General features: G+C 40.2%; 1 protein-coding gene, 1 non-coding gene and 3 pseudogenes across 7 annotated transcripts; 3 read left to right on the top strand and 2 right to left on the bottom strand.

Annotated features, from left to right (window-relative positions):
• Positions 1 to 25770: 25770 nt before the first annotated feature.
• Positions 25771 to 222730, bottom strand: UNC13B (unc-13 homolog B). 6 transcript variants are annotated; one of them, XM_090274335.1, is made up of 40 exons: positions 222422 to 222730; positions 180562 to 180591; positions 171330 to 171429; positions 165952 to 166069; positions 164608 to 164731; positions 159442 to 159515; positions 151882 to 151939; positions 128870 to 129110; positions 113963 to 114274; positions 111474 to 111564; positions 64744 to 64790; positions 62310 to 62388; positions 60049 to 60123; positions 59370 to 59589; positions 56788 to 57015; positions 56014 to 56155; positions 53707 to 53876; positions 53153 to 53268; positions 52660 to 52823; positions 50199 to 50349; positions 48754 to 48822; positions 47256 to 47345; positions 46797 to 46925; positions 40603 to 40730; positions 39892 to 39977; positions 34745 to 34871; positions 34401 to 34497; positions 34032 to 34175; positions 33636 to 33713; positions 33037 to 33114; positions 32709 to 32797; positions 32321 to 32473; positions 32073 to 32196; positions 31908 to 31964; positions 31636 to 31716; positions 30557 to 30704; positions 28797 to 28853; positions 27881 to 27973; positions 27542 to 27701; positions 25771 to 27376 (listed from the first exon to the last, which is right to left on the bottom strand). In XM_090274335.1, the coding sequence occupies exons 1-40, from the start codon at positions 222441 to 222443 to the stop codon at positions 27091 to 27093; spliced, it is 4836 nt and encodes a 1611-aa protein (XP_090130461.1). In that variant the 5' UTR covers positions 222444 to 222730; the 3' UTR covers positions 25771 to 27090. The 6 variants fall into 6 exon arrangements, with proteins under 6 accessions (XP_090130461.1, XP_090130462.1, XP_090130463.1 ...); XM_090274336.1 differs by having other exon boundaries at positions 40603 to 40727; XM_090274337.1 differs by lacking the exon at positions 28797 to 28853.
• On the bottom strand, positions 172076 to 174240 carry LOC150013352 (tubulin-specific chaperone E-like; annotated as a pseudogene).
• Positions 186452 to 187364, top strand: LOC150013351 (DCN1-like protein 3 pseudogene; annotated as a pseudogene).
• LOC150013350 (small nucleolar RNA SNORA41) lies at positions 220784 to 220916 on the top strand. The gene has a single exon (XR_016510995.1). It is a non-coding gene; the product is annotated as a small nucleolar RNA SNORA41 (small nucleolar RNA).
• A 4859-nt stretch (positions 222731 to 227589) lies between the features above and the next one.
• Positions 227590 to 228080, top strand: LOC150013348 (large ribosomal subunit protein uL30m pseudogene; annotated as a pseudogene).
• The last annotated feature ends 6657 nt before the right edge of the window (positions 228081 to 234737 follow it).

The following is a 234737-nucleotide window of genomic DNA, read 5'->3' as shown; positions in this document are numbered from 1 at the left end:
GGGGGAAATTGAGACAGGACTGATAGTATGTTCTATGATGCCTGTTTGACCAGTTAGTGACTTACTCACAATATTGTGATACAAGAGCGTCTGCTAACCATTGTAGCTTAGATTGTCCAAAGCAGTGGAACATGTATGGCTCAGATAATTTACCTATAACTAGGATTCAGAGATGCTACATGGCCTATGCCCTTTGTGCAGGGACTTTCTCAGTGGCCCAGGTAGCTGCCTGATTAGGGCAGAGTACCGGAGCAGTGTTGGTGTTTCTACCAGAATTGAGACTATCCGATCCCTGAGCAGGCTAATTTTTCTATTATGTTCATACTCAATTTGCTCACACATTGGTGAGTAAAATCAGTCTTTCCCAAACCATTTGCCCCTCTCCAACCATACCCAACAGACCTTTCCATTTGTTCAAAAACATTACTTTATGATTTCATAAAGTTCTAATACTTTCTTACTGAATTTTACATTTCTTATTAAATTTAATCCTAGATATCACTGATTATTTTTAACTTAATGAAGATCCAACAGGTTTTCCCAGCAACTCATCTGGGTGCAGCAGGCTGTTCTCTTGAAGCCCAGCAATCCCAAGGGATACATGAAGTCCAGGCTCTGCACAGCCACTGCTTTCCTACCTCCATCTTTGAGTTTAAGAGTAAAGTAAAGCAGGTGGATCCCAGAGTTAAGAGTTTGAGTTGGTGGAAACAGCCTGAGAGTCCAGAGTGGAGGTAGGATTACCTTCACCTAGTTTTGGCTATCTGATACCAGACCTGACAACAAAGAAGGCGAAGGAAAGTAGGATTTTCAGCAGGAAGGGGAAGAGGAACTGTGGGTTAGAAAGTCAGATTTCATAAGATGCCTCTGAAAAATGGAAAAGCAGGAGTGACAAGAAAAATGGTTAAAAGTTCAGTTTGTACAACCCACAAGAAGAAGCGGAAAGTCTGAGAGAAAGAAGACAAGCTTAAGGAAAAAAAGTAGTCAGTCAGGTTTGAGATAATAAAGGCAGAAAGAATGTTTTTAGACTGAATAATATAAGATTAATTCCAGATTTCCTAGGGCTTGTAAGTAGCATTGAGAAAAGACTGGGGTGACTGTTTTTCCCATTGTTTGTTATTCAAAGTTTATTCCTGTTTGGCTGGAACAGAGAGACAAAATGGGAATTACGAATGAGAGGTTAGAACTATAGAAGATCAGAAATTAGCTTAGACAAAGAGAGTCTAGAAGATGGTCTAGGTGAAGAGATCCTAGATATGGAATTCAAGGGGACAATCACCTAGCTCTAGCCTCTGGTGATGTGGAAAATGCATCTTTCACTGGGAACTAAGGGTTGAGTTTACAGCCTGTTCAGCAAAAGTCTGGTTTCACAAAGATCTGTGTGAGAGCTGGACTGGGGGGGATAAAAATCACTGAACTGAAAAGACCAGACATGTTGGTGAAGCAAGGAACTTGGTATTATTAAACATGAAATGTTTAAAATTATGGTCAGCTCCCATAGTGGTTAAGAAACTGGGCAATCGAGTCAGGCTGCCAGGGTTCAAATCTTTCAAATCTTGGTCCTCCACTTACCAGTTGTGTAGCCTTGAGGAAGTTACTTAACCTCTCTGAGACTCATTTTCTTCATCTGTAAAATGGAAATGATAATAATACCTACCCATAAGGTTATTGTGAGGATTAATAAATTAAGGCATGCAAAGCATTTTAGAACAATTATTGGTATATTAGAAATGCTCAGAAAGCCTTAGCTGTTATAGACTGGGCTCTGTGACTAAAATGTTAAGTGACTTAGGCAAGTTACTTTCCATTTCTGGGCTTTAGTTTCCTCATGTGTGAAACAGGGTAGTAAAATCTACCTTATAGGCTAATATGAAGGTTAAATAAGATGGTAATTTTAAAGTGCCTACATAATTCCTGACACATCAAAAGTGCTCACTAAGTGATATGTTTTTGTCCTTTTCCTTATGCTATGTCAAGGAGATTCCATAAGCATCTTTGATTCAGTTATCTATGCCCCAAATAGATTTTGAAATTTCAGCTGATCCAGCCAGTAGAGAAGGAAAAGTACAAAAGCCAGAGTCTACTGAGGGAAACGCTACTCAGTCCCTGGGTGGGATGGCAGTAGGAGTATCAAAATGGGAGAAACCTCGTCTAAGGATGACCTTAGAGCTTTGATTCAAATGCCAGGGGGAAAAACAGCTCTTATGAAATCTTGATGTAATTCAACCTCAGGTTTTGGGGTTTAAAGCTACAGAAGATTGGAGATTAGCCTAGACTAGACAAGAAAATGGCAGAAACTAAAACGGAAAAGGAGCTCTGTAAGAGGGAACTAGAGAAAGTGACACACAGGAAGATAAGTAACCAGGAGAAAGAAGGAGAGGGAGAGAAAAAGGAAGAAAGGCCAGTTAGTCAGGTAGAAGTCAGGCTTGGGGGTTCTGAGCAAATATCTCCTTGCTCACATTGGGAAAACCATCACAAATGGGATTTTCCAGATAAAGAAAAAAGAGTAGTGAGATGATCTTCAGGAGTGCAAGTCTGTAGTACATTAGTCAAAGTTTCAACTCCTTAAACTACCAGACTCCCAACTCAATTACACCCAGATGCCGGTGAGAGAAACGCAGAATGGCCCTTGCTGACACTCTAGATCAATAGGCCTCGGTGATGTTGCCAAAGTCACCTAATGCTTGTGACTGACATTTCTCCATCTCTAAAATTAAGTAAGGCTAGCAGCCAGGCGAAGGATAAGTGGCCAATTTCTGGAATTTTGGGTCAGATTAGCTAGAGTCAATTTACGTTAGTAATGCTGGAATTTCTTAGATCCCAAGTGATCACAATTTTCCTATGGTAGTCAAATAGCATACTAAAACATTATAGCTATCAGTAGATTTAGCTAACCATATGGCTTCCAGTCTTGGGTCCACACAAAAAATTTACATTTAATCTCTCCAGATTGCATCTCTAAAGTATCTATAGGAGAGATGCATGATGATATTTCCATCTGAAGAATGGTAAGAAGAGCTAAATGACACAGCACAGAATCGTCACAGAAAAGGCCAGGGTCTGTGATCCTACAGAAGAGGCTGTAACTGATTGGTTTTCTCATCACCACTTCATTACATGTTTCTAGTTCACTCAGTCTATCCACTGCCATGTCTCATGGTTTACATTCAGCTTACTTATCACATTACTAATAATACAATCTTCCCCCACTAAACAAAGAGCTTCTTAAAGGTAGGGACCATGCTTTATTTGTTTTTCTTTTCTTTAAATATCTGTATCCCATTGCTTAGCTCCGTATTAGCCCTTGGATTTAATAAAGATTTGTTGAATGAACAAACACATACATGAATAGATGATTAGAAACATGTTCTGTTAAATTGTGGTTAGATTTCTGTTCAAATACCTCCATTGGAAAATAATCACCTCCTTGTGGGAGTATCTGTTTAGTCACAGAAGAGCTGAAAGAGAAACCCCAGCTAAGACTAATACTTTGTTACTCTTTCTATGCTAAGCTGGGCAAACCGGAGGATATTCGGCATAGCTGAAGAGCATGGGTAGAGTGCAGTACCAAAAAGAACATGGAGAGAAAGCTCACTAACATCTTGAATTGTCATGAAAAGGCTGTTCTTAAACCACTATAGCTCTCCTTTTTTCTCTGCCTCTGACCATCCCCTACAGCTTCATTAATCCTCCTGTCTGAGGTTAGCAGAAACTAGGGCAGAATTACTTAAAGAACAAGATACTACAGAAAAGCAAATAGTAATAAAAGTACACACACACACACACACACACACCACCACCACCATCTCCATGACCACTGCCACCACCACCACCACTATCACCACCACCACCACCATCACCACCATGACCACTGCCACCACCACCACCAAACCCTAATATATGAACAGGGTACCAGAGAAGATTGGCTTGGCTGGCACATTCAGGATGTGCTCAAAACCAAAGGCCCCACCCCTATTCCTCTTGGAGACCTTTGGGTTTGGTTTCCCCCCTTTCCTCTCCAAGGGAGAAGCTGACAGGAACATAATTCATATTACTTTGGGCAGATGGAAGTTGGAAGTGGTATTTTGCAATCCAGACCTCATTTGGAATGTAGAAACAATGATTTCTCATCAATGTGGTAAAGGTAAAATCAGACATGTTTGATTAAACTTCTAGATATCACTTTCAGTGCTTCTCAATCATAAAACCTTCCTTGGGATAGGAGATTAGAGGTTGAGAAAGTTATATCAAAGGTTATCAGTTAGAAACAAAATGTCATTCACACAAAGTTGGTTCTAAAAGTAAATCTGGGTGATGCTAAAGAAGCAATTTAACTCCAAGAGATTCAAAACTTAAACCCTTTTGTTTAGGGTTGCCAGTTTAGCAAACAGAAATATAAAATCAAAATATGTCCCAAATATTAAATGGGACATAATTATACTGAAAAAAAATTGTTTACTGAAATTTAAATTTAACTGGGAATCATGTATTTTATCTGGCAACACTGCCTCTGTTATTAAGGTCAGAAAAAGTCCCTATAAATTTTTTTAAATTATTTGTTTGTTTATTTATTTATTTTTAGAGAGCGGGGAAAGGAGAAAGAGAGGGAGAGAAACATCACTGTTTGGTTGCCTCTCATTTGTGCCCCCAACTGGGGACCTGACATGCAACCTAGTAATGTGACCTGACTGGGAATAGAACCAGCGACACTTGGTTCACAGGCCGATGCTCAATCCTCTGAGCCACAGCAGCCAGGTAAAAGTCCCTATAAATTAATTCAATTGTTGCTTTAAATTTTCTAAAGAAACAGCATTCTAGAAACTAAAAACTTTATTTTTTAGATGACTGTTTTATTCTAAAAAACTTTATTGAAATATAATACACACAGCATACAATTCACCAATTTTAAAAAAGTATAATTTAATAGTACATTCACACACAGAGTTGTGCAACACAGATGTCTATTTTTGTGTTTATTTAAATGTGGATTGTATAGGATCTACTACTGAGGCTCTGATGAACTTTCTGCTCTACATGCTACAGCATCTATGCCCTCCTCTTCCCCGCTAGTTTTTCTTCCTTTTCTTCATTTTCTGCCCTTTCTTTTTAGTTTCTCAAAATTAGTTATTATACTTTTTTCTTTAATTATTTTTCAAATCACCCAAAGTAATACATAGACATATTTTAACTGTAAAAGATCCACAATAAGGAATACAGAGAAAATATAGTTTCCTCTCCACTTCTCCTTTTCCCAAGGAAACTACTGCTAACAGATTGGTGTATATCCTTTAGGTCTCTTCCTTTTTAGGTTATTTATATATAAACATATATATATATGTGTATATATATATATATATATATATATATATATATATATATACACACACAAATACTACTATATGGGCTTTTTTAAACATATGAAATCCTACTGTATGTATTGCCCTGCAAGTTGCTTTCTTCTTTTCACACTATGTATTAGAGATCTTTCCACATCAATACGTACATTTGTATCTCATCCTTTTGAAATTACCACCTAGTATTACTTAACTATCTACCAGTACTTGTTAATAATTTTTATAGTCTTGTTGTGGTGGTGGTGATGATGGCAATGATGATACTTGCAGATATGTATGGGCGGTAAAGGAGAGGGAAAGAAGAAATAAAATAAATGGGACAGGCTTGCAAACTCTCCAGGATAAGAGGAAGCTTTGTAGGCACGGTGCTATGGAGATAATTTAGTAGAACCATATAACATATATGCAAAACAGTACAGCAACAGTTCAAGGGGGGATATAAAGAAGATTTAAAATAAATTTTAGAGATCCAAAAGAACTGAAATGATATTTCCACACAAAAACTTGTACATGAATGTTTATAGCAGCATTGTTTATAACAGCCAAAAAGTGGAAACAACCAAAATGTCTATCAACTGATGAATGAACAAACTGTGGTATAACCATACAAAGGAATGGTATTCAGCCATAAAAAGAAATGAAGTTCAGATACTTGCTACGACATGGATGAACCTTGAAAACATTAAGTGAAAGAAGCCAGTCACAAAAGGCCACATGTTATATGATTCCATTTATGTCATGTCCAAAATAGGTAAATCCATAGAGAAAAAAAAAAATTAGTGGTTGTCAGGGGCCAGGGGGCAGGCGGCACTTGGGAATGATTGCTAATAGGTATAGGGTTTCTTTTTGGTAAAAATGTTCTAAAATTAAATTATGGTCATGGTTGCACAATTTTGTGAAATACTAAAAAAAAAAAATCACTGAATTGTATGTTTTAAAAGCATGAATTTTATGGCATGTGAATTATAGCTCAGTAAGGCTATTATTTTTAAAAAACTGTAGAAACCAAGCACTATGGAAATTCAAGAAAGGAAGATAATGGCGGAGGTTGGAGAGCTGGTGTCTAGAAGTGCTGGGAGAAGGCTTCATAGAGGACTTGCACTAGACCTAAAAGATGAATATACAAGGTTTTTCCGGAAGAAGTCCAGCCATTGTTAATATAACGAGAACCATTTGCACAACATCAATGTAACCTGGCAGCCAAGGAGAGTGGTCTGGAATGAGCATGTGTGAACACTGATGACTTCACTGTACTAGTCAGTGGGGGTGGTAGATGCTGTTGAGTACACATGTGTACTGTGTGGCCTTCGCATTCAAAATGACTGAGTAGAGCAACACATTTGCATCAAATTTTGCATTAATCTTGAACATTCCTCCACAGAAACTATTTCAATGATTCAGAAGGCCACAGCTATGGGCAGCTGGTGATTGGCAGCTTTATCACAACAATGCACCAGCTCATGCATCATGTTTCATACAAAATTTTTTGGTAAAACATCAAATCGCCCAGGTGACTCAGTCCCCTTACAGCTCAGATTTGGTGCTCTGTGATTTCCAGCTTTTCCCAAAACTAAAATCACCTTTGAAAGGGAAGAGATTTCAGACCATTGATGAGATTCAGGAAAATGCGACAGGGCAGGTGATGGTGATTGGGAGAACTGTGTGAGGTCCCAAGGTGCCTACTTTGAAGGGGACTGAGGCGTCATTGTCCTATGTATTATATAATGTTTATTGTATCTCCTTCAATAAATGTCCTTATTTTTCATATTACATGGCTGGATACCTCTGGACAGACCTTGTGGGTTCATTATAGATGCAGGAGACAGGTATCAAGGCAGGAAGAACTTACTGAAAGGTTTGGCACTGAGACTAAATAAGTTGTGTAATCATATACTAGGTAAGAAGAGTCTAAAGGAGGCGTTTAATGTTAGGCTAATGACCTTAACTTTTATATAGCAGCTGACAAGGAATCCCAGAAAGATTCTGAGCAGGGAAAAATCAGATAAAACTGGACTATCAGAAAGATTAATATGATATATTTATAGAGGAAAATATTGCAGGCATAAAGACCACTTAAAAGATTGCTGCAATAATCAGTGCTTGAAGTGATGAGAGCCTAAACTAAGAAAGTGGTGAAAAAATAGAAAGGAGAGAAGGTAGTTAAACAAGATGCTGGAACCAGTCAATATTCACTCTATGTACTGTAAGTTTTCCAACCAGAATAGGCTGATAACCTAGAAAAGGGCAGAGGTAACTGCCAAATTACTTCATTTGCTACTGTTATTTTGTTGACTCACACCAATAGGTTGACATTTTGGATAAACCAGCATTAATTGCTCACTGCTCGAAACAGCACAAGCAATAACTCTACTGCAGTAGGTAGGCCTAGCATACTTGAAGGGATTTAAGCCAGGAAAACTGGTTTCAAGTATTTTTCATTGGTAAAACTTTTGACTTTTGAGGTGACTCACATTTATAAGTGTTCTCATTCTTAATAATCTTCCTGAACAAAAGCACCAAGCTCTCATAGATTATTATTTTTTATACAAATATTTACCTAATGTTTACCATGTGCCAGATACTGCCCTAAATGCCTTACAGGTACTACCTCACTTAATCTTCACATCATTGGTATGAGGCAGCACTGTTACTAGCCTCATTTTATAGATGAGAAACTGCAGCATAAAGAAATTAAAAGATTTGCCCAAAATAACAGAGGACGTGGTGGAGCTAGGATTCAAACCTAGATAGTTTGGCTTCAGAATCCATGTTTTTAGCCACTATCCCTCCCATGTGATCTTTCTTTTTTTAAAAAGATTTTATTTATTTTTAGAGAGATGGGAAGGGAGGGAGAAAGAGAGGGAGAGAAACATCTACCAGTTGCTCTCTCATGCCCACAGCCAGGGACCCTGCCTGCAACCCAGGCAAGTGCCCTGACCGGGAATCGAACCAGCAACCCTTCAGTCTGCAGGCCAGCATTCAATCCACTGAACCATGACAGACAGAGCTCTTTCTTTTTTAAAAAATCCTCATCTGAGGATATATTAATTGATTTTAGGGAGAGATAAGGGGGGAGAGAGGGGGGGGGAGAAACATCAATCAGTTGCCTCTCATATGCACCCCGACTGGGAATCAAACCCGCAACCCCCTGGTAGACGGGACGATGCTCCAACCAACTGAGCCACCCAGCCAGGGCTCCCATGTGATCTTTCTTCACAGCACTTATTGTAGGTATAATTTCATTTTTCTCTGTGCTAGCATTTAATGTGTTGTTACTTAATTAAAGGCTAACCCTCACTAAACCATAATCTCCATCAGGGCAGGGGTTCTGTCTAGTTTTTGTTGCCACTGCAGTGCCAGTGTGCAGCAGTCACTGGAATTCATTTGGTGATCAATAAGTATTTGTTGAATAAATAAATCTTTCTTTTTTTTTTCAGATTTAATGTGTTTTATTGATTAAAATATTACATTTGTGCCAATTTCCCTTCCCTCTGCTCCCCTCCACCCGGTGGCCCCCCTCCCTCCAGTTGTCCCCCCCTTTTAGATTATGTCCATTAGTTGTGCATACAGTTCCTCCCAACCTCTCTCCGTCTATTCCATTCCCTCCTACCATGATCCCCAATTCCTATATCATCTCCCTCCCTCTCCCCACTCCCCCTCCCTGTTGACCTCCCCCCAATATGCTTCCCGTACCCACAGTTCCTTTTCCACTCTCGTTGCCTGTTTAGTTTGCCTTTGTTTCATCTCCCTAGCTTCTGTTTTTTAAACCAGTCCCTTTAACATCTCATATAACAGTGGTTTGGATCTAATGAACTCTTTCAGTTTTATTTTGTCCTGGAAACACTTTCTCTGTCCTTCTATTCTGAATGACAATTTCGCTGGATAGAGTATTCGTGGTTGTAGGTTTTGGATTTTCATTACTTTGAATATTTCTTGCCAGTCCCTTCTTGCCTGTAGGGTCTCTCTTGAGAAGTCAGCTGATAGTCTAATTGGGACCCCTTTGTACATAATTCTTTTCTTCTCTCTTGCTGCTTTTAAGATTCTCTCTTTATCTTTAATTTTTGACATTTTGATTATAATGTGTCTTGGAGTGGTTCTCCCTGGGTCCAGTCTCTTGGGAACTCTCCTTGCTTCCTGGACCTGCAAGTCTATTTCCTTCCCCAAGTCTGGGAAGTTCTCCTTTATTATATTTTCACTCAATTTTTCAAGTTCTAGTTCATCTTCCTCATTCTCTGGCAAACCAATGATTCTTTTGTTGGGCCTTTTATAGCTGTCCCAGAGGTTTCTGATCCTCTCATTGTTGCTTCCCATTTCCTCTCACTGCATTGGTTGACTGCTTGTTCCTTCTCCATATTCCAGTTTGTTGAAATGAACTCTGGATTTTTTTTCCTCACCATCTGTCTCGTATGTGGTTTTGTTCCTTTCGTTATGAATGTTTTTTGCTTCTTTCTTATCTTTTTCCTGCTCTTTGGTGAATTCTGTGAGCCATCTGATAACAATGGCCCAGAACTGAGCCTCTGACAGGTTTCTTATCTGTTCATCTGTCAGGTTCTCTATCTGTTGCCTGGTGAGCTGTGCCACCGGGATTTCTATAGTTGTCTGCCTCATTTTGACAGATGCGTTTTGTTTTCTTGGGCCGGCTGTAAGGGGCAGTGCCTGTGTACGCGTCACAATTCAGCGACCGGCGACCGGCGCCTGTCCGCGACCTATTTCGCAGCCCTGTGGTGCTTTCTTTGGGGGCGGGGGTCCAAGATGGATTCACACAGTTATTCAGCTAGGAGACCGGGATCCGTCCTCCTGCCCCCCTGGGCCTCACTGTTCAAGGCGATGCGGTGGCTGCTTTCCCCAGCGCTGGGGTCGCGCACTGCCAGGGGCTTGACTGCAGCCGGGATTTTTCGCCGCCCCGCCCTGTCTCAGGTGCGACCGCAAACAGCGCTGCCCTCTTTAACTCTTACCTGCCCATATGGCACCGCTGGTTTATAACTTCATATGTTGGGCTTCCGTGTAGTTTTATTTTCTGGAATTTCTAGTTATCCTTTGTTTTGAAGTAGTTGTATTCCTCTCTAGTTGTAGAGGGAGACCTAGCGTGTCCGTCTAAGCCTCCATCTTGGCTGGAAGTCCCATACAGAAGCTTTTTAATTTGATGTAGTCCCATTTGTTTATTCTTTCCTTAAATTGCCTATAAATACTTAGCTCTTAACTTTTCACTTGAACTGGTCTTAACATCTTACTAATTATCTCATTAATTAATGAGTTTAATAAAATCTTTGACACCTGTTCATTTTATAGTCATGTGGGAGTCATATTTCTTAATCTTTTTGAAGTTATAATTTATCAAACCTCATGAGTTTGCTATACAAAAAATCCCTCTTTCTTCCCTTTCTCTCCATCCTTAACCCAATTCAGAAGAGGTCAATAGACTATACTTATTTTTTTAATTAAATTTTATTGATTATGTTATTATAGTTGTCCCAATTTTTCCAAACCCTTTGCCTCCCTCCACCCAGCACTCCCTACTTCCTCAGGCAACTCCACACCATTTTTCATGTCCATAGATCATGGTGTATAAGTTCTTTGACTACTCCATTTCCTATACTGTATTTTACATCCCCATGGCTATTCTGTATTTACTTATTTGTACTTCTTAATTCCCTCACGTCTTCACCCATTCGCCCACACTGCCCCTCATCTGGCAACCATCAAAACGCTCTCTGTATCCATGATTCTCTCTCTGTTCTTGTTTGCTTAGTTTGTTTTTTAGATTCAATTGTTGATATATGTTTTTTCATTTTATTGTTCATATTTTTGATCTTCTTTTCTTAAACAAATCCCTTTAACATTTCATTTAATAATGGTTTGGTCATCATGACCTCTTTTAGTTTTTTCTTGTCTGGGAAGTTCTTTATCTGCCCTTCCATTCTAAATGATAGCTTTGCTGGGTAGAGCAATCTTGGCTGTAGGTCCCTATTTTCATGACTTTGAATATTTCTTGCCAATCCCTTCTATCCTGCAAAGTTCCCTTTGAGAAATAGCTGACAGTCTTACGGGAACTTCCCTGTAGGTAACTAACTGCTTTTCTCTTGCTGATTTTAAGACTCTCTCTTTATCTTTAACCTTTAGCATTTTAATTATGATGTGTCTTGGAGTAGGCCTCTTTGCATCCATCTTGTCTGGAATTCTCTGTGCTTCCTGGACTTGCATGTATATTTCCTTCACCAAATTAGGGAAATTTTCTTTCATTATTTTTTCAAATAGACTTCCAATTTCTCCCTCTTCCTCTTTTCCTTCTGGCACCCCTATGATGTGAATGTTGGACCTCTTGAAGTTGTCCCAGAGGCTGCTTACAGTTTTTAGAATTACTTTTTCTTCTTGTTCTGATTGTTTTTTGCTTCCTTATGTTCCAAATCATTGATTTGATTCTCAGCTACATCCACTCTACTGTTTTTCCCTGTAACTGTTCTTTATTTCAATTAGTGTGTCCTTCATTTCTGACTGGATATTTTTTATGCTGTTGAGGTCCTCACTAAGTTCTTTGAGCATTTTCGTTGTAACCAGTGTTTTGAACTCTGCATCTGATAGATTGCTTATCTCTATTTCCTTTGGTTCTTTTTCTGGAGTTTTGATCTGTTCTTTCATTTGGGCGATGTTTCTTTGTCTCCTCAATTTGGCAGCCTCCCTGTGTTTGTTTCTATGTATTAGGTAGAGCTGTTATGACTCCCTGTCTTGGTAGAGTGGCCTAATGTAGTATGTTTCCTGTAAGATCCATTGGCACAACCTCCCCTATCACCCAGGCTGGGTACTCAAGGTGCACCCTTCACATGGGCTGAGAATACCCTCCTCTTGTAGTTGATCCTTGATTGCTGTTGGCAGATCAATGGGAGGGATTTACCCAAGTCAGTCAGCTGCAACCTCTGCTCACCAATCTTTGCCCTCCATAGATGATCAGCTGTGCAGGAGCAGGGCGGTGGTGCTCCAATGTGGTCTGTAGCTGTCCAATGGGGGCATAGGCTCTGGGGTTTCCTGGGTGGTGCAGGCCAAGGTCAGCTCCTGCCTATGTTCTGCCAAGGGCAGCCATGCATGAGCTATAAAGCAATCTGCAATAGCTGCTACTGTGCTGGGCTTGAAGGTTCCCAGGTGAAGCCAAGCTGTGAACCTAGGCTAGCTGCTGCTAGTGTCAGGCTTGGGGCCACTTAGCAAGAGGTGAGGCTGGCTGTTGCCTGTTTGAGAGGATTTAGAAAGTTGTGAAGTATGAGCTAAGACCAGCCATTCATATGGAAAAGCCTCCATTAACAGCTTGGGTGGGCTGGTAAGTTGGATGGGATGGAGTCTCAGGTGACCTCCAGGGCAGGGAAAACACTGTTAGCCAGGCTGATGGAACTTCAGATATGGCACCTGCCAGCCAGCTCTGTGGCTCTGCTGGGGGGGAGGGTGGATCAGAAAAGGGATAATGGCCTCTGCTCATATTTCTGTTTGGGAGAGAACTGTTCCCCCAGCTCTTGCCTTGATGCTAGACACTTTGGTTCCTTCCCATAGCCACTGGTGCCTTTCAAGCTGCTAACCTGGTGCTGGAGTTCAGAGGGAGTGATGTTAGTAAATCCATGTGTGGGTTCTTTAAGAGGAACTGCTTGAGACTTCATAAGTTTATTCTACCAACTCAATCCCCACTGATTTTTTGCAGCCAGAAGTTAGGGGGACTTATCTTCCTGGCACTGTTACCCTGGGCTGGGGGCCCTGGTGTGGGACTGGGACTCCTCGCTCCCAAGATATCCCTCCCAATTTTTTCCCACCACATGTGGGTGTGGGACCAGCCTTTCTGCATCTCCACGTCTCCTACCCATCAGAATGGATGTGGTTTCTTTAATTCTGTAGTTGTTGAACTTCATTCAACTATTTTTTTTATGGTTCTGAGTGATGGTTGTTCTATATTTTAGTTGTAATTTTGATGTGGTTGTCCAAGGAGGGGAGCTGTGTTTACCTATGCCTTCATCTTGACCAGACAAGTATACTTATTTTAGTTAATAGATTTCTTTCAGGTCTCCTAATTCACTAAGTGCGGATTAACCAAGATTAGAAAACTTTACAGGCATTTTCATCTTAATCATCCCAAATAAGATTAGATGGGGAAAATATCATAATCTTGAGGGAAGTGTAAAGTCTAAGTAAAAAAGTGTTCTGTAAGCTAAAGTTCACTTGTCAGAAAACAAAAACAAAAACAAACAAACAAATTTCATTTGTGCTTGTTAGCTACAAATTTTGTACCTCAACCCAAGGTTTCCATTTCTCACAATAGAATCTGTGTTCTCCTACCCAATGTTAGCAGTTCTAATACCACCATTCTCTAGGCACCCAGTCCTACTCTAAGCTGCCTACACCTCCACAGAAGGCTTGGGATTCCTACTGTTACTGACAAAGGAAAGCCAAGGATGGGATGTCCTGAAGTTCTGGATTCTCTCCAGCCCCTGCAGAGCCATCATGCAGTTTTGAAAGGGTAGTCTGGCCAAATCCACCCAGAAGCACAGCTTGGAATGTGACATGATCCTAAGGCACTTTGTCAGTGGGGGCCCAAGTAATGACTGTTCAGCTGGAACCAGGTGCTCACCCAATCTTGTGACGCTCTCTGCAGGCACATCACATTAAATAGCAGCCGACTGGAAAGTACATTTAAACTATTAATCTCAGAACAGGGATGGAAGACTATAAGGGAAGGGAGGAAGACATATGGGAGGAAAAAGGAATGAGATAGAGCAAAAAGAAAAAAAAGGAACCAGAGAATTGGGTTTCATTTCAAAGTCTACTACTAATTAATGACAATGTGATTTGGGGCAAATTATTAACTACTTAACACCTCACATTTTTTCTAAAAAGAGAATGTTTTTAGGAAACAGGAAGTAAATTAGGCAGATGCATGATATAAAAGACCCACTAAGGAATAAATTTTTCAGAGAGACTTTTAGGGGTGGTTATGTATTACACACTAAGAACAACATTAATTTCCATTATGGGACTAGAAGAAGAGCTGTGAGAGGATTAACTTAAATAAGGTATGAAAATGTCTGCCACTTTGCTTGGCACAAAGTCGTCGGCGGCGGCAGCCGTCCGTCTCGAGAGACGATGATGTAGCTTCTTAAGAGTCTATCTGCACCGCCGAGAATGGTTGTGCAGTCCGACTCGGGAGTGACACGGTATCTGTCTCCTCCCGTGTTGAATTGACATCTTACGATGTCGCTGGAGTGTCCTCTCCAGTGAAGCTGAAGCTACAGAGCCTGGGCAGGGTGATATGGAGGGTCTGCTGTTGCCCATGCAGCAGACCCCCCCTCTCTTCGCAGCTGAAGGATCCAAGGGAAAGACGGAGTCAATACAGCTTGGCTTCGGGTGCGCCGCAGGAGTTGCCGGTGTTGACTACAACGTCAAACCGCCTTAGGGACTCCGGCTCTGGATTTTCTGTCGGGGTTTACTCCCTTAGCCTTTCCCCTGAAGAGGTATGCCGCAAGGCAGAGGAGGTTTTTTGGAATCAGAGTTTTCCTTCTCTGATGTGCCCTGACTGGAAGATCGAACCAGCGACACTTAGCTCGCAGGCCGACGCTCAATCCACTGAGCCAAACCAGCCAGGGGTTTGGCACAAAGTAGTCAATCAATAAATGGCAATGCTTTTAAAAAAAAAAGAATGAAGATTATCAGTAGATACGTTTATTAAGGATATCAGCCCAAGGAAAACCTTTCTGAAAAACACGTTACAAGATGTCTCCTGCTGATAACTTCATCAAGACAATCACTATAAAGAATACAAACATTTTATCTGGTGATGTTTAAAATCAGCTCTGGGATCTGAACATCTCTAAATGAAATCAGTCCAAAGACATATTTCCTTTATCTGCCCTACTTCATTAGATACAAAAGTGGCAGCGATGAGGTAGGGAGCATCTGACTAACATAATTCAAACTCTAAACTATGAGGGACTTTCTGGGCCCCACATGCCACTTGTCTGCTGGTGGTCTTGCTCCACTACTCTACTTCATAGCAGAGGACGGAATATTTCTAATGCTATCAGGTAAATAAGCTGTGGGAGTTTTAAGTCACTCCTGCATGAGGCTCCCTGTCCCCTTATGTCCCCAGGAAACTCTAGGTTTAAGACTAAACTAGGAACATCCCTGGATCACAGTGCCAAATGGAGTTATAAAGTAGTTTTCTCACATCCTATGGAGTTTTACTGGGTCTAAAGCAGAGTCACAGAGGGACAAGGCTAAATTAAATTAAACTAAGCCCAAGTACTAGAAGGCAATGCCCTGAACATTATTACAATAGATTTCCATGGAAAACATCAACATTAAGTGTCTTGTTAATAAATTATTCTTTCCAGATAGAAAAAAGTGAATTGATACCTTGGGACCAAGAAACTCCTAGGACAAGCTGTAAACTGAACTTCTGAACCTGTAAACCTTGGATTGGTATGACCACATCAAGATACAGATTTGAGAGGTCCCACCTTAGCAGTCTGTTGTCTCCGACTCACTCCCTCACCTCTTTATAATACCATATTTTATAAAATTCAATGACTAGAGATTCATGAGATCTAGGATTTTAACCTTGTTAAGACTACTCTCAGTCTCACTTTTCTCAAGGTTGTACATGATAATTTCTTCTATGGACCCTTCCAGTCTTAGAATTATTCTATGATTCTAGAAATTATTAGAAATAATATGATTTCAATAAAGTGCCCAGTTACAATATAAATTTATAACTAAATAGCCTTTCTAGATATTTATACTAATAAAAAAATGGGGAAAGTACTATTTATTTTTTAATTTAAAAAATATTTATTTTTTAGAGAGAGGAAAGGAAGAAGAAAGAGAGGGAGAGAAGTATTGATGTGTGAGAGATACATCAATCAGTTGATTCTTGCAGAGCCCCAACTGGGGACCTGGCCTGCAACCCCAGTATGTACCCTGACTAGGAATTGAACTGATGAGCATTTGGTTTCCAGGCTGGTGCTCAACCCACTGAGCCATACTAGCCAGGGCAAAAAATGGGGAAAGCACCATTTAAACAGCAACAAAATTAAAAATAATTAGTAATAGAAAAAAGAGCCCCCCCTTTTAGGCCCTCTTTGCCAGAACTAGTTGGATCCCATAAAGCAGGGGTCCTCAACCTCCAGGCCACAGACCAGTACCAGTCTGGGCCTATTAGGAACTAGGCTGCACAGCAGGAGGTGAGCTTGAATGTCATGTGCCTGAATCACCCCAAAACCACCCCCCCACCCCATCCGTGGAAAACCTGTCTTCCACGAAACCAGTCCCTGGTGCCAAAAAGGTTGGGGGCTGCTGCCATAAAGCATGACTGACTCTCGTTTTATGAGCCTCTACCCTCAGGACTAGAAAATTACTGGAAGTGCCCTGGAGGTGCAGAGGCTCTGGGAACTTACAAACAGGACATACCAGACCAAAAGCACAGGACCCTGTGCCCAAAGATAACATCGAAACAAGCTGCAGCCTATACAAGACCAACTGCAACATGCTGCTCTATAGCCAGCCCAGTCACCTAATAAAAGCTCAAAGGCCCTACATTTCACTGCTGGTGTATCTCTCCACACAGAGCCCCTCTTCCCTCTAGAAGAGTGAATAAAAAACTTTACTCTCTGCACTTTCTTCTTTTGTGAATCCTTTCACAGCTCGTGTCACCAACCACCCTAACATTTAGAAATAAGCCTAACAATAAATGTATAGATCTATATGAGAAGTCACAAAATTTCACTGAGGACCACAGAAGATCTGAGTAGAGAAATACTATGTTTCTCGGAAGGGAGACTCAAGGTTGCAAAAATATAAATAATCCCCCATATTAATCTACAAATTTAATGCAGTCACAATCAATAAAATACTTTGAACTTGAATAAAAAATTTAAAAATGTATTTGTAAAGAAAGCACTCAATCACTAACTTTCCAATAAGGGTTTCCTAGAAGGGGTGGAATTTCATGAGTTCTTTGAATACAGGGGAACACTAGTTTACTTTTCAGGGGCAAAAAACACAATTTGCATCACCAAGCCTAGCATATACTTGTAGTACTGTAAACCTGGAATTCTCAGATTTAACTTCAACTTTCATGAGCAACTTTGAAAGCTCACACTATAGTGATTTTACTGAAGCATAAATCTGAATTGGGTGCCTCTGTGAAGTTAGTGTGCAAGTCACTAAGGTAGCAGGTGAACCGCATGACTGCCTATAATTTGAATCGCAGAGGCTTTGTTTTTCGTCTGCTTGTTATCATTTATGTAGTAATTTTCATTTAAGATCCAGAGGTTACTTACCTTTTCAATTATATTTTATTTTAAATTATTTATTTATTTTTCAATTTGCCAACTCTTTTATTTTTTGCATTACTGGATATTTTATGCCAAAACTGAAGCCGATGCCATAGCCTTCCAGAAGGCCTCTGTGGGGTTACCAATACAAGAGTGACTGAAGCTGGCCCACTGAGGGTTCTGTGTTTTCTTAAGTGTTTTTGAATATAAATACTTTAAGACTCTGCAGGTGGCCAGTGACCCTCCCTGCTATCTGCCTCCCAGCCCTGTTCACTCATTTAAGCAGCTTAAAGCAGGAGGATGAGTTTTCAAACCCTAATCCTAGCCAGCTTGTTTCTCCTCTTTTTTTTCTTTCGTGATTTAATCTTTATTGTGTTTTTTTCATTACCATTTAGTTCCCTATATTCCCCTCCCCACAGCAATCACCACACTGTTGTCCATGCCCATGAGTCCTTTCTCCTTTTTTCTCAATCCCTCCACCCTCTAACCTGCCACCCGCCACTAGCTGTCATCTGCTCTCCCTCTATGAGTCTGTTCCCATTTTCCTTGTTAGTTCAGTTTGTTCATTAGATTCCACATATGAGTGAAATCACATGGTATTTGTCTTTCTCTGACTGGCTATTTCACTTAGAATTATGTTCTCCAGGTCCATCCATGTGTTGCAAAGGGTAAAATTGCCTTTGTTTTTTTTACAGCTGAGTAGTATTCCATTGTATAAATGTCCCATAGTTGTTTTATCCACTAACCTACTGATGGACACTTGGGCTCCTTCCATATCTTGGCGATTGTAAATAATGCTGCAGTGATCATAGGGGTGCTTATGTTCTTTCAAACTAGTGTATTAGTGTTTTGGGTTAAGCCCTGGCTGGTTTGGCTCAGTGGATTGAGCGTCGGCCTGCGAGCTAAGTGTCGCTGGTTCGATCTTCCAGTCAGGGCACATCAGAGAAGGAAAACTCTGACTCCAAAAAAACTCCGCTGCCTTGCGGCATACCTCTTCAGGGGAAAGGCTAAGGGAGTAAACCCCGACAGAAAATCTGGAGCCGGAGTCCCTAAGGCGGTTTGACGTTGTAGTCAACACCGGCAACTCCTGCGGCGCACCCGAAGCCAAGCTGTATTGACTCCGTCTTTCCCTTGGACCCTTCAGCTGCGAAGAGAGGGGGGGTCTGCTGCATGGGCAACAGCAGACCTTCCATATCACCCTGCCCAGGCTCTGTAGCTTCAGCTTCACTGGAGAGGACACTCCAGCGTCATCGCAAGATGTCGATTCAACACGGGAGGAGACAGATACCGTGTCACTCCCGAATCGGACTGCACAGCCATTCTCGGCTGTGCAGATAGACTCTTAAGAAGCTACACCATCGTCTCTCGAGACGGACGGCTGCCGACGACGACGACTACCTGGCTTATCCCTTGGACTAGCAGAAGCTGAAAACTTTCCTCAACTGGCCTTGATGACCAAGATCAAATCTCTCCAAATTCAGTCTGTGGCTTCTAATTTCTTCATGATTATGGTTACTGAACCCAAGGGATCTGTATATAGTTACTGCATCTCTAGGCAAGGCCATGTAGTCGAAAAATCCTTGGTGGTGGTAGAGAAGAGAGAAGGATGCCATTTCAGTGAGGTTCATTTCATACTCTCCAAAGCCAAGGCTATGACTCAGCAGAAGACTGGGAGATTCCAAAGCAAAGAATTGAATGGGTAAGAAAGGGTATTTACAGAAATAATTATTTCCTTTTCATAGCATTTTAATAAGTGGACAGTGTATAATTCATGTTGTTGAAGATTACTATTGCACACCAAGGGAAAAAATAACATGTAGAAAATAATATGTGTATTTATAATTCAGAATGGTGGAGAAAGTCACAGATGAACAGGAATGTTCCAAGACAACTTTTTCATAAGGAATTAATTCATCAGACATTGCAAAATGTTGCTATCCAGATTGTATAATTTAAAAAAAAAAAAAAAGAAAGAAAGAAAGAAAGAAAAGAACCAGGAACCCATGTTTTATTTATAGACTGAAAAAATTAGCTAGGAATAGTCTAGCACAGTTGCTCTCAAACATTAGCATGCATCAGAATCACCTGAAAGGCTGGGTCCCAGTCCCAGAGCTTCTCATTCAGCAGATCTGTGAGAGGGCCCAATAATTTACATTTTTTACAAATGCATGTGTTGCTGATGCTGCTGGTTCAGGTCCCATACTTTGAGAACTGCTAGTTTATCCACAAGATACACACACATTTGTTAACAATTTAGTTAACTCTCTATTATTGACTTTGTAATGATACTCGTCCCACCAACCTAATGGCCAAAAGAAGACTAAATAAGAAAAAAGTTATGACTAGTAACCTAAGGAGACAATTTACTTAAGAGCACAAATGAATGAATTTGTGAAGGTTGTCTTTGGGTGTTTGGCAGAGGCATCCAAGTGAGAAACACCATTGCCCTTTAAAAGTCTTTACCGATCTTGAGGCAGACATGAATTTTGTTTCTTGTACTCAAGATTTAACAACCTTTGAACCTCCTTCTACCACAAATGTTATCCAGGTTTTCACCCTCATTCTTTTTTTCTCATTGTTCACTTTTTCTGAGTTTTGTTAACTACTCCCATGGCTTCAATTACTATATATATCAGTGGTTAGTAACTTTGTTCAGGTTAAGAAATTCTTCTGAGAATTTTATTAATACTATAGACTCTTTCGTCATAAAAATAAATGTGTACAAGTGCACAAATACATTTTCCATCCCATTCAAGACAACCAGAGATTCTCACTCAAGCTCATAGGCCCCAGGTTAAGAGCTCCCTATACCTGCATGCTAATGATTCAAAAATCTATATCTTGAGCCTAAATATTTATCCTGGGCTTCAGTACTACATATCCAAATGCCTACTTTACATTTACATTTGGATGTCACACAAATGCCTCAAAATCTACCTGTATTGATGAATGACTGCCTATTGAGAATAGGGTTTCCTTTTAGGGTGATGAAAATGTTCTGGTAGTGACGGTTGTACTACATTATGAATATACTTAATGTCACTGAATTGTACTTTTAAAAATGGTAAAATGGTAAAGTTTACACAACGTGTGTTTTACCACAACAAAAAGTTACAGTTGCGAAACTGAAATCATCATCTTTATTTCCCACCTTTCACATACCTAAATTCTGTGCCTTCTCCTATAGTTCCTGTATTTAACATCAGTTACTAGTCCTACCATTTACCTAGTTGCCCAAGCCAGAAGCCTGAGGGTTATCTTTGATAATGCTTTTTCACTCCCCTCTTGTAATGAATCCTGAAATTCTGTACATTTGCCCTCGTTAATAGAGTTAACTTGGAAATCATCTACTTTTTGCTATCTCCAAAGTTTCTCCCTAAGTTCAGGCCACCATCTTGAGCCTTCTTGTCTCCAGTTTTGTACCTCCTCACTGTCCACCCCAACCCCATTTCAAATGACTTCATTATTATCTAGCCAGAGTGAGCTCTCTATAATACTATCTTTTCGTGACGCGTTTTGCTTGAAAACCTACCACTGCCTTCAGGATAAAGTCTAAGTTGCCCTTCATAACTTGGCTTATGCTTACTTTTCTAGTCTTACAGCTCACCATCCTCCTGCTCAAAGCCAACTGCCCAATAAATATAAACTACCTGTGATTCCCAGCACACCACCAACTTTTTAAAAAACTTCAAGTGCACATACTACTCCAAATGCCTAGAGCTTCATTTCCCTCTCTTTAGACTTGGTTAGGTTCTACTGGGTAATATTAAGCTTACATTGTTTTCCCCAGGATGCCGTTTAAGATGCCCCAAAGATGGATCAGGTGTCCTTACTACAAGCTCCCATAGTATATTCTATGTTCACTCCTATTTTAACATTCATACCTTAAATTGTAAGTGTCTCTCTCCTTCATAAAGACCACACTGTCTTCAAGGGCATGGACTGTATATCAATGTATCTCTGGTGCTTAAAACAGCGTCTACCATCTGGTATGTTCTAAATAATATTTTTGAATGAACAAACAAGTGACGCCAGAGTGAATGATAGGAACCCTGATGTCAGAAGTAACACAGTCATGGAGAACTTTCCAACGACTTCTTACCTTACTCCTGTAAAAGGCTAAAATCATTATAATGACCTACAGGGACCTACATGTTCTGACTTTGTCTCCTACTATTTTAACCTTCATTCACTCAGTTCCAGCCACACGGAGACCTTGACTGGAAAAGGTATTTTAGCCAAGGAGTCATTTAGGCATGTACAGAAAGGAAGAAAGGAACTAAAATATACTGAACCTCTAGTATATATCAGACTCTGTGATAGGCACCTTCATATCTCATATCAGAACCCCCACCCCCAATCTCCCTGGGACAAAAGCATTACTATCCCCACTTTACAGCAAAGGAGACTAAGTCTTAGAGTAGATTTTGAATTTGAACAGAGAGAAAAAGTCCATAGTGGTGGCTTTTCCTTCCCTTGGTATCATGTTTGCTGGTTAATCTGTTTGCTGTGTCTCCTCCTCCCCAATTCCCTCTGTGATCTGAGAAGCTGACCTCTGTGAACTACATCACCCAGACTACCTTGTCCCTTGGCTTCTAATTGGGCTTTACCAATGGAAGGTAGTAACTGAAGACTGGAGGACATGAGGGAAGAAAGGTTAGGGCATTTATTTTTCTACTTCATCTGCCTTGTCAAGTTCTTACAGTCGCTGCTTAGCACTTACGGCCACAGCTCTTGTCAGGCAGTCTAGTCTCTCTTTCAGTCAGTAGCTCTAGCTAGGCCCTGGTAACAACCCCCTCCCCCCTTTCCCTTCAGACTCAGGAGTGCTACTGATTTGCCACTGTTGTGTTTCACCATTTCATTCTAGTTCTTTTAACACTGACCATACCTCTGTAAATAGTCCTTTGGTTAAACTCTCTTCAGTTCAACACTTTTGAATGCATTGTTTTCCTGCAAAGATTCTGACTGCTACACTAGGACAACAATAAATGGCATGTTTTTCTCCTTTGCACTTCAATTCATTCAATTCCCAAAATCTGAAATAGTTTCCTTTCCTCTAATCCAAAGTGTACCATTCTTCCAGGTCTACCCAGTCTTCCAGGAAGTCTCTCTAAATACTCTATTACCAGAGAAGCAATGTTATAACCACCATTGTGCTGAAGCTAGTGTGATATTAGCACTCTGTTATCCTTGAAGTTCTATGACTGTTCAGTTTTGTTAGTCTGACCATCCCAGCAGTGCAACAACTCCTTAGGGGTAGGGAACTTTAGCAAGCGGAATCTCTAAGCAAACATATTTCACCTAGAATGAACCTCTGAGTTTACCTTGTATTAACCTCTTTATTTTACAGATGGTGATGTTCAGGCTCACACAGGGCAAGTCTCTCACAGCTATATAGTGGCACACTTAGGTCCATAATCTAGACTCTTCCTACTACTTCAGCATGCACTGGGTTCTTAGTATGCTGATAACCCACTCCTAAAATTATACACCAGGGAACAACCTACAGATATTTTCATTGAATTCGCCTATTAAAAAAAAGTTCAACCCTGGCTGGTGTGGCTCAGTGGACTGAGCCCTGCCCTGCAAACTAAAGGGTCGCAGGTTTGATTCCCAGTCAGGGCACATGCCTGGGTTTGTGCCAGGTGCCCAGTTGGGGGTGTGAGAGATGCAACTACACATTGATGTTTCTCTCCCTCTCTCTTCCCCTTCCCCTCTCTCTAAACGTAAATAAAATCTGAAAAAATAAAATAAAATAAAAAGTTTAGATTTCACCCTGGATTTTAGCTACTAGGATCATTATATTCTAATAAGTGTATTGCAGAAACCAACAGACAGCCTAAATACAAACCCAGCCTCTTTGTATTTCAGTTTCCATTAAGAGATCAAAGTATTGGGGCAGAAAATTATCCAAAGTCCTCCCTCAGGGGTCAAAAACTCAAATGCTTACCACGTACAGGCAAATAATGTAAAGCTTAATACATAAAAGAAAATTAAAAGTAACAAGAGTCCATAATGAACTGTACTAATTTACTAGTTGCTTCCCAACTCCAACCATCTGTCACTTTGTGAGAATGTGAGCTAAGAGTTAACAGATCATTCAGTTTAAAAAAAAAACTAGAACTCTGCATTTTTAAAAATGTGAAATCTGGTTTTAAAAAGTTAGCTACTAAGCCAAACCTGCAAGCCTGTTAATCATGAGTAGTCAGCCAGTTTTAAGGAGGTCTCCTGCACCATTTGAGAGGGATGGCGGCAAGTGTGCCACTTTCAAGTGAGATAATGATGTAAGATTTATACCTTCTTCTCAGAGAATCTGGATACTGCTGGCAAAGTGGACAAAACTGCCTTGGCTGGGGGCCTGCTCTATGAGGTAACTGGATAAATGGGTGCCCTTTGAGAGGTATTCGTGGGATAAACATCCCCTTTGCTAGGTATCTTCTGTGTGTCTGGAAAACCTGTATATTCGAGTATAAGGAGGAGGAAGTAACCTGGGGGAGTAGTGGGGGGAAAGTTTACAAGAAGTATGCGGATGGACAGCAACTGGAAAGTACACAGAGGGGTACGAATGTCAGGTAGGGTGGGGATAGTCTTTCTTCAATGTCAGGAGGAAGAACGCAATAACCTCTCCTCGGGCGCCACCTTTGGGCTCCTCTTGCTCACCATCGCCGTGCAGCCGTCGACTCCAGCCAGCGACGTCCATCTTAACGCACCTTTCTGCGCAGGTGCTGTGGGCCCCAGGTTCCAGCCCAGAGGAGAGCCCCGCCCCCGCCCCGACCACACCCCTTTCCCCGAGGCCTGCCTCCAACCCCGCCCCCCCCCCCCCCCCCCCCCCCGTCCCCTTTCCCACTGTAGCTAGGTGAAGGGAGGTGAAATACTCAGACCCTCCCTTTGGGGTAGTTTTAGGCTGATGGGCGCAGGAAGACAAGTGAATTGTAACAGTGTGGAGTGCTGTGGGGAGGGTGTCCAGGGTTGGTTTGGTCCTAAAGACAGCCAAGATGTCAGAACCTAGAAAGCAGTGGAAAAGGCTGAGGATATTTCAGCAAGGGGGTAGTAGTGCACAATGTGTGTGTGTGGGGGGGGGGGGGCGTTGAGGGGAGGGGTATTTGGAGGGTGGGGGGAAAGTGGTTTTAGAACAGCTGCAGGATGGTGAGGGGTGCCTGCACTTCTCTTGAAGGGCCTTGGAGTTTCAGCCTAAAGACTAGAGCTTTAACGGGAAAGAGAGCGAAGTGTGTGAGGACAGCAGGGGCAGAATGCAGACATGATTATCAGTAAGCCAGACAGGAATTTACAAGGCACTCCACTTGTGGTACTGGGAACTGAGGTGAGGCAATGGATTTAAAAGGTAAGTGAAGCAGAAATGATAGGCAACTGTTTGGGGGAAGAGAAGTTTAAAAATGACCGGCAACTGAATTGTAAGGATTTTAGCAAGCAAGTGGAAATGAGAAACTGGGAAGCTCCAGTTAGTTCCCTCATCTGTGCCCTTACTCAGTCCCCAGCCCAGAAGTGTGCCTGCTGGTTGAGAATAGGTGAGCACTTTCGTGCCAGGAGGCCTCACTTTTACCTTGTTTACCCCATTTTGGAGTAGACTTTCTACTCCAGCTCTTCTTCCTTGAATTTCCCTGCATGAAAGGCCACTGTGCACTCCTAGGCCTACACTTCTGTCCTGTACACAGCAGCCTCAGCCCTCCACCAACCTCGGAGGACACATCTTTTCTCAGCAGGCCCCTGCCTTGTCCTTACAGCTCAGGTGTGTCAGTCCTAGAAGAGCCTCATAATTCTAGAAAAGGAGAGACAGAGCATGGACTAGTTCTCCCTGACAGGTCATCCGCTACTTTTCCGAACGTTTTGCAGGAAGCTGATGCCCTGGGTCCCATGACTGTTAACCGGACTGTCTGGTCTCAGATCAAGGCCAAAATACTAGCACATGGGCTGCTTTACTGCTTGGTGCTTATCCAGAGCTGCTTTAGGCTCCACCACTTACAGGGGTAGGGGGAGAGGAGGGTAGGATTAGGGGTGGGTGGAAAAAGCAGAAAAGGCCACTGGCCCAGAATCTACCATTTTATAAAATAGTCATTCCTACAGCTTTCCACGGTTTAGCAGAATTACAAAACCCCAAAGGCTGCTATAAGATAATTTATTACAGACTAGCCAATAATCTCCTGTAACAATGGCACATACAATAATTAACAACAACAATAACAACTTAGTTTCTTGTTTCATGTAATGGCCAGGATAGCTGTAGACAATGCAAAGTTCTCAAAAAGTTCAGGAAGGAAGTCCAGGAGGCTGCTACCAAGGATATTAAAGGACCATATCACATGTCTGAACAAAGGCCTGGAAGTCCATGTGACCCCTTGAAAGTTTGTCTCTGACCTCCCAGGAGAGTTGAGGCCCCCTCCATCCAGCCTGTACAGAGGATCATAGTCCAAGTTTCTTACGGAGGTTTGAATATCTATGAGGAGAACAGCAGCTCACCTCATGAAAGAGAATGAGGTCAAAGGCTAGGTTCTTTCTATAAGGGGGAGGGCAGTTGGAAAGCGGTGTCCATAGGTGAGGACTCCTCCTCTACTAATTTACAAAAATTTTGGCTTTGTTTAGGACCTACCCAAGAAGAAAATATAGCCCTCTCCCCTGGATCCTTCAACTAGCCATCAAATGCATACACATAATGACAGCCTCTCATGTCCTGAAGCATCACTCCCCTTCCTACAGGACAGAGGTAGGGGGGACTCCTGGGAAGGCGGCCTCTGGTGCTTGGGTTCCAGGGAATATTCTGCTCAAGGCTCTGAAGCACCATATATATAAACCTCCTTCTGCTCATGACAGATATAAACTGGGTAAGGGCCTAGTATAGCTCATTTCTAGTAGGTATTTTGTTCAGTTTCAAAGCCTTGTTCTCACAGGAGCCACACAAAACCAGTGGATTTTGCTCAAGGGACAGTCTGAATTCTATTGTGTGCTCTTGCCCAGGCTATACTTCAATCCAGACTACAGGGCTCAGTGATACTTATAGGCTCCACTGACTACTTAGCTAGCCAGGCACAAGGTACTGACCCTCTAAACTTATTCTTCTAATGATTGGTACACATGGGTCCAACTGGATGAGGTGTGGTATGGAGAACAGTAGACATGGGGTGTGGGGTGGAGGGATGTCTACCAAGAATGGCTGACACGCTCAGAAATGTCTGTCTCACTCTTAATGGAAAATCTTCCTATGCAGTAACCCCTACCGCCTAGCTCCTAGCACCGCAGACCTGCTGGTCAGGGGTTCATGACATTTTCTGTGAAGAGCCAAACTCTCACCACCCCAAAATTTTCCTTAAATTTCTTTAACTGACTCAGCCTCTTAACTATGAGGACCTACGGTGGTGACACAGTAACTCCTAATGGCCCTGATTTGTGGAACTGGTGCCATCTGGTTGGCCCAGGAGTTTAGGTGCTCAGCTCCCCTCCTCCATGGAACGAGACTCTGATTTGAGCTTCACAAATTCTCGAGCCACTTCATCATTGCTTCTCTGAGACAGAATCCGGAGAATAGTCATGCCCGTCTCATCCATGTGGATCTTCCGGCCCAAGGGGCACCAGCAGGCACAGCTGCCCTTGGCTGCCACATCTCTCAGAGGCATCACTGCCAGCCCTAGAACGCGATCCTCCCGGGCAAAGCAGTAATCCTTCACACATATTTGCAACTCATATGCTTCAGGCCCCTCTTCATTTCCCAGGAGGCTGTGGGCACAGGGTAGGTGGAAGGTGGAAGGCCAAAAATGAGGGAGTCTTCAACTGAATTCACCCCAGCTGCCATCCAGCCCATTCCTCCTCTCCCTTCTCAAGTCTTATCTACCAGTTCACCCCCATCCCAGAGTCCCGCAGGTCCCCCATCCCATAACTTACAAGTGAAATGTCTCATTGTACTTGGGGGCCCAGTTGTTACTTTTTGACTTAGTTGTAAACTTCCTCTTCTTATCACTTTGGTGTGGGCCAACCATGGTCACTTCCACAAAGGGTCGGAACATACCTGCTGTCTGCCACCTGAGGTCATTAGCAGCCACCACTGCCCAAACAAAGGAAACTTGTGAGGGATCCCACCAAGAGTTACCAGTTTTTGAGTCCCAGGTGACATTCCCGAGGAAGAGGGTTAAGCTGGAGGGCCGGGTTAAGGAGCCCCTGCTTTTGACTGATGAGGCCACCGGGCAAGAAAAGGTCTGAGACCTATAAATCCATGCCACTCACCTTTCACTGTGACCTTGTGCTCCCCCGTTCCAGGATGTGTAAACAAGTCCACCTGAATAGAGACTTCTCCAACAGGATCATCCACCCCAGATCCTGAGGGACAGATGGACAGATGACTTGGAGAAGACTTTAGGTCTAATTATTCCAGCTAAAACTGAGGAGTTAGGAGGCCACCATCCTATACCCTAAAGCAAGCAGCAGTCACCCACAATAGCCATAGGGAAGTAAACATGGGAGAAGTGAATGAAAGGGGATAAAGAATGAGACTGTGTATTAAAATAAAAGTTAAGCTAACAAGATTTTAGGCAAAACTTTCAAACATTCCCCAGGAATCTCTCAGGTTCCTCAAATCTCTCCTATCTCTTAGGCTGAAGTTTTTCATTGAAAGATGTTGGGGAAGGACAATGCTGCCACCCTGTGTCTTTGTCTGGGAACTTTGCCCTCCCCATGATCTTAATGGAACAATGTGGGTCCCATTTAGCCAAAAGCAGTAACCTCCCACATATACCTAGATTCCTGGAGGCCCCTGCTTGGGACTCTGACCTGCTCAGAAAGTCTCTGTCCTACTCAGATTTGGACCTCTCTACTAATAGCTCCACAATCCCAATGTCTGGCCAACTTGCGGGATCCCCTCAGCAGAGGCCTTACTCTATTTTGAAGGAAAACACTAGTACCCTGCATCACAGATAACTTCTTTCTTTGTCTTAAGGTGGAGGGGAGGGGAGGGTTCTGAGGACAGAACTATTGGTAACCCAGTTTCAGACGGTATGAATACAATGTCCTTCTCTGAGACTTGGGACAGAGCTTCTGAACTTTGTCACCTAGTTTCCCCACTCTCAACATAAGCAGCTCATTCCAGTTTACAGGGGACAGTGTTAGCCCATGTTACATTCATATTGCATGGTGTATAACATACCCTTTTCCGGCTGAATGTCCTCATTAGCAGTAAACCTAATACCTTTCCCATCATGCACTGAGGACAGGAAAGTCAAGAGGTAGTAGCAGCAGTAGGACAGAGAAAGAACAATCAGTTAGTAGTCTAAGGAGTTAACAGTCATTCAGAGCAGCTCTACACATATTCTGAGTGAGCACAGAGATGGGGTACAGTGGAGAGAGAAGTCAAAAAGCTGGGGTCAGTGCCTGAATACTCCAAATTAGACATGGGTCAAAGATCAATCAAATCATGGACAGAAGCAGTCGAACATAGAGAGTGAAGGTATCTGAGACCAGTGGAGCACGAAAGAGAAAGGTTGTAGGCTCTCATTTCCGAGGCTCTTAAACAATAAAGCAACGTGTAGAAATACACACATAGAAACTCGGATCTTCTCTGCAGTGCCCACTCCTGATCTTACCTCATATCTGCCCATTCCAGCCTCTACCCATCTTTATATTGAGTTTAAAGCTCAATGTTTTAAAAAGTCTTTCTGGATTAATGCAGATCCTCCCTGATGTTATAGGCCTTTGTATGTACTCAGCTCTGTAAAAGTTTTCTCTGTCCCCTTCAGCAAGGCTCATACTTTTTTTTTTTTTTTTTTTTTAATCTTCACCCGAGGATATGTTTTTCATTCATTTCAGAGACAGAGGAAGGGGGAGAGAGAGAGAAGCATCGATCGGGTGCCTCCCATACATGCCCTGACTGGGGCTTGAACCCACAACCTAGGTATGTGCCCTGACTGGGAATCAAACCTGCAGCCTCTTGGTGTATGAGATAACGCTCCAAACAACTAAGCCACCCGGCCAGGGCATGGCTCATAACTTCTTTTGCTCCCTCTTCTTCCCACCCTGGACTTGAAATAAAAACAGGTGTGGAAAATGGAGCAGTACTGCAGGTATTATGTATCTTTTCACCTTCCATCAAGTCCAATCTAACTGCTTAGATCCCTCTTGCCTTCCAAGTTAGCTCTCTGCTCCAGATCTACACTTTAGTAAGGCCTAAGCCTTCCCACTCTCTCCTACACCAGCTGCACTCCCCCAGGAAGCATGCTAAGGTCTCCCTGGAGCAAGCAATAACGAATGCACTTGAAGGTCCTTCCTGGGAGGGCCCTGCTCCAGGGTCATGGTCAGAATTTAACAATGTCTAGGCAGATGTGTTTTGTTATGGATGGGCATGATTGGAGGCAGGGAGGGGTTCTGAGGACTGGAAGTCACTGGGAGAAAACCAGCTGCCTGGGTCTCCTGTGCATTAGTATCACCCATGAGGCTGGAATTCAGCTGTGCCTATGATCTGCACCCTTTCTTCAACTGTTCCCATGTTTTGCCTCTCTTCTCGTCCATGGTGGAGAATCTGGTTAAGTCTTTGCTTTCTATCTCTACGACAACTTCCAGCTAAGGTTCCCAAAGCTATGAGTTGTCACGAGCGTCTCATCTACTCATTCTCCAAGCTTCCTGACAGATTCTTTTCCTACCAAACAGTGTGTACTACTTGAGTTCAATAAACATGTATTTGTCAATATCTAGGGGGGAAACATCTCAGGCACATTTCCCAGGTCCTGTGAGTCTCCTGTCTGGTGTGGGGATGGGTATTGGCATCCCTCAAGAAATCCTGGGGTCTGAGTGTGAAGGGATCTCTGAAGAAGCACAAGGATCTTCCTCCCTAAGGGCTAGAGGACACTGACTCCCTAGGGGCAGAGATGTATCAGGGCAGGGAGGTGGTAACCCAAAGTCCTTAGGCCTTACCCTGGGCAGTCTGTGAGCGCACAAAGGTCTTGATGAGTGTGTCTGTGGTCTGTGTGTACAGAGACAGAGCATAGCGTAAGGACTGCAGATCAGGGCTCTTCTCCAGGAAGGTTTTCTTCAGCCCATTGCCTCCTGCATGAAAATATTGCTGAAAGACAAAAAGAGTACTTGCTACTGCCTCATCCCCTTACAGTGAGGCAGCTTCCCAATACTGTTCTCAGAGAAATGATATCTGAGCAGAAGCTGAATGAAGATGCCAGAGAGGATGGTGAGGACAATAAGTCATTCAGTAAACAACAGGATCAGGAATACCACACAGAGCCAGAGTCACAGTCTCAGGTGAACAGTATTATCTGGGTATCTGGCAGGTGGAGTAGGGGATGGCCATGCTACTGGATTGTGGTGTTTGAAGAATGGATCTAGCTGGACAGGCAAAGATATGGGATGGATGCATTTCAGGCAGAGAGTAGCGGGAAGTGCTCTTTTACCCCTCCAAGCTCTTAGAGAACATTATGCCTATGATATACCTCTCTCAAGTGCACTGAATCACAGTTATGTACCTGCCTTATTACCACCTTACCAGATTATAACCACCTTGAGGCTAGGAACCATATCTAATTCTCTCTGTATCCTTCACAGTACATAGTGCCTGGTGCGTGTTGTCTCATTGAATAAATAAACGGGTAGTAGAAAAAAAAATGCTGTGAAAACCCAGATGACTTTATATCTAAGGGAAAAGGGAAATGTCAGCTAGATCCAGGGAATTAGGATCTGGAAGATTAATTCTCAGTGGAAAATATTCAGGAATGGCAATGAAGAACTAAGTGAGCTGAATGTGTGCAATTCAGAACCCAGGAATAAGTATTCCAGGGCCATGGTGAGTCACGTGAGACTACACAGGAGGTGCCTTTTTGGTTGCTCCCCAAAAGGAATATAGACATAACAGAGAAAGAAATAAAAACCACTCTCTTCTGATGTGGGATGGCAAGAGCCCGAGGGACACTTAGTCTGGCAGAGTGAAATGCCAAGGCTAAGAGGGTGTGGTAGTAAGACTGCCCAGAGGCAGGGGAGGTCTCCACCTTGATGGTGTCCAGCGCGAGGTCAAGGATGGTACACTGCTTTGGAGTAAGACTCCGTGTTTCCTCTCGCACCATGTGGTCCTGGAATCACAGAGTAAGCAACAGCATCGTGACAGCTCGGGGTTGTCATGAAAATCTTGCCCCTACCTGCCAACCCATTGCTAAATGTTCCTCTCCTTTCCCTCCTCTTCAGTCTCCAGTGCTCAAATTTCCTTCCTTCTAGACAAGCCCCTCCCCACTGCCCTCAGAAGGACCCCACACATCTAGAGTACCTTGAGTTTGGAAAGATGGCTCAGCTCCTTGGCAGCAGTGAAGATCAGCTGGGTGCCCTGGGCAGAGAGGGAGCCAGTCAAAAGCAGAGGACTCTAAACTCGATCAGGAAGTATGGGATGAGGTGACGGACACAGCAGGAGGAAGTTGAAGGGAAGTGTCCTTACCGTCTGGTCAGTGAGGGGGGGCAGAACAATCATCCTTTCCATTGTGTTCATTACCACCCGCCAGAGTTCCTTCAGTACACGCTTCAGGACTGTCTTCTCACACACAGTGGCAAAGAGGGTGAGGCTGCAGGCCCAGGCAACAGGTAAGGCTGGGTGGGTGAGTGAGAACCCCACTCCCCAAGAGGCTCCTCTGTCTGATTGCCTCTGCCTTGCCTGTCCCAGAGGACAGTCCCGAGTACTATACTCACTTGCCATCCAGGAAGTCCATGAGAGGTCGGAGCACGCTATCTGCATCCTGAGCCACTGAGGCCCTGGCATTGGGAGATGCATTCCCTGGGCCCCGCACCTGGCCCAGAATGTCGGCCATTTGTCTAACGCACTCATCAATCCGCACCTGGAAACTACACATGTGCCCAGAATACAACCCTCTCCTTCCCAAACACACACTGTTCCTGGAGCAGCACCAGCTATTCGATCCTACTCCAGAATGCTCACGGTACAGCTTCCACAGGGAGGGCCAACAGAAGCAGAGGGAAGATCCACATACCTGTAACTGGGCGGATGGGTGTGGGGCAGGGGCTTTGGGATTGGCCAGGGACCACATCTGGCTCTGAAGGCTGTTTTGGGGCCACTAACCTGTTTCCAAACACCATGCTGAGCTCATCCAGAACTGTATTCAGTTTCACCTGCAGCTCCTTCAGACTGTCTGAAGCTTCAGGGTCCAACTGTATCCACAAGAGGTGGGCTTTGCTAAACTGGTTCTCTTACTCCTTTATCCCCTCTGTGCCCCACTCCTCCCCCGTAGAGCCTTTACCCCAATGCCTACTCAAATCTCTCAGCCCAAGCCAGCCTGGACCCAAAGCTAAACTCCTGGCCTATACCCAGTCAGGAGAGGGTAGAGTTCTGTAGTCAGGAAGCTCAGAAATAAAGGAAGAGTACTGAAATCCCAAACCCTAAGACCTACCTCCTTGCCTCCCATGGCCTCAAACATTTTCTCCAGCTGGACCCTCAGTTGCTGCATGTTGTTCATCAGGATGCAGGGCTTTGGGGACAGATGGAGCTGCTGAGTCTTGGCTCCTTTCAGCACGGGACCCATCGGGGTAGCGTTCCTCCCTCTCTCACACTACTCCAAAAGCCACAGGGAATTTATGATAGGCATTACATGTGTCTTTCCCTAAGCACTGAGATCTGGAACCAATTCAGACAATTCTCCATGAATGAAGACTAGAAGCAAATGTTTCTGTATTTAAGCTGAGTGGTGGGCCCCAGGTGTTCACGGTATTATCCTTTATAACTCTTTGAATATCTCAGCTTTGTTTTATTTAAGAAAAAGACTAATACAAGTCTAGCTTAGTAGGGGATAAAGTATTACAAGGAAGCTCAGAGGAACTCCTAGATAGAAAGAAGTACTTATTATTCTGTGGCACAATCTCAAGCGAAGCTCTGGTGGGAATCAGAAGTCAGGAGCAGCATCTCCACCCTCAGCTCTAAGGATAGCTTCCAAAGTAAGGATTCAAGTGTCTTCCAATTCCTTCTCCAAGGGTCCTAGGCCCTGAACCTCACCATTTTCTCCTTTGTGCAATAAGCTGGGAAGTTCTTTGATAAGATGTCTGCATACTGCATCAGCACCTTCCCGATGGTCTGAGCAAAGAGGAGAAAAGGAAAGGAGAGGGAACCCTTAGCTCTCCCCACAAGGAACTTGCCTGAGAAGTCACACCTCTCATCCTAGAACAATACAACACAGAGGTAAAGGGGAATTTCACAAGAAAAACAAAGCTCCCTCTCAACCTCCAAACAGCAATGAGACAAACCCACCTGTCCACCCCATACACAAACAAAGGACAATGGGGTAACACCAGGTTTCACCCAACGGCCACCACAAAGAGCTGAGCTCATGCTTGTGACTAGGCTGTGGGTGTGGTGGTCCTAAGGGAAGAGGGTAGGGAGGGTCATGGTCACCTTAGCAAATCTCCTCATGTATCGGGCAAGGATGTTGGGGTCTGGGCATTCCAGTTTTCGGATGATCTCAAAGCTCTGGTTGAGCTGTGTGAAGACGTCCACCACAGAGCAGGAAAAGAGTGCGTGCTCTGATGTCTGCTGGAACTAAGGAAGGCCACGTACAGGTCAGCATACTCAGCCACTACCTTTTCCCAAGTTCATAGGGTTCATTGAAAAGGGCTCTCAGCCCAGCAAGAGTGGCTCAGAGGCCCTCAATAGTTCTCCTCATGAACTCCACAGGCAGGGAGAGCCAGTCTACCTAAAGTCCAGGAACATCAGCTGACCACTAATTGCTGGTCTCAGCCCCATGCAGCCAAGCCCTCGACTTACCCCATCCTTCTTATCTCGTTCCAGGGCCCCACGCAGGAATTCCAGGGATACATCCTCATTCTCATCTAGCCATTGTAGGACAAATTGCTCAAACCACCTGCAGCCAAGTAAGAGAATTGGGGGATGGAGCTTGTTGGTGGCATATGCCATGTGCCTGACAGCACCCCCAGACTGGGGTCTTCTGGATGGTAGGGCATGGTCTGACACTTTTCCTATAGCAGTGCCCATAACAGGCAGTCTCAAGACTAGCTTCCTGAACCAAATTGAGGATACTGGCCCCACATACCCCCTAAGCCGGATGGACCCCCTTCCCTTCCCTTCGTGGTGCCCACTTGGTGACTCACGCTGGGTACTCAGGCACCTGCCTCTGGAAGGCAGGCAGATCCCGCACATATTCATTGTGGAGCCACTTCACCTTGAAGTGTAGGTTCATGTAGTCAGCGCTCTTACACAGCCGGTCTTTCTCGTGCTCTAGTGGTAGGGAAGGAGGCTGGGTCAGGTCCTGGCAGTAGAGGCCCTGGTTCTTGAGTTTTCCCAAGGCAGCAGATCCAGTCAGGCAGCTCTACCAGATGTCTTATTATAAGGGTGACTCCCAACCACCTCCTCACAGCCATTCCCCCACCACCATTGAGTGCTCTGCTCTCTAAGAGCCTGGCCTAAATCTTCCTTTAGAGACTAAGCCAGACTCCCAGATAAGGCCTATAGTCTTACTGCTCTGGCTTTTGGAAGTGCCAGGTGAGGTACTGGCCTCTAGTGAAGAAGATGAGAAAGGGATATGGGAGCTAATAGTAGGGAGACTGTCCAGGACTGGAGAGGGATGACGGTTTTCCAGGGATTTCCTAATCCTAGTAGCTTAAATGCAAGCTTAAAAATGCAAAGATGAGCAGTTGTACATGACATGAATGGGTCCGTGACAACACATAGACACAGGGAAAGCCAAAGTGGACCCAAGCTGACAGAAATTGCAGCTGAGCAGCCATGGTGCAACTGAAGGGCCCCAGAGCAGAGCTAAGACACTGAAAAATGAACTCTCAAAGAAGTCTGCAAAAAGAACAGTCTGGAAACCATGGAAACACAGCCAGATGAAAGGACCATTCATGTTACAGAAAATGGGATGCTCGTTACGGACCTGGAAGGTCTCCAGCAGAGTCTCCATGGCCTTCTGGAAAATCTAGGACAAAGAGCACCCACAGCTTTCCCAGGGTCAGGAGCACTAACCATAAACACAGGTTCTCATCATCTACCCGTTTTAGAGATGAAGCATTAATTTGAATAATTAAATCCAATTGTGTGTGCTTATACATAATACAATGTAAGAGCAAGGAAATGGGAGAGACTACTGAACAACACAGAAGGGAAGGCCATTTTCCCTGGGAACTCTATTGCTCAACTGTGAATTGCCATAGGTGATGCTCCTCCAGGTCAAGGTGGAACATACAGTGTGGGGCAGCTGGCCCTTCTGAATTAGTGCAGCAGACACTCAAGGAGGAAGTGGAAGCCTGGGGTGCAGCCTCCAAGGGCTCTGGGTCCCAGGAATTTCATCTCCTGGCACTGCAGGCAACACCAACTCAACCTGAAGTTGCATTTGCAGTTTACTTTATGAAGCAATGAGCCAGACAAGAGGAAAAGGTGTAAAACTGGAGATGAAGGGACAACAACCAAAAGCTCTTACCACCCAGAAAGAGGACTTTTTGTATACGAGTGACAGTGGACTTGTGGCAGAGCAGATAGACCAGTGAACAGTAAAGGGGGTGAAAAAAATCAGGGACATCAGAGACACACTCTCATGGCTTGCCCCTTCTCTTCCACCCTACTACGCTGCAGTCCTTAACTAGTTTAAGAGCCTTGAAACAAACAAAGAAAAAAGGTACCATCAGGAGGGTCCTCCCTCTTTCTTGTTGAGTAATCATTTGGAAGTGGGGGCAGTGTTGCTCCATCATCCTAGCATTCCTAACTGCTTTCTTCTAGGGACCTTCAATTATTGTATTTACATATAATTCTCCCTTTCTCTGTCAATCCATCACCTGTACTGTGGTGCCAAACCCCAATTTCTACATTAACTTCTGTGGTGCAAAAACACTGGTCATACTTTAAAGTATTCTAAAAGTCCCTAAATGGTATGGCTCAGTGGGTTAGGCATAGTACTGCAACCCAAGAGGTTGCTTGTTTGATTCCTGGTCAGGGCACATGCCTGGGTTGTGGGCCAGGACCCTGGTTGGTTGCATGCAAGAGGCAACTGCATCAATGTTTCTCTCCCTCCCTTCCCCTCTCTCTAAGAAATAAATAAATAAAATCTTTTAAAATATTAAAAAAAATACTATTCTGACAAGTGCATAGAGTCATGCTCCAGCAAAATTGCTTGAGGTTATTGTTGGTGTGTGTGTGTGTGTGTGTGTGTGTAGTTAATCTGTCAAAAGATGCAATCATGCCTTACTTCCAATTTCCTCCTCTATTCGTCTTTCATTCCTGGGAGTTCTTTCAACCAGGATTTCAACTATCCAGCTTGTTGATCATTTTCCCCAAATCTCTCTTCGTTTTTGGTAATGTCTATATATGACTTTGACGGAACATCTCACTTTGCCCAGGTTTAACTCTAGTCCCCATCTTGCACCATCTTAACAGCTCCAGCTGAAGCTGAACAGCATATACAGACTAATCTTACCCTCTTGTTCAATGCTGAGAATCATACTCAAGGCTTCCTTCTTCCTCTTTATTCACATCCAGTTAAATCACCAATCCCTGCAGATTTCATCTCCAAAACTTCTCTGGAATCTATCCATTTCTTTCTAGTCACACTATTACCTAAATCTCATTACCATCATCTCTAATCTGGATCACTACTGTCCTCCATCCTCACTGGCTAAGTCCTGTCATCTTTCAGGTTTCAATTTGTGCATTACCACCTTCAGGAAGCCTTTCCAGGACTGGGCTACATGGTTCTCTTCTTAGCACCCTACGCTTATTCCTTTTGTGGCACTTACAGCTTTACATTGTAACTGCCAATTTATGTCTGTTGTCTAGACTAGTTTGCGAGCTTGTCAAGGGCTGGACCTATGCCTCATTCATCTCATTGGGGCTCCAGTGACTAGCACAGGGCCTGACACAAAGGAAGTACTCAATGAATAGGGGATGGGGTGGGGATTTACTGCAAAGGAGCACAAAGAAATTTTGTTTAATATCTTAATTAGGATAGTAGTTACACAGGTGTGTTCATTTGTTAAAACTCATCAAACTGTACTCTTTCAGTGTTTTTACTATATTGTATATAAATTATACCTCAATAAAGTTGACTTAAAATATTGGGTGACAGTTAAAGCCGACACATTATTTTGTCATCCAGGTCTTCAAACTTTCCCTCTTCCCTTGCCCTCCACATTCTACTTCCTGGACAACTTCCTTCCAATATCTGTCAAAGCCCAATCTTCCTTCTCTATTTCTCTGCTCTAATCCCAGCCCCATCCCCTCAGACTAAATTATTACAATATTATCTGCACTCCCTGCTTCTGGCCTTTCCGTGTTCCAACTGCCCTCATTTTCCCCTGTGGTAAAAAATTCTTATAGAAATCTTACTTTTTTTACATTGCCTCTCTGCTCCTGTGCCTACAATATTTTTTTTTTATAGTCCTTAATATCTAAGATTAAGTGATGGGCAAATGCCTGGCAGTATGCTGAGGATGTTACATACATCTCAGTTACTTTATTAGCTCAGTGAAACAGATGCTATGATCACTCCCATTTTACAGATGAGAAAATGGAAGCTCACAACAATTAAGTCGTTCCGTCTAAGATCACACTGCTGAGTAAGTGGTGAAATTGAGTTGTGAAACTAGGTCAACATTAGTTCTTTCTCTTAAGGCAGTTTTCAACCCTTTTGTTTGCTGTAAACATTAGCAGAACAGGACTCTCCTTTCAAAAGAAATCTCACCTAGAACCCCATATAAGACAGAGAAAAGCAGAGCTGACCTAGCTGGTACAGGTGAAAGGCCTGAAGCCCAGCTTCCCAGTTTCCCCTTCTTACTTAGCTCCTGAGACAGCTGTTTGAAACCTCTGCCCCTCCTTCATACTCTCTCTCTTGTGGGATTCACTTTTCAAAGATAGTCATCTCCCTCCACACCCAAAATCCATTATCAAGAACTGGGACCATCAGCTTTTCCAAGTGCTACCTGGGGGAGAGGGGCAAGGGAACTCCTCACGGGCCTGACAGGCTAAACATGGGCTACAGCCCCAGGCTTGACCCAGTGTGGGCAGGAAGCGGCCACTCTGGGGTGGAAGTACAGAATGTGTGTACAGTCTGTGCTGTCTCAAACTTAGCGCAGATCTTCATGTTTCTTTCAACCTCAAAATTAAATGATTCTACAGAGAACAGATTGATGGTTTCCAGAGGTGGGGGGTGGGGTGGGCAAAATGGGTGAATGGAGTCAAAAGTACAAACTTGCAGTTATAAAATAATTTAGTCCTGAGGATGTAATGTACAGAATGGTAACTATACTGAATAAAAACTGTGTTGCATCTTTGAAAGTTTCTATGAAAGTAAACATTAAAAGGTCTCATCTCAAATAAAGTTTTTATAACTATTTATGGTGATGAATGTTAACTAGACTTACTGTGGTGATCATTTCACAATATTCAGAAATATCAGATCATTATGTTATACACCTGAAACTTACATAATGTATGCTAATTACACCTCAATTAAAAAAGAAAAACAAACCAACTAACTGATCCTAAACCTCAAAAAGTTTAAGTCTGAGGATTACCTATTTCCCCTGCCACTACACCCAAGTAACAAATCCAGACTCTGTTTTGTCCTTTTCCCAGACTGTTCCCCTCCTAGATCCACTTTCATAGACAAAGGAGACAGATTAACATGTAAACAGACAGGAACGGCAGCTAAATAAGTGAGCACAGATGGGTATGAGAAGATGTGATACAAATAGAGAATGACACCTTTGTAGACCAAACTGGAAAAAGAATAAGCTGAGTGAACAAGATGAACAATAATTTATCTATGACTGTGCTCTACAGGGGAAGTGAGAGGAGAAGTATCTTTCTGGCTTTGTCACACCAATCCAGAACAGCTTTCAAGGAAAGGCAGGTCAGGCAGTCCTCACTGTGAGAAAATAATCTTATTTATGTATTTAAGGGTCTATGATTCTTTAACACTGTAAAGATGTTTCCCAAGACTCCAGAGAGTGGGCCACTTGTGAACACCCAGATGGGAGGAGTTGATTTCTGGACTGGGAAAGTCCTAAACAGGCATTTGCTCTAAAGCTGGAGGGAGGAAGCTACATCTATACAGCCTTTTCCATTATTCTTTTGCCTGAAGCTTTGCCCACCCAAAACCTCCTGAGGCCTATCATCCACTATGCCTGTAATCCCTTTAATTTCTCATTGTACCATTCACCTTGAAGCTGCACTGGGAGAGAAAGAGACAGAAAACCAGGTGCTTGGACAAGGGCCCTATGGCCCAATGCCTTGGGCATACCCTTACCCTCCAGTGCGTATTTCATATCTTGGGCAAAAAGTTGCCACATCACTTCTGCGCTGACTTTTCCCACATTCAACTCCTGAGGAAACCTAGATGGTGGAAGAAGCCACAGTCAGGAAATAAGGCAAGAACCATTTGATTCGATTGATTCCAAGGCTAACATGTCTAGTACTTGGAGGCCATATTGAAGAGGAGACTAGGAAACAGCGGTAGGCTCAATCTGAAGAAAGGGGGCACAGGGGCCAGTAGTAGGACAAGTAAGGGCAGATAATCCCCTCAGGCAAAGTGGGCCCAGGGAGAGGATATCCAAAAGTCAGGGAAGTGAGGCCAAGAGGAGAAGGGTTGAGGCTGAAAGGCAGGCCCATGCTAAATAAACTGGAGGAGAAAGGGTAAAGAGGTGGGCTATAAGACTGCCCACTTAATTCACAGCAGACAGACACATACACACATGGTCTCTGGATCCCCTGGGACTCCTATTTCCAGAGGCCTCTCACTCCAGGGAGGCTGGTGCAATCTGGGCAGGGCCCCCCATTATGTTTCCACACCTGTCTCCAGAAACAGCTACCCAGACAGATATAAGGGACAGAGGGACAGATGGACGGACAGGAGGAAGAGATGGCACTGCAAACATACAGAGATAGGAAAGAAAGAGGCTGTTAGACAGATGGACAAACCAACCACCAACCAGACAGGGCCAAGTGGGGTGATACTCACTGGTTCAGAACGAGTGTGTAAGAATTCTTATCTTCCTCTATGATTGACACAATGAGCGTGATGAGTTTGGGCCAGAAGTCCAGGTTTTGAATGCTAGGCCCTTGTTCCTCTACAGGTAGTTCCTGCTTCTTTTTCCAGAGGAGATAGTTAAGAGACAATGAGAGAGTAGAATGTGAAGAGTGTCTCTGATCTTCCTCTTTCTTTTTCCCTCCCTAAGCTCCTTCCTCTAGAATCAGATACCCTTCCTAGAAACTGTCTTCCACAAGATCACCCCTGTTTTGTCACAGATGGCTGACTATTGGGAGGTCCTTGGACACAAAGAGTTCATCCCTGAGAAGTTCTCTCCCCGGCTCCAGGGCACTGATCTGATAAGCTTGGTCAGTCTTGGAAACTTAAAGATGCCTGACCCCGCTTCCTCAGAAGCTATGCATATTGCGACTCCTTGACCTAAGTAAGCAGCCCCTCCAGTCTCACTATGTAGGTCTAGTTCCATGTGATCCACACTAGCAGCCCTCCTCTGACTACCTCCCCTCCACACTACCCGTACACATATCAGCTCTGAGAAGCTACTTCAAGTTCTGCAAGAGCTACTGAACAGACCTAGCATGTAGGGTGGCCTAACCTTCAATGGTTTAGGACTTACCTTAACCCCTGGAATGTCATTGAGGGTGAAGAATTGCATCTAGGAAACTATTTGCCTAGTTCGATAAAAACAGGCCCTGGGGAGCCAAGAATACCCAATAGGGAATAAATGATGTTGAGAAAACTGGATGTTCACATGCAAAAGAATGAAACTGGATCCCTATCTTACACTACTCACAAAAATTAACTCAAACAAATCAAGGACTTAAATATAAGGCCTGAAACCATAAAACTCCTAGAAAAAAACTCTTTGACATCATTGTTGGCAATGACTTTTCTGATATGACACCAAAGTACAAACAACAAAAGCAAAAATCAACAAGTGGGACTACATTAAACTAAATGTTTCTATACAGCAAAAGAAACAATCAACAAAATGAAAAGGCAACCTATAGAGTGCGAGAAAATATTTGAAAATCATGTATCTGATAAGGGGTAATATCCAAAAAATGTAAGAAACTCATACAACTCAATAGCAAACATACAAACAAAAACTAATAAAAAAATGGGCAGAAGACTTCAAAAGACATTTCTCCAAAGAAGACATATAAATCCTCAACAAGTACATAAAGAAGTACTCTATGTCACTAATCATCAGAGAAATGCAAATCCAAACCATAATGAGATGTTACCTCATACCAGCTAGAATCAAAATTATCAAAAATATAAGAGATAAATGCTGGATGTGATGAGAAAGAAACCCTGATGCTCTGTTGATGGGAATGTAAATTGGTACAACCACTATGAAACACAGCATGGAGGTGCCTCAAAAAATTAAAAAACAGAAATACCATATGATCCAGAAATCCCATTTTTAGGTATATATTCAAAGGAAATAAAATCACTATTTTAAAGGCACATCTATAACCTCCATGTTTATTGTAGCATTATTCATAAGAGCCAAGGCATGGAAACAACCTAAGTGTCTATCAATGGTTGAATGGATAAAGAAAATTCGGTATATAAACACAATGAATTATTATTGAGCCATAAAAAAGGAAATATTGTGCTTCATAAAAACATCTATGGACCCTGAGGACATTATACTAAGTTAAGTAAGCCAGGCAGAGAAAGACAAATACTGTTGGTGGAAATGTAAATTGGTGAGAATGTATAATCTCACATATATGTGGAATCTAAAAACATTTAACTCAGAAACAGTGAGTAAAATGGTGGTTGTCAGCAGTTGAGGACTGAGGGAAATGGGGAGATGTTGATCAAAGAGTACAAACTTCCAGTTAAAAGATGAATAAGTTCTGGGGATCTAAGATATAGAATGGTAACTATAGTGAACAATACTGTATTGTATACTTGAAAGATGCTATGAGAGTACATTGTTAAATATTCTCACCAAACAACAAAAAAATGGTAATTATATGAAGGTGGTATTAACTAACCTTCATACTGTGGTAAAATTTCACAATATATATGTGTATAAAGTCATCACGTTGTTCACCTTAAACTCACACAATGTTATACGTCACTTATATTTCAATAAAGTTGAGGGTGAAAAAGGACTTGGTTGGGAAGATGTAAAGGAATACAATGGTGCATTCAGGAAAGGAGAAGCAACTCTACATTCAGACCCCAGACAGCACAAGGAGGGATCACCACAGAGAGGATGGAATGAATATTTATCTCCCACTGGGACAAAAGCAAAGTTGGAACCACCCAGAAAGAGAGGGATAGAGCTTTTATGTGGGATGCCATATGTCATTACAAAGTCTCCACAGTCCTTAATTAGTCTGCATTACCAGGCCAGAATCCACTGAATGTGGAATATGCTTCCTTAATACCACTGAAATATACCTCTTCCTTTAACTGTTTCTGCCACTACCCTGGCTTAGGCTCTTATCATTCAAGGGTCTTCTAACTGATCTTTAACCTTCAAAGATCCCTCTTCCACACAGCTGTCAATGACCTTTCTGCAAGGAAAATCTCATTATTACTTCACTGCCCTTCAACTTCAATGGCCTTCAATAAAGTTCCAACTCCACAGCTTCACACAAAGGTCCTTCAAACTATGACCTCTCTCTAAACTTCATACTTTACCATTTCTCTTTTGTTGCAACCATTACCATCACTAATTTAGTTCTTACTATGTGCCAGGTGCTCTGCTAAGAATTTTACATGCAACATCTAATTTAGTCCTAACAACTCCATTGGGTAGAAATTATCACCACCTTCATTTTACAGATGAGGAGACTGAAGGACAATAAGGTTATATAACTTGCCCAATGTCATGTAGCTATGACAATAGCAGAACCAAACTTCTGGCCAAGATGGAGGTGTAGGTAGACATGCTTTGCCTCCTTCCAGAACCATGAGAAGGAATACATTTACCTCAAAACAAAAAACAACCAGAACTACCATAAAATCAAATTGCATGGACGTCCAACAAACTAAGATATAAAGAATACTCATCCAGACAGGTAGGAGCTTAGGGAGCTGGAACAGAGAGGACACAGTGTGGGGGTGGGAGTGGAGGCAGCAGCAAGGCACTGGCTGTGGCTGGCCAGCAGAAAGAGCAGTCACACATTATAAAAGTCAAGAGGGACACCTGGGGAGTGATCCCAGCCACAGACTAGATCACGCAGCTCACAGTTCCAGCGCTAGGGAAAATAAAGCCTCATTGCTTCTGAATATGAAAATCAGTAGGGGTTGGGGCAGCAGAAGAAACTGCTGGTCTCTCAGCAGAGTCCGTTTTTTTAGAGGGCCATCACAGTCCTAGAACGTTCGCAGACCCACCCACTTTGGGAACCACAACCAGGGCAACAGCTAAAGGGTGCCAGTCCCATATGGGAAGTGGGAGAAGAGCCTGGAAAAGGGGCAAGTGCTGAGCAAGTGGCATTGTTCCCTCTCAGCCCCCTCCCCCACATACAGCACCACAACGTCACCATAATGTGGTGAAATGGGTTGCCCCACACTGATGAATACCTAAGGCTCCTCCCCTTACAGTGTAACAGGTACAACAACTGTACCTAAGACACAGAGGCAAACACAGGAGGCTGTCAAGTTGAGGAGACAGAGAAGTATGGCCCAAAAGAGAAAGCAGATCAAAGTTCCAGAGGGAGAACTAAGCAACAAGGAGACAGCCAACCTAACAGATGAGGAGCTAGCCAACCTAATGGATGCAGAGTTCAAAACACTGGTGATAAAGATGCTCACAGGCTTGACAGATATGCTTAAGTATGGCAAACACATAAAGGAAGAAGTGAAGGCTGTGCTAAATGAAACAAATGAAACCAATGGTGAAGGAAAGGAAACCAGGGTTCAAATCAATGATTTGGAACATAAGGAAGAAAAAACAGCAAGTACAGAATGAGGAAACAAGAATTGAAAAAAATGAGGAGAGGCTTAGGAACCTCTGAGACAACTTTAAACGTGCTTGGAGGGGGAAGAACTGTTTGACCATTTGAAAAATTATATTGATAGGGATTTTTACAATTCTACTAGAGAATTTGGGAAGAACTGGGGACAATATATAGAAAACTAAACAAACCAAAAGAGAGCCAAGTATTAAAAGTTATATATACACTTAAAAAAAAGAAAAGAAAAACAGCAGAACCAAAACTTGATCCTAGATAGTTGAACACCAAAGCCTGACACTGTAACTACACTAATTAAATTGCTTCTACTTCTCCAAACTGACATACTCATTCACAATTCTTTGCCTCCAAATGTTCTGTTTCCTCTGTATGGTATTCCCCTCCTCCCTGGTTCCTTTCTTTAATTCTTACTCATTCCTCAAAATTCAGGTTGAGCTTTACCTTTCCTGAAAAGCTTTCCCTGATACCCCTGGTCTGATTATATGCCTCTCTTCTGGGCTCCCAGAGCATGCTCGTGCACCTCTGGTATAATTAAAATAAAACGTAGTGTCAACAGAATAATAAAAAACAATGAGCTCTCCAAAGGCCGACATGTATGGTTTTTTTTTATTGTTGACACTATTACAGATGTCCCCCATTCCCCTCACCCCATGTCTTAATTAACTTTACATTCCTAGTGCTCAGTTTGTTAAAAGGAATTGATGGATGAATGAACCAATGACTGAAGGTCAATAGAGGTAAATCAAAAAAGATACCAAGGATTTACTTGAGTGTAAATAATGAATAGTGATAAAATGAAAGTGAAAGTAAAAACACAGTAAGCAAAACTCAAAGGCTAAAGAAAGTCCCTGAGTAGTGTATAAGCCCCCTTTCAAAGTCTAGGTTCATCTCATGGTAGGGAATGGAGACCAAATATTCAGAAAGACCTCTGCATACACAAGAGATCAAAGTTGAGAACAGTGTCTTCCTCCAACCAGAGAAAATCCATAGGTAGATAACAGAGAAGCCCACAGTACGGCAAGCTAAACAAGAGCCCCAGGAAAATTTCCCATGGGCTACAGAAACTTTGACAGACCTTAAAAGAAGGAATCCTTAAAGATAGGGCTAGCGCACAAAAAGTGCATTTGGGAATGTGAGGAAGCAGTGTGAACAACCTTTCAGTCTTTACTAAGATGCTCCTGAAGCATAACAAATTGGATATATTCACTAAAGGGTAAATGTCTAAGATTTAGGTTGTCTTCCCATCACAGGCTGTCCAAATCCTACTTCCTTTCAAGTTCTATCTCAAATGCTGCTTGTTTTATGTAGCTTTTCCCAATATGTGATCAAGAGTGAATTCTTCTTCCTTGGAATCCCTTCAATTTTAGCCCTCTTTAAATGCCCTTGTAACAGACTCTGCTTTGACTGGAGTTACACATATGCTCATGAGACTGTAAAGTAACTGAAGAAGCACTATGCTTTCCTCATGCCTGGCTGAGAAAAAACATTCAATACATTCTTGTTGGACTGAAGGGAGTCTGTTCTGCAAATGTGTGGTCTGCAAGACACTACTAAGACAGAAACTGTGAGTAATTAGACACAGAGGGAGGTCCTGGCTTTGAAATGACACTATTGAAAAGATTGAGAAACATGTACAAAGTCACCAGGTACTAAGTTAGAATGCCAGCATAAAAAGGTGAAGTATCTCAGCCTTACAGGACAGGGTCAGCTGTGATATTCAGCTAATCAATATATCTCAGAAGAACATGCAGTACAGAGAAAAGTGGCCAAAGGGAAAAATTAAACTTCCATTAGCCAGTAGCTCAGAGAGACAGCTATAGCTCTCATAGGAAGGTAGATTGGAACATAGAGGGATCCATGAAACAGAATAAAATTAATCTTGGGGGAGAAAAAAAAGACTCTGGGATGGACTGTGACTCTACCTACTCACCACCCCCTGAAACTGCCCAAATTTTGGTCACTTTTTTTTAGCACCAAACTAAAACTTGCTGTTGCCACTTCTGTTCAACTCAGTTATGCCACATCTCGTCCAATGGTCCCTGTCCATCCACAAATGTCTCACACTGTCTAGATGGTCCAAATCCTACAAAACTCACTCACCCTCAAGAACACTAAGGACTTTGTCCTGAGCTCCCTTCCACCATGACTATTGCAAACAAAAGCTGAGGTTCCAAGAGCTTTTTAATTTTTTTTCAGGGTCCCACGTGATCCTGGACCTCTTACCAGCTGATACTGGCGGCTGTACAAGTCATGGCAGTTGTTGAAGATATACTCATACGTGGAGTTCAAACAGGCCTTCACACAATCCTTTACCACCTGGCTGGCTCTTGGAGGGCTCTGCAGTTCTTGTACCTGCCAATTAATAAAAGAAATATGGGTCCAGAGTCCTCCTCGCCAGGGAGAGATCTCCTCCTAGAACTATCTCCAAACTACTCCAGATTCCTTTCATCCCTCTTTGGGTTCCTGGACCTTGCCCTGTATGGAAATTGCCAAGACAGCTGATGTGGAGAACTGCCAAGCCCATCCTTATTGATCCATGGTCTTCTCCAAAGTAATACAGGGAACAGGTGTATGGAAATGTGGGCTTAGAGGCGATGATTCCTATAGCCTCAGACTGAGCCAAATGATTCTTATATTCTCCACGTGCCTGTGGCCAGGTCCCCAGACCAGTTCATCTCTTACCTTCATTCTGAAGAAAGTAATGCTGGTCAGCAAATCCACTGTGGACTTTAAGTCCTGAAGCCGCTCAGGGCTCCCAGCAGGGAAATTATTCTGTTGTAAATCAAGCAAATGCAAGAAAGGAACAGAGAAATATGAAAGCCTTCCCTTCCAGAAGCAATGAAATCAAAAGCTTCCTAACTGCTACCCACTGGAATTTTCCTTAGTTGAGATGGACAAAAAAGCTGTAATACTATAAGTCTCCCTCTCTTTTCCACTGAAACAGACAGGCCCTTGCCAAAAGCAGAGGTTAATAATCCCTGGCCCAGAAAGCAAAGCTGCCTACTCCCCAATGGTACTTCTCATGCCATGTATGCATTTGTGCAAATGCACACAGACACCACCCACACTCATTTACACACACACGCTTTTCTTGGGTGAAGATTCTTACACCCCAACAGTGAATTCTTCAAAAACTACAATCTAACTGTATATCCTGGAATATAAGTGCAGCCACACTACAGACCAGACTGAGACCCAAGACCTGTACTTTCTGTACAGTGGGCCGCAGCCAGAGCTCTGTTCTGGAGTTAGCAGATGGCACAGCTCTGAGCAGAACTGCTTTTGGAGTGAGTGCCTTAGGATTGTCCTGCCATGCCTCACTTCATTCCCTTCGGCATAAATTTTAGGAAGAAGTTGCCGAGGACAGCTGAAGGGAGATGTTGGGCCACTCTCCATTTTAAGGTTGCTTTTTTAAACCTTCAAATAGCTACTTATATGCCAAATATAAGATATACAGTCAACTCTCCATCATTCATGCAAATGGAGGGCACTAGATGTACAGATAATTCAAACCTCATTTCTTTTTTACTTTGAGATTATTTTTATACTTACCTTTTAATGTGCGTATATTGCCTGTTTTGGAAATTCACAATTTAAAGCAAGTAATGAAGCCATTCTAAGACCTAACTTAGGAAGAATTGAAAAACTGCTCATTTCACTGTCCTGCCCTGTCCCAGGTACCCACCCTTCTACTATATCCATTTCCTCCCTCCATCCTAGGAATGGGCATGACCTCTGCCACCAATTACTTGCCCAAGCCAAACTATTCCCCCCCCCCTTAGCTGGATTCTCACACCTGCCCTGGAAAGTGAGGAGCATATGAGAAAAATGCAAGAGAAAATGTAATTATCTAATTTTTAAAGGGCATTTCAGAAAAAGATTATCCTTAGGAGATTTCCCAATGAGGATGTCATCGGGGAATTTGGTAGAGTAATGTGAGAGGGGTTGAAAAACAAATGTCTATAAAAAGCAGCCACACACACCTGCTGCCAGTTACACACTGCATGGTCCTTAGAGTTTGCAGAACCACAGGTGTCGGTGGCATTGGCCATGCACATGGTATGATGCCACAGACCAATTTTCCTTGCCTTTGACCATTATAGCCAAGACTGGCCTTCAGTCTCTCTAGACTGAGCTGATATTACCTCTTATCCCATCCCACAGCCATGTCTTCACTCACCCTGTATGTAGAGAGGTCAATCCTCAGTGAGTTGTGCAACTGGTCCAGTAGTTTCACAAATCTCTCTTTCTGAATGGGAAACAAATAACAAGGAAGAGAAAAATAATGTTTCTGAGCCCACAAGACTATAACAGACACATAATCAACTCTGGGTGAGGAAGAGACATTGGGTTGTGGATACATCCTATCTATCCCACCCCCGTTTCATCTCTTAGCAGCGCTGTCTCAAACTGAGGAATCTTCTCACACTGGCAAGGGGAAAGGAAGTCCCTGGGAGGGAAAACAGCTCTTTCTACACAAGAGTAAACAAGACAGGACCAGTGAGCCCATATCTATCCCTTTGAAACTAACTCATTTTAGTTCCTGAGTCTGTGGTCTCCTGACTTATCTTGGGGCAGTTCAGACCAGTTAAATAGTCACAACCTAGCAGGAATGATGGGAGAGAGAATGAGTGATGCATTGGAAGGTGATCAAGCAGTCCTGAGTGGTTTCTCTTTAAACCATGTCCACATCATTTCCCTTAGTTTATATTTTTTAAATGTTAAATAACATATACTATTTTAGTAGTTGCTTTTTAAAGAAAAGATATAATTAAATGTGGAATCACATGCCTATAGGCTGTGTGGTATAGCACTCCTAGAATTCATATATTGATTATATTGTACATCTTTAGATATTAAGTCAATATGTAAGCATGTGACAGATGAAACAGGTATTTGACTGACTTAATCAATGATATTTATCTATGGAAAGACTCCATTAACAACACAAAAAAGTTGTTAGTACCATAAACAGGGCTCAGAGACCTAGTGGATTTGGGGTTATCAGTAATTTTGTGCCTAAAGAGGTAATCTTTGCCGTAGGTCAAAGATATTTTATCCAGTTTATACTGAAGTTAAGTCAGGTGACATTCTGAGTAAAGATTCAATTTCTCAAGTACTTAACATAGGAAAGGGTACACTCTGAATAGGGAAAACAGCTCAGACACTAGAAAAGGGATAGGCTCAAATATACACTGGTGTCCTCGCTTAGACAACAGTCTCATGTGAACTTAAGTGGTACAAATCTGTCAGAGAAAGACCGAGTAATATTTAGAAAGGGTCTATTTGTGGACTTGCAGGACTAAGAAACATGGTGACTCAGCCATGTTCTTGGCCTAGAGAGGTTCTGCTAGAGCCCAGGTGCAGCCCCCAAACCACAGTGATGCTGTTTTTCTCTCATTTATCCATATCTGAGGAGAGCCTATTAGTAAGTCTACATACCCATAATGAAATAAGAACAGTCTATTAGCATAGTCTACATACTCATAAGGAAACAAGTTCACTTATCTAGGTGGCATCTTTCTGAGTTTTTGGCTTACCAACCAGCTCTAAATTACTGACCATGGAAAATCAAACCTTATTAATTGATAACAAATGGGTAGATATGCTTTACATCACACTCACCCCAAAGTTGGAGGCTGCAAAACGATCGGATGCAGAGACATTGGTGGAGGCAGTTGTGTGGGCATAGTAGGCATTGATGTTGGCCAATAAGGTGCTCATCACTGCTGGCACACCAGGACACATGTACTTGGATGACAAACATGCAAAGTGCCTGAAAAACAGCACCCTTAGCCTCAAAGACTCTTCGGGACTTGCAGCAGAAGCAACGTAATTAAAAGATCTCACAGGTGTGTATAAAGCCTCCAGTCACCTTGATACACAAAAGGTCTTCATAGTTTATTTATTTGAATATACATTCAGTGAACACCTACTATGTGCCAGGCCCTGTGCTAAGTGCTAGACTCCAAAGATGTAATAGCCTGGTAGAGAAAGCAAGTCAATAATCCAAAGTGTGCTAGGCAAAAACACTGTGGAGACACATAGGAAGATTACCTAGAGCAGAATAATTGAGGACTGGAAGGAATTAGAAAAAAGGCTTCCCAAAGAAGATATGGTTGAAACAAGTCTCAAAAGATCAGTATGAATTAATCAAATGGAGAAATGTCCAGCAAAGGAAAATTGCATTGCAAAGACAAATATATTCATGACAGAGTGGTTTATTTGGGGAACATCAGTTTGGCCACTGTTCAGGTGTTTGACAGAGGAATACCAAGAAATGAGAGAGAAGTAGGCAGAGAATAGGTAATAAAAGAGTTTGCCATAAATACTATAATAAATTTTTAAACAAAAGCATAGTGTGCTCAGAGCAGTCTTTGAGAAAGACTACTTTGATGATAAATTGGAAAAGAAGATTTGGACAAAGATAAGACTGAGACAGAAAGATCAGTTGAAGAGTTACTATAATAATTTAGAAAAGAAGCACTAAAGCACTAAATAGAACAGAAAAATGGTTAAGAGCACAGAGTCTAGAGTCAGACTCTGGATTTGAATCTCACCTCCACCATTTACTCAGTGACCTTGAATAAATTACTTAAAGGTCGCTATGCATCACTTTTCTTATCTGTAAAATGGGAAAAATAACGATACCCACCTCATAGGGTTCGTATGAATATTAAATGAGTTAACATTCATATGTGCTACATAGAAGTTGTTATTATCATTATTGTTAAGCTACAGCAATAGTGATAGATTAAAAACATTTTTAGGAGATAGAATCTAGAGGTTTTAGAGACTGGATGCTGGGAGTTAAAGGTACAGTAGTAAGTAAGAGAGAAAAGTTTAAGGTGACTCCTCAATTTTTTTTGGACAACTGTACAGAAAATCATTCCACTTACTAAAATAGGAAATATAGGAAGGTAAGCTTATTTGGTGGAGATCATGTTGATTTGGAATTTAGCTATGCTGAGTTTACAGTGCCTGTGGGAATACCAGGAAGCTACTGAAAATGAAACTAAAATTTAGGAAAAGGCTTGATCTGGAGAAAGTGAACTGGAAGCCCTTAGCCCAGTAGTGGTTGAGTCACAGGTTGGGATAAGAGCATCTAGGGAGAATGAACAGAGTAAGAATGTCAGAGGGGCCATTCTTAAACCTCATTTCTCACCATATATCTTCTCTCTGTTTATAATGAACTTCTTGCAATTTCTTGAATATTCTATACTCTGTTGTATTTAGCTCCCCAGCAAATGCCCTAACAAATATGCCCTCCCTCCTCTGTATTTCAAGATTCAGCTCAAGTGTCAACTCTTTAATGGCTTCCCTCATAGGCCTCCAATAAAATTTAGATGCTCTCATAATACCCTGAGATTACTTCTACCATAGCACTGATTGCATTATATTGCAATTGTTTGTTTACTGATCTGTCTCCCCTGCTAGAATGAGTCCCCCAAGCACAGAGGCCCCATCTTACTCATCTTTGTGTTCTCAGCACCTAGCACAATATGACACGTAGAGGGAACTCAATAAAAGCTTGCAGATAAATGAGCACAGCCAGGGCAATAGTTACCCTCTGCTGACCTAGCGCTGCTTTGTACACAGCCTCACCAATAGACAAACTACACCTCTTCTCATAGTACACAGGAATATCTGTTATAGGAATTTTAGTCAACTCCAGATCCAGCTGCTTTCCCTACAGTTATGTGCACTCTCTGATAACCAGCCCAGTCTATCAAAGTGTGCCTGTTACACACATATACATGAGCACACAGGCCCTATCTCCTCAGGCCTGTGATCCTTAGGCAGGTTTGTCCTTGCATACCCTCCTGTGCACTTTTCCTTTCCTATCTCTGAACCCTGGAACCCTGGGGTAGACAAATATCTTCTTCCTGAGTCATTCACAAACACACTCCCTTTATACATATACCCTTTTTGCCTTGAGGCATACACCCACCTCACTTAGCTCAGAGAGGGAAGCGATGAATCACTGCACATTACCCCACTAAGGACCTGTCTACCCTGTCAGTGTGCCTTCATTAGCTACCCCAAGGGTTAGTAGCCACTTCCCAAAGCCCCAGGGAAGTCTCACGTCATGGCCTGATATATGGATTCAATGCCATAGCGCATGGCAAATTCATCGACAATTTCTTGGGCAGTCTCATCGAAGTACACCTTCCATGCATCATCTCCTCGAGCCTCAGGGATCCGGACTCCTCCACTGCCCTGAATGTCTGTGAGATAATGGAAAAGGTTCTGCAGGAGACAGAGCAAAGGAAAGAGTTAAATATATTAAGAACAAAAATCTGTTGGTAAAATCCAGAGTTCCACAAAAATTCTGTCCTTCAAGTCATTGCTCAGTTCCTCCTATGGCCTCAGAAGGCTGTTCTCACATTAGTGAGAGAACCGAGGCTGGGACTGTTACTTGGGCTGTCCAGAGGTATAATAAGCCAAGGACCAAAAAAAAAAAAAAAAAAAAAAAAAAAAAAAAACCCTAATCTTCAACCACCTAGCAATCCTATTCATTATCAAAGGCCCCTCCGGGAACTGCTTTCTGGCCCCCCATCGACCAAGGGCTGGCTCACCTCATGGAGACATGTATACTGCACATGATACGGAGCTACCTTCTCCTCCCCCTTGATTTCCACACTGATGTGTAGTCGGATAGCCCCTGAGACGGCTGATTTGTCTGTCCTCTTCTCTGGGAAGGAAAGAAGACCGGAGATTGACACCAATGCAACTACAGACAGCACGGATGGTCCCCATCATGGTTTAACCTAAGAAAAAGGGGGTACTGACCTAAGGGTTCACCTAACAGGGTACACTTACTCCAGTGACCATATAGTCACAAACACCCAAATATTCCTAATAGAAACTCTCTTATTCCATTAGCAGAATAGGGAACTAGAGGCATTAAGGATGAGTACAAGGATTAAAGGGACTTCTGAAATCTGGAAAATGTCCAGAATGAGTTCTGGCCATCCCCACTCCTCTGTCCCCCATGTCTACCCCTGGTTGGTTCTCTACAGGCAAGGCAGGCTCTGTATAGTGACTGAGTAGTGGCTTTTATAGACAAGATTTTCCCCCGGGTTCCTTGTTTATGCTCTCCCACCAATTTTCTCTGGTCCTGCTTACTCACCCAAGTTGTACCAGACATCCATCTCGCCACTTAGCGTCCTAACCTCAATGATGGTTTGGCCAAGGAAATCGTCAGACTCCCGCTTTAGCCGCTGCTTTACTCTTGACTTGATGTCATCATCCTCATCCCACACACGTACCTTAATGCGGTCAGAAGAGTTGTGGCACTCACTGTGAGAGAAGCAGGCAGGCTCTGTTAGAGACAGACCCAGCAGCCCCCAATCCAGTTCATTAAAATATAATAGTATATGCTGTGGCTCAGTGGATTGAGTGTTGGCCTGAGAACCAAGTGTCGCTGGTTCAATTCCCAGTCAGGGCACATGGCTAGATTGCATGTCAGGTCCCCAGCTGGGGGTGCGAGTGAGAGGCAACCACACAGTGATGGTTCTCTCCCTCTCTTTCCCCTTTCCCCTCTCTCTAAAAATAAATAAATAAACAAACAAATAAACAAATAATTTTAAAAACATATAATAGTATAACTACTGATGTACTGAAAAATAATAGACAAATCAGCAATGAGCTACTTGAAGCCAGAGACCAAAGCTCCCAAAGCTCCACCAACTGCAGAGGCGGCCCTGCAGAGGAAGAGAAGGAGTTTAGAGAACAGTGGTACTAAAGTTCCAAGTGAGTAAAGCTATCTCAGCAAATGGCTCTTCATTCCTCAGCCCACTGGCTCTATATACCATTATCCAGTCCTTGTTTCCTTGGAACAAAAAAAAGCAAGGGCAGGGAAGAGTGATTAGCTATGTCAAAAGCACCAAGAGGAAAACAGCTGGACAGAGGCTACAGAGCCCTAGGAAGCATCTGTTAATTCCCTCTCCAGAGTTAATAAAGGTGTTAATGTTCATGGTATGTCCATCTTGCATAACCGCTTAGCTTTTTATCTAGCTCCTCCATCTATGTAAGTATGTGCTTGGTGAACTTCTGTCATTCTTTCATAACCACTTGAATTGCCATTTCCTTTATGGTGTTAGCTTTAGGGAAGGGAGTTTGCCCAGGTTACACCCCTCTATCTCTCTTTCCCAACAGGTGCTTTCTGGGTCCTGTTGCCACACCCAAAAATTGTACTTGGCAGAATTTACTGCTCCTTTCTCTGTGTTCTTGTATCTTTGCACATTAATTAAAATATAATAGTATATGCTGTGGCTCAGTGGATTGAGCGTTGGCCTGCGAGCCAAGTGTCGCTGGTTCGATTCCCAGTCAGGGCACATGACTAGGTTGCACATCAGGTCCCCAGTTGGGGGTGTGAGTGAGAGGCAATCACACAGTGATGTTTCTCTCCCTCTCTTTCTCCTTTCCCCTCTCTCTATAAATAAATAAATAAACAAACAAATAAATAAATTATTTAAAAAATATAATAGTATAACTACTGATGTACTGAAAAATAATAGACAAATCAGCAATGAGCTTCTTAAAGCCAGAGACCAGCCGTCTTACTAATTATTAGATACAAAACATCATGTACAGTGTCTTGTACAGAATAGAGGTTTAATGAATAGTTTACTAAATGGATAAAAGTGGGAAAAATTGACTACAAAGTCAATTCACTTAGAATAAATCATAAGAAAGATTTAAGCAAGAACCACTCAAGAGTCTCAAAGAAATAAGTGCTCCCCCCAGTAACTGTTGCCTCTGGATTGGAGAGTGATTTCACCAGGTCCTGGGCCTTAGGGGAGTGACAAAGCATCTGGATTCTCCAGACATTAGTCCAAGTCCTGGGCGAGAACTTTCAACAACCATTCCTTACTGTCTTATGAAATAGTCTAATAAAGTGGGATAACTGAAAAAGAATGAAGGGGTGGGGGTAGAAGCTGATGCAGAAAGAAAAGAACGCTTTTAGGTGAAATGGACACTTCTCCAGACCACAGATTTCTTCCTTCAAGCCAGAATTACCCAGTTGTAAGACAAGGACATTCCTTCCCCACTCCCCAGAAGACCCTAACCCTGCCTAGGCAGGATGGCAGTGCTGAGAGGTGCACAATAGGGTGGTCAGTCCCTGCTTTTGTCACTGAAGAGTAGTAAAATCTTTCTAATGCTCAAAAAAGCAGTATGAAGGGTCCAGAGTCCCCTTTAATAGCCGTAGTTAAGATAGGGCTTTGGTAAAGTAATTTTGATACAACAGTCCATGAGAAGAAACCAAAAAAAATAAATAAATAAAATGCCCACTGCCAAATTAAAGCATGAGAAAAATGGGTTTTCTCTACCACCTCTTTCCCACCTCTCTTCGGGCCAAGCCCAAAATAACAGGATTAATGCTGTTCCCCAAATACAAATAGTACCAGGTAAGACAAAGACCTCTGTGACTTACAAATGGAACTTCTCCTCCCAAACAGGATTCAGGTTCCCAAAAATGGTTTTGGTACGCTTCTTGGTTTTGCCCACTTGCACAGTCACATAGGGGTCACTGGATCCTGTCTTGTCCTTGGCTTGCAGGCCCTGGGCACACACCACTGCAACCAAAATACACAGAGGAGGAGACTTCAGAGTAAGCTCCAGAAGTCAGAAATTCTCCATAACATGACGCATATATTCTCCACCTTAGAGAAGCCTCTCTCTGCTTCTTGCATAGGAACCCCAATCTTCTGATTCCTCCAAAACTATTCTTAGTCCTAAACCACCAGCCTTTCTTTCGACAACTAGCCCCAGAATCCCAGCTCCCCATCAAAGCCCTAACTGACCACTTAACAATTAACTGGTCCTTACCTCCCCTGACATATGCATGCTTCAGTCACACCCACCCAGCTAGTAAACCACTGGTTTAACTATTCCCTGATCTCCTATGCTTTCCCCCACCCCCAGCTCTTGTGTTATCAGATTGTTAACCAAATCTATAACATCAGATTGTTACCAAATACTTCCATTACCACTCGCATTATTTGCAAGTGCCAGTCTTACCTTTCCCAGTCCCCCTCGTACCATGTCCTAGGTGAGGAGGAGTGATGAATAATGAGGCCCTCCCTCATTGCGTCAGTTCTGTCTTCTTTCTCCCCAGCCCCTTGTTCCCTCACACTCAGAGGCTTCTTCCCCAGGCTTCTCCCCATAGCCTAAGGCTTTCTGTCTCCTTATACTTCGGCCTGCTCACCAGTGATGGTAATCTTGGCTGACCATTTGGATGTACCATCCAGCACACTCTGCTTCACTGTTTTCATCTGTTGCACGTGGGCAACTTTGCTCACAGCAAAGACATCCCGGATAACTTCAAAGATCTCTGGCTTATTCCGCTCTCGGATCTTCATGCGGTCCTTCATGGCCATGATAATGTTCTGGGTCCGGTCCTCAGCTCCATGTTTAGAACTCTTTTCTGCAGCCCCTGAAGGATGGTTAGAGACAGAAAGTAAGATAACCAATAGGCCATCAACAAGACTAAGGGTCAGGTTGAGGAATGGAGTCTTGGAGCAGTCACTGAGGAGTGGGAGAAGTTTAGGAAGACTGGGATATATCTGGGAAAAGTTAAATCACTTGTGGGTGCTGCTGGAGTTTAAAATGCAATTCAAAAGGTAGCAAAAACTTGATCACTGTTATGAGGGGTTGTTATCTTATTCTACTTAGGTATATGTTGAATTTTTCATCAAAAAGAAAAAATGTAGCTCAGTTTGCGGTTGGCTGGCTTTGTTTTTCTTCCACCCAGATAGCAGTTGAGGGAGATGCCTTTCAAGTCTAAGGCCTAAATATCACCAATGAACAGCTCAGTTGTCATGGAGGGGTGGCGGGTGGGCGTGGTTACTCCACCCATCTCATCCAACTTCTAAGCCATGATACAGACCCCAGAACTGGTCACGGGACAGAGTTAGGTTCTGGCCCATGGCTCCAGTGCCTTTAATCACAGAAAATAGTGTGGTATGGTGAGAAGAGTACTGCCAGAGAGAGTTAGGTAACGGACAGTTAGGTTCAAATCCTGATTCCACTATTCCTAGCTGGGAAAACTGGTTTCTTTTAAGAGAAGAAAACAGCACTTATCTCTCAGAGTGGTATGAAGCATTATACCAACATGCATAGAGCATCTAATGCAATGCCTTGCACCTAGCAGACATGCAGTAAATGGTCACTATTATTATTACTACCGTCATTATTATCTTGGCAGGAATGGCAAGCCAGCTCATCTCAAAGACTAGCAGGCTTTGCCTACTGCCCTAAAAATAATGGTAGAAAACCAACTACACCAGTGTACTTCATCAACCAGGTCTCTCAGAAAGAGACCATCCTTCAGCTTCATTGGCCCTGCAGACTGACTCTTATCTCTCTAGTCTCCAAAGGCTTAGGCCTTTGCTATAAAACCTGAAGCAAAAAATAAAGGCTAATGTATGCATCCTAACCCTGGGAGGATGGCAAGCAGGTTTTCTCTCCAGGGAGGCCCATAAAAGGGCATTTCATTCCACTGTGCTTCACAGAAGCCTTAGGCAGAAGATATTTGCTGATAAATGAAAATTGACCTGGGCTGCATCCATTTAGCATATCCCATGCAATGCTCCTTCCTTGGATTGGAACTTCTGAAAGGCCCTTGAGGAGAAGATTGACATCCTTGCTACACAGCATCATTTCAGAAAGTTTCCGGCAAACGCGGGCCTGGCTGCTAGCAATTAGAGCAAGGAGCTGATGGCACCTGTGCTTGTCACCCCCGCATGATGGGTTTGGGCAAAGTCATAACCAGCATTCATCTTAGACCGTCTTTTCAGAGCCCTATCTCTTCTGCTGACTTGTTTGTTCTACTTGTCTCTTAATGTCTGCTGTAGCCACGGCTACTGGCACCAATCTAGGGCTCTTCAGAGAAGGACATTTTAAGTGAACAATTCCTCAAGGCCTCTCCCCGGGCCCCTTTTATGGCATATATCTTTTCTTGAGATATATGAAATGCTTGTGAGTCTAAAGTTGACCTTCCTTTCTCCTACCACAATCCTTAAAGCTTTCATTGCTATGACTTGGCTCTGGGTGACACCTGGGAGATCAGGAGAGGTGAGGAAATACTTTCTCATGTCCCCACCCCTGGATCCAGCTGGAGCAGAGCAAGGAGACAGAACTTGGAGTGCTACCACCTCCAAAACAAAAACAAGACAGAAATTTGTTTTTCCTGGTCCTCACCCCCCACCTCTCTCCCATTCCATGATGGCAGCACAAATCACATATTTAGTCAGGGCCTTGGGAGTCTGGCACATTCTCCTCCAGGGCCGCTGCCAGATCCCTTTGAAACTTCTGTTCCTGGCACTGTTGTGTAAAAGCCGCATTTATAAGCACAGAATAAATGCTGTTTTCCCTGCATCCTAGGTTCTAGGCCTCAGGAAACTCCTCTCTGAGGCCTGCGACTCACAGAACTCTCTTTCCTCATTAATTCTGGTCTCCAATTAAATATGCTCTAGCCATCTGGGCTTTATGGCCACTGTAGTGTGTACACTACTCAAAAGCAGCCTCTGAGATCATCTGAATCCTTAAGGGCCACGATAAGCTCAAAGCGTTTTTCCTAAAGGTGCTTTAGGAGAGTGCTATAAAACCTGTTATTTGGAAAGCCAATGCTCCTTGACTCAGGACCCTACATTCTCTGAAAAGGAAAGAGCTTTAAAATCAGGTAGACTAGACGAATAATATCCAGCTATCCTAGCTCTGGGCTGAAAAACTACTTTGGAGGGGGCCTGCCGCCTGTGCTCCCACCCCTCATCCCGCAGGGGTACTCACGCTGCAGGCAGTCGGCATTGAGCAAGTCCTGGCACTTCTCATGACACTTGACTCCACACTCACTGCAGCGCATGCCCTGTCGGGCAATGCCCCAAAGCAGGCCTTCACACTCATAGCAGTAGGTCGGGGTAGTGGCAGTCCAGACCTCAAAGTTGTGCGGTGTGGTACACGAGATGGGGTAGATTAAGGCCTGTAGGGTTTTCTTATACACGTGGGATTTCTGAAAGACACATTCCCCATCACCCACCAGTGATTTTAGGTCTCTGCTGGGAGATACCAGAAGTGAGATCTTGTGGAGCCATCAAGATTCTCTTCTGGTAGTGGAGGAGCTGATCTGGACTAGACCAGCCTATAGCCCAGCCTGGCAGAAAGAAGCCCCCAAATGTGTGTTCCTGTTCATGCAAGACAGGTAGAACTTGAATACTGAGTCTGAACCTTGTCTCAGCATTCACTAGGTCCACTATAATACCCCAAGTTCAGTGGTAATATACTCCCACATGAGTCTTGGGCTAACCCCAGTGCGGAAGACTGAGACTTGATATCATATTATCTATCTGTTTGATTAACAATGTATGCCCAACACTCTTGAATTTCCAATTAGTATGGCTACAGAGATGATCACCAGTGGATGGCTAGACCTTTAGGCCAGTGGACTCATGAAAGCCCATGGGTCACTTACCAGCTCTTCATCCTTAAGAGAGGTGCGTGTGGCCATTGCAGAAGTAATCCCTGCCTTCCGGGACTGGACCAATGACTGTAAGAGAAGACCTGCTATGAGTCCTGGCAAAGTCCTGGGAAGGGAGTTTCAGTATCCAAAGCAAACTGACTATAACTTACTGCCTTCTATTTTTACCATCATTCATAGGGACTGCCCACAGGTAATAAGTAACAACATCCCAAGTTAAGATCCAAAACCCAAGGTCCTCAGAGGACTGTTCTAACAATATTAGAACAGAACTTCTCTCAGGGTACCTATCATTCAAAGAGTTTCTCTTTTCTTCACCTTTTTAAAGTAACTTAACCCTTGTTTATAGAAAGGTAAAGAAAAATGAAAAGTTTAGAATTACAGTAGGAAGTAGGTCATTAAGAATAGAATAAACACACAACTCTGTCAGAGTTACATTCACCAATCATCCCTGCTAATGATTCTATGCACTCATCTATTCCCTGGTACCACCCCATGCCCACACAATCCCAGGTGGCTGTAAAGGTCAGCAGCTCAAATAAGCAGGGGATAGGCAAGTGAAAGGGGCAATGTCCCCCCAGACAAATCAGGCAGGGCAAGGTGTTAGTGTGAGAGCTAGGGCTGCCCTGCTAACCAGGCTCTTGTATAGAAGGGCCCCACATATCTACCAAGCCCAAGCTTTAGGGGAAGCCTATGGAGAGGCACATGGTTTCCCTAATGCAGTGGACATTGGGAAGACAGAATTAGAGTATCAGTGTAAGCAGGAGGAACAGTTAGGAGGGGCCAGATGGTTTAAGATATGGACTCTTACAGAAGTTAGAAAGGGGTTCTGGAGACACTCACCATTGCCTGTGCAGAAGAGAGCAGAAAAAGGAACAACATGATGTTAAAGTTCCCCCAAGGGCATAAAAAAACCTTCAGTTGCATCTATGAGGTTCTTCCCTATAGTCCAATGTAGGGAACATGTCCCAAACCCCTCTGCCTCTACCCACTAAAAACTGTCTTTAATTCAGACAGCTGGCCAAGGCCCAAGGCCTAGAGCTCCTACTCTGAGAACAGTTATGCCAGAGAGTGAAATATAGACAAGGTTAAAAGGTGGAAGAGGGCAAAAAAGAAATGAATAAGATACTGCTATCCAACCAGTTAAGCAAAGAGGAGGTGGTGGGCAAGAGGGAGTAAGGATGAGGAAAAGTAGGGAGAAAAGAAGTGAAGAAGAGAAAAAGGGGAGACAGAAGACAATGAAAGAAGGTAATAAAGAAAAGATGACATCAGAATTTATCTTCATCCAACAAGCTTGATGAAGAGTTGGTAGGAGACGGAGTGCATTAGGCAGGAGGGCAAAAAGAGAGGAGAGGACACACAAATAGGAAAGAGAGGAAGGAAAAAGTGATTAAGAAAAAATGGCAGAGGATAGTTCTATTCAGCCAACTAAGGAGAAAGCAACTGGGGGGTGGTGGTTAAAATCAGCAGAGAATAGAGAAGAAATGGGAAAAGAGGTGGACAGAAAAAACAGACTGAACAGGGAGAGGAAAAGAGAAAATAGGAGCAGAAGTGGTAACAAGAAAAAGGGTTCAAGTCTTACTGAACATCTAGCTCTTGGAGAGCCTGAGCTCCACTCTATCCCCACTATCCACTCTGCAATGGAAAATTATTTGAGCTGACCCTGCCTTGGGAAATATAACCCAGAATGAGAGTTTCTGATCATCCTGGAGTTCCTAAGATCAGCTTTAACTCCTAAGCCCATTTCAATTCAATTCTACAAATTTTTATCATTACCTCTCGGTGCCAGCCACTGAGTTAAGAACTAGGGGCACAGAGATAGTCTAGAAAGCCTATATCTCGGGAAGACACTGTCACTTGACCTCCAAAAAGAAGTGGTACCAGCCATGCTCATCACATTCTAAGCTCAATGATCTAGGTCAAAGCTAGAGGCAGTATCCATCATAAAAGTCTATAGAGATACCTAGAAGAACTAGATACCTAAAAGACAACCACAGAGTCCAGCTCTGGGGGTCAAAGTCATAAATGTTCCAAGTGGGAGTTTGAGCTTATGAAGAACCTTGGGTTCTGAACAGGGAGTGAGGTAAGACAAAGTCCCACTGAACCCATCACTAAGTCTCAGTAGTTCTTTAAATGATTGATCTTCAGACCAATACTTGTCACTAAATGGACCACTACCAGTTCTGATAGCTTGCCAATGCCCAATGGGTATACCCCAAGGATACAACCCAAGCCTGCACAAGAGTCTTACTCACCAGATCACTGACAAGGGGCAATGGCTTCTTTCTGCGTAGATCTGGCATGCTGTCAATGCCATAGAGTCCTCCAGCTGGCCTGAGGAGGGAAGAAAATATGTCAGAACCCTCAGTCCTATCCCTTCTCCTTGCTCACCTTCTCCCCAGAGGAACGCGTGCTTTTGAGAGGGGAAAGGAAGACAGATAATGAGGTAAATAAAGCCATGGGATGATGAATAATAGAATCTGCTCTCACAATGCCCCTACCTGTCTCCTTTTGTGGTTTTAGCCAAAGGTCTAGAGCTTTTTTATCCCACACTGACAGTTCAAGGCACCTCTGTTTATCTGAAGGACTTTATGCTCCATAAGGTAGGGTGGGAATTGATGGTTAAGAGGACTCTTCTCTACAGTCAGGTTAGAGACACTGCTCCTCAAAGAAGTCTTTCTTGGCTTATGCTAGAACAGAGCCCATAGGAATAGCTCTACAGAAGACCGGCTGCCTAAGTGAGCAAGATTACCAAATTATGACATGTACAAGGAGATCTCCATCCTGAGTAAAAGAGCCACTATCTACCTGAGGCTCCCGAGGAAAAAGGGTCTGCATGAAAGGCGGAGCCTGTATAATAAAGTGGAGGCAGGGGAGGTGGGATGGGAGACTTCTAAAAAACCATTTAAAGGGGGAAAAAGACCATTTAGGAAGGAGACAGCAAAAGGCCTCTGAGTGTCTGGCCTAGCCCTATGGACATGTCAACAGAGATGAAGAAAAAATTATAGCTGGAGCAACTGGAGATTTCTAAAAATTTTATACCTTTTCTATGCTCAATAATTTTATTATTCTTTGCCTGTTTTTCCATAATAATATATCATAAAAATACAGAGAATGTCCCAAAAAGAACACCATTTCACATGAGATAACCCAGATTTTATTCCCAACTCTTCTAACTCTCTACATGGCCTCTGCCAAAATTCCCTCTTCTTTTTGGGTCTTGGTGTCACTTTTATAAAATGAGGGGGATGAACAAAAAAATTTTCTGGCCTTCTGGAAGATGCCATTCTGGGCCTCGATGAAAACAACTCATGTACTTGGTTTTAATGAGAGCAATGAAGTGGGGAAGGTGGGGTGGCTGGGGTATACACCACAGGCAGTCTGAAAAGAAATATATCTCAGGAGAATAAGTAGGTACTGCCAGCAATATAGGCCAAGAATGGAGCCACAGACTGGGTCAAGGTCAGGAGTTGGAAAAAGCAACTTGCTATGTTGATTTCTAATAAAGTAGCTTCCTGGGCATAGGCAGTAAACTTTGTTTTCAATGAGACTTCCAGACCTAGGGACATTCTAAACTTGTGGCAGCTTCCAAAGACTAAGCTAAAGGAAGAGAAGACAATAACATGGAGGCATTTAGAAAATCACTGAATGGCTCCATTTAAAAATAGCTCAGATTTGTTCCATTGGCATGAATGTATTTTACAATTATTAGAGGAAAAAAGCTAAAGCACTGAAGAAGGGCTATTGAAGAAGCAACTGGTGCCTGAAGTTTGTGGTTAATTCTAAAACCTATAATATGCACCACTCAAGCCAAGAAGTTTTTTGCAACACAGATGAGTTTTTGATAAAAGAAGACAGTTCATTCACATGATCAACTCTTGATTTAAAAGACAATCACAAAGAAAAGGAGCATGTAAAAATGTAGCAGATAACTTTATGATCTGATCTTTTTTCTTCTCTGGTCATAAGGGAGAGAAGGCAGCCACTAAGAATTCTAATGTCAGAAGGCCTTTGAGGGACAAGGAGAGAAGAAAGATCCTGACTAATAATTCACAGTATATGTGGGAGGAGTGGGGGTAGAGAAGCACTTAAACTTCTTTCTCTCTTAAGAACAGTTAGTTACAAGCAGCAGTTGAGCAGCTTAAAATGACTCTGCTGCAGTCACATGGGTCTGAAACCCCCAGACAAGAAACATAAACAGAACAAACAGAGCTCATTAGGGATGCTACTTATGTCTTGACTAGAATGAAAGGAATAAGTAGGTGACTCACAACAGCTGAAGCAGGACAGAGCCCAGGAAGAAATCTAATCAGCTACACTATCAACAATGAAACGGAAAGAAACTCTTCGAATGCAGATATTTTTCTGGTTTCCTCATTCTTCCACCTAAAGAGTATCACCACTATGATGCAATGGATCAGAAATTCCAGAGGCAAGAATGGGGAAGCCCTAAAGCTCCCTCCCCCCACTCTGGGGACCCACTTGGCAAAGTTCCGTCTTCTGCCTCTAAGTAATCAATTTGCAAAGTTCTCTCCTCTGCCCCAGAGAACCAACCAATCTCCACAGTGGAACATCTTCCTTCCCCAGGATCAAGTTTATGAACTGTTTTTCCTTTTTCCCAGGGAAAAAGCTAAAAACAGCGTGAGGTTCTGTACAAAATCCACAAAAACCTTGCAGGTAATCACTTACCCTTCTGGGAGCCACTGGGGCAAAGAGGAGTCGCCATCATCTGGAATCTTTAAAAACAGAAAAAAGTTAGATCCTAGGAAAGAAGGGAGACTGCCATCTCTTCTTTGGTCAGGCTGGGAGCAATAAAATGGGAAGCTCAGAGGAGGGTAAGTCACATACACCATGTGGTGACATAGCTAGCCTGACGTCTAAACCAATGCCTTGATTAGCCAAAGGCAACAAGTGGGCTGTTGAAATGAGCAGGACTTCATCTCCTCTCTCCCCAGTAAACAGGAAGGATATAAAGCCGAGTGCACTGAGATCCCACGGCTTAAGTCCACTGGGACTGTAAGAGCTGCTGGGGGTTATCTCCCCCTCACACAACCCATTAGTATATTAACTGTAACAAAGGCCAGGAAAAGCGTCCCCTTAGGCTTCCAGGCCTCACTCAGTAAAACAAAAAGACAATTTCATATAAAGTCTGGTCTTCTTCCAGCTATATTCCTAAATTCCCCTGGCTGCCCCACAGCCAGACCTGGTGTTTCTAAATTCCTCTCTCATCTTGTGATTTGACTTCGCTTAGGTTACTTGAAGCCTGAACTCATTGACACTGAGTATATTCTATATTTGATAAATTCTATATAATCAGAGACTCCAGGACAGCTTAGACACTTGGATTATCACTCTGGTGAATTTTATGAGTTCTCTAATGAGAAGTTGATCACTGAGGCACCAAATAATTCAAGGAATGAACAGGTCGAAACAAAGGTTTCTGCACCCAAAAAGCAAAGCAAATTTCTCAGGCAGTATAGAGTTCCAAAGCTGCCAGGGCTCTCCAGAGAACCAATGGTAAATGTTGTTTAGGCTCAAGGGTCTTAGTGCTAGCAGCTCTGGAGCTTCCGGCCCTACCTTGTTCCCCTCTACCCCAACAACTTCCTTGCCACCTGAGACCTGGGCTCCCGCTAACTATCCCAGAGCAAATGAGCAGCACTACAAGGGAGGCAGAAGGACGTTGCTTTGGGCAGGGGGTGAAGTTCTGGGATAGCTAAAGACAGAAGTTCTATATAGACAAATACGTCAAGACATAGTAGAAAAGGGAGAGGTAGGACAGCTTAATGGGTGATTTAAAAGTGGGCTGTAGGTTCAAAATGAACTTTGGATTTAGCACCCTTCTCAGGTTGTATGTGCTCTAATCAAGCCTATCTGCCTCCTGCCCTGGCTCTGCAGTGGGAATACCGGTAAAGAAAGTGCCAGACCCAAAAGGCAGCCATAGTGGTTGAAGCAAGTCTCGTAAGGGTGCTTATGAGTGGCAGCCGTCCTTAAATCTCCAGATCCTTCCAACCAGAACTTCTTTTCCCTTTGGAAACAGTTACAATACTGAGCAGACTTTTATTTCCTACCTAGAATTAAACGTTTGCCATAAACCACTGGCTTAAGAAAACAAAGTCGCAGCAAGTCTCTGGGAGCCAGACTTTACTGGCTCAGATCATACCCGTTTCCTGTGCTTAGAGGATACAATGTGCTTCTGCAGACACAGCATACTGCACGCACACACAGTGCCCTGAGGGAGGGTCAGGGGAATGAAAGGAGTCCAGACAAGTACCCACAGGAGGTACATTCAAACGTTTGCCTAAGGGAAACACAAGGCGAGCATGGATCCTGCACTGAGGGCTATAGAATATGCGCACACACCCTTGGGGAGAGGATTCAGTGTTCGCTACCTCTGAATCACAGGCAAAACAAACCCTCCGGTCTTCAAGAACCAGTGCTTGCAAGCACTGAGCGGTAGTATAGCACGCATTCACATGGCCTAAGGAAACCACAGCACAGGTCTACAGAAGGTTGTGCTCACAAAGAGGCCAGGAAATCTGCTCAGAAGCACATTCACACTCAGGGCCCCAGGCAAGAGGCACAAAATGCTTGCAGCAGCTTCTGCTCTCACATACAAAGTGTGTATGCATGCTGGGCTCAGGTTTACAGTATACGCCAGGCGGCAGCAACAAGTAGAAAGTGGACACACACTGTGCAAAATAGGAGTTAGGAGGGCAATCAGTGTCTGGGGGAGGCAAACTGAGTACAAGTAAAAGCACACACATGCTACATTGAATGTGCACCATGCTGGCACACACATTCTCACACTGTGCTCTAGGGAATGTCTGCAGGAGCGCACACAAGCATGGAGCATGCACACAAACTGCTTTCAGACTATCTGCAAGGAGCCAAAGCTCAGCGGCACCACGCACACGCGCACACACATACACCATGCCCAGGAGGGCGGGACAGGAAATAGACAACAAAAAGGCCCGGAAGGCCTGAGGCACAACCTGAAGGGCTCCTCGCTTTCCTTCTGCAAGGAGAGAAAGAGCAGAAAAAAAGGGCAGAGAGGTTAGTAGATTCAGTCCTATAGCAGGGAACCCAAAGAAAATGCCAATAAACCTCAAGGGGCATGGAGGAGAGGGAGAGGTGCTCTGAACAACTGGGCAGTTCACAGAGCCCAGCTCCCAGAATCCTGTATTTGCTGGCTCCTGCTTTTTAGTTTAGAACATCCCAGGTTTGGCTACTCAAACCAAAGCACAGTCTGCCAGTGGGGGCAGGGGATGGGGTGACAATACCCCTTTCCTCTTTCCAAAGTAACTTGTGTGCAGGGTCAGGGTCACCAGGGCCACCAAGGCTACAAGACCAACTTTGTTACTAATGGCCACTCCAGCAGGCTATCTGAGATGGCTGAGCACAAAATGAGTTTGTTCCTTCCTCAGAAGGTGTATGAGCTCACTCTTGATCTGGGTAAGTTCTCAAACCCCAAAGGCCTGGTGGCTGACCCCTTTACATTTTAATGCAGGGTCAGTCATGCATTTGCTTAGCAAGCCCTGGCCTATTTTCCCAGAGCCTAAGTTAGGCCATGTTAAGGCCAGGACCAGGATGCTCAATAGTTACAGACTTGAGGTCATCAACTGATCACTGCCCTAACAGAAGTCATCATGAGCTAGATGAGCAAACCACAAGTGCCATCCCAGGCCTGATCATCCATCAAATCCAGAACAATACTCCAAAGGAAAAAGACACTTTCAGAAGGACCCAATAAGTCACAGTAGAGAAGTATAAAGTTCAGAGATTGATACTTTCCTACTCATCAGAGACTACATTGTCTTTTAGGCCATTAACCTCGGCCCATCAGCTTCTCTCCACTTTCTTTTCCCTCTCTTTTAAAGACTCACTGATGTTATAGAACAAGTAGAAGAGAGAATCATAGAAACAAATTCCTAAGTTCCCAATTTTTCAAGCCACTTCTGATGATCTAATGGGTCACCTCTCTTGACAGAAGAATCAACTCAGGAACAGAAATCCTCCAAAACAGTGCAGTTACTGGAAGGTGGGTAAGATGAAAAAGATATTTCCTGGATGGACTGGGCGGGGACGAGGGGTATGTCTCTTCTACATCTATTCCCTACCTCCCTGAAAGCACTCTGTCCCCTTTCAAAAGAAAGTTACGCAAAGAACACTTTAATTGGCCCTGTGACTCAAATTGGAAAGTTTCCTTTCCTCCTCCACTATCTTAAATATATTTCACACATCATGTCAAAGTTACTTTGATTGTGTCCTTATGTTCTTCCCAGAGTTCCCCATTATGTCCAAAGAATAAAATCCAACCTGTTGACAAGGCCATCAAGGCTCTCCCTGATCTGGCATCTCACATCTACTGGATGGACTCCAACTTTATTCTTGAGACTTAGCTCAAATGTTAATGCCTCTGTAAAAATTTCTTTACCTGCCTTTCCATCATATGCCAGTACTGTTTCACTGTAATTGTCTGTATAAATGTTCATTGTAATTGTCCATATAAATATCTCCCTTTATACACTATAAATTTCTTGAGAGTAAGAATTTTATATATACATAAGTAGTAAAAGAATCCTAAACTTTCACGACTTAGAAAGTAACACTTTTTCTAAGAAAATGTCTCTTGCATTAACCAGAGAAAAGAAAGATCTCTTAGCCAGTAGTCTGTACCATTTTCCAGACACCAAGGAACTGTTCTACTAGCTCTTCACTTTGTCCCATCCACTGGACATACATAAAACAAAAAAATCTTTTCTTGTTAAGAACTGAACTTTTTGTGCTTCCTACCTTCCTAAAATGCGTTAGGATTTTTCCATTCAGATTTAGTTTTCAGTTTAAGTGATATATGTGTAAGGAACACCTACTTTGTAGGAAAATCCTTGACTCCTAAGAATGGTTTCACTCTTCCAGACAGTCCATTTTATGAGGAAGTGACATACTTCTTCATTGTTAAAACAATCTTAACTCCCTTATACTTGGGAGTCAAAACATTTGAGGCACTGAATTTATTTACGCCTGCATTTCTAATCTGTGAAAAGCCTATAAGAACAGCTACCTCCAGGGTTACTGCAGGGATTCGTTTCTTCAACAAATATTTATTAAAAACATCCTGCACTCTACGTACTATTCTTGGTGCCAGTGATGCAGCACTGAATGAAACAAACTCCCTGATCTGGAGAAGCTTCGATTCTAGTAGGAGCATACAATTAATAATAATATGAAGATAATGATAGTAGTTAACACTAAGTGAACACCTTATGTATCTAGAATTTTATTTGAGTAAGCTCATTTATTTCTCATAACAACCCTACTGACTAAATACTATTATTATCTCAACTTTTTTGTTGATTAAACTGAAGATCAGAGAGGTTAAGAAACTTGCCTAAAGTCAGAGCAAGTGGCAAAGCCAAATTCAAAACACTCTGGTTCCAGAATCTGGAACTATAGATACCATGTCATGTGTAATAGGGACTCTGCTAAAAAAATTCATGTTAGGGTATAGGGGACCACTTTGAGTGGTTTTAAGAACTGTAGCCCAGGCCACAAGCCAGGCCCCTGAGAGGCCTGTAAGACTCAACAGGAAAACTGAGAAGGCCAGAGGCAGGCATGACTCGAAGGTCACTCAGAGGGTTCCCATGGGAATTAGACTTAAAGAATGCATCTTATTCTTTGAAGCTTGCTCTGCTTTTCTTATCTCTTAGCTAACTATAAACAGTGTGTAGCAAAAAATGTATGAAGCCTTACACCTGATGTCAGTATGGTACCAGGATGTTTAACAGACCCTGACACAGAATGGTCACTGTGCTCTTTATATTGATATCTGTATTCAGTAATTGTCAATTGTAACCCAAGCATCTGGAGCGAATTGATGATTTATGAATCTTGACCTTGTGTCTCCCGAGTCCCCTCCTTAATAAAAGGGACTCTTCTCCACTAGAGAGATTTGCCACCTCTCCTCCTCCCAGACAAAAGACAGCATCTGGGTAATTTTGTTTTCTCTCATTTGTGATCCTGAAACCTCTGCTGGACAGGGAGTTTCCACTGAGCCAGGGTGTTGGAGGCAGCCCCTCATTAGGGGAACAGATAATGTCCCCTGTGATCATGTTATAGTTGCTATTAAAATTTCATAAAAGGTTTTATAGTAAGGCCTCATTGATGAAGTGACATCTAAGAAGAGGCCTGAAGGAAATGAGTATAAAAGCTATTCAGAATTCTAGGAGAAAAGTATTCCAGTCAGAGAACATACAGTCAATGCGAAGTCTGAGGTGAAAGCATAATTGGTATGAAGGAACAGCAAGTCTGCAACAGACTGCCAGTTCAAATAGGGCTCTATAGGCCATTATAAACACTTCGTCTTTCATTCTGAGACAGAAGATCACTGGCAGGCTGTGAGCAGAGAAGTGATATGATCTGCCTCATGTTTTATAAGGACTACTCTGATTCCTGTGAGGAGAACAGACTGTAGAGAATAAGGGTAGAAGCTGGGAGGCCAGTTAGGCTAATGCAATCATCTAGACAAAAGAAAGTGGTGGAGATAGAGACAGCGGTATAATTCAAGACTTTTTTTTTTTTAAGGGTAGAGCAGGCAGAATTTACTAATTGATTGGATGTAGGTTGTAAGAGAAAAGAAGTCATGATTTACTCTGAACTTGGGCCCAAGCATCTGCAAGAATGGAGTTGTCATTTACTAGTAAGGAAGACTACAAGAAAAGCAGGTTTGGCAGGGACTTGAGCAGCAGGAGCAGGAGTTTGGTTTTGGATATGTCAAATCTGCAATGCCTATTTACATCCAAAAGGGGATGTTAAGTAGATGTGGAATCTGGTGTTATGATGGTTCTGGGCCAGAGATATAAATCTAGGAATGCTTATGAAATTTGAGATTGGAAGAGATTACCTAGGAAATGAGTATGATTTAAAAAAAAAAAAAAAAAAAAAAAAAAAAAGTCAGGACTGAATCCTGGGATTCTACAATGTTGGGAAGATGAGGAGGGACCAGCAAAGATGATTGAGAAGGGATGGCCAATAATGTTGGGGGAGAACCAAGACTGAGAGGTCAAGTGAAGGAAGTATTTCCAAAAGAAGAAATTGAGGCATAAGGATACTTTAAAGATCAATGGAATAGAAACAGGAATCCAGACATAAACTCTTACATTTATGGTTAGTTGATTTTTGACAAGGATACCAAGACCATTCAACCAGGGGGAAAAATGTCTCTTTCAGCAAATGGGGCTGAGATAACTCGATATTCACAGGCAAAAAAATGAAGTTGTACCCTATCTCACACCATCTATAAAAATTAACTCAAAATGGATCATACACCTAAACATAAGAGCTAACACTATAAAACCTTTAGAAAAAAACAAGAGTAAATCCCTGTGACCTTGGATTAGACAATGGTTTCTTAGCTATAAAACCAAAGGCACAATCAACACAAGAAAAAGTAGATAAACTGAACTTCATCAAAACTTCATTTAAAACTTTTGCACTCTACTTCATTATGATGGCTACTTAAAAAAAAACTGGAAGTAACAAGTGTTGGCAAGGATGTGGAGAAATTGGAAACTTTGTACACTCTTGGTGGGAATGTAAAATGGCATGGCACTGTGGAAAAAAATATGGTAATGCCTCAAAAAAAAAAAAAAAAACCCTGAACAAACCAGAACTACTATATGATCCAGCAATTCACTTCTAGGTATATAAGGTCTGTCTAGAAAAAGTCCAGCCATTGTTAATATAATGAGAACAGTAACCTGGTAGCCAAGGAGAGTGGACTGGAATGCCCATGTGTGAACAATGACAACTTCACTGTACTAGTCAGTGGGGGCGGTAGTCACCATTGAGTGAGCATGTGTACTGTGTGGCTGTTGCATTCAAAATGAGCAAGTAGAGCAACAAATCTGCATCGAGTTTTGCATTAAGCTTGAACACTCCTCTGCACAAACTATTTGAATGATTCAGAAGGCTTTCAGGGATGATGCGATGAGTGCAGTGCAATTAAGTGTGGCACAGATGCTTCAAAAATGGTCAAGAAAATGTTGAAAGTGATCCACATTCTGGAAGGTCTGCAACAAGCAGAATACCTGAGAAAGCTGAACGTGTGCGGGATGCAATCAACAAAGGTCAGCAACCGACAGTGCGAGGACTAGAAGCTGATCTGGGGATTCCAAAAACTATTGTGTCTGAGATTTTGACACAGGATCATGGCATGAAACGTGTCATGGCAAAATTCATTCCACGGTTTCTGCTACCAGAGCAGAAGGAACATTGTGCTGCAATCGGGAGAACTATGTGAGGTCCCAAGGTGCCTGCTTTGAAGGGGACTGAGGCATCATTGTCCTCTGTACAATGTCTTTTGTATCTTGTATCTTCTTCAATAAATGTCTCTATTTTTCATATTACATGGATGGATACTTTCCAGACATACCCAAAATAAATGAAAGCAAGGCTTCAAATTAATATTTACACACTCATATTCACAGCAGCATTATTCACAATAGCCAAGAAGGTGGAAGTAACCCAAGTGCTCATTAATAAATGAATGAGTAAACAAAATATGGTATACAAGTATATACATACAATAAAATACTATTCAGGAAGAAAATTCTGACACATGCTACAACCTGGGTGAATCTTGAAGACATTGTGCCAAGTGAAACAAGCCAGTCACAAGAGGACCAATGTTTAATTCCACTTATATGAAGTTATCTAGAGCAGTCAAATTTATGGAGATGGAAAGCAGAATAATGGTTGTCAGTGGCTGGGGGTGGGGAGGAGGAGAATGGGGAGTTAAGGTAAAATAGTTCCGGAGATTGGATGGTGGTGATGGTTGCACAAAAAATATAAATAAACTTAAAATGGTTAAAATGATGTTTTATGTTCTCTATATGTTACCACGATAAAATTTTTAAAGATTTTATTAAATTTTTTAGAGAGAGGGGAAGGGAGGGAGAAATAGAGGGAGAGAAACATTGACATGAGGTGCCGCAGCCCTGACTGGGAATTGAACCGGCAACCTCTTGTTTTACGGGACGATACTCAACCAACTGAGTCACACCAATCAGGGCCACAATAAATTAAAAAACAAACAAACAAAACATTTAGCCCTGACTGGTGTGGCTCAGTGGATTGGGTGTCTTTCTACAAGCCGAAAGGTTGTGGGTTTGATTGTAGGTCAGGGTTGTGGGCCAGGTCACCAGTGGGGGTGAATGAGAGACAACCAATGTTCTTCAATGCTTCTCTCCCTCTCTCTCTTCCCCTATTCCACTTTCTCTAAAAATAAATAAATAAAATATTTAATAAGATAAATGAAACATTTTTGCTTCAAAGGACACCATAAAAAAAGACAACACCACACAGATTTGGGGGAAATATTTACAAATCATATATCTGATAAGGAACTTATACCCAGAATATATATAGGACTCTAACAATTTGACAACAAAAAGACAAACAACTCAAGTTAAAAATGGGTAAAGGATTTAAATAGACATTTCTCCAAAGAAAATATAAAAATGGCCAATAAGCACATGAAAAGATACTCAACATCATCACACACTAGGGAAATGCAAATCAAAACCACAAGAAGATACTACTCACACCCACTAAGATGGCTATAATAAAAAACAAAGACATTAACAAATGTTGGCAAGGATGTGAATAAATTAGAACTTTCCTATGTTTCTGATGGAAATGTAAAATGGAAATTGGAAAACAGTTTAGCAGTTCCTCAAAAATGTTAAACAGATTTACCATATGACCCAGAAATTCCACTTCTAGATATATATACCCAAGAGAACTGAAAACACGGTCACACAAAAACTTGTACACAAATATTCATAGCAATATTATTTTTAACAGCCAAAAAAAATCCAAATGCCCATCAAATAATAAGTGGGTAAACAAAATGGTCGTATAATCACACAATGAAATATTATTTGACCACAAAAAGAAATAAAGTACTGACATGTTACAACATGAGTGAATCTTGAAAACATTACGCTAAGTGGAAGAAACCGATCACAAAAGGTCGCATATAGCCTTTGTATGAATCCATGTATATACAATGTCCAGAATAGGCAAAGCCATAGAAACAGAAAATAGATTCGTGGTTGCCAGAGACTGAAGGCAAAGGAGATTGAAGAGTGACTGCTAATAGATAAAGGGTTTCTTTGTGGAGTGATGGAAATGTTCTAGAATTCCTGGTTGCATAACTCTGTGAATATACTAAAAACCACTCAATTGTACATTTTTCAGAAGAATTTTAAGGGTGAATTTTATGGTATATAAATTATAACTTAATAAGGCTCTTATAATAAAAAAATAATCGATATGTCAGGTTGCTGACTGATTAAGAAGGGAACTGGACAAGAAATTTAGCAATATGCGAGTGGTTACCTAATGGCCTTGAGAAAAGCTATTTTGATAGAATGATAGTAATGAAAGAATTGAATCTTTATGTAATGCATATGAGAGTACTTAAAACAGTGCCTGGTACATACTCCCCCTAACAGAAGAAAAAAGATGAAAAATAGGAACTCAAATTAACGATAAATTACTACTAGTAAGCTTAGGGCCTAGAAAGTCTCAAGCAGAGCATTAAAGAAAGCTGAATGTTTGTAGTGGTAGCAGCCACTGTTAAATGGAATCAGTTTACCAGGATAGGGTGACTGTGCTCGAGGACTCTGTAATACGAGTCAGAGGCTGGCTTGTGTGCTTACGTTGTTCTATCCCTCCTGCTCTATGGAATGGTGCTGGAGTCAGGCCTGGTCCCAGTACTGGAGGGATGCCGCCACTCCCTCTGCAGCCCGTGGACCAGACTGGATCTCGGCTTGCTTTCTTACTGATGCTTCAGAAAACCTCCTTCTTATTATCACTGCTGCTGCCACCACCTGCTTATCACAGGTACCCTAAGTTCCCGCCATGCCCAGCAGGATATCAGCCCAGAAGGGGAACTTTGCAAGCTGAAGAGTCAGACCCAAGTATGCTGGATGCTCATGTAAACATCAACTGCTGCCAAGGTTCAAGGAGTTAGTAAGAGAGTACTGCTTTGGTATTTGTTGTTTCTATTGTTGCTGTAATGTAATGATTTCTAAATGCCTAAGAAGAAGGGGAAAAGGCTGTAAAGGTAAGAAGAAGAAGAAATAAATCCCTTGCAGCTAAGAAATTATAGAAACTTCCAGAAGGAGGTGATGTTTTGGCTGTATGCTGAAGAACTGAGTAAATTTTACTAGGCTGATCCGGTGAACACAGCACCTTAGGCTAGAAGGAAGCATGTGCATGTGAATATGCTGAGAACAGAAAGTACAAGGCAAATTTGTGAGACAACAAAGTTTCCTTTTGGGTGGAGTACAGTGGGACAATGGGAGATAAGCCTGGAAATGTAGAGACCAGCTGTAGTAGACTTAAATGACAATGAAGGAATTCAGATTTTTGTGATAGCTATAAGGAGCAGCTCTAGGGATATTTGAAAGGAACATGAGGTGATTTAAATTTTTCATTTTTAAATTAATTTTTAACTTAAAAAAATCTCATCCCATTAGTTTTCCACATGATACCTTTTTCCCATGGGCAATTATGAATGAGTTTTTATGTATCTTTGTTACACATTCTATACATATACAGACACTATGGATTTGCAGGTGTATTCTTTCCCTCTCCTTTTTATATAACTGTAAGCATCTTAGATATATTGTTCTGCACCTTGTTTTATTTTTATGTCAGTTTATCTTAGATATTTTTCTATTTCAATAAAAAAGATAACTCATTCTTTTTATAGCTACATGGTACTGTATCCCATTGTTTGGACATTCCAGCAAGGCATTTAGCCAGTCTTTCTTAACAAACACTTAGGTTGATTTCAATCTTTGCTATTAAAAACAATGCTTCAAAAATATCCTTGAACATATGTCCCTTCCACATGTGAAAATATACCTGCAGGATATATTCCTGGAAGTGATGTTAGGGCTCAAAGGGTATATATAATTCTGATAAATTTTGTCAATTGTCTTCCTTGGGTTATACCAATTTACACTCCCATCCCACGAGCAATGTAAAAGTGCCTATTCCCTCACACCTTTGCCAACGCAATATGTTTCATAATTTTAGTTTTGACTTAGAAAGATTAATCAGGTTATATGCATAAGAGGACAACCCCGCTTACATTTAAAACTGGATGCATACAGCATATGCTCTTTGGATAAATTTAATTTTTATTGGGAGAAGTAATTTTAAAGCTACATATCTCCACACTAAGTTCTGATATTCCTTTTTGTCAAAACTAGTCCAGACTCCAGTTCTTAGGTGAGCAGCCTTTAGCTGGAGATGAAAGAATGGGAATACAACCTGGGGAGTCAAGTCAGGTTCTTGGGCAGAGTCAGCACTATAAGCAGTTCTAGATAGCTCCAAGTCAGAAATAAGGCTCTGTGTTGTCAAGTCCAGAACTAGGAAGAAAAGTAGAGATAACGAAAAGCCCCACAGCGGCCTATGAGGTGGAGAAACCCCATCAGCTGCTGGGGAAATGACAATGCTATCTCAGCAAGACACCCATGGGGAATAATTTTTAAATGTAACATAGGGTTGCAATAGCCCCTCTAGTGCCTGTGAGCAATATGCCTCATTCCCCTATTCTGCCTCTTACCCCACACCGACTGTACACCAGAATACCCTAAAAGTTCTATAGCTGTAAACTACTTCTACCCAAATGTTCCTACCTCTTTTGAAAAGGTACTTTCTAAAGCTCTCCCCAACCCCAACAGATAGGACAGAAAGGCTTTTCCTGTTGGTTTAGAACCTTCTTTCACTCTAATTCCCACAGGAGTAGCTTAAAATCTATACTCAGGTAATTTAGACTGATTCAAGCTGTGAACCTCCCCCTTCACCTTGTGAAGCTCACCACCAAGCTAGGTCTTATGCTGGCCACACGGAGGCCATACCCAGCTGTGGGCCAATTAAATAGAGACTCAGAATACCTGGGTGCGTGTCTTCTACCGAGAGATGGTTTGCCTTCTGTACCAGTTCATGCAAAAGTTTTCTCTGCCTCAGTCTTTTCTCTCTTAGAACATTTTTAAAATTGTTGATGCACTTGTTGAGGTAGATGGTCTCTGCACACACTTGCTCTAAGCTTAGTCTGCCCTGTGTGGGAGAATCAAGCTTGGAACAAGTTTCACTTTCCAGACCTGGAGCCAGAATCAAACCTGGCAATGAATGTGCAAGAGGTGAGTTATGAGAAGCCAGAGAGAAGTTGCTGGGATCCTGAGAGGTTGGGTCTCCCTGTGTGGAGATGCCCACTCTGCCAGAGGCCACACTGAGCAAGCTCTCACTCCCCTGACTCCCAGGGCTCTCCACAGAAAAATCCTGGGCACCCCCTGAACTCACTGTCCCAAGAAGTCTATCACTGTTCTCTGACTGGGAACAACTCTCATTGCTTTCCGGGTCCTCAGGACTGATGGATGCACCATTCTCCAGCTTCTGAAACACTCCCTGCAGAGCTGAACGGAAGTGGTGAATTGCTCGGCCTAGTTTACTAGTGTAAAACTTAATTTCTATATCTTCATCCTCCTGCAAGCCAGCCATACAAGAGGACTTTTCAAAGACATCTTTAAGGACCTGAGCAGCACAATCCTCCTCTTCATTCAAGTCAATATGAACCATGTCACTGAAAGTCTCAGGCGCTATGATAATTTCCTCCTTCATGCTGTCACAACTCAGAGTGGTAAACCTTCTGGACTTGTCTGTCAAAAGGTCCTCTAGCTGCTTTGAGCTCAGAATATCAAGCCCAGCTTCACAGGCTGAGAGATTTTCCTCTGTCTTCAGCAACCCAGACAGTGATAGGCAGCTGCTAGCCTCACTTTTATCACTGTAGCTGTTTTCTCTTTTTGCTACTTCATGTCCTTGACTGCAATGTTTGAAAACCTGGGATTTCCCAGAATCCTCCTCATTTGGGATTAATACCAGGGAAGGTTCCTCGGATTGATGGAGGGCAGACAAAGAAGCCTCGCTCCCTGTCAGTTCACAGCTGCCACTGATGACTTGGGATGTTTCTGATGTTCTGTTTACTTCATCGCCTGGCTTAGACAAATCACTTGTCTTTGCTAAATTGTTCTCGGGTGGAAAGCAAAGGCCTCGCTTCACAGGGGTCAAGGGCTCTTTATGTTGATTCTGGGCCCTTATTTGATGTACTCCTGTTATGGGTTCTCTGTCTCCTGTTTCAATCTGAAGAACTGATTGGTCTGGGATTAAAGAACTTGAATTAAGATCCTGAAGTTGTTGTTGCAAAAATGATAGAGACTCCTTTTGGGAATTCTTATAGCCCTGTGGCCAGGCTGGTTCTTCTCTGATGGCAATCCGAACCCCTACACTCTGCAAGAGTATAGATTTCTGCAAGATGAAGTCTCTATGCTCTAAATGGGCAAGCTTCACAACAGTGGGCCTAGGGGCTTGGGCTCTACCAGCCCTGTAAGCCTCTTTGATGTACCTGTTGCACTGCATGCCATTAACACAGAGGTGCTTGGCCAGGAAGCTGTGCACCAGCTCCACGGTATTTTCCCCATCTTGTTCAGGAAGTCCATACAGATACAGAATGGCTTCCTCATTGAGTGTGTCCACATGGGGTTCCTGGGCCTTTCCTCCTACACACACCTTGGCCAGGGAGCTGCTGCCCACCTGCAAACCTTCTATTTCACTCAGAACTGAGTCTACACAGCTAGAGACTTCATCCACCGAACCCCGGACTTGGCTCAAGTGCTGCTGCAGCTCAGCAATCTCAGTTTGGAGACGACTGATACCTTGCAGCTCTCTGATTATATAGTCTACTACATCCCCCAAAGGTTCTCGCTGCTCAAGGCTCCAGCCTTGGCCCCTGGACAAAAGGGTCTTGGCTTGATTCCTCTCTGAGGGCTCTTGACAGCTGGTGGTAATGCTGGCAGATGAGAGGTCCTGAGAGCCAGACCCTGATACGCAGGCCGTGGAGCCCAGAGGAAGTGGGCTGCCGGCCTCTTGTCCAAAGGTACAATGCCGGGCCAGGTCCCCATCTCTATCCCCATCAATGGCTGACGCTGTTGATCCACAGCAAGGGGGCAGGGAGCTGTCCCCTGGTAAGGATCCAGCAGGGCCTGAGGACTTGCTCTTGATGTCACACACAGTCTCTGACTTAGCCTTATCTGGGGAAAACCTGGAGGAGGATCCCAAGGTGACCATGATTTCTTCCTCTGATTCTTGCAATAATCGCTTCATTTTCTCCCTTGGGTCTAAGGGGTTCTCTGTTTCTTCCTCTTATTTCTGGTCAGGATGCTGAATAGAGATTGTCTTGGAAGGCAATACCCTGTCCTGCTCTTTTCAGTCTACTTCTAGCAATTATTGCTGGCTGATGCCTTGGGCTTAGCCCACAGTTTTGCGTGGAATGGTCCCATGTGTGATCTCCAAACCTGGCACATGCCCCTGGGATCCTGGCTTGACTCTTATCCTGCAGCTAGTGAAAAAGGAAAATAGTGCACTCAGGTCAGAAAGCAGCAGGATAATTTTAACCTGAATCAAACTGTCAAGCAGCAATAAGAATGTTACCTTCTAAGATTGTGGAAGTCAACCCTGACCTGTCTCCCAGTTCTGGCCTTAAAGGCTGTAGGCAATCAGTTCTCTCTCCTTGGCTTCCCATCAGAGTATTGATGCAAAATCAGATCAAGTCCTTGTGTTCTGGGAAAGTATCCAAAGGCATCCGGATTGAGACAAACTTCTGGGAAGTGGGTGGAGGTGGAGTCAACGAATAACTGAACCTTTACAAATTCAACACTAGGGTCTAGCTCAGGAATAAACAAATAGATGTTAAACACCAAAGCTCAAGTCACATACATAGTGAACAACAAAGACGAGACATGGAATGTTATTATTTCTTTTTTTTCCTAGTTGGTTTTTCTGGTGGAGTCTCAGCTACTCAAAGGTTCACTCCTGCCTATAGCACAAAATGATAGCAAACCTTCACTGAAGAAAGGGTCATGGCCAGTATTTAAAACTCCGAGAGAAAAATTTTTTTCTACACCTAGTTCTAGAATAAAGCGGACAGTGTTATCATACTCACTGTCTAGGCATTTAGTTCACTTGATTTGAGGGCCACATGCCCAAAGGCACACTCGATGGTCTCACAGCTAAGGATGAAGAAGCTCAGGTTTAGCCAGTCCTGAGCTCCATTTAATAGTCCCCAAGGGCTTGGTGCAGCCTAATAGACACAGAGGTTCCACTTTGCTGGTCCACAGAGCATTGGATCTAATGCCTTCTTCAGAGTACCAGGTAAAGGGATTGTTGTCGCACTGTCCACTCCTGGAGTAACAGAGGGTTACTCTAGTCCTGTGACTGGCCTGTGAGAGATAGGTGGAGAGTTGATTCTGTCACAGAGGGCCCCAGTGTGCTTTGCTGTTCTCCAAAACAGTAAACACAGACCTGCCATTAATCTTGCCCCTACACCCTAAGCTACCAGCACCTGTATTACAGAGGCAGAGATGACTATTACCTTATGTGGGGTGGGCATCCATTCCCTTTTTACTAGAAATGTGCAGAATATAGGGAAGGAGCAAAGTGGAAATACAAAGGGGAAAACAGAGAGCCCAGGAATGCATGGGACTGCCAATATTCTGGCTCTGCTGGGGTGCTCTCGGAAGAGTGAAACCAGATGTGGTTTCCCCATTTTCTAGATTTAATCAAGATTTCTAAATATTTTAAACCTCTGCTTCCTTCTCTTTTCCCAGTACTCAAGTTAACCACCATAGGGGAAAACCGCATGTGAGAAGTCCCACGGCAATTCATTTTCAGGAAAGGCCACCATCTACAGTCAGTGGGCTTGCAAGTTAAAAACACTGTGCCTCCCCAGACTAGAAAGACCCAGAAGGACAAGTCACAAGACTAGGGATAAAGATGAAGCTGACCCCTTTCACTGGAAATAACTAGGCCAAGAACCAAGAGACAGAAATTAGATTAACTCCCAGTTCATTTTTTCCCTTCTCTCTGGCTCATCTAAAAACTCTACTTCATCTAAGAATTCCTCATCTAAGAGCTCTACCCATCCCCTGAGGCATTAGAGACCCAATTATTGCTTTTTAAGCATAATTCTTTACTTCAATGTCTCCAGGGGCTGAGATCAGCCAGACCCCTAGTCTGGCCCACACAATCTAATCTGAAAGAAAGAGAGAGAAAGAGAATCTTCCATAGTCATTACAAGAACTCCTGGGTCTTGGGCTTAGTGCCCAGCTGTCTAAGCAGCAAAGCCCCCCAATCTAGGACTGACTTGTAAAGTTCTTCCTTCTCTTCTCTAACAAGTACAAAATTTATATTTCCAAAGCTACTCCTTTCTTTTCTCCCCAACTGTGAAGGGTATTAGCACCTAGTATTAGCTTTGAACAATGTCCTTGGCCCTAGAAGGGCTGGAGCTGGCAATTAGCCTTTCAAGTTTGTCTCAGAGTGAAAGATTGCTTACTGAACCAAGATGAAACCTCTGTGTGTAACTACATGAAGCGACGAGCAAGTGCTTCTATACTGAAAATCAGGAGACTTAAGTTTGGATCTTCCTTCACCAGTGACCTTTGATTAAACACTTGACCTCTCTGTGCCTTAGTTTCCTCAACTGTAAAGTGAAGAAGTAGAAATGTTATAAAGCTAAAATGTGAGACTGGTAATTGGTAAACTATAAAGCACTTAGTGTTACTATTACTGACATGGCAAGTTCCTGAGATAAAGAAGCAGGGAAACTAATATCTAAGCAAAGCATGCAATCATCTAAATAGTATGATTTGAGTGAACCATGACTTTTATCCCAGCCACAGACCCTCACCTTTCCCAGTCTCTTCTAATGGTCTACAATAGTGCCTGAAATCCCACCATTAAAGTGACATTCTTTGTTAGTCCTGCTTTCTTCTAAAAGCCTTTTTTTTTTTTTAAGGTAAGAAAAGGGAGCAGCAAAACATTCAATCCCCAATATGTCATTCAGGTGACAAGAGGATTGCCATCACCTTAAGGCAGCCTAAAAGCATGAGTAAGGGGCAATAGCTATAGAACACAAGTTTTTTCTTTCTAATGCTGGTAAGGCCCAGAACTCATTTCCAAGTCTTCCAAGGTCAGCCTCACTTTGGTCCAGGTGAGGCCTTTTTCCTGGAAGAAAAATGAAGCTGACTCTCTCGCTATTGCTTCAGTGCAGGCTGGGTTAACTTTGGGCCTAGCTGCTTCTGCTCCCTAGATCAATACTCTAGACAGTCTTAGCCTGACTTCCTGGACATCCTGCCAGGTGTCCCCTCCAAGTGTGCAGTACCTACAACACTGGCTGACCAGCCACACAGGGGCAAATGGCACAGCCATGTGTTCAGAGAGCCCTTTCCCATGGCTTCCTAGAGAACTGAAAGCAAAGCTGCTTGGTTTTCTATGTTACTGACAAATAGCAAATTTCCAACTAGAGCTGCCATAGAAACTTCTCCCAGCCCCAAACAAAGAACTTTGCTCCCATATTAAACGAACAAAACCTCCCAAACCTTCTTTGGAATTGGTAGTCACTGTGCCTGGATGAACTCTGAACTTAAAAATCACCTCCTGGGGATATGGGTCCCTAAAGGCATAAAACCCATACAGTCAGCCAAATATTTAAGTTTTGAAGCAGGGGACAGAGCTCAATGTGATGCCCAGAAGATCAATTAGTCACTCTGCTCAAAACCCAATATGATACCAGAAGCCAGAATGGGTTGAAGGGGCAACCCTCAGGGCCAGGAGGCCCAATTCAAGGCCACCTCCTTCCCCAGCCTCTCTTTGCTACTACTGTCCACAGGAATGAAATAACAGGGGCCGAAGTATGAGAAGGACAGTTTTATTTCTAAATCAAATCAACAAATGTGCCCGGCACTAAGCTATATGCCAGGGATAGAAGACATAGTTCCTTTTCTTTAATATGTTATGGTTTGGAGAGAGAGGTAGACATATAGACAATCACAAAAATAGAATAATACATATTATAGTAGAAGTTGAAATAAAAATCAAGCATTTAATTATAGGGGTGGAGAATGTGAAGGCAGAGAGAATCTCAGCAAAACCTGGACAGGGAAGGCCATAAAGAAGTAATATTTGAGCTGACAGGATAAAGAAGCCTTGGGGTCCACCCAGCTCAAACCTGGCCCTCCAGTTGCTTCTAGTACCTTCCCAGTCCTGTCACTCTGCCCTATCCTGTTGGCCTGTCCACCCTAGTCAGACCTCATATAAATTCGCAAAGATCACCATACCTTTCTGCAATTTTTTACTAAGAAATGCCTAAACCTAGGAAAAATAAAGCACACCTTTCAAGAAATATCTGTGTTTGAAAAGGGAACACAGCATAACAAATAAATTAATCAAAAGGATTAAAGCTTCAATGAGAGAAAGCTAAGAACTATGGCAAGAAGTAAAGCCCTTAGATCACACTGCATCAGCACAAGCCTGCCCAAAGTCACAAGGAAAAAATTCTCCAGTTTTCTGAAATGGCTGGTTCTTTTATTTCTCTCTGACTTATCAAATAAAAGTGATTAAAAATGTGAGTATTCCTTGTAAAATTGCTTCTGACCCAAATCTTGGCTCGGAGAAAACAACTGGGGAACCTCTGGGAACAGGTCAGGACTCTGTGTATATCAAGAAGCCTCTGACTTTGTGTGGAACAAGCTCAAGAGGCAGAGAGCCAAGAGCTCTGAGCTGCCTTCCTCCCCAGGGGTCAGATCATTTCTGGGCCATTTACCAATTCTGTTATATGGCTAATACGGTGGGAGAAATGGATTTCTAGGGCCATAGCAGGTAGGGGTCCATGAGAATGTATGTTAATCTTTGGGAAAGAATCAATGCTTACAGAGAATCTTATCAAAGAAAACGATCAGGGTCACAAGGTATGAAGAGTGAGATTAGCCACGTGGAACAAAAGAATGCCCTAGATCCAATGTGGAGCAAGGTCAAGGACTATAGCTCACAGGACTTGCCACCCTTCCTTACCAGCTTTAGGAGGAACCCCATTTATATGCCAAAAGCTGGACCCTGTAAAGGAAAGAAAGCCTCAAGCATTGTACCCAAGAGGAAAGAGAGAACCTCAGGTAATGGACAGTAAGTTACTCTGAGTCCTCTTTCTGACTAGGCTCCTGACCTTGGGCTCTGTTTAGTCCAGTTTTAAGCAAGAATCCTCCTGGATTCTTTAGTGAAAATTCCCCACCTTTGATATCAGACCAAATTTCTTATCCCCTCCACACCCTAGCCAGCCTCAAGCAAAAATCCTGTCAAATTGGTTTAGCCAGACTCCCCCTTACCTCTGATATTTCCTCTTAGTGATTTTTATGCACTTACCCTTAACCCTGCTCTTGGCTATCAGTTCCCACTTTTCCTTGTATTCAAAGTTGGGCTCAGTCTCTCTCCCCCATTACAATGCCTCAATGTAGTAGCTCCCCTGAATAGAGTCTACCTTACCATCTTTAACATGTGTCAGAATAGCACTTTCTTAAGCCCTTATCATACTCTCTTTTTTCCTCATTACCTCATGACTCTTGTGAGCAGACTAAAGAAAGCACGAGAGCAGAAATCTAGCCCTTGAAACCCTCCACACTCACCTCCCCAAAACCCTACATTCTCTATCACCTTACACTGTTATAGTTTCTTCACAGAACTTATTACTCCCTGATTCGACCATACATATGTTTGCTTGTTTATTATCTGTCTCTCCCCCACCTCTCTATCCTAGAATGGCAGCAGGGACTCTGTTTTGTTCATTGCTGTATCTCTATCTCCTAGAACAGAGCCTGGCACATCGGTGCTCAAAACAAAACAAAACAAAACCTTGCCATTGAACAACAGGAACCAAAACACAAAATCAGAAAATGTTAGAAGAGTTTCCTTTAGAGAATGTGTAGGCCTGGAATCTCATACTACATTGTGACCTAGCCTAGGCAGTAGTAGGTTTGTTCAGCCATTTTAGTGTTTTCCTTAATTTTAAATTTGAAAGTCTTTAGTTTGAGTAGCTACTCAAGCTTCTCAAAAACCCTATTATTTAACTTTCTAACCCTTGACCTAAAATGATACCCTTGTTGTTGTTGTTGTTGTTGCTGTTGTTCATCTGTTTAACTTCGACAGACTCCTAAATGGGAGGTTCTTACCTGAGGACCCCATTACATTGAAAGGTGTGCCTTATTTGTTTGTAAATTCCCAGTGCTTAGCACAGAGCATTACTACACCAGGCATGTAGCCTGGCACACAGTGAGAACTCAGTGCAACGAAAAAAATAAATGAGTGATAATAGGACTGAATTAGAATCCAAGTCTCCTAATTTCTAGTTCACTTCTGTTTCCATAACAACATTTAAGTTCTAAGTTTCTTCTGGATTGATGGCTTACACTCCTTTTTTCATTGTAAAACTAAGTCAAAAACTTCACCCCAAATATATTTACAATTTTCTGGGGGCTCACTCAGGACAAATAAAGGGGGTAGTGGCAGCACCAGCCTCTGCTAGAAGCTGGTAATTAGCTGGCATCTCTGCAGTATCTGAGGCTGGCAGGGAAAAGCCCTGCTCTAGTTTTTGTCAGCCCTAGGGCTGTTGTTATGGGGCTTACTTTTGCCTTTCCAGCTGGAAGAGCTGCCTGGATCTTTGTGCTGATAATGAGTCTAGAGCAGCACTCCCCAGTAGAAATATAATGTGAAATACATATGTAATTTTTAAATTTTTAATAACCACAAAAAAGATATAAAAGAAACAGGTAAAATTTATTTTAATAAATTTTATGTAACTCATCCAAAATATTATTCTTTCAACATGTAATCAATATAAAAAATTATTTATCATATATTTGTACTCCTGTTTTTCATATTGAGTCTTTGAAGTCCAGTATGTATCTTACATTTACACTAGCCAGCCCACAAATACCCAACAGCCACGTGCGGCCAGTAGCTACCATACTGGACAGCATAGCTCTAAAAGGCTGGGGCGAGGGACACTCTGGAAAAACTTCAAAACCTGGCAGCATATGCTCACTACAAAGAGCAGGCTGTCATCTTAGGGCAGCAGAATGCTCTGTTCTTTCATTCATCCTTTTACCTGCTCACATTGATCCTAGCTGGAAGCAGCTTATTCCATTCTGTGACAGGTTCAATCCTTATCAAGGCTATAAGAATGAAGTATTAAGACCCCAACCTGGATAGGATGAAACCTTTTCTTCTCTCAACCTGACCCTTTCTAGACATTTTGTAGCTCTTCGTAGCTTCTTTGTAACACTCTGGACAAAACCACAGGATAAACCTAGTTACTTCAACAGAAGCTACACATTATCTCATGGAAAAGCACATAATCTCAATCAATGTAGCTGAGTCAAAGGTACGCTATCCTACACAACTCACACTAGAGGCACATGTAACAATAGTGAAACTATATTTGTTTTGAATTTTACAGTTATATAATTCTTATTTTACCTACATAACAACCCTGTGAGGTAGGAGAGAAAAATTATTTTTCTGATTTCATAAATGAGAAAAATAAAGCTGAGAGAAGCTAAAAGTCACTTTGATTAGGATTTAAAAGGGGATCTTCAATCTATAGTTAGTGCTTTTTTTACCACACATTCATGAAACAAATGAACAGATTACCTATTATGCATGTGTACACACACTCAAGACTGAAAAAACTCAAGATGAGTTTTCTATTTATATGGTACATATGCACACATAACAGGAAAGAGTTAATACATTGGAAAGGAGGACAGTATACACACATATATGGAACATGGAAAGGTTCTTGAATATACACAGGCACATACAAGAATAGGAAAGTAACCTGAGTACATGCAAACACATATGAGATAAAGGAACAGCTATCTATATATGGATGCACATGGATTGTGTATATTCACATAAGATGAATGAGTTGTTTATATGCATGCACACACAGAGAGAAACAGACAAGTTATCTATAAACATGAGCATGTCAAGGGGCAGAAACAGATGATTTGTATACAAATATGTGCACTTCCAGAGGGGTAATGGGTTATTTATATACATAAAAGAGAGAACCAAGGAAGAACGGATGGTCAGATTATCAGCAATATAAACATGTGCACATGAAGATTCTATCCTCAGTGCTGGTGCATACTATTTTTCACTCATTATAATGACCTGCACCAGTAAGTTGCTCAAGCAATTATATAATTAATGTAGCTGTTCCATATTCCACCCACAAATGCTTTGTTTTTGTCCCTGCTTGTCGTTCAGTCAGTTATATACTCGATACCACTTACCTTGCTGCTGCAACCAAAATAAGAGTTAAGGAAAATTTTTAAAAAACACATTAAAACACAAATATTAAAGTTTTAGAATGCAAGTGTTGTCTGTAAGAGGAAATCCATTCAGCAGCACTCCTTGGTTTGACTGAGAGGCCACAGGATGAACTTTCTAAGCCACAGCACGGCTGCTTGCCCAACCAACAAAAAGAGCCAAGGAGCTATTATTCTCAGTTGCACCCGGCTGGCTGGCTCCACGTTGCAAAGTTGATGATAGGAACAATGCCCAGCAGAGAAATCCTCTCAGTGAAAGGCTGGGCAGGAGTCTTGCTGACTACAAATCTAGGAATCCAATCTGGTCCACACCTCTCTGCTGAGGGGGATTCTGACGACCAGCCTACTGAAAGCAATAGCAGCTAAACTTCAACTGGATGTGGAATTCTAACTCAATGGATTCCGGGCTTTGAGACTGAGACAGAAAGCAGGGCAGCTCCTGCTCCTGCTGCTGCTCCTCCTCCTCCTCTCCAGCTGCTTCCTGCCTGCAACCTCCCATAGGGCACCAGCCCTCCTCACACGTTCCTGGAGCACACACCCCCTTCCCCAGCACACTCACGCACACACGAACCTCACCAGCAAGCTCACTCACACACCCTTGGTGAGTGTCTCTCCCTCTTGCTAAATATAGATCTTACTCGCTCCCCTCCCCGGTTTCTTCTCCACGTTTTTATCCCCCCTCTTTCCTGCTCCCTTGCCTATCCACCTCTCTCGTGTCTGGGCTATAAAGACACGGAAAAAGGAGGCCTATACTTTGAGGAGCTCCCAGTCTCAGAGGGAAGACAGAACACAGCAAAACACTACTAAAGCACAATACAAAGGGACTCACCCCTTCTGTGGAGACAAGCTCTAGGTGTTATTGTTTGTTTGGTTGGTTTTTCGCATTTTTTTGTATTTTCATCTGTTTTTGTATGTTTATAATCTTCTGTCTGTGTTTGGTGAAGCTGGAGAATAGGTAAAGTGTCCAAGTGTAGTTAACATCAAATAGCACCAAGTTCTCAGAGTACATACCTAGTCCAGTTCTTCCTGAATAGCCACAGCAAGAGAAGCAACTGGAAAACAGCAAAGCCTTTAGGCTATGCTAAGGCAATGATTAGAGAGAAGTAGAGGACACTGGTGGGCTGAGAAGGACCCTCTACTGCAGAAGTCAGGACTACAGAAGGTTTTAGTAACCAGAATTAGGAATCAAGAAGCCTAAAGTGATATTGCACTGACCAAAACCTGTTTAAGATTCAAGGCTCTGGGGTCACGATCCCAAATTTCCCAGTCCTTCCTTGCAGAGACTTGCTAGTTAGGTGGCTCTCACATGGCCCAAATTCCTAATAATTCAACAATTCTAGGTGGTACTCATCAGGAAATTGAATGACCTTATCCTCAAAGAGCACTCAAGCTGTTCATTGCAACACGATGCCAAACATAAGCCACAGACTCCTGAAGCCCTAGAGCATAAAATGCTACAAACATGAAATACATGACCCCCGTTTCTAGTCTGCAACCACAGAACAGGCGAAACACAGTTTGAGCCCAGGGAACTCCAGAATTCTCAATATAGAGCTCCAATCAGCCAATAACAAACCAGTGAAGCTACTCCTATAGGACCTCTTTAATGAGAAAAGAACCGTCTCTTTCTTAGGCCAACAGCGGGTGGGCAAGTTTGATTCACACAACACGGCCAAACCAGGCGCTCCAATCTCGCTACTTCTGCTGCCCTGCAACCTTCCTTGAGACAATCCACAATAGAAAACAGCCCTATTAGCCAGGAATCGGGTAGTCAGTCTATGGGGGCCACCTAGAATCTGTTGCTGCACAACAAGCAGCCCTGTGTGGTAGATAAAACAAGCTTTTAAAGTGAGAATGATTCCCTTAGCTTATCCAAGATCCTGAGGAGAAAGCACTGATTCCAGAACCAACATTTGCCTCCCTACTGTCTTCTTCCAATAACATCACTTCCCCCTCAACTCAGGAAGAAAATTTAGATTCCAAGATGTTAAACAACCCATTTCTTAACCATCCACCTCATTATGCAGCCAACACTGACAGCAGAGCACATACCTCCTAACCCAGTCGGGAGCTGGCTGCATGACAGAAGAGAAAAGGATTGACAGTGCAACTACAGCCACATCTAAATACAGAAAGTTAAAGAAACCTTGAAAACTGTCAAATTTCAGTGGAAGTCACAGCTAATTTATTGTGGAGCTTCCCATATTTCAGCCAGGAGAAAGAGGTGAAGGATTTAAAACAATATTAAATATAGGGAAGATGATTAAGTCAGAATTCCCTCCCAACCCTGGCCCAGAGCAGAGGCTATTGTTATTAGATTTGCATGTGGGCTTCCTAGACTGAGGAGAAGCTCAAAACCTGAGACTGGGGAATATCCTCAGAGCTGGGACACTGCCTAAAAAATCTGCTTCTTCCTGCCTCATCTACCAGTGGCTGAGGCCTCGAGAGGCTAATGTGATCCTGTCTTGTCCATCTGCCTACCCAAACACATTCAACTCACCTTCTAAGCAGCTCAGGGCTTCCAGACAAACAAAGGCTCAGACAGGAGAAGAATGTGTTTAGGACAAGAGGCACACAGTAAATCCACTATCCCTAGTTATAGTCACAGCTTTGACCATGAATTACCTTTGTATCTTTCCACCTTCCCATGTTTCAGCAAAAAGCAATAAGGAGAATAAGTGGGAAAAGAGTAAATAGCAGGCATAGTAAGCTCTGGTAAATAAGCAGGGCCCCTTCTGCCACCATTCCACAGGGCCCACAAGTACCACACATGTGACCAAAGGGCAATCGGAGCTCCTCAGGGAATAGCTTTTTGGAAAAGATGCATGATTTCTGTTTCCTGAGTTGTGTGAGCAACACTGCAGCCCCTGGTCACAGTGGATGTGGCTCTTGGAAATTCTGGACAAGCTAAAAGGACAGGGTTGCTTTCTAGAGGTAAGAAACAGCACAAGCTCCCACCTCACTAGGGAAGCTTAATCAAAGCAGGGCTGTTCAAAAACTAGCTGGGCAGAACTGAAAAAACAGATTGGGTTAAGAAGGAAAGGCATTTATCCAGAAGCTGTGAAATGCTCTGAACAGACATTCTCAAGGTCTGGTTCCCAATTTAAATCTTTGCAAGGATCTTTGCCTAGAGACAGATGAGTCAAGATGGAAATTCAACATGAGACACTGACACTGACGCAGAGTTGTGGGAAGGTTCAGCTGCAGTAGTTCTAAAGGGGAACCAAATGGGTGGGTTAGTCAGAAGGGCACCTGGCACACGAATTCACCCCCAGCTAAAGCATCTGAGTGGTGTCACAGGGATACTGGAGGAAGGGCTCACCAGCCATAATTTTCCTCTCATACAAACTAGTCTAAATCTCCCTGGGGCCAAATATAACTAGTTCAGCAGCAAAGAATGTGCCTGCCTCAAACCTGCCCTGCGTTTTTAGGTGTCACTGCTAGAGGGTGGTTGAGTCAGGACCAGCAGGTGCCCACCTTATCTCCCAATATTGAGAATCACACATGCAGGGTGGAAAGGATAGGTGGAGCTGAAGTCCACCTATGCAGGAGTATGCTCGTGACTCTTTTCCTTCTCTATCACCAAGTGAAGCCAGAAGCAACATAAAGAGGCTGACATGTGATCACATAGCTGGGACCTTTTCATGAATAAAATGATTTGTCTTGGTGGCTAAGGAACCCCCCTCCCATAGAATTATGCCTTCCATTAACTATTCAAAAATTATACGCAGCAGCGAATGATGGGCAATGGGAGATGATTCTCCTTCTTCCCTCAGCAACACACCACCCTCAGGGGTTGATAAGCACAGCAGAGATGTGCTGACTTTACTGATGTGCTAAGACAAAGCTGCTACACAGCCTAAATCAGAACTGACAAGCTGCAAGGCAGGCCCAAGGAGTCACAAACTGCTGACAAATGTCAGTCCTACAATCAGGTCAAGCACCATCCCTGATTAGCAAAACTTGAACATAAAGAGCTGATAAACTCAGGACTGCCCAACGAAATGGTTAGGTTTCCAACCTTTCCAAAGGCTATGGCCCCATTTCCAACCCAAGATCAAATGATTAAAAACTTATAATCAAAGTAGTCTACATGGTTTCTGCCCTCTTACTAAACCTGGTAAAATCACAGGTCCCAGATTTAGGACTAAAGCTGATCCTGAACTAGTATCTGCTTATACATGTCCCAGTCCAATCCAAAAAATGCAATTGGCCCTTCCTCATTCTCTATATCCCAAAGAAGTCAAGGGGCCATATGCTGAGATTTCTCTAATGGGAACCCAAAACTTTAAGTTTCATGAGGAAAGTGAATCTCTTGTACTAAAAGGTGACTATGTTCTAACTGGCTTAATATTGATCAAATATCCCCTAATTTATGTTCTTTATGGCTTTTTCTGAGATATTTCTTAGGGTAAATCCAAATCTGAATTATCCTGGTGTAGGGCCTTGCTCCTATAAGCTTTTCAAAGTATACCCCTAGTATATAAGATTTTCCATATATTTAAAAATATCTAGTATAAGGCACTGAGTTATATGAAGCTAGCTAATGTTCAAAGGGAGGAAAAGAAGACCTAAGGGAGATCCATCCTTAGTTGGGGATGTCTGACATAGTAATAGTGAATCATGGTGGGAAGAAAGGGAAGCACTCAACTAGATGAGTCAAGAGAGAGTGCCAGACTTAGCCTGGAGATCAAGGAATGCCAGGGGAAAGCCTGTTGTTGGTGTTGGTACTGGAGCCCTAGGCTGCCAACTCACCCATACAATTCACACACAGAGATGACTTCTCTGCTCATACATAAGATCCTTGGAACTGAATATTCTAATTCTCCATCCAGTGACAGAATCACCTGAAAAACCCGTTGTATCTATAACATGTCACCAAGTCTAATCTAATTTACCTTACTACCTATAAAATCTGTCTCCTTCTCTATAACCCTTAGTCTAGGCTTTATTACTTCTCACTTGGGTTAATGCAAAATACTCATCCTCCTTAGTCTCCCTTCCTCCAGAATCACCTTCTCCTCATCCTTTCCTATTCCCAATTCATTCTTTACAATTTGCCAAAGGGGTATTTCTAAAATGTATAGATTTTTCCACTAATTTTCTTAAAATCCTTTTGTGACTGCTCTCAGTAAAACGTCCAAGCTCCTTAGCATATTACCAAAGTTCTTTCTTGACTCGTCCATGTCTAGAGGGATCCAGCTTCCCATTCCCTAAGTGTGGTCAAACCAAGCTTCCATTCTAATTGCATTGTCACTGTCCAGAGTGCTATCAGAGAGTAAAAACCAGGATGGTAAGGAGGCTAAAAACCTTAACAAGACCTTGTCAGAAAATAAGACTTCGAACCAAAACATTAAAAACTACTTTGGCATCTGTTATGGGTTGATCTGTGCTCCACCAAATTTCATATGCTGATATCTAACCCTCAGTGCCTCGGAATGTGACCCAGTTTGAAGATAGGGTCTTTGCAAGGGTAATCAAGTTAGAGTGAGGCCCTAATCTGATATGACTGTTGTCCTTATAGAAAGGGGAAATTTGGACATAGAGATAAGCATAGAGGAAAGACAGTATGATGACCATCTACAAACCAAGAAGAGAAGCTAGAACAAATCCTTCTGTCACAGCGGTCAGAAGAAATCAACCCTGGTGGCACACCTTGATTTTGGACCTCTAGCCTCCAGAACTGTGAGATAATAAATTTCTGATGTTTAAGCCACCCAGTCTGTGTTACTTTGTTATGGCAGCCCTAACAAACTAATATAGTATCTTTGAGAATTACTAATACAATGCTATAAAAAGGTTGCAATAAATAACTAAATGCTTATTAAGTACCTAGGTGTTATACCAGACATGATGAAAAGATAAGATCCTTAGCAAGTTCGTAACCTAATGGGGAAAATGTTACGGCATTTGGTATAGGCCATAACCTCTCCTGTGAAGGAGAGGAGTATTAGACTTTGTGCTTGGCAAATCGGTAGTACCATTTACTGAGAACAGGCATAGAGGAGGTGAGGAAAGGAGAAAGAATAAACAATGGGTATAGTTTGAACATATTGTATGAGGTGTCCATGGAACTTCTGGTGACAATATCCACAGGCAGCTGGATATAAGAGTCTGGAGCTCATAAAAGAGGACTGAGATAGAGCTGGCAATTTGGAATTCATCAGTGTATGTGTAAAGACATGAGTGAAATTATCTAGAGAAGAGAATGAGGTGGAAAATGGAGCCCTGGGAATCACCAAGTTTAAAGGGGCAGGCAGAGGAAGAGAAATGCTGTAAAAGAAACAAGGACAGAGCTGTCAGGAATAAGAAAAGGACTTGGAGGGAAAGAGATAGCAAAAACCAAGAAGGAAAAGTATCTTAGGGAGAAATCAATCAACTGTTTTTATCTCATTTGTCATAAGCACTGCTCCAGGATACTGGTTTTCACTTAGAATGCCCTTCCTCATCTTTAGTTATTTATTTCTGAATGTTCTCAGGTGTGAACCAAATGAACACATTTCCCAGCATGCTTGAAGATAATAATCATGTTGCTGGTTCAATTCCCAGTCAGGGCACATGACTAGGTTGCACATCAGGTCCCCAGCTGGGGGTGCAAGTAAGAGGCAACCACACAGTGATGTTTCTCTCCCTCTCTTTCTCCTTTCCCCTCTCTCTAAAAATAAATAAATAAATTATTTTTTTAAAGATAATAATCAGCAAAGGAAAGCAGAAGTCTAAGGAATTGGGGAAGATGATTTGCTACAACTTACCTCTTTCCTATGGCCTCAAGAAGCCTTACTTTACACACTATGACTATACTTCAGGAAGTGCCTGTTTTGGTAAATCTCAGCTGCATTGTTTACAGAAACAATACAACTTACCACTTAGAAGGGGCCATGGATTTCCTTAATGATATACGCTGGTAAACATAACATAGAAAGCAAGTTATCCCTTGATTTCCATCTTTTTAAGTTCCTATTATTTTATTTCTCGGGCCAACCGCTGATTTAGTACCCCCAAGAATGCCTCTAACAATACTCCTCTAACCAGCCTAATTCAAAAGGCTTGCTCCCTACTTTAAAGTCCTATGGCAACTATTTTCTATTGTAAGTGTTAATCATTCCTTCTGTAACCAAGTACTTATGGCCTTGTAATACTATTTCATACTTCTAAGCAATTGTTCCACAAAACTTTGCTAAGTGTCTACTATTAGAAGCTATGCTAGAAATTGCAATCAGTTCCTGACAGGAAGTGCAATCTAGTGAAGAAATTAAATGACACACACACACACACACATACACACACGCGCGCGCGCAAGAAAGCAGAAAGAACAAGAAAACAGGTGGCCAGGAATAGGATCTCTGAATCCTTGAACTGTTTTCTACCTACACGTACTAGGCCCCCGAGGCATATCAGGCAGTGCTCCAGGTGAATATCTACTCTTAATTCCTAAGACCAGACTCAAATTCCTGCATGGCCTCCCACCTTGATAAGTGGGGCTGGACTATAGAAATGTCTTTAACAAAAGACCAATTCAAAAAACAGGTCAAGCAGTTTACAACTTGATCCGTTGTTCCACATCCTTGACTGGACATATGAATTTCTCCCACTGCAAGAGGAGACACTAAAAAGAATATCAAAGGCCCAAAGCAGTTTTCTCAACCTGCCTTTTCATGCCCCGGTTTATTCCAACTGACAGCTCCTGCCTCTAGCATTACAGCCCAATTAGAGCAACTATCTATTTTTCGGGCCTGGCATGAGAGAGCAGCCTTCAGCAACTCCTAAAGGTTAGAGTGAGTGACTAATATGTATCATAAGAGATACAGATAAAAATGTATGAGAATTTGAGAAAGGAAAATATTTCCAGCATTTGAGATGCTAGTTTGGATGGGAATCAGGGAAGGCTCTGTGAAAGAAGTAATAAATATCTGAGTTTGATCCTGAAGGATAAATAATATTTAGATATGTGGAAACTAAAGAGAAGAAAAGACATTCAAGGCAGAGGATACAGGATGAGTGAAAATGTGAAAAGGAGAAAAAGGAAGGTATGTTGTTGGAAAGAAAAGAATATTAACATTTACTGAATGCTAATAACATGCAAGGCCCTGCTCTACACATATTATTTTATTTAACTTATATCCAGTCACTGAGGCAAATGATATCCTACTCAGAGATAAGAAAACTGAGTTGCTAAGAGGCTGGGTAACTTGTCTAAGCCTAAACTAACATAGCTAGTAAGTGGTAGAGCCATATTTTAAACTCAGGTTCTGGCTGATTCCAAGGCCCAACTTCTTCCAACTGTACAATGTGGCCTTGGGGTTAACAAGGTAGAGAAGTATGTTGGGCCAGTCATGGGTGGTCATAGATACCAGGCTAAAAAATTGAGACTATAATTTAACTATTAATAGGAAAAAATTAATTAAAAATAACAAACTTTCATTTATTCAATTCATTCACTCACTTGCTTATCTGTTAAGTGAGTTTGCTGGGTGCCAGGCATTGGGGATATAAAGTTAAATAGACCAGTCCCTATTCTGTATTTCCATGCTATTTTCATTTAGCATTTATTTAAAGTTTTTATTGAATTATAACATACAGAAAAGTGCACAAGTTAAAGTACACCCATGTAAACAGAATCCAGATCAAGAACAGAACATTATCGAAATTCCAGAAGCCTCCTTGTGCTCTTATCTAGTGAATACCAGCCCCCTCCCCCAAAGGTAATCACTATCCTAAAGTCTGACATCATAGATCACTTTTGCCTGTTTCTGACCTTCACATAAAAGGAATTATATAGTATATATTCTTTTAAGAAATACATAATCTTGAGGGTAAATGTTCACATAATTCCAGAACAATATATAAACACCAAAGTTTGACTGCATATGAAATGCTGTAGAAAAATGAGTATCTAACTCTACCTAGGGACTCTGGGGAAGGCTTTAAAAGATGTGACATATAAGCTGAGCCCTGAGCGTAAGTGGTAGCCATGACTAGTGCTCTGTTTCAGGAAGATAAACCTGGCAGTCATATATGCAATGGATTCCAAGAAACATAAATAAAAGCAAGAAAACCACTGGAAGACTAATGCTATAAGCAGTAAAGAGGACCTGAACACAAAGGGGAACAGAGAAGATGAGACAGATAAAAGAAACCACGGAGAGAAAAAGAGCAATCTCTGGCAAATGATCCAATGTGGGAGGCAAGAAAGAAGGAAGAATGACACCATGATTTTGCGTGGGTGACTAGCAGAAAGATGGTGATTTTAATACAAATACAGAACAAAGGAAGGGGAATAGGCCCAGGAGGGAAGTTTCAAAGACTGGAAAATTGTGATGAAAATAGCTAGTACACTGGAAAATTGTGATGAAAATAACTAGTAGATAACTAGGCAGGAAGGATAGAACCTAAGGGGAAAAGTCAAGGTTGGAAGTATAGATGTAGGAATCATCTGCTTAGGAAGGCCAGTTGGAAGTCTACTGGCTGCCTATCCCAAGCCAGGGTCAAGCACAGTACTGGCCTTACAGTGGTTGCTCAATTAATGATTCTGGATTAGAGGCTGAGGACATGTAGATCTGACATTAAAAGAGATGCTGAAGGGGAAGCTTGTAGAAAGAGACAGAGACAGAAAGGGAAGGAGGTAGGAAAGATAAGAAAGGAAGGAAGAGAACTGGGAGAATCTAGGATAATGGAAGCCAAGTAAATAGGAAGTTACAAGTAAGGAGTTTCAAAAAACACTATGGAATGCTGCAGAGAAAAATGAGAATAAAGACTGAGGAAACTGTCTGAGGGGGGAGGTATTTAAATATTTAACTGTTATCTATTTCTATCTGCCCTCTGACCTATAAATTCTTAAACAGTAAGAAAATGTCTTACAAATAGCCCCAACAGCAACCAATGGTACCCCCTTATTAGTTGGCTTCATTTAAAATGAAATAATTATGTTAGTTCTTCCTTTTGGATAACTTTGACAAATGGATTCTCTCTCTCAGAGGAAGAGTTCCTTCCCAGCCAGTATCAAACGTTCCCATTGGTTGGATGGTCAAACAAGCAACAGAAGTCAGAGAAAGTAGTACAAAGCAAGACAGGGTGCTTTGCTTATTATTTGGAAGCAAATACTTCTTCTGTACAGAGGTATCAACCAGACTTACTCCATAACAGTTTATTAAGTACCTCTCCCTCTACTGATATTCGTCCAGAACATACTGCCAGCTGGAGCTAAGGCCTGCTACCAGGATCTGATACCCTCCTCTGATTCTAGATAGGTCAGTGATACAATACCAAGCATTCCTCAGAGATGCTTTGATATGCTCCTCAGAAACCAGAGGCAAATTCCACCCCATCAAACGAGCTGCTCCAAATACCAGTCCCAGATGTGACATTTTATAATTCAAAAGGTTTAGAACTAGATCTAAGGTTTATAGAAGATATACCACTGATAAACATCCAGATCCAAGCCATAAACATGTCCAGAGTATTTCAGAGGAGGAAAAAAGAAAAACCCTGAGAAATGTTAAGCATCTCTCCTGACAAGTAAACAAAAGCAGCTCTTGGAAAATGTTCCCACAGTGCCCCCTCCTCTGGACACTACTCAGGATAAGGCACTCCACTGACTTCTTTCTCCCAGGCACCAGAGAAGCACCAGTGCATCAGAGAGCCTCATCTGAGTGATCAATAATATAGCAAGTTACCCCAGAAATCCGGTGCCACCGGAGTCTAGATACCTATAAAAACCTGAAATCCTGTGTCACTGAAATCCTTGCCACTCGAGCCAACAGAAGCAGTTTCACTGGGTTCTCACTCAACAGCAATAAAAAGTGACTAGTTTCCCTACTCTAGGTCCTTTTCATTCACCCTGAGAACAGATATTTATGAAGTATCTATTATGCATACAACAAGACAGCTACCTTATCCTTCTCTCCCTTTTGAAGATAATTCTCTACATTATAGAAGGGATGGGTTTGCTTTCTCTTACCTCTCAAGAGCCCACTCACATTTAGTGGATTCAGGATTGGTTTGGTGAGCATGGGAACAATATACAGGACGCAAACAAAAAAAGATTTTGAGAAATGATGTCTCTTGGTTAGAACATGAATTTAAGATGCTGATGGGACAAGTGAGTGTATAAATATGGGTGCAGAGTTCAGGGGAGAGATCTGGACTAGATATACCACATATAAGTGGTAGTTGACATTATAAATAAGATTTCGCAGAAAGAATGCAGAGTTATATGAAAAGAGGACTGAGGTAAGAACCCCAGAAAGAGTACCATTTAAGAAGTGAGCAAAGACAGAAATCAAAAAAGGAAGACTGAAGAAAGATCAGAAGAGTGTTGGTGATGGTTTCTTAATATGTCAAAACACAGTGGCAAATACTTCATAAATGTGTAATAAGATAAAGACTTAATGCCCTGGCTGGTATAGCTCAGTTGGTTGGAGCATCGTCCCGTAACTGAAAGGTTGCAGTTTGATTCCCAGTTGGGCATAAACCTAGGTTGCAGGTATGATCTCCAGTCCAGGCATGTATGGGAGGAAACCAATCGATGTTTTTCTCTCACATCGATATTTCTGTCTCTCCTTGCCTTCCTCCCTTCCTCTCTCTCTCTAAAAGCAATGAACAAATGTCCTCATGTGAGGATTAAATAAATTTAAAAACAAAACTTAAAAGTAACCATGAGGTTAGGTAGCTTATCAGCTCACTGATGACCTTCACAAATGCAATTTTAATGAACTGACAATGCAATCATGAGACAGACTTTCCTCAAGTGTATTACCCTGGCTGGTTTGGCTCAGTGGATTGAGCGTCGGCCTGCGAGCTAAGTGTCACTGGTTCAATCTTCCAGTCAGGGCACATCAGAGAAGGAAAACTCTGATTCCAAAAAACCTCCGCTGCCTTGCGGCATACCTCTTCAGGGGAAAGGCTAAGGGAGTAAACCCCGACAGAAAATCCGGAGCCGGAGTCCCTAAGGCGGTTTGACGTTGTAGTCAACACCGGCAACTCCTGCGGCGCACCTGAAGCCAAGCTGTATTGACTCCATCTTTCCCTTGGATCCTTCAGCTGCGAAGAGAGGGAGGATCTGCTGCATGGGCAACATATCACCCTGCCCAGGCTCTGTAGCTTCATCGCAAGATGTCGATTCAACACGGGAGGAGACAGATACCGTGTCACTCCCGAGTCGGACTGCACAGCCATTCTCGGCGGTGCAGATAGACTCTTAAGAAGCTACACCATCGTCTCTCGAGACGGACGGCTGCCGACGATTCCTTGGGAAAAAAAGAGTCCTACAGGATGCTTCTACAATACAGTTTTATGGTCAAATAAGTTTGTGATAATGCTGGGCATAATATATTCCCCTCTTCAAGAATCACAACAAGTCTAAGTATATTCAAGTTTCTAACAAGTCATGATAAAGCAGTCTGTTGGTATTATACTCTATTGGAACTCAATGTTTCCTGAATTTCTTTGACCATGGAACTCTTTATCACATGATAAAGAACCTATTAACAGTTCTATAAATTGAGTCTTGTGGAACACACTTTGGAAAACAGATTATGGTGGTTAAAAAAAAAAAAGTGTTATGGTGGTAGGAAACCATGTTAAGAACACAGGTTCTGGAGTTAAAGAGATTTAGATGTGAATCTGTTTCTAACTCTTACCAGTTAGATGACCACGGACAAGTTTCTATCTTTCTAAAGCTCAATTTCTTAATCTTTAAAATAAGTCCAACAACATAAACCTAATTCATAGAATTATTGTGAGGAATTCATTTGGGTAATGCATGTAAAGCACTTATAGGAACAGTAGTACTCAATAAATGTGGTTATTATGATATTAAAAGGAAAACTGTGATGTAGGTACTAAAAGTTTTCAATGAATGAATGGCAGTTATAGAAAAGTTGGGGTCTAACTGAAACAAGGAAGGTAGGTATAAAAACAGGGTATGCGAGGATTTTGTAATGGCTTAGAAGGGGCAGAAGAACCAAAGAAAACCAGACTTCACTCCTGACCCAGTAATACCTGGGCATGAAAAAAGGCATAGTGTCCCCCAAAAAGGGCTGTAGGGAATGGCCAGGTTTCAGTCAGTATCAAATATATCAGTTCGGGTCTCAGGTATCAGACAGGGACTCCACCGTGTGCCAAAGGGCAGAAGGGGCCTGTAGGGAGCAGCGGCTAGGGCATTCATCTAAGAGAGGTCTCTGGTTGATGAAGCAGTAGTAGGACCTATTCTTGGGTACAGGTTGCCATGAAGGTTGAAGATGGAAACTAAAAGCTGTAGTTAAGAGAGGTCTGGAGGTACTCAGGCTTACTACAGGATTTGCACTGCAACACTGCGGTAGTCGCAAAATATTAGAAATAACTTGAAGATCCAGCTAGAGGACAGAGTATATAAATATAATATCTCCACAAAAAGAAATACTAGGCAGTTATTTAAAAATAATGTAGTAGCTATATTTGTACTCATAAGGAAAAATCTCCAATATATAGCAGTAAATGAAAAAAGGTAAAGGACAATGTGTATAATATACACATGCATGCATATGAGTGCCCACATGCTTGTAAATGCACATTTTATCTCTGAACCAATTCATAAGATGCAGTAACAATGAAATGGGGGAGGTGGGGACTAGAGTCCTAGAAGTCTAAAGTATGAGGGACACTTTGTATTATACATATCCTTTTTGTATAATTTTGTATTTTTACATTTATTACTTATTCAAAACATTCCTTAGGCTTTTTTTTTAAGTGTTAGGGAGAGGATTGAAAGATTATGAGAAAAAGGAGGGATAACTGGTGTTCTCCATGAGGGCAAAGAGTTGATGTAATAGAAGTTAAGATAGGCAGCCATGAGTTAGAACAAAGACCTGGAGTTAATATTACAGAAAGAGTACTCTCCTGGTACAAGTAAATTTAAGAGACAGGGTAATCAAGGGCCCTTCCCTTTAGCCTCATCATTTTTTCCTGCAGGGGGAATCCCTTTTTTTAGGGCATCAATTATACCATGAGACAGAAGTCTCTTTGCTTGGGATAGATACAAGTAAGAACAGAACTTTGCAGAAAAGAGACTATTTATTTTCTGTCTTAATTATCTTCCCCTAGAAAATGCTGATCCAGCTCTCAGGCTGACCAGGTACAATCTCGGATCTCCTGGGATTGCTCCACTTACACACGACCTTCTTAGGTACTTGCTTAATTCACTCTCTGCTCAATAAGCTTCTCCTCCTTCAGCTTTCTTTAGCAACCTAAGAGCTTCTGTCAAGGCTTCCTCACGACCTACCTCCATGCCTTCTCTTTCACTGTCCCTTCCACCTGGAACACCCACCTACCTGCTGCCACTGCAGTCTCTGTTTCTAGAGCTAGAAGTCTCACCTCCTCCCCCAGATTTTTCTGCAGCTAAGCCAAATAAGGTACACAATCACATCCATTCCACCCACACTACCAACATTGCTGCTTCATAAGCATTAGGAATATCATGAAATACTTATTAAGTACATACAGCCAGGTACTCAGCCAGCGCAGATACAGAGATGACCTATATGATCTCTTCCCTCAAGTTGTTAACACTCTTATAGGAATTGCATTAAGGGTAACTAGGTTCCTGTGGTAGTTCCTCAATGTCTACTGTATCAACTAAAGACATAAATGTCCTATACATTTACAGGAAATATTTAAATCACAAATAATCAAAGAAATGCAAATTAAAACAATGACATACACTCTTCTGCAAATTGACAAAAATTTTCGGAAACGATAATACTTAATGTTGGTGCAGCATATTCAAATACGTACTCAAAGTACAAATTAGAAAAGTTTTCTGAAAACACATGTAGAAGTTCATCAGAAGCCTTTAAAAGGTATATACACTTTAACTCAGTAATTTATCTGACTGTACTATGAGAGAGGTAGGTTAAAGAAATAATCAGAAATAAAAACAAACTTCAGATAATGATGTTCATAATAGCATTATTTATTTTAGTAAAGAAACAAGAGAAACTATAGAATACCTACCTGATAGAATAGTATTTATTAATCTATTAGTAATCACTAAATCATGTTTTCAAAAAATATTAAAAAACCCAGATTAAATCACACAAAAAACAATTTAAACGAGAAAAATTTTAAATCCACACATAATATGGTCCAGACTTAGTAACTTCATATTAATATATATGAAAATTTTATTAAAAAGCATAGCTAACCTAATAGTTAATATTTTACTGTTATTGGGTGCTAGGCTTTGGGAAAAATGAAAATAGGAATAATTAAGAGAAGATAAAGAAGTACAGGGAGCCCTGGTTGGTGAGGTTCAGTGGACTGAGTGCCAGCCTGTGAACCAAAAGGTTACCAGTTTGATTCCTGGTCAAAGCACATACCTGGGTTGCGGGCCAGGTTCCCAGCTGGGGGCATGTGAGAGGCAACCAATTCATGTATCTCCTGCACATTGTTGTTACTCTCCCTCTCTTTCTCCCTCCCTTTCCCCCTCTCTAAAGTAAATAAATGAAATCTTTAAAAAAAGAAAAGAAGTACAGGGAGATGTCTGTGGAAATTACAGGCTTTTCTGACTAGCTGAGCATCCATAAAAGGTTGGGTAAACAATCTGCTTGGTTCTTCATTGGGCTCTAGAACACCAGCAATAAAAAGGATAGCCCCAGCACTCAAGGATCTTACAAAAACACAAGGAACTGAGATGTAACAGCAAACAAGTAACTCCATTACATCATGGTAAATGCCAATTGAGAAAAATTATAAACAAAGCCTAGAAGCTTTATGCAAAATGATACCTGAGTGGGTTTTTAAAAAAGTGAATTAGACAACTTCCGGCCAAGATGGAGGCTTAGACGGACACGCTCGGTCTCCCTCTACAACTAGAGAGGAATACAACTACTTCAAAACAAAAGATAACTACAAATTCCAGAAAATAAAATTACACGGAAGCCCAACGTACAAAGTTATAAACCAGCAGTGCCCTTTGGGCAGGTAAGAAGAGTGAAAGGGGCCGGGGCTGTTTGCGGTAGCACCAGGGACAGCGGCAGGGAGAGCAGTCTCAGCTGCAGTCTAACCCCGGCAGCTTGCGACCCCAACGCTCGGAAAAGCAGCCACCACATCACCCCGAACAGTGAGGCTCAGAGGGCGGGAGGACGGATCCCAGTCTCCTAGCAGAATAACTGCGGGAATCCATCTTGGACCCCCGCCCCCACACAAAGCGCCACAGCGTTGCAAAATAGGTTGTGGGTAGCCACTGGTTGCTGGGCGGTGACGACAAAGTGCCACAGCGCGGAGAGAAAGGTTGCTGGACCACCGCTGGTCGCTGGGTTGTGAGGAGTACACAGGCACTGCCCCCTATATCCGGCCCAAGAAAACAAAACGCATCTGTCAGCATGAGGCAGACAACTATAGAAATCCCGGTGGCGCAGCTCACCAGGCAACAGATGAAGAACCTGACAGATGAACAAATAAGAAACCTGTCAGAGGCTCAGTTCAGGGCCATTGTTATCAGGTGGCTTACAGAATTAACAAAAGATCTGGAAAAAGATGAGAAAGAATTGAAAAACACTCATACTGAAAGGAACAAAACCTCATACGAGATAGATGGTGAGGAAATAAAATCCAGAGCTCAAATCAACAAACCAGAACATAGAGAAGGAACAAACAGTCAACCAGTGCAGAGAGAGGAAATGGGAAGCAAGGATGAGAGGATCAGAAACCTCTGGGACAGCTATAAGAGATCGAATATACGGATCATAGGATTGCCAGAGGGCGAAGAAGAACTAGAAATTGAAAAATTAAGTGAAAATATAATAAAACAGAACTTCCCAAACTTGGGGAAGGAAATAGACTTACAGGTACAGGAAGCACAGAGAGTTCCAAAAAAACTGGACCCAGGGAGAACCACTCCAAGACACATTATAATCAAAATGTCAAAAGTTAAAGATAAAGAGAGAATCTTAAAAGCAGCAAGAAAGAAGAAAAGAATCATGTACAAAGGGGTCCCAATTAGACTATCAGCTGACTTCTCAAGGGAGACCCTGCAGGCAAGAAGGGACTGGCAAGAAATATTCAAAGTAATGAAAATCCAAAACCTACAACCATGAATACTTTATCCAGCAAGGCTGTCATTCAGAATAGAAGGGCAGAGAAAGTGTTTCCAGGACAAAATAAAACTGAAAGAGTTCATTAGATCCAAACCACTGTTATATGAGATGTTAAAAGGACTGGTTTAGAAAAAGGAGAATCAAAACTATGAACACTAAAATGAAAACTGCATCGCAAGAAACAACATCAGAAGCTAGGGAATTGAAGCAAAGGCAAACTAAATAGGCAATGAGAGTGGAAAAAGAACTATAGATATGGGGAACATATTGGGGGGGAGGTCAGCAGGGAAGGGGAAGGGGGAGAGGGAGGGAGATGGTATAGGAATTAAGAAACATCGTAGGAGGGAATGGAATAGACAGAGAGAGGTTGAGAAGAACTATATGTACAACCAATGGACATGGACTAAAAGGGAGGGGTCAAGGGGAGGGAGGGGGGCCACTGGGTGGAGGGGAGCAGAGGGAAGGGAAATTGGAACAAATGTAACACTGTAATCAATAAAACACATTAAAAATAAATAAATAAATAAATAAATAACGTGAATTAAAAGTTAGCTAGGTGAAGAAGAAGAAAGGCTATTCCACATATGGGAAATAGCAAGTGTAAAGTCTCTTGAGATTTTAGATAATAAATAATTTTATATGCTGGAAGTGTTGACAAAACAGAATAGTAGAAAGAGGTAAGACTAAAAAGGCATATTGGGTTTATCAGGACTTTTTAAATTCTTTTTTTGAAGGATCTGTTTTTTTATTCCCAATATGTCATGGACTGGTATTTTTGTTCTATACCTTGTTCAATGAGATGAAGCCAATGATCATGTGTTTGATGTCATGGCAATTCCAACTGTCTATAAATGTTGGCCTTCAATTTCAGGAATTATTATAGTTCAACAAAGATTAGGAACAAACTTCTAGGACATAGCTGGTCCATGGACCACAATGAGCTGAATCATAAAAGTTTTACCATGAAGGCAATATGGAGTCACTGAAATATTTTGTATTTTTTTCTGGTTCCCTCTTATTTTTTTATTAAATTTATTGAGGTGAAATTGGCTAATAAAATTATATAAGTTTCAGGTATAGAATTCTATAATACATCATCTGCATATTGTATGCTCATCACCGCAAGTCAAATCTCCTTCCAGTATGCCCCCCATGCCAAGAAACAAATCATAGAGGTTCCAGAAGGAGAAGAGGACAAGCAAGAAATTGAAAACTTATGTGAAAAAATAATGAAAAACTTCCCAGATTTGGCAAAGGAAATAGACATACGAGTCCAGAAACCACAGAGAGTCCCAAACAAGCTAGACCCAAAGAGGACCATACCAAGACACATCATAATTAAAATTACAAAGGCTAAAGATAAAAAGAGAATCTCAAAAGCAGCAAGAGAAAAGAAGAGAGTTATCTACAAGGGGCTTCTTATCAGACTATAAGCTTATTTCTCAAAAAAAACTTTACAGGTAAGAAGGGATTGGCAAGAAGTATTCAAAGTGATGAAAAGCAGGGACCTACAACCTACATTACTCTATCCAGCAAAGCTATCATTTAGAATGGAAGGGTGGATAAAGTCCTTTCCAAAGAAGGTAAAGCTAAAGGAGTTCAACATCACCAAGACCTCATTATATGAAATGTTAAAGGGACTTATTTAAGAAAAAGAAAAAGATAAAAACTATGAACATTAAAATGACAACAAACTCAGAACTATCAACAACTGAATCTAAAAAATAAAAACAAAAACTGACTAAGCAAACAACCAGAATAGGAACAGAATCATAGGTATGAGGATCATTTGTAGGGTTATCAGCTGGGAGGGAGAAGGGAGAGAAATGGGGAAATGGTGCAGGGATTAAGAAGGATAATTGGTTGGTACAAAATAGACAGGGGATGTTAAGAATAGTATAGGAAAGGGTGAAGCCAAAGAACTTACAAGCATGATCCACAGACATGAACTAAGGGGATGGGACTGCTGGAGAGAAGGGCAGTAATAGGTGGAAGGGAGCAAAAGGGGAAAAAATTGGGACAACTGTAACAGCATAATCAATAAAATATACTTTAAAAAAACCCATAAAATTGAATATGTAAAAAAAAACAGAGGAAAGAAAAATACTCTTAGAGCTAATATGGAAGAATCTCCACGTAAAAAAGGAAGATATATTAGTGTGTATAATATATCATCTTTTGTTTTTAAAAAACGGGGGTGGGAGATTAGAATATATATTTATATTTTCTTGCACTCACATAAAGAAATTATAGAATAATAAGAATCTAACAAAAATTATTATTTTGGGGCAAAGAATTAAGGGTGACTAAATGGAACTTCCAGCTACTCACAGAAAAACCCTGTTGCCATACTTCTTACTGTCCCAAAATCTCAAACAATCTGTCAGTAAATCTCTTCTTGAGTATAAATGGTGTACTTCTACTTCTATCTTAAACTGTTATCAAATCCTTCTTTGAACTCTGGCTTGTCTTTCTTCTCTTGGTCATGCTCAATAAGTTTTCAGTTACATTACCTGCGTTAAGAATATACTTACAATTGTTCCCTAATTCAATTAAGCGGCAATGGTTCTTAATTACTCATAAATGAACCATGCATTTTTGTAATTGATTCCAAGCTTTGGCAACTGTTTCTAGCTATTCTTTTTGAGAGACTCTTAACTGCCTCTTAAAAAGAAAAAAATCATAATAGTTTCTGCTCCAATATGTATCCTTGTTTTTCTCATTCAGGGCTGTTCTTCTATGTGAAGATTATTTATTTTACTTTTCTTTATAATAAAACTTACAAGACTTCTGAAAAATTAGAAATAAAATATTAATAAGTATTATGACACTGATTCCATAAGTGTTCACTATAAATGTTTATCTCATGTCAGACTAGATCAACAGACTCCCAATGTTGATGATAAGCAGCCTAACTGGTAGAAATTCTTTTAGCATACATCTCTCAACATTTGTATATTTAAAAATTATACACATGTAAAATTGTATTAATATATTTGTTAATTATAAAAATTAAATGTAAAAGCATAAAAGGAACACTTAACATTTGTTAATAATGCAAAAATGTTTTTGTTGTTACTCAAGAATTAGCAGCACTGGGACTTCCGGCCAAGATGGAGGCTTAGACGGACACGCTAGGTCTCCCTCTACAACTATAGAGGAATACAACTACTTCAAAACAAAGGATAACTAGAAATTCCAGAAAATAAAACTACACGGAAGTCCAACATATGAAGTTATAAACCAGCGGTGCCATTTGGGCAGGTAAGAGTTAAAGTGGGCAGTGCTGTTTGCGGTCGCACCCGGAGTGGCTGGCGGCGAGGAGTCCCGGCTACGCAAGCCCCTGGCGGTGCGCGACCCCGGCGAGGAATCCCGGCGGCCAAGCCCCTGGCGGTGCGCGACTCCGGAGCTGGGGAGAGCGGCCGCCACATCGCCTTGAACAGTGAGGCCCAGGGGGGCGGGAGGACGGATCCCGGTCTCCTAGCTGAATAACTGTGTGAATCCATCTTGGACCCCCGCCCCCAAAGAAAGCACCACAGGGCTGCGAAATAGGTCGCGGACAGGCAGGCGCCGGTCGCTAATTTGTGACTCGTACACAGGCACTGCCCCCGACAGCCAGCCCAAGAAAACAAAACGCATCTGTCAAAATGAGGCAGGCAACTTTAGAAATACCGGTAACACAACTCACCAGGCAGCAGATAGAGAACCTGACAGATGAACAGATAAGAAACCTGTCAGAGGCTCAGTTCTGGGCCATTGTTATCAGGTGGCTTACAGAATTCACAAAAGAGCAGGAAAAAGATATGAAAGAAGCGAAAAACTTTCATAACGAAAGGAACAAAACCGCATACGAGACAGAAGGAAAGGAAATAAAATCCAGAGTTCATTTCAACAAACTGGAATATGGAGAAGGAACAAGCAGTCAACCAATGCAGCGAGAGGAAATGGGAAGCAACAATGAAAGGATCAGAAACCTCTGGGACAGCTATAAAAGGCCCAACATAAGAATCATTGGTTTGCCAGAGAATGAGGAAGATGAACTAGAACTTGAAAAATTGAGTGAAAATATAATAAAGGAGAACTTCCCAGACTTGGGGAAGGGAATAGACCTGCAGGTCCAGGAAGCAAGGAGAGTTCCCAAGAGACTGGACCCAGGGAGAACCACTCCAAGACACATTATAATCAAAATGTCAAAAATTAAAGATAAAGAGAGAATCTTAAAAGCAGCAAGAGAGAAGAAAAGAATTATGTACAAAGGGGTCCCAATTAGACTATCAGCTGACTTCTCAAGGGAAACCCTACAGGCAAGAAGAGACTGGCAAGAAATATTCAAAGTAATGAAAATCCAAAACCTACAACCACGAATACTCTATCCAGCGAAATTGTCATTCAGAATAGAAGGACAGAGAAAGTGTTTCCAGGACAAAATAAAACTGAAAGAGTTCATTAGATCCAAACCACTGTTATATGAGATGTTAAAGGGACTGGTTTAAAAAAAAAAAAACAGAAGCTAGGGAGATGAAACAAAGGCAAACTAAATAGGCAACGAGAGTGGAAGAGGAACTGTGGGTACGGGAAGCATATTGGGGGGAGGTCAACAGGGAGGGGGAATGGGGAAAGGGAGGGAGATGATATAGGAATTGGGGATCAAGGTAGGAGGGAATGGAATAGACGGAGAGAGGGTGGGAGGAACTGTATGCACAACTAATGGACATAATCTAAAAGGGGGGGACAACTGGAGGGAGGGGGGCCACCGGGTGGAGGGGAGCAGAGGGAAGGGAAATTGGCACAAATGTAATAATTTAATCAATAAAACACATTAAATCTGAAAAAAAAAAAAAAAGAATTAGCAGCACTAATAATATTTTTAGTGAATGTAGTGTGATACAACATGCTTCATTATTTTTGAAATCTTAGTTTAACATTTTGTTATAGACTGGTTTGAAGGTCTAGTTCCACGTTCAGTTATTTAAATATTTAGTTTTTATAGCTGTCATAGCTAAAAAAAGCTGCTGATAAATCAGTCAAATGAAAAATGTAAAATTGTTTCCTACATACCAATTTTTCAAAGATTTTGTTGAAATTTGGCTAAGTTTTGAACTTCTCTGATGTCTTACAAAACAGAAATATTTTTATATTTTAAACAAATAAATTCACACCTCAGTGAAATTTTCATTAGAAAGATTTTTAATATATTAATAGCCTCTTTCTAAGATTTTAGAACATGCAATTATGAGTTTTTGTAGGTAGCACTCAATATTTCTGATAACAAAAGAACACACACACATACACACACAAAAGGAAGCATTTTCAAACATCTGTATTGAAAATGCTTTCTCCAAATCAGTTACTTTTTCAATCATTTAAAAAAAAACAACTATCTTCTTGCTGAAGGATCAAATGAACAGTTCTTGTACAAAGCTAGGACAATTTGAGCATCAAAATAAATTATAGTAAGTGATTATAATTCATGTAATAAATTAGGAATCTATGAGTCCATACTGATAAAAATTGATGGGAAAATGAGAAAGTTCTTTCTTATAATAGAATGGCAATTAATGAATGTAGAAAGAATAACAGAAACAGAAAGTTACCATTTGGCAACCATTGTTAGTGGTGGTACATTCAGACAGAAGTCATCAATGGATACTTAGCTGGCAGGTGGAGATTTAATGAGGAACAAGATATGGGCATAGTTTTAGAATATTGTACCACGAAACAGTTCTCAATTGCAAAAGGAAAAATAGTGCCTTGACAGTGGAGAAACCTGGCCAATACAAACTTAACTGAGTGATTAAAGTTAATATTACAGGTTGACATCATGTACTTTCTGATACAATTCATAAAAAGAGCTGAGCCTCACTTTTGGTTAATTCCTGCCAAGAAAGCATGGTCTCAGTGTGGGCATCAGGAAACACTGGATGGACCCAAAATGAAGAACATGCTTCAAAATAAAAAGCCTATACCATCTGTTGAAGATGAAAAAGACTGAGAACCTGTTCCAGATTAAAGGAGACTAAAGAGACATGACTACTAAATGCAACATGTCAGCTTGGATTGGATCCTGGACAAGAAAAGAGACAAGACATTTTTGGGACAGTTGGCTAAATTTGCATGGGGTCTTGATACTGTTGCCATTACTGAGTTCCTGATTTGGATGGTTGTATTGTGGTTATATAGGAGAGTAGCCTTGTTTGGGGGCGGGGGGGGGGAATACCAATAGGAGTATTTAGGAATGCTTGCCAGAAAACATCATATCTGCAACTTTCCAATGGTTTAGAAAAAGATTAGTTATAATAAGTATAGAACAATGAGGCAAATGTGGTAAAATGTCAACAGTTGGGCCATCTTTGTGAGAAGAACATAGGAAATCTTTATACTACTCTTTTAAAGACTTTTTCCTAAGTTTGAAGATTTTTTAAGGGTGTTTACACATGTGAGCATGCTTGAATTTTAATATCTGCCAGGTATGATACTGACAGCCACTTGTCATCATTTAAACACAACTTTTCTGCCTGAAGACTATCTACTGATACACAGATACAAACATTTCAAACTTATACCACTAAAAATAAAAAGTATTTTTATTTTTACTTTTTTACATTGTTTCAGATCTTACCATGATGATGCTTTGAGCCTTAAATTAGGGAAGCCCATAGAAATTCCTGAATAGTGTGTACAATTTCTAGCCCTGTGTATGCCAGCTAATGCTACTGAACTGGCTGGCCAAGGGAAACAACAACTGACCCTAAGAGGCCTTGAAATAGTCCCCTGCCTAAATTCAAAATAAAATGGTCTCAAGGTGATTATGGTACTAAAAATAGCATTTAACTCTACCTTCAGGCTCTTAACACACTAGATCTATTTGATTTCCATTAATCAGTATAGAAAGAAGCTGACGGCCACCCTCCCATCTCTTAAGGCTCTAGCTTACTTGTCATGCATTCCCAGATGCACACTAAGAAGATGACTAATCAGCGACTGCTTCTTTGGCACCATATGTCTCCTAATTTCAAATGAAAAATTGTCCCAACTAGTATTGAACAAGATTTCCTACCTCCTGTAGCTGGAGTCGAACCTTGGTAACTGCTCGGATCCAATGTGCTCTGGCTTGGGTAAATGGCGAAGACGCATTCTCCTCAGGAAAACTTGTAAAGAAAAGAATGTTCCTTTAAAATAGTCCACGCCAAATGATGATGGAAGGAAACTTGATTTGGGGTGGTGAACATACAATACAATATACAGATGATCTAATGTACACCTGAAACCCATATAATTTTATTAACCAATGTCAACCAATAAATTCAATAAAGAAAAAAATAGCCCAGGCCACAAGGTAACAGTGCTTAAGGCAACACTGTGAAATATCTAAAATAAAATGATTTATATTCATGCCTATACTCGTTTAGTGCTTCAGGCCACTAAAACAGCACAGTCCTGCATATCCAATGTGAAAAAAATTCCTCTCTGAAATGATAATTCCTTTGAGCTTTTCATCTTTTCCCCCTCATCCTTCCCTCCTTTCCACTCACCCAATGAGGCTCACTGGGACAGTCAGCTATTAGGATACTAAAAGGTCCTGAGTAAATTTCTAGAATTAAAACTATGCAGAGAGGTGTGGAATAACTCTCGCATTCACCTCTCAGGACCACCAGTCTCCCTTAGGGGTTCTACATAGAATACTTTGGGCAGAATTTTGTTCGTGAAATCCCTTTCTTCTTCCTAGACTACACCATAAGTGCTAAGACAAAAGCACAGCCCTTTTTCTTCCATGATTTTATTCCTTGAGCTGCCTCAGGAACACCCTCAGTGAAATGAACAATAAATATAACAAAGTAGCTCTGAGACAGAAATACTATCCTGTATTAGAACAAGTCATCATCCAGGTACTTAACTGTGCAATAGTGGTTGAGTCTTGGTGATAATGCTTCCCCTGTCTCACACTGTGGTATACTGTCAAGGCAGCAAACATGTATCTACTATCTAGACATGTAAAACATATATGCTGGGCTCTAATGCCATCTAAATGGGTCAATTGTTCTAAAACAACTTTTGGCCCTTCTGGCCAAGTAGAGCTGGACTTCACTTGTGCAGCTAGGGTCTGAGAGGACACAGCCAGTAGAGAAGGACAGATACTCATGCTGGTCATTTCTGCTGCTCTACCAAGAACTCTACCCAGACAACACCATCTACCAAGTTTAAAGTCTACAAAAAGCTATCTTTCAGTGGGTTGTCAATCCAGTAAAAAAGCTGGTCCAGTACTCAGTTCCCTGCATGTTTCATCTATTAGATGAGCCATCAGAAATGACTAAAGACCAGGAAACAGGAGAAGATAAAATATGTTTATACCTTCAGTGGTAGAGTGATACACCAACCATTCTCTAACTTCTACCTTGTAATCAGCATTCATTGCTCTGATCTTTCAGTGAAAGGCTTTATTTATTAGACCTTGATATTTGAGAATCTAAGTCACACCTTCCCCTTATAACTCTACCCAAGTAGTTTTCAATCAGGGCAGGGGAAATTTGGCAGTTTCTGGAGACATTTTTGGTTGTCAAACGGAGGGTTACTCCTGGCATCTAGTGTGTACAAACCGTGGATGCTACTAAACAGCCTACATAGCTATACCATAGTTCCCCATAACAAAGAGTTATATGGCCTAAAATGTCAATAATGCCAAGACTGAGAATCCCTGCTCTGTCCCAACCTATCAGCAACATTACTGGCGAATTTAGCTCATTATAAGACTGTTAAAAGGAAACATTTAAAAAATTTTTATGGGTACCAATTACCAGATACACTGCTAAGCCCTGGGGAGGCAGAAGGGGCTTTGATTTGGCTTCCATACTAATTCTATCTCAACTTTGTCCTGGTTTTCTCAACCAGGAAAAAACAACCCAAAACAAAAAGCAATGTTCACAAAGTAATTTTAAACATTAATATGTTGGGAAGCCATTTCATTCTAAGAAGCTCCTTTGAACGAAATAATCTGCAGAGCTCAACTCAGATCCAGATTTGGAGGCTGCCATATGTGGGGTCAATTAGTAAGCCAAGAACTGCAGACTCAAGAAAGCCGGGTACACTGTAGCTGTCTACAAGGAACCCAAGAATTCTTCAGAGATCCTCAAAGTATCTTGGGCCCTGACTGGTGTGGCTCAGTGGATTGAGTGCCAGCCTGCAAACCAAAAGACAGCCAGTTCGATTCCCTTTCAGGGCACATGCCTGGGTTTGCAGGCCAGGTCCCCAGTTGGCGGAGTGTGAGAGAAGCATCGATCTGTTGCCTCTCTCATTGCAACCTTTCAATGTTTCTTTTCCTCTCTTTCTCCCTCCTTCCCCCTCTCTCTGAAAATAAAATACATAAAATCTTTAAAAATATATCTTAGGACTTATACCAAAAATCAGAGGAAGCAATGTAGAGCTAAGTCTCAGTACCTGATCACCACCAAACCCAGCTGTAGGGAAAAAATAAAAAGCATTTATATTCAGCAATATAACAGGGAAGGTATGCGGAAACCATGTGAGCTCCTCAAGGCACCCATCACTTACCTCTCCTGGGGGCCTAGGACATGATCTTTGTGTAGCACCAGATCTGGGGTAGGATAGGCTGTGATGTCTTCTTTCTTCTTGGATTCACATCCTCTCCCCTTCTCTTCTTCACCTGTTACTTCCAAGGCTTTAACTTGTTCTCCAAAACCCACTTGGCCATCTTTAGAGAGGCTACCAGAGCTGTGGCAGGAATGAATTGAGTCCCTCTCCCGGCGATCATCATCTTGTTCATGACACTGATCTAGTTCACTCAGCTGAGAGCTTCCTTGGCTCACATTACAGGAGGAGCCATACCTACTACTGCTGGTAGGGCTGTGAGAGGGAGAAGAAGACAGATGAGTGAATAAATGGAAACTAAGGACCAGGGCAAAGTAATAGCTTAATCCACGAAATAACCACAAACAGGAAGTTCCCGGGAAAAGAAGACCAAACTTTACAATCTAGAAGAACTAGTCTCTACTCAGCAGAGTCACAACAGGGAAAAACACACATGCTGCTTTCTCGAACAGCACTTAACATCAACCCTGTAATGGATTTTGAATGCTTTATCTTAATGTGATATTTATGAGATTAATAATTATTAAAAGCCTATTGTTAAAAGTCTAAAATTCTTTACTCAGACTTCTAAAGAAACTTTTCCAGTGGCTTTGATTAAAGTTTTCTAATTTACACATAATAAAAATGGATGATCTCTACTCCCTTTTGCTATTATTTGTTAAATTGAAACCCCCTTTTCTTCCCCTACAGTTGTAAATGTGAATGCCTACACCTTAGGATGAGCAAAGGACAGTGGACATGTTCCTTCAATTATCTCTCAGCCATCTGCACAATGAGGTAATGGAAGCCACCATCATGTGCAGGTGATAGAGGTAAGGATCAAGAAATTCCTCAGGGGATCTCATCAACCATTCATCTCATGAATGTTATAATGATACTCTGGCAGCATAGGGAATGTCCCAAAGATAAAGTTGCCCTACTGTAACTGAGTTGCTCTCAAGACATAGCTCAATTTGGATAAAGTGGACAAAGTTCAACTCCAGGATCTTGGTCAGGGCCATAATGAATTTCTATATCTGAAGAGAGGCCAGCCCAAACCGCTCTCAGCCAACTGAATTTCCATACCCAGAAAGGAAATTTGTTCCCCTGCTATGAGAAAGAGCAGCCGTAGCAGAGAAAGTGGCAATGGATCGTGGCCAGAAAGTAGTATCCAGAAGTTACTCCCTTCAGACATATACTAAATCTGCGGGATTCTGACCTATTCAAGACAGAAAGACTTGGTGATAAGATCTATCCCAGCACATTTAGATAGTTCTGTCCCAAGTCTGTGGTCCTCATTTTACTTCTGGTATCCTGCTGGAAAGCCTCCGTGCAAAAAGGGCTTGTTTACTCTTGGCCAAATGAAGAGAAATGGTGGTTTTCCAGTGATATTTTCCCTATGGTTCCTCCCAATTACCTGGTATTTCCAGGCTGATTTCTGATCCTTCAACCCATAGGAGCAGGACAAATAACTAGGTCACTGTTCTGAGTAGTTCCCAACACACACACACACCATCTCCAAAGCCCCTTTGGACAGTCTTGAGCCAGAGGTCAAGGCATCATTCTTAAATGGCACTGTATGGTGCTTCTTTTTAGGAGAAATAATAGTGCCCTTTGCAGATAGACCCTGAACAATGGTCCAGACTGAAGAACTACAGCAAACATTAGCCCTGAGCTCCTCTGAGACTTTACTCAAAGCACTTATCAGACACCAGTCTCAAGAATAGCAAAAGGCAGAGACTGGAAGAAGTTATGCAAATTCATGTGGAAAAGGATGTAGAATACAGATAATCCCAAGCCATCCTTTGCACTTTGTATTTTACTTAATACCCTCCTTGCCACTGGAGAAAAGCATCTTAGAAGACTTGGAAAAACAAAGCAGTGTCTCCCCAGCTACTACAGATATTAAGTGCCGAAAGCCCAAGGAAGCATCCTAGCCCATCATGTGATTGTATGACAATTAATATATGCTACTCAACTACTTGCTGCCTCTTCCTACCCTCCCTTCTCCATTCCATGTTATATAAGGCAGAGAAAAATCACAGTGAGTAAATCTCAGGACCTAGCCTTTCCTTTAAGCAGGAAGTTCCTTCTTTCAATAAACAAATTAAATTTGGCACTAGAGAGAAGGGAGAGGATGAAAAGACCCACATGTTATTTCTTATTACTTAATTTCTAATTAACATGAAGCTCGGGTGCTAGGAAAGACACAGGAAGGATAAAAAGCATGCTACGACTAATCTACCAGTAAGTTACTGCATCATAAATGGTTAATTCCTTAAAATCATTTATGATGCTTTAGTTGAGAACAGGCCTTTTGCTAGTCTTTGGTTCTTTGATGCCATGCAGAGTAACTGGCAGCTGTACATTCAAAACAGAGTCAGTGCTAGTAGGCACTGCCTCCTCTCCTTGTGTTTCTGGCTGGTGAAGTAGCTCAGAGACAGTGCAGTGCTCTTCCTCATGACTCCCTAAAGTGCTGCTGAGGCCAGAGACGTTGCCCTCAGTACCCCAGTCTTCTCCAGATGCTGGGATTTCCTGTTGGCTTTCCAATTCTCCAGACCCAGAAAGCCCATGAGTACATATACTTGGTTTGACCTCCAATTGCTCAGAGGTCACAGCAAGCTGAATAGAGACCTTAGCTGGCTCAGCACTGGCCCCAGACATTTGAGAAGACTCCAAAGCTTTGTCAGCCTCACTGGAGTTAAGGTCCTGATCACTGCTGATACCCCAAACTGGAGAGGATTCTGTAGGCATTTGTTTAGCGCCCCCTTTGTTTTCTTTTGGCCACGGAAATAAAAGATTCAGCTTCTTCCCAAACCTTAGTTTGGGATCACTTGCCACTACACTTCCTTTTCCCTCATTATTTCCCTCAAACAGAGTTGACAGCTTCTTAAAACTGGACATTAAACCAGTCTCTGCTGCCATACTGCCAGAGGAGGAAGATGAGGAAAAGAAAGAGCTCAGTGGTTTCCCACAGTCAGTAGCAGAGGATGGGGATTGGAGCTTTGGCCAACTAGTCATATTTGGGATCTCAAAGCATGGTCTTGGCTGCTCTGTTTTCTGGGGGCTTGCAGTTGGGTCTTTCTGGGCATCAAGTATCCTGTAACTGCTTTTGGCACAAAGCACGGGTCCCTCTAGCAGAGGGTGAGAAAGCGACCCTTGGTTTTCCAGGGTGGCACTCTGACCAACAGAACTTGTCTTACTGAGCAGTGTAGTAGTATTGGTTCCTAGTGAACTGGTCGCCTGCAGCTGTAAGATGTCTTGTTTTTTGGAGGCAGACTGCTTAGCTGGCTTTGGCTCAAGAGGAAGAGGCGGCTGAGTTGGAGGCGGAAGCTCTTTGGTGATCCAGGGAAGATCTGGATGCAACTGTGTTGGCAATGAGATGTGCTCTGCTTCAAACGATGCCTCTGTGTCTGTGCCTTGCAATATCCCCATGTCTCCTTCATCACTCAGATATAATACTCCCTGCCCAGTATCATTCCCTGAGACAGAACATGCAGCCCCAATTGTTTCAGAACCCTGGCATTCTAGAATATTGTCAGGAATATTGTTTTCCACTTCAGTCATTAGTTTTAGGTCATCGATCAAGATCCTGTCAGGAACATTATTGTTTTCCATTTCAGTTGTTAGGTTAGGATCATCTGTCAAGGTCTCTGAATCTGACTTTGCACTAACCACATTCATTCTACAGTCACTGGGAGTAGATTCTGAACTGATTGATTCAGAAGCAGTATACTTCCACAAATTTTCTGGAGGTACTGATCCTATAGCATCTCTGAAACTAACATTTTGAAGCCGAGCAGAAGCTGGTACAGGTGATTCTTTTTTGTATATCTCTGGTTTGGGACTTTTGAAAATTCCAAGTAACTCATCTTTGAGTGGCTGAGATGATGCCCCAGAAGAAAAAGAGAACAAGGAGTTTTTCTTTGGAGGTTTAGGAGAAGAGAAAAATCCAGAAAAAGTTTTGGGAGGTTCAATTAAGCTCCCAGAGAAATATTTCACTTTGGTCACAAACCCTGAAAGCATTTCTGCTGAAGACTCCAACACTGATTTGTCTTCCTCCTTACCTGTGTCTTGGCTCTGGAGGTGCCCTGCACACCCTAGCTCCACAGAGCTTGAAGAGGTTGGCTCCAGCACCTGTGTTAAGATCTCAACAGGGGCCTTTTCTAATGGCAAGTTCAATGGGTCACTAGAAATTTCTTCACTTTGGTTATAGTTAGTACAAGTGTCTAAATTGTTGAGCTTTGCAATCAAATGGCTATCATGTGAAAAAGACTTGGCCAGCAAGCTGCTGGGGAAGGCTTTCTGTCTGAAATCTTCTTCTTCATGAGAGGTTACCCCAAGGGTCTCTGGACCAATGAGCAGTGTTTCAGTCTGTGCCTGAAATCCTGGTAAATGAGAAGCATTGTCTTTTTGCAATTGATTCATCTGGAAATCTGCTAAAGATATCCCAGATCCATGACTGGACCCTAGTTTTCCCTGATAGTCCTCCCCTACATTGAGCTCATCTTCAAGGAAGGCAACCTTAATAGTGTAGCTAATGGAAACATAAGGAGTCATTTGATGTTTATGAACTACCTCCTGGACTATGCTATCTCTATTGCCACTGGAACCTTCAGTCACTGTGCCACCCACGTCTACAAAAGCACTTGGCTTCGTACAGGGCTGGGAAGTCACTGGAACAATGGTTGAAAGGCTATGCTTTTCTCCAGAAGTCTGCTGTTGTTCATCCAAAAAGGATAAGTTGAAGAAACTAAAAGAGCTATCATGAGAGGCATCCTTCTTGATGCCTGAATTAGTAGTGGGAAAAAAGGAAGGAAGTGTGAATAGCCTTTCTGCTTGAGATTTGGTTCTTGGTAGAGTAGCAGAGACTCTGTTCTCAGATTTTTCTGATCCAGTCAGGAAAGAAAATATACTCTTTTGGGTTGGCAACTCTGGTTGGGATGGAGGTGTTGTGGCAGTTGAAGGACTCAAATCTTTGTCAGAAAAATAAACTTGTTCATTTGAAATTTTTCTGCTCGGTATATCAAAAGATATTTTATTACTTCTTGAAACATGTGTCACTGTAGACATACCACTAATTTCTATAGACTCTCTTGAAGAGTCTTTGAGACAATTTGTTGAGAAAGATGAATTTGATGACTGCTGGATTAGCTGGTCTCTGGAGGGTGCCTCTTTTTCAGTCAAATTAGTACATTGGACCTTCTCAGTTGATGGTTCCTTTAGCTCATTGTAATCAATAGTAGTCTGTTTATTCAGACTTCTAACTCGAACCTTCCCTTTAGAGGAAATTGGTGCACCAGGAAAGTTCCAAACATCCTGGCTAGTTAGTTTTGTGGGATTAAGATTTGACTTGACCTCATCCTTATTAGTCATCGAAGAGACAGACATATTTTCAGTTGTCTGTTTAGGAGATACATCGGTTTTAAAGAAACCCCCAAGGGTACCAAAAAAATTTGAAACACTAGAAGATTCATTCTTTTCCTGAGATGTTATCTTTTTATTTTTATCACCACTCTTTTCTAAATTTGGTGATCCTTCTTTATTCATCTGAGTTTTAAAAAGGTTAAAAAATCTAGATGCCTGTTTTTCATTTGCTGTTGCACGTACTGAAGAGTCTTCTCCCCGACCAAAGAGTTTCAATGCACTTTTAAATAATGTTCTTTCAGACTCTTGGGAAGACTGGTCCTGGGGAAGCTCACAATTCTTGAGTTCATCCCTACTAAACTGTGATGCAAAAGGAACTGAAGCAGAATCTGCTGTAATTATTTCATCATCTTCTTTACCTAATTTAGCCTGAGGAGCTGTTTGGCTTACCTGGAAAACAGATTTCAACAAACTTTGTTTTTTCACATGTATGTTTTTATTTAAAGGGAATTCTTGCTTCACATTTTCAGTAAATTCCAGTTGCTGAACATTAGATACTACTTGTCTCTCTGAATCCATCTTAAGAAGATTTTCCTCCTCATTTTGGGACTTATTCTCTGATTGCTTACTTAAGATTAATGGCTGAAGTTCACCATTTGTAAGCACTACTAAGTTTGACTGCTGATCCTTTTCATGCATGGCCAAAGACTCTAAGGATTCATTCTTTTCAAAATTCAAATCACTTCCAACCGAAGCACCCAAAGCAGAAAAGAATGAAGTCGCTTTGTTTAATGATGACATCTCTTCTGTTTGCTGTGGGCTGTCAGTCATAGTCTCAAAATGAACTGAAGTGGCACCTTCTTCAGAAGACTGAAGCCAGTGAAAACTGGAAAGGTGAACTAATGAATCCTTAGCTAGAGCCTGGTTCTTATCTTCCTTTATAATTTGATTTTTATTTAAGACATGATTACCAATACTTTTGGGTTGATTTCTGAGATCCAATGTACATGCAAAGTCTTCAGAACTACACAGGCTTTCTTCAAAAAACCCAAAGTCTCCTTCAAACTTATGAGAATTATAGACTGAAAAATCTAATGGTTGATCCCTTTGGCCATAACTTGACTCTTCAAGTACTTGTGAAAAAGCTCCTAAATTTAGACACATTGGTCCCTCATTTCTTGGCAAAACTACAGATAAATCAAGAGGTTCCTCAATTGGTTCCTCTTTAATATACCACAATAATTCATCTTCCTTGTCTACTACCCTAAAACTACAGGCAGAAATAATGCTGTCATCCAATATAATACTTGATAGATCATTTGTCTGTAAATCACAATTCAAATACTCTTGATAAGAAAAATCAGGTATAAATAAATATGCATATTTCCCAGTAGAATCAGTGAGGAGAGAAGAGATATATTGACCATCATGGAACACATAATACCCATAGTCTCCATCCTCTGATGGCCACCACTCTCCATTTTCAAGGCATGACAACCATCCCTGGTATTCATAACCAACGCTTGAAAAACCAAAGTTTTCATCCATTCTTAATGATTCTTGATCAGCTATGGGGTACATAGGCTTCTCATGATTTGAAGAACAACTTAAGTCAATGGGCAATTCTTCCAGCGAATTCTTAGTGTTATTAATTGGAAGTGGACAAGAATTTCCATATAATGAGTTAGCTGCCCACATATCACCTCTTAATAAGTAATCTTCATTAAATGTAAACTGATTGAATGATTCATACGGTAAGTCACACCAAATGACACTGTTTGAATTTGTTCTCCACTCCAAGATGTTTGCATTTTGATCTTTTTGGCAAAAATTTATTGCTAGGTTTTCTGAGTCAGGCAAAAAAAAAAGATTATCTGAGGGAAATGTATTTTGATTCAACATATAATATGCTGGCTGAAGTATTCTGGAATTTTTAGAGAAATCTTTTATATCAGAGTCCCATTCATAACAGAAAGGATTATTCATCTCTTCATAAAGCTGATAGTGATTTGATTTATTAAGAATGTTAGTATTCCGCATAGGTGAATTTAACTTACCTGAATTTTCATATAGATTTGCCTCAAGAATATGGTGTGGTATTGGCTTCTTAGGCAAGGATTCCTCCACAAGGTCCTGCTTAGTGCTTAGGGCACAGTGACGTACACTGTTCTCAGAAGAGCAATGCTTTCCACTGTGCTGGTTTTCCCATGTAGAGGGGCAATGATGATTATCAACCCAAGCATCAGCTAATGGTATGGTTTCTTTAGGTAAAGATAAGAAACTTTTTATGAAGCCAGAAGTTTCTTGTTTTTCAACATGGTCCCTCTGGTTCTCAGAAGTCACACATGAAGTAACAGCGATCTCATCCAAGGATAAATGCTTATTTCCATTTAAATTCTTTATGTCACCTAAAGACATGGACTTTGCTTCATCTGGTTTACAATCAGTCATACTGCTATTGGATATCAAGTTAAATATTCCTGAGAGTAAGCTTGGCATTTTATTCCCATAATGAGAGTCATCAGTTTTCAAATTTAATTCTTGTGGACTAGACATGTTTTCAAGAGAAGAGAATCCATTAAACAGGCCAGAAAGGAGGACTCCTTGAGTTCTTTTCTTGGAAGCTTTATCCACAAGTTTGTCTTCACCAACTTCAATAACCAAGGTTGATTTTGAAATGGTAGAAATCAATGCTAATGAAGAATCTGATACTGTTAAAGGTGTCACTTGAATAAGGGTCGTACTTTCTCCTAAAGAATCAGAAGGTCTATGTTCTTTGGGCACAACTGCAGGGATGTCCAAAGTATCTCTTTCACAGTTCTCTTCTGCTGTGTGGTCACTTGAATTAAATTTCTTTATACTCCCAAATTTCCCAAAATCATTATTAATATTTGGAACTGAATCAGACTTTATTTTATTAAATGCGGCATCTTCAGAACAATTGTTTTGGTCATCCTTATTAAATGTCCCTGTATTATCAGATTTTTCTAGATTATTATGAATATTTGGAACTGAACTAGATTTTATTGAACTAAGTGTGATATTTTCATAGCAGTTTCTTTGAATCTCTTCATTGATGGTTACCTTTGAGCCATGAAAACTCTGGTCATTAACAGTGATCTGGCTATCAGTGAAAGGAGTTTTAAATGAAGGAAAAATGCTTCTTTTCTCTCTTAAATCCTGCTGCTTTTCAGAATGACTAAGAACTCTGAGAAATGGAATACGTAGTTTTCCACTAAAGGAAAAGGAATGTCCACCTTTCTTAGGAATCCTTTCACATTCATTTTCCTCCAACTGGTGAATTTTCCTAGGTTCTGACAAAGTTTCCTTTGAACAATTTTCGGGGGAAGCAAGCAAAAACTGACTAAAGGATCTCCTGAGTGGCTCTAGGAAATCATCACCACCAGTAACTCTGTCCCCCTCTAATGACTTTGAAGAAATGTCTTTATTTGTAGTTCTACTGCCAGCTACACAAGGATGTCCTGGAGTATCTTTGGCACATATTTTTGGTTCATCTGGTAACAGAGACAGGTCTATACTGGATTTTTGCTCCAACAGACTCTCAATATCATCTTCCTTACTTGCAGAACGAGCTAAGTTTGAAGGTTCATTGGCTGATTGAGAAGAGAACAAATCCTCATTTGTGGGCATTTGGGACAAGCCTATAGTGTCTCCATTATTCCTGTCTAAACCAACGATGCTACTGTCACTGACAAGAGTGTACTCCCATTGACTTGACTCTGAACCACACCCAGCAAAGCTTTCCTTTCTTTTTGGCTTGTTTTGGTGATCATCTTTTTTGGTTTCATCCTTTTCAAAAAAGATCTTTAATGGAGATGGCATGCTGAAAACAGATTTTATAACTGAACTCTGACTCTGTGGAGCAGAGCCCCTTCCGAGAATTTCTGTTGCATCCTGAAAGCTTATACTTCCAGTTTTACTGCTTATGTGCTCATTTTCAAAGGTTTTGTCATGTCTGACAAAATCCTTATTATCATCTGTTTGAGAAGATAATGGAGGCAGCATGGAAAGATCCTGCTCTGATACTGACTTGGCTCTGGGTCTATACCCCAAATTAATTGTCTCTATTTGATTAACAGTTTCTGTTTTCTTTGGAACTAAAGAAACTAGCTTTTCCATAGAGATTGTTAGATGCTTTGTGCCTGAGCCCACCTTTTCTGTGAGTGAACTGAACAAAGAACCAACAGCACATTTCACTCCATTTAACTCAGGGGAACAAATTGCCTTGTCCTTGTCATTCTTGACAACGGTTATAGGTGGTATTTGATCCCCAGGCCTTTTCTGTTCTGCATTATGTGTAGGGTTTTTTTTAGTTTTTGAAAGGGAACCAAATTTATTAATCTCCTCTTCCTTCTCTGCTAAATATTCTGAGACTGTTTCTACAAAACACTGAAGCTCATCCATTGTATCAATATAGTCCTCCTTGGGTTCCTGAATAGAAGAAAAGGTCATCTCTTCCATGGGGAACTCAGACAGATCTCCAAGTGTGTTTGTATAGTAATTCATCATTTGTAAAGGGAATGCTGGATTTGCTACATAATATTCTTTAGGAAAGCCTCCAATATGATGGACATTGGATGGATGGCATGTTGGTGACAATAACCCTTCCTGCTTATCAGAAATGGGGGAATCCAGAAGTTCATCAGAAGTACTGCTAGTAGAATCTTCAAGAATATCCAATAGAATGAAATCAGCGACAGGCTGGTTTAAGCCAGATAACTTTTCACAATACTCAAAACCACCAGGAAGATCATAATCATGACCTTCCAACTTAGTGGTCCACATGCCACTATTAACCACAAATCCATTTTTGTAGGGATACAAAACTGGGTAACTTTGCTTCTTCTTTTCAATCTGGCAAAAGTTACAATTTTCACTATAAGGATATGTACTTTTGAAGTTAGTCTTGGTTCCTAATCTATCATTATATTGTCTTCTTTCACTGTCTTCAAAATGACTGTACAAGGGTTTCTTTTTCCTTCTCCTATCAATTGTATCATGTTTCTTAGGATATCTGGAGCAAACAGATGTTTCAAATGTAAGGTCAAAATTAAAGGCAGTAGAGAAGTCTGTTTCTTGTCTCTGATAGGGTATCTTTTTCCAATTCTTGTACTTTGGTTGTACTTGTTGGCTATAATATTTATCAGTTTTTGAAAGAGTTCTGATTTTCATTACTTCTGCTTCTTTTACATTTATGTTACTGTTTTCTGAAAACTCTTGTGATATTTTCCCCTCTATCTGCTCATGTATACCTTCTTGCTCTTCAGAGTCAACATCACAGAAAGCAGAAGTAACCCTAATTCTGTCTGTTTTAGCCTGCAAGCCTTGTCTGATGTAAAGGGATAGATTTGAAGGAATAGTAAGGCAAAGAAAAAAGGAAAAACAGGGAAAAGAAAAAAACAAGATTTAGTGCACCTTCAATGAAAAAACTAGGATTAGTAAAATTTTCAATTTGATAAAAACCTTTCTTTCGGACTGAAAAAACACAAGGAAATCTACATGATCTTAAATCAATATTATAGCAATTTAGTCAGAGAGTATTTTCCACATCAAAAAAGAAACAGCTATAACAAAACTTTAAAATACTTCACTTGCTACCATGAGTTTTTAGATCCTTTATTTTCTAAGAAAGAAGCAAACAAACAAAATGAACATGTCTTATCAATATATAGCAGTGATTTTCAACCTTTTACATTGCATGGCACACCTAAACCAACTACTAAAATTCTGCAGCACATCAAAAATATAATTTTTGCCAATTTGACAAAAAATTAGGTATAATTTTGATTCATTCACACTAGATGGCTATTGTTGTGTTGGTTGTTGTCATTTTTTTTTTTTTTTTTGACGACCTAAGGAAAAAAGAGGTCCATGTGCCTGATTAAATAGTCAGGTATTGCATGTTTTAAAAATTCTTGTAGCACACTAGTTGAAAATCACTGATACACAGAATGTGTCTATGATGCCAAAGTTTAGAACTGTTAAGTATTCCATGAAAATATGTCAAAGGATTTCAAGACACCTAAATTTGTTGATGAATTTGGGTCTGAAGAGAAGCCAAGCTGTTAACCTGCTGAAAGTTATATCCGAGGCAGCGAGCCAATAATATGGTCAGACATATTTCTATTAGAAAGAAAAAATATATACATAATAAAAATAATCTTTGACCATCAGAAGTCTAACCTTGTTACAGTACCATAGAGAGCAAATTATTTAAAGTGTTAGAATTTGTTTGTGATGTCAAAGGCTATATGCATTGAAAATTACAGTAAAATGAGTATCTTCCTCTATACTGATTACCACAGCGGAAGCCACATGTCCAACTTAGGTAAGTGAATACAGACAACAGCTGACCTTTCTTTTGGTTAGGTTAGAGACTGCCTGTTTCCCATGTACTGAGGTGGGGGTGGACAGAAGTCCTGCAGACTAGGAGCTTCTCAGTTCAGTGTTTTCTTTTAAAGATCTAACATCCAATTGAATTTAGTTAGCAAACAGAAACAAGATCAAAGTGGTAACTTAGTCACTAAAAATCTTTAAGAGTGAGACTGATTGTCTTTTGACATCTCTTAACACTAGAAATATTTTGGCTATACATTATCTAACAAAGTCCAATTCTACTGTAAAACCTCAAATTCTGTATTTTTACATAATTTATATACATTTCCTATTATTCTGGACTCATTAGGCAAAAGCCCATTTGCTAGAATGAGGAAATCAACTTTACGTATTTTTTTTTACCTGCGGTTTGATTAATCTCCAATATCCTCAAAAATTAAAACTAAACTAATTCCAGTCTGGAAGTCTTTATAGTTACAACTTAAAATCAATAGATAGCCATGGCTATAGTGAATGAAGCTATTTATTTTTACACTTCTAATTTACTGGAAGGTGCTGCAAACATGTTTATTCCCTCAAGGATTTTAAATGTTCTTCTTAAAAAACTTGGGGGGGATTGCTGGGGGAGGGGGGTGCTGGGGGGAGGGGAACAAGGGGGAGAAAATTGGAACTGTTGTAACAATATAATCAATAAAAAACATTAAAAAAAAAAAAACTTAAGAACTTAGACTAGTTCCAAGAACTTATTATTTATAGTAATAGAAAAGTTTAAGAACCAGTGCCGGTGATACAATTTCTTCAAAACTTTTTAAAGAAGAAATCACTTCAAACATTTAAGTTAAAAATGTCTATAATAAAAGTTTACTTAAAAATCATGTTAACTTTTCCTCTGCTAGAGATGATAAAGTATTTAATTTTTAACCTCATTTCATATAATAATACAGTAAAATCAAATTTATATGGGACCAATTAAAGAAAAATTTTAGGAAAAAAATTTAGGAAAAAATTTGCAACTTAAAGTACATCACTAATGCTTCTCTAAGTGTTATTATTATAGCAGTAGCCCAGGAAATAAATGAAATAATAGAGTAATGATTAAGTAAACTGCAGTTTTCCAGTACAGTATGTAGTCTCTTAGGTTGATGTGCCATTATTACTATGTGCCTGCGTTTAATGCTTGCAAATACAGAGGGGAAAGAGGGCCCCCCAAGTTTTTCTATTATGTTTTTTCTTTCTTAAAGTAGGACAATATAAATAAGTAAAATCAAATAAATAACATATGCAAATATTTAACTGATTAACCAGCAAGGAGTAGGGACCAACTTTGGTAGGATTCCTGGCATGTTTCTTTTTAGAATCAAATTATAAAGAGTGAGAATTCTATCTGATGGTTGATATATGAAAAAATTTCATTGAAAATATACTCAGTAATGATAGTAAACTGAGACAGAATGATGTCTAGCAGGTAGATCACCCTCTGAGTCTCAGGATAAATATTTACCAATTTGGTAAGGTAGGCAAAAAAATGAGATCATCCTATGGTATGGTGAATTTCAGCAACCAAAAGTATGAGCTAAATTGGGATGGTTTTTTAAAAACTAACCTCCAACCAATGAAATAATTGATTCAGGCAAGGATCATCAAGGGATGCTAAAGTCAATGAGTTAAAGGTTATTGGAGAAACAGAATATTACACAATCTCAGGTATAACCCCAGATATTCTTAATTACAAAGGGAAAAGTTAACTTTACATTGGAAAAATTTGGAATACATAGATTTCTTAACCAAGAGCTCTAACTAAACATCAATAATGAGACAAAGTAACCTTATGTGAAGAAAACATCATCTACATAGTGTTTTTGCCAAAAACGTTTGATCTGGTTCTAAACATGAAGAAACAATTGAACAAAACAAAATTAAGGAGCAGTCTCAAAAAAACTGGCCTGAACTCTTAAAAAAAGGTAGCATCTTAAAAGGTTTAAAAAAAAAAAAAAAAGTAAGGCTATTTTGTTAGATTATAGGAGACTACAGAAAAAGGAATATCAAATGTAATGCACCATGATCACTGAATAAATTCTGGATCAAAAAGGAATATATATATTCCTGGGACAACTAGAGATATTAAAATATGGTCTATATATTAAATAATTGTAAATTATTTATAAATTATTAATTATAAATTATAATTCTTGAGTAGGATTATAGTATTGAAGTTATGTAAGAGAAAGTCCTTTTTCTGAGGAGTTATATCCTGGAGAAGTAACGTGATATTTGCAACTTACTTTCAAATGGTTCAGGAAAATAAGGTATGTGTTTATTAATATATATTGGAGAAAATGAGATAAAGTAAATGTGGCAGAATGTTAACAAAAACTGGTGAATCTAGGCAACATGAATATGGTGGTTCACTGTATTAGTTCTCTAAATTATAAGTTTGAATTTTTTTAAGTTGGGGGAAAAGGGGAAACATACATTTATGTATTTGCCTTTACATTCATAAATATATGAGAACAGTTTATAAAAAATAAACATAAGAAATAAAAAAGGGTTGTAGGAGAAGTAGGAGAAAGGAAAGGGATGGGATGAAGGAGGACAAAAGGTGTGGGTGGAAGATTCTTTGCTGTATGCTGTATTGCACCTTAATATTTTTTTAACCATGTAAATGTTATATATATTAAAGAAATAAAATAAAATTTTTAAGTTCCAGCAGAAGTATGAACCTGTTATTGGAGAAATCCATATTAGTTTTCTTCTCAAGTTCCCAGAGAAATATTTAGGTAGGAAGGGTTATCCAAACATTTAACAACTGTGATTTTCTTTTTTTAATCTTGGCATATGAGTGAATCAAAATCTCTGGGCTGGGCAGAGACACAAGCAGGCTTTTTTCAGCCATCTGCCCCCAGTGGGCACGCTTGCGCCAGTTGAGAATCATTAATCATAAAGAAAAATATTACTGATGGAAATATATAAATGTGAACGTGTGGAAGAGAAAAAAACTGAGAATCTACACAAAATGGCTGTAACTTGGCACATCCTATTGCTATACTTCCACTACTACCTCAGGTTAAAGTGCCCAAATCCTTGATGTCAGTTGTATCCTGGGATCTGCATACTAGGAAAAGAAAGTGCTTTGCTCTCAATACCCACCTGAGAGCCCGCCGCTCTGGGTAATCAAGGTCATAATCATAACTTTGCATAGAGTCATTGCAAGAGTCCCGGCAACTGCCCTGAAGTAGCAGCTGCTGTGGCAACCGCACAGGCACAGGAAACTGGTGCACAGAAGCATTGGGCTGGGAAGTCGAATGGAAAGGTGGTGGGATGCTGCTGCTGGTCTCACTGCGGTAGTCACTATCTCGGTCATCCACGGCACTATCAGCATCTTCAAAGGCTGTGGAACAAGCATAGTCAACAAAAGCACCCAAGCTTTATTTACTTCTTCAGAATTTTTCTGCTTCTAACTTAGATAACCACAAGAGCAAGAACAAGAGAACAAGAGCAAGCTGAGCTGCACACAAGTTCAGGGACCTCAAGACCACATGCAGAACTATCTCAATACCCACAAGTCTCTCCTTGTCAAAAGAGCTAGAAACCTTGGTTTAATTTTAGTGCTGATTCTTGAAGGAGTTCCAGGTTACATTTACACAATGCAGATTTCTTTGGAATTCTACTTCTCTAGCTACCATAACCGTAACAAAAACCTGCTTTTAAATGTCAAATATAGATTCTGGTCTCTACTATCATTAAAAGGGGGCAAAATGAAAAAAAATAGCTTTTGCATATCTTAAAAAAGAGAAAATTTTGTTTGCAATTGGCTTGTTTTCAGACTTTAAAATACATGGCTGAAAGCAAACAAACAGGTCCAACATCAGAAGCTGGTCCAAGGAAATCAAGAAGGTCAAAGCCAAGGCTTAAAAGTCAGCCAAAAGCTCCAGATGCAGCTGAGAAGAACAGCAGTCCTACTGTCTTGCTGCAACATCAGGTTTTTCTAATAATTCCTGTCAAGCAGCGACACCCTCGGTTCACAATTCCTATGCAAAGCATGGGCTGAAGGAGAAGAGGAAAACATATGCACTGCCAATAGGATCTTGCTGACAATGCAGCCAAGTTTATCTACCAGTCGTGACTACAATTTCATAGAATTATTTCTGTTTCTCAGGCCAGCACTAAATGATGAACTAAATGAACACAGTTACACAACCTGCTCCAAGCAAAAATAAAAATGTGCAACACTGTGCTTGGAAAGGGAGCTCAACCTAATAGTGCTTTATATTGGGTTGGCCAAAAAGTGTGTTCAGTTTTTTCCATAAAATAAAAGAAACATTTTTCATTTTCAACAATAACTTCATTGATTTGGATATTTTCAGTATACTGACTACCTCCCCCTATTGGCTTCTAGTGGGTAGCAGCCAGGGGTACTGCCAAACATTGCCCAATGCATAAGACAGCCACACAGCAAAGAATTATTTGGCCATTTTTGACACATTCGATCAGTCACAGCACCTCCATACACTGCACAAATCCATTTTTGCATTTCAGTTGCATTTTTACCTTTCTGGAATAATAAAGCATAATACGCTGAAAATGTTGCATATTTTCTTCCATCTTCAATATTAAAATGGTGGCACAAAAATTCACCAGTTTTGATAAGCTTCTTTAAATGTATGCTGATATGACAGCTGTCACAATACGATCTAACAAAATTGTTTTGAATGAAATTGAAGACAACTAAGCACTACTAGAGCCATCAAACTTTTGGCCAACCCACTAGGTTATTTTACAGGGAAGCCATTTCTGACACTATCCTCATATGTGTCTAATTAACAAATACCCATATTTCCTTTCTTGCCAAATTCCCATTTGGCTCACAATGAGGAAAGGGAATATTCAGCACCCCAAAATGGTGATACATTTAGCAAATGATAGACTCTTCATATTAGTAATTTAAAAAACAAAACAAAACAAAAAAAAACTTTGTAGTAGTGTGGGAAATGGACACCTCTTGAAGACCATAAGATTAGGCTCTTATAATTTCTCATGAAGGAGATAAGGACCTGCATCCATTCCATGGAAATGGAAAAGAGTTAATAAACTAGAGGGAAAAAAATCCAGACAGTAATGCTAAAACTTAGGGACAAAAGGAAGGTATCAGGAAAATAACCCTTTGTTTTCAACATTATACAACCTAGTAGATAACCCCACTAGAAGAGACAGGGAGCACAAACATATAGGTTTTACAAACAAGGAACAAAATTTGAACACTGGATTCCAAACAACACTTGTGGATACAGCAGGATGTAAGGGTAAGCTTTTCCCATTTGAGTTTAAGGCAACACATGAACATAAGAAAAGAAGAGAACAGTGATCAGAACCCCGGGGGGAAAATCAGTTCAAGAAAGCAGCTAACCTTCAAAATAGACAGGAACAAGATTAGTCAAAAAATAAGGGATGCAAAGCATTCTGATCACATATTAGGAAAAAGACTTTGGAGGCATTGGTTTTTAACCCTTGATGCATTTGTTGTTCCAAAGACTAGAAGGGATCAAGGAATGAAAACCAAGCATGCCTTTCAGATTTAATTCTCCCTGAACCCACAGAAGCAGTAAGTATAGAAAAAGTCAGTATTGGATTATTCATGCATACAGATAAAGTGGGAGATGCAATAAAGGAGACAAAGCAAAAAGTCTACCTAAGTTCTGGCAGAAGAAGTATTAGCACATAACCCAGAAACCCAGGACTGAGTCTCCAAAGAGGGAGCAGAGATAGACAATCCCAATGACTATGAGAACAGGAGAGGGTAGTTCAACCAGAGGTAGGAATCCATGATCCAGAACCAGAAACAGTGGATGGGCCCTTAGTTTATCACTGCATCTGACCTATTACTTCTAAGTAATGCTTTGCTTTTTAATTTTGCTAGGCTAAGGGAAGGAATATTCCAAAACTTTCCTAAGGGCTGACAGTATTCTTATACTAAACAAATAAAGTACAAATATTAAAAAACAAAGTGTCTATGGAAAGAAAAGGTTGGAAGTAGAAAAGAGAATATGAAAAGTAGGAGGGAACAGGAGAAAGAAAATATACAGAAGTGAGATGAAAGAGAAAGAGAAAAAAAGAACATGAAAGGGAATGATAGAAAATAAACCTGAAAAGTAAACTGGGCAAGAATTTAATCTGGGGCAAAATGGGCCACAGGCACAGAGTAGGTACTCAAACAAAACTGAATAAGGTACTGAACAATGAGGCTCTCCCATGTGTGGTACTCCTGAATTGAGTCCCTGTAAATCCAGAGTACAGACAGAACTTCATTGGCCAGAGAAAAAAGGAAAAAGAATTGAAACTATTTTTTAGGGCTTAATTATTTTCTTTGTTTTTTCTTTTTTTGTTTTGATTTTTTTACTTTACTTTTATTATTTGCACTATTACAGATGTCCCCATTCCACCCACACTTTGCCTATGCTCGCTTCGCCCCTTTTCTCTGACCATCACCACACTGTTGTCTGTGTCTATGGCTATGCATATAAGTTCTTTGGCTCCTCCATTTCCTTTACTATTCTTAACATGCCCCTGTCTATTTTGTGCCTACCAATTATGCTTCTTAATCCCTATACCTATTCTCCCACCCTCCCCCTTCTCCCTCCACCCTGATATCCCTCCATATGATCTCCATATCTGTGATTCTGTTCCTATTCTGGTTGCTTGCTTAGTTTGTTTTTGTTTTTTAGATTCAGTTGTTGATAATCGTGAGTTTCTTGGCATTTCACTGTTCATAGTTTTGATCTTCTTTTTCTTAAATATGTCCCTTGAACATTTCATATAATTAGGGCTTGGTAACAATGAACTCCTTTAGCTTTACTTTGTCTGGGAAGCACTTTATCTGCCCTTCCATTCTAAATGATAGCTTTGCTGGATAGAGTAATCTTGGTTGCAGGTCCTTGCTTTTCATCACTGAATACTTCTTGCCAGTCCCTTCTTGCCTGCAAAGTTTCTTTTGAGAAATCAGCTGATAGTCTTATGGGAATTCCTTTGTAAGTAGCTCTCTACTTTCCTCTTGCTGCTTTTAAGATTCTCTCTTTGTCTTTAGCCTTTGGCTTTTTAATTATGATGTGTCTTGATGTGGTCCTCTTTGGGTCCAACTTGTTTGGGACTCTCTGTGCTCCCTGGACTTGTATGTCTATTTCCTTTGCCAAATTAGGGAAGTTTTCTTATATTATTTTTTCAGGTAAGTTTTCAATTGCTCGCTCTTCCTCTTCTCCTTCTGGCATCCCTATGATTTGGATGGTTGCATTTTTGGAGATGTCCCAGAGCCTTCTTAATCTCTCCTTTTTTTTAAAATCCTTGTTTCTTCATTCTGTATAACTGACTGTTTATTTCTTCCTTATGTTCCAATTTATTGATTTGAACCTCAGCTTCCTTCCCTTCACTATTGGTTCCCTGTGAATTTTTCTTTATTTCACTTAGGGTAGCCTACATTTCTTCCTCTAGGCATTTGCTGTATTCAATCATTTCTCTGAGCATTCTTATCACCAGTGTTTTGAACTCTACATATGACAGGTTGGCTATCTCCTTTTCACTTAGTTCTTTTTCTGGAGTTGTGATCTATTCTTTCATTTGGGCCATACTTCTTTGTCTCCTCAATTTGACAGCCTCCCTATGTTTGCTTCTGTGTATTAAAAAGACCTGCCATACCTGTTACATTGTAAGGAGTGGAGCCTTAGGTATTCGTCAGTACAGGCAGCCCACTTCACCATGTTGTGGTGCTGTATGTTGGGGAGGGGTCAGAGAGGGAACAATGACACTTGCTCAGCACTTGCCTCTTTTCCAGTCACTTCATCTGCTTCCTGTATGGGACTGGTGCCCCTCTAGCTGTTTGTTGCCCCGGTAGTAGTTCCCGGAGTGGGTGGGTTTGCAATAATTCTAGCCTGGGCAGTTTCTTCTGCCACCCAAACCCCCACTTGTTTTCACAGCGAGAAACTATGGCACTTTATTTTCCCACCACTGGAACCATGAGCTGCGTGCTCTAATCTGCAACTGGGATCACTCCCCAGGAGTTCCTCATGGCTTTTCTCTGCCACATGTGAATGTGGGACTACTTTTTCCTCCAGCCACAGCTGCTGCCTTGCCACTGCTGCCTCACCTCCGCCACACCGCATCCTCTCCATCCTGACTCCGTCTCCATCCCTCCTACCCATGTGGATAAATATTTCTTCTTTAAATCTTTGGTTGTCAGACTTCCACAGTTTGATTTTCTGGCAGTTCTGGTTGTTTTTGTTGTTGTTGTTGTTGTTGTTGTTGTTGTGAGGTAGTTGTAATCCTTATGGTTCTGCAAGGAGACTAAGCAAGTCTACCTATGCTTCCATCTTGGCCGAAAGTACTCCCTCTCCTTTGATAGCTGGTTAAACCTTAAATTATCTGAGCTCTCTTCGGCTGCCTTTAAGCAATTTCCTGGTGAAAATACTCAGGATTCAAATCACAGAAAATGCATACTCCATGAGAAATTCCAGTGACAGGACAAAACTTGGCCCCTCTAGCACCCACTGGACAGCTAATCAGTGGAACTCAACCAAACCTCCTTGCGAGCTGGATAACACAGCCAGTAATGTCATCCTGGGGCTATAAATCTTGCTGGAAAGAACTGGCTACCCACTCTCCAAGCTTTTGAACAAAATTGGCCTCCAGCCTTCCTGGGCTGTTTTAAGGAAAGCCAAACCATATTATCAGCCTCTTGTTCACCTCACAAAACCAATGACCTTTCCCAGAATAAACCTTCTCCTTTTTAGTCACTGCACTCCTTAGCCAAGAAACCAAAGGAAAGGGTTTCCTACCCTGGGTGCTGCTTGTCTGTGGGGAAGAAAAATCAAGAGATCCTATCAGGATTATAACTGGGACTTTGGATCAAAACTGATTAATATCATACACACACAGTCTTCAAGAAACCAGCCTGAAAGGATGTAACATTTCACTGCAGATAACTGTCTCCTGAGATTTAGAGGGGAGAGGAAGGGAATGAAATTTCATATGCTTATATGCATGAATATGCAGCTTCATAGTTCAGAGAGAGTATGTTAAAGGGTAAGATCAAGAAAATTATAAGGAATTCAAATTTGTACGTACTCTGCTGCTCTCCCCATCCCAAATAGGTCCAGTGACCTAAAAACACCGCAAGTGGTAGCAAAGAAGAGGAGTGACAGAGACAATTTTAGGAGAATTCTAAGGTCATTTCCTTATCCCACCAATCATTATATACCTTACATTTTTTTAGCCTTTCCTACTTGTATTCCATTAATTGTACATAACACGTAGAGAGCATCTGCCTTCTACCAAGCATAAGACAAATCTACATACAAAGTATCTTGTGCTGTGCTAGTCATGTAGAGAATAACAAAAAAACTACTGCTTCCATACTCCTTTAAACCTCCTTCGTGCCTAAAACATCATTTAGAAGCTGATATACCTTTCTTTACTAAAAATGAGAAAAATTTAACCTGCCTCCACGAAACCCTTCCCTGTCTCTCTGTTCATTAAACCTCAGCGTACCACAGTACACCCATGAGAAGCTCAGCATTGATACAGTGGGAGAGTGATTCCCTTGTCTGGAAGCAACGATATCCAATTTTGCTGCTCTCTACTGAAAGTTATAAGGCCAATTAGTGCTCAGAGATAGCCATTTTTTCTCAATAACCTATAAATTTTTAATAAAATCTATTAAAACACAGAAGTTTTGAATGACAAAAGAAAACATTTTCTACTCATTCTTCAAAATAAAAAATTCAATATTCATTAAATTTAAATCCTATCCTACACTCAAATTGAATTTGAGGCAACAAATTTGACAAAGAAATCACTAAAACATAGAACTTTGTCCTAAGAAACAATGAAAAATCTGGCTTCGTCTGCGTATATAAGTCAAAGCTACATTCTTCTGGCCCTGCCATGTACTAAATACATAATCTTGAAAAAGTTATAGATGTTTCCTATCTCTAATATGAGAATAATAATAGCAAGAGTCTCACTGTTTCCTATAAGGATTATAAGAGAAAATTAGGTTTGTTATGTTGCCAGATTTTTGCTTTCCTTATAGGTTCCCAATAAATAGGTGGTGGGAAGATCAGCATTCTGACAGCCTTAATGTCTGCTGAGAGATCACCAATGTCTGGGTTAGAAAGCCCTCAGAGTTCTGAGGGTGCGGTTCCCTTGAAAACTTGCTGTAAGACTCAAAATTCTGGAAGCATCACATAATGCTAACACAGGTTGGTTCCATTACCTGAGCTAACTTTTAATGCCGGGGATATGGAACTACTAGTCATAGGCTGTTTAATCTAACTATACACTGAGAAGTCAGTTTTCTTCCTATTTACTTACCTTCTTCCTACAACCTATGTCTTCTTCTCAGAAAGGATGCATTGGATTACTGTGCCATTTTTTTAATTTTAATAATTTATTTAACGTTCCAATCATGCAGGGAGAGGAGGTTTAGCAGAAAATTCTCCCAGGCCACAGCACAGTAGCCATAGCAACTGCTAAGGGTAATTACTTCATTTCTTTTTAAAAGAAAACTGAAAAATAACCACAGAGAACTTCAGATTATATCTTTCAACTTAGATGGCTCCAGGCAAGTGACAATGCTATTTCTCAGTGAAACTACAGGACCAAAGAAGCCTCTCTTTCCAAGACACGGCCTCATTTCTGAATGTTCCACAGCTCTGCATAGCAATTTCTTATACATAGTAAGTGTTCAATAAATGTTTATAGCATGAATAAATCAGACAAATGATCTGATCCCGTCTACTGGGTTCATCCCTAAAACATGAAAATAACAATAGTTATGCTGTCTGATCAACCAGTTCCCTATTCTTGCCTCAGCCAGGTACCATTATAAGAGAAATAGTATCAGATTAATTAAGCAAGTTCCCTTCTCCACACCAGAAATGCACTAAAATTTTCAGTAGCCAGTAGAACAATTAATGAAGACATTTACAATTTGCTAGGGACAAGTACTAAGAAAGGGGGGGGGGGTTGTTCCAGGGTTATTAAATTATACATGCAAAGGCACGTTTAGTGAACTGAAAATAATTCTAGCATATCTGAATGAGAAGCTTCAGGGTTATAAAAGAACGAGATCAAAGGGGATCTATGCAATGTTTAGCAATTTAGTAATCTTAGGTATTTGGAATTATCTAAAGGATAATACAGAGCTACCACAGCTTAAGGAGAAAGACAGGGTCAGATCTGTCATTTTAGAAGGATGGTGGTATAGTGTGGCCAAGAGTTGGTAGGATAGGGGTGCTGGAGACTGGTGTCAGGGAAGCTAGCAAGAAGGCTATTGAACTGACCTAATGATGGCTTGAACTAGGGAAGCAGCAGAGGGAGCAAAGTAGATACATTCACGAGATATTTTGAAGGTAAAATCAATAAGGTTTAATAAGTAATTAAATGTGAGAAGTGAGGAAAATAAAGGCTAAATAATATTGCCTAAATTTTTTAGCTTAAGCTAAAGAGTGGATACAACATCATTCATTAGGAAGAGAAACACAAAAGAGGGGCAGGCTAAGGGAAATGAAGAATTCATTATTATATATATTGACTTTGAAGTATCTATGAGACAACTCAAAAGAATATGTCTGGTAAACAGCTGGCTATATGGATGTGGAGCTAAGGAAAAGGATGTGGAGTATTAAGACTTGGAAGTTTTCAGAATACAAGCTCCCATGAGGAGAGAGGTTTTTCTGCTTTGTTCCTTGCTATATTCTCAGTGCCTAAACAGTGCCTATCACAAAGTAGGTCAAGAAATATGTAAAGAAATAAGTAAAAGTTAAAATGTAAATAAATAAGAATAATGAGGCAGAGAGTGTAGGAAAAGGGGGAAAAGACTACATAAAGGGAAGGAGGGGGAGAACTTAAGGTACAGCCACATTTATAAAGCAGAAAATATATTAGTGGTTGTCCTGGGCCAAGAGTGGGAGAGACTGACTACAAATTGGCATAAGGATCTCTCAGGATTGATAGAACTGCTCTATATCTTGACTATGGCTGTGGTTACATGACTGTATGTGTTTGTTAAAACTCACAGGACTGGTCCTGACTGGAGTGGCTCAGTGGTTTGGGCACCGTCCCACAAACCGAAAGGTCACTGGTTCAATTCTTGGTCAGGGCACATGACTGGGTTGCCCCCAGTTGGGGGCATGTGAGAGGCAACTAATCAATGTTTCTCTCCCTCGCTTTCTCCCTCCCTCCCTCCCTCTCTAAAAAGAAAATCTTTTTAAAATTCATAGGACTATATACTAATAGGGAGAATTGTACTATCTGTAAATTATACCTTAATAAATATGACTTTAAAATAAGAAAAAGATGAGTCCATAAAGGTGCCTGTGAAGAAGCCAGAGAAGAAGAAAAGCATGGCAGTGTGGTCCCTGAAGTCAGGAAAAACAGGGTTTCAATAAGGGAGTGGTCAACAGTTTTGAAGTTCTACAGAGTAGTCAAAATAACACTGAGAAAAGCCTACTGGGTATAGAAACAATGAGATTACTAATAACTTTAATGACAGAAATGTTAATGAGTTAAAGCTAAAGTACACACTATTCAGAAGTAAATGGAAGCACATGCAATGGAATAATGAGATATCAAGAGATCCCAAATCCATACAGAAAAACGTTGAATGTGAGCAAGGTGGTTGGTACTGCCTATTTCAGGATGCCAAATAGGACGTAACCAGGGAAAAGACAATGGCCAAATGTGTTACAGAAAAAATTGAGTACACTAAGAATTTGTTAGAAAACCAGCAACATTCTCATGTTGGGCATTCAGACATAAATGAGTGCCACACTGACTATTTTAATGAACATGCTAATATTTCCCACCTCCCTAGAGCCTCAAAGCTCTTCAGCTCACTCATTTGACAAATCACTAACCAATTATCTTCTAACTCAGTGGCACCTGATACTAAGAGTCAGGCACTATAGAAAACTAGTCTCCATCAGCAATGACACTGTATTTACAATGCTATACACTCTCATCAGATATGTGAGTATACCAAGTATACCTCAAGTCCAAAACCACTGAACTCCAGACACTTCGAAACCAGAAAACACAGGACCATTCCTAAAATTCCTCTCTATTTTATCTCCCATGTCCAATCTGTTAACAAACTTAGTAGTTAACTCCACTGAAGTCTCCCTCCTATTGTCCCCTCTTTATAGGTTTCACTGTCCTATCAAGGAATTTATTACCTCATGCCTGAATTATTACAGACTTTTGGCTGGACTTACAACCTTCTAATCTCTGTCCCATTCAATCTACTCAGTAGATTGGCAACTAGACTAATTTTCCTGAGTCCATCTTATAATCTCATCATTACCCTTCAATAATTTACGACAACTCTTTATAAAAGACTGTATTTATCCTCCTGGTTTTCAAAATCCTCTATAATATGATACCAGATAAATAAAAAATCTCACTGTTAAAACCAGTCCCCCAAAACAAAACCTTTGTTTTGGGAAAACAGGTATTGTCACAGTTCCGATGCTTGCCATAGTCAGAAGATGAAGAGAGGAATGAGTTCTATTTTCCCTATCTGTCCCGCAACTTCTGAGGCTGGAATGTCCTATACTTCTACTCTTTGCTGGTGTACTGAAAACAGTTTGAGCTTTGGAACCGGACAAACATAGGTTCAAGGCCATCATTTACTAGCTGTGTGATATAAGGCTGGTTAACTTTTCTATACTTCTGTTCATCATCTATAAAAAGTAGAGAGTAACAACCACTTATCTCTCAGATTTGCATAAATATTGAAAATCATGTATGTTGCATTTAACTACCATGTGCTAGACAAATAGTAATTTACTCAGTAATGTCCCCTGTCCTCCCTTACATAGATGGTACCCATTTTTAAGCTACACTTAATTCTTAACAATGCTCAACAAGTCTAGTACAGTATCTCTGTTAACAATAAAAATAAATGTCATCGGCCTGTTTCTTAAAAAGTTAAGCATACACCTATCCATATGATCCATTCATTCCACTCCTAGATATTTAACAAAGAGAAATAAAACATGATCATACAAATGTTCATATTATTTATAATAACCAGAAACAACCCAAATGCCTATCAACAGGTCAATGGATAAATAAAATGTGTTATATTCATATAATAGAATACTACTCAGTAGTAAAAAGAAACAAATTACTGATACACTCAACAAAACAGATTATTCTTAAAATTGTTATGCTGAATAAAGGAAGTCAGACACAAAAGAGTATGGTTCTATATATATAAAACTCTGGGAAACCAAATTTAATCTATAGTGATAGAAAGCCTATTAGTGGTTGCCAGGAGCCAGGCATAAGGAAAAAGATAAACATTTAGAGATAATAGGAATGCTCTGTATTTTGATTATGCTGGTAGTTTCCCTGGTACATACATTTGTCAAAATGAAACAAACTGTACGCTTTAAAGGGGTGAGTCTTTTGTATGTACAATATATCTCAATAAAGTTGACTTGTAAAAAAATAAAAACATCTACCTTAGAACTTTATTATTTCATTGCTTGCATTCCGACTGTAGCCTAGCTTATAAGTTCCTTCAAGGTAAGATCCAAATCTTTACTTCCTTTGTATTCCTCACAATGCTCAGCACAGATATTCTATACAGTACTGAATAAGGACAACAAATGAATCAAACAGGTTCTTCTTCATCTTAGAAAGCAGTGTTTTAAATTTATGGACTTGGGGGGGATTGCTGGGGGAGGGGGGTGCTGGGTGGAGGGGAGCAAGGGGGAGAAAATTGGAACTGTTGTAACAATATAATCAATAAAAAACATTTTAAAAAAGTCACAGGGATATAAAGTACAGTATAGGGCATATATTCAATAATTTTCTAAAAAATAAATAAAAGTAAACAATAAATACCATAAATAATTCATTTATAAGGCAATAAAAAAAAAAAAAAAAGAATTACTTGAGACTCTTGTTAAAAATGTAGATTCCTAGACCCCTACTCCCAGAGATTCTAATTCAAAATGCCTGGGGTAGCTTAGGAATCTGCCTTTTCAATAAGCAACTCAGGGAGTCTCATGCCAATGAATCCTGAATTACATTTAGGAAAACACAGTTATGAATTGCCTATATGAAAAAAGCCAATCTTTCAGACAGAAGCACAGTGGCTCCTGCTGACAGAAGATGGAGGTAGCCAGATGCACTATCCTACTGAGCTCAGAGAGGTTCAATGTGATCATATGAATAAGTGAAAAAATTCTAGCAGGTTCAGGATCCAATTAAAAATGAATCCTTTCTTAAAAGGCAAAGCTTCTATATTTATCCCTGTGGAGTAGGTTACAGCAACATACCTACAGGCTACTTCTGCCTACTACTTCTTGTTTTAGTGGAAAATGTAAGAAATCAGAAATAGCCACATTAAAAAATAAGGTCTATAATTTTCAAACAAAACACCTCCAGGCAACCCTTCCATCACCTTAATAGTCCTGTGCTAGTCAATTTTTCCATGACAATAAAGTGACAGGATATTTGAGCCCCAGACTTCAAGTGAACAGCTACCTGTCTAGGCAATGACAGGACTCTCCTATCAATTACTAAATTGTAATAATTACCAGGTAGTTCACAAATGACAATTAAGTCAAACATTAGAAATTATTCCTTTTCCCCTTTCAAGACAGAAGATAAGGACCATAGAACTCTTTCCATGGAAAATAGTAAAGAACCAATAATTTAAAAAAGCACTTCAAATCTAACAGGGGAATGGCAAAACAAAAAGAAAATATTGACCAACATTCCCTGTGAGAATATAGATATAAAACTCCAAAATCAAATATGTACAAGCAAATCAAACCTAGCAGTATATTATAAGAATAATTTTTCACCCTGACTGGTTTAGCTCAGTGTGTTGGGCATCATCCCACAAATCCACCCGGTCAGGGCACATGCCTGGGTCTCGGGCCTGGTTCCCAGTTGGGGGTGTACAAGAGGCAACCAATCAACGTTTCTCTCCCTATCTTTCTCCCTCCCTTTCTCTCTCTCTAAAAATAAATAAATAAAATATATATTTTAAAAGAATAATGTACCATAATCAAGTAGGAGATATTACAGGAAGGCAAAGATGATTTATTAATAGAAACTGATTAATGCATTCATCATATTAATAAGTCAAAGGAAAATACCCATAAACAATTGGTTGAATGCTATTAAGACTTTTGAAATGGTCAACATGCACACCTTATTTTTAATATAAAAGCTATACTAAAGTATAAGATGCACAAAAGTACACAAATTTTAAGTGTACAGCTCAGTGAATACAGTGGATCCACACACGTAACCAACACACAACTCAAGCAACAGAGAATTACCAGCACCCCAAAAGACTTCTTGCTATCCCTTTTCAATCAAATAGTTGTTCCCTCTACCCATCACACTTTCCCCAAAGAGCCATATTGCTAATCCCCTCACCTCCTTCAAGGCTTTATTCAGAAGTCTTCTTCTCACTGTGGCTTATTCACTAGCCACCTTATTTAAATTTATAACTCAGTTTTAATTCTAGTACTTCCAACTGCTTTTCACCATCTATTATTTTATTGGTCCACTCTCTTAACATCCTACATACCTCCCTTATTAATTATGTTTGTTGTAGATCTCCTCCCATATAGGATCTTTGTCTGTTTTGCTTCTTGATAGATCCCAAGCACCTAGTACAGAACCTGGAATGTATCAAAAAAGTTTGTAGAAGAAAGAAATCAAGGAGTGGGGGAGAAAGTAGGGAGGGAAAGAGAGGTAGTATGGCTGGATGAGATAAAACAGGTATCAGCAGTAGGAATATATAAATAGATAAAACCTTTCTACAGTATAATCTGACAATATCTAACAAAATTTAAAATGTGCATATTCCTTACCCCAGTAATTCCATTTAATAGAAATGCATTAATTCAACTAATACTTATTGAGCAAAGGTACTTGGGATACATAAATAAGCCTTTTCCTACTCATGAAATTTATGGCCTACAAAAGAAAACAAATATTAATCAAATAATTACCCATAGTATGTGTTATGAAGGAAGGTACATAAAGGTATATAAAAGAATATATAACAGGGGAAAGGAAATCCATTTGCACATTTGTAAAAAATATATTTTGCAAAGTTTCTCACTATAACACTGCTTAGTAGCTAAAATTTGGGAACAACCCAAATATCCACCAATATAAGTGTTTTAAATTATAATATATTCCAACTATGGGATATATCAAATTTGAATCTGATCAATCTTATAGGCCCAACTACCAATTTATAGGAAATCCAGAGGACAGAAAAGTATGTTAAACCTAACTATACCATGGAAATGTACTGAGCAAAATTCAGAACATGGGAAACTCAATAAGACAAACAAAATCAAGTAGTCAAATGGTTTGATTACTTCAATAAAAAACTGCAAGGAAAAAATTAAGAGATAGAGGAGGAACATACAGATTTAAAAAAATTTTAAGATATATTAAAAATAAATAACAGGTGAAAATAAATTCTAATGTTTAGTGATGCACACTAAAAGCAAGGAAAAGCAAGGAAGAAAAAGCAACTTCATTATCATAAAAGTCAGTATAGCAGTTACTTTTAGGGAGGAGTAGATTGTGCCTGGGAAGAGGCACATGGAGGGTTTTCTGGGGTGCCTATTTCATTAATTCATTAAATATTTGTTTTATGAGGTTGTCTATATATCTGTGTTATATCCTAAAGAGGTTTTCTTAATGCATCAAACAAACTGCTCATATCACTATAACCACCATCATCTGATTGTTCACTCCCCTGCATAGTCTTCAAGATAAAACATAAATAGCTTGCTATGTCTCTCTCTAGCCTCATCTCTAACCCTTCCCCACTCTTGCTTCATCCCCTCAAGCCATCTAGAATTTTCAACATGCTTAAGTCACGATTTTTCACCTTAGTGTCCTAGGACCACAAACTCGTTCTCCTTCTTTACTTAACTGACTCCTACTCGTGCTTCAAAACTCCATCTATGGCACAGGTTTGCGGGTAGGAAGAATTGAATAGAGCACAAGGGAATTTCAGAGAGGCAAAACTATTCTTTATGATACCGTTAGTGTGCATATTTGTCACTGTAGATTTGTAAAAACTAATAGAATGTACAACACAAGAATGAACACAATGTAAACCTATTAGACTTTAACCCTTTAGACTTTGGTTGATTTAAATTTTTTTTTTTCAATGTAGATATAATTTTCTCTGGAATGCCATTTCTAACAATCCCAAAGCCAGATTGCTTTCTTCTTCTATATTCCTCTACCATTCATTCGCTTATTAAATACTACTAGTTACATGTTTCTTCCTCTCTGGACTTGAGCTAAGGTCAAGGACTTTCATCTTTATATCCCCAGTGCCTAGTATGGTTCTTGGTATTAGGAAGAGGTATTCAATAATTGTTTGTATAATGAACAATTCTATCAATTCTATCTACAATTCTATCGATTAGGTTTTATCAACCAATTCATTTCTTACCACTTTGTACCAATGAAATGTATCATAAGAGGCCATGCTTTTATGGGATTAACCTACTGCCATATATATATAAAACACTGTGCCCAGGATAGGCACTTAAGTGTTTTAATCAAATGAAATTCTGACACATTAATCTGACATTTTTTTACATGCATAATTGTGTGGCATATTAATTGAAACAGAAATGATATTAAGATGATGTAATGATTGCAATTAGCCACCTCAAATTCTTTCTGGAAGAAGGCAGGAAAGAAATAAATGAGTCAAAAGACTACAATTAACATTATTTTTTAAATTTTCTTTTTTTAATTGTTGTTCTATTAGAGTTGTCCCAATTTCCCCCCATTGCTCTCCAATGAAGTTTTATATTTTATCAGCCAAACTGTATTGTTACAGTTTCTTGCTTTTCTTTGTTAGTTTGCGAGCACCTAGAAACAGCTTCAATATCAACTGCTTCCACTGATAGCACATATACAGCATAAAACTCATCACCCACTCTTGCTGACAGATGTCCTAGATGCATTGACTTCCCTACTACTAAAATAAGACTCCCTGTACACTCTACTGAGCCCATAACTAGTATATTTGCCTGTACCTAAGAGTCCTAGTGCTGCAGTAGCAGTAACAGAAGCTACAGATTGACTAATCCTTTACTACCACTACCCAGAAAGGAGAATGTTCCAGCCAGTATGAGGTTTCTTAGCTAGGACTAAGGAAGTGAAATGGGGTATCTTTTGAATCCTCCCTTCATAATTCCATTTATTCTACTATGAATATCTTTTTTTTCTATAAATACATTCCAATCAGCATCTTCAAAAGTCATTTCTGAACTCATGTTTTCTGGAAAGCCTTCCTGAACAAACTGTATTCTTAACCATTTGCTTCTTCCTCTAACACCTCAACAATTCCTACTGTGGTTCCAAGGTATTACATTACTACTGAAAATGAACTGAAAGGAATTGTCCACAATTAAAACATAAGCAGAAAGACAAGATAACAAACCAGAGAAAAACATTTGAGTAGGATACCAAACAAAGAGGAGGGCCCAGTTACCAAGAGCCAAAATAGGACGTCAGGAAATAAGAACCAGGATGGTAGAGAAGGGAAAGACAAGCTAAGCAGGCAAGCAAAAAGGAGATTCTGAATGAACTCTCATCACCTATGGCTGTTTTTTTTTTCACTGTGCTCTCTGTTATAGGATTTCTAGGAAAGCTGGTTATACCAAAATCCAAGGGAGGAGAAAGCACTTTCACACTTTGCTAAGTGGGGTGAAAGAAGTGCAACCTCTATAGAGGACAATTTGTTATATCTTCCAAAATGTTAAATGCATTGTTAAAGGCACAATGCTTTGACCTAGTAAGCCCACTACTTAGCTATTCATTCAAATATGTACACATGTATAAAATTATATATGTAAAAGTGATATCAACTTCAGTACTATAACAGCAAATATTGGAAGCAACTTAAACATCCATTGATAGCTATTCCAATCCTAGGTATATACCCCAAAGATTAAAAAACAGGTATTCAAACAAATGCTTGTACACAATTGTTCACAGCAACACTACTCACAATAGCCAAAAGTTGGAAAAACCCCAAATGTCACATGGACGACAGGGTGGGGATTGACTATGGTAGGGGGCAGGGAAAAGCAACACAGGGAAAATGGGACAACTGTAATAGAACAATAAAAAAATTTTTTTTAAATCAATAAACATATCCTCAGGTGAGGATTAAAAAAAAAAAAAGTCCATCAACTATAAATGAAAAAACAAAATGTGGTATATCCATACAATGGAATATTCAGCCATATAAACAATACATTCTACAATTTGGATGAACCTCAAAAACATGATGCTAATTGAAGAAGCTAGTCACAAAAGGTTACATATTATATGATTCTATTTATATCAAATATCCAGAAAAGATAAACCCATACAGAAAGTAGATTAGTGATTACCAGGAGTTGAGGGAAGGGGAGAATGGAGAGTGAATGCTTAATGGGTATTGGGTCTCCTTTAGCAGTGATGAAAATGTTTTGAAATTATCGTAAACATACTAAATGTGACTGAATTATACTTTTTTAAGTGGTTGATTTTATATGAATAAATTTCATCTCAATTTTTTTAATGTCCACTAATAGAAACTAGTTCCCTTCATTTAGTGGATATCATATATATTGTTAAGTGGAAAAAAACAAGGCATGTAACACTGTGCAAAGCATACTACCATTTGTAAGGAAGGTAGGTATATACGAGTATATGTTTGTGAATGCATAAACTCTCTCTGGAGAAATCCACAATAAATAGCAATAGTAGTTCCCTCTGGGAAGAAACTGAAAAAAATTATTTTTCATAGAATTCACTGTGTCTGTTTTTTAAATCCTTACCTGAGAATATGATTTATTGATTTTATAGAGAGAGGAAAGGGAGGGCAAGAGAGAGAAACATCAATGTGAAAGAGAAACATTGATCGGCTGTCTCCTGCACATGCTCCAACCAGGGATTGAACTTGCAACCTTATGTAAGTGCCCTGACTGGGAATCAAACCCACACCCCATCCTGGTGCACAAAACAATGCTCCAATCAACTGAGCCACCTGGCCAGGGCTCCTCTGTATCTTTCAATATAAAAATGAACCTTATGCATGTGGTTCCTTAAAGTGGGTGGGTGGGAGTCCTAGGTTTGAGGTAACCAAGAATCAGCTATCTAGGAAATGATTAGGATGCTTTAATGCAGAAATCAAAATAGGAGACTCAGATAAACGTGGCAAATGGTGAGAGAAAGATGGCAAAGAAAGAATAAACTCTGAACCTCTGCCTTCTAGGATTTTAGAAATGAGAAGGGAAGAGGAAACTGATGAGGTGGGAGAATCTACAGAATAGAGGCCAGCTGGTCATGAACTCCTATTTTCCTGCAGGGCATGTGGTTCTAGATAAATAAGTGAGAGTAATCAGTGACACAAATCTGACTCTTAAGCTTCCAGTGCTCAGAGAAGTAGGTCGTCAGTAACAGCCACCAAAATTTTAAGTGGCACAAAATTTTCAATCCTGTAATATTAAAAAGGGGAGTGATAGGTGACAAGAAGGACACTAGGCATCTGAAGTAAAAATTAAGAAAAGTTCCCTAAAGGACTGAACCTGCTCTGTATATTTTCACTCCGAAGAAAACTGTACAGCATAGGAACTCATTTTCTCCTGCAGATTAGCAAAAACAACTTTGACATCATTCTACTCCTTCCAAGCCGATATGCTCAGCATATAATTTGGCATCTTTTTAATCCTCTCCCCATACATTTCACGTACTCTACTATGAACAAGCTTACTTTCAAGGAACACATTTCGATTAGTTCCTTAAAAGTCATCTCTAAATTCATCTCTCTGGAACTCTCTCTTGAACAAACTTAATGACGTTCTTAACCATTTGCTTATTCCTCCGTCACCTCAGCACCTTCCTGTCTATTTCCAGGTTATTACTATGGACCTGCTCAGGACCACTACATAAAAAAACATATTCAAGTTGCTGCATTTGTGTATCTGTCCTCTTCTGACCCAAGCCAGGTCTCCTGATTCTTTTTTGCATCCTCCCATTAATTCTTCTTTGGACCCCACAAACACACTTTCCTGGTCTATGTATCTACTCATTAAGAACAAGAATGCTCCAAGAAAATATAGGAGCCTCTGGGGAAGAGGAAACAAAAAAGATGTAATGAATAAGCTTATACTCAAGAGCTTTGGATTTCTTTTCTTCAATGTTTTTCTGGAGTCTCAAAGCTTCAGAAGCTATGAGAAAACTATGTCAATTCCCTTTTCTGTCTGGCATCTGCTAAAAATGTCTTCACTTCCATTAAGGGTGGTAACATGAGCACGCTAGGGCTTATAAATTACCTTATAATATAGCTGACAAAGCTTTAGTTATTGCCAACCTCACATCTCAGTTACCTGAGTATGAGTCAAGCAGTTTTGATTACAGAAGCACCCTAGGAATCTACTGGGTTGGCAAAAAAGTCCATTTAGTTTTTTCCATAAAATAAAAGAGACGTTTTTCATTTTCACCAATAACCTTATTGATCTGGATATTTTGAGTATGTTGGCTCTCTCCCGCTATTAGCTTCTAGTGGGTAGAGGCCAGGGGTGCTGCTAAATATCTTCCAATGCATGAGACAGCTGTACAGCAAAGAATTATTTGGCCAAAATGTCAATAGTACAAAGAAACTTCACAAACCGCTTTTGACACATTCGATCAGTCACAGCCCCTCCTCCATACACTGCACAAATCCTTCTTTGCATTTCAGTTCCTTTCTTACCTTTTTTGAAATAATAAAGAATATGCCAAAAATGCATATCTTCTTCCATCTTCAATATTAAAATGGTGGCACAAAAATTCACCAATTTTAATAAGTTTTTTAAATACACGCTGATATGACAGCTGTCACAACACAATCTAACAAAATTGTTTTGAATGAAGTTAAAGACAACTAAGCACTACTAAAACTATCCTACAGAAAAATCTAAATGAACTTTTTGGCCAATCCAATATATACATATACACGTACACATGGATACATACAGAGAGAAGGAGTCTGTATGTTCTTTTAACTTAAAAGTTTCATGAAAGAATCTCTCATTTATTATTCAAAGCATAATTTTAAATAAATGTACAATATTCACTCATTGTTATTATAATTTACTACTGCTTAATTGTTAGGTCATTTTCAAATTTTTCTATTTAAATAATTTTGTAATGAACACCTTTGTACACAAAGTTTTGTCTGCTCCTTGATTACTTAGGATAAATTTCCAGAAATTCAACTTCTAAAATCAAAGGCTATTAATATTTTACAGACTCTTGGTACTTACTGCCAAACTGCTGAAGCCTGTTTTAATGTATCCTCCCATCTGCATTAGACATTATAATTAGAATTAAATATTTTTATAATTGGAAAAAAATACCAGTGTCTTAAATGCCCAAAACGGCAAGAATTTTTTTATTATTATTAAAGAAAATTAGAGAGTCAAGACAGACCTGACTGGTATGGCCCAATGGGTTCGACAGTGTCCCACAAACTGAAACATCACTCACTGGATTCCCAATCAGGGCACACACCTGGGTTGCAGGCCAGGTCCACGATTGGGGGCAAGAGAGAGGCAACCGATCAATGTTTCTTTCGCACCTTGATATTTCTCTCCCTCTCTTTCTCCCTCCCTTCCCCTCTCTCTAAAAATGAATAAATAAAGTCTTTTATTAAAAAAAATAAAGTCAGGACAACCAAATAAAAAGTGTGATTCTTAATTAGATCATAAAGTATATGTGTGTGGAGGGGATTAGCTATAAAACTATTTGGGAAACAAGGGGGAAATTCTTAATATGGACTGCAAATTAGTTTATATTATTGTAACAATGTACATTGCCTGATTCTGACAATGGTATCTTGGTTATGTAGACAGTCCTAGCTCTTGGAGGATACATGCTGATGTGTCATGAAGTCTGAAGCTTATATTCAAGTGATTTAGAAAACATGTATGTGTACTTTTCTGTATGTATATATAGAGACAGAAATAAAGATATGAGAGAGAAGTGGGAAGGAGGAGGAGCAAATGAGGAATAATATTAATCCCTGATTCTAGAAAAGGCTAAAAGGATGTTCATTGTACTTTCAACTTTTATGTAAGTTTAAAATTTTTCAAAATAAAAATATATGAAGAAGTCAAAAGATGGAACAGGCTATTCATGAAAAAATAAAAATTAGGCATTAAACAGATGAAAATGTATAAGAATTCATAAACTTGCTGATTATTTATGGCCTCATATTTCCTCCTGCCCTCTTGGCATTTGCTCTTTAATCACTTCAACTGCATTTAATCAAATGGACCCAGGAAGGAATGGGACATGAAATTTTCAATCATGCCATTTCACTTCTCATTAGCAGACCTGGAAAAGGGTTTAAAAGATTAAAACAGTCAAAAATAGCTCATTACAATGATTCTGGAAAGGACCTAGACTTTTCATTCACAACCTGTTCTTCAATTTAGATTCCTCTGGTCTCAATAACCTTGAATGTTTGATAAATTCTAGATCCTAAATGGCAAAAAAAAAAAAAAAAGTAAAAAGTAATAAAACATGAAAAAATAGCATATTTTCTTTAAATAAAGAAAAAAGGTTGACCTCTGCCATTGGCATTACTTTTATCTGAAGAGTGGCCTATAAAATGGAAGGGAACCAAGGAATTTACAAACCAGAAATAGAAGTTTTCATTCTCACAAACAATATGATGGAAGTAGTATGTATAACATAATGATAAGAGGCAAGGGCTATCAAGTCAGGTTGTCTGTGTTTGAATATTACTTTAACACTTACAACCTATGTAATTTGTGGCAAATTACTCAATCTCTATATGGATAGGTTTCTTCATCTAAAAAAATAAGAGAGACAACATTAAAATTTATGTCTGAGGGTTGTATGAAGATTAAATAAGTTAGTCCATTTTAGCTCTTAGACCAGCATCTGGCATACTGTATGACCTTCAAATATGTTAGATACTATGATTCTTATTACGAGTATTACTACCACTACAACCACCATTATCACCACTTTCAACAAGCAGTTGATGAGTTTGACATTTGATTCAGAAAAACTATAGCAACATAAAGGAAGCACAACACACACACACACACACACATACCAGAGGTTGAAAAAGTGAAGAACAGACTACAGATCAGTCTTTAGTGTATCCTCAAGCTGTTATTTTTTAAAGATGTTATTTATTTATTTTTAGAAAGAGGTTAAGGGAAGAAGAAAAAGAAGGAGAGAAGAATGAATGTGTGGTTGCTTCTCACATGCCCCCAACTGGGGACCTGGCCTGCAACCCCAGGCACACGCCCTGCCTGGGATTTGAACCAGGAACCCCTTGGTTTGCAGGCCAGTACTCAATCCACTGAGCCACACCAGCCAGGGCCTCAAGCTGTTTTGAGAGAAACTGAGGAGAGGATAGAAATACACCAACAATGCATGGCTCATTTCAAGAAGGCATCTGTGTGGTCTGGATAAATTAATCTCAGGAGAAATGACAAGTTCTCTCATTCAGTTAATCATTTACCAAACTTTATTGTGGCATACTATAGTATATATCAAGTATTGAGCCAGACTAGGAATATAAAAACGAACAATGTCTATGCCTTTAAAAACATTGTGTTCTTGTCAAGGAAATATACACAGATTATAATACATGATAGATTGTATGATGGATATATGCACAGGGTACTATGGCAGCAGAGGAGAGACACCTAACTAGACTTGGGAAAAGGAAAAAGCAGCAGAAAGGTTTCCCAGAGGGAGTGACATTTAAACTTAACCTTAAAGAATAATAACAGTTAAATGGGGATAGAATGAGTAAAATCATTCCTCCAGGGGTAAAAGCTGGTAAATGGAGAAAAAAGATGAGCACTACTGCCCTGCCTACAGCCATGCAAAACCAAAAGACATCTTCCTAAAGCTAATGGGCAGAGCCATTGGAGGTATGGTCCTGAATAGCTGTGCTTCTGGAATACCTTCTGTTTGCACACACAACTCCACCCTCCCCAATTCAAAATAAGCCACATTTGGAGAACTCACAGAAAGCTGTGATTGAGAGATTCAGAGACAAGTTTCTCACTTACAACACTGGGCGGCAGCACTGGGCAATGGCTTCCTCTGGCTTTCTTCTTGAACAGAATACTGGAAGCAGAAAGAAAAAAAAAACACACACATATAATACGAGGCCCAGTAAAGAGGGGAAAAAAAATCAAAGTTACCTGTACAAAGGTTTACCGTTTGACGAGTCAATTTTTTTTATTGAAAAGAAACAGATGACCCCACTGCTGATTTCCCTGCATGATCCTGATATAATGGCCAGAATATCAGATATGGCGCTGGGCCAATGCAACAGGCTAAAGCAGGATAGCAGAGAGACTGTTTTGACCAAGGGTACCTGCTAAGCAGCTGTAGAAGGCTTAGTCTTAGAGAAGCTTCAATGGACTTAGAAAAATCAGTCCTTTACGTTTTCCTATAGATAAAGTATAGATTCCCACATTTGAGTGATGGAACTGAAAACTTCTCTGAGACGAATTTTCTGATGTTTAAAAAAAAATAGTAGTGCTTCTTCCCTCACAAGGTCATGTGGGAAATAAGTGAAATTACTTATTTAAGCAAGTAATTGCACATATGAAATATAGTAGAGTCCCCTTCACATTTATACTCTAGCCTCCCCAACCCAACCCACCACCATTACCACCAAAAAGTAAATACAGAATACTGAAGCCATAAAAAAAATGTTTTCCTATAAAATGGAGCATAATTACGTTCAGGTCTTGAGGATGGGCGGGATTTAGAAAGGAAAAACAACAACAAAAAAAAGGCATAAACAAATTAACACAGGCACAAAGAGTTTGGAAGACAGAATAGTTTGGTTCAGATCCCATTGGAAGTCTGGAAAAATATAACATGGTCCAGCAACTTGCAAAAAATCATCCTGACTCTACCACTTATTAATAAACTGTGAAATCCTGGGCAAGACAGAGCTTCTCTAGCACTGCCAATTAATGAGTCACTCCTTCATCATATATTTCTTGAGTGCCTATTATGTGCAAGGTCTTGTTCCAGGCAAAAGGAGAGTAGAGTTTGTAAACCATGGTAAGGAGTTTGAATTTTATTCCAGTGCATTGGGAAGCCATTGAGACTTTTAAACACAAGAGAGATGTGACTTGATTACACATTAAAAAGCACTCTGCTAATGAACAACACAAACAAATAGGCAAAACAGAACCAGAGGCATGTAAACAAGGAACATACTGACAGTGACTGGGAGTGGGGGAGGAAAAAGGGGGTAAGAAGGGGAAGGGTCTAGTCAAGGAACTAGTATAAATGACCCATGGACATGGGCAACAGGGTGGGATTGACTGGGAAAAGGGGTGGGCAGGGTAGGGGGGAGCAACGGGGGAAAAGCGGGTCAACTGTAATAGAAAAACAATTTTTTTTTTTAAAAAAAAGCACTCTAGCTGCTGTGTAAAATAAACTGTAAGGAACAAGAAGGGAAATAAACTAATTATTGAAATTATCCAGACAAAAGTTGATCGTGGCTTACATAGCAGTGTTAGTGGTGAAGGGAACTTCAAGTGGTTGAATACAAAATACAAAACATTTTTTTGTGTATAATCACACTTTTATATGTAAAGTACTGTAGAAGCAACCAACTTGGATACAAATATCAGAAGTAGATCCTACTATTACAGCCCCCATTAGGGAAGGATCAGTAGTCAAGTGAAATATAAACAAGATGATAGAATTAGTAAAACTGCCAAACGTAAAAATGTTTAAAATGACTTGAAAGTTAAGCAATCCACTCCAAAGTTAACAAACAGACTTGGTTACAAATAATAACTACTATAAATAATGATGACTTTTATAGGCAGTACATAGATATAACAGTGAAGAAATTTAAAACTTTAAGTATTAAACTAAAAGAATTCAGACTTAAAAGGAGAATAGATGTCTTTAGAAATATAGTCAGTGAATCTCTTCAAGGTCCAAAGCAGAAAGTGGAAGACCAATTATAGCCTAATTAATAATCTTAAGAAAGGTAAGGACTTCCGGCCAAGATGGAGGCACAGACAGACATGCTGAGTCTCCCTCCACAACAAAGAACGAATACAACTACCTCAAACCTAGAAACAACCAGAAGTGCCAGAAAATCAAAGTGCATGGAAGTCCAGCAAACAAAGATATAAAGAAGAAATACTCATCCAGACAGGTAGGAGGGGCAGAACCCAGGCAGAAAGGACACGGCGTGGTGGTGGCAGCAGTGGCAACAGCAGCAAGCTGGCGGAAAGTGCAGTCACACGTTTTAAAAGTCAGGAGGGACAACTGGGGAGTGTTCCCAGCTCCTCACCAGAGCTGCTCACTGTCCCAGCACCAGGGAAAATCAAGCCTCATTGCTTCTGACTATGCAAACCAGTGGGGGTTGGGACAGAGGCAGAAACTGCAGGTCTCTCAACAGAGTCCGCTTGTTTAAAGGGCCCCCACGGTCCTAGGACGTTCGCAGACCCACCCACTCTGGGAACAACAGCCAGGGCAGCAGCTAGAGGGGCACCAGTCTGGTGTGGAAGTGGGAGAAGTGCTGGGAAAAGGAGCAAGTGCTGTACAAGCGGCATTGTTCCTTCTCAGACCCCTCCACCGCATACAGCGCCACAATGTGGCGAAACAGGTCACCCATTATTGATGAATACCTAAGGCTCCGCCCCTTACAACGTACCAGGAGTGACAGCTCTACCTGGGACACGGAAGCAAACAAACACAGGAGACTTCCGGCCAAGATGGAGGCCTAGACTGACACACTCCGTCTCCCTCCACAACTAAGAAGGAATATAACTACCACAAAACCAGAAATAACCAGAAGTTCCAGAAAATAAATGGAAGTCCAACATATGAAGTTATAAAGAAGTGGTGCTCATCCGGAGAGTTAGGAGGGGCAAAGCTGGGGAGGAGAGGTCAAGCTGTGCTGGCGGCGGCAGCAGCAGCGAGGGAGGTAGGACAGTGGTAAGCACAGACACTCATATTTAAGGGGAGGCGAGAAGCACCTGGGGAACACCCCAGCTGCAGACTAGACCTGTCAGCTTGTGATTCCAAAGCCAGGGAAGGCAGACCTCCATTGCCTTGGACTGTGAGGCCCAGAGAGGGTGGGGATGGAGGAGGAGGCTCCCGGTCTCTCAGCAGAGAGTGAACGGCAGGAATCCATCTTGGACTCCCACAACCACAGAAAATGCTACAGCGTGGTTAGACGGGTCACCCAGTTGTGACGAGTGCATGAGGTTCCGCCCCCTATAACACAGGAAGTGTGACAGCCCTGCCCAGGAAGCAAAGGTAAACACAAAACTGGAAGGATGGCACAGATCATGATAGAGATCCCAGTGACGCAGCTGACCAGACAGCAAATATCTAACGGCTCAGCAGATAGGAAATCTTTCTGAGGTTCAGTTCAGAGCTTTGGTTATAAAAATGCTTACAGACCTAACAGCAGATCTTAAACAAGACGAGGAAGGAATGAAGGCTAGTCCTGTTGAAATGAACAGAAACACATATGAAACTAGTGGTGAGGGCAAGAAAACCAGGGATCAAATCAACAAATCGAAACATAGGGAAGGAATAAACAGTCAACCAGTATAGAAAGAAGAAACAAAAATAAGGAAAATGAGGAGAGGCTCAGAAACTTATCAGACAGCTATAAACAGGCCAACATCCAAATCATAGGTCCATCCAAATCATAGGGCTGCCAGAAGGTGAAGAAGAAGAACTACAAATTGAAAAATTATGTGAAAAAATAATGAAGCAGAACTTCCCTAACAGGGGAAGGAAATAGACTTACAGGTCCAGGAAGCACAGAGAGTTCCAAAAAAACTGGACCAGGGAGAACCACACCAAGACACATAATCAAAATGTCAAAAATTAAGGATAAAGAGAGAATCTTAAAAGCAGCAAGACAGAAGAAGAGAATTGCATACAAAGGGGTCCCAATAAGACTCTCAGCTGATTTCTCAAAAGAAACTCTGCAGGCAAGAAGGGACTGGCAAGAAATATTCAAAGTCATGAAAAGCAAAAACCTACAACTACTATTACTCTATCCAGCGAAGCTGTCATTCAGAATAGAAGGGCAGAGAAAGTGCTTCCAGGACAAAGTAAAACTGAAGGAGTTCATCAGATCCAAACCACTGTTATATGAAATGTTAAAGGGACTTGTTTAGTGGAAAGAGGATCAAAACTATGAACATTAAAATGAAAACTGGATCACAACAACTAACAACAGAAGCTAGGGAATTGAAACAAAGGCAGACTAAGTAGGCAATGAGAGTGGGAAAAGAATTATAGATATGGGGAACATTTTGGGGGGAGGTTAGTGGTAGGGGGATGGGGGGAAAGGGAGGGAGATGGTACAGGAATTAAGAAGCATAGTAGGAGGGAGTGCAGTAGACAGGAAGATGTTGAGAAGAACTATATGCACAACCAATGGGCATGGACTAAGTGGGGGTAACTGGAGGGAGGGGCATCACTGGGTGGAGGGTAACAAAGGGAAAAGAAATTGGGACAACTGTAATAGCATAAACAATAAAGCATATTAAAAAAAGAGAGAGCTAAGGAAAAATATGTAATACCTATATACAAAAAAATAGTTCAAAAAATTACAAGAAAAAAATTACAGGCCAAGTTCATTTATAAAGATACATGAGAAAATCCTAAATAGATTACCATCCAAATTCATATTATCATCCATCATAAATAAGTGTAGTGATATTTATATGTGAAAATGCATCATATGTGTGCATATGTATGTATGTTGGTCATATAACCAGGTGGAAGTCCAATATCTGAATATCTATTCAGGTAATTCATCACAATAAGTAGATTAAAGGAGAAACACAATGTGATTTAATAGATGCAGAAAAGACCTTGATAAAATCCCTTATTTACAACACTAAGTCTTAGAAAAGCAGAAAGAACTAGAAATTCCTTAATCTGATAAAGAGTATCTGAAAATCTATACAAAAAATCATACTTTAAGACTCATGAAGAACTTGGAACACTTTACACTGTTAGTGGGAATATAAAATGTTACAGCCACTTTGGAAAACAGTTTGGCAGTTTCTAAAACAGTTAAACGTATTATCATCTGATCCAGCAAGTACATTTCCCAGATATGTACCCATGAGAATTAAAAACCTATGTCCAAACAAAAACTTGTATTTGAATGTTCACAGCAGCATTATCCATAACAGTCAAAAAGTGAAAGTCACCCAATTGTCCATTATCAACTGATGAATGAATAAATAAGATGTAGTATAACCACCTATGGAATGTTATTTGGCAATAAAAAAGAATAGACTGATACATGCTACAACACAGTAGAAACTTTGAAAATATGCTAAGTGAAAGAAAACAGTCACAAAGGACCACATGTTAGATAATTCCATTTATATGAAACATGTAGAATAAGCAAATTGTATGGAGACAGAAAGTAGATTAGCGGTTGCCTAGTAGATTAGCGGTTGCCTAGAACTGAGGAAGATGAGGGAATTGGAGTATAATAGCTAACAGCACAGGGTTTATTTATGAGGTAATGAAAATGCTAAAATTAATTATGATGGATGTACAACTCTGTGAACATACTAAAAGCCACTAAATTGTACACTTTAAATGTACATGTAAACTGTATAATATCTAAATTATATTTCAATAAAGCAATTTTTTAAGGAAGAAAAGTAAACTTAATGAGCTCCACATCCTAGAATAGAAAAAGCAAAAATCTCAGAGGGAATTGAGAACCACAGCCCAAGAACCCTTATTTTTAGAACTTGTAAAATTTTTCAATGTTTGTATAAATTACACTTGGCTTTTTATTGTTTTAATCCCTTCGTCTGATTCTTCAGTGATATAGTAAAGTTCAATGTGTTTCTTTACTAGGAAAACAAAGAAAATGGGAGTTTAAAAGGCTGTATACTACTCCACAGCCAAGCTCTGGGAAAACAAAACCACAAAAGGTAAAGTGGATGAAATGACAGGGTGGGTTTTAACATCTATCAAAGGGAGAGGACAAATTGGGCATGAAAAGAGTTCTGCAGCTTAGTAATAGAAAGCCTACTAAGGATTTAGGTGAGTTAAGGGGAAATCCTGAAAAGAGTAGTTTGTGCTTGTCCCAAATTCCATTTCTTCATCTTTGATATAACTCCTTGTGGGTTGAATTGTATCCCTCAAAAAGATACGTTGAAGCCTAATCCCCAGTACTTGTGAATGTGATCTCTCCACAGATGTAACCAAATTAATCCAATGACCAGTATCCTTACAAGATAAGTGGGAATTGGGATACAGACACAGAAAGAGCAGGTAAGATACTGTGAGGACAGAGACACACACAGGGAGGCATATGATAGTGGAAACAGAGACTAGAATGATGTGTCTACAAGCCATAGAACAGAAAGGACTGGTGGGAACCACCTGTAGGTAGGAGGCACAGGGCAATTTCTTCCTCAGAGACTACAGGATGAACTGACCCTGCCAACACCTTGATTAAAAGTTCTAGCCTCCAGAACTGTGAGAGAATAAATTTCTGTTGCTGTGAGATACTCGGTTTGCAGTACTTTATTATGGCAGCCTTAGGAAACTAATGCACTCCTCAGACCACTGCATTTTGGCTTCCTGCACTAATCTAAGGATACTGGGCAGTAATTGCCAATCTAATGGTTACATTTCATTACTAATCTTCTTTGTTCTCAGTAACATTTGATGCTATCAAAAATTTCTGCATTAAAAGGTTTTTTTTTTTTTTCTTTGTTCTGTAAACTTTTTCTGATTCTCTTTCTTTTACAGGCAGTTCTTCCTTGGTCTCTTTTGTTTCTCAAGATTCTGTCTCTGATGTTTTCTGAAGTTGTGTCCTTGTTCTTCTTTAATATTCTTTGTACATACTCTACCTTAGTGAGTTCTATTCCTATGGCTTCAATTGCTACCATTATGTTGATAAACCCAAACTCAAAGCCTATAAGCTTCCCACTCTATCCAACCCTGAGCTTCAGATTCTTTCATGAAGTTGCTTACCAGACATTTCCATCAAAATATTCCCTGGCACTCCGATTTTACCTTATAATCAGACCAATTGTATAATAGCTCCTACTATGTCCAAAAGTCAAATAACTTATCTTTTCCCTCCACCACCAATATCAAAAACATTCCCCATTCCTGATGGCCCGGATTAAGTTGTGTTCTCTTCTGTGCACCAGGCTCCTCTCTGGAGATAAGTTAGGACAGTAGGGCCATGCAATGCAATAGTCTAAACATCCCTAAAAGAGCACACAAATAAAGTTATATATCCAAAAGTCTGGGAATGAGCAGAAGAAATGCCTTTTGTTCATCTGCATAACAAGAGGACAGTTTCTCCAGTATAAGCCCTTCCCCAAAAATCTAGAGCTAGACTAGCGCCATGTCAGCCACTTCTGGGGAACAATGAGAAGAACAGGAAGTATAGGAGAAAAACCCTTCTAATAAAACGCCAGGCAATCATCCAGCTGTCTTTTTTCTTTAACACAGTTTAAATTATTTCATTCTTCAACATGCTTATGGGCCATTCTGCTGAAAAACTATAATGTCCTATAAAGAGATTTTTCTCTATCTCTCCATATTCCAAATAAGGCAGTTCCTACCTCATTGTCAGCTCCCAAAGCATTGATTTGCTCCAATTTGTAGGTCCAATATCTGGCTTCCTCCTCTGGGATATCTACCATGAAAAAGAGGAAAACACATTACCAGGTTAATAATTTAATCATGGTCAATAACACTTTGTTCAATCAAATGATCAAAATTAGAAGGGTGATAACAATGGACTAGTTTTACTGGTGGCTTCATTCTTGCTATGAACATTATCTTTAATATTTACAAAAAACCTAAATAATGTTCTATTATTCCCACTGGATCAGAATACTTATTAATATGTTAATATGTCAATACTACCCAAAGAGATCTATAGATTCAGAGTGATCACTATCAAAATCCCAATGATGGTTTTTTTGTGGAAATAGAAACCCCATCTTAAAATTAATATGGAATCTCAACAGATCCCAAACAGTCAAAAAATCTTGAAAAGTAAGAATAAAGTTGGAGCACTCACAGTTCCTAATTTCAAAACTTACTACAAAGCTACAGTAATGAAAACAGTGTGGTACACACATAAAGACAGATATGTAGATCAATAGATTAGAGAACCAAGAAATAAACCTTCACATATATGGTCAAACGATTTTTTGACAAGGACACATTCAATGAGGAAAGGTCTTTTCAACAAACGGTGCTGGGAAAACTGAATATCTGTATGCTAAAGAATGAAGTTAGACCCTTACCTAACTAACACCATATAAAAAATTAACTCAGAATGGATCAAGACCTAAATCTAAGACCTAAAACTATAAAACTGCTTTTAAAAAATGGGGGAAAAGTTGCATGAACAATAAATTTGGAAAGTTCTTGGGTAGAACACCAAAAGGACAGGCAACAAAAGAAAAAATAGGCAAATTGAACTTCATGACAACCAAAAAAGTTTCTAATCAACAGAATAAAAAGGTAACAAACAGAATGAAAGAAAATACTTGCAAATCATATACCTCCTAAGAGATTAATACCCAAAATGTATAGGGAAATCCTAGAACTCAAAAACAACAAAACAAAAACTCAATTCAAAAATGAAGAACTTGACAGACATTTCTCCAAAGAAATATACAAATGGCCAATAAGTACATGAAAACATGCTAAACATCACTGATAATTAGGGAAATACAAATCAAAACTATAATGTTATACTACTTCATACCTACTTGGATGGCTACTATCCTATCAAAAAAAAGAAAATAACAAGTGTTGGTGAGATATAAGAAACTGGAATTCCTGTATACTGTTGGTGAGACTGTAAAATGGTATAGACACTATGAGAAACAGCATGGCAATTCTTAAAAAATTAAAAATAGAATTATATAATCCAGCAATTTCACCTCTGGGTATATACCCAAAAGAACTGAAAGAAGAATCTCAGAGACATGTGCACACCCATGTTCAGAGCAGCATTATTCACAGTAGCTAAAGTGTGGAAGCAACCCAAGTGTCCCTCAATGAATGGATAGAAAAGCAAAATGTAGTACGTACTTACAATGGAATATTATTCAGCCTTAAAAAGGATGGAAATGCTGACACATGCTACAACATGGAGGAAACTTAAGGACATAATGCTAAAAGAAATAAGCCAGTTACAAAAAAAAAAACAAACACGATATGATTCTCCTTATATAAGATAACTTAGAGTAGTACAAAATCATAGCAATAGAAAGTAGAATGGTGGTTGCCAGGGGCTCAGGGGAGAGGAGAATGGGAGCTATTGTTTGATGGATATAGAGTTTAAGTTTTACAAGATGAAAAGAGCTAGGATATGAAGGGTGGTGATGTTACACATTATGAATGTATTCAATATCACTAAACTGTATACTTAAAATGGTTAAGATAGGTAATTTTATGGTATGTGCATTTTATCACAATAAAAAAACAATGGTATATCCTCATTTCAATATATTTAAGATTGACTATTACAACTTCCCAAAGAACAAAAACATCTTTTAAAAACATCAGAGATGTCCATATATACAGCACAAAAAGGAGCAATGAGGCAATATATGGATCAGACCAACTTCGGAGACAGTTAAACAGATACACCTTCTAGTAGTCCACATGAAGGAATACAATACAGCCCTTTCCCCTTTATCCTACCTGTCCAAAGCTTCCCCTCCTTCCCCTCAAACTGCTCTTCTGCAGTTGGTGGCAGTATTTCAAAGTCTTATAATAAAACTTCAAATAATCTACTCCCTGACTTGTATAGTACTTCCTTGTCCATAAAATGCTGTACTCTGTACTTGTGAAAAAGAAGTAAGAGGACAGAAAGAGTTGCTGTGCTGCAGGTCTATATGTAGAATGATTCACCAAGTTATACGTTGCTAAGTGGAGAACAGCAGAGACAGCGAATGTGTTAGAATATACTAGAATATGCTACCACTTGTGTTTTAAAAAGAGGTTAATCTGTATATGCTTATAGTTTCAAAGACTGTCTCTGCAAAGATACATAAGAAAGTATTAATTGTGATTGCCTATAAGGAACTTATTTGTGAGGGAGACTTAATTTTCACCTAGATACCTTTTAAACCATAGTTCATGTACTACTACTGCCTCACCCCTCAAAATAGTTTTAAGAAGAAAAATATAGACCTACAAGAATGTTTATTGCAGTATTATTTATAACAGTATTATTTATGTTTATTATTATTATGCATTCACACAATAAAATCAAATAAACCACAGAAAATATTAGAGGAATAATATTTATTTTATATAACATTTATATTATAACTGTAATTAGTGAATAAAAGATTAAAATGTAATATATACAATACCATTTTATAAGAAAAACAGTATATGTGCATAAAAAACAAAAAGAAACATAACAACACATAAAAAACATCTCTAGTTGGTGAGGTTTCAAAAAACTTTTGTCTTTTTTGCATACCCATATTTTCTGACCTTTCAACAACATAAAATTACAAGTTACTATTTTTTAAAGATGCTATGTAATTTAATAGAATATTTACAGGTTTCCAATTTAACCAAAAAATTCCCTTTCCCAATGATAGGCCACTCTATTAAGTTTTTAAAAACCATATCCCAAATGTGGTTATCACAGAGGCAAAAGCTTAGCACATTCATATTAACTAGTGTCAAAGACAGACTTCACTTATCTGAGATTTTACTTTAATATTATTCAAAAAAACATTTTTAGACACCTTTTATGTGCCAAACAAATACTAGAGATACCAAAATAAACTACACAAGTTACCTCATGAAACTCAAAATCTATATAGAAATATATATGGCTACCTATGACAATAAAAGTGATGTAGTGTTGAGAGCAATGTTTGTTTACACTGCAATAAGGGATGGACTGACAGACTTCTAGCATGAGCTCCCCAGAGCCACACCCTGTGGATATGTAAATATATAAAAATATACGTGTGTATGTATAAATATATAAAACACATTTAAAGTCTCTGGAAATTTTCCTAACGGCATACAGCAAATGAAGAAACATTTACTCAAGAAAACCTACTAAAACTTTAAAACAGCCAATTTCTGTGGTATCTGAACCAATACCCACTCCCATCCTTCCCCCTCCTAATTCACCAAGACAGAAACTCCATTCCAGACTAGTACAGCCAAGATCACAGCACAAAGAATATAAGCAACTGACCTATTAGCAAGAACTTCAAATACTTTTCTCTCCACCTACAACTCAGCCTACAAACATACAGGAAAGTCTTCCTTTCTATTTTTCTTAAGTAATAGCTGTTCTGAGTTTAGTTATATCTGAGCTTATTAGAAAATCATGCCACTTTTGCTTAAATCACTATAAGATACAACATATGAGTAGACTAAAATAATAAAATAGCAGCAATAACAAAAGTATATGTGAATATCATTAGTGTGAACAGTCAAAATTAAACTAAATTAAAACAAGATATATAAACCAATTAGACAGAAAAAGATTAAAAACTGTGAAACACCAAGTGTTGGCAAAGATATGTAGAAAAGAGATATCTCAGATAGAGTTGGTAAGAATATAAAATAGTACAATCTTTCTGACAAGTAACTTAGCAGTACTATGAAAAGTAATAGTGCGTATACCATTTGACCCATTCCTTGAATTCTACTTTAAGGACTTTATGTTAGACTCACAAATGGGCACAGATATAAAAAGCTGTTTATTACTACAGTATGCAATATCAAAAAAAGTGGAAACAACCTACCAGTCAATTAATAAAGGACTGCTTAGATAATTTATTGTACAGGCAACTATTCAGATCAGCAAGATAGACCTTAAAGTAAAACATGGGTGATGTCCAAGACAATGTGCTTTCATACTTTATACAATTCTATATATAGTCTTGCACAGCTTAAGAACAAGGTATATTTGGAGAAATGCATCAGTAGGCAATTTAGTCATTGCATGAACATCATAGAGTGTACTTACACAAACCTAGATGATACAGCCTACTATACACCTAGGCTATATAGTATACCACCATCATATATGGGGTCCATCATTGACTGAAACATCATTGTGTGGTGCATGACTGTATCAAAATATATAGCATACAGAGTATGATCCAGATTTTGTCAAAATAAAATTTCTATGAAAGAAATTTCTTATGACTAAACCGAGACACAAGAAAGTTAATAAGTGGTTTAACCACTGCAAAGGAAATGCAAAGGCAGTGGCAGAAAGTGGAAAGAGAAACAACTTTTATCCATGTACATTTCCATACTATTTGAATTTTTACCAGGGCCTGTATTTTTATGATTTTTTAAAAATTACCTTTTTAATTACTATTCTATTTGTTAGGGCTACTTCATCCTTACAATTGACAGATCGTAGATATATATTCAACGTCAAGACAGTAAATGTTAAAATATTATTAGAAGAATAATTATTGATGTTCTCTAACCAGTAGGTATTTTATAAGTCATTATACGAAAGAGTCATAGAAAACAAAATAACTTGAAGAGAATGCTTTTAATGTGAATTCTTTAATTAGTACCATTCCAGTGGCTACTCTGCCCATCCCTGGGCTAGGCATTATAGGGAATAGAGGAAAAAGACACAATGTCCCAAAGGAGATGGGTGATAAGACAGAAGACACAGTAATAAAACAACTAGTCAACATTTTCAAACAATATGGTAGAAAGTATTAAATGGTTTTAAAAATCTAATCAAATAGACTCACCAAAAGGCAACTCAAATCTTGTATCGAGCAAAATTTTATGGGGAGTTGGGTTTTTAGTTCCACAGATCTCATCGTCTTTCATTAATGTCTCTGCCTCCAAAGTAGACCACTCCCCAGGCCCTTCCTAGAAAACAAAGATCTAAGATTAAACTTTACTTTTTCATGACTCCCCTCTCGGTTTAAGAGCCAGGTGTTTTCCTCTGAAATTCCTTGCTGGAGAGCTTCTGAGGGCCGCTCACATGTTGATCAGACAAACACAATACTGTCACCACCTGCCTCTCCTGCATGTGGCCTCTGTTATCCTTCTTTGGTGGGAGAGCAGCTTTTTGCAAGCCCACTAAGGAAAAAATTTTCAAAGTACCAAACTGAAAAGCCAAGCACCTCCAGGGACCAATATTTAATCTGCACAATTCTTCTTCTTTTTTTTTTTAAGATTTGGTTTATTTTTTAGAGAGAGGGGGAGGGAGGGAGAAAGAGAGGGAGAGAAACATCTATGTGTGATACATCAATTGGTTGCCTCAATCTGTGCAATTCTTAATGACTGTGTCACTTCATGTGTTGCTATTTCTAACCATTAAAGAGCTACTAACATTGCTAGTTAAGTAGATTTGAACTGGAGCCATAATGAAAATGAACTGCCCATTTGCCTGGGGGAGTAGTGACTTAGCCAGAAATAAAAAAAAATTAGAAAGGAGAGGCACATTTTCACCATCCCCACTCCCAGAGAGAACTCACAGTCCATGTAAAAGTCAAAAGGAATGCTATAGATTCTGTCCAGCTTCTAAGTGAGTGTCTATGGGGAAATTATGCTGAATTCTAATCTGGGAGTTCATTATTGAAAATAACATACAGAGACAATGTGAATACCAATTGCCTTAAACTCTGTTAGGGTTATATGTAGAAGAAGGAAGATTAAAACCAGTTCCCTGGGGATTGATGATCCAAAGAAAAAAAATCAGAGATCAGGACCCAGAGCAGAGAACAGGACCCAGCCAAGGGGCTGAGGAAATTTAATGGGGCTCCTCCTAGGAAAATAGCTTGGGGGGGAAAGGTAGAAAACACAGGTACCCTAGATCAATCAATCATATATACACACAGTACTCAGAATAACTGTCCACCTCATAAGTCTAAAGAAGTGCTCTAGCACCTCTGAGTTCAATCAGGGCAGAGGGAAGACCAGACCTAAATAAAGTCCCCTAAACCTCTGGGTAATGTTAGGAATAAGCTAGTTGCATGGCCTCTAATTAGCAAGAGGGCAGAGCAATCTGAGGTGTATGGAGGAATATTAATTGAATGAAGCTCGAGCTATAACCATACCTACAAGTGGGCAATGCAAGGACTGACCTCATCTGACTGTCGAATAGTCTTCAGTGCAATCCACACGGTCCCCACCATGGTGTCCCAGATCAGTCCTTTGTTCCATACCTCCACACTCAGACCCAGGTCCAGGCGACTAATCTCACTAAAGAAAAGAAGAAAGTCCTTTAAAGAAAGCCAGACAATATGAAGGAGACAGCAACATCTCCTGTTCAGTTAAACCTTGAATACTTTACCGACAGAATTCTGTCAGCAGGGAAAATCAAAATGTCCCTGAATGCTGACAACATTGATTAGGTTCCTAGAAACCTACGTAAGGTTTCCATAGAAAAACACCTTTGTCATTCTGTCACCTCTCCCTTGGAGCCTCAACATGATTATATTAATGTAGTTTCATTTTTTTAAAAAAAAAGTGAAGCCAAGCAATGAGGACATTACTACGAGGGCTGCCGGCCTACAGTATCCAACCCTTAGGCAACAGTCTTATTTTTATTTTTTTGTTAATACTAATACAGCTCACAACTTATACCTATGGACTGTATACAGGAGACTTTTAGAAAAAAGCAAGGCTTCTTCACAAGATTTATGGAATGGAGTCTAAGCAGAAGTAAACAGACCCCTAAGAACATCTAAGTGTGATGGGAACATGTGGTCAGAGACAGGTAAGGGGCACTAGAGTGTCCCAGTTCACACCACACAGCCCCTGGAGAACCCACTGGTCATCATCAGTTAAAACAAGCACTGTCACTTTTTAAAAAATGATTATCACAGCGTAATGATAAACACAATGATTTTCCTGTAATAATAACTAGAAAATTTTTGAAAAGAAATCATCCCAGCAAGAGCCAGATAACCACTTAGCAAAAGCAATGTCGTACAACATGATGGAATATCAGCTTGGAAGGGCTAACTCAAACTTAATTATAGTCTTAAGGTAAAACAGGCAAACAGTTATGTTAACGCTAAAAACTTTCTCCAGAAAGTTCTTACTGGAACACAAGTCTATTTGAGAGGAAATGCAAGAAAGATGAGAAAAGGTCAATTCCAGCAGAAAAAACAGAAAGGTATTCTCAGGAAACAACAGCTATTCATCACAGGTAGAAGTTTCAAGTTAACCTTTTAGAGAAAAGCTTGGCTTCCCTATTTTACTATTAAGATAAATGTTCTCAGATTCACAACTTTGGGATGCGGTATTATAGCCATAAAATCCATATCAAGTGTGTTGAAAATGAGAGAAGCAAAGAAAATTTGCACCTTTCACACAAATACAATAAAACATAGATTGTAATGAGCTTATTTGTTCATTTACTTAATATTTCCTGAGCACACACATATATATGGCATAATACTGTGGGGAAGGCACACAATATAGGACCTAGATCCTCTTTCTAAAACCTTCCAAGCTATCTGGAGGGCTGTGCAGAGCCACAAAGCAGATAAGTTTCAATGTTCACAGTAGGAAAACCAAGCATTTTGTCCCAGTTTAATGTAGCCTGATTAATCAATTAGCCTTGGAAAATATATGTAACAACCATACCTTAGAATCTGTTTAAAAAAACAAACAAACTACTTGTGGATGCATATATAATAATCCCAGTGCAACTCCTAAATAGCATCTCAAGCCTATGGATAAAATAAATAGCCAGAGGTCTTTAACAGCTTGACCTGAACAGATAAAAAAGAAAATCTGTTTTTTAGGGAACTCTGGGGAGCAAGGCTGAAACAATGAGGATACCTTCTACAAGCCTCTTTTCTCATTTATGTTTGCTTAACAGACCCAAAAATGAAAAGTCTAAGAACTCTTTTTATGTCCCATTCCCAGAGCTCTGGGGAAGTTTCTTCTCTCTATTAATTAACTTAATCAACAGTAAATAGACATATGTGTATACCAGATTGTGGCCTAGGCAAACTCACAATATTAAATGAACGTGACTTTCTTGCCCTTAAGATATGATCTAGTCCTGGAAATAAGATACAGAAATATTAAAGATATGAGAAATACCAAAATAAATATTAAATACTGCCACATAATACATCAGGGAAAAGAATAAAAGAGAAAGGGAGACAAGAGACTAGCAATGGAGTTGCCAGCTGACAAAAGGACACTGTAGGAGGATAAAGAATAGGAGTAGAAAGGTAGAGAAAGGAGCTAATAAAACTTATGTGTAAAAGAAAAGAAGGCAAAATTCACACAGAATCTCAAGGTGGGAGACAGGAAAGAAAATTCACACATATCATAGCGGGTTTGAAAGGGAAAGTGCTGTACGATATGGGAAAAGAAACATACAAGAATAAAGCTAGCAATGCTGATGAAAGGCTGCAGAAGATCACTATGTTTCACATGCTGGGAACAGTTATAACTCTAAGTGATTACCACAGTCAACAGGAAATTGGAAGAAAGTATGATTGCTAGGTTTACATATCATAGCCAGAACTGTGTTATGGCTAACATAGTGGTATGGGAAAAGACTTGAATAAACTGTTTATAATTGACATCACACACTATATGTGAAAAGAAAGAAACAGGGATCCAGGATGGTGGCAGAGTAGATGGATGTTACACTCACCTCCTTCCAGGACCAAACTGGAAATACAACTAAAATACAGAGCATTCAACCTACATAACCAGCTGAAGACTAGCTGAAGAGAAGTCTTATAACCAAGGGTTTACATAAGAAGCCACATTGAGACTGGTTGAAAGGGTGAGACACGAAGAGGGTGGTATTTTTTCGGATATATCTTCCTCAGGCATGGAAAACAAAAGAAAAAATAAACAAATGGGACTACATCAAACTAAAAAGTTTCCACACAGCAAAGGAAAACATCAGCAAAATGAAAAGACAACCTACTGAATGGAGGACATATTTGTGGAATGATACATCTGATAAGGGATTAATATCTAAAACTTATAAAGAATTTATAAAACTTAAAACCAAGAAAACAAACAATCCAATTAAAAATGGGCAAAGGACCTGAATCAACACTTCTCCAAAGAGGACATACAGATGGCCAATAAATATGAAAAGATGTTCAACATCACTAATAATCAGAGAAATGCAAATTAAAACCACAATAAAATATCACCTCACACCTGTCAGAATGGCCATCATCAATAAATCAACAAACAAGTGTAGGTGAGGATGTGGAGAAAAGAGAATTCTCATACACTGTTGATGGGACTGCAGATTGGTGCAGCACTGTAGAAAGTAGTATGGAGCTACCTCAAAAAATTAAAAATGGACCCAGCAATTCCACTTCTGGAAATATATTCAAAGAAACCCAAAACACTAATTCAAAAGAATACATTCACCCCCTCTTTTCACTGTAACCAAGATCTGGAAGCAGTCCAAGTGCCCATCAGTAGACGAGCAAATAAAAAAGCTGTGGTGGCTGGTGCGACTCAGTGAATTGAACACCAGCCTGTGGACCGATAGGTTATCAGTTCGATTTCAGTCAGGGCGCATGCCTAGGTTAGCGGGCCAGGTCCCCAGTTGGGGGCATGCGAAATGCAACCAGTTGATGTATCTCTCACACATTGATGTTTCTTTCCCTCTCTTTCTCCCTCCCTTCCCCTCTCTATAAAACAAATAAATAAATAAACCTCATAGACACAGACAACAGTCTGGTGATTACCAGAGGGAAATGGGGGTGGGAGACCTTGAAGAAGTTAAAGGGGGATAAATGGTGATGGAAGACTTGACTTCAGATGGTGAACAGCAATACAATATACACATGATGTATTATAGAATTGTACACCTGAAACCTATACAGTTTTATTAACCAATATCACCTAATAAATTCAATTTTAAAAAGGAGAAAAAGAAAAAAGCAATATCATTCTCATGTCACTATAACTAAGAAAGGAAATAGTGAGAGAAGCAACAGTGAGAAATTTGACACCATTGGCCTCTCTCTTCTTGAAGCGCCAGTTTACCCTCAGCTCCCAGGATACTATTTCATGTCTCCTTGTACCTCTGTTCATTTCTTCTTAGTTCTATTTGCCACCTCTTTAAATGCTGGCACTCTCCAGGCTCTATTCCCAGCCCTAGTCTCACCCTACACACACTGTCTTCACTAAGCTTTCTCATCTATGCCTATAGCTTCAACTGACCGAAATATTTATCCAACCCAGACTTCCTCGCTCAGTGCCAGCTTCAGGTTTCGGATTATCTTCTTACCTCAATTCCTACCTGGCTTGTAAGAACACCAAATATAAGCTTGTACATAACTGATTTTATAGTATCTCCTATCCTAATGAGTGGCACACCACTCACCTAATATCCAAAACAAATCTTGGCTCCTGCTGAACATCTTCAAGCCCTCCTTTTTTCTCTGTCTCTTCTGCTATTGTCTTAGCCTAGGTCCTGACAATATCTTATCCTTTAACCATTGCAATAAAGTTTCCTAAATGGTACTATAAAAAGCAACATATTAAAAGCCTGGAGAATTGGAATATTTCCACATAAAAAATAATAGTCATCCCTATATCTCTCTGAGATGCACTATAAAACTTGCAAAGCAATTTCACTTCAATTTCAAATTTCACAGCAATTTTAATACATTTTCTTGTTTGAGCTCATGCTCACCTTCCCAAAAAACAAGCATAACCTTGTAAGGAAGGTGAAACTTTACAGATATAAAACTGGCACTCAGGGAAGCTAAGTGATTCACTCATCTTTCAAAATGATATTCTATACTTCTCTCCCCTTTTCTAGATCAGGGGGAAAGATTCCTGAAACTTAAGAAGGAAAAAAAGAAACAAGTTTTTAGAAGCCAGTACTTGGAAGCATAATATACTAAATGTTGTGTCATGTGTAAGAAATTCTACTAATGTTTACTCATTTTTAGTAACTAGGTAAATGTAGGACATTTTACTACAAAGAGCAAAAGGATTATAAGCACAGAAATATTCATCCTCCAAAGCAAACGACTTGGGTACAAACAGACACATAGTCTCTCACAGGCATAACCACATTCCTTCAAGGGGCCTTCTGAAAATAAAATTTAAAAAAAAAAGATTATGTTTAATATCATGCTAACTGTGTTGTCCGATATCCTATTTCTGACTACTAGGAAAAACTGACTAGGTAGTATTTTCACATACATAAATTAATTGGGAGTTTACTCACATTCATAATTCGTCTCTAAGAATAGATTATGAATCCACAAAAGAACAAAACTGCAGATATGCTTCACCTACCACTCACCTCACTTGTTCCTGTAACTCTGTAGTTTTAAAAAAAGAATATTTAACATACATTCAAATGTCTTATAGTTTTTAACATATTTTATAAATCTTAGACATACGTATACAAAATCTTGGGCCTGTAGTTGTTTAATCCAGTGTGATTACCGTGGAAAAACTATCAAATATTGTGAGTAGGCTGTTGCTATAAAGTACTTACAACATAAAATCTTGTTCCCAGGAAGGCTGATCACCACGAACTGTTACAGTGGTGCTCTTCACATTCTGCACTTTCAGGGTCACGTATGTGTTAAATTTGTCTTTGAAAAAATGCAAAATGAAGATGTAATAGTTAGTGCTCAGATTGTTACCCAATCTTACAAAGCCTTTGGAATTAAATACTATCCAAATTAAAGCATTATATGTAGAACAAAAAAATGAAAATATATATTGTACAAAGTAGCATCATTCTAAGCATGATAGAGTTGCAAACCGTATAAAGCACATACTTCCTTCAAAAGCATAATCTATAACAGTGTTTTAAAAATTTAAGAAATGCATTTCATCCAGGAAACACACATATACACATAGAAACTAGAATAAAGGTTCATAAAATGCAAAATAGGATACATTAATATTTCCTATTCTAGTTTATTCAATCTATTAAAATGTTAATCATAACCAAGTAAATTGATTTCATAGTCTACCTGCAGTTTGAAAAAAAACTAGTATAATTGATCTAGTAGAAAAGATATGTAACTTTTTTTTTAGTAGGTACAAAGCCTTTATTATTGCTATTATATACAAGCCTGGAAATGGTCCCTTCCTAACAAAAAGTACAATTTTTTTCTATACTTTAGGGCAAGTTATAAAATCTTTTCTGAGAGTAGAATTGTTCCAATAAATCATTTATTTCCAGTGAACCCCAGTCATGATAAACAGCCTCTGAGTTTTATTAGGTGGCTGTCACCATCGCACTAATAAACAATCTCCATTTTCCACAGAATAAGACTATAATGACTGTCATTTTCTAGTTCAGTCTCTCTGCCTGTCATTTTGGGACTTTATTAGGACAACAGGTCTGACACAGGAACATTGAAAAGATGTGACAGCAATCCTTTGACCTTGTGAATTGTGATGGAGCCTGGCAATTGTTTCTCTAGGACTTTCTGATCAAGGCAGTTAGGATATGTATTTTATTTTCAGGGTCAGTAGCTGGTTTTCGAGCAAACATGGTTGTTGTGTTTTGAGTTACCCGTCTTCACATGCACCATTTTTGAAGCAGAGTGCCTGGTATCTGAGATGGGCTACCAGGAACTCCTCATTCAGCCTGTTTTTGTCTGGATCCTGATGCCCACCCACTTTTTTCCATTTGTTTCCAAACACTTTTCTGTATTGCCCTCAGCTCCAGCCTCTTGCTTCTCCTCGGGAAGAATTTGACATTTGTTCAGAGTCCACAACTGACCAATCTTGGCAATAATGAACTGGTAGGTAGTCTGAACTCAGCTTCCCTCAATCAGGGGATTTCTTCAACAGGACAAAGAGCACAGACTGTAACTTATCCAGCTTGTTGATAGATGACCACTGTGATATCCAACAGTCACTGACTTCAAGGTTTTGCAAGGAAGAAAATACTGACATTTTATACCCAATCCCAGCATCCGGGAAACATAGAGAAGAAAATAATTAGTTGTTCTAATCTGAGCAGAAATGCTATTAGAAACAGCTGACTTTCATCAATTAAGTGATTATGGAAACGTTTTAATAACTTGACATCTGTAGAATGTCAGCGGCCTTTTTCTTTTTTTTGGCCTTTTTAAAAATTGTTGTTCTATTACAGTTGTCCCAATCCTCCCACCCACCTTTGCTCTCCCCTTCCCCACCTACTCACCCCCATTCCTACAATCAATCCCCACCCTGTAGTCCATGTCCATGGGTCATTTATACATGGTTCCTTGACTAGACTCTTCCTCTTCCTTCCTTTCTTATCCCCCTTTCCACTTCCCTCTGGTCACTGTCAGTCTGTTCCTTGTTTCCATGCGGAACTGGAAAGTATTATGCTAAGTGAAATAAGCCAGGTGGCAAAATACAAATTCCATATGATCTCACCTATAAGAGGAACCTAATGAACAAAACAAACAAATGAGCAAAATACAACCAGTCGGCCTTTCTGAAATGGAAATACTCCAGGTAGAGCTCCTCGAGGACCGGCTACCCTGCAGCACACTGGAGCACCTTGGCACACATTATTTCTGTTCAGCTAAGGATTAAAACCTCCAGTGCAGGAAATGTTCTGGCTGGAGATGGTGAACCAGGGGGAAATCTCAGTTTATTGTCCCTGAGATTAAGGATTTTCAGGTATCTGACCTTATCAGCAATATCTACAACATCATCCCATGCCAACAGCAGGTTTATTGACAAATCTACTTCTCTAACATTAGGACACGTTTTGGCAATGACTCCTTTGTCACCAGCACAAATGACTGCACAGTTCCTCATAGAACTTTCTTGCAGCATGCTCAGCTGATTTTGCTATTTTATAAGAGTCAAAACCAATAGTTTCCACAGATCTATTTGTAATTTTAATAATCTGCTCTTTTCCATCTTCCTCTGGTCCATCTTTTAACACATAGTGGTTCTTAACTGCAGTAAGAAAGTCTACTCCAAAATTTACTTTGGAGAAATAAATGATGCTCCTGTTGGGTGGCTACATTTAAAATATACAGTCCCATCCTGGCGGGGTAGCTCAGTTAGCTGGAGCTTCACCTCGATAAAACAATGTTGCAGGTTCAGTCCCCAGTCAGGGCACATACAAAAGTCAACCAATAAAGGCATAAATAAGTGGAACGACAAGTCAATGTTTGTTTCTTTCTCTTTATCTCTCTCTCTCCCTCTCTCCTTTCTTCTCTTTCTCTATAAAAAAAATTAATAAATAAGAAATTTAAAAATAAAATAAAACATGCAGTCCCTTTGTGGCTTACATCGTGATTGTCTCTCTCAGGATTGTCCCATTCTACTCCAAACCAGAGTCCTGCCACAGGAGGAACAGTACCACAGAAACACACTGTCGCATGTTCTCCATTAATTTCAACTCTTCAACCAATGATATCTGATGTTAAAGTGTCACTCATTATAATATGGCCAGGATCCAAAATATGAGATCTAGGTTGCAGGTTCGATCCCCAGTCCAGGTGGGTACGGGAGGCAACTACTTGACGTATCTCTCTCACATAGATATTTCTCTCTTTCTCTTCCTCTCTCTCTGCCTGCAGCCAGCCAGGTGGTCCAGGCGGTGGCCCCTCACACATGCCGTGCCACCAGAAAAGATATGTAACTTTAAATGTAGAAAAAAATAAGTACCATAAGAGAAAAAGTGGTAAAGGATTGCAGAAGAGGAAAGGTTTACTTGTAGCTGTTGAAAGAAATAAGAATTCCTCATAAAGGAAGTGAATTTCAAGCTTGATCTATTCATTTATCAGGAATGTTATCACAGAATTGGGAAAAGGAAATTCTCTAACCCAAGAGTATAAGTGGAATATTAAACAAAGGTAGGTGGCCTGTAATTCAAAACTCAAGGGATCTGACCTACTGTTTAACACAGAACATTCTATACACTCACCTTACTACCTTCACATCAGCCATGATGAGGGGCACTGAATTAAGAATTTTTATATATAACAAATTAATCATAATTTTATAAATGGAAAAAGAAAGACAATTATTTTTGACTCATCACACTGGCAAAAATTGTTTACAATGATTACCTAATGTTAGAGAAGTAAGGAAATGGGCCCTGTCATGCATTTCTAGCAGAAGGTAAACCTTCCTCTTTAGCATCATTAAAATTTACGTAGTTTATTGTCGGGGACCCCCAACCCACAGAGATCCCCTGGTGTCGTGGATGAAATGAAGACTTCTCGGGCAGCTTGGGCTAGGAGAGAGAAGGCCAGCAAATGTCTGAGAGACAAGTGCCTAGATTGCCTTCCTCCAAGGTCTTTTACTGAGTGCAGTAAGCTTAAGGGCATACCATATGCATGTAAAGCTCATCAACCAATGTTAAACAGCATGGATTACAGAAAACAAATATTGTTCAGGGATAACAATTGACGGAACATTGAGATCTCCTTCAGGTGGGGGTGCGTTGGACACAAAGGCTTCAGATGGCCATAAAATAGGGAGGCTATATTCATTTTGAGTTAAAGTTAAAACCTCTGCTGCTGGTACAATAAAGCCATCAAGCAAGGTAAAAGAACAGGGAAAGCTTCAAAGGACATAAAGCATTTTCTCAAAGCCCAATTCCCACCAGGGCCCACTGGTTATAGCATTGAGGCACGTATGTACCCAGCTTTCCTGGTTTTCTGGTCAGGTCTTACAGGCTTCATTTCCTTCGCCTCGCCTGCGCGGGACTCCAAGTCTCGGTACTTTCCCAGGTGGACCCTGACAGTTTATATATAATTCCCATCCATATCCAGTGTACCAGTGCAGTAGACCCCTGAGCTACATTTCAGATCATATGATTTTGTAGTCCATTCCCCATATTCAACCATAGTTGATTGGACCAGGGGCAGATGCCACACGAGAACATCCAATCTATGGGCTGGCCAAAAGGTGAGACCAATACAATTCCTTTTCAAAAGATTTTAAATAGGGAAAACAAAGAAATAGTGATATAGTGACAGCTGGTGGCTGGTAACAAAGCTTGAAGGAGAGGCATACAAACTCCGTTGGAGATACCATTATGGGCTGTAGGCAAGCACAGAAAGTCAGATGGAAGAAAAAGGAGAACAGAAGAGATGCTCATTAAAAAAAAGAACTCCTAACCCAGAGCCAATGGAGAGAGTAGAAAGCTCAGAACCTGCTTTAGTTCCTACTGCACCCAAAGTTTGGCTTTTCATATTTTTCTGGGTTCCCAAGCAATCCTTTTTACTTCTTCCCAGTGATTCCCAGGATTCTTTCTTTCCACAGCAATAATCAGAGTAACTTGACATTCACAATTTAGAAAATGTGTATTAAAATAAGGAGATACCATTTTTTACCTTCAGATGGGCAAAGATTTAAAACTTTTCATATTTAATGCTGATAAGGATCTGGGAAAATAAACAGTCATATACTCTAGTATGAGCATAATCTAGCAAAAACTTTCAGAAAGGCAGTATGTGTGGTAGCAGCTACCATATTTCTTTAAAATACTACCTTTGGCCCAACAATTCTCCTTCTGGAGTCTAGTGTACACATACATTTGCAAAAACAGGCAATGACAAATGCACAGGGACATTTAATTCTTAGAATAGTAAGAAATTGAAAACAACCTAAATATTCAATCAAGGATCTATGGTACAAATCTACAACAAAATTCCATATAACATTTTTTTTTTAAAATCAAGTATGTATATATCTGGTATATACACACATATAAGAAAAGACTTTCATGATGTGTTGGAAAAAAGCAGGTTGCACAAAGAATGTGTAATCCATTGGAGTAGACATGCATATGTGGGGAACCGATCCTTGTGGTTTAGGGAATTGTAGCCCCAGCCTGAGCAAGACCTGCCGCCGGCATCCCGGCCGTGCTTGTCTTTAAGTCTCAACAATGGATGCATGGGAGGCATACCCGAAAACCACTCAGAGGGTTTCCATAGAGATTGGATTCAAAGAATATTAATATGCTTTAGAACTTGCTCTGCTTTCCTTTATCTTATAATTAAGTATAAACAATCTCTAACAGGGAGTATATGAAACCTTGTGTCTAGTGCCAATGTGGGGTCAAAATGTTTAATAGACTCTGGCACAGACTATTCATTGTACCCGCTGTACTGGAACTTGTAATCAGTTATTGTTAATTGTAACCTAGGTACCTGAAAGCTATTGATGATTTATGAATGTTGATCTTGTATCTCCCATGCGTATCCTTCTCAATAAAAAGCATGAGGGGCGAAGGTCTAGCTGCTGTACTCCACTAGAGGCAATCACCTTCCTTCCCCCAGACATAAGAAGTGTCCTGGGTAAAAATTTGTTCCACCATGATCACGAAGCCTCAGCTGGACAGAGCAACTTCCAACCAAGCCTAGGGTGTGTGAGACACCTCTGCATATCTGGTGCCCAACATGGGGCACTCAGAGAAGGCACACCTGGAATGGCTGCAGAGCCAAGAGCCAGACCACGGACAACCACACTGCATGGACTGGGAATTTTGGCATCTCACCCAGGGTAAGGGCTGCAGCCCCCAGGTTCTTTCTGGAAAAAGCTGCCTGTGTGGTTTAGTTTGGGAAGGAAGGATTTCTTTCTGCCACTCTCTTTGACAGGGGTTTTTGGTTTTGCCTTTCTCTCCTCTCATTCAAAGGACCATTTTGGCTTCTCTCATTCAATAAATCACCACAAAATTGCAGGCACGGGTCGAGCAGTTAAAAGCCGCTAGGGCACTTGCCGCTTGAAGTCTCCCGTGACAGCATAAGCTGGTACACAGACCGGGTGAGAGCACTAGGCACCTGCCAGCCACAAGTCAAAGTCCATGCAACAACAGGAACACAGGCACAAGTGCGGCCGGGGTGCCGGCGGCAGGTCATGCTCAGGCCGGGGCTACAATTCCCTAAACCACAAGAGCGGTTCCCCACATATCCCCCCCTTTTTTGTTTTTTGTGATGCTTATAGTAGAAAGGCCTATGAAGCTTGCTGCTTGCATATACACAGAAAAAAATCTGAAACGATATATAAAAGCCTCTAAATAGTTTTTCTGAAAGTATAATTGAATTGGTCAAGAAGAGGACTTTAATCTTTCACTAGATACATAAATACAGATTTCTTTAATGTTTTACAACAATATTGTTTTTTTTTCCAGCTTTACTGAAGTATAATTGATCATTTTTAAACATATTTTATTGATTATGCTGTTACAGTTGTCCAAATTTTTCCCCCTCTGACCCCCTCCACCTGGTACCCCCACTTCTCTCCAGCAATCCCCCACCCTTAGTTCATCTCCATGGGTCATGCATGTAAATTCTTTGGCTTCGCCATTTCCTCAATTATTCTTAACATGTCCTGGTCTATTTTGTTCCTATCAATTATGCTTAATCCCTTCACCATTTCCCCATTCTCCCCCTTCCCCCTCCCAGCTGATAAACCTCCAAATGATCCCCATACCTATGATTCTGTTCCTCTTCTAGTTGTTTGCTTAGTTTTTGGTTTTTTTTTTTTAAAGATTTTATTTATTTATTTTTAGAGAGGGGAAGGGAGGGACAAAGAGGGAGAGAAACATCAGTGTGTGGTTGCCTCTCGAATGCCCCCAAGTGAAGACCTAGTTCACAACCCAGGCATGTGCCCTGACCTGCACGAAACCAGCAACCCTTTGGTTCACAGGCCAGCACTCAATCCACTGAGCCACACCAGCCAGGGATGTTTGAGGTTGTTTTAGATACAGTTGTTGATAGTTGTGAATGTGTTGCCTCTTTAATGTTCATGGTCTTGACCTTCTTTTTCTTAAATAAGTTCCTTTAACATTTCATGTGATAATGGCTTGGTGGTGATGAACTCCCTTTGTTTTACCTGGTCTGGGAAGTACTTTATCTGCTCTTCCATTCTAAATGATAGCTTTGCTGGATAGAATAGTCTTGGTTGTAGGTCCTTGCTTTTCATCACTTTGAATACTTCTTGCCTGTCTGTCCCTTCTTGCCTGCAAAGTTTCTTTTGAGAAATCAGCTGACAGTCTTACAGGAACTGCTTTGTAGGTAACTTTCTTCTTTTCTCTTGCTGCTTCTAAGATTCTCTCTTTATCTTTAACCTTTGGCATTTTAATTATGATGTATCTTGGTGTGGTCCTTTCTGGGTCTAGCTTGTTTGGGACTCTCTGTGTTTCCTGGACTTGTATGTCTATTTCCTTCACCAAATTAGGTAAGTTTTCTTTCATTATTTTTTCAAGTAAGTTTTCAATTGCTTGCTCTTCCTCTTCTCCTTCTGGCAACCCTATGACTTGGATGTTGGCATGTTTGGAGATGCCCCAGGGGTTCCTAAGCCTATCCTCATTTTTTTTGAATTCTTGTTTCTTCTTTTTGTTCTGGTTGAATGTTTATCTCTTCCTGATGTTCCAAATCGTTGGTTTGAATCCTGGCTTCCTTCTTTTCTCTGTTGGTTTCCTGTGGATTATTCTTTATTTATCATGTAACCTTCATTTCTTCCCTTATGTTTCTGCTGTTCTCAAGGAGTTCTCTGAGCATCCTGATAACCAGTGTTTTGAACTCTGTATCTGATAGTTTGGCTATTTTCATTTCACTTGGTTCTTTTTCTGGCATTTTGTTTTGTTCTTTCATTTGGGCTATAGTTCTTTGTCTCCTCAATTTAGCAGCCTCCCTCTGTTTGTTTCTGTGTATTAGGTAGAGCTGCTTTTACTCCCCATCTTATTAGCATGGCCTGTGTAGCAAAGCCACCTGTAAATTGTGTGGGGCAGGGTAAGCCACTTGAACGCTTTGTGGCTGTGTGGCGAGGGCTTGGAGTGGGGACAATTCAGCCACCTAGCTTCTAGCAGTTCACCCAGCACTTGCCCCATTTCCAGTAACTCCACCCCCTTCCTGTGGGTGACTGGCACCCTTCTAGCTGCTACCCAGGTGGTGATTCCTGGAGTGGGTGGGTTTGCATACTCTTAAGTGGTACAAATCCCACAGTTCCTTCTACCACCCCAACCCCCACTTGTTTTTATAACCAGAGGTAACAGGGCCTATATTCCTGGTTCTGGATCCCTGGGCTGTATGGCCTGGCCTGGGCCTGGGGTCACTTGCTCCTAAGTTATCCCTCTTGTCCGTTCTGCTGACACTGCCTTTCCACACCAGGCCACCTCTTTGCCCATCTCTGGGACGCCACCCCTCCTACCCATCTGGATGAATGTGTCTTCTTTAAATCCTTGGTTGTTGGACTTCCGTACAGCTCAATTTTCTGATGGTTCTGGGTATCATTAGTTTTGAGATCTGGCTGTAACTCCTTCTATGGCTGCACGAGGAGGCAAAGTAGTCTACCTATGCCTGCATCTTGACCATAAATTGACAATTTAAAATGTATATTTTAAGGTATACAACCTGATGATTTGATATATGTATACATTATGAAATAATCACCACAATTAAACAAATTAACATATTCATTACCACCTCATATAGTTACCATTTTGAGAGGGTGTAAGTGTGTTGAGAACACCTAAGATCTACTCTTAGAAAATTAAATTTCAAATAACTATACTTCTTAACTACATACATATTGTTGCACATTAGATCTCCGGAAATTATTCATCTTGTATAACTGAAACTTTGTACCCCTCTGACTAACACCTCCCCATACTATTATTAATTAATAATTTAATGGATTTAGTGAATTCATGTAATTTAATCAATGAATTCAATAAAATTATTTGTTTAAAATGTTGCTTTTAAATCACAGCAAGTATGAGGGGACATATTAAAGGCTGGTCTTACCTGGTGAACCCTGGAATTTGGCTCTTTTAACTGAAAGAGAAAAGAAAAGGCACCATGAAAATTTTTCACAAATTAATTTATTTAACCAACATTTTCTGAGCACCTAGTAGGCCAAGGTTAGAATTAGGACTAGATTTTTACAACTAAGTCTCTTGAAGAAAAAAGAAGCTGGGGCTTCTGATCAAAGCTTGAAGGCAGAGAGTTAAAAGTTACCCAATCTAATCTCATACCGTACGTAGGCAGAAATCTCTTACAGCCTTCTGACAAGGCAGTAGAGGGAACTAACTTACCCCTAAGTCAGGCAACCAATTTAAAGTCATATATCACTTTCACAGTTAAGTCACATATATTCCTTATTTAAAATATACCATAAAAATGTCCCCTATTCCATTCATTCCCAAAGAAGAGCACAACAGGCAAGATCTAGACAATAGCTTTAAAGAAGAATGAGAAGTAACTTCGTTTTGGGTATGAGCAGATATCAAGAGGACCTCCTGTCCAAGAGCTGTTTGCAAAACTGAACAAGAAATGTCACACTGGATTGCAGCATGCCAACCCTTAGGAAAGGTCAAAGACAACAAATGAAGGAAACTGCTAAATTCCAGGATGTACCAAATATCTATCAATCATCTCTGTCAATGAAGATTAGGCCCAAGTACCACAGGGGTGAAAAAGGCAAAAGGACATCCCAATACACAATGCCTGAAAAGATATTTGAGGGTACAGATCTGCCATTCTCCTTGTCCTGCATTACAAGTGAAAGCTTCACCTTAGCTTACATCCAACCCCAGCTTAATATTTCCAAGAGATGGGTGATTCTGTACCTTTCACAAGGTCCTCTTCATTTTCAGGCAGCACTTAGTACTAAAAGCTTTATTTTTTTATTGAATCAAAGTATGTACCCCATGGGACTGCCCTTTGTAGTCTCATGTCAATTCCTTTTCCCAATTATTCTTCATTAATTTCATTTAATTCAGGAGTTACTGTAGCCCTGGCCACGTGGCTTAGTTGGTTGGAGCATCATCCCCACACTAAAAGGCTGCAGGTTCGATTCCAAGTCAGGGCACTTACGTAGGTTACAAGTTCAAGGTGTGGGAGTACATAAGGGAGGCAACTGATGAATGTTTCTCGCATCAATGTTTCTCTCTCTCTCTCTCTCTCTCTCTCTAAGCATATCCTCAGGTGAGAATTTTTAAAAAAGAAAAACTATAAAGCTCCAGTAATCAAGACTGTGGCACTGGCATACAACTATGCATAGATGAATGGAACAAAATAGAAATATATAAAAATAATATGTAAAATATATTACATAATAATATAAATAAAATTATATATTATTTTTATCTCACAACATATGTAAAACTTAAAATGAATCATGAACAGCCTTGGCCAGGTGGTTTAATTGGTTGGAGCACTGTCCCACACACTAAAAATCTGCAGGTTCCATCCCCTGTCAGGGCACATACAGGAGGCAACTGATCAATGTTTCTCTCTAGCATCAATGTTTCTCTCTCTCCCTTCTTCTTTCCTCTCTCTCTAAAATCAATAAAAAGATATCCTAAGACCCTGGCCAGTGTGGTCCTGTTCATTGGAGCATCGTTCCATAAACCAAAAGGTCGTGGGTTGTTTCCCGGTCAGGGCACATGCCGAGGTTGTGAGTTCTGTACCCGGTCAGGATGTATGAGAGAGGCAACCAATCGCTGTTTCTCTATCACATCCATGTTTCTCTCCTTTCTCTCTCTCATTCCCTTCCCATATCTCTAAAACAAATCAATAAGCATGTGCTTGGGCGAGGATTAAAAAATAAAAAGAACTCAATATAGCAGAGAAGCAGCCATATTAGTCAAATATAGAACAAGTACTATGAGAGAATTGTTTACACATATTTATCTTTATTTCCCCACCTCTGTTGATTCTTAACCACCCCAGACTAGCTTCCACTCCCACCAGTCCACTGAAACTGCTCTTGACAGGGCAGTCACTTTCATGCTGTGCAATCCAATGGACACTTGTCAATTTTCATCTTACTCTATTGTAAGACACTGGCCAGGGTCTGAGGATATGTTTTTATTGATTTTAGAGAAAGAGGAAATAAGAAGGGAGAGAGAGAAACATTGATGCTAGAGAGAAACATTGATTGGTTGCCTCCCGTATGCACCCTGACGGGGGATGGAACCTGCAGCCTTTCAGTGTACGGTACAGTGCTCCAACCAATTAAGCCACCTGGCCAAGGCTGTTCATGATTCATTTTAAGTTTTACATATGTTTTGAAATACACTCTTGTCTTGACTTCCATGACATCTATTGATTTCTGTGCCATATATTGGGTTGCTCCCTTTCAGTTTCCATTGCTACCACTTCCTCCTCCCCGACTCAACCCCTCAGATTGTTGGAGTTACCCAGAGCTTACGCTCATGCCCTCTTTTCTCTTTATATTCATTCCCTAGATACCATCTACTTCCATGACTTAAAATACACTGTCTATGGTTACAATTTTCAAATGTCCATCTGCAGGCCAGTCTTCTGAAATCCAAACTCCAGGTTTCAAAATTAATATTTCTACAGCTTAACTCTTGATCGATCCTCCCACCAAGACTCTTCTTTCACCCAACCTACAGTACCTCAGTAAATAGCAACTGCCATCCAACTGCTCAAGCCAAAAACCTGTGACTCAATTCTCGAGGACCCTGTCTCTGTCACGCGCCCCCATTTCCAATCAATTAAGTCCTGTCAATCCACCTACTATAAAGAGTGCTCAAATCCACCCACCATTCTCCATCTCCACCTCTATTAACCTAGGAGGCTAAGCTAGCCTCATATATCATCTGATTGCAATTGACTGCTAATTAGCCTCCCATTTCACTCCTGTTCTCTCCAATGTATTCTATACCCTTTATTCCTATGATCTTTTAAAAATGTAAATTAAATTAGATCATAGTATTCCTCTATGTAAATCCTTTAATGGCTTCCCACTGGAAACAGAATAAAATCTGAAGTCTTTACCCAGGCCAGGCCAAAATCCTTCCCCATATGACACTGCTTACTTTTCAACACCTCTTGGCTTTACTCTCTTCCCGCTGCTCTAGCCTATGATCAGCCTTCTTTTAGTTCCTAGAACACTGTAATCCCTTTTCACCCACAGGGCCTTCCAACAGAACCATTTCCTCTACCTAGAAGGCTCATCCTCCAGCCCACTCCCAATAGTCTACTGATCAGCTCCTTCTCACCCTTCAGGTTTTAGTAAAATAGCCTCAATTCTGAGAGACCTTAAACCATCAATTGTAAAATAAAACCCTCTTATTTTCTCCCAGTTCTTTTTCTTATAGTACTTATGACCATTTATATTTACAAACTTATTTTTGATCAACTATGTCTTGTATTCTCTCCCACTAGTCTGTGACTTTCATGAGAGCAGAAACCATGCTTTATCTACTGCTCACCTGGCGTCCTCTAGTTTCTGGAACTTAAAAGACATTAACAAATACCTGCTGAGTGAATAATAAACAAAAGCAAGAACAGATGCCATAGGAGACCTAAAGAAAAGATTCTGGTTTTCAAATGTGATTTTTTTAAAAATTTGGTTTGGTTTAGGTTGTGGAAGAGGAGGCAAATTTAAGCAGGATCACAAAGAAGTAGGTATTCTTCAGGTGGAAAATGAGAATAGAGAAAAATATAAGTAAGGAAGGAGCATAAGCAAAGGCACAGCACAATGTAAGTGCATGGCTTCTGTAGCTAGAACAGTATTTCACACACTACCTTGGGGCACAGTCCCAAGTGAGTTTTCTAGGAAGTTCTGGAACTCATGGTGCTCTTTACACTAAGAACACTTTTGAGAATGTACCATTAGGAGGAATTCTAACCACAAAGGTATGAATCACAGTTACATTTATAATATCAAGAAATTAGAAATATCCTAAATTATAACCACTAATAAGGAAATATTTTAATAAATCATGGTACATACAAGGAAATATTATGTACATTTAAAACAATGATATAGATCTATTTTGATTGATATAAAAAGATGTTGAAAGTTATGTAAAGTGAAAAATCAAAAAAGCATGCATTATATCCCACTTATGTTTTATATATATTTAAATATATATTTGTTTAAATAGAAGCTATTATAAAACAGCTAAACTCAGTTACAAGAAAAATAACAATTAACAAAAATTTACTGGTTGTACTATTGGCAAGATATTCTTCTAAGTGCTTTACATGTATTTTGTCACTTATTCCCTATAATAACCTAATTAGGTATGTACTAATATTACTTTCGTTTTATAGACGGGAAAACATGAGGCACAAATTAAGTAACTTCTCCAGGGTCACACATCAAAGTTATTATGTCAATAAAACACAGCTTCACCGAGATATAGTAATACTATATAGTTAATATAGTCATTAACTAGACTTGTAAAAAATGAGACTCCAGACCTGGCTGATGTGGCTCAGTGGATTGAGCACCAGCCTGCGGATGGAAAGGTTGTTGGTTTGATTCCCCATCAGGGCACATGTCTGGGCTGTGGGCCAGATCCCTGGTTGGGGGTGTGCAAGAGGCAACCAATCAGTGTTTTTCTCCCTTTCTTTCTCCCTCCTTACCCATCTCTCTAAAAATAAAATCTTAAAAAAAAAAATAGACTCCAACAATCTGCTGCCTCTAAGAGACTGCCTAAGATCAATAAACATTAAGACCAGAAATAAAAGATTATAAGGTTAGTTACACCTGTGAAATAAGAAAATTAAGGGTCACTATCAAGGCATTAGAGAAAGGTTTTTAACCAAAAAGATAAATAAGGCTATAAATATCGTAGGAAGAAATGTCTATTACATTTTTTTTTAGTGTAAATGCTTTGCTTCTGACGTAACAATTCTACTCCTAATAATGTATTGTGTTTTTTCTATCATGAAATGGTATACGCATACTCAGTATCTAAAATTTAGAGAATATCAAAAAGATTAGCATTTTCCATCATTCTACTATGTTACTTAATCATTTTAACATTATTATGTACATATTTTTAGTTTTTTTTTTTTCAATCAACAGACATTATTTTTGCTTTACTTAGCTATTTTGGAACTTACTGTACTTAGGTGTTTTGCAATACACTTTTTCTCCATTAAAAGTAGTTCATGAACATCTGCTCTGACCAGTTTGGCTTAGTTGGTCGGGTGTTGTTGCACAAAGCAAATGGTTTCTGGTTCAATTCCTGGTCAGGGCACATGCCTAGGTTTTGGGTTCAGTCCCTAGTCAGAGCGCATACAAGAGGCAACCAATCAATGTTTCTCTCTTGTACCAATGATTCTCTCCGTCTCTTTCCCCTTCCCTTTCCCTCTCTTGAAAATAAATAAATAAATAAATAAATAAATATTTCATGAACATCTTTCCATGGTATTTGGTATTAATTTATAACATGATTTTTTATTAGCTTTGTTATGGACTGGATGTGTCTCTTCAAACTTCCTATGTTGGAGCACTAACCCTCAAAGTGATGGTATTTATAGGTAGGGTCTTGGCCTATTTGAGTTTAGATGAGGTCATGAGGGTAAGATCCTCATGATGGGATTAGTGTCCTTATAAGAAGAAACCAGAAAGCTATCTCTCTCTCCCTCTCCACCATGTGAGGACACAGTGAGAAGATGGCCATCTCCTAGTCAAGATAAGTGCCTTGAGATGAAGAGGAGGCTGTGGCAGTGGCGGAGAAGCAGGCAGTAGCTGGGTTAGAGAGCCTGGAAACTCAAGCAGAGATGATAGGTGGTTTGGACCCCTGGGCCGCCATTGTTTCCAGAAAGGGTTTGACAGGAGGAATGTCTGAAGCAACTTTGGCTGGCTCCTCTGGCTGATGGGCATTTGAGATTCAAGGGCCAAAGGCAGCAAGGGTATATGATCATGGGCCAGTGTGTCACCAAGTGCAAGAACCCCTCATCAACCCTGGGCAACAAGAATGGAGACCATGACCCTAGCAACGAGTCACAGAGCAGGCAAGGTGCAGGCCACCATGAGGAACAAGCTGCCAGCCTGTTGCAAGCCAGGTGGGGATACCTTGTCAATGGGATAAAAAACATAGAAAATGCCACTAAGGCCTGCCAGTTGCCGACATCCTCAGGAGATGCAAGGAGGAAGCCCCAGTCCAATGCTAAGGAGTCTTCCTTGCAGAGGCTGGAAGGACTGTTCAGGCACTACAGGGATGAGTGGGATGATGCAATTTTGGAGGGAGGCATGGAGCGCTTTTGCAGTCACCTATGTGTTGACCCCAAGAAATTTTGAGTGCTGCTCTTGGCTTGAAAGTTCCAGGCTACTACCATGTGCAAATACACCAGAAAGGAGTTTTTTGATGGCTGAAATGCACTAAGTGCAGACAGCATTGATGGGATCTGTCCACGGTTCCCAAGCCTCTTAACAGAAACCAAACAAGAGGACAAATTCAAGGGTCTCTATCAGTTTACATTTCAGTTTGGCCTGGATTCTGAATAAGGGCAGCAGTCACTTCATTGGGAAATAACCATTGCCCTGTGGAAAGCAGTCTTTACCCAGAACAATCCTCCAGCATTGAACCAGTGGCTAAAAGTCTTAACAGAGAACGCCTCAGGGATCAAGGGCATCCCCTGGGACACTTGGAACATATTCCTTAACTTCACTCAGGTGACTGTCCCCAACCTTAGCAACTACAGCAAAGATGAGCTAGACAAGTCTTTCTGATACCTTTATGGAATAGGAGATGGAGCAGAGGGAAAAAGAAGGAACTGGGGCAGGTGCCCACTGCTCAGGACTCTTGGACTTGTGTCCCCAGGAGCAAATTTAGTGCTCTGCTGCGGGGCAGCCATGAGGGTCTGCCCACTGCCCTGAAGTCACCCAAGGAATTAGATCTTTCTGGACATTACTGAAGATCTGGGTATTTTCTACTTTACACCTTTCTCCACCTTGTATCTGAAAGCACTCTAAAATGTTGTATCATGTTTTAGGCACTTTCTTTACTTTTTGGTTATTTTGGGGAAGGGGTTCCCCAAAACATTTGAACCTGACTATATGTTGTGTATCGTTTTTGTTTTTTGTTTTTTTTTTTTTTTGGACACCTTCAGATAGAATAAACCAGCCATTTTTCTTTCTTTCTTTTTTTTTGCATAAATTAGATTTTGGGTCGGGGGAAGTTGAGCAGGATGGGGAATGCGCCAGTTAGGTTGAATGAACGGTGCCAGATCTCGGTGTAGAAAATTGTTTTTCAGGGCAGGTCTGTACTGTGTGCTGGCTATATGGTTGAATTTAGGTTGTAATAATTATTTTTAAAGATTTATAGAGTTGACTAACAGTGTGAACTGTTGATCACATTGCATTAATTCCCAGGTGAGTAAAAGCTCTTGGGGAGTCAGGCCAGCAAACAATGTCTGTAGTCTGGTGACAACCCCCTTTTAAGCTAATTTATCTGAAACCTTTCTTTTCCACACTTCTTGCTCATTCCTTCTTTGAACCAACACATTTCATGTTGAATTTATCCACCAACATACTGCACCTGTCAGTCAAGTGAGCATTTTTAGAACACGTACTAACAACCACTTAAGCACTGAATACAAAGAAAGCCATGCTATGGCAGTTTTGCTGGAAGTAGACTTTAATAGGTGTTTTTTAATGAATTTTCTGTATTTTAATGTTGTAAATAAAAATACTTTTTTTTCCCATTTGTCTCAGAGCCAAAGTTTCTGTCCCTAGAGGTTGAAAAACTGCCTGCCGACCACCTGACTTAAAAGAAAACAGGTATAGAGCTCTGGTTGAATTTTTTTTTTTTTTTAATTTTTTTAGTATCATTGCTTACTTCTCTGGCAAGTGCAGAAGCCTGGGCTGGCCTGAACTCTGCCAAACAAATACAGAAGTGTCCTTAATAGTTAAATGTGTGTCCTTCCCCTTCTTGCTACACCCATGTCATCACTGATCCCCTAGGTGTTATTTATTATCTCTTTGTTAATGTCAGGCTCATTTGGGGTAATGTGATGACTGTTTAGGTTTCCATGACTCTCTTCTCCTTCCACTCCTCCCATATATGTATCTATACATGTATAAGATATATATACAGTGTTCCCTCACTTACCGCGGGTATTATGTTCTAGACCCCCCCACCCCCGTGAAGTAGGAACCTTACATTTATTCTACACTCTTAAACCTACGTAACTTTAACAACATACATATACAGTACCACAAAATCTAGCAATATAGCAAAAAATCCACAATAAATAAATATAATATTTTTAAAAATACCATGATACAGTGAGGCCGCGATAAGTGAACCACAAATAGAGAGGGACTACTGTATATTTTACCTATGCAAAATATATATATATATACATGTATATGTATATATATTCCTTCCTGTTTCTTTGCCTGCTAAAACTGGCCATAAAAGATGGAGCTGCCTTCAATATACCAAGTATAAGAAGAGTGCCAGGAAGCGTCATAATGGAGTTTGGACCATTTTCAAAAAAGATGAATTTTCTCAGCTCTTTCCCCACAAAAGGGAGGCCAGGCCCAGTTCCCCTGCATGCTCACTCCATGAGGTCAGTTTTGGACAAAATGCCACATAGGAATTTACTCTGGTCCTACCTCATTTCAGTAGAGGGTCCTCTTGTTATTTTTCCACTTAAAAAAAGTCCTCAAAAAACTACTGGAAGAGTAGGCGGCAGGAACTTGTACAGTTCAGAACATATTGAAAAGGGAATCTTTTAAATAAAAACTTATAAAAATATATTTTTTTGAAAGGAAGAGAACCTTCACCAAGAATTTAACCATGCTAGAAATTTGATCTTGGACTTCCCAGCCTCCAGAATTGTGAAAAATAAATGTCTGCTGTTTAAGCCACCCAGTCTATGGTATTTTGTTGTAGTAGCCAAAGCTAAGACAGCTGCATAGCTAGTATTTATTATCCACTCCTACAGGACTTTTACTTCGTTTTCAATTAGTAAGTATCATTGTTATGGGCTGAACTGTATACCTCCTAAAATTCATATGTTGAAATTCTCACCCTTCGTAACTCAGAATATGACCTTATTTGAAAACAGGGTCATTACAGACATAATTAGTTAAGGTGAAGTCATTAGGGTGGACCCTAATCCATTATGACTGCTATCATTACAAAAAAGAGGAAATACGGGCACAGAGACACACACACAAAGAGAACACCTCATAAAGATGAAGGCAGAGATGCTTCTACAAGCCAAGGATTGCCAGCAAGCCAGCAGAAGCTAGGGAAAAGACACGAAACAGTTTCTCTCTCACAACCCTCAGAAGGTACCAACCCATCAGACACCTTGATCTTGGACTTCAAGCCTCCAGAACTATGCGACGATAAATTTCTGTTATTTAAGTCACCCAGTTTGTGTTACTTTTTAGGGCAGCCATAGCCAACTAATACAATTAAAATAACCTTTGATGACTATCCCTACAGATAAGCAGATATATAAAAATTTTTTCCTTTCTTAAGATAAAGTCCTAGTAGTAGCACTACAGTCAAGCAGCACAGTTTTATAGCTCTTAATATATAATATCCCACAGGACTGGTCATTTTTCAACAGGCTTTCATATATTCTTTAACTTCTCCCTAGGACATCCAGAGATGGTTTGGAAAAGAATTTAGTCCCCATTTACATATAAGAAAACAGGCTCAGGAAATTGGTAATGTACTAGTAATCCAACCTAGTACTCTTTTCAATAGACTAGAGCTGGACTGTCCAATATGAGAGCCAGCAGCTACATGTGGCTATTTAAATTTAAATTCATCAAATTTAAATAAAATTAAGATTTGGTTCCTGGGTCATACTAGCCACATTTCAAAAGCTCAGGAGCTTCATGTGACTAGTAACCACCATACTGAATAGCACAAACATGGAGATTTTCATTATTGCGGAAAGTTTTATCCAGCTGTGCTGACTAGAGCATACTGTAAATGTAGAATACAGCCTTACAATGGTTGGTATGACAATCTTTGAATACATACTAAAACCAGTAATCCAGGATGCAGCAGAGGACATCTGTAACACAATAAGGGTAGGAAGCAAGCTAAGACACACTAAAGCACAACTGCAACAAAAGTCCATCTGAGCCCTGGCTGGTGTGGCTTAGTGGACTGAGCTCCAGCCTGCAAACCAAAGAGTCACTGGTTTGATTCCCAGTCGGGGCACATGCCTGGGTTGTGGGCCGGGTCCCCCGTTGGGGGCAAGTGAGAGGCAACCACACATCGATGTTTCTCTCCCTCTCTTTCTCTGTTCCTTCCCCTCTCTCCAAAAATAAATAAATAAAATATTTAAATTAAAAAAAAAAAGTCCATCTGAGAAAGCACAGGGACCTTCTCAAGAATAATCACAAATGCTGTGACTCATTCTGGAAAAGGAATGGGCAAATAACATGTATAGTAAGGAGGCAGATTAACACTTACAAAAAAAAAAGGTCTAGCCCTAACTGGTGTGGTTCAGTGGTCTGGGCATCATCCTGCAAACCTAAGGGTCACCCGTTTAATTCCCAGTTAGAGCACATGCCTGAGTTGCGGCCCAGGTGCCTGGTTTGGAGAATGTGACAGGTGATTGGTGTTTCTCTCCCTCTCTTCCTCTCTCCCATCTCCCCCTCTCTAAAAATAAATAAATAAAATCTTTAAAAATATATATATATCGAAGTTGAAGATTTGTTTCTATATTATTGAAATAGACACACAATAATTCTATTGTATGTATTCTAGACAGAACTAAATTTTCATGTTACAGGGAAGCCTTGAATATCACCTAAGTAGGTTAGAAAAATTCATTTTTCTCTAGTACCAAAAATAATGTGTTATTTTATTCTTATTTTTATTGATTTTAAAAAAGTTTATTTATTTATTCTTAGAGAGAGGGGAAGGGAGGGGAAAAAAAGAGGAAGAGAAACATCCATATATGAGAGAAACATCAATCAGTTGCTTCTCGAACACACTCAGACTGGGGACCAGGCCCGCAACCCAGGCCTGTTCCCTGACCGGGAATTGAGCTGGTCACCTTTTGTTTTGTGGGACGACACTCAACCCACTGAGCAAGGCCAGTCAGGGATTTATTGATTTTTTTAGAGAGGAGGAAACATCAATAAGAAAGAGAAAAATTGATCAGTTGCCTCCCATACGCACCCCAACCAGGGATCTAACCCGCAGCCTAGGTATGAGCCCTAACCAGAGATCAAATGTGCCACATTTTGGTGTACAGGACAACGCTCCAACTGAATGAGCCACTGGCCAGGGCAATGTGCTATTTTTAATAGATACCATTGAGTATTTAACTGTGCCATGAACTGTGCACTAAACTTTTTAAAGAAATATATATAACTTAAATATTTAATACATATAGAAAAGATAAAAATTATGACCACCCATTTATCTAACAGTCAGACTGTCCAGATTTGCTTTAGATTATTTTTATCAAAATATAATACAGCTGCGGTGGCTCAGTGGGTTGAGCATCAGACTGCAAACTGAAGGGTCATGGTTCGATTCCTGTTCAGGGCATGTGCCTGGGTTGCAGGCCAGGTCCTGGATGGGGGCATGTAGCAGGCAGCTGATCAATGTTTCTCTCACATATCAATGTTTTTCACCCTCTCCTTCTCCCTCTCTTCCCTTCTCTCTAAAAGTAAATAAATTTTTTTAAATAATATATTACAAATACAACTGCAACCCCTACTTAATCCCATTCCTTCCCTCCCTTCCTTGAAGAATCCATTACCCTAACATTGATATGTATCATTTCAATCTAAATTTTTATTTTTTCTACATATGTTTATGTCCATAAACAATATACAATACTGCTTTTGCATGTTTCTAAATGTAAATACTATATGGTACCATACTATATCTGTCTGCAACTTGCTTTTTGTCCCATTTTTATCTGAGACTTATCATTATCGATAAATGAAGCTTAATTTATTCATTTAACTTAGATTAGTTCAGCATTCCATTTGATGAACATACTACAGTTTATTTATCCAAACTTCTACCATGGGACTTCTAGGTTGTTTCCAAATTCTGGCCATTACAAATAGTGCTTCAGTGAACATCCGCCTGCACGTCTCATTTGACCAAAAACAAGAATTGCAATCACTAGGCTATAGGGGATACATACCTTCAACTTTACTAAGTACTACCTAATGGTACTCCTAGTTGTCATATAAACTTACACTCTCACCTATTATATCTCGGCAGCCGTCCGTCTCGAGAGACGATGGTGTAGCTTCTTAAGAGTCTATCTGCACCGCCGAGAATGGTTGTGCAGTCCGACTCGGGAGTGACACGGTATCTGTCTCCTCCCGTGTTGAATCGACATCTTGCGATGACGCTGGAGTGTCCTCTCCAGTGAAGCTGAAGCTACAGAGCCTCGAGAGACGATGGTGTAGCTTCTTAAGAGTCTATCTGCACCACCGAGAATGGCTGTGCAGTCCGACTCGGGAGTGACTCGGTATCTGTCTCCTCCCGTGTTGAATCGACATCTTGCGATGACGCTGGAGTGTCCTCTCCAGTGAAGCTGAAGCTACAGAGCCTGGGCAGGGTGATATGGAGGGTCTGCTGTTGCCCATGCAACAGACCCCCCCTCTCTTCGCAGCTGAAGGATCCAAGGGAAAGACGGAGTCAATACAGCTTGGCTTCAGGTGCGCCGCAGGAGTTGCCGGTGTTGACTACAACGTCAAACCGCCTTAGGGACTCCGGCTCCGGATTTTCTGTCGGGGTTTACTCCCTTAGCCTTTCCCCTGAAGAGGTATGCCGCAAGGCAGCGGAGGTTTTTTGGAATCAGAGTTTTCCTTCTCTGATGTGCCCTGACTGGAAGATCGAACCAGCGACACTTAGCTCGCAGGCCGACGCTCAATCCACTGAGCCAAACCAGCCAGGGTTCACCTATTATATATGAGTTCACAAAATTATACTTTTCCAAAAAAGAAAACCTTTCTATGTCCAAAGTATTTTCCATACACAATAATAAATTAAAGTAACAAACCAGCTTTTATCTTATAGCTTTTAGAATAAAGACCAAATCTATATAAACACAACAAAATCCAACAAGGCCAAAATATCCAGTAAGACTTCTCTAAGGCCATCTTTCTTTCAGTGCCTATCTATGAAACATGGGCTATGCTAGGCACTTAATCCTTTTTCTTTTCTCTTTTAACCCAGCCTAGGGTAAGAAATGTCTTACATTGCAACCAAGTTCCCATCTGCTTACATATATATTTATGTATAGTATGAATGTATACTGCAAAACAAAGTCTCATAAAACAATACTTTCCCTTATTAGCTACAGCTCTATATCTTTTTCCCCTAATGCTGATCACTCACTAAGCTCATTTCAGGGCTAATGAATCGTGCCTATAGTTTAAAAAAACACTGCTTGCAGAGTGTACAACTTCCTTTACAGATTAACTAAAACACAAAGGGGTTTGGTAACTTGCCCACAGTCTGAGACTTAAACAGTAAAATCTGATATTCAAACCCAGATTCTAAAGACATACTCACTGCAGTTCACAGCTTTCTCCTACAGTATTAATACTAATTTCACAGCAACTGAAACAGCTTATGCTTCAACTCATGCTCATATGAACCAAGGCAAAGAAAAATAAATAAAATAAATTCTGTTAAAATATGGTGGTGTGGATAGAGTAATAAACAAAACAAAAGTTGCAAACCAGTAATATATCTGTGACTTCGTTCATTCATGTACAGTTCTGAGAAAGTCTTAAATTATCACTGCTAAGCTTCTACCTAACTTCATAGCTATTTATTATAATTCAATGAGAATACTGATAAAGTATACATAAATAGGCTACCCTGTCCTTGAAAAAATAAATTAATTTCTGCAAGAATCAGCAAAAGTCACTTCCTTCTCAAACCGAAATACAAACAAGTACCTACGTAAAACTTCAACTAACAAAGCCAGTGACTAATTCTAAAGTAAACACAGTCCAGGTTATAATTGAGCATATACAAGTGCTCAAATATATCTTTTTAAATGTTTTCTAAATAAACCTCAGTTGGAATAGGTTTTCATTAATACACAATTAGATTTCTATGGTTATTATTTATCAGAACCCATTCAAACTTGGTGATACATTGATAGCACAAGATCAGTCTAACCTTCTATTCACCTAATTCCTTCCTTAGGCGACTAACTCTTACAGGCTATAAAGGAGTATAAAGAAAAATTAGGACATTATTTAGTTCACTCAGCTTAATGTTTTAACTTTTAATACCTAAAACTAGTAGAGTTAAATCTTTTATATTACACATAAAGCATAACTCTTTCTTGGTCTTTATTAAAATACATTAAACATCTCACAGGGAAGCCCACAGGTTATTAATTGCTGATACATACACACATTAAATCAAATCAAATGTTTATTGAGCATTACTTACTATGTGAAAGATTCTGTGGGCCCGTTTAAGGTACCTCAAACTAGTTGCTAGCTAGAATTCAAGTCATTAAAGTAAAGGAGGGGCACGCACACGGTGATTTTTAGTAGCTTACCTCTCCCTTCTCCAGTAGCAATAAAGAGTGAGTGTGTATGCTCATGTGTGTGCATGTGTGGTTTTTAGTAGCTTATCTCCCTTTTCCAGTTGCTACAGAGTATAGACCTAGATCTCAAAAACGGTAGAAAAGCAAGTTTCTGGACATTATAGAAATAACATTTAAAAATTTATTTAATTTATTTTTAGAGAGAAGGGAAGTGAGGGAGAGAAACATCCATGTGTGAGAAAAATATCAATCAGTTGCCTCTTGGACATGCCCCAACTGGGAACAGAACCCACAACACAGGCATGTGCCCTAACTGGGAATCAAACCAATGACCTTTAGCTTTGTAGGACAACCTAATTAAACCAACCAACAAAGCCACACCAGTCAAGGCTAGAAATAGCATTTATAGATCATAGCAAAAACATCTGTTATCACCCGGAAAGGAGAATAAAGGTTGTAAGTCACTCTAGCTTGGAGCTCTGCTGGTGGTGGCTGGATCATTCCAACTAAGCAAGAGACACTGACACCACAAAGATATGTGTGCAACTAATCCTTCTATACCAAATATTGGTGTCTTATTTCATTTCAGTGATTTATGGTGGTTTATGTCATTAACAGTGAGCAGATTAGAATTATTGATGCAGCAATTAATACATTCCCTTCCTTGTCTATTTTGTTTGATTTTTTGAATATACATTTTTAAATAGTTCATAAAGTGCTATCATAATTTCAAATGAGTCATTTACATTGCCATCTTTTAGCTTACTAGAGGTTTGTAAAAGATCCTTTCCAGTTTCCGAAAACTGAAGATATAAACCCAGAGGCCTTGTCAAATTCTAAACTATAATATTCCACTAGCAAAAATAAATCAGTATACAAAGTATGATGCCACTTTACATAAAAAAAATGCATATACACAACAGAGAAGACCAGTGAAAGTATAATTTTTATTTCTTTTGTTGTATTTTCCAAAATGTCTGAAGTGTGTATATATTGCTCTTATAAATGAGAAAAAATAATTGTCACCAAAAAGCTTTCCCTTACCACCCCAGATAAAATCTGTTATATTTTCACTGTTCCTCTAAAATGTTGCTTATCATATTTTCTATATCATAGTTACATTCTCTCATATCTGTCTTGCCTGTTAGAGTGCAAACCAGTTGGAGGATGGACCACATCTATTTATCTTTGTGAGCAACACAATAATGCCTTAATATGTGTTCACTGAGGTTATATTGTGCTTCAGCTGAAAACAGTAAGGCATGTGAGGCTAATTTCACATAGAGCACAGGACCTTAGTCTCTTGAATATACTGCTGTTGAATCCACAAAAAAATCCTAATCTATGTACGAAGTGCATATACCAACATTATAGTTCTTTCAACTAGATGTATTCAAGACATCTTCAAGTGTCATTTGCCTAAGGCCAGCAGACCAGCACTTTGCCAGACCCGGCCAAGTAGAAAAGTCTATAATTTTACCTCTTGAATTTATTTGGTATAGCAAGTCCCAACATAATGATTATCTTTCCCAGTTTACATGAAAGGTAGCTATATTTCAGTGGAAGCCCAGTTAATTCCCAGGCATGTTTTATACCTTAGATGAGCCTTCATGAATTGTTTCCAGCTCCTAAACATTTCAGAACATTGTACCTACCACTCTTCATTGTCTGAGTTTTTTAAAACTGCAGAGTACTTTCATATATACTGACCCTCACTCTAATCCAGCGCACAGGGATTATCTTTCCCATTTGTCAGAATATGATTTTGAATTAAGTTAAAAACCTTATAGATAAGATTTTAGTCATTACCTTGTGAGACTCAAAACAAGAGTTCTCTTGAATCCAAAATCCTGGATTCTCCATTATTCCACATGTACTCACAAGAAAAAAAAAAGGAATTTAAGTTGTGAACACTATTAAACGAGAGCCATAATGAACTCTCCAGTCTATAAAACACCTGCTATAATACTGCGCCTGAATACATACTAAGCAAACAGAAACCAGAGCCATAGTGAAACTGATTCACAATCAACAATGCAAAGAGTAATCTTCTCCTAAGCATCATTTATAAAATAAGACTTCTTTCATGTTCCAAAGCACTATTTGATATTATTAATTTTGTAGTTTACATTTTATAATAAGCCAGAAAAATCTAAATTCAGTTTTACAGTAAGTGAACATACTAACTTCTGTGGACCCAGTGAACTCATCTGTAAAATGAGAATATAATAAAGATAAACTAACAAGGTTATTTTGAGAATTATTAATCCTCACCTGCTTATTAGCAGAAAGCTTGGCAAAGAGTAAAGACTTACTAAATGTTAGGTTCAGTATTTCACTGATTCTAAGATGGTGGGACATTTTCTCCTATTTTAAGAACTCTGAAGTCAAAAAATCTCTTAAAAACAGTAACATAGCCTGGGCCAAGTAGCTCCGTTGGTGACGGCATCATCCCGATATGCCAAGGTTGCAGGTGTGATCTCTCTGGTCCTACCGCTCCCTGGTGGTCTAGTGGTTAGGATTCGGCGCTCTCTCTGGTCCAGGCACATACAAGAAGCAACCAATGAATGCAAAAATAAGTGGAACAACAAAGGGATGCTTATGTCTCTCTCTCTCCCCTCTTTCCCCTCCTTCTCTAAAATCAGTAAGAAAAAATTTTAATTACAAAAATAAAAACAACGATGTGTCATAACTCAATCAATAGTACTTTTTTCTCACTTGGTACATAAAATAATGAGTCTCATAATATCTGGCTCCTCATAGTCAATGAAATGCAGTATATTATGATGACAATGCTGAGTAAATGTTTACCTGCCACCATTCCTCTGCCCAACAAAGAATATGAGACCAAATCTACACCTCTAACCTTCATCTCCCAAGTCATGTTTCCAACTGTGACACATGGATAGACTGCCAGCACCTCAAATTTAACAGGTCCAAAACCAAAATTATCATCTTCCCAGAAACTATTACTCTTTTCTGCTTCCTATCCCAATTAATGACACCATAATAAAAAAAGCCTGACTCCACCTTGGCTTCCTTCCTCTTCTCCCAACTGAGGCCTTTCTGTCTCTCAGTTGAAATCAAACACTCCATTTCTAAACCCCATTTTATTTTGTACCTCTGTTTTATAAATTACCAAACTGTGTCTTGCAACATTATTTAGTTAAACACATGGTTGCATCTTAAACCTCTATAAAAAGAAGAAAAAGAGGACTAAAAGTAAGCTACTATCCAAGAGTAAAGGTTACTATAACTTACAAAGAAATTTCACACACAAGATCTCACTTAACAGTGTAATCCTCAACTCTATGAGGTACATTAAAGAGATGGTAACACTTCATTTTTAAATTGTGGCTTAAAAGAGGCTAGCCAAAAGTTTTCAGTGGTAGAAAAAGAATTCAAGCTCAAATCTAATTACAATTCCTGTGCTTTTAATTTATAAACTTCTATCCTTCTGCTCCTCCCTCAGTCTCTTTCCTACTAACCTTCCACCCTAATGTGGCCTACAAGGCCCTATAGCTGGGCTCTATCTATCTCTCTAGCCTCATCTAGACCCATGTTTTCCCTTCCCCTGTGCACATCACCTATATTTGCCTTCTTTCAGCGTCTCCTCCTCACCACAAGACCTTTGCACATACTATTTCCTCTATTTAGAATATTCTTCTCCATCCCTTGCCTGCTTAAGGCCTCCTCTTCTTCCAGAGTTTAATTCAATCTTCACTTCATTAGGTGAGGCTTCTTTGACCTGAGTAGGTAACTTCCCCTATCACATGTTCCCATAACAACATACTCTCCTTTATAGAACAAATCACAGTTGTATTTTTTTCCTAGTTACAATTTTATATTAATTTGTATGATTCTTCTTTGCTTAATGCCTAGCTCCCTCACTAATCTATGTAACTTCCAAGAAGGCAAGGGATGTTTTTTAATCATAATTCTGCTCTAAGTACCTACACACTAGCTCTTGAAAGAATGAATGAAATGAAACCTTTAGCACTCTCCTCAAGCTCACTAAATCATCCCCACCACCTCACTTTCAGCTGATAAATCTTGTAACCTACTTTACAGAGAAATCAGTTATCATTTCTCCCTTTCCCCATCTCATCTTGACTTTTCTCTTCTTACAGATTCCTTCCCCTTGTGCTCCAAACACTCAGATTTCCTCTCTTACAAGACCACTCTCAACCCTTCTCTTTATTGCACAACTTCTGAATGCACAGCCTACATGTGCTGATTCCACTTCTGCACTTGCCAAATACTCAACCACTGTAAGGTGATGCTTACTCTCACACTCCTCTAATGAAAGTGCTCTAGCTTTCAGATCCAATTACCCTGTTGTTGTTGTTTTATCCTCAACCAGAATCATTCATCTCTATCACATGATTATTCCTTCCTGAAACTCCCACTAACCTAGGCTTCAGACAGACACAGAATTCTCCATTTTCCTGTAGTTCTGACCACACCTATCAGCAATTCTTCTGCCCATTCCTTTAGCTACAGCAGTAGCTCATTTTTCTCCTCTTTAATCCTCTTTAGGCAAATTTATTCAAGCCAATGTGTTTACTGCCAAATACCTACAACTTCCAAATATTTATCTCTTAACACAGATTTCTCTACTAAGCTATAGATCTACATTTTCAAGGGTCATCTGCAACAAGATTCGTAATACTTTCAACTCAACATATCTTATATGTAATTTATCTTACAGACATCATAAACTCAACTGAACCTAACAACTTCCCTTCCTCTCTATTTTCACCCTCAATTGAGAAGTCTAGGATGACTTACAGCTTTCTGACCTTAAATGAACAGATGTCATGGAGCTGCATAAGGACTGTTAATACTATTTTTTATATTATAATAGTGGCTCACTCTATGCCTGGGGTAGTGCTAATTTTCACAATTATCTCAGCAACATTTTTCTATAGATATTTTTACCATCTCTAGTACGACCACCCTTGTTCAATCTATTTACCCATCTCACACCTGAACACTCCAAGTGGGCTTCCTGCCTCCAAAGTTCCTATCCATGATTTCCCACCCTAGTCCATTCATCATAAACTGACCATCTGTAAGAGATAAAACATCACGCTTGCTTAGAACTAGTCAATGGCTTCCAATGCTATTCAGAATAACATCTAGCCCTGTCTTGTGTGGCTCAGTAGATTGAGTGCCAGCCTGCAGACCAAAAGGTTGCCAATTTGATTCCCAGTCAGGGCCAGGTCCCCAGTTGGCGGTGTGCGAGAGGCAACCCATCAATGTTTCTCTCCTTTTCTCCCTCTTTTCCCTGTTCTCTAAAAATAAATTAATTAAATTTAAAAAACAAAGAATAACATCCGAACTCTTTGGTATGAACTATAATACCTTATATAATCTAGTCTCGTCTACCTCTCTATATACCAAGCTTCCTTCCAATAATCCCTTCTTTCTTTTTTTATTTCCTCTCAAAATATTTGCTTCCAACTCACTCTGCCTGAAAAACTTACCTCAGATCTCTGACTTAAGGTTCTCAGATCTCAGTTCCAATGTCACCTCCTCACTGAGGCCTTTCTGGACAATCCCATTTCAAATAGTTTTCCCATTCAGATCACTCTCAATGCTTTTACCCTACTTTCTTCTCTTCATTATACTAATTATCTGAAATTTAATTATTCATTTTATTTCTGTATTTTCCTTTAATAGAATGAAACTTTAAAATAGAAGCTTAATAGGTTTTGAATAGATGTATAAATATTAAAGGTGTGGAAATTAAGATTCGATGAGGCTAAGTAACTCATAAGTGAACTGATATACTTACCAACTCAGGTCTGTCTAAAACCAAAGCTTTTAACATCACAGTACTAGAAGCACAGTAAGAGTAAAACTAGAAAGACAGATTGAGATAAGTGGTGAAGTTTAAGATTACAAAAGCAGAGCACCATTCCAAGAAGTAACACACTCTGTGAAGTGACCATGGGTATGAATGGCTGACATGAAGTAGAAACAGATGTTTATATCTATATCATTTACCTCCTTTCTCCTTTGCAAGCAGATTTTCTTCATCCTTTCACAGATGAAAGCTCTACAAATTTGGCTCATAAATAAATAATAGATAGTAAACATATAGGTGAACTAGCCCTTTGAACGAGTCATCTTTACCCCACTTTGAATCACATATAAAAGCAATTATCTTCCCACTGTCCAACTGCCAATCCCACCTTAGTTGCTAGGCAGATCATTCTCACTTCCTGCCCTCTAGCCTCTTTCCCTGCAACATCACTCACAATAAAACATAATAGAAATTAATAAAGCAAACAGTTACAGAAGAAAATTACCAGCCCAACACAATCCATAGGCTTAGCTGTTCTCATAGTCCCAAATAAGTACTTACTTAATGCAGAGAAATAGAAGCAGATCACAAAAAAAAAAGAAAGAAAAAGATTTTTCGTTTTGAAATTCTATTTCCTAAAGACTAAAAATTTCTTTTCCCTATTTACGTGATTCTCACTCTCATCCTACTTTAGGAGAAAGTAGTTTGTATATATACATCATAGCACAAACTTTCTCCTGTTATATTTTACCATGTATCTTATCATTATAAAATAAATAAATAAATAAGCCCTCCTTGACTTTTCCCTTTGATGCCACAGGCCTCTCTCACAAGTTCAGTGGATAGCTGCATTTGGAGATAACACTTGAGGATGAACATTTCATTTTTACTGAAGATGACAAATAGAAAAATGAAATCATTAACTTTATGAAATTGAACACAAAAGTCTACCATACACCTATGTTTTTATGCCGTTTCTCGGTAATCACAGAAAAAAATCACAACAAAGCAGGAAATGCAAAGCTAGTTTGTTATCTAACTTTCCTCATCCAGAACAGCCACACCTTAGTATTCTCTATAGAAGAAAATAGGGCTTGTTATTCAAGAGCCCTAGGAAAATGGGTTTCACTACTTTTCTGTGACAGTTCAAATCTCATCAAGAGATTTTAATTTATGTTCAATCTAAATTACTCCTCCTATTAGTTAAGTGTGTCCAATTTCTCCCCTACTTAATTAAAGCTACACACTATCACCAGAATAATAATTACACTAAAGTAGTGTTTTCACCATGTCAGGCAGATCCAAATTTAACAAACACATATGTGAGATACTGTTTCAGCCACTTGGAGATATATTATTCCATTTAATCTTTACAACAATCCTATTAGGCAGGATGTTAGAATGCCTTTTAAGTGTCTCCCACAAGGTGCTTATTAGTTGCAGTGGTGGAGAGGAAACAAGAGAGAAAACAAACAATACCTGACTGGGTAATCAAAATTAACATCAGCAATGAAAGACAGATGTGTGCTTTTTATGTGATAACCTGAGAAGGACGCATCAACTATGTAGTACTCCAATGCAGGATGCTTAACATCAGACAAACACAAAATGAAGAATATTCTTCTATAAAAGAAAGGGGACTTCCAACCAAGATGGAGGCCTAGACAGACATGCTGTGTCTCCCTTCACAACTAAGAAGGAATACAACTACCTCAAAACTAGAGAAAACCAGCAGTTCCAGAAAATCAAGCTGCATGGAAGTCCAACAAACAAAGATATAAAGAAGAAATGCTCATCTAGACAGGTAGGAGGGGCGGAGCCAGGGCGACATCATTGGCAGCAACAGGCTGGCAAAAAGCACAGTCACACGTTTTAAAAAGTGGGGCGGGACACCTGGGGAGCATTCCCAGCTCCTCACCAGACTGTGCAACACACAATCCCAGTGCCAGAGAAAATAAAGCCTCATTGCTTCTGACTGTGCAAACCAGTGGGGGTTGGGGCAGAGGAAAAAAGTGCCAATCTCTCAGCAGAGTCCACTTGTTTAAAGGGTCCCCACGGTCCTAGAACGTCCGCAGACCCACCCGCTCTGGGAATGACAGCGAGGGCAACAGCTAGAGAGGCACCAGTCCCATAGGGAAGAGGGAAAAGTGCCAGGAAAAGGGGCGAGTGCTGAGCAAGCCACATTGTTCCCACTCAAACCCCTCCCCCACATACAGTGCCACAATGCAGTGAAATGGGTCACCCTACACTGATGAATCAATAAGGCTCTGCCCCTTACAATGTAACAGGTGCGACAGCTCTACCTTAGACACAGAGGCAAACAAACACAGGAGCCTGTCAAGTTGAGGAAACAGAAAAGTATTGTCCAAAAAAGGAAATGGATCAACGTTCCAGTGGTAGAACTAAGCAACAAGGAGATGAGCAACCTAACAGATGCAGAGTTCAAAACACTGATGATAAAGATGCTCACAAACTTGCCAGATATCCTTAAGTATGGCAAACACATAAGGGAAGAAGTGAAAGCTATGCTAAATGAAACAAAGGAAAATCGACACAAAATCGCTGGTGAAGAGAAGAAAACTGGGGTGCAAATCAATAATTTGGAACATAAGGAAGAAAAAACAGTCAACCAGTAAAGAATGAGGAAACAAGAATTGAAAAAAATGAGAAGAAGCTTAGGAACCTCTGGAACAACTTTAAACGTGCCAACATCCAAAGCATAGATTTGCCAGAAGGAGAAGAGGAAGAGCAAGAAATTGAAAACTTATGTGAGAAAATAATGAAGAAAAACTCCCCAAATTTGGCGAAGGAAATAGACATACAAGTCCAGGAAGCACAGAGAGTCCCAAACAAGCAAGACCCAAAAAGGACCACACCAAGACACATCATAATTAAAATGCCAAAGGTTAAAGATAAAAAGAGAATCTTAAAAACAGCAATAGAAAAGCAGAGAGTTACCTACAAAGGGGTGCCTATAAGACTATCATCTGATTTCTCAAAAGAAACTTTGCAGGCAAGAAGGGACTGGCAAGAAGTATTCAAGGTGATAAAAAGCAAGGATTTACAATCAACATTACTCTATCTAGCAAAGCTATCATTTAGAGTGGAACGGCAGATAAAGTGCTTCCCAGACAACGTAAAGCTAAAGGACTTCATCATCACCAAACTATTAATATATGAAATGTCAAAGAGACTTACTTAAGAAAAAGAAGATCAAAATCATGAATATTAAAATGACAACAAACTCACAACTATCCACAACTAAATCTAAAAAATAAAAACAAAATCCATCTAAGCAAACTAGAATAGGAACAGAATCAAAGGTATGGGGATCATTTGGAGGGTTATCAGCTGGGAGGGGGAAAGGGGAGAAATGGGGAAATGGTGCAGGGACTAAGAAGCATAATTGGTTGATACAAAATAGACATAGGAAAGTTATGAATAATATAAGAAAGGATGAAGCCAAAGAACTCATATGCACAACCCATGGACATGAACTAAGGGGTGCGGGATTGCGGGAGGGAAGGGGGGGTACTGGGAAGAGGGGAGCAAAGGGGGGGAATATTGCGATATTGTAACAACATAATCAATAAAATATACTTAAATAAATAAATAAATAAGAAAGGGTATTGTATTCTTTAAAAAATGCCAATGTTATTTAAAAAATTGTTTAAGGCTGTGGAAATGTTCCATATTGAAGGAAGCTGAAGAGGCATGACCACTAAATGTAATACCAACTCTTACATTACATCAGAGAAGGAAAACTCTGACTCCAAAAAACCTCCGCTGCCTTGCGGCATACCTCTTCAGGGGAAAGGCTAAGGGAGTAAACCCCGACAGAAAATCCGGAGCCGGAGTCCCTAAGGCGGTTTGACGTTGTAGTCAACACCGGCAACTCCTGCGGCGCACCTGAACCCAAGCTGTATCGACTCCGTCTTTCCCTTGGACCCTTCAGCTGCGAAGAGAGGGGGGGTCTGCTGCATGGGCAACAGCAGACCCTCCATATTACCCTGCCCAGGCTCTGTAGCTTCAGCGTCATCGCAAGATGTCGATTCAACACGGGAGGAGACAGATACCATGTCACTCCCGAGTCGGACTGCACAGCCATTCTTGGCGGTGCAGATAGACTCTGAAGAAGCTACACCATCGTCTCTCGAGACGGACGGCTGCCGACGACGACGACATTGGATCCTGCAATGCAAGGAAGGGGGAAATGCTATAATTGGGACAAGTGACAAAACTGGAATATGATATAAATGGCAGATTAAATAAAAGTACTGTATCATTGCTAAATTTACTGAAGACGATAACTGTACTGTGCTTATGTCTATCTTTATTCTCAAGATATACACTATGAAGTATTTAGGGGGAAGAGAGCCATGTGTCTGAAACTTACCCTCATATATTTGTTCTCTGTAGTATTTTTATTTTGCAACTTTTCTGTAAGTCTGAAATTATTTCTAGATAAAAATATTATTTTAATTACAGGCATGAAAAAATGTGTGTGAAAATGGTATTCAAAGAAAAAAAAGGGGGGTGAGGAGAGCAGGCAAACTGTATGAAGGAAAAGGCTGAAAAATACACATCAAAAAAATTTAAATATGTTTTACTGATTATGCTGTTACAGTTGTCCCAATTTCCCTTCCATCTGCTCCCCTCCACCCGGTGGCCCCCCTTCCTCCAGTTGTCCCCCCTTTTAGTCCATGCCCATTGCTTGTGCATATAGTTCTTCTCAACCTCTTCCTGTCTACTCCATTCCCTCCTACTATGCTTCTCAATTTCTGTACCATCTTCCTCCCTCTCCCCTTCCCCCTCCCTCCTGACCTCCCCCTTATATGTTCCCCATACCTATAGTTCTTTTTCCACTCTCGTTGCCTATTTAGTTTGCCTTTGTTTCAATTCCCTAGCTTCTGTTGTTGGTTGTTGTGATGCAGTTTTCATTTTAATGTTCATAGTTTTGATCATCCTTCTTCTAAACCAGTCCCTTTAACATCTCATATAATAGTGGTTTCGATATAATGAACTCCTTCAGTCTTTGTCCTGGGAGCACTTTCTCTGCCCTTCTATTCTGAATGACAGTTTCGCTGGATAGAGTATTCGTGGCTGTAGGTTTCTGCTTTTCATTACTTTGAATGTTTCTTGCCAGTCCCTTCTTGCCTGCAGAGTCTCCCTTGAGAAGTCAGCTGATAGTCTAATTGGGACCCATTTGTACATGATTCTTTTCTTCTCTCTTGCTGCTTTTAAGATTCTCTCTTTATCTTTAATTTTTGACAATTTGATTATAATGTGTCTTGGTGTGGTTCTCCCTGGGTCCAGTTTTTTTGGAACTCTCTGTGCTTCCTGTACCTGTAAGTCTATTTCCTTCCCCAAGTTTGGGAAGTTCTGCTTCATTATTTTTTCACATAATTTTTCCATTTCTAGTTCTTCTTCTTCATCCTCTGGCAATCCTATAATCCAAATGTTCAATCTCTTATAGCTGTCCCAGAGGTTTCTGATACTCTCCTCACTTTCTTTACTTTTTGTTTCCTCTTTCTGCGCTGGTTGACTGTTTGTTCCTTCTCTATGTTCCAGCTTGTTGATTTCATCTCTGGATTTTATTTCCTCACCACTTGTCTTGTATGTGTTTTTGTTTGTTTCAATATAAGTGGCTTTCATTCCTTCCCTGTCTTGTTCCAAATCTTTTGTTAATTCTGTAAGCCACCTTATAACTATTGCTCTGAACTGAGCCTCTGAAAGGTTTTCTATTTGTTCATCTATCAGATTCCACATCTGCTGCTGGCGATCGCAACCTTTTTCGCTGCGCTGTGGCACTTTGTGTGGGGGCGGGAACCCAAGATGGATTCCTGCCGTTATTCTCTGCTGGGAGACTGGGACCCATCCTCCCGCCCTCTGGGCCTCATTGTCCGATGCAATGGGGGGGCTGCCTTTCCCCGCATTGGGGTCGCGAGCTGCCGGGACTCGACTTCAGCTGGGATTGCTCCCCCTGCCACTATCCCCACTGCTACCACAAACAGCACCGCCGACTTTCCGTTGCGGTTCCGATTTCACCCCTCCTACCCATCCAGGCGAGCACCGCTGGTTTATAACTTCATACATTGGGCTTCCATGTAGTTTTATTTTCTGGAAATTCTGGTTATCTTTTGTTTTGAGGTAGTTATATTCCTTTCTAGTTGTAGAGGGAATCTGAGTGTGTCCATCTAAGCCTCCATCTTGGCCGGAAGTCACACATCAAAATATTAACATTGAGAGGTCCCTAATGTCCAAAGATAAGCAATTTGCATATCAATAAGGATAAAAACCACATTGGTTGAAACACATCAAATATGCATAAACCTATAACATCATAATAATACCGAAAACAATAGCAACTGATTGGTCACTGTTGAAGTTGCGTAAAGGACCAAATCACTATTTTGAAAATTGGTAAATAAAAGAATCAAGCATTTATCCTGACTTTCTTAGAAGAACCTACTTGGTACTTAAATAGGAAAATATGGAGAAGTTTTTCTTTATTGAAATATTCCAGCTAGTAAGTGAAGAAGGAATGATTAAATTAGAATATCACCATTTTGCAACCTAATGAATTAACAAACTAGATTTTAAACATCAATAAGCACTAACATTGAGACTTCTGGCCAAGATGGAGGCCTAAACTGACACGCTCCATCTCCCTCCACAACTAAGGAGGAATACAACTACTGCAAAACCAGAAATAACCAGAAGTTCCAGGTAATAAATGGAAATCCAACATATGAAGTTATAAAGAAGTGGTGCTTGTCCAGACGGGTAGGAGGGGCAAAGCCCGGGTGGAGAGGTCAAGCTGTACTGGCGGCGGCAGCAGTGATGACGGCAGCAGGACAGCAGTAAGCACAGACACCCATATTTAAGGGAAGGTGAGAAGCACCTGGGGAGCACCCCCAGTTGTGGACCAGACCTGTCAGCTTGCGATTCCAATGCCGGGGAAGACAGACCCCCATTGCCTTGGACTGTGAGGGCCAGAGGGTGTGGGGACAGAGGAGGAGGCTCCCAGTCTCTCAGTGGAGAGAAAACTGCAGGAATCCATCTTGGACCCCCGCCCCCACACAAAACACCACAGTGTGGTGAGAAGGATCACCCAGTTTTGACGAGTGCAAAGGGCTCCACCCCTTATAGCATAGGAGGTGTGACAGCCCTGCCCAGGAAGCAAAGGTAAACACAAAACTGTCAGGATGACACAGATCATGATAGAGATCCCGGTGACGCAGATGACCAGACAGCAAATATCTAATCTAATGGCTCAGCAGATAGGAAATCTTTCTGAGGCACAGTTCAGAGCTTTGGTTATACTAATGTTTACAGACCTGACAGCAGATCCTAAACAAGACGGAGAAGGAATGAAGGCTAGTCCTGCTTAAATGAACAAAAACACATACGAATCTAGTGGTGAGGAAAATACCAGGGATCAAATCAACAAATCAGAACATAGGGAAGGAACAAACAGTTAACCAGTGCAGAAAGAGGAAATGAAAAGTGAAGAAAGTGAGGAGAGGCTCAGAAACCTATTGGGCCAACATCCGAATCATAGGGTTACCAGGAGGTGAAGAAGAAGAACTAGAAATGGAAAAATTATGTGAAAAAATAATGAAGCAGAACTTCCCAAACTTGGGGAAGGAAATAGACTTACAGGTACAGGAAGCACAGAGAGTTCCAAAAAAACTGGACCCAGGGAGAACCACACCAAGACACATTATAATCAAATTGTCAAAAATTAAAGATAAAGAGAGAATCTTAAAAGCAGCAAGAGAGAAGAAAAGAATCATGTACAAATGGGTCCCAATTAGACTATCAGCTGACTTCTCAAGGGAGACTCTGCAGGCAAGAAGGGACTGGCAAGAAACATTCAAAGTAATGAAAAGCAGAAACCTACAGCCACGAATACTCTATCCAGCGAAACTGTCATTCAGAATAGAAGGGCAGAGAAAGTGCTCCCAGGACAAAGACTGAAGGAGTTCATTAGATCGAAACCACTATTATATGAGATGTTAAAGGGACTGGTTTAGAAGAAGGATGATCAAAACTATGAACATTAAAATGAAAACTGCATCACAACAACCAACAACAGAAGCTAGGGAATTGAAACAAAGGCAAACTAAATAGGCAACGAGAGTGGAAAAAGAACTATAGGTATGGGGAACATTATGGGGGGAGGTCAGCAGGGAGGAGGAAGTGGGGAAAGGGAGGGCGATGGTACAGGAATTAAGCATAGTAGGAGGGAGTGGAGTATACAGGAAGATGTTGAGAAGAACTATATACACAACCAATGGGCATGGACTAAGCGGGGGGACAACTGAAGGGAGGGGGGGGTCACTAGGTGGAGGGGAACAAAGTTAAAAGAAATTGGGCAATTGTAACAGCATATCAATAAAGCATTTTTTTTTTAAGCACTAACATCAAAAAGAGAAAGAGAGAGAGAACTAGACATTCTGGTCCTTCTGATTAAGACCTCAACACCACCCACTTAGTAGCTTTTGAAGAAGAAGAAGGGAGAGTATGGAGGAGGGGGAATGAGAGAGCACAGGGTGGAGGGAGAGGGGGAGGAGGAGCTGATCAAGCTCCTGAACCTAACATGAACATTACAGGAAAAATATACAAAGTCTATCTAGAAAAAGTCCAGCCATTGTTAATATAACAAGAACAGTTTATGCAACATCAATGTAACCTGGCAGCCAAGGAGAGTGGACTGGAATGCACATGTGTGAACAATGACAACTTCACTGTACTAGTCAGTGGAGGTGGTAGATGCCATTGAGTGAGCATGTGTACTGTGTGGCCATTGTATTCAAAATGACTGAGCAAGTATAGAGGAATGAATCTGCATCAAATTTTGCATTAAGCTTAAACATTCCTCCACAGAAACTATTCAGATGATTCAGAAGGTTTTCGGGGACGATGCAATGAGTGCAGTGTGGCACAGATGCTTCAAAGATGGTTGAGAATCTGTTGAAAGTGATCCACATTCTGAAAGGCCTACAATAAGCAGAACACCTGAGAATGTTGAACGCATATGGGCTACAATCAACAAAGGTCGGCGACTAACAGTGCGAGAATTAGAAGCTGACCTGGGGATTCCAAACACTACTGTGTCTGAGATTTTAACTCAGGATCTTGGTAGGAAGCATGTTGTGGCAAAATTTGTTTCATGGCTTCTGCTACCAGAGCAGAAGGAACATTGCGCTGCAGTTGGCAATGACTTGATTCAAACCACTACCTACAAACCAGATTTCCTCAAGAAGGTCATAACCAGAGATGAATCATGGGTCTACAGCTATGATGTGGAAACAAAGGCCCAGTCACCTGGTTCTCCATGCCTGAAGAACATATGGCAAAGCTGCAGCAAGATCAAGACCATGTTAACTGTGTTTTTGGATTGGGAAGGTGTTGTCCATCACAAGTATGCCCTCCGGGCCAAACAATTAATAAGGAGTACTACCTCAGTGTTCTTTGCTGGTTCAGAGATGCAATAGGACAAAAATGGCCACAGCTATGGGCAACTGGGGATTGGCAGCTTCAACATGACAACTCATGCATCATGTCTCATGTAGATTTTTTTGGCAAAACATCAAATCACCCAGTTGACTCAGCCCTGCTACAGCCCAGATTTAGCAGCCTGCAACTTCCGGCTTTTCCCAAAACTAAAATCACCTTTGGAAGGGAAGAGATTTCAGACTGTCAATGAGATTCAGGAAAATATAACAGGGCAGGTGATGGTGATTCCGACAAAGGATTTTGCAGTGTTTTGAACAGAAGAAGAGATGCTGGAAGAACTGTGTGAGGTCCCAAGGTCCCTACTTTGAAGGGGGCTGAGGGGTCATTTCCTATGTACAATGTTTCTCATATCTTGTATCTTCTTCAATAAATGTCTCTATTTTTCATATTACATGGCTTGATACTTTGTGGACAGACCTCAAAAACATGTTAAACTATGCCACAGGGATACAATCAGCAAAACCCAGTCGGAAAAACAAGAAATGATCCCATTTCTTCAACAAACAAATTGCAAAGAGTCTGGGAGATGAAATTGAAACCAACATATTAAGAGAGAAAGACCTAGCTGGGTAGCTCAGTCAGTTAGAGCATCACCCCCAATACATCAAGGTTGTGGGTTTGATACCCAGTCAGGGCACATACAAGACTCAATCAATGGCGCAGGCCAGTGTGGTTCATTAGTTGGAGCGTCATCCTGTAACCAAAAGGTTGTGGGTTCAATTCCTGGTCAGGGCACATACCTAGGTTGTGGGTTCAATCCCCAGTCTGGGCGCATAGAATCCCCAGGCATACAAGATCCCCCAGGCATAACATCTTCTATCCAGGTGCCTACAATCCCCAGTCTGAGAGTGTACGTGAGACAACCCGTGGATGTTTCTCACACCGACGTTTCTCTCTCTACCTTCCTCTCTTTCTAAAAGTAATGAAAAAACAATGTCCTCAGGTGAGAATTAAAAAAAGGAATTAACCAATAAATGCATAAATAAGTAGAACAACAAATCAGTGTTTATCTCCCTTCCTCTCTCTAAAATCAATCAATAAAAAAATTTTAAATACAGATAAAAGACCTACCAACCAACAGTGATGTGTGGACCTTATTTTGGTCCTGATTGAAACACTCAAACTGTGAAAAAGAAAAAAAACTATTAACATTTCTGAACCAACTGGAAATTCAAATACTGGCTATTTAATGGAATTAAGAAATTTTCTAAAGTGAGATATCAGTTTTGTAGGCTTTTTAATTTTTATTTATTGATTTTAAGAGAGAGGGGGGAAGGGATGAAAGAAGGGAGGAAGACAGTGGGGGGGTGAGAAAGAGAGAGACATTGATTTGTTCTTCCACTTATTTATGTATTCATTGTTTGATTTTTGTATGTGCCCTGACCAGGGATCGAACCTGCAACCTTGGCATATCAGGATGATGCTCTAACCAACCCAGCTACCCAGCTAGGGCTATGGTTATTTTTTTAATCCTTTTCTTTGGGAGATACATACTGAAATATTTATAGATGAACTGATATGTTGTATAGATCTGCTTCAAAATAATATAGAAAGGAGGAAGACTGGATGGTATTATGAAAGAAATAAAGAGTTGATCAATATTGAAGCTGGATGACAGGAACCTGTGAGTTCATCATACTGTTCTATCTAATTTCATATGTTTTAAATCCTCCATTATAAAAAAAATTTTTTTAAACAAAATATAAACCATAGGATGAGATTTTGAGTGACTTTTGGTTTATGTCCTTTATTTTACTTTAGCACTTTCCTATATTTTCAATTCACCTTCATTAGGCCTGTATTACCTGCTGTAAGCTCTGTGAAGACAGACCATATATGTCTTGTTCATTTTTATATTGTCAATGTGCCTAATGGTTCCTGACATATATAGAGCTAATAAATACTTGTTGAATGAATATTCTCTCTCTTTAGAAAAATTATATTCCTAAATTCAGAGAGGGACTAGGCTACTATATTTGTTCAGCATCATAAATATAAAGACTTATGTGGTTCAGTGAGCTGGGCGCCTGCAAGCCAAAAGGTCTCTGGCTCAATGTGCCTAGGTTGTGGGCCAGGCCCCCAGCTGGAGGCATATGAGAGGCAAGCAATGCTCTCTTCCTCCCTTGCCCTCTCTCTATAAATAAATAAATAAATAAATAAATAAATTTTTTAAATAAATAAATAAAAATAAACATGAACTCAGTACTTCTTTCAACAAAATCATTGACACAAATTTTAGTCTTAAGTATGAGAAATCATTTTGAATATATAGATCTCTTCAGGTCATTAAAAAAATAAAGATATTATCAAGCCTGTAGGATTAGCATGTAAAAATATGTGCTAATGTCTGAGAAGTGGTTTGATAACCTGGTCAAAAGCTGAGAACTAAGAGCCATTCATTCCCTTTTAAAAAAATAAATATTAGAAATACAGTACTAGGAGGATAAATTGATAAATTTTGGAAAAATTTTTATATTACCCACTACAGTTGAACGTATTCATAACTAATGACCCAGAAATCATAATCCTAGATATAGATACATCCATCAGAAATATATATGAGGTGGGACCAAAAGATACACAAGTACAAGAACATTTGGAGTGTTATGATAAATGATAATCCAAGGTGGAAAAAAACAAACGTCCAACAAAGTTATTTAAATAAATGGTGGTATAGTCATGCAAAATACTACACAGCATGCTATATGCACTACAGTGAACTACACTACTGCTATATGCACCAAGTGGATGCATCTGACAAGCACAATGTTAAGCAAAAGAAGCCCACCCAAAAGAAGTATTCTATAATTCCATTTATGAAAAGCTCAAATAGTAGTCCCCCTCATCCCTGGTTTTGCTTTCCAAGGTTTCAGTTACTTGCCATCAACAGTAGTCAAAAAATATTAAATGGAAAATTCCAGAACTAAAGAATTCATAAGTTTTAAATTCCCCACCATTCTGTGGCATGATGAAGTTTCCTCCACTGTCCCACTTCATCCTACTTGGGATGTGAATCATCTCTTTGTTCAGCGTATCCATGCTATATACACTACATGCCCATTAATTACTTAGTAGCCATCACAGTTATCAGACTGGTTATCAGAGAGAGAGAGAGAGAGACCACATAACTTTTATGATGGTATATTGTTTCAGCTGTCCTATTTTATTGTAAGTTATCATTGCTAATCTCTAACTGTACCTAATTTATAAATTAAAATTTATCATAGGTATGCACATAAAGGGAAAAAACTTAGTACGGCAGGTCTCAAATAACATCATTTCATTAAAAAAAATCTATTCCCAGTCAGGGCCACTGTGTGGAGTTTGCACATTCTCCCCACGTCTACATGGGTTTTCTACAAGGACTCCCGTTTCCTCCCACATCCCCAAAATGTGCACATTAGCAGTGAGTTAGTGTGTCTAAATTGTCCCAGCCTGAGAGGAGGTGTGGGTGTAGGTGTGAGTGCACCTTGCAATGGAAGGGCATCCTATCCCGGGTAGAGTCCCACCTTGCACCCTGAACTACTGGGAAAGGCTCTAATCACTCATGACCCTGAACTGGAATAAGCAAATTGGAAATTCATCTTGTTTTTATTAATTTTTCATAAATGTATGTATAGCTCACATATATTTCAGTATTTAATATTAGAAGTGTTGGGGGGGGTTATTTAAAGGTTTGGTGATGCTTCTGTGACCAGAAATATGCCATAGGACCTTAACTTCTGTTTATGTCAATTATCCTATAGTAAAATTGGTTTGTTATACATCATTTTGCTTCAAGTCACAGTTTCCAAGAACTTTTCAATAATGTTAAGTGAGGACTTACAATATATGTAGGGTTTGGTATTATCTGTAATTTCAAGCATCCACGGGGGGGGGGGGGGGGTCTTAGAACATATCCCCACAGATAAGAGGGGACTCCTATATGTCAATCATACCTTAATTTTTAAAAAGTTCAAAAACACACAAAATTTTATGCTCAACTTTGCTGTGAACATAAAACTGCTTTTAAAAAATAATGAAGTTTGTTAATTTAAAACTGGGGTCAGATAATGAAACCTTTGGGAAAGCAGAAGGGCGTAGTGACTGAGAAGGAAAAGGTGGGCTTCTGGAGTTGTTAGCAGTGCTCTATTTCTTGACCTAGGTGGTAGTCACATAAATGTATTCACTTTGTGATAATTCAGTGAGCCTTACACTTAAGATACATGTACTTTTCTGTACATATATAGTTAATTCAATAAAAAATTTTAATATACAAATAGCAAACCTTCTCTGATCTTTAATAAAATACAGTCCACTAGAATGTACAAAACATTCCCCAAAATTAAAGAATCTTGCTTTAAAAATTAGAAAAAACACTGCAGTATTTTCCCACTCCAGCAGAACCTTAACTTATTCTGCTTATCCCAAGTCAGACCTAATAGTCCTAATAGATTCTGGGTTTATATTAGAAAGAGGTGTTTTAAAATCTATCTAGATTCCTTGGGCTTTTATCTACTATGTAGATATGTTCGATAAACAAGCACAGAGAAAGTACTCAACAAATATTTACTAATGATACACAGCCCAAACTTTAAACAAACCTACATAGCAAAGTCTGAAATACAGCACAGGTAAAATAGAATAAAAACTCAGTCTACTGGCCTAAACCATGCAACTTCCAGAAATCCCTCTTTTAGAAACTAAGCAATTAGAGAATGTACTGCTTATAAAGAAGAGAATAATTTATGACAACAGCTATCTGTGGCAAAGGAAATTGGTGCTTCCCCCTTCACTGCTGCCTGGCTCAGACAAGGTACAATCAACTTCCTGATGCCACAGCTAAGCAAAAGGAACCCAGCAGCAAATCTGCCTATATGGGCAGGGACTGTAATGTGATGTAAACCCAGCAGCAAGGAGTTAGCTGAGGCAGATGACAATAATGTTGGGGGGAAAAATGAGAAGTACTTGACTCTAAAATCTAAACTCTAAAATCACTACTAGTCCTACTTTCCACAGTGACAGCAAGTCAAAATACAGATGACGCCTGAAAAACTCAGAGGTTAGGGGTACTAGAACCCACTCCTACAGTCAAAAATCCACACTTAACTTAAACTCCCAAAAAACTTAACTACTAAAGCCTACCATTGACCAGAAGCCTTACCAATAACATAACACATATTTTGTATGTCATATATATTATATATTATATCCATACAATAAACTTTGCTAGAAAAAAGAAAATGTTATTAAGACAATCATAAGGTTCATCTGAAAGTTCTTTCAAATTGTCACACATCTTCAAAAATTGTTCCAATATATTTATTGAAAAAAATCTGCATATATATGGACCTGCGTAGTTCAAACCCATATTTTTCAAGGGTCAACTCTGTATCTTCGGGGTCTCACAGACTAGAATTGAGCCACAATCAATATGTATCCTGAGAGTCCATCAGAGTTCACCTTCTAAAAGTTTCTCAATAGTATCCTTTCAATTAAATAGATGGCTATGTGATGATAAATTATAATAAGCTTTTCTAAGGGCAGGTCACAACATTAATCAACTTGGTATAGTTCTCATCACTAGAGACATTATTTTGTTCTGTCTTAAAACACAGTAAATTTTCAATATGAAAAATAATACAAAGAATATAAAAAAGAAAAGTACATGAAAATAACAATTCAATTTCTTCTGCAGCTTACTTCTACCTCTGTGACTTTCTAAACTTTCTCTTATTAAAAAAAAAGAAAGAAAATTACAGATCAAACTTAAGAGCCAAGGTCTTTGATCTTTTTGACAGGTATAAAACGTTACATATTGGGAAAACACCTACCTCTAATAGAGAATGCTGACCTGAGAGATGCTGAGGCATTTGGTTTGCTAATGGATCCAGGTAAGTGTATTATGCAAGGAAAACACACAAATGTGGTGGAAATTTTATTGGAGATCTCCAAAAGTAACAAAACTATTTGCAAGGATGTTCACTATAGCATTGTTTATAATAGAACATGACAAAAATTCTGAATGTTCATCAATATGAAACTGATTAAATTATGTATACTCATAATGAATTACTCCACAGCCATTAAAAAGAATGACTTAGGCTCACATAATCTCATAGGCAAATATATCAAGTTTTTTAACAGTTGAATATTACATACATCCAATTCTAGTATCTATATGTGCATATGTAATGAAAATTTCTAGGATATGCAAGAAACAGTAAACAGTAGGGAGTAAAAGTAGGGAATAGGGACAGGAAAACTTTTTCCTCTTACTTCATATCCTAAAGTGCTTGAATTTCTTATCATGCATATACCTTTACAATAAAAACAAAACAATGAAAGTAATGAACAAAAAAGTTAACAATAGTGTTGAGAGGGTGGTAGGATGAAGATAATTTTTATTTTTTTATTTTCCTTTTTATACTTTTCTGCATTTTCTCAATTTTCTATGATTAACAATATATATTAGCATTTCTTGCCTTTCAAATCCCCAAAACTAATTTTTGTTTTTTATTTTTTTACAAGTCAAGTGTGATCACGTCTGGTTCAAATTAGAGGAGGAAAAGCCATAATTCAATTATTAACCCTGTGGCAATCACAAAAAAATATGGAAAGACTCAATTTTAGTCAAGAACACCAAGACATCAAAGTTAAAGAAAATTCTTGATTTAGTTTACTGCAGTTGCTCACGTAGTACTGGCACCAATGAGAGCAAAAAGACATCAGTATTCTGAGGAAAGCAGTGTCAAATATTTACAAAAAAATTAAGCAAATTTTATAAAAGAGTGGTTTTTAAATTTTTTTCAAGTCTAACCTCCCACTCCATATGGACATCCCTTTTAGAACACTCTTACCACTCATTCAGATTCTGCTTAAAGTATCCTACGTTAAAAAATCCTCATAAGCAATCCATCCCATTTGTTAAGAACAACCCTAATTGTGAAATTTTTTCCTTACGTTAAGTCAGTCTCTAATTTCCTATAATTTTCAATCATTGGTTGACTTGTCCCAATTCTGTCCTCTGAAACAACAGTTTTTTAAAACTATTTTCATCTATTATGATCATCTTCCTTTTAAATCTTCTCAAAACTAAACCACTAAATTCTTCAAATGGCTTCTACCCCCTCCATTATTCTAATTACTATATTCTCCTCTGAAGAAATTCTAGTTTCTCAATGTACCTCTTACAATCAGATACCTCCACTGGTCATAAAATACCAGATCTTATGGGACCAACGCTATTATCACCTTTGCCTGGGTCACCATAAGCATAACAGTACAAGACTAGGCTCCAGGCAGTTTACAATCCATCGCCAATTTAATGATACTGTTCAGACCATAAGTAATTTATGTTTTTAAGATTTTAAAGATGTCTGGCTGGTGTGGCTCAGTGGATTGAGCGCCAGCCTCCGAACCAAAAGGTCACCAATTCGATTCCCAGTCAGGGCACACACATGTGTTGCAGGCCAGGTCCCCAGTTGGGGGGGCGTGCAAGAGGCAACCAATAGATGTATCTCTCACATATTGCTTTTCTCTCCCTCTCTTTCTCCCTGCATTCCCCCTCTCTAGTAAATAAATAAATTTTTAAAAATTAAAGATTTTAAAGAGTGTAGAAGGGAAAGATGACTAAGGAATTGAGGAAATTTTTAACAATGTAGATTATAAGCTAAGAAAGGAAGAATACATTTTTGATAACAATATACAGAAAGAAAACTATTTGGGGAATACAATTCAGGACAGTGCAGAGACAGAAATGAACCAAGTTAGTACTACAGCAAAGTAAAAGTATCTGTATAAAAATAGGCAAAAATATAGAACCAAAAAAGAGCACTGGAGTCAGATTACTTATATTAAGAGCTCTTAACCTCCGTGATTTAAAGGATTAGATCAAGAAACTGACTTTTTTTTAAAGTATATTTTATTGATTATGTTGTTACAGTAGTTCCAGTTTTTTTCCCCTTTGATCCCCTCTGCCCAGTAACCCCCTTCCCTCCACTAATCCCATCCCCCTTAGATCATATCCATGGGTCGTGGATATAAGCTCTTTGGCTTCACCCTTTCCTATATTATTCTTAACTTTCCCGTCTGTTTTGTACCAACCAATTATGCTTCTTAATCCCTGCACCATATCCCCATTTCTCCCCCTCCCCCCTCTCAGCTGATAACCCTCCAAATTATCCTCATACCTATGATTCTGTTCCTATTCTGGTTTGCTTAGTTGGATTTTATTTTTATTTTTTAGATTCAGTTGTTGATAGTTGTGAGTTTGTTGTCATTTTAGTGTTCATAGTTTTGATTTTCTTTTTCTTAAGTCCCTTTGACATTTCATATAATAATGCCTTGGTGATGATGAACTCCTTTAGCTTCACCTTGTCTGGGAAGCACTTCATCTGCCCTTCCATTCCAAATGATAGCCTTGCTGAATATAGTAATCCTGATTGCAGATTGTCTTTCATCACATTGAATACTGCATGCCAGTCCCTTCCTGCCTGCAAAGTGTCCTCTGAGAAATCAGCTGATAGTCCTATAGTCACCTCCCTGTAGGCAACTCTCCGCCTCTCTCTTGCTGCCCCCAGGACTCCCTCTTTATCTTTCACCTTTGGCATCTCAATCATGATGTGTCCTGGTGTGGTCCCCTCTGGGTCCAGCTCACCTGGGACCCTCCGTGCTTCCCAGACCTGTATGTCCATTTCCTTCACAAAATTTGGGAAGTTTTCCTCATTTTTTTCAATTTTTGTTTCCTCATTCTGCACTGGTTGACTGTTTTTTTCTTCCTTATGTTCCAGATCATTGATTTGAACTCTGGTTTCCTTCCCTTCACCATTGGTTTTGTGTGAATTTTCCTTCGTTTCACTTAGCATAGCCTTCACTTCTTCTCTTATGTGTTTGCCATGCTCAAGCATATCTGTCAAGCCTGTGAGCATCTTTATCACCAGTGTTTTGAATTCTGTGTCTGTTAGGCTATCTCCTCATCTGTTAGGTTGGCTGTCTCCTCGTCGCTTAGTTCTCCCACTGGAATCTTGATCCATTCCCCCTTTTGGGTCATACTTCTCTGTCTCCTCATTCTGACAGGCTCCTGTGTTTGTTTGCCTCTGTATCCCAGGTAGAGCTGTCGTTCCTATTACGTTGTAAGGGGCAGAGTCTTAAGGATTTGTCAGTACAGGGCGACCTGTTTCACCACGTTGTGGTGCTGTATGCGGGGAAGGGGTCTGAGAAGGAACAATGCCACTTGCCCAGCACTCGCTCCTTTTCCAGGCACCTCTCCCACTTCTGCACTGGACTGGCACCCCTCTTGCTGCTGCCCTGGCTGTCATTCCCAGAGTAGGTCTGCAGACATTCTAGGACCATGGGGGCCCTTTAAACAAGCGGACTCTGCTGAGAGACCAGCAGTTTCTGCCTCTGCTCCAACCCCCACTGGTCTGCACAGTCAGAAGCAATGGGGCTTGATTTTCCCTAGTGCTGGGACCGTGAGCTGTAAGGTCCAGTGAGGAGCTGGGAGCACTCCCCAGGTGTTCCTCCTGACTTTAAAATGTGTGACTGCACTTTCTGCCAGCCTGCCACTGCTGCCACCACCACACCGCATCTTCTCCACCCCGAATCCGCCCCTCCTACCTGTCCAGTTGAGTATTTCTTCTTCATATCTTTGTTTGCTGGACTACCATGCAGTTCGATTTTCTGAAACTTCTGGTTGTTTCTAGTTTTGAGGTAGTTGTATTCCTTCTTAGTTGTGGAGGGAGATGCAGCGTGTCTGTCTACGCCTCCATCTTCAAAACTGACTTCTTAATTGAGATGCTCAAGATGATTAAAATCAATATCAATTTTTCAGTTTCTACCTCAGATCAAAAACTGCTTGAATTTTGACTACAAAAAAGGTTTCTAATTCAATTCTACCCCAAACTGAACAGAAACTGAGCTGTTCTACAATATCATTACACAGGCTTCTTTCAGAATATGAACAACATTCCTAACTGCCAAAATATAATGCAAGGAGTTCATTTTAGAACGATTATTTTGATCCTTTCTGTAGGTTTCCCCAGGATGAATAATTTGCGATTTAATATCAATACTTCTACACAAGGTAGCTGCCTGTTTCAGTAATTAATAATCTTCAGGATCCTCATTCAAAAGATAATCACCTGCTGATCTCCAATCCCCCAGGTTCAAAAGAAGAGAAACTTGACTAATGAACATTAAAAGGTTAAGAGGTTAGCTAAACAGCAAAATTTATAGACAAGGATGTTGCCAAATATACAACAAATAAAACAGCAGCCCCTTCTTGGAAGTGATTTTAAATTCAATTAAATAGGAATTTCTGATTTAATATTGCTCTTGCCTAAAGACTTTTTCATAAGGACTAGCTCTATAATATGGTGTGGCAGCAGAGATTTAAACTGTCCAAGAGTCTTCCACAGCTACTGGTCTGCAGCTGTTCTTGTCATGGCAATTGTGGCATGCTTATGTGGGAAAGGAATTGTTACATGATTAAACACCTCTTTCTTAGCAAAACAAAAAGTGGGCATATATGTAACAAACACAAGATGTATTCTGCAGTTTTGTGTGGCTAAGGAGATTATCCCTTTTGAAACAAATTAAGATTTTTCATGTGTCTTGTATTAGGTTAAAAAATATAATAGAATATTGGGGGTGGGGGGGACCTGTCCAAGAGTCATTGCAAAACCCAACCTCTCCCAAATTCTGCTACTAAACAGCAGGGATTTGAAGGAATAAATAGACTCCCAGGGGCTGAGAGACATGTCTTACTAAAAGCAAAGCAAAATTCTCATTAATGAAAAACCAACCATGAAAAGAGAAAATTCTGTTCCCATAATCCCCAGAAATAGCCAAGTCTATTTTGGGTTAATGCAGATTTAACAGAACAGTGGAAGAGAGCATAGAAAAGCAGTTCTATTGGTCAGCAGCTGGGAAAAATACTTATCAGAGAGATCACAAATAGTGCTTCTAATCCAGAGCCAAAAGAAACATGAACTCTTACCAGTAAAAAAGGTTCAGCCAAGAAAGGCTCTTATAGATAAAATTCTCACACTCACAATCAAGCCACCTTATCCCATCATACTCAACACAGGTATGAAAGGATGTAACTTGGAATTTCCCAAGATCAAATTCAACAGATAATCCAAATCTTGCTTTTTTCTACTCAGAAAATCTCTAAAATCATAGTCTTTGCATTCATTCAAAACCATCATTGAGCTTCTACTATGTCAGGCACGGGGAATACAAAAACCTGTAAGAAACAGTCTCCACCGTCTTGGAGCTTAGTCCATGCACCTTGCCTCATCTTAAACCCCAAAGCCCTTGTCTTAAAATATCTTCTTAGATGGATCAAGTGTCCTCAGTGCAAAAGCAATAACCACCCTTCCCCTTTAGTTACTGATAGAAGCTAAGCAAATCAATCAATCACACTTCTTACGTTCTGTTCTGGAAGAAGAAAAGCCAACATACCTTTGCAAGTCGAATATGAGAATAATATTAGCCTACAGTACAGGGAAGGAGAAGGGGACTATAGACAAGCAATAGAGGGGTGCAAGCCAAGAAATACACTGGAAGAAGGGATGTGACAGCTGTCCCACTACGTGTTCAAAGAGTGATTTAAAAAGAAGAACCTGCCACTAAGCCGACTGTAGTTTTACGGGTGCCGAGAGGAGGAAGAAAATAATGGGAGACTGCCCACTACTGACAGACCCCAACTATCCTCGGTCTCCATGCTCGGTCCACTCTCACTAGAGAAGGGCGCGAGTCTGTTTAATAGGATCTGAGCCTGCCAGCCAACAACACTTATCTATCACATGGCCACCGGAATGGAGAGGTAACAGTCCCTTCACAGGAGCGTGAGGAAAAACAAGAGTGGGAAGAACTCTTTAAATGTTTATTAAAAAGTTAACATAACTGTCCACCGAGGACAGACAGGAAATGAAGTTTGGAAAGGGTGGTAACCCGACGTCCACTGGAAGCGTGGGGGGGACCTCTCAGAGACCCCCGCCCTACCCTACCCCACCCCACCCTACCCCCAGGCCGCGCACTCACCACGCACGCAGAGCAGCGACATATTCGAGGTGCCGGCGAGATTCAGTCGCCACTCCGCCGCTTCGCCGCACTCTCTTCCCTTTCAGCAGGTGCCGCGGCTACTCCTGCTATACGCTGGAAGAGTCTGGCCGCTCTTCATGGTCCCCGTAGCAGGCAGCGTTCTGCCCCTCCCTCGGATCCACTCCAATTCTCACCGTCTGAGGGGGCTCCCGATAACTGTGAGTACCAGCCGGCAGGCGGGGGACTGGGCGCGGCACCACGGCGCCATCGCTGGGAGGCAGGAGCAACAGGGACTCCCTCCCTCCAATCCACCCGGGATCGGAGCGAGTGCCGTGGCGCCCTGCCTCCCGACCAATCAACTCACGCCCAGTCCACCGACCCCGCCCCCCCACAAGCACGTAAGAGGTGGAGTCTCGCCCCCTCCCGCTTTTCCTACGTGCAAGAATGAAGGAAGCTCCGCCCACTAATGAGGCTTAAAGCCAAAAGGGGTGGGGTTTCCCCCCACCTGTGTGAAGTGGAAATTTAAGCAGTCTTCTCACGCTTCGGCGGCCTTCCGCCCAAGAACCGATTCTGTCATTGAGAATTTCCATTGAACTTCATTAAAGGGTATATGCTTTAGCTGATGGAGCCCTTATCTGTAATAATTTAAAAAGATCGTACCACACAGCAGGGAAGTTTTTCATCAGCAACAATGGCAAAAAAAAAAAAAACAAAGTCTGGAGACCTCAGTTGTTATCTAGACCTTTTTTCATGCTCGCCATTGTGTCTCCAATGTCTGATGTCTGAATAGAGCCAAGTATACAGTAATCAATCCAAAAATACCTACTGATTGAAGGATGAAGGAAAGATAGGCTTTTAAGCTGGGGACTTCTGGCAAGAAGATGTATGCTCATGCGATGGAAGAGAAAAAGACCAGAGCAGAAAACAGGAAGACATATTGTATTATGTACAGGTCCAACTCCTCCTCGCCACCCCAAAATTCCAATGTAACTTGTTTGGGGTAGAGCTGAGGAGCTAAGGCATTCCTTTTTTTTTTTTTTTTTTTTAAAGCTCACCAGATGGTTCTAATGTGATGCCAGGTTTCGGACTAGGTGCTTTTTAATACCTCAGTAGCCCAGCTAAGGTTTCAGGCTTTGCAAGCTTTGGGTCCCAAAGGATTGACAGGAAGAATCTTTCAATCTAACAGGGTCCTTGCCTTCTAAAAGCAAACCTAACCACAATATGATTCCTCTCACTGGAATAGGTACTATGAGAAAGTGACACTAGAAGCCTAAAGAAGAAAAGGAGAAGACTCGATCTTTCCAGTGTTTATCCAAGTTTGGAGCAATACATGAGGAAGACTTTAAGCAAGACGCTCAGACAGCCTAGTCAACAGAAATGCCTGACCCTAAGGACAATGGCCCGGCATATGTAAACATGGCTCACCTCCTCACACAACCACATCAAAATTACAACAATATTATAGAACAGCCATCACTCAAAACCATCAGAAATCAAGTTGAATGGAAATCTGACCATTATGCAGTTAAAGAAGCTACATCCATCCAGATTGGTAGAAGGGACGAAGATGCAGGAAGGGCTGGTCCCACATTCACATGTGGTGGATAAAAATTCAGGAAGGCTATCTCAGGAGCAAGGAGTCCCACCCCCATACCACCCCCCAGCCCAGGGTTCCAGTGCAAAGAAAATAAGTTCCCATAACTTCTGACTGCAAAGCAAGTGGAAATTGAGTCAGTGGAAGGAACTTCTGGAGTCCCAAGCAGTTCCTCTTAAATAACTCACACAAGGACTTCCTTAGACTCATTCCCTCTAAGCTCCAGCGCTGGAGCAGCAGCTTGAAAGGCAGCAGCAGCATACAGGGAGGAAGTGAAGTGTCTGGCATCAAGGCAAGCAGAGGCCATTGTCCCTTTTCTGAACCCTCCCCACACAGAGCCATAGAGCCAGCAGACAGCAGAAAGGTTCCATATCTGAGACTCCATCAATCTAGCTAACACTCTTTGCCCTGTCCTGGAGATCCCCTGATGCTCTGTCCACCCAATTTACACCTGTTAACAGTGACTTTTCCATATAAATGGCTGGTCCAGGCCCCTGCTTCACAACTTCCTAAATCCTTCCAAACAAGCAACAGCCAGCCTCAGTGAGGCCCCAGCCCCTCTACCTCTTGCTAAGTGGCCCCAAGCACAGCACTAGCAGCAGCCAGCCTAGATTCACAGCGTGGTTCCACCCGAGAATCTCCAAGCCCAGCACAAGTAGCAGCCATCTCAGAATGCTTTATAGTTCAGCAGAGTGTCCCAGGCAAAACACAGGTGGGGGGTTGACCTTGGCCTGCACCACCCAGGAAACACCAGGGCTTACACATCCAGTGGACAGCTACAGACCATATTAGAGCACCCTGCCCCTGCACAGCTGTACTTCACAAAGTGCAGAGGTCCGTGGCCAGTGGTCACAGCCAATCCTTGCAGCTCACTGGCTTGGGTGAACCCCTCCCATTGATCTGCCAACAGTAACAAAGTCTCAACTACAAGAGCAGGGTGTACTCAGCCCACTAAAGAATGCACTTTGAGTACCCAGCTTGGGTGATACGGGAGGCTGTACCACTAGAACCTATAGGACACCTATTACATTAGGCCACACTACCAAGACAGGGAGTAATAGCAGCTCTACCTAATACACAGAAATAAACACAGAGAGGCTGCAAAAATGAGGAGACAAAGAAACATGGCCCAAATGAAAGAACAGATCAAAACTCCAAAAAAAGAACTAGACAAAATGGAGATAAGCAATTTATTGGATGCAGAGTTCAAAACACTCATTATAAGGATGCTCAAGGAACTTAGCAAGGGCCTCAATAGCGTAAAATGATCCACTAGAAAAATGAAGGATATACTAATTGAAATAAAGAGCAATTTACAGGGAAACAACAGTAGAGTGGATGAAGCCAAGGATCAAATCAATGACTTGGAACATAAGGAAACAGAAAACAACCAATCAGAACAAGAATAAAAAAGAATTTAAAAAAGAGGATAGTGTAAGCAGCCTCCGGGACAACTTCAAGGGTTCCAACATTTGTATCATAGAGGTGTCAGAAGGAGAAGAGAAAGAGCAAGAGATTGGAAATCTATTTGAAAAAAATAATGAAAGAAAACTTTCCTAATTTGGTGAAGGAAATAGACATGCAAGTCCAGGAAGCACAGAGAGTTCCAAACAAGATGGATGCAAAGACGCTAAGACACATCATAATTAAAATGCCAAAGGTTAAAGGTAAAGAGAGAATCTTAAAAGCAGCAAAAGAAAAGAAGTTAGTTACCTACAGAGAAGTTCCCATAAGACTGTCAGCTGATATCTCAAAAGAAACTTTGCAAGCTAGATGGGTTTGGCAAGAAATATTCAATCATGAAAGGCAGGGACCTACAGCCAAGATTGCTCTATCCAGCAAAGCTATCATTCAGAATTGAATGGCACATAAAAAGCTTCCCAGACAAGAAAAAACTAAATGAGCTCATCATTACCAAACCATTATTATATCAAGTGTTAAAGGGACTTATTTAAGGAAAAGAAAATCAAAACTATGAACAATAAAATGGTAAAAAATACATATCTATCAACAATCAAATCTAAAAAACAAACTAAGCAAACAAGAAGAACAGAGACAGAATCATGGACACAGAGAATGTTTTGATGGTTGCCAGATGGGAGGGGGTGTAGGGGAATGGGTGAAGAGGTGAGGGGATTAACAAATACAAATAGGTATAAAATTTTTTTTAAAAAAACAAGAAGTACAAATAGGTAGTTACAGAACAGCCATGGGGATGTAAAGTATAGTATAGGAAATGGAGTAGCCAAAGAACTTATACACGTAAATAATGGTGTGGGGATTGACTGAGGTAGTTGGGTGCTGGGTGAGAGGGGGTAAAGAGGGAAAAGTTGGGACAACTTTAATCACATAATTAATAAAATATAATTAAAAAAAATAAAGACGATGGCCATTCTCTGTGCTGCTGGAGGTTGGACTATCTAGCTACTTAGCCCAGCTGTCCTAAACCACAAAAGCAAGACACTAAAATGGTATTAAACTTCATGATTAAGGAACTGACTGAGAATAAAGACAAAAACAAAGTTCTTATGGAACCAAGGATTCTTCTAGGGGGTGCAGAAACCATCCTTTGAAGAATGGAAAGTTAATCTGCACCTGGAAACAGTGTAGAGTACTGGAAAACAACCTAATAAGTTGTGAAGCACATGATCTTTGGAGCCAATCAGATTCACCTAATGTATTGTCTATCGTCATAACAAGCTGCCCCAAAATTTAGTGGCTTAAAACATTTATTATCACACAGTTTCTGTGGGTCAGGAATCTTGGTATGGCTTAATTGGATCCTCTGGTTCAAGGTTTCTTGCACAATGCAATCAAAGTACCAGCCTGACTACAAAAGGATCCACTTCCAAGCTCATTCACATGATTGTTGGCAAAACTCAATTTCCCCTGGCCTGCTGGACTGAGAGCCTCAGTTCCTTATCGGCCATTGGCTGGTCTCAGTTCCTTGTCATGTGGACTCTCCAAAACGGCAGCTTGCTTCATCAAAGCTTGCAAGCTGAGAAGGCAATAGAGTGTGCTAGCGAGATGAACGCCATGATCTTTGTAACCTAATCACATAAATGATATCCTCTCATTTTTGTTGATTCTATTAATCAGAAGCAAGTCACACTCAAGGGATAGGGATTACATAAGAACATAAATACCACCAGGAGGCAGGATCACTAGAAGCCATTTTAGAAATCTGCGTACCACACCTGGATTCGAGTTCTAGTTCTGGTACTTGTGACCTTCAGCAGGCTTATATGACCTCAATTTTTCCAGGAAATAATAGTATCTGAGATGGTTTTGAGGTTCAAATGAGGAAATCCACTTAAATTACTATGTACATACTAAATGCTCAATACATGTTTGTTATTACTTAGGTTATAGACACAAGGGAAGGGGATGTGACTGGGAGGTGAAGATTGGCTGAGCAGAGCAAGAGTTAATGTCTAAAGATATGATGGCTCTGAAGCATCCCAGTTTACCAGTTGAAAGTTAAAAGGAAATTTTCAGCTTTCTGTCAGAGGGTAAGTTCAGATTGGACAACATTTAGCAATCACTGCCTCTACAGACAATTTTCACCACACTAATGTCTGGGATTTTGTGCTTAATAGTTCAGAGGCCCCCAGGCAAACTACAAACTGTGACAAAGGGCGTGCAGTCTCTCATTTGTACAGAGTAGATTCATCACAGGTTTACCAATTCAAGAATTCCAGATAAAGTGTTTCAGCTTTCATCTGCAGGTGATGAAAAATATGGTGGGGACCCATGTTCAGCACTCTCATGAACTACATATTGTTACCAGAATAAAAAGTATAAAAAGACATTCATATTGGGGAATAGATGTAATAAAGATACTTGTATTCAAAAAGCTCCTCCTCATCAAGTTTACAAGAACCTCCCTTCAGTGAATGTAAAAACTGAAAGTGGTTAAACATTTGATGAGAATCAAGCCCCTGAGGTTGCCACAAGGGCTTCCAACAGAGGGGAACATGGCTCCCACTTTACCTCAAGAGCACTGGGGAGTTAGTAGTGCAGCAGCATCCAAGACCCATGAACCAGGAAGCAATTAAGTCCTAATGCCAGAGCAGTTTCAAATAAAAAGGTACAAATCATTTTTATTTAAAGACAGTGAGAAAGTGTTCTCATTAAAATGTATTTTAAATGCTAAAAAGAAGACAATAAGGTCCTCTGCCCTCTAGGTAGTTAACCAGGACCAGTTATATTTATCAACATGTTAAGTGTATCTTTAGAAGCCCAATCAATACTTGAAAATTCTTCAGCATTTGAATGGAATTCACACTTGGATTTAGGTGACAAGGTAGCTAGAAAGTTAGGACTCTCTGAGATCCAGAAAATGAGGAGGAAAAGAAGGATCAAAAAAGTAGGTAATGAAAGGAACCTAGGAATCTCAGAGGGATAAATCCAAAATACCCAGGGTTGACACTGTTGCCTTTTGGGGATCCCTTAGTCAGGAGGAGGGGGCTGGGGTAAGAATCCTGTTGCTGGAGAACCTTCTACCAAGTTTATAATTATCTTTAAGCCATGTTCTAAGGCCATTAAAAGTTTACCCTTCTTCAAGTTCCTTATCTTTTGGGAAATGTCTCTAAATCCCCCCCACAGAGAAATTTAATATAAGTAACACAATTCAACAAATATTTATTAACCGCCTTTTAGATCAGATATAGTGAAAGGATACAAAAGTAAACAAAGCACAGTTCCTATCCTTAAGTAGTTTATAAGGTGATAGACCTGTAAGAGATAATAAGGAGGAACTAAACTAGAACAATAAATATGGAACCAAGGGAGCAGAGGGACAAGCTTTTATAAAACTTCCAACAATGTTAAGGAGCTAAGGAGTGATAGAATTTGGCATACAATGACTGAATACGGTAGAGAATATCCTTTCTTTTGTAGCAAAAGACTGGGTGAGAAGGAAAGAGGGCGAGAGTTTTAAAGTCAGGTTGACTAGGAGGAGAATGCTACAGTTAATGAACAGATAAGAAATCTAGGAGGCATAGGTTTAGGGAGAACAATTTTTTCCTTTTGAATATATAAAGTTAGAGATTGTGTGAGTTTGCAGATATATACTCATTAGACAGTAGATGAGATAAAATTGGACCCCGAGAGAGCAATCCAAGCTAGAGATGCAGATTTCAATCCAAAAAGATATTGTAGGGGCACCAAATATTCCCTGTAAAAAGTTGCAGAGGTCTGCTAAATATGTAAATATGTAGGGGCTTTAGATGTTCTTTGTAAGAAGTAGCGAAGGCCTGCTAAAAAGCCTTAAAATAAGAATGTTACAGCCACTCGGTGATTTACAAGTTAAAAGACCCCAGCTTAGCCCTATGACCTTCCATTTGCTTGTAACTTGTTTATAACTCTTGTAAAGTTATGTCTTATAAAGTGTCTAGCCTTTTTGCAAAATTAATTGGTTTACAAAGAATTCGACCTAACTAAAAGGCAGCAGCTGCAAGCTAGAGATAACCTTATAGCCTTGCGAATTTCTGTTCCTGTTACTGCCAAGACATTCCTGAAGTCCTGCCCAACCCCCACTTCCTAAGGCTGCTTCCCATCAAAGAAGAAACAAAGAAACACAACCTGTATATAAACCTCGCCCTAAAATCCCATTCCACTCGGAACTTTGTTAGAGACCAGCTCAGGGTCTCTGCCCGACTGCTGGCAATTATTAAAATCCTTTGCTTACTTTATACACTGCTTCAGAGTGTTCAATCTCGGCTATGTAGCCACAACAATATAACTATTTTAATCCTCATTTTACTGATAAAGAAAATGATGAAGAGTAGATAACAGCTAGTGGTGGGGGGTAGAGGGGTTGGGGGTGGAAGGATTGAGCAAAAAGGTAAAGGAACTCAGGGATGTGGACAACAGTGTGGTGATGGCTGGGGGGAGGTGGGGTATAAGGGGACTAAATGGTAATGGAAAAAATACAATAAATATTAAATTTTTAAAAATGAAGCAAAACCAAAATTCAAACCCAGCTGTATCTTTCTAGAGCTCAAGCAGTTAGCCATAATGTTACATTGCCTCTCAAGTACTTGAGGAATTCAGCAGAAACTGTGGAAGGAAACCAGATAGGCATCATGAGGGAAGTAGCATGTGGAAGAGATGGATCTTAAAGTATAAATAGGACTGGACATGCAAAGATGGAAGAAATGGTATTCCATACACAGAGAATAAGTAACACAAACAAATCAGGAAATGGAAATATTGAACCTGTACTGGTATTTAAGAATAAGCTGTTAAAGATTTTGATGGTTGGTTGCCAGGAGACTATGTAATGAGAAGGGTACAAAGGTCAGCTAATATAGAACAGCTGCTGATAGAGTAGGAAGAACTGACAGAAAAGGAATGGTCAGAGAAGGAAAACAGGAAAATAAGCAAACTACTTGTACATTCTTCCATTATAAATCTCATCTTATTGAATACTAATTGCACATCTATCTTTTCTTTAGACTCAGAACTCCTCGACAGCAAAGGACATGTTTTCTCTATCTTTATCCCTAACACATTGCAAAGTGCCAAGAAAATATTTGTTGACTAATTGAATAAATGAAAGATTTAATGAATGAGATTGTTTTAAGAATTGGTTGTTGTCAAAGATAAAGCTGGACACTAGTCAAAGTGGTAAGGATAGATTTCAATCAGAAAATATACTACTGTAATAGTGAAAATAGTCTAGTGGGAATTGAACTCAACTTTGACTTATACAGAGCTGTTTAAAGGGAGAATGAAGGAATAGGGAGGCAGTTGAGGGGGAGAACTCAGTAGTCAGAGATATGAAAAATTACAAAGAGCCGGAAGGGAGGGGGATTGGTCCATGCAAAACCTATCTGGGTTTGCTAACTCGTCGGCCGTCGTCGTCGGCAGCTGTCCGTCTCGAGAGACGATGGTGTAGCTTCTTAAGAGTCCATCTGCACCACCGAGAATGGCTGTGCAGTCCGACTCGGGAGTGACACGGTATCTGTCTCCTCCCGTGTTGAATCGACATCTTGCGATGACGCTGGAGTGTCCTCTCCAGTGAAGCTGAAGCTACAGAGCCTGGGCAGGGTGATATGGAGGGTCTGCTGTTGCCCATGCAACAGACCCCCCCTCTCTTCGCAGCTGAAGGATCCAAGGGAAAGACGGAGTCAATACAGCTTGGCTTCAGGTGCGCCGCAGGAGTTGCCGGTGTTGACTACAACGTCAAACCGCCTTAGGGACTCCGGCTCCGGATTTTCTGTCGGGGTTTACTCCCTTAGCCTTTCCCCTGAAGAGGTATGCCGCAAGGCAGCGGAGTTTTTTTGGAGTCAGAGTTTTCCTTCTCTGATGTGCCCTGACTGGAAGATCGAACCAGCGACACTTAGCTCGCAGGCCGACGCTCAATCCACTGAGCCAAACCAGCCAGGGGCAAGTTTGCTAACTAGTGCCTAGTAAAGTAACACCCCTATCCTCCTACAGAGACTGGGAGACAGAGATCTTATCTTTAAGTGGTGGGTGAAACAAACAGTAAATTTTTTTTACCAACCTTCAGTTTTCTCAGGCAGGAACTTTAAGAGAGGCTAGAGTCATCCTAGGGATGCAACCTTGAGCTGTTAGAAACTATATTAGTGTTTGTTCAAGTCTTTACAGGACAAGATGGAGCACAAGTTCAGAGGAGGGATCAGAGGACTGTGGCTAGATTTTGGCCAACAAGAGAATCTTTGTCATTACTAAATACAGGATGGGGCAAAAGTAAGTTTACAGTTGTGAGTACATGAAATACAGAGTTTATTCTGGTATTATTATTTATTAATTATTGTATTATACAAACAACTGTAAACCTACTTTCACCCAACCCTATATTGATTAATGCTGCAGAGATTTCCTTTTAACAGCTTTACTGAGGTATAATTTATATATGACAAAATTAACCTATTTTAAGTGTATAATTCAATAATTTTTTGTAAATTTTCAGAGTTGTGCAACCATCACAGCCCAACTTTGGAACATTTCTATTACACTCAAAAAAAGTCTGTTTTGCCCTGGCTGGTGTGGCTCAGTGGATTGAGCACCAGACTGCAAACCAAAGGGTCACCGGTTTGATTCCCAATCAGGGCACATGCCCGGGTTGTGGGCCAGGTCCCCAGTTGGGGGCGTGCAAGAAGCAACCACATACGTATTGATGTTTCTCTCCCTCTCTTTCTCCCTCCCTTTCCTTCTCTCTAAAAATAAATAAAGTCTAAAAAAAATATCTGTTTTACCCATTTGCAGTCACTCTCTGTTCCCATCCCAAGCTCTGGGCAATTACAAATCTACTCTCTGTCTCTATAGATTTTCTGTACCTTTCATATAAATGGAACTATACAACGACACAAAGACACTATGTCCTATGCGCCTGACTTCATTCACTTAGGATAATGATTTTGAGATACATCCATGTTGCAACATTTGTCAATATTTCATGCCTTTTTATTGATGAACAGTATTCTATTATATGCATTAGATTTTGTTTCTCTATTCATCAGTTGATGAAAATCTTAGTTGTTCCCAATATGGAACTGTGAAGAATAATGCTGCCATCTGTGTGTGGACATATGAAACCGTCAAACTGTTTTCCAAAGTAGCTATACCATGTGTCATTCCCATCAGCAATGTATAATGATTCCAGTTTCTCAACATCCCTACCAATACTTGGTATTATCTGTGTTTTTTATTGTAGCCAGTCTATATATGTACATATAAGTGGTATCTCATAATTTTACTTTGCATTTGCCTAATAGCAAATGTTGAGCACCTTTTCACATGCTTCTTAGCCATTCATATGTCTTCTTTCATAAAATTCTTTCTACTCAAGTATTTTGCCCATTTTTAATTAGATTATTTATCTTTTTGTTATGCTGCAGAGGTTTTGACTGAGCAAAGGCCTTTGAATCTGGCAATCTGAGATCACAATTGTCATTTTGGGAGCTTCCCAATATCTTTTAAACATATTATGATTAACACTTTTCTTGAATCTAGAAATTCATTTTCCCAGTTTCCCACTGCCTCCCTTCCACTACTCTCAAGCTTCAAAACAGAAGCCAGCATGAGGAGACAGGTGCCCTGTGAAATAAATTTTGTTAGAGAAGGCAGTGTTTGGGCCTCCAATTTTCACAGTCAGTAGTGATGGATGGTCTGGTGTAAGTAATTGATCTCTATGGCATTTGTTATAAAGTCTATGCTCAGGGCAATGACAGTGGGGTCTTTGCTGATACAGGTCTGTGGCATAATTTGGGTACTCTTGACTGCTTAGCCTCCAAGCTTCCCAGAGATTACATGAACTTCTCAATATCCCCCCCCTTTTTTTCTGCCTAAACTAGCTAGAGTGGATTCTACTATTTTCAAATAGGAATCTTTATTGATAATAACAGTTGCATTTGAAGGGTTTCAAAGGCAGAGCCTGAATCCATGCTGAAAAGGGATCAGGAATAAAAGAAATAAAGGTTAACAAGTTGTAGACACTCGTTTAATATATTTGATATTTAGGATATTTATTAACACATGACAAATACAAAAAAATTACAAAGCAAAACAGCCAAGAAAAAAATTGAACCTATAAAACTAGCAAAATTAGAGAGAAGTTTTAATTTTTTAATGTTTTAGTGACAGTTTACATTCAGTACTATTCTGTATTAGTTCCAGATGTACAGCAAAATTGTTAGAAAATCATGCACTTGTCCTGGCTGGTGTGGTTCAGTTGGTTGGAGCATCATCCCATAGCCAAAAGGTTGAAGGTTCAATTCCAGTCAGGGCACATACCTAGGTTGTGGGTTCAGTCCCTGATCTGGGTGCATACAGGAGACAAACCAATCGATGCTTCTCTCATCCATTGATGTTCCTCTCTCTCTCTTTCCCTCTCTCTCTCTGCAATGAAAAAAAATCATGCACTTCAAGAAGTGGTTCCCACCCTCACCCCACCCCACACTGCTTCAAGTACCCACCTGGCCCCATACATAATTATTATGATAGGGAAAAATTATAAATCTCAAAGAAGCAAGGGTAAAATAGAAATATTACTCCCATGTTTAAAATCCATGCCTTTCCCTGGCATATTGCAAACTCAGTAAAAATTGTCCAATTCATAAAGTTCTATTTGTGGAGATATATTACATGAAAATAACTCAGATAAAGGGGGAAAGCTATTTCTACAAAGGCTGTACAAAAATATATTTGTACAAGGATTATCTAAATAGTGAAATCTGAAACTCAGAATGCCCAACAATTTAATAAATTCTAATAAATCAATTTATTCATTCCTATTGAGTATTTACTGAATACCTATTTATGAGCAACACTATAATCTTATACAAATGGATAAGCATCAGAAGAGAAGGTCATACAAGATATGTATGGGTTCATGTCTTCAAGAAAAATTTATTGACCATCTTCTAAGTACTACACATAGTGCTACAGATAGACTGAGGATAGTCAAGGATAAAAGGACTGTGGAAAGTCCTTTTAAAACCATCATTAAGATGAAAAAGGGATTTTTTTGTGTGTATGTACTTAGAAGTTTTAGAATTGTTTAAATATTTAAGTTGAGCCCTGGCTGGTGTGGCTCAGTGGACTGAGTGCCAGCCTATAAACCAAAGGGTTGTCAGTTCAATTCCCATGCTTGGGTTGTGGGCCAGGTCACCAACTGGGGGCATGTGAGAGGCAACCACACATCAATGTTTCTCTCTTCCTCCCTCTCTCTCCCTCTCTAAAAATAAATAC

Source organism: Furipterus horrens, unplaced genomic scaffold (genome assembly GCF_987537825.1).
Source record: "Furipterus horrens unplaced genomic scaffold, mFurHor1.1.pri manual_scaffold_4, whole genome shotgun sequence".
Classification (NCBI taxonomy): Eukaryota; Metazoa; Chordata; class Mammalia; order Chiroptera; family Furipteridae; genus Furipterus; species Furipterus horrens.
The sequence above is the reverse complement of the archived record's forward strand: the minus strand, read 5'-3'. Positions and strand labels throughout refer to the sequence as shown.

Coding starts and splice junctions, on each gene's coding strand:
- UNC13B (XM_090274340.1), bottom strand. CDS start 79,290: ATGAAGCGATTATTGCAAGAATCAGAGGAAGAAATCATGGTCACCTTG. Junction 60,124..62,309: donor TGCCCCTTGTCAGTGATCTG/GTGAGTAAGACT, acceptor CTTCTCTTACAG/TCATTGGTCCAGTCCCGGAA. Junction 33,115..33,635: donor ATTGCACAAAGGAGAAAATG/GTGAGGTTCAGG, acceptor CTGTCCCCAAAG/CCCTGCATCCTGATGAACAA.